This window comes from Dipodomys merriami, unplaced genomic scaffold, assembly GCF_024711535.1.
Source record: "Dipodomys merriami isolate MVZ:Mamm:240054 unplaced genomic scaffold, mDipMer1.0.p SCAF_81, whole genome shotgun sequence".
In the NCBI taxonomy this organism is placed as follows: domain Eukaryota; kingdom Metazoa; phylum Chordata; class Mammalia; order Rodentia; family Heteromyidae; genus Dipodomys; species Dipodomys merriami.
This window is the reverse complement of record NW_027206413.1, coordinates 1,940,205-2,228,562: the sequence shown is the minus strand read 5'-3', so window position 1 is coordinate 2,228,562 and position 288,358 is coordinate 1,940,205. Positions and strand designations below refer to the sequence as shown.

Sequence of the window (288,358 nt, the reverse complement as noted above, 5' to 3'; positions counted from 1 at the left end):
ATCCAATCTTTCTTTCTTTCTTTCTTTCTTTCTTTCTTTCTTTCTTTTCTTTCTTTCTTTCTTTCTTTCTTTCTTTCTTTCTTTCTTTCTGTCTTTCTTTCTTCCTTTCTTTCTTTCTTCCTTTCTTTCTTCCTTTCTTTTTGGTAACACTGAGGTTTGAACTCTGGGCCTTGCTCTTGTTAGGAGGTGCTTCGCCACTGAGCTGTGCCTCTAGCGCTTGGTTATTTTTAGGCTGGGGTCTCACCTCTTGCTTGAACCTGTGCCTATACCTGGACTGTGATCAGTCTAGGCTTCCCATAGCTGCTGGGCTCAAAGCACACACTACAACATCTATCTTCTCTCCATCGAGGTGGAGTCTCACAGACTTTTCAGCCTGGGCTGGCCTGGAACTTGGCTCCTCCCAGTGTCGGCCTCACACATAGCCTGGGATGGCAAGTACACTGTGTGTTCAGAGGAAGTCTGGTGAACTATTTTCCCAGGCTGGCCTAGAGCCATGGTTCTCCTGATCTCCGCCTCCCACATCGCTGGGAGTAGAGGTGCGAACCACCAGCACCAGCTGAAGTCACACAACATTTCCTAAAATGCAACACTAGCTACTTCCACCTTGTTTTGCTTCTACCCTTTCATTTGAAAGTAACACACTCTAGAAAAATGAATGCTTTGCCTCCTGTCAGCTTCACACCTCCTGTTTTAGTATCTGAGACCAAAAACATACCATGGGGGCAATATTTGCCAAGACAAACTCAGTACAATATCTCCCAACCCTTGTTCTCTGAAAGTAGCATGCTGAGGGGGCAGTGGGGGGGCCAAACTTCAGCAAGGCAGAGAAGCAAATGTTTTCCACAAGTGCTGCAATAGTGCTTTTCCATAAACACTGACTCTTGTTCTTTTCTGGTTCTTTTTTGGCTATCATCCATCAAGTAGCTGGAAGTCATGGGCCCTCATGGTCAGAAGGACAGTGACCCTGGCTGTCCCCTAACCTCTCTCCTGCTCTTCTCCATAGTCTCTGGAATGAACATCACATTACTTGGCCTTTTGTAAATTACAGACCTATTATGAAGACATAGCAAGAAGATCTGTAACTCACGTGTTGGCTGGATCTACATTGTCCGTAAACTACTGAGTCTCAAAATCCCTGTCACGTGTAACCGAGAAACTTGTTTTTCTTAAGATTTATATTATTTCTTGGCAAAAGAAAAAAAGAATTGTAACCAACTTGGCTCTGAATTTCTGCTTCTACAAAACTACTTCACTTTATAAGTTACCTGATCACTCTATTCTTACAATCTCTTTTCGGGACCATCTCGTACTCTGGGAGACAGAATCCTAATGAATTCCAGAACACCACCAACCCAACTATGTTTACATAAGACTCTCATTGAAGGTTTTACAAGATAGAAAGTTATAATATGATAACATGGTACAAATGAAAAAGAAAACAAAGAAAAAAAACTTTCTAAAAGTGTATGCAAAACGAACATGAGAATTCCTAAATCCTCATGTTAACCCTCCTGCAAACATTTCTTGTTGGCCTCATGGCCATGTGTGTCAGTCTCTCCTCTCTTCTCCAAACCACATTCAAGGACCATCATCCCAAGGAGAGGGAGGGTTGAGGAGTATGGCCTCAAAGCCCCTTTTTAGGGACATCAAGGGCAGAAAGAGTAAGGGACAATAGGCAGGAAGGCTATGTGCTGAGGGGCACTGTCATCATCAAGAAGATATATCCCAGCCTGGGAATGTGGCTCAGTGGTAAAGTGTTTGCCCAGCACTCATGGAGCCCTGGGTTCAATTCCTCACTACCACATACACAGAAAAACCTGGAAGTGGTGCTTGTGGCTCAATTGGTAGAGTACTCGCTTTGAGCAAAAGAAGCTCAGCAATAGCACCCAGGCCCTGAGTTCAAGCCCCAGAACTGACAGGAAAAAAAAAGAAGAAGATATATATCTCTGTCCACTCCCTCTGTGGAATAGACTTTTCACAGCACTTACACTGTCTCTGTTACCCAGAGCAGGCCTGTCCCTGCTATTGCTCTAGCTGGATCTTTTTCACCCTTTAGGGCTAAGCTTAAGTATCATGGACTATCCGTTCAGGCCCTTGACACATTTCTCCCTTAAGACTTTTCTGCTCATCTTCTATTTTTAGTATTTTGAAGAAAATTTTAGTTCTCTACTCTCTAGCATGAAGGGGCCGTCCGCAGCCCACTGGTTCCGGAGAAAAGCGGCGGGGTGGGGGAACTTGAATGGAAATTTTATTTTTTATTTTCATTAGTCTTTAACTGAAGTCAAGATTCCCCCAATTCGAAGTGCAGATGAACAAGTATAGGTGAACAGCCATAACTCAGTCCTGATAGTATTTGTGGCTCTGTCACCAGTAGATATCTTATAGCACTACATATATTGAAATGTGTTTCATGATCATTTCAACTTCAAAATTACACAGGTTATTAGATCTGCTGCTAGATCATTACAGGCTCATTAATCTTGGGTGTGAATTAAGAAGGATTTATTTCACTATACCACACAAAATTTTTAAATATGTTTATAACTGAATTCAATATAATTTTATTTCCTTTGTGATTCTATGTTCATTAAATCAATTTAAAAGTGTAATTCTGATAGAGGGAACTGCTTTACCAGTCTGTCAGTACAGTCATCCAATAAAATATTAACATTTCCTGCCCTGAGCTACAACACTTGTGGTTTCTTTGTACTCCTCTTACTGTTCTTTGCAAGGCGAGAGATGACCCTCTAATGCATAAGGAGTTAGAGAAGGAACAAAGTATTTTTAACTCATTCCCTCCTTTCATCCTTCCTGTATAAGCTCTCTCTCTCTCTCTCTCTCTCTCTCTCTCTCTCTCTCTCTCTCTCTCTCTCTCTCTCCCCTCCCTACTTTCTTCCCTATCATTTTTCCTCTCCACTTGTCATATGCCTGCTCTCTACCCTGCATCTTATTATACATTTGTCTAATCTAGAGAGGGAAGGGGAATAATAAAACTCTGGAACAAGGACACAGGATGACCCATTGCAACAAGGATACATACAGGACAGTATATTGGAAACCAACTTTACAACTTCGGGCGGGGGGAGGGGTTGGGGAGGGAAGTGGTAGTAGGAGAATAACAAGGAAGGGAAGGGGAGCAACGATCGATGAGCAAGGGACTCATGGCCTTACTCAGTAACGGTAACCCCTCTGTACAGCATCTTTACACTAAAACTTAAAAAGAATATATATACATTTCTGATTTTAAATGTCCTTTTCAACTGGATTCTAGAGATATTTCTCTTCCTTCAACTTAATAGCCAAATAGAAATATCTCTGACCCACTTCTATTGGTTTCATATTGGAACTCTGCTCCCTAAACTCTTTGTGTTTTAATTTCTTATCTTAACAACAACAATAACAACAAAACATAATAGTAGCCAGGTACCCATGGTTCACACCTATAAATCCTAACGACTCAGAGGACAGAGCAAGGAAGATCATGCCTCAAGGCCATCCCAAGCATAAAAAGTGCACACACCCCACCTCAATCAATAGTTGGATGTAGTGGTCCATTTCTTTAATCCCAGTTATGGCAGGAAGCATAAATAGGAAGATAAAAGTCTAAGTTGATTTAGATAAAAACTGAGACTTAATTTTAAAAAACATCAGAGCAGCCAAGCACTGGTAGCTCATGTCTATAATCCTAGCTACTAAGGAAGCTAAGATCTGAGTTCAAAGCCAGCCTGGGCAGGAAAGTCCTTGAGACAATTATCACCAATTAACCACCAAAAAGCCAGATGTGAACTTGTAGCTCAAGTGGCAGAGCCGTAGCCTTGAGCATAAAAGCTCAGGGAAAGAAACAAGGCCCTGAATTCAAGCCCCACGACCAAAATACACACACACACACACACACACACACACACACACACACACACACACACACACACACACACACACACACACACACACACACACACACACACACACACACACACACACACACACACACACACACACACACACACACAGAACATGGCTCAAGAGGTAGAATGCCTGCCTAGAAAACATGAAGCTCTGAGTTCAAACCCTAGTACTGCCAATTAAAAATACCACAAGTATAGTAACTATCAAATGTGATTATAGTGCAATCAAGTGAAATGATAGAAGGAACCTGCCAAGTAACTTAAAGAGTAAATGAAATGAACATGAGCCTCAGCACCTGTGCATTGCTGCTGTCCTCCCCTTACCCCTCTCTGTTCTGTGGGAATACCGAGCCAAATCCAAAGGCCACAAAGCCTAGCTCTCAGTGAGGCTCTAAAAGAACAGGTGGAACTTACAAATCAGCATGTGACACACAGTTCATTACCTGTGGGAGGAGCAAACACAGAACTCAACCCTAGATTAGAGTCCACCTACAGAAGACCCAAACCACAACAGAATAACATTTTTAGGTGACTCCTCACTCTTTCAGGAAAGAACTACAAGAAAAGTTCTAAATCCATACTCTAGACAAGTTCCAAAATCTGCAGTCTGAATATGGTGTCCCTCCTTACACACAAATATCAGTGCTTACTGGTTGATGAGTAGGGGCGGGGAAGGAGGAGACAGAGGAGTTATGGAACTATGAGGAGTTATGAGGAGCCTGCGTGACACTTCTGTTTCGTAAACCCTGTCACTACTCAAACCTGCCTCGCCTCAAGCTGGCATCTGATGACCGCTTACTTGTACTGGAGTTTGGTTCTCAGTTCAGTCACTGCCTCCCCAAGCCATACAGGAGAGTCAACCCTTCAACCGCGTGGTACTCTTAATGACACCTCTTGGTTTTACTCCATCTCCAGCTATCCTTAAAGCCCCCTTTCAGTTGGTACCTCTCAGAGATGGCCTTCCCCACCCACATACCACTTCATCCTACTGTGGAGAGGAAGTACCTGTGTTTAGGCTCCAAGAATATTAGGGCCTAGATGATCACTGCAGGCCTTTCCTGAGTAATCCCAGTGTACGTCTGTGGGACAGAACTTTCAGAACAAGACAGATCTTTAGAAACCAGGAGAAAGAACGCACTGTATCCATGCAGAACAAGCTGTGTGTGGTTGCGGGTGCTTCTGAATCACCCTGGCACACCAGAGGCTGGGGCAGAAGGATTAAGAGCTTGAGAATGAGCTGCAAAGGAGGCTTTGCCAAAAGAAAGAGAGAAAGAGAGGTAGAGAGAGAGGAACAAAACAGAGAAAGAAGACGGTAAAAAGACAAAGACAGAGAGGGAGAGAGAGGGAGAATGGCAGTAGATGAAAGGCTGTGCTGTTGCTCAGGGGTAAAGCTCTTGCCTAGCATGCCAATATCCCAGGATAGAAAGAAAGACAGAGAGGCAAAGGAAAGTAAGGAAAGAAGAAACGAAGGAAGGAAGGAGATATCTAACAAAGGAGAGTGAGAAGGAGCAGTTGTTCACAAAACAGCCATTACTGGGCAACATTGAACAAACAAACAAACAAACAAAAAACCATCTGGAGTTCACCCGAAGGTTCAGCTTCAGAACACCTAGCAATCCGTGTGATTCGCAAAGCTCCTTTATTGTGAGCAGGCTGGTGTCACCACACCAGAGAGCTCTGTACCAGACATGGAGGGCTGACCAAGACGAACTTGTCAGACCCCTCTGGGCTTGGCCTGGGATGGACAGTCTGTTGATTTCCCCTGGGCCCCAGCAGCAAGCAGCACAGCCGACGAGAGCAGGACCTGTGTGTGTTTATTCAGAGCAGGATGACACACCATTTGATTGTTTCCAGCAGCATTGCTCCCAAGGGACAGGAGGCCATGCCCCATTTTCTTTGATTTGACACTGAGAGATGTTCACTGCCACCTCTCACACAGCCGAGCCAAAGCTGCAAAGGCACAAGGAAAAATGTGTCTTGTCAGAAGTACAGAAGTGGAAATGTTTCTATGTAGAATGTGAGGGGCATTTGGAGTTCAAGGGGCATGTGAAAGCCACGGCTCAGGAAAGCGTGATTCAAGTCCCTCCTCCACACGACCGCCTGTGTTGAAACTTTTCACCGTCATCCCTTATTCACTCCCTGACACCAAGATAAGAAAGTAGGCTGGCTAAAGATGAAGACTGGGTTGAGGAAGTGCTACCTGTGGACCCAGCTAGACTCTCTCCAGCCCATCCCCCTTCATTTGGTAATAAGTGTGCTGGAGGACGCTCCTGTAGAGACCCAAAGCCGTTTAATGGGAGAAAGGGAACGCGAAGGTAAGATGGACAGAATACAATCTACAATTGGATTACTTTCTGATGTGGCACTTCCATAAATACCCCCAGGAGATGACAATGTGAATCTTGCAGATACCCAGCGCAAGCGTTGCAGACAGAAGAACCACAGGGGTGGACGCCCAGTAAAGGGTATGACTAGAACAAGGATCCTAGGAGCAGATGACATCTGAGAAGTGGCAGAATGCATGGAGTGAAGAGGATAGAATCTCATAGCTAGACGCTCCAGGATTTCAACCTTCTACCGTGTGGGGGAGAAGTTTCTCATCCATCTTATGTCTGAATATAGTCACTACAGATCCTAAAGCAGAAGCTGAAGAACATCAGCCAATGAAACAAGGCTAATGAGAGATGATAGTAATTAGGCCAAGATGATGATGGCGCAATAATGAGACAACAATGGAGTTTGCTTTAAATGTTGCTTTTAAGGAGAGGGAAGAAAAAAGTAACATTGAGATTCCATCTCACCCCAGTTAGAATGGCTATAATTAAGAAATCTAATAACGACAGATGCTGGAGGGGATGTGGCTAAAAGGGAACCCTACTGCATTCTTGGTGGGAGTGTAAACTTGTTCAACCACTCTGGAAAGCAGTATGGAGGTTCCTCAAAAGACTCCACATAGAGCTCCCCTATGACCCAGCAATCCCATTTTTGGGCATTAACCCAAATGATCACAAACAAGGCCACACTAACGCTACCAGCACAGCTATGTTCATTGCAGCATTATTCACCAGATGCCCCTCAGTAGATGAATAGACCAAGAAAATGTGATGGATAGACAGACAGACAGACAGACAGATGAATGTCAGGAAATGGAAAGACTTGAAAAAATCACATTAAGTGAAGTAAGCCAGACCCAAAGAAACATAGGTCCCATGGTTTCCCTCATTTATAATAATTAGTATACATCTAGGATAATCTTATCAGATGAGCAGAAAAACTCAAAAGCTATGTACATATGACCATATAAGATAATGCTAAACGAAATGAACCCCAAGATATGGACACGAAGTTTACTGTTGCTGCATTTAATGTACTATGTGATTTTTTGTTTCCTTTGTATGTTCTTCTCCCTATGGTGTACCCCCTGTTGTCATTATACTTGATTTTGGTGCCCTGCATCTTGTATATACATTTGTCCAATTTGGGGAGGGGAAGGGGAATAACAATATGCCTAAACTAGGACACAGGATGACCCATTGCAGCAAGGATACACACAAGACACTATTTTGGAAATGAACTTTACAACTTGGGCAGGGGGTGGGGAGTGAGGGAGGTGGGGAAGGGAGTGATAGTGAGAGAACAACAAAGGAGGGGTAACAAGAAATGGACTCATGGCCTTACTCATGTAACTGTAACCCCTCTGTACAGCATCTTTACAATAAAATAAATTTTTTAAAAAGAGGAATAAGGTAAGTGTGGGAAAATTATAAATTTTGAATCCCAGTGAAGGATTTATAGGAAATAATTATTCTATTCTCTCTACTTTTGCATGTTTGAAAACTGTTATAGTAAAAGTTTGGAACAAAAATGTAGACAAATAGTAAATTACAGGAGGAAGTAGAGCACCAGAGAATAAGTACCAAGAATAGTTGTGGACACAGGAGAAAAGTGAAAGACATGGAAAAACTTCGGGAACAGAGGAAGAAAGCAAAAGGAAAATGAGGAAGGCTTTGTTTGGTGATCTCAAAATTCTCAATAAAGGACGCACCAAAGCTGTCTCAGTAGAGAAACAGTAGAAGAAACATTAAAGAGACTAGTTGGAAGAGGGAGAGATCTTGCACAACTATTGTTGGACAGTGGAGAGATGGATAATGAAGGAAAATCAGTGCGCAGAGCAGTACAGAGTGGTACAGAGGCCTTGGTCAGAAATTCTGAGACTTCATCACCTTCCTGAGACAAACATTGTTTCTGGAGATTTCATATTTTCCATCAGAGTACTATTCCATGAAGGACTTTGTACCATTTGGACAGAGTGACACTTTCCCCTCCCACCCTCCCTCTCCCTATCTCTTTCCTTCCTTCCTCCCTCTCTCTTCTCTTCTCTTCTCTTCTCTTCTCTTCTCTTCTCTTCTCTTTCTTTCTTTCTTTCTTTCTTTCTTTCTTTCTTTCTTTCTTGCTTGCTTGCTTGCTTGCTTGCTTGCTTGCTTGCTTGCTTGCTTGCTTGCTTCCTTCCTTCCTTCCTTCCTTCCTTCCTTTCTCTTTCAATTGTTCATGTCCTAGGATTTGAACTCAGGGCCTGGGTGCTGCCCCTTAGATTTTTTGCTTAAGGCTGACACAATACCACTTGAGCCACAGCTCCACTTCCAGCTTTTTGATAGTTAACTAAAATGAGTCGCATGGACTTTCCTGCCTGGGCTGGTTTGGAACTGTGGTCCTTAGATCCCAGCCTCCTGAGTAGCTAGGATTACAGGCGTGAACCTATAAGTGATTACGAGTGTCCATATGTGGTTGAGAGTCTTGTTTCTTATGGCCCTCAGTCCTCCATAGCAAGCTCCCAGAACTCAAGGAGATGGTACCCATACACTAAAAGTAACTCTGTTGAAAAATGTGCTGATTCAAGATTCAGAGAAATTACAAGTCTATCCTCTTGTCCTTCGGAACCAGTATGTGGGGAAGAAGAAGGAGAAGGGCTCATGAGCAGGCTGCTTTCCCCTGGGGGAAGGAAGAGATACAGAACGTGTGAAACAACCCTGACACCAGTATGCTCTAGTGCCTAGCGGGAGCCCTTCAGAGAAACTCCTATTTATTCCTTGCTGCTTTCTGTTCATGAGCTGCAAAGACTCTGGCATCACGGAAATTTACTGCATTTGTGGGAAATCTCCAGGAATGCAAAGCTGAGAGGGTTCAGTCAATGCTGGGCTACAGGGTACCTGCCCTGCATATCTGGGAAGAAAAAATGGTTTGCAAATTAAATGGCTCATAAATAAAGCAACCTTTAATGTGGCATGGAATCTTTAAGAGAGTATAGTGAGCCTCGCATGTACCATGGCTAGAAAATATTAGCAGTCAGGATTTAGTGAGGGAAAGATGATGACAGCATTCTTCCCTTTGACTTAGGTTATGCAGGCATGTTTAGTTGGTTAAAAAAATCATCAAAATTATACAGTCTCTGGGCATTCACACACAGCGAGACCAAAGGAGGATATTCTTAGGGGAACACAAAGGCACGATACCTAAGTGCACCTGATTGTATGAAACAATATTTATCGAAATGAACTCCAGGAAATGAGAACAAGAGGATTTTTTTCTCTGTGGCTGGCTTTGTTTTCTTTTCCTTTTGTCTTGTTTGTTCGTTTATCTCTCTTTGGGAGGGCAAAGGAGGGGCACAGAAATGGAAGGGTAAGCCGGGTATCAGTGACTCATGCCTGTAATCCTAGCTGCTCAGGAGCCTGAGGTCTGAGGATCACGGTTCAAAGCCAGCTCGAGAAGGAAAGTCCCTGAGACTCTTATCTCCAATAAACCACCAGAAAACTGGAAGCGGTGCTGTGGCTCAAAGTGGTAGAGCACTAGTCTTGAGCTGAATTGCTGAGGGACAGCACCCAGGTCCAGAGTTCAAGCCTCCCGACAGACAATAATAAAAAGAAAAGAAATGGAGGAACAAAGGCTGAACAAATACAGCAGTGATACTCTCTAGACACTATGTTGAAAAAAAAAAGCTATACAACTTGTGAGTGGGGGTGGGAGGGAAAAACTGGGCGAGAGCAAGGGAAGGGGTGATATTGTTCAAAAAGAAATGTCCGCTGTCTGATTTATATAACTGTAACCCCTCTGCACATCATCTTTACAATAACAAAAAATGAACCCTCCAAAAAACCACCCATCAAGCTAAATCCTCATAAATCTTACACTTTCCCTCCTGTGTGTTAAAGAAGTTTACATTTTAACATTGCCTATCACAGGTGAATGAGCTATTCATTAGATGAAGCTCACCTCCCGCTGAGTTCATTACACCTCTCAACTTAATGTTTTTACATTTTAAAGTCTTAAATACTTAGCAATTTGATGCTCCCTTTGATGCAGACATATTTACACAATTAGAATTCATAAAGATTCTTCCAGTTTATAGCAATATAGGCTTGCTGAAATGATTCCGTGAATGGCCTTTCTCTTTTCCATTTTTCTTCTTCCAGTCGTAGGCAGTATGTTTTAGGGACTTTAGCAAGTAAATGTTGGATGGAAGGCAAGAAACAAGAAGCCTTGTCTGCTATGCATCTTCTCCTTCTATATATCACAACATAATTTAAAACATACCCTTATTTGTAAAAGTTATATTTCAGTGGCTTCTCCTGCTAGATCTTGTGTCATGAGAGTTGGAAGTACTCTTACATCCACTATTTTCCCAGCACCTAGCAAGGAGATAGTTCACAGGAAATGCTCCATGAACAACTAGTTGAATGGAAGAATGTATATGAAACATTGTTTCACACTGTTTTTAGCAGGGTAAAAAAAATTATAGGATTCTTTGTACAAACCCTGGGTAAGACATAAATACATACTCCTACTGCCTCAAAGAACTAATGATATCATAGAGAAAAAGATTATTGAGGAGGTTGCCAAGTTTCATTGTGTAAATTGTTCAAATAACTTATCAGGCTGCTTTGCCCTTATTTTTATTGTGCAGTATTTCATCTCAGCAGCACTTAAAATGGGTTCCTTCACTTTAAGCATATTAGTGAATCTTCCCACTTGTACATAAGAAAGCTTTACAAGTCATAAAGGGCCCAAGTGAAGAATAAATGAAATATAAAAGTCAAAAACTTATTAGCAATAATAATAATAAAAGAAATAGCTATGCCAAGGACAAAAAAATAGACTGGTAAGCACAAAACAAAGAGAGGAGAAAGACACTCTGTCAAAACATGCAGATGCCAGGAAAGAAGGCATGTTAACAAATAAAAGAGCTGAGAGCTGGGGGAGTAGCTAAATGACAGGGTGCTTGCCTGGCAATCGTGGAGCCTATGGTGGCAGCCCCAGTACTACATACGAAGGAGGGGGAAAGAATTAAGAGACAAAGTCTGCTGTTAGCTGCTTGGCCGCCTGGATATGCACATGGGGTTGACAGGCATAAGCTGGAAAGATATTCCCAGGTGCAGATCTGGCCAAAGACCAGGCTTAACGCACAGTCTGCCTTCAGCTGCTCCCGGGACATGTGCAGCATCTTCTCCCACCTCCAGATGTCCTCTGCCTTGCTGCTGGCAGTCTGCCCTGACCTTCCCACAGAGTTGCTCAGAGTTACATTCCAATTAAGCCCTCCTCCTTAAATAACATCTCTTCTGGCTATTTCCTCCTTTTAATCCTTTGTCAGAATAGCACAGTTTCATTTTGTCAGTCTTTCTTTCCCTCTTAAAATTCTCTTCAGTGTTCTTTTTCACTAAGTTTAACCCACATACTGTGTTATTTGTCCATTTAATGTGTTATTTATCCATTTAAGTATTTCATGGATTTAATATATTCACAGAATTATGCCCGCATCACCATAATCAATTTTAGAAAATTTTCATCATCCTGAAAAGAAACCCTGTACCCATTACTGGTCAATTACTCTTCACCTCTTCTCTGAGGTAACGCTATTCTAGTTTCCATCTCTCTTGATGTGCCTATTGTGAACACTTTATATGACTGGAATCTCATAGTATGTAGGCCTTGGTGGCTGGCTTCTTTATCTTAGCATTTACTTTATACCTATTGTAGCATGTATCCTTCATCCTTTTTATTTCTTTTTTTTTGGGGGGGGGAGATCCAGTCGTGGGGGCCTGAACTCTGGGCCTGAGCGCTGTCCCTCAGCTCTTCACCTCAAGGCTAGCGCTCTACCACTTGAGCCATAGCGCCACTTCTGGCTTTTTTTTTCCTGCTTATGTGGTGCTGAGGAATCAAACCCAGGGCTTCATGCATGCAAGGCAAGTGCTTTACCATTGAGCCACCTTCCCAGCCCCATCCTTTTTATTTCTAAATAATATTCCCTTATCTGAACATGTTGCATTTTTATTTTTATCAATTCATCAGATGATGGGCTACTATGAATGATGCTACTCAACATTCACATAGTGTTCTTTTGTAGGGTTCTTTCATGCTAGAACTAGAGAGAATTTAGCAGTCTTTTATTTTAATCCCCCATAACTCATAACTCTCTTCTACAACATCCTTAAAATTACATATAACCTCATTTGAATGACTCTGAAGTCAAGAATCTCATAATCGCCTGTGAAGTATGAAATAACTGTTTTTTAATATTCTTATGAGACTCACTATTTCATTTCAGAATTGAATTGCTACAATTATCAAAGTCTTTTTCTTTAGGTAACTCTGCCTCTAGCTTCCTGCCTAGGTAGGAGTTGGTCTTCTGGTGCAGAAGTATGGTTCAATTCCTTTCCCACTCCTTTTACCTAAACATTTTAATCTAATTATCATGTGCCTCCTTTTTTTAACCACACTCTCCATTAAGAACTTGACTATGTGATTTGAGATCTGCTCCAAATTTAAACTTCTAGGAAGGTGAATACCAATGTGTTTTGACATTTTCTCCACCTGTCATTGTGAACTTGTGTGGACATGACAGTAGCACTCAGATTTTCCCTTGAGATAGAGCTGTATGCTGTAGTTTCTGTGAAAAACAATCTCAGCTCCAGGATGAACCTAATTTGCCTTAAGCCAATCAGTAAACCTTATACTCTCTTCCACAGTAATGGTTTGAAGGGAAGATTTGGCACCTAAAACTTAATGCAATCCAATCCAATTGGTGACATGGAATCTATGAGAATTGGAAATGCTGTGAGTGAAAGCTGACAAGAGGCTAAGGCTCCCACAGGAAGAGGCAGAATTAAGAAATGTATGTGGTGATCATATTTGGGTTCTGGGTCAGCACTTACCTATAGTAAGAATTATCTCTTGAGCTATTTGGTTCCATGAGCCAAAGATGTTCTTTCTCTTCTTTATCCAGTTTGGGTCAACTTTTGTAACTCATGGCTGAAAGAATTCTGATATATAATGCATTGCTCAGAGACTTACCCTACTTGCTCTCTTACATACTAAGACACTGTGACAAAACCGATTGCAATCTTCTAGGGACTTGATACTGTTAAGTTCTTCTCCTCTTTGGTAACCCATATCATACTAATGACTGATATGGAACTTCACTTAGTACTTTAGACACAGTAGTTGCTAAATAAATGGTAGCTCTATTACACTCCACAACCTTTCCTGAACCATGAAATAGTGTGCTCTTAATTCGCTCAGAGACAGAAACTCAAATACTGGGCTCTGTCTAAAGTATTGCAATGAAGAATGCAGAGAAAAGCCAGGTCTGGAGATAAACCACTGTAATTCCAGTTAGAAGGCCAAGCCCATAGGGTTATATATTCAAAGCCAGTTTGGGCTATATTGCAAGACTCTGTGTGGAAAACAAGAAAAGATTACAGAGGAGAAAATACAAGTTTAGTGGATTTGGTGACACCCAGATGAAAATGCAGAAAGGAGGTGGTAGCACAGGGATGGGTCCTGGGTTTTGCACCACTGTGAAAACCAGTAATTACGCAACTGATGGAAAACACTGCGAGCACAGTCATGCGTCATTGTTACTTTGATTCTCAGTGTTTTCTCTTGTGAAAAGTCCCAGACGTCCAACCAATGCGTTTATCTGATGCTATTAACATGCACCTCCCTACTCAAACTGCAAAGTACTCACTGAAATCCACTACCCAATTAACATGACAAGCTACAAGTGCTGTTGTTTCTTTTACCCATCTGTTGCTCTTCTCTACCTTTGTTTCAATTCAGTTTTGTACAACTATGCGTTGTATTACACTACTAAGAAGAGAAACTTTTTTCCCCTCCATCTTCCCTAGACAGCCAAGATTCCATGTTGTTCAGCTGCACATTAGATACTGGGCTAATCTGTATCAACCTAAGACTTTAGGTTAAAAAACATGGAACTCAGAGGCCTCAGTACTCACTCAGCTTGTGTGCCCACAACTGATGCTTTACTACTTGAGCCAAGCTTCTAGCCCTGCTTTGTGCTGGTTAACTGGAGATGAAGTCTTAAGGACATTTCTACCCGGGCTAGTTTTAAACCTCAATCCTCTGAGTGTCACCCTCCTGAGTAGCTAGGACTATAACTGTGAGCTACGGGTATCCAGCTAGCCTTCCTTAGTCTTTTAAGTAAAAGACTGGCTCTTTGTTATAGAAAGAGGAAGAAAGCAATCAAAACATTTTGGAAAATAAAATTATTATGCATTTAGATAACATTTTATGCAATAAGGAAAGAGAAATATAAAATTTCTGACAGTTAAAAAAGAACTTGATGGTGTTAGGGGTATCACTTAGTGGTAGAGTATTTGCCTAGCAGGTGTAAGTCCCTAGCCTTAATCTCCAGAAACACACACACACATACACACACACACACACACACACACACACACACACACACACACACACACACACACACACACACACACACACACACACCTTGTCTATGTAACTTGAATATTGGGAAAAATAGCATATTTAGATTCCAACAGATAAATTGTGTGCTTCCTAAGAGTGTTCTGCATTAAAGTCAGTTTGGCTAACCTCATCAAGGATAGTTAACATATGACTTTGAAGTCATTTTCTACTAGCTTCAAAGTCTGTTTACTCTCAGGGAATGATCTTGTTCATGTTCATTTCCTTTGAGAGAGTGCTCATTTTCCTGATTCTTCACATGCCAGACAACTTTGGATTATATGATGAACATTATGAATAATATATTGTGGAAATTTAGGATTTTTTTCTCCAATGAGTAAAATTGCCTTTGATTTAGCAAGTAGTTTTCTTAAATTGTAAACCTTTTCCTGTAGAGCTCCCAAGGTAAGCTCTTCTTTGCATTTAGCTGGTGTGACAGTTAATCTAGATTGTCAATTTGATTAATTTGAGAGATTCCTATGAGATTAATAAAGCATGTCTCTGGCTGTGTTTGTGTTACAGAGACCTTTAAATCACAAGGCTTTTGGTCTAATCAATGGTTTAACTTACTAATGAATTGAAAAACTGAATAGACTTGAGTAGGAGGCATGACTCAAGTGGTAGAGCACTTGTGTTAAAAGTATGAGTTCCTGGGGCTAGGAAGTTGGCTCAGTGGTAGAGCGCTTGCCTTGCATGCATGAGGCCCTGGGTTCAATTCCTCAGTACCACATAAGCAGAAAAAAGCCAAAAGTGGAGCTGTGGCTAGCCTTGAACTGAAGAGCTGAGGGATAACACCCAGGCCCAGAGTTCAGCCCCACGACCAGCAAAAAAAAAGTATGAGTTCCTGATTTCAAACTTCAGTGCCACTAGATAAAACAACAATAACAACAAAAACAACAGAAAAAAGAATAGACTTTTGGGAGGTAGTGGAAATGCAGAAGGTGGAACCTAGTTGAAGGATATAGGTCACTTTCTTCCTTTCTTCCTTTCTTCCTTCCTTTCTTTCTTTCTTTCTTTCTTTCACTTTCTCTCTTTCTTTCACTTTCTCTCTTTCTTTTTCTTTCTTTTTTTGCATTGCCACAGGCCTGAATGCAAAAGAGCCAGCCAAACACAAATGAAGCCTCTGAAATGGTTCACAAAATAAATCCTTCCTCTCCTAACTTGTTGTCTCAGTTATGTTAGTTATAAAAAGCTAACCAAAATAGCTAGACATGGTGACAGACACCTGTCATCCTAGCTACAGGAGAGCTGAGAACAAGAGGATCGCAGTTCTAGGCCAACCTGGAAAAAAAATTCATGAGACCCATCTCACAGGAATAGAGAGGAGCACAGGCCAGACCAGCCTGGGTAACAAAAAGAAAAAAACAGTGAAAAAAAAGGGTGAAGGCATGACTCACGCAGTAGACCTTACATCTAGTAAGCAAGAAGTTCTGAGCCCAAACTCCAGTATTACTCCAGCTACTACTAAAAAACAATACTGGCTATTTTGAGATTATTCTGTCTATACTTAATTCACAAGTCAGAAAAAGGGGATAACATCTGGGGATCCCCTTTGTTTTTTTTTCCTTTTTTTTTTTTTTTTTACTATCTTTAGTGTTTGCAGTTTCCTGATTTCACCATTCTTGTTCTTTGGAGCAGAAGGATTACAAGTTTTGCCATAGGTGATCCAGTTTGTCTAAAACGCCCTTAGTCAAGGAGCTGTTCCTTTCTTGTATGAACAGCAGAGCCTGTATGCTTCTTGTATCCAGATTTTGCAGTGGTTTTCTCTATGAATGGGAAGAGATTGATAATCAAAGTGGTTCTGACTTCATTATATCTGGAAGCAGAATGTGATTTTTTTTTTTTTTGTCAGTCATGGAGCCTGAACTCTGGGCCTGGGCACTGTCCCTCGGCTCTTCAGCTCAAAGATAGCGCTCTACCACTTGAGCTACAGCACCACTTCCAGTTTTCTGGTGGTTTATTGGAGGTAAGCGTTTCAGGGACTTTCCTGCCCAGGCTGGCTTTGAACTGTGATTCTCAGATCTCAGCCTCCTGCGAAGGTAGGATGACAGGCGTGAGCCACCAGCACCCGGCTAGTGATTTTGTTTTAAAACATAAACAGGTAGCCTGGAAATGATATCTTCTACAATTACTTAAATTAATAATGAAAATATCTAGACATCAACTTCAACTTTATAATGTATAAGGAGTTTTTATTTTTCTTCCTCAGAAATGCTTCAGTGGGGTCCTACAAGAACCATCTTACATTCCATATCCTCTTAGCCGCCTTGAACTCTTATTTCAGCCATTGCCATGGCTACCAGCTCTGCCTGGGGGCAGACTGATTTTAGAAAGGTAACGTCTAATGGTACTTTCTCCTGTGCCTATGCCAAGTGCCTCATGTCTCCCATCTTGAGAAGTATTGAGAATCCCATCTCAAAAACTCACTTATGCCACCTGACTCCTGATCATCTACACTCTCCTGGTCCCCCAGCCAGCCTGTGCTCACCCTTCCTCAAAAGTCACCTATGTGTCAAGGATCCATTTTTGTTAATTAGGAATATTTTATACAAAATCTGTGATGTTGCAGAACATAGACTATCATCCAGGCCCAGGGCTACTATAAGGGTCTGTTCCTAAAGAAGCAGTAGACCCTTGAACTGTGGCTCATCCATCTTTCACTTTCCTCTTTAAAAAAATGTTTCTTTTCTGTCTTACTTATGGGGCACAAGCTAAAGAATCCATGGCAAATGTACAAACAAAGCTGCTGGCATCCAAACAGCCCTTGTTCTACCAGATAAGCTCTTCTTAAACGGTTAGCCATTTCCTGCTCTTGACTATGTGACTTGCAACAGCTTGGTCCAGCTGTTTGCTACATTGATGAAACAAAGGAAAGGACTAGAACCTTTGCGTGTATGATGGCAGGAAGCAAATCACGAACTTTCTAATGACTAGAAGAATTAAATTAGTAAAGAGGAGAGACTGGCTACCTGTAGCAGTCAGTAAGAGTCCTGTTTCTACAAGTGCTTGTGCTGAAGCTAGAATGCTGATGCCAAGCTTGAACCCCCAGCATTCTGACACTGTAGCTGAGTCCCCAGGGTTAGTTAAGCGGTGCCCCCCAAAATACTGAATTAAAAACCCTGGGGATTCAACCTGCAGTATCAAACCTGGGAACTTCTAACAAGATCCTAATAATAATGATAACAATAATAACAACAACAGCAGCAGCAGCAGTAACAAACACTAGCCTAAGAACCACCTTTGAGAACTAATCTAAATATTCTGAGAGGAATGAAAATGTAGTAATTAATAGCAAAATTTTGGGAGTCAGATTGGACCTAGGTTTGAATCTGTTTTGCCCTATAATCGCTATGAGAATTTAGGGAGCTATTAATCTACCTTAGGCCTACTTACTCTTGGTATACTCACCAGAACATCAATCCAATTTACCTAATAGAGTAGTTGTGGGAAATAAGTATATCAAAACCAAGGTAGTAGTAAATGTTATCTTTCATCACAGGCAAGAAGCTACAATATGTCCTCCTATGTTGCCATCATTACTTCCTGGCTATAATCACTACAGGTATAACACTATTTGCAAAGCAGATAATCTCTGCATACCATGTGTCATGAAACAATGTTAGGCATTTTTCCTAGACATACTATATCATCAGGTAAACATCATCTTGATGAAATTAACATTCTGGAGAAAACAACAGCTTCATGTAGCTAGAAAATGCCATAATCAAGTAATGACTCTTCCACTCAGAAGGACTACCATAGTCACTATTAACCGCCAAAGGAGAATCATTATAAACAAATGAGGTTTACTAAAAATAAAACCAAAAAGCAATCATAGAGTATCACACACACACAAACCAAATATTCCACTGAGGCATCCAGGGAAATCACTCTCCTTTGGACATTGCTAGGCATTCCGGGAAGCCCTTGGGAGCCTAAACACATCTACTCTGACTAGGGAGGAAATCCTCCACAAATGTGATCGCTCAATTATGGCTTTTAAATGTCTTTACCCAGTGAGTTTCTGTGCTGGTCCTTCCGAACAAGAGAAGTGACCTGGTGATTTATCCACCACACTTACCCCTCATTAAAGAGGGCCGGTAATCCCTTGTGGACCCAGTTCAGCCTCTTGATTATCTTAGGCTTCAACAATGATAAAATTTGGATGGGTGAGGCTTCAAGGGACAAGAAAAACAAAAATAGAAGGCAAAAGTGACGGGAAAGAGGCTTGCCAAGCAAATGCAAGTCAACTTCTGCTCCCAGTTTCCTGCAAACGCACACAAAGTGAAATTTCCCACTTCCTCAAACCTTCCCTATTCTCAGGGGCTTTGAGCAGCTAAGGAAGCCCTTTCCACAACCGTGTCACAATGGAGATGGAGAAGGCGCTGGGAAACTCTGAGTGCTCCAGGGACTGACTTTAACTTTCAAGTGTCTTTCAGTCAGAAACAAGGAAAATCCAAATACAATTTGAGCCAACCATTTCTCAAACATGATACAGACACCTGCACTAGCCATTTGTCAGACCTGAGCACAGGCACCAGGGTCCACAGGAGAATCAATATCTGGCTCTGAAATCAAGATGGCCTGGAAGGCCCCGTGATGTGTGGGAGTTTCCATAGCACACTTGTTTCTCAGAGACTTGAGTCAGGGAGTTGTAGGATTCAGTTTCTTTTCAGAAAAAAAAAAAGACAAGAAAGCCAGAGAGCAAGTCAGAAGGGCATTAGGAGCTCTCACTGATATCCATAAAACTTCCAGAAGTGAAAGCTAAAATAATCATTCTAGTTTCTCCTCAAAGACCCTGGAGAACAACTATCGGCACTTCTCTTAAGGAGGTACCTGACGTGGAGACACCATGCCCTATATATCTCAGGAAATGGGAAATGGGAAGCAAGATACCATGGACCAACAATCCTTTATAATACGCAGACTTAACTTCCTACATTTGTTCAACCCTGTACACTTTACCAAATGACTCTCTATCCGATTAATAAAATAAAGTTATTTGTAACGTACCTAATAGAAGGTAAACAATGTGCTAGACACTTTTAATAAAGTAAAGTTATTTGTAACGTACCCAATAGAAGGTAAACAATGTGCTAGACACTTTTGGATCTCTACTACTTTGTTATAATCTTAACAGCTGCCATGTTCCATAGTGATTGTCAAAAAACATGAATCAGAGATCTAGAACAAATCACTTTAAGTAAACCAGGCTCAGAGAGACTAACAGTTCATATTTTATCTATTGTGTTAGAGTTAGATCTAAAACACAACTTTGCATGATAACATATACAGGGTTCATACAAACTGAGTAAAGGAGGGTATCTTTAGGGGAGAAATCCGAAGGCACAACTCCTCTGAACAACTTAAGTACTATTTATAAAAATGAATACTAGTCAGCAGAAACATGAAATGGAGGGAGGGAGGGTCAGCAAATGTAGTATATATTATATAAAAATAAACTATGTAATTTGAGGGTAGGGTTGGAAGGGGGCAAAATGGGAGAGATGAAGGAAGGAATGACTTTGATCAAGAAGCATTGTATTCATAACCTGACTTGTAGAACTGTAACCCCTGTGCACAGAAATTATGGGTTTGGTCTAAGTTAGAAAGTGGCAGCAGAATTAAATTTTCTGCTTCTATGAGGCTCTTATAGCCATGTGCTTCCTTCAAGTCATTATCTTCTTTAGAGAAAATGTCATGAATAGTTTCCATCTCCAACTATAACATAAAGAAATGGCTAAGGGAGCACATATACTACCTGTGATGTGCTGAACTGTGTCCCCTCCAAATGTGTATACTGATGCCCTCACGTGACAGTGACTCCACTGGGAAATGGGACTTTTAAGAGGTAAATATGGTGGAGAGGTAACTTTTAAAGAGGTCATATGGGTTGGCTGCAATCCAATATGTCCTTTTAAGATAAGGGCATTAGGACTCAAACAACACATGGTTCAAAAGGTGATGGACCATATGGGATACAGTGAGAAGGAGATATTTACAAGCCTAGGAGAAAGGCCTCCTTGATTCTTGAACTTCAAGTCTCCAGAGCATGAGAAAATAAATTTCCATTCGCAACAGGTCTATAGCATTGTATTTTTTAGCAAACTAGTACACTACCTCATATTTTTTTATTGTGTCTCTGTAAAGTACTTGTGGTACCTCTTTTCAAAGTGACATCAAAAGTTCAGGAAGGTAAAATAACTTCACAGAGTTTACAAAAGCCAACAAAACACAGAGCTCTTGACTGAAAATGTTCTTCTCTCTTTATACTCAAGAGGCCACACTTTTCTAATCCTGAACATACTCTCTGCCCTATTCCAGAACACCAGAAGGGAAATGTTCACACAGATGGGGTGCAGGTAATTTCAAAGACAAAATACTGGGTGGGACTATAGTCAAGTCAGGTAAGGTACCAGTGTAACTTCAGTATCTGCGGAGGATAGAGAGACGATCAACTTCCCAACGTCCTCTTTGAACAACGAGGCTTTTAAGCTAAAATGTTTTTCACACTATTTTTCTTCTCAAGAGAAATGACCACATTTTCTGGGTTCAGTGGACATAAAAACCAGTAATAGATTTTTAGCTGGAACATCTCCCAGAGAACTCTGCCTATATGCGTGATATCTTGTCAGCAGTAGTATAGTGTGTTTGTTAAAAAAAAAAAAAAGCTTCATTTGCAAAATACATGATTCAAGAAAAAAAAATGTAACTTTCTTTACTCTTCTATAACTCCAGTTCTTTTTCAAGGCATGAGTTATGGCTGTTGGCAGAACACTTGATCTAGTCAATAAAATTTAAAATGTAAACATTCAGATTCAAACATTTCCATATGCATGTTCCCCCTTCCTCCCCCTTAAATGTGGTGGGTTTATAAGACATGACAACCTGGGGTTCCGGAGCCTGTGGACGGTGGCAGTTGTCCATGCTACTCTCTCTCTACCATGTGCACTTGTCCCCGCCAGCACTTGCTAAAACATCCGGAATTCCATCTGGTTTCTAGATTTTGGTCCACGTGGAACTCTCTGCTTCTGTTTCATCCAGGTACCAAGATGAAGAGACCCTCACTAGGTTAATTCTGAGACCTCTTCTCCCTCCAGGAAGGCATCTGGCTCCTTCCTCCTGAAGAACCAGCCAGGCGGGGACGGGAGCCCCTAAAATGCTGCATCTGCTCAGCTCTTGGGACTCCCTCTGTGAGGTCTTCCCTCTGTTTACTCCACCTACAGCAAGAGGTGACTCCGACCCCAGATTACAGAGTGGAAAGGCAGACCCAAACCCTAAACAAGGGGAACTGAGCTTGCCTCTGACATTTCCTGCCCCTTCAGCTGCCCTCTCTCCTCACCCAACTGCCTTTACTAGTCATTTGGGGCAGCACCTGTAGGGCTCACCTCTTCTTAGAGCAGTCTTGTGTTTGAACAGACTTAGATCTTCATACTACTATTTCTGCTTAACATGGAAGAATGTCTAAGCTCCTGAGCCTTCAACTGAAGACTGTTTTTGCTGTCAAAATGGGATGACCTGTTTGGGATTTTTTTTTTTTTTTAAGATTCTTTTTTTTTTTTTTTTTTGGGTCCGGTCGTGGGGCCTGAACTCTGGGCCTGGGCGCTGTCCCTCAGCTCTTCAGCTCAAGGCTAGCGCTCTACCACTTGAGCCACAGTGCCACTTCTGGCTTTTTTCTTTTTGCTTATGTGGTGCTGAGGAATCGAACCCAGGGCCTCAGGCATGCAAGGCAAGCACTCTACCACTGAGCCACCTTCCCAGCCCCTGGGATTTTTTTTAAAGGCAAGAACATGCTGCCTGCTCTTTACTTTGTGAAAATGCTGCTCAATGCAATCCTACTACTAAACAAACAAAAGATAGAGCCGTGGGTAATGAGGAATTGCAGAAGGAGAACATAGCTCACCTATTCTAAGTTTCATCCCACTGTACTATAGCTCTGACACTAGTAGACCAGAAGATGGTTGTCAGTCCCGTTCTTCCTGTTACACCAGACACCTGCCTGACTCCGATACCTCCACTGGCCGATCCAGGGACCGCACGGCCTCTCTAGCCTCACTCAAGTTTCTCTTCAGATGTTACCTCTCTAATGAGAGCATTCCCGACTCCCTATCTCAAGCAGCACACGTATTATACCTGCTACCTTCTTCCTTCATATCTGCCTTCCTTTTTTTCACTGGTCTTATCACCCCATGACATTCACTGCCTTTTTCTCTGTACACTTTCCACTGTCTGCACACATATCCACAGCTCTTAAAAGCATGGGTTTCCGCTGCTTTGCGAACTGTCACATTTCCCCCGTGACTAGACCTGTGTCTTACATGTAACAAACACTTAGTAAGTGTTGGCTAAAGGAACAGAGAGAAGGGACAACCAAGCTACCAATCACCTTCCCAGCATCCCAAGCCCCCCAAAGGTGCAGCTCCAGAGCACACAAGAGTCTTGAAGAGGCACTGCCTAATTCCCGTCACCTGCGTCCTTTCTGGAACCAGTGCTTGCTTTCCTCTTTCCTCTGCCTTTTTTTTTTACTCCATGATTGACTCAATATGGTCCTCAAAATAGAGAGACCATAGGCTTCTCGTGAATGGCTCCCTCCTACATACAAAGCCAGCCCCATGCTCCGGAGGCTGCACGCCTCAGAAATCACTAGGCAGGGCACCCCAAAGCCCTTCTCTCCTCCCCACCACTCAGCCTGCTGCAAGAAAGAAACAGGGAAAGGTAGGAGCCAGGGACACCAGTGCAGACCGCACTCCACCTGCGCCAAGCAGGTCTACATGGTCTGCTGCAGTTCCACACAGAGATGGCCAGTCACCTGCCAAGAGGCCGCCTCTCCCCTGGGCCTCCCTTAAACACCAGATTCCAACTATGACCACGCTCCCATTCAGCTTCCATTATGTCCCCTCTCGGCTTTGAATATGTGCTTTTGGTGACAACTCCACAGAGTGTTCTTCTCAACAGCTCCTGCCTGGCAAACTTCTCCCTTTCAGGATTCAACCAAAATGTGGAATTTCCTACTTCCCCCTTTCTCCTCTCAGTCTGGACTTATCCTCTATCCTTCCACCTCACCAGTGTTCTGTACCTCGATATTGATCAGTGAATGGTAACTGCGGTCTCCGTCCCCCCTGCATTTGCTGGGGGGCATCTACTGAGAACAAAAGCTATATCTTACTTCCTCTGAACCTCCTGACCTTAGTCCAGAGACTAACACACACAGTACAATGAATGAGCAGCCACTGGTTAATTCATTTTACTCCTGTTGGACCACATACCATACTTGGCACTGAAAGTACTAAAATAAGCTATCAGAAATAAGCTATCAGACCGGAGTTATGTCTCCCTTTTCAGAGAATAAGGGTGAGTAGCTAATAATCAAGTAGATATTATTGGTTACTAGGGTCATAAAAAATAAATTGTACTTTGATCAACATTAACAGAGGGAATTTACTTAAAGAGTAAGCAGGAGACGTATGAAATACTGAAACTATAAGCACCACAAAGCTGGGTTCAAGGCACAGCTAGTCACTAGAAGTCTCTCTGTCTTGAGAGTTTCTGTTGCTCAAAATCCAACAGGCAGTATAAATGTAAGCCTAGTTTTCGTGCAGATGACAGTATAGGGTGTTGATCTGCCCAGAGGTTCCCCTTTCCTGTTGCACAGCTTCTAAGTCAGTATGGGAAGGAGGATTGGGATTTGGCAAACACTGTCAGATGAGATACAATTCTCCTGGGAGCTCACTGTGCTGGAGCCCCAAGGCTGGCCTTGGAGACACCATTACAAGACTTACAGAGCTCCCATTCAAGCCCTTGGGAGGAACAGGTGTAAACAACTAATGATGACACAACAGGAGAAGTGTAATAACAGGGGTGTGTGCACCAGGAACCAGAGGCTGGCAGGAGAGGCAGGGGCTTCTGCTGCGCTGGAGCACAGCCATCAGGGATAGGCAAGGGAAGCTGAGATTTATTCTGAGCAGAACCCTGCTGGGAAGAGGTACAGAAAGGAACACAAGTGAGAATGTTCAAGTATAGAAGAAACCATGAAGGAAAGCAAGCTGGGACAGATGCGCAGGAAGAGTCCAGGCATGATCGGCCATGCAGTCTGATGACGGAGGGAGGAGGAAAAGGAAGAGGCTGGGCCTGCCTGAGTATGCTAAGGCCACACCAGAACCAGTAGGACTCACTCTGTCATTCTAAAAGGCAGATTGCCAAAGATCAGGGAAATCAGATTCAAATTCAGTGTCGGTCTCTGCAGGAAATACCCACTAAATTCCCTGAACTGGAAAGTGAGGACAGGAAAACAGGGCAGACACTAATACCAAGGCTACCATATCCTTAAGGAATACAGCCCTGTGGGTGTGGAATTGGTAGGAGGAGATACCTGGTATGCAAAGGAAGTAAGGAAATAGAGCAGATGTGTCTTATTCAGACTTGCAAAAGCAAATAGGCATCCTGAGTTCAGGCCTTAGCAGCCCCTGCGCCTCTCTACACAGCACTGATGGGAAGCGGCTTCCTGAGAAGGGAAGGCTGCTGAGTGAGGTCTATTCTTTACATCCTGGCTGTGGGATTTATAGAAAATGCCACCCTGCCTTGGACCTCTCCCTGGAACAGAGGCAAGGGACAAGCCGAAGACACCTTTGAGAGCAATCACACTCCCTGAGCCTCCTAAGAACCCAACCTGCATCCAGTAGAAACGGCACCTGTGCTCTATTGCCTCCAGATGCCTTTCCAGGGATTCTGCCTTGTGAGAGGTCTTAGGGGGCCTATCATGAATGGGAAATCACAACAGATGGAGCTATAAGCAGACATAAGACCATTTTAAAACTAAGCAATAGTAAACATATTCTTAGATCTAACTCTGTGCTGGAGTATAGGTGCTCACACACATACACCTAAGTGTTCATATACCTGCATTAGACAAACAAAACAAGCTTTGATTCTCAGTTGATACTCAACGTTGCCTAAGGCACAATGTGTTGGGTTCTCTGTCTTGTCTTAGTTCCTGGTTTCTGACCCTCAGAAGATCGGGAAAAGCCTCTCTACAAGATTAAGGCTCATCTTCTGTCAGATATGCTGACTGCTTTCTTTTAAAATCTAGATTCTGATCAATGGAGGCTCAACCCTTCCTCAGAATGAGCACTTGAGAATACCTTTGGGGAGGTGTCCATGCACCACCTGATAACTCAGTTGCTCATTAGCTCACCCACATACTGGCCACGGGGAAGGCACAAGACAGGTGTACACGGTGCTCTCAGACCTGCCCTGCCCTGCTGGCTGCCTTGGGCACCCAGATCCACTTCCTCATGGAATTTCCTGTGTCATAACTCTGCCCCTCCCTCCTCCCACCACAGCCTCACCCACCTCCGGCAGCTCCTGTGTTCTTCCAGGTCAGCGTCAGGTGTCTGGCCTCTGCAGGTGCATTCGTCACCCTTCTCTCATCAGAGCTCTACTTTCTGAGCCCTTGAGTTCACCTTACTCCCCACTCTGCGTGTGACTCCCCCTGAAGGTTGCAGTGCTGCTTTAGAAGGGGCTGGGTCGGAAAGGAAGTGAGTGCTGGTCAGCAGCAAGGGAGAAAGAAGTTCAAAACAGAGGCATGGAGAAGAATATGGGCCAAAGAGACAGCTGTGGGCTAGTGATATGGAGAAGCCCTCCACATTCCATCCTGAGTCAGCCAGAGTCTGAGGCCAAAGACCCAGAAGGAAAGTTGAATTGTTGACAGGTGACTTCAAGAGGCAACTGGAGAAATCTGTACTCGTACTGAACTAGTGCAGCTCAAATGGTATTGCAAATAGTGATCTCATAGGATGCTTATTTGCAGTCCCAATCCCAAGGTCCTGGTTCCCAATGACTGAGCGTCCCTTGATGTTTCACAAGCCGCCTCGGATCTTTCCAAGGAAGTGTCCTCCATTCTAAGGGCACGTTGGAACAATCAAATACTGAGGCAAGTGCCCCCCTCCGCCCCCGCTTCGATGATTCACTCTGAGATTCCACCATTTGGGGCAACATATACAAAAACCAGGCTCAGTGTGATCTGGTTTTGTTTACCAAGCAGCTACCTGAACCTGGGAACCAGCAGTTCTCTTACCTGTAGCACAGATGAAATCTAAGAAACTTTTGTCAAAAGGATACCAAGATTCTGAAAACTGATGCCCATCTTGGTTTAACTGGATAGAAGCCTGTGTTCAGAGGCCAAGACTTGATGAATATTTATCTACTGCCTGAAGGTATTAGTTAATAAGGTATTAGTTAATAGAAGAGTTTTGCTTTTTTAAAAAAGACATGTTTTGAGAACCCATTGTTTGCTTTATGGTCTATTTTACAGTTAATACCCATTTGCTTAATTACCAGTATAATATCTTACAGCATTCTTTTTGAGTATTTCAAATTCCTTAAATGGAAGATTCTTTTGGGGTTTCAAAGTATTTTTAAAAGATGATCAAATTTGACAGGTACCAGGGGCTTACATCTGTAATAGTAGCATTCAGCAAGCTGAGGTAAGAAAATCATGGTTCAAATCCAGCCTGGGGAGAAAACTCTGAGAGACTTCATCTCCAAAATAACCAGTTAAAAACTCAGACTGGAGGTATGGCTCAAGCGGTAGAAGGCCAGCAATGAACAGATAAGCCAAGCAAGAGTGCAAGGCCAAGTTCAAGCCATGCATATAGTATCAGCATACATTCACACACACACAAAAAAGATAACCAAATATACAACTTGGTTATCATCTTTGATGGAACAGTATAGTACATTTGATATCAATGTGTGAATGCTTAGATGCTGGCTTTGCTTCTATGATCTTTTTGGTATATCCCTTTGAAATTATGATGCTCATATTTCTGCTTTGCAACAGGAACTTTCTGGATTAACTCCCAATTTACTTGGAAAGGAAGATAGTAATCCCTTTCATCTTACTTCTGAAGCCTCACTTCTTTCTGCCTCCAATGACTTCAATTATTCTTTCTGCCGCCATTAGACCATCAAGCTTCCAGAAGTTTCTCTGCCTTTCTGCCCATTTAAACTCTTTCTGACTACAATTTCCCCATGGACCAATAATATCACTCTCATCTTTATAATCTGTATGTTGCCCTTAGCATTCAACCAATATATGTATTCCATTTTCTCCCACAGAGGCTGGTATTAGAAATTTCTCATAATTAGAAACCTCCCTTGATAGTAATGCTAATTTTTTATTTCCCAGAGTTATATAATTATTCTAATGAATTATTAGAGCTGCAGCACTAAAAACAGAAACAAGAAGTTGCCACTGTTGGTGAATTCCGAGATCCTAAGTTGTTCAAGCAGATCACACCTCACAACTAAAGGAAAGCTCTTGGCCTGATCTTTAAGATAGCTCATGATATCCCCAACTTGTCTGCTCAATTCTGTTTCCCACTGACTCTCAACAAGTTTGGTTTGTCCCACACAAGCCACCACTGCACTGGCCCTCACATGTCACCCTAACTCTACCCGTTTGCTTGTATTCACGTTGGTGAACCAGAATTCTTGCTTCTTGTTTCTCACACCTCTTTAAATCCCTCTCTGTGCTTTCCTGAGTCACAGTTGTCTTTAACAAGCACTCCCCGCCACCCCGCCCCCCATCTTACAATATAGACAGGCTCTCCATGCAGGCCACTCGCAGAACTTGAACACATTGCCTCTCCACACGGCTGCGTGGACTTCAAAGAGAAAGGCCTCCATCTTAAGAGCAAGCATTCCAAGAGAACCAAACAGGTTGTAGTATCACCATGTATCATGTCACCTCATTTCTATTTTATTCCCGCGTCTTTCCAGTTTCATAGAGACATAAAACTCTGTCTCTCAATGAGAGAGATGTCTAGACTACATTGTAAAAACTAGGAAATATTGTCAAGGCCATCTTTAGAAAATATGTTAGCTTAGTCACCTGCTTCTCACCTGCAAACTCCACTAATCCTGTCTTTCAAGACCTCCAAATCATATTCCATCATGACATCAGTTCAAGCTACATGAGTTCTGTTCATCCAGTCTCAAACCAGTGAGCTAAATTGATTGTCCCCCGCCCCCATCCAATTATGGGTGGACACACTGCTGTGGACTCCCATGCTCATAAGGAGAGAAAACAATAGCCACAGGGCAATCACAGCTTCAGTCCACCTGTCATTTTTGAAGCTCAGCAGAGCACACACTGTCTGTTTTTTATTTAGCTTAGGTCTGCTGCTTGTTCTGCGGCCCTTGGCTTTGCCCTTGGGGTTCTTGGTCCGACCCTCTTAGTCATCATTCCTTTGCAACAAGAATGGCCTGAGCTTGCAATGAGTAGTTTTCTCAACCAGCTCTTTGTAGTAGCCGAGGAGTCCAAAGGTCTCCTTTCATTTGCGCTGTTCTGTCCCTTTCCAAATGAGCCAATATACTCTTTTTAAAAAAAGACTTCTGAACTTTTGAGGTATCTGATTGCACAGCTGATGCTATGCAAAACAAAAGAAATGTACATATCATCCAATGTGGAAGAAATAACTGTTTTGCAAAGCTCATAGAACTCATAAATGTTATAGACCATGATAGACAATTTGCTCCATGAAAGTTAGAATGTGTGTGTGACTTTAACTAAGCATCACTATCCCACAATACTGTGAAATTTGGGAAATTATGTAACCACTTAATTACAATAAAAAATTTGGAAAAAAAGACCTCTGAACTTTTGAGGTATCTGATTGTAATTTACACTATTAGACAAAAAGCCACAGCCACAAATCTTGGAACAGGCTTTTTCTACCTTGGGTTGCTAAACTATTTAGGGTATACAATAGCCTTATGATTATTTTGTTCTTTTTGAGGCAGTATCTTGTGATATAGTCCAGGCTAGTCTTGAACTCAAGATCCTGAGGCCCTAGCAGGATACAGACATGCTAGGTATACCGATAAGTGCCACCAAGGTGGCTCCCACAATATCATTTCTGTGTGTGTGTGTGTGTGTGTGTGTGTGTGTGTGTGTGTGTGTGAGTTTTTTGTTTTTTGGGTGTTTTTGTTTTTGTTTTGTTTCTTTTGGTGGTTAATTGGAGATAAGAGTCTCAAGGACTGCATTGTGTGTGTGTGTGTGTGTGTGTGTGTGTGTGTGTGTGTGTGTGTGTGTGTGTGTGTGTTTGGGGCAGCTAGATTGGCATCATACCACAATCCTCAGACCTTAGCCTCTTAAATAGGATTACAGGTGTGAGCCACAGGTGTGACATATTAGCTGCAAAGAACAAAGCAGATAATACAAGAAAAAAAATCAGCAGTGAACAATCTTATAATATTGCATCACAAATTGCTTACTAACTAGAAAAAAAGAGGGGGAACAAATGGTATGTCCAAATGAAGAAAGCTGGTGGAACCAATTTCACTATGTACTCAAAATTTAACAGTATCAATATTGGAACTTGGTGCCAAGTGCATGTCTTACTGTGACGCATGGAGAAGGGCACAATGTCACATGCATTGAGTTCCTGCCCAGAATGGTTAATGAGAATCCAAACAAGAGCAAACAAACGAATCTCAACAGAGGGACAAAACAACTGGGCATGAGCTCTACAAAAACCCTGCTCATGAGAGAATCTTTATAGCAGGGCTCAGGACCTGTTCTAAATCCAAGAAACCACATAGACAAGACAGCTAATACAATGAGTGACTGTTGATTCTATCTTGTGCTGAAAATAAGACTTTTTTTAAATTATTGGAACAATTAGAGACATTTAATTTGATCTATATATCAGATAGTACTATGTTCTAGAATTAGATTTTCAGAATGTGATACTTGTATTGTTACAACTGAGAATGTTTATGAACTTAGAAAACATATTTTGGAATATTTAGGGCAACAGTAAGTGGAATTTTTGTGAACTAAATTCGTAAATGGCTCATCAAAAACTTTGTGTGAATGTGCAAGTGTATAGGGAAAAAAGAAAAAGCAAATATGGCAACATGTTAACAATTGGTAAACCTAGATAAAGGCTAAGTGGACATTGATTGTGCTATTCTTGCAATTTTTCTGTAGGCTTGAACTCATAAAAAGTAGAATGACTGGGGGAAAATATTAACTACAGAGAAAAAGCAGAGTGTACTATGTTAATTATTAGTATTAACAGTCCTGCATTTATGTGGCAGTATTCCTTTCTACAGGCCAAAGAAAAAGTCACCTTAGACATGGCACTTCTCAAGGTCATGAGAAAAGGGTTAATAAACTGATGAACCAGCAGAAAGCACAAAGCTAAAACTTCAGACACAAATCCTATTTCCTATATACAGAAAAGCAACAACTTCACTTTTGCTGGGCCAGAAAAATTTAAATAAAGGATTTTGTGCTTTTTTGGGGTATCACTAACTAATCTGTTCCTTAAATTAACTGAATTCAAGAAGAGAACGTATGCGTGGATAAAATGAAGTTGGGCGTGAAAGGCCAAGGGGATTCCAGGTGATACCTCTGGCTTTTTCCTTGTACTACTTTGATAATTGTTTTTTGTTTTTGTTTGTTTTGTTGGTCATGAGGCCTGAACTCTGGGCCTGGGCGCTGTCCCTCAGGTCTTCAGCTCAAGGCTAGCACTCTACCACTTGAGCCACAGCACCACTTCTGGCTTTTCTGCTTATGTGGTGCTGAGGAATCGAACCCAGGGCCTCATGCATGTAAGGCAAGCGCTCTACCACTGAGCCACCTTCCCAGCCCCCTTTGGTAATGTTTTAAAACTGCCTAGAGAAAGAATAAACCAGCACCACTGCAAGCTGCTTCTACCAATCACTAATTTAGAAGACAGCAGAGCATATTTCAGACTCCAGTGTCTTGCAGCCACACATAACCCTTTCCTTCGTGGGTCACTTGCAGTGTCTTCTGCAAAGCCCAGCAAGCTGGCATCTCAGGCCACAGGTCAGTTCCTTGAACCTGATTTCCTGCCTGCGGCAAGTCACACTGTCACCTGGGAAGGTAGCCTCGGCCAGACCACTGTGAAGCAAAGAGTGCTTAGGATTCTGAAGCATTGTTTGCTAAAATAATTTTTTAAAGTTCTCTGTTCTTGTATGACCTTGAGGAGACACTGTCAAATACTAAAAAAATTCCAGTTTTCTTTTTTCCTCTGGTAAATGAAACACAACCCTGATTTAGACTTCAGGATGATTCACAGCTTCTGTTGCTGCTTTGTTTCTTCTTCTGCTTCTTTTGACCAGAAGCGACCTCCTTCAAGTTCTGCTTTTGCAGCTCATAGTATATGTTTGATTTTATGTTTTAACACATCAAATTTGTTAAGCTTTCTGTTAGCCTAAAATGCGTTGTTCTGGAAGAGATACCCCATTATCTTAGGAAATGGAATTTGATATATGCTGATATTTTGTAACTTTGAAGTCTTGTCGGAAGCAAATTGTACACTGCAAAAGGTTACCTAGAGTATACAAAGTGCTTCCCAGTAAGAAAAGCCAAATTGTAGGGAAAGCAGTTGTAGAATGTGTGTTTGTACAAGACCTAAAACCTGAATAGTGAGCTTTCAGACTGAGAAGAGATGAGAGTTTTGTGTGCTACACAGAGATATACTATGGAGGGATGGTAATTCTTCTGCTTCTGCTCTAGAGAGGAAAGTTAGGTACAAGAATAATAGTAAAAAATAATGCTTGATAAGAAATGTACTCATTACTTTGCCCATGTAATTGTAACCCCTCTGTACGGTATTTTCACAATAAAAAAAAAAAAAGAATGGCTAGATTCAAAGGAGGAGGTAACAATGCTCAATAGGAAATGTACTCACTACCTTGCTCATGTAACTATAACCCCTCTGTACAGTATTTTTACAATAAAAAAGTATTAAAAAGAAAAAAAGAATGGCTAGATGTCCTGATTCTCGCCTCCCTACTTTCCCCCTCACAGTTGTCCCAATGGTAGCGCAGGACTCAAACCAAGCCATTGCCACCTTCACTGAGCTCAGTGGATTTCACAGCCAAACTGCAGTTAAGGTTAGTATCTCTTCACCAAGTCACAGGAAGAGAGGAACTAAATCAAAGTTATCTTCACCATTATGCATTAATTCTAAAGCTACTTTAACTTTTATCTATAATATACCAGATAGGCTTAATGATGTGATCACAATTAATAGTCACTTCTCAAAATACTCTTAGTAGAGTCAAGCCTACTTGAGAACAGAGCAATAGAGAAACTATAGAAAAGCTAATAAGAATATATTATGTACTGGAAAATTGCTGAGTTGTGGATTTTTAAGTATTCTCCCTACACATACACATAAGGACAGGCCTAAAAAATCATGCTTTTGTTAAAATGCTTGACTTAGACTCTACAATGTATCCGTCTATCAAAAAGTATGTTGTATATCATAAATATATGTGAGTTTTACTTGTCAGTTAGAAAACAATAAAATTCTAATTTTGTAAAAGCTTATAGTTTAGCAACTGTATTAGGCAATGAATTACTTATATTATTCCCCAAATACATAGAAATTATACTTAGAGTACGAACAGAAGAAACACAAACATCTAGGTCAAATGATCTGTGTCACTGTATTTACTAATTGAACCACAATTTCACAGTACACTTGGTGCTTTCCCAGGCTGGAGCCAGAAATCCTGCAGGCCTCCAGACCAGCACTGCCTTTGCCTTGAATGTTACAACACCTTTGATTACCTGGCCACACTTACATAATAAGCTCTTTGGCTGCTTATGATCAGTAGAATTCAAGTATCAAGAGACTCTGGTTTTACTTATACTAGGGAAAAAAAGCCCTTTCAGGGTGCAAACTGTAGGAAAAATACAAAGAACATGGAGTCAAGTAAGCAATATTTCACCACCGAGACAAAGGTTGTTCTTAGCTAGCATATTAGTCTCTTATTTCTCACCCTTTTAATTTCCTCCTTCCCAGATTGATAACAAATTCAGCTACTTCCTCTCTCTTCCAAGTATCTTAGCGTTTTTGCTTATTTTAATCAGCTAATGTTTAACACATTCAGTTTTAAATTTCAGTCAGAGTTCAGCAAAATCTTCTACAAGGGAGTTTCAAAATATATTCTTCACAGATCTAACTCTTCCCATTTCTTCCTCAGTATTCTGGGTACTAGAATAGCATTATAAACAGAATAGAAGATGTTTATGGGTGATGGCCAAACAATTCTATCTCAGGACTTTTTTCCACACCCAAGCAGATCAGATTTCAGCAAGCTGTTAGTAAGTTCCTTTATCTATAAGCATATAGTGAGAGGAAGTAAGAATCATGCATAGGCAGTGCATCATACTCATTGTAGCTTTGGGATCCCAGCTTCCTAGGTTCTAATCCCAGCCTTGACACTTACCCAGAACCTGATTTTTCAGCCTCTCTGTGCTTCAATTTTCTCCTCTTTAAGATAGCAACAGGAAGTAATAATATCACCCCATTGTAAGAATTACATTAGTTCATATATTTAGAATAGCAAGACCCTGGTTACATAAAAATATACAATGAAAGATAGGCAAAACTACTGGCTATCTTTAAAAACTTAAAATTTTCCCAAAGAATTATAGATGTTGAAAGCATCAGCTCTATCTTTTTTATTTCAACTCACCAAAAAAAAAAAAAAAAAAAAAAAAACCAAAAGCATGCTTCTATTTATCTTTCTTATTTGCACTGCCTGTAAACTTTATAATAAAAGACTAGGTCATAGTCATTTTTCATAAATATCTCTAAGTTAGATACTGATGTCTGAACAATGAAAGTATCTTTTCAATAAAGCACGGTGAAAGTATTATAAACATTACAAGTATTTTCTTTAGCTTGTTCCCTTGGTCTAGCTTTGCAAAAACCCAGAAAACATACCATGAGGGACGGCAAACTACAGTGGCTACAGTGACTGCTCCCACCATTTCGGTAGGGGCAGAGTCAACGTGTTTTGGCACATGGCTTTGTGAAACTTAGTTAAAAGGTCCTAAGTAGAGTATGGACTAAAATACATAAAAATAGGAGTTAAAAACACATTGCAATTTGTATAAACATATACATAAATAAAGTTGATGATTTATACTCATTTCAAAATAATCACTTAAACACTTACTTGAAAAATACATAAGTCCACAATTTTTTAAACTTATTTTGGCTATCAGAGGTGCATTCAGACCTGATTTTAGAGGTAGGGCTTCCAACAATATTCATTCTCTACATGTCAAATCAGTCTTTAGGCAGATGAAATAATCATTTTTTTCTTTGTTGAAGTAAACATGCTTATTGTTTTTCTCTAGCTGTTCTCATTAATCAGTGTTTTTGTTGAACCTCAGCAGGTGGTACTTATAAATGTGCACTCACACCCAAGAAAGGCATGGTAGTAACCTGCTGCCTAAGGAAGCACATCAGCCAGGACACTGGACACTGGCAGGAAGCCTGGCAGCCTGACTGAGATAAATAAGAGGTGGCAACTTGTTATGCTGCTACTGATTTACAAGAGGATTGTTTTCAAGTCTGAGTTCTAGACTTCAGAATCCATCAGCGTGGAAATTAAAATGGGTCTAAAATAGAATAACAAGGTCTACCCTAATGTGTGCATAGCTGCACACCATGGTGACAAGCATGAAGTGAGCCAGTCTTAAAGAAGTCAGACTGGTAACCAGGTGTGATCAATGGTCAGCAGATGGTAGGTATGATAATGGGATGCACTAATTTTCCTCCCCTAGGTTCCATTGTGTCTCCTATGGAGGGAACAATAGCAGAAGGTCCCTGCCAAACCTTGGGCATTGTCAAATACTAGGTTACTTTCTTTATTTACTTGGTTATTTAACCCTTACAACATCTTGGTGAGGTGGGCATTCTTAACCCCATTTTTCAAATAAGGAAACTAGGACTCAAGATAGATGATCTTTGTTCAGTGTCACACCACCTAGAAAGTCTTTTCTCTAGAGAAAAATATAAAGGGTGTGGTGTTAGTTCACATAGAATATCATGAACTGGATGGACAGGTTATACACAGAATAAACGTACTTCTCACAGTTTTGGAAGCTGGGAAGTCCAAGGTCAAAGCCTAGCACTTTAGGTGGACTTGCTTGTGTCCTCACACAAAAGACCCCGGAACTCTACGTGGTGTCTTCATTCATGGGCACTCCTTTCTCTAATCACCTCCACAAGGCTGTACTTCCAAATGCCACCACATTGGGAGTGAAATTTTAACTTAGTAATATAATAAGCATTCAGTCTATAACAGATACAGTGTACATATAGTAGGTATATTTCATCTATCACAGTCGATAGTACATACATGTGTATTTAAGTACCTAACAAACACATAAAAGCCAAATAAATTCCATCCAAATATTTATGATACCCAATGCTGGTGAGAGTGCACAGAAAATCAGTTTCAGATAACTAATAACAGCTGTCAGAAATATAACTCATATGCTTTTTAATCCAACAGCTTTAATGGTAGGAACTTATCCGATATCTACTGCAAACTAGATACCAAATAAAAGAACCACAATATTCACTAAAACACTGTTTGTAGTGCCAAAATGTAACACCAACCTAAACGTTTTCTCCTATGGAGCTAAGCAAATTATGCAATTCAGATTAGGAGATATAACATAGTCTTTCATGTAAAGAGGGGGATTGGAAAAGGTGTCCAAGCTACGGACAGAGAAAACAATACCAAGAGAGGCAACCAAAGGTGGATTCGAAGAAAAGAGATGATTTGGTTTGAGTGTCAAATGAAAACTGGAATTGCCTGGAGCAGGCTGAGGGGAAGAATAAGACCCTCCAATTGGAGTGGCCATCCCTCAGAGAACAACATTATGTAGTGTTAAGACCCCTTCTGGTTGCATCTTCAAATCCCAAGAGTAGAATGACCCAACTTCAATGAAGAGGAGAGTAACGCCTTAAAAGAGTACATTAAGTATAGAGAGGAAAAGTTTTAGTTTTTTTCTGTATATATTTTTATTGTAAAAAATTCTGGGGCTGGGAAGGTGGCCCAGTGGTAGAGTGCTTGCCTTGCATGCATGAGGCCCTGGATTTGATTCCTCAGCACCACATAAGCAAAAAGCCGGAAGTGGCACTGTGGTTCAAGTGGTAGAGCACTAGCCTTGAGCTGAAGAGCTGAGGGACAGCGCCCAGGTCCAGAGTTCAGGCCCCACGACCGGACCCCCCCCCCAAAATAATAAAAAATAAAAATTAAAAATTCTCTACAGTTACATGAGTTACAGTTACATGAGTAAGGTAACAAAATGCTGAAATATGGATACAGGTACAATGAGATGTACAAGATACTATGTTGGAAAGTTTTAGTTTTTGAAATCTCAAGTCCCTTACTTCCAATTTCCACTTTAAAAAAATTATTTGTTTCATTGAAATTGATGACTTCAAAATCTGAACTCATTCAGGGAAGACTGAGAGCAATACATCAGTTCAATGTCCACATAATTTCTTTCTCTTTTTTACAGATAGTTCCTCAAGGATATGCAGGCACAATTGTTAAAAGAACTAAGGAACTGTCTTAACAGGTAGTTCAACTTATTTCTCAAAACAAATTATTTTATTAATTTTTCACTTGTTTAGAGATTTCATGAGGTAACTGACTTTTCTGCAGTGTGCTGTGTGGTAGGCCCCTGCACCCCCTTTAGGGAAGATGACTGCTCTTCAAACCTCAAAACCATTGGATTTATATTGCAGTTATATGGGAAATATCATTTGAAAAATAAACCTGTGCTTTGAAGGAAAAGCTTTGAGAAGCTAGCTAGTTAGTTCTAACTGAGATTTCTACGCCCTGAGTAAATGAAAACATAAATGGAAGTATATCTCCTTTAAGGCTATTTCCTGTAAGGAGACAAAGGAACATTTCTTTCCAGATATATTAGGAGGAAAAGAACAAAACTAATATAGTCCATACTTACAACTAATCACATCATATGTATTACTAAATTATGGCCGAGTAAAAATTAGCCCTAAAGTGAATAAAAAGAAATATAAGCCATGTCATCTGCCTTCATTGAACTCATAAGTAGGAAAGCAACATGGAGAACTGGGATGAGCAGGGAAAGCACTGGAAAGGGAATAGACTCTGGAATCAGGTAGACCTGGGTGTGATGGGCAATGTAACCTTAGATCACTTACATAGGCAATCAGGCACTGAACTAGCAGGTGCAAGACACAGAAAACAATGCCTGTTTTATGAGTCTCTTGTAATCAAGGGCCATAAAATATTTTCAATGCCTGACACAAAGGTGTCCAAGTAGAAGTAGTTTACAGACAAATCAATTATAATCCCAGTGTTCTTTTGAAAAACAAATTTATTATAAATGTGACACGCAGAGGGGTTACAGTTACACAAGCCAGATATTGAGTTTACTTCTTTTTGAACAGTGTCACTCCTCCCTCAATTTCTCCCAAGTTTTTGCCTCACAACCTCCCTCCCCTCCAAGTTGCATAGTTAATTTCCAACATAGTATCTAGTGAGTATCACTGCTGAATTAGTTTACCCTTTGTCCGACCACTTCTGTGCTTTCTCTTACCCTCCCCAAATCAGATAAACTTCAATAGAAGACAAAAGTTACAGAAATCAAAAACAGCAACAAAAGGAGAAAAACAGAAAAAAGGCCACAAGAACTAAAATAAAAAGTCTCTTGCTTCCATTTCTTGCAGTTCATTTTGATAAGCATCATTTTATATCATCATATGCACAGTTACTGAGCCCTTATGATCCTCTCCTAACAATATCCTCCTTTGGTCTTACTGTGTGAATGCTTAGAATTCTGTTCAATTTATCATGTCCACGTGTATCTTTTCATCTTTTACTATCCATTAGGTTTATCTGTAGATTTATAGGCACATTCTAATTATGACAAACGAGGGAAACTATGCAACTATGTTTCTTTGGGTCTGGCTTACTTTAATATAATTTTTTCCAAGTTTTTCTATGTCCTTCCAAATGAGGCAATATCATTCTTGCTAATGGAAGCATAGAATTACATTGGGTATATATTCTACATTTTGATCTAGCCATCCACTGGGTGGCATCTGGATTGATTCCATATCTTGGCTATGGTAAACAATGTTACAATGAACATGGTTGTGCTGGTGGTTTTAGTGTGGCCTAGTTTGTGGTCAATTGGATAAATGCCTAGGGATGGGATTGCTGAGTGGGAGGAAAGCTCTATGTTTTTTTTTTTTTTTAAAGATGCTCCATACTGCTTTCCAGAGTAGTTGAACAACTTTACATTCCCAACAACAGTGTAATAGACATTCCCTTTTAGCCATATCCCAGCCAACATCCATTATTTTTAGTTTTCTTGATAATGGCCATTCTAACTGGGGTGAGGTAGAATCTCAATGATGTCTTGATTTGCATTTCTTTTATGACTAGAAATGTTTAACATTTCTTCATGTGTCTATTGGCCATTTTTCCTCTTCTGAGAAGTCTCTCTTTAAGCCTTTAGCCCATTTATTAATTGGGTTGTTTCTTTGAGGATTTGGTTGGGGGGCAGTATTTTCTTAGCTCTAAGTATATTTTAGATATGAGACCCTTGTCTGATGCTTAGATCTTTTCCCACCTTGTAGGCTTTATATTTATCACAAGCTATGACCTTTGCCATGCAGAAACTCTTCACTTTGATGCAATCCCATTTATCTGGCCTTTCTTTGATTTGTTGTGATTCTGGGTCCTGACTTAGGAAGTCTCAACCTGTGCCAAGGATCCCTATTGTATTCCCTATCCCTTCCTGTAATATTCTCAGGGTATCTGCTCTTTCCTCGAGGTCTTTGATCCATTTGGAATTGATTCTGGTGCAGGGTGATATATAAGGATCTAACTCCAGTTTTTTGCATATGTGTAACCAATTCTGCCAGTATCATTTGTTGAAGACTGTCTTTCTTCCATCCTGTGCTTTTGGCTCCCTTATCAAAAGTTAGGTGGCTATAGGTTTGTGGATTCATTTCTGGGTCTCATCTCATTGGTCCTCATGCTTATTCTTGTGCCAGTACCAAGCTGCTTTTAGAGTTTGAAATTTGGTATTGATATTCCTCCTGTACTGTTCTTCCTGATAAGAATTGTTTATGCTATTTGGGGTCTTCTATTATTCCATACTAATTTTTGGAGTGCTTCTTCTATATAATTGAAGAATGTTGTTTTGATGGTTATTACATTGAATTTGTAGATAGCTTTGGTCAGTATTGCAATTTTCACCATGTTAATCCTTCCAATCCAGAAACCCAGAAGGTTTTTCCATTTCCTTAAATGTGCTTTAATTTCCTTTTTCAGTTTTTTAAAGTTTTCATCATAGAGGTCCTTCACATCTCTGGTTAAGTTCATTCCTAGTATTTTTTGAGGCTATTGCAAATGGAGTTGCTTTCCTGATTTCAGTCTTGTTCTTCTCATTGTTGACAAACAGAAAAGCTACTGATTTTTGTAGGTTAATGTCCCATTATTTGTCTCTGTAAAGGGAAGACAATGATTTGCAAGGGAGAAGAAATATAAAAATGGTTTCTGAGCTTTAGAATTTTCCAACAAGTGAAGATTATTATCAGTAGTTGGGAATCAGGATGGCAAGATGTTAAGCACTGATGAATACATAGGTTAAGCAAAATTACATGGGTCTATCTCTGAAACTACAGTGGGCCAGAGCTAAACTCAGGGCAAGCTGGAATCAAGGCCCTGCAGTTGAGGGGCTTGGCAAGTATGGCTACAGTGTTGTGAGTGGACGTATAAACTGAAGGAAGCAATGGATGAAAATCAGAGCAAACTGGATCAGATTGTGCATGGGCCTACTGGGAAGGACTCTGACTTTTACTCTCAGTGAAAACTGTGACTGGGTTTTGAGTTGATGAAGGAACAGATCTACTTTCTATTTTAGAAAAAATGCTACGATGATAAAATTTCCAGTGGCAAAATAGGCACAGAAAGACCTGAGCATAAACCATTGCAGGAGTCCAAGTGTGGATAAGAGCGCAAAAACTTGAATAGAAAGAATCTCAGAGGCCAGGTGTGGGTGGCAGCACTCCCCTATCATCTCAGGCCGAGGCAGGAAGATGCGGGGAGGCCAACTTGGGTTACAGAGGGAGGATCCTGTCTCCAAAAAACTAAAAAAAAAAAAATTGAAAATACAATTTTGAAAAAGTTTAAAAAGAAAAAATTTAAGATAAACTGACACAACTCTCTAAGATCCACACAACTTGTCACTACAAAATTGCCACCAAATTTCATGACAGGGCCTGATGCAGGCTCATGGAAACTTAACGCTATCCAGCCATCCACCTCTGTCCCAGCCAAAGATCCATGGTGGGTATTCACTAAGTTGAGGTCCTAATAACAGATCAGAGTTTGCAAGCAGGAAGAAAAGAGACCATACATTTCATCATGAAAATTTTGAAATTCTGAATCGTCAGTAGAATATGTGGGTGAAACTGTCCACGTGTTCCCTGCTCCTAGCCACAATCCGTAGAGCTACCAGGGTGGCCTTTCTGATTAGCTCTGCCCACTGCCTACAAGATCTAGACTCTTTCATAATCAACTAGGGCTGGTCCTTCTGGGTTCACCTCCTCCCAGTGCCTCCCAAACCTACTGTTCCTTCTGACATGTGGCTCCCTCCACCTACAATGTACTTCTCTCTCTGCTGAGTTCATCCTTACTATTCACGACTCTTATCTAATAACTTCTGTGAAACAACATTTCTCCCCAGACCTCATCCAAAGCAGAACTAACCATTTTCTCCTCTGCACACTCAAAGCCCTCTGAACACTGTTCCAATAAAGCTGCACAGAAATGTAATTATGAACTCATAGACCTAAGAGTCAGGGTCTACAGGAAAACAACTATGGGTTTAGAATTACATTAGCCTGACTTAAAATACAAGCACTTGCCTTCCATGTGTAACTCTAAGCAAGTTACCTAATTTCTCTATGTTCTATTTCTTGTAAGAATAATAATGCCTACTTTATAATATCCATGTCAAGAAGAAATGTGATCATTTAATAAATCATCCTGTATAAGCCCTGGTCCACAACAGATCTCCCAAAACCTACTATTCCCTAACTGACTTCAATTTCCTCCCGGGTAGAAAAATGTGTCATTTATATTATGTATGTCTCTTCATCAACTGGCATGTGATAGGAGCTTGGCAGGTGTTAAGCTGAATAATTGAGCCTTGTCTTCTGGGAAACATTTGAAAAAATACGTCAGTTAAGGTTAGGATGGCAATGTTAAAGTGGACAGTGATGTGAACACCTCCTTGTGGCTGACCCCACACGATTAGCACTCTCCATGGGCAGCAGAAGAGCCTTGCTGTCTGTCTCTCAGGCGCGTTCATCAGTCCTGTCTGTGAATATTTTTCTCCTTGCTCTTTGGAGCTTCTGTTACATTGCACCACTTTTCATTTCCTTCTCAGCTGTTCTCCCACTCCTCAGGCTTGTTTGTTCCACTTACCCAGCTATTTCCCACCACACACCATATGGCTATTCTGGGTCTACCTTAAGCTGGACACTCCACAGCAGCCTTCTCCAGACCTGACCAGGGCAACCTGGGACTGCCAATTAGCAATGATGTCCGGAGCTCACCGAGAGTCCTGCACTGTTCCCAAGGAGATGTGTGCCACTGAGAAATGTGTGCCACTGAGAACCTTCTGGAAACTCTACTTCAAAGCTGTTTCTGCAAGTTAACTAAGATCCTAGAGTGTTTTGAGCAGGTGGTGCTCTGACAAACACGAAGTGATCACATGTTTAATCCCAGAGTATGGAAACCTGTGGGCAGATAAGGAAAAGGTGTTTACCCATTTCCTCCAATGTCACTGAGCAGCCAATGGTGCTGTGGCTCAGGCATGGACTCTGGAGTCACATGGACATGTGTTTGTGTCCCAGCTTTGCATCTTCCTGGTGACATCTCACATGTGTATTTTTCCAAAGCCTGGTTTTTGCATTTGTAAAACTGATACCTATCACATGGCTAGTTACAACTCTGTATATTTGTTCTCTATCAATACACAACAAATCAGCACAAAATTCAGTGGCTCAAAAACACCTAGAGGTAGAGCTAGCTCATTTATCAAGTGAGATGCCTGAGCTCAAACCCTAATACCTCCAGAACATTAAAAAAAAATCAGTAATTGCTTAATAGCTATCATGGTCTTTACGGGTTAAGAAATTTGAGAGCAGCTGAGGTGGGCTACTTTGATCTAGGGTCCTTCATGAGACTGCAGGCATTTGGTGGCTAAAACTGGAGTCTATTGCAAAGATTCTTAATTTCTATGTCTATTGCCTTGGGCTTAGAAGATAATAATGGGAGCAGGGGCTTCTACTTCTGTGGAGTCCTCCACAGCTCCTTCAGTCTATGGACTTCTTACATGGTAGCTTGGGGTTCTGAGAGCACGTGGAAATAGAGTGGGAGAAGGAAGGAAGGAAAGATGAAAGTGAAAAAGAAAAGGGGGAATGAAAATGTCAAAATTGTATCTATCACCTTTTCTAACTTGATCACTATCAACTATATCTTAGTGAACAAAGCCATGGGGAGTGGTTCATGAGTTTGATCCTAGCTATGCAAGAGGCATTTGGGTTTGAAACAAGCCTGAAAAAGAGTGTGGGATCTGTAAAATACTCTAAAGCAAATAGGGCTACAGGCGTGGCTTGGTTGGTAGAGTGCTTGTCTAGCAAGTGCAAAAACTGATTCTTTCTGACAGCACCCTGGTACTGTACAAAAGAAACATGACTTAAAAATAACAGGGAAGAATGCTTCCACCTTTTACTATTCCTACTTTCATTCTTCACAGATCTATACCTTACAGAGAGGCAGGGTATTAAAATTAAAATGAATGGAAATGAAAGGCAAAAAAATAACAAAAAAAGGCAAAAAATAGGCATAGTTCTCTGCCATGCCTAATATTAAATACTTCACATACATTATCTATCTTAATCCTCAGAGTAACCAACAAACACTTCTATCAGAACCTGTTTTATAAGAATTTCAGAGTTTGCAAATGTTACATGGATTTTCCAGACGTAGAGAGCTATAGTAACACATGAAAAGGAGTGGAACCCAGGAGTGCTGACTCCTGAGCCTATAAGCCCAACAACTGTGCATCCCACTTAGACAGACCATCTCAGCTAGGTTGAGAAGGTGACAGATATTGATTTAGTTTTTCCTCCTTTGGTTGCTCTAATTTGAGAGACAAGCTATCTGTGGGAGCAGATGGTATAGAAACAAAAAGAAAGAATCTAAGAGGCTACTAAGCCCAGAAAGAGAAATGCCAAGCTGCTACTAATAGAGACAGAAGAGAAATTATGGGGTGCCATCCATATAATCAGACGGGCAGTTGAGATGTATGGCACAGCCATGCAGTAGGACTGTCCTCTGCCTGTGGACAGGCCTGGCCAGAGGCTAGAAGCCCTCTACCACCACTGAACCAGCTTAGTTATCTCAACTTGTTGGCTCTGGTGTTGCCTCCTAGAGGGGATTAATGCAAGGGCTCCTCCATTGTCTCTTCTCCATGACATGGAAACCACCTGCCAGAAATCCTGAAAACTTGCTTAGAGACGAAACTGGCATATGTTCCTGAACAATAATGAAGGAAAATCTTATCATCACTCTCAGTCCTCCTGGACCAGCCAGGGATGAGGTGCTCAGAAGATGGAGCACAGTTCTCTCCAGAGCCCACAAAGCACTGCCTGGCCTGGCCCTGTGGTCCAGGCTCTCAGAGGTTATGCCACAAGCAAGGATGAGCTGCAGCCCCCATGTGACTCCTAAGAACCCCAGCAATGCCTTTTGCAGTGACCACTCAACCTCCTCCAGCATCATTTTCCTTGGATGCCTCTGACACCCACTCCTGTGTCTCCAACACCCCGACTACGCTTGTTCCTCTCCAGCCCCATTATCTGAACTACTTGTAGACTGGAGTCTGTGTGCTTGAGTACATTCCTCTCTCCTGATGTGGTGTGGTCTTCAAAATATCTCTAATTCAATCTCTTGAAAGTCAGTCATTCAAAAAAAATTTATGAAGCACATACTACAACATCAAACATAGTTCTAGTCCTAGAGATTCAGTGTAGACCAGGGCAGGAAAAGCCCCTAGTTTCCCTCGGCTTATATTCTAGGGAACTTTAACAAAAGGGAAAATTTACACTTCACAAAAAATAGCCTTGGTGAGTAGGGATACATCAGGGGAAATGTCTCAAAATGAAGCCAGTAAATTCCTCTTTTATGTTTTATAGAACCTACAACCTAGCAGGTTCATGAAGCGTGGGGGAGATGAGAAAGTATCCTTGTCATTGACCAATGGCCTTCAGGAGGTCCCCTAGGCTCTTAGCATGAAGCTACAATCCTTTCAGGAGTGGCCTGTGCACCTGGGCGTTCACTTCCACAGACCTTATCTGAGGAAGGAATGTCTTCTGTGCTCAGTTCCTATCACTACTGCCTGCCTCCAGTTTCTAGCTGGATTCAGAAGTGGAGAAAGTGGCCACATCTATCTAAGTTCTTTCTCTCTCTTTGATCTCTACTTTCCATGTTGGCAACAATGATCCTTTGCAAGTTCTGTCCACAGGCTGCTTCAAGAAACAGCTGGCATCTTCGAGGGCACCAGTTTTGCCAGTAGTTGGTATAACATCCATTTCCATTGAAAATTTGCAGCATAAAAGGAGTTAAATGAGTTAACTGGTAAGTAGGTAAAAAAATGAATCTTTCATTAAGAACAGATATTTTAGGAACTAGAATAAAATTTCCACATGAATTTTAAAGTTGAACATATACGAACTTGAATAAATTCCACTTTTTTGGCTGTCAACCTTAGTCCTCCAATCCTCGGGAGGCCTCCCTGCTACACACACAATCTGCAGATTGACTAGAAAGTAGGAGACAAGTGCTAAATGGGTGTTCTTGCCTTACATCTTCTCCCGATACTTCTAATGCTAGAAGACAAGTGGAAGTGAAAGGGAGGGGTCATCCATCTGTTAGTGTGTTTTCATGTACACCAAGCAACAAACAGAAATTTTTCTCTCTGACAAGTCTTCTGATATACAGCACCAAAGTGACTCACAAGAGCAGCTCAATGGCAGTAAGGGCCCTGTTTCTCTCCATTTCCTCTCTCTGCCATTATCAGCTTGTTGACTTTATGACATCAAGATGGCGGCTATGACTCTAAGCATTGCCTCCTTATGACATCAGCAAGCAGGGGGAAAAAACTACCTTGATTCCTTTTAAAGAGCAAGAAAGCCTTTCTCAATAGGTTCCCCCCTCTAGATTTCTCTTTATATCTCACTGGATGGAATTATAACATAAGAGGAACGCAAATCCTTGGTTAGAGTCTCCAGTCTGATACCCCCAACCTCGTAGAGTTAGGAAAGGATGTCTTTCCCTGATGAGCATGGCCACCACCAATACCTGAACAAATCAGCCTTCTGTTCACAAGGCAGAGCACAACAAGGCAACCACCAGTGTGCTCCTCAAAGAATTTCCATCGTCCTTCATCATCATTACCCAGAGCCCTGTAGAGAAATGGGATGATTGATAAACAATAACATCCAGTCATTTGCCATGTCTAAGATGGAGTTTCATTACATTTTTGATATCATTTGACTTACACAATGCTTCATCAGACAAATCCACTGCTTTTGAAGGTGCATCAATTTGGATTTTAAAAAAAGCAAGGTCTCCTCTCTTCTGTGATACACATATGTATAGCACAGAAAAGTTGGGTCTTATTAGTTATCTGCTTTCCTTGATGTTATTATGCATCCCACCATAACTCAGATAAGAAAATGCAAGAGCACAAAAGGAATGGGCTTGCTCAAGGTCAAATGCAGAGAAAAAGAGGCAACAGAGAGGCTGGGATATTGTACACCTGTTTTCACAAAGCCCCTGATCTCCAGCTCAGGACCATTTGGTCAAAGAGGTTTTATTCATAATTCCATAAATATCTGCAAATAACCAGAGTCCCATATACAGACCACATAAGAAGAAGGACAAGAGGTTGAGCAGTTGATGGGAAAAAAAGGAAAATTAAGTATGATCATCCTGAGGTAGAAACATTCCTTAAAACCTATAGAACATGAGCATTTCTAATCTTAGAGTTTAATCAAATGAGATGGTTAGTCTTCTATAGCTTAAGTAGACAGTTGCAGGAAAACAGAGAAAGAAAAAAAAAGTGGGAAGAGCTGTTAGCAAGCTAGCTAAAAATAGACCTGCTACTAGACTGTAACAGCTGACTGTGGTTTAGACTATAGGAGAAAAAAATCTTTGTTGCAGATTCACATTCTCCATTGATAGATATGGCTGCCTAGACATCTTGCTTTTAGAAGTCTTGATCTTTATCTGATCAAGCACCTAGACGCAACCACATCACACACTTAACTAAAAGTGCCTTCAACAAACAGGAAGTTTACTATTCTGCATGATGTGAAATCTGGAGGTACAGCGATTTCAGCATGGTTAATTCAATGACATAAAAGCTTCAGGGATCTAACTTAACTCTCTTGCAGTTTCCCTCATAGTCATAAGATCTTCTGTGTGTTAGGTCTTTCATGTTGTCAACAATCTTCAGAGGCAGAAAAAGGAATGTCTCCTTCTTTGGTCTCTCTGCCAGACATCTCCTCATGTCTCTTCTGCGAATCAGCAAAATCTGCCAGTGATTTAAAAAGACACTGGGAATAAACTGCTTTAGACAATGACTTAAAGATAGTAAAAAAAAAAAAAAAAAAAAAAAAAAAAGAAAGAAAGAAAGAAAGAAGCAAGGAAGGAAGGAAGGAAAGAAGAAAGAAAAAGGGAAGGAAAGAAAACAAGAAAGAGAAAAGAAAGAAAGAAAGAAAGAAAGGAAGGAAGGAAGGAAGGAAGGAGGGAAGGAAGGAAGGAAGGAAAGAGAAAAAGAGAGAGAAAGGAAGAAAGGAAAAAGTGTCAGTAGGCAAGGGCATACCACCATAATTAATTGAATTAGACCAATGGGTAGAGGTCAAGTTGTTAAAGAAGACTTGACCACTCAGAGTAGGGTAACTAAAATTAAGGGTTTAACAAGATAGCAAGGAGGAAACAGCTTCCTGACAAGCAAGAAGCACCACCATGTCTGCAACAGATAAGGTTGATCATATTTACCTCTCAGTGGGGAGTAAGTAAAATCATTCTAATTTTATGCTTAAGGAAATCAGGTGATTGTAAGACAACCATCCTGCTTATTCAGAGCTACAACCAGGCTAAAGAAATAAAAATCCTTCCAAAAGCATTGGCTCAGATGGCTTTATAATCACAGAAGTAAGGCACCACCAAAAAAGCAGAGTAACCAGTACAAAGAAGAAAAAACTCTTCTTGTAACACCATTTCACAAAGTTTGCACACATCCTTATTCCAGAAAATTTTTTATGAATGATATAGTGATATGTGGCCTCATTTTTAGTCTCGGTTATAAAACAGACAACTCCTGCCTCCAGTAGCGAATATAGTATTATTTTTCCCATGGACAACAAACACAATTCCCAGCTTCATTTGAGACTCTGCTATGGATCTTTTTAAAGAGTCTTTTGGAAAAACGTAAAATGCATTTCCCTCTCCAAGATTTACATTAAGCCTAGAATATAAAAATCAAGTTGCTGTTTTACTGATGACTCATTCGTTACTTAACCTTAGGCTGCTCTCTCTCTCTCTCTCTGTCTCTCTCTCTCTCTCTCTCTTGTCTCTCTGTCTCTCTCTCTCTCTCTGTCTCTCTCTGTCTCTCTCTCTCTGTCTCTCTCTGTCTCTCTCTGTCTCTGTCTCTCTCTCACTCTCTCTCTCTGGGTTTGGGCAGGACCATAGGTGCGGAAGCCCTGGTCTCTTTTGCTTCACGTTCTCACCGTCGTAGGCTGAGCTCTGACTCAGAACTTGCCTTCCTTCCATACATTGGTAGGCCTGTGGCTGTATTTGGAGACAGACTCTTATACAGGCAATGAAGTCAAAAGTAGGTAGATTATGTCCAAATTCATCCTGACTAGGGTCCTTATATAAAGAGAAAATTTGGCCACAAAAAGAGGGAGCCCAGGAACACAGAGTACAAATCACAGCAGAGTGGCCAACTGGAAGCCAAGGAAAAGGTGCCGGGAGAAACTCCACCCAGATGAAGAAGCCACCTTGATGTTGGACTGCGAGCCTCCAGTATACACGAACAAACAATTCTGTGCTTTAGCAATGCCAGCTGTGGGGTTTCGTTATGGCAGCTGACCTGCACAAAGGAAGTCTGTCACCGAGGAGCAGCCTCAGGCAGCTTCCGCTGGTTTCTCCTTCCTCACTGGGAAGTCCCTGTGGCTCAGTCCTTCCTCTGCACTGACAGCTGGCAAGCTCCCAATGGCAGAGCTCTCCACCCAGGAGACATATGCAAGCTGATACTTAAATTCCAGAGCAATGACCACTGACGAGTGTTCCCATTGTGAAACCTTCTCCAGCTCCTACTCTTCTCTCTAGAGATAATACAACTATATTCTGCACTCAGGCCACAGAAGGGGCTCTCCTCTGAAAATTTCCAGAGCAAAGCCAAGGACTCTCACAGCTAATTTATACAGAAGACACATCTGAGAAACTAGACAAGTGCTTTGGAAGGACAGGCCAGTTCACAGCATATGTGTCTGTATGTCAGCTGAGAGACTGAAGCTCCAACCAGTCTGAGTTTCTAATGTAGGTCCCTGCCAGACAAATACTATAGACCCTCAAGCAGGTGTCCTGCCTGGGAACTACGGTATCAGTCTAGGACACATGCAAGCAGTCGGTGGAGAGTGCCCAGCTCCTGCCAAGCCAGCCTTTCAGCCATCGCTACCAGGTCCCCAGACAGACATGTCAGTGGTGCCATCCCAAATTCTCCAAATCAGCCCAACCACAAGCTGCCTGACATTGAATGACATCTGTAGCCCAGAACGTCACCAGCCGAGCCTGACCACATCCCTGATCTGCATTACAACTTAATGTTGTAGGTTTATGTCACCTAGTAAGTCATGAAGCTTGCAGTCCAAATGAAAAGGCAGAAGCTCAGTAGGATTCTAAGGAGAAGATTGGGATTGCTAAATGATTCTGCCAATTATATAATCACATAGGAAATTAAAAGATGATGAACTAGACATCTATCCTTAAAACTCACCTAATAAACAACTAAGAAGGCAACAACTGAAGAAGAATGTACAAATAATAGTAAACAATTACCATAAAATGAAACAAGATAAGATACTTAAACACTATTAGCCACAGAATAAATGCAATTGGATAATAAGTTCTTTGCCTTCAAAGATTTAAAGATTTAAAAAATATTAACACTCAATACCTACAAACCTGCCAAGAATCTTCCAACACTTCTGGTGGAAATGTACACTGGTATATACTGGTAATTCTTTTGGAGGACCAAACTTAATGAGTTGTGGTCAAACATTTTCTACAAACTTTTTGTTGTTGCTGTTGTTGGTCTTGGGGCCTGAACTCTAGGCCTGGGCGCTGTCCCTCAGCTCTTCAGTTCAAGGCTAGCGCTCTACCACTTGAGCCACAGCACCACTTCTGGCTTTTTTTGCTTATGTGGTGCTGAGGAATCGAACCCAGGGCCTCATGCATGCAAGGCAAGCGCTCTACCACTTAGCCATCTCACCAGCTCCTTTACAAACATTTTTTTTCACAGTACTATTTATAATAGTGAGAAGTGATGAACAACAAAACATTCAACCACAGAGTTTTGCTAAATTTCACATCGTGCAATACAATGGAGGTAGGCTTTTCTTACCAAACTCTCTAGGGTTCTTTTCTTCTCAAATTCTCCCATGTCTTCTGCATTTTGGCTTATATTAGGGTGAAGTCAGGAATAATAGCTCCTGGTTAGTCTTGCTTTATAGCCTTGGGGGGGACCTCGAGAATTTCCTCTCTGCTTTACCTTTTTCTCTTGACAGAGCATGTATCTCTGAGACCTGCGGACTACAGTATGTTTGACATTTTTCAGACCTTACAGTCCAAGAACAAAACATTGTTATTATTGAAGATCTTTTCTGACAGTAGCTCTGTTGGCATTCCTGCACAAGCTAATGATCTTTTATTGGCACTAACTTATACTGGCAAAGAGAAGGGGACAAAAAAACACAAGAAACAGGCTGAGTGAAATACCAACTCTCCCCTGAGGACTGGTTGCTGGCCAAGCTGCCGAGGGCTTGTTACTCACTGGACATGAAGATACACAAGAACAGCGGCACATTCCGCTTGAAGAGAGCCCGTGATCTGTCCAGGACGCTTGATGAGAGAAATAGGTTTTATTTCTAATTAAGAGCTTCAGGTCGTTAATAAAAGAGAGCTGGATTTGAATACTGGCTCCCTAACATGAGGCTAATAATCTCTCTTGCTAAATCTGTGTTGTTTGGGGATTTGTTTTGTTTTTGTACTGAGCTGGCACTTGAACTCAGGGCCCTAGAGCTCTATCACTTAAGCCAGAACTCCACTTTTGGCTTTTTGGTGGTCAACTGGAGATAGAGTCTCACAGACTTTCCTTCCCCAGCTGGCTTCAAACCTTGGTCTTCAAATATCAGTCTACTGAGTAGCTAGGACTTACCAGCACGAGCCACCTCACTGGGTAGTTGAGTCTGTGTAAAATTTACTGAGTAAAATGGAGATTATAATCATAATAATGTTGCCTTTACAGGATCTTCAAGGAAATAAATGAGGTGAGTTAACAAATTGTGCTTAAGTTCATTATACACTGTAAGCACTACATGAGATGACTATTATATTTCTGTTGGGATCTATCATAAGTCACAGAGAAAGTAGAGGTAGAAAGAAAGAAAAAAATGGGACAAAGAGAAGATGATTAGACTTCAAAGGGTATACTAGGGAAATTCACTACTCACAAAAGCTGTATATGTCTGATTCTCTGGGTTTCAATGTTTTAAATAAAACTTTTCTTATTAGACTAGCTATTTTATTATAAATGCTTTCTTTTGCATTCTATACTTGTAACTTCTTTTGGTTTTGTAATGCTGGGGAATCTAACCAGAACTTCATACATTCTAGGCAACTCCTCTGCCACCAAACTCCACCCTCAATCCTTAACTGTTGGTTTCTTAAACAATGTCTTGGTTTCACTTGTCTAGTTTATGGTCTTGGGCAACATTATCTAGCTTTTTAAATATCAGTTTTCTCACCTATAACATTAAACTCTAGAGTCATCAGATACAACACTGTAAAGCTTTGTAAAAATGTAAATGTAAATCTCCTTTGCCCAGAAGAGTCCCAATGGCTCTAATCCATGCTTCTTATTTAAACCATTCATAAAGTGAAAATAATAGCCTATCTTATCCTATCAAGTTTAAATTTTTGGTTATTTTTTCTAAAAGAGACAAAGCTGGTAAAAAAAATTGTGCTAATGGGGTATAATCATTGAATTTGAAGAAAAATATTTGAAAAACTTGATTATATCTTAAGAAGATGACAAAATTCTACCTGTTTCACAGCAAGGCAGACTGATTGGTGAAGAACAAAAGATTCCCATCTGATTATCACAGAATCCTCTCTAGTGACTTCATTCTTTCTTAGATGCCAGATAGCTGGCAAAATATTATTAAATTAACAGTGCTAACACCGCTGCTTAAGAATTTCCACAGGTCTCTGAGTAACTACAAGAAATATTCCAGTTCCACAACCTAGAATGTAACTTGCTTTTCTAATTGTGTTCCCCACAAATCGCTTCCCAGTGATTACTGTCTTCTAGTCCTTGTGAACTCCTACTCCAAACACTTGTCTGATACCTGTATGTTTTTCCTTTGCTCTTTCACCCATTTGAATCTGAAGTAACCTGTTTATTTTCTTCTTTTAGCCTATTTGGTCCTAGTTTTCTGCAATATTTGTTATTTAAATTCTAGATGCTGCTAGGGCTTAGCTCCTGAGTTCCTTTCCCCCAAACTCTTGGATAGGTTCGATTTCACAGCTGTGGTTACTGTTGTACCAACTGGAGTTTTTAGCTTCCCTGTGTGTAGATCTTTGTCCCTAAACATATTGTTCTTGCTAAAGGACCAGCCCTTCGTTAGGCCTTTTATTAACTGTGCATTGTGTTTTGTTTACTCTATCACTCTTTCCAGAAAGGCTTGAAGGCAGCTTATATGAACACACACACACACACACACACACACACACACACACACACACACACACATACACACACACACACACACACACACACACACACACACACAGAGTTTAAATGTAAATCATCAGAAAGGCAAACAGAGAGGCTAAGCATTACATTTAGACTCTGCCTTCCTTCAGGTTCTCTCAGCCCCATCTCTCATTAAAGATGTTCAAACCATCAAAATTCAGCATCCCGATATCTACCTCAGAACACTGTTCTGGAAACCTTTGCCAGGAAATAACAGGAAGAAATAAAATATAAGAAAAAAACAGAAGTTGTAATAGACAGAGTCCCAGATTTCAGGTTCTTTCTTCGTACATTTTTCTTCCATGTAATTAGAAATGTCAGGCAACTGCTGTATTTATTCACTAACAACTGCAGGTGGTCATTACTCTGAGGCACTTCCACTGGGCCCCAACAGAGCAGAACAAAAACCAAAATGGAGCCATGCATACTAAAGTTCTGCACCAGCCAATCAAAACTAAGTTGTTACTTCACTTTCTGAGAAACTAGGAAACAGAAATAACCAAATTGTTAGTTTTCTGTGTTAACCCTTACCAAAAAGTATCCCTCAATACCTGATAATGACTCAATTTTCTTCTTCTTTCTTCTTTTTTTTCTCTTTCTTTCATGTTTGTTTGCTTCTTTAGTCAATGTGCTAATAATACCAAATGGTATGGTAAATAAGAAGTAAAATCTTCTTATCTATTTGTACATAGGTATACAGACACTATATTTGCAACTAGGTATACAGATAGAAATAGGTATATCTTTTTTAAATTACAAAATTAAGATCTTTTAGATTTAAGAATATAATCCACCAAATAAGGATTTCTGAATATACATTATATTGTATAAACATTTGAATTATGGAGAATTTTACATATATGTCATTAACTGCAACATAACTTTAAGTAAAATTTGATATTTTAAAATCTTGTTACTAATCTGAATTTACAGACATACTTATATATGCATATGTATATGTATCACATATATTCCAAAAAACATAAAGTTTGTGGGTGCACTAGTAAGTGCCTGTAATCCCAGTTAACTGGGACTAATGCTGACAGATCATTTAAGCCTAGGCATTCTGGGCCAGCCTGGACCACATGTGCATCTCAAACTAGATTCGAACTTAAACATTAATTCTGAAATAAATATAGTGGGTTTTCTTTTTTACTTTTTAAGATATATATATATATATCATTTGTAGTTACCATGCAAATTTGTATTAGGAAGTAAATCAGATGGAGGTAGAAATCAACAAATACAAAAAATAGGCATTCTCATTGGTAGTCAAGTAATTAAAAACGTGGTATCATTCTGAGGTTAATGTAAACCCATACAATGAGCCCTCACTACATTCCCATTAGAATTTCATAAATAAAAGTTGTTTTTAATGCTAGATACTAGAGATGATGTAGAATAAGCAGGACTCTCTGATTAGCACATAGTTCAGTACAACCACTTTGGAAAACAGTGTGGCCATTTCTTAAAAAGTTAAAATGGGGGCTGGGAATGTGGCTCGGTGGTAGAGTACTTGTCTAATATGCATGAAGCCCTGAGTTCAATTTCTCATTACCACATAAACAGAAAATGCTGGAAATGGCACTGTGGCCCAAGTGGTAGAGTGCTAGCCTTGAGATAAAGAGCTCAGGGACAGCAGGCCAGAGTTCAAGCCCCACAACCAACCAAAAAAAAAAAAGTTAAAATGGGCATTTACCTTGTAACCACACAATTCTAACTTGTAGCTACATAGCCAGGAAAAAATAAAAATGTTTGTCCGCAGAAAGGCCTCAAATCTGCCTACAGCTTTATTCATAGTAGCCAAGTTGGAGACCATCCAGATGTTCAACAAAAAAATGGATAGAAATCCTGACACACTCATGTGATAGAAAAATACACAGCAGTAAAATGTAACAAACTCCTGATATATACTGATGGATAAACCTCAAGAAGATTATAGATGTAGTGTGTTATTCAATTTTCATGAAATCCTAGGACCGTCAGTAATACAAGTCAGACCAGTGGCAAGAAAGAGGACTGAGAAAGGTCATGAGGAAATGTTCTAGCATGGCTGAAATGTCCCATGTCTTGTAATGTACTCACCGAAACTGACTTAAATTCAGACCATTTCACAGCATTCAGTTATATCTCAATAAAGCAAGAAATAATACCTAGGATCATTTTGGGAGATGGAAATATTTTGAAACTGGATTGAGGAGACATTTTCACAACTGTATAAATACATTAAAAAAATTTTTTAAAGCATTAGCCTGTTCACTTACAGTAGCAAACGCTATGATTTGTAAACTGTACCTTAATAAAATGTCAACTGAAATGATAAGACACATGGCTATTAGGAAGCAGAGAAGGGTAATCACTCCAAGATTCTAGATACAACTGTCCTTCGAGGCAGTTGGTTGATGTATATCAAGTATGTTGATGTATATTAAGTATGTTTTCTGGCCAATCAATTCCAGTTCAGAAATTCATCATAAGAAAACAGCTAAGGACAAGCATGAAGATTTATTTTTACCAATGCACACTGGAATGCCATTTGCAATAGATAAAAAGTTGAAAACAACATCTGCCAATGGCACATTAGTGAAATAAATAATAAATATGTATAAATATATAATCTAAATTCTTTGGTTACCTACTATAATAATATTTTAAATTAATAATACTCAGCATGAGAAGCTATTTCAACATCATGAGAAGCTATTTCAACATATTAATAAATGAATGCAGGTTTTAGAAAATATGTATAAAAACATCATGAGTAGTATTGTTACTGTTCATCCTTTGAGAATTATGTAATAGTATTGTTATGAATATAGAAATATTACAATTATCTAGACTGTAAAGTAGGAATATACAAGATGATAACTGCAGCTGTCTCTGAGTGGTAGCATTGAGAAACTAATTTTCTATCCTATCATAATAATTACATGTACATATATTACATATATAACTTTAAAAATAATTTTTGGCAGTGCTAGGGTTTGAATTATGAAGCTTGCATTAGTCATCCTGGTGTTTTACCACTTGAGCCATACTTCCTGTCCTCATTTTTGATGGCTATTTTTGGAGAAGAGGAAGGTTACAACCTCTACCCTCCAGATCTCAGACTTCCGAGAATCTAGGTATGAACCACAGGTGCCTGGTTCAAAATCTTTCAATGAATTGAAAATGGGAGAAGACGGGAATCATTAGGACTGTGATTCTTATGTGGTAAATGGGATACACATGAGCTAAAGAGAGTCCTCTACTGTATGACCTTAATGACTTCTGAAATCTGGAACAACAGATGTACATCAACTGAACTGCAATTATTCATTATATCAGTGGAAAACCCCACAGAATGTAAAGAATCAACAAGGTGACTATTCCTTTGTGCTCTCCCTGCAGAGTTCACATTAATTCCAGCTTTTGGGTTTGTATATTTCCTAATCAATTGTTCATCTCCATCCCATCAAGCTGGGCTAGGCCCTGTGAAGGGCTTTTCATTTCCCTGCTTCACACAGTGCAGTCACCTTCTCAACTATTCGGTTGAAAGGGAAGAGTTCGCATGCTTAAAGAATTCAGCCAATTGCTGAAACTTGTATAAAGCGACCTCTAATAAATTCTGATTGGGGAAACAGCAGTTTCCATTTCCAAGAGCCAAAGAGAGGAGGTACATCTGGAGAAAATCAAGCTCTCAGAGTATCCCTTCTGGAAACAAAAACACCTGGTGCACACCTTTCTCTTGGGTGCCTGAGCTCTCAATCAGGATCCACTAGGCCAAGGGTCATTCCATCTGAACGAGTGAAACTTGTTTCCATAGAAGTAGCTTGCCCAAAGTCAGGAGTGAGGCTCTGAGTAGGACTAGAAACTACAAGTGGGGAAGCCTGGATCTCAGCATTGTTTTTGACCTTAATTAGCCACGTGTGTGGGGCAGCCACCTGCCCTTTCAAGGACTATGTCTACTTGCCTGTAATGAAGAATTCTATAGAAAACATCTTTGTGCTCAGCTAAGATTCTCATGCCTTTCACTGCTATGGTCCTTCAGGTCAAGTGTTGTACCCCTTTCCGTAGTTCACTGGGCACACCTGTCACCTATAAGTTGTGCAAGGTTAAGAGAGGTCCTGGAGTTGTCCAAGCAGCTGCTGTAACATTGCCCCTCTAGCAGCTTCCTTACAGCTGGATCTATGTTAACCTTTGTCCCCCAACAAACTGGTTAAGCACATGTCCGAACCAGGATCCAGCACTCCATTATTTCCCCCTGGAGCCCAGAATGACCAAACAGGCCAAAACACATACACCTGTATGAATGATTCTTCAGACAGCCTGAGAAAATACATGAAAATCAGATCCTGACTGTGGTCAGAACACTATTAGATAGGCTTTCCAGAGTAAACAGAAGTTTACTTTTCCTTAAACAGACAAGTTTAAGTGCCAGCAAGGGTGATGTCCTCAGGAAGCCAGACTCTCACAAGCGTGGGCTGCGCAGGTATTGGCCCAGACAGGAAGAAAGAATGGGTGTGGTTGGGGCTGGGAATGTGGCTTAGTGGTAGAGTGCTTGCCTTGAACAAGGTCAGGGACAGTGCCCAGGCCCTGAGTTCAAGCCCCAAGACTGGCAGAAAAAAGCGGGGGGAGGGGGACATGCAGCCAGACAAGACCAAACTGTGACCCAAATCAAAGGAGAAGGGCCAGAGGGAATTGGGTTATATAATTAATTCAATTTTCAATGTCAGTTAACTTTATTGCTGACAAGGTAGAGACACTGCCAAAGTCAATATCACTGATCTATGTGCCTAAGGCAGGTTTTGGTGCTTCTGGAGGTTTTTGTGCCAGAGGTCTGTCCTCTGAATGTTACCTAATATCTTTTCGTCTCCAGTTGCCACAGGGGGTTATGACCTTGAGACTGGAGGTGACAGAAAAGCCAAACTTGTGGTAAAGATCTCTCCAAAAACTGCTTTATGCCATTAAAAAAAACCTTTGTAAATTTTAACATTTAATACACGTTGATTAAGGATAGGCACCAGTGGCTCACACCTGTAATCATTGTTGCTCAGAAGTCTGAGATTTGAGGATAGTCTTTCCAAGTCAGTCAAGGAGGAAAATACTGCGCAAAAGCTAAGGAGCAATGCCCAGGCCCTGACTTCAAGCCCTAGTATTGACACAAATAAATAAATAAGCAAGTGGCCAGATAGGATATTGTTAAAATAGTTAACTTCCTGGGTAGGTTTTCAAAGTAACAAATATCTACAAAATATTGGGACTGGGAAAGTGGCTCAGCAGTAGAGAACTTGCCTTATATGCATGAGACCCTGGGTTCGATTCCTCAGCACCATATAAGCAGAAAAAGCCAGAAATAGTGCTGTGGCTCAAGTGGTAGAGCACTTGGCTTGAGCTGAAGAATTGAGGGACAGCACCCAGGCCCAGAGTCCAGGCCCCATGACTGACCAAAAAGAAAAAAAAGGAACAAATATCAGTTAGAAAAAAAAGAAATACTAGATAATAGTATTTCCTTTTCAAAATATCTTGCTACAATGTTTATATTTCAAATTGACATCTACTTATACTGTTCATACACATGATCAAAATATCTCCATCCTAAGGAGAGATTAGGAAATGGCTCTTTTGTTTGGATGGATTTTTATTCCCCGGACTTTGTGAAGGCCAGCCTGACTTAACAGGCCTAGAAATATAGAACTAGTTATTTTCAGGCAGTATGAGAAGACTGGTAAAATCAGAACATGACTCTGTTCAGTGACTTTGTGACAATAGCTATGCTTAAAATTTCAACAAATATTTGTCTAAAGGGATGGAAGGTAGGAATAGAGCAAGTTTGAGATTCACCCCTGATATGGCATCAGATTGTCAATGAAGCACAGGACCTATGAACAAAATATCTTCCTCATGCTGATGGTATTCACTGGCTATAATCATTATTTCTCTTTGGGCTTCTGTGGTAAATGACCAACTAAACAATGAAATTTTACCTACAAAATGTACAATATTTAAACTATAAGGAAATTACTAAATTAGCTAGTATAATTCCCTCAGTTTGCAAAACTGAGATCCAAATGAATTTTTACCTATAAAATGCAGAATATTTAAGCTATAAGGAAACTACTAAATTAGCTCATACAATTTCCTCATTTTGCAGAAACTGTGATCCAGATATACTTTTCATTACATTTTGTCTAAGGTTAGCAATTAACAACTAACATGACAGCAGAATTCCAGCTAACAACGAAATTCCAGTTAACTAAAGTGATAGCAGAATTCCAGCTCTTGACTCTCAGAACTGTGATATTCCATCATGCCAGGATCCTGCTGCACACTGGATTCTGTACTTTGCCCTCAACATATTCATATAAAAGTTAAAATTTAAGTCTATAAAGAGGTCAATGTCTACCAACAATAAATCAGCCAATAAATCTCACCAATTTTTCGATTTCATTTTCACAACTTACTTGTTCAAGCTGAAAGTCTTTCTAAGGAATGATTGCTTTTGTTTTTTGTTAAAGTTATCCCATTTGCTGTATAAGCCAAGGCATGAACAAAGCTTTCTTAATTCCGTAGTTTCAATAAACATACCCAAAGCATAATCATTGTTACCACTAACAAAAGCGTGACATCACCCTTAGTCCCATCGCTTCTGTGGGTGAACCAACAACAGTGAAACTCACTAGACCCTATGTTGGAAATGAACTTTACAACTTGGGGGCGAGGGGACTCGGGGCGGGGGTGGGGGTGGGGAGGAGGAGGAGAAAATGAGTGAGCAGGTGACACTTCAAAAAGAAATGGATTCATTCCCTTACTTATGTAACTTCTTTGTACATCACCTTTACAATACATTTTTTAAAAAACATGACATCAGTAATATAAGATAGGGAATATGCATATGTATGCCTGTATTTATCATTCAAAGGATAGATATTGTTAAGAAATTTGCTTCCCAGGCAGATTTTAAAAGTAAAACTGTCACTGAAAACATAGTCAAGATGCATTATAGTCATAAACTGCTTTGTTGAATGGTAAAGCTTTTGGAAAACTACTGAAAGGTAATTTTTAAAAACCTACCTAAATTTCCTGACCAAAAATTTTTGCTACAGTATACAGATAAAGAGATCTACCATGTTGCCTTTGAGTGATCTGAGTAATTCCTCAAAAACCATACTTTTCAAATGCCTCTATGGCTGAAAATGGAACAGGAGAACAGATTTATTAGAGAGTAAATGACATAATCAAACTCAGACCTCCTCCTCCTTCAGTGAAAGACCATGAGAAGTAAGAAGTTCCTTCAGTGACCATCCCAACCATTGTTATCCCATGAATGCTCTGCGCTTGGAGCCTTTACAAGGTGCCCAAATAAAGGGTCTGTGATGAAGTCAGGGCCTGAAATGAATGTGTTGAAATTTCCATTTCTAGCCAGAAGAATAGCACATCCTACCTGGATCAGAGAAATTAAAATAGTGACCCAAGAAATGTTATTTGTGAAAGATTTTCCAAATTCAAGTCCAGTTGCAGAACTATTTTTGGCAAGTAACCAGCAAGAGGGTGAGGACCTGGTGCAGGCCAGCTTTGCCCACTCCAGTGACTAGGAATGAAAGATACACAAAAACCAGTGGGACTGAGCCATGTGAGCAAAGACAGCCAGTCTTTAACTCTAAAACACCCTGCTCTACTTCCCAGGCTTCGAAGTATGGAGTGTGAAGATGCTGAAAAGTGAATGCTGGAGACAGAGACTGCTGAGGGAGAGCAGTACAAGCTGCTCCCTACACCCAGTGACTATGAACCTAGGTCAACTACAGTTTCCTCCACTCTGCGCTGAACCAGCCTGCAGAGTTCCTCAGAGCTTCATGAGTGGGATGCTGGGAGCATCTGAAACATAGGGCTCGAATAGTTGCTTTAAATCTGGCAACAAAAAGGAAAGAAAAAAGCGAGTTCAAAAGAAAATGTCTGTGTACCATGAAAGAGAAGAGCTAAAATAGATTTGTCAATACGTATGAAAACAGAAAATGAAACTTCTTTAAATTGTGTTAGTAAGGGAGGAGGGGTAAAAGAGAGTATTGGGGAGGTTGATTTGAATACCTTGTAATCATACATGGAAATGTCATGATGAAATCTCCCCTTGTAAAGTTAAGGTATGCTAAAAAAAAAAAAAAAAAAAAAAAAAAACACAAAAACTTTTTAAAAGAAAATAAATGTCCATGAAAGAGAATGCTACTACATTGCTGGTGGAAGTATGAACTTGTTCAATTACTCCGGAAAGCAGGATTGAGGCTTCTCAAAACAAACAACAACAACAACAACAAAACAGACTGCCGGGCTTGGTGGCTCACCCCTGTAATCCTAGCTACTCAGGAGGCTGAGATCTGAGGATCATGGTTCAAAGACAGCCCAGGCACAAAATTCCATTAGACTCTTATCTCCAATAAACCACTCAGAAAGCTGGAAGTGGCACTGTGGCTCAAGTGGTAGAGCACTAGCCTTGAGCTGAAGAGCTCAGGGACAGTGCCCAGGCCCAGAGTTCAAGCCCCACGACTAAACAAAACAAAACAAAACAACAACAACAAAAAAAAACTAGAGCTTCGATATGACCCAGCAATCCCACTCCTATGCATTTACCCAAATGGCCACAAACAAGGCCACACTAAAGCTACCAGCACAACCATGTTCATTGTAGCATTATACCATAGCTAAGATTATGGAACCAGGAAGGGGGTAATTGTTTCAAAAAAAAAAACATACTCATTACCTTACTTATGTAACTGTAACCATCCTGTTCATCATATTTACAATAAATATTGTTTAAAAAATAGTAAAGGCAGAATCACCCTAATAGAAAAAAAAAGAAATGCCCATGATATATGCAACATCATTGATGGATCTCAAAATAACTATGTCAAGTGGAAGAAGTCAGATTTGTTTTAAAACTTAGCACATACAAAGCTCAAGAAAAATGCAAACTTGCTTACAGTGGCAGAGGGTAGACTATTGGTAGCATAAGAGGCAAGGAAAAGGCTTACTAAGGGGCATAAGGAGACTTGGAAACTGTAGAAGAGGAATTTAATGGATATGTTCACTATCTTGACCATGGTGATTTTTTTTCAGTGGTGTTTCATATATCAACCTTATCAAATTTTACAATATGAGAAATTTCTTGAATGTCAGTTATGCTTCCATGAAAAAGAGCTCCGTATGCACACTTCCAAGGATTCTGATTTACTCTACAGTAGGATTTGAGTACCAGAAACTTTAAATACCACCTTCCATCCCCCAAATGATTGGGAATGTACAGTAAGATTTAAGGTGTAAAACCTTGTGAGCGACAGTAAGGGCTGGTTATTATCTTTGGTGAGACTGGAAGCCATAAAATGTGGCAAGTAAAATGAAAAAAAATTTTAAAAAACACCTTTCCTGTCAGCACAAGTATCATTTGAGAATTAGAGGGTTTTTTTTGGTTTTTTTTTTGGGGGGGGGGGTCCAGTTGTGGGCCTGAACTGTGGGCCTGGGCGCTATCCCTCAGCTCTTTAGCTCCAGGCTAGCGCTCTACTACTTGAGCCACAGCGCCACTTCCGGCTTTTTTTTTCTGCTTATGTGGTGCTGAAGAATTGAACCCAGGGCCTCATGCATGCAAGGCAAGTGCTCTACCACTGAGCCACCTTCCCAGCCCCCCATTTGAAAATTTGATCCTTTTAAGGCAAGCCATTCCATGCATAACTTATAAATTCTGCTCAAAAGATTCAGCAAGGTAATTCTATATGAAAGTACACAAATGGTTCTGAAATAAGTAAGAATTTATGTCATTCCACATATTTCAGTTGTCTTACTGTGTCTGTGGATGGTATTTGTGGTGGGTGGTTGCTTTTTATGTTCTGCAAGAACCTATCACATTTGGACCTCTGTTTGTTTGCTTCCAGGTAGTAAACTAGCTTCCATCAAGGGGGCTACTATGACCACTGTTTCCAAGTTCAAAGCTACTTGATGTCACCAAGCAGTCTCAAATCCTCATGCTGTCCTTTGACTCCCTCACCAATTCCTCAGTCAATATCCTTTCATGACAAGTCAGGAAATATTCAACCGAGTAACACACTAAATAGTCCCTAGAGGGGTATGGTCCAAATAATACTTTTTAATGGAAACACTATGATACAAAATATATTTATTATTAGCAAGAAGATGTTTACAAATCCTAGGATTCTATTAATGAGAGATATATGTAAATATATTTATAAAATCCAGTCAAATGGTCTTTCTTTGTATCTGTGATCAGTTGTTACGGAAATTATAATTAAGTCCCTAAACTGTAAGTAGAGTTAATGACTGGACATTTGATGAATATGAGTAAGTTAACTTTGTATGTTATTTTTGTGTCTAAGGTTTTGGATTTGTGAACAGTTAGTATTCTTTATGGTCAGAAAAATAAGTGTATTTGTAGTTTGACAATTTTTCATTTATATATTCAGATTCTCAATATGCTCATGACTCAGGGTGGTGTATATTTCACTGACTATAAATTAATGATATCCTCACAAAAATATAAATTGTGTACTCATAATAGATGCATTTTTTGGGAGATAATTGAGGCTTAGCAGTTGAGAGGTCCATATTTGGACATATACTGAAGAAATAGTAACAATTTAGTTTATTTTTAATTTTTTTTTAAATTTTATTGTCAAGGTGATGTACACTACCTTACAATTTAGTTTAAATTTGGATATATGTCAATCAGAAGCTTTATGCCTTTTTAATTCAAATAATCTTATATTATCTGACATATATCAATTTCAGTATGTACTTTAAGCTTGATATAAAAATTTCTCATGAGGGGCTGGGAAGGTGGTTCAGTGGTAAAGCGTTTGCCTTGCATGCATGAGGCCCAGGGTTCGATTTCCCAGTACCACATAAGCAAAAAAATAAAAATAAAAATAAAAAGCCAGAAGTGGCGCTGTGGCTCAACTGGTAGAGCGCTAGCCTTGAGCTGAAGTGCTGAGGGACAGCGCCCAGGCTCAGAGTTCAGGCCCCATGACTGGACCCCAAAAAAAAAAATTTCTCATGAATGTTATGTAATGGGAGGATATTGTAACACAAGGAAAAAATAAAACAAAGAATTCAGAACAAAAATCCAGTCAAATGAACAACAGGGATGAAAGCTACAGAGTTCGTTGAGTAAATAATCAGATGGGTGTCAAGGAGACCCAGTTCAATAATGCAAAAGTCTAAGAGTTTCTCATCATTAAGATGAGGCTCAGTAAGTCCTATCACCAAGAAGCTTACATCCTCACCAAAATCTTCACCTGAATAGCTTCACCTATCTGCTGTGGCATAGGTCTTCCCTTAGTTAGGCTATGTGTTTCTTAATTCTAGAAAGATGGAAAATTAGTTTGGAAAGGTTTGAGAGAACCACAGCAAAATTTAAGAAACAAAAATTTCAGCAATCTTACATATTTTCAGTTTTGTTTCTTTGCAATTTTTTTTAATCTTTTTTGCTGGTCGTGGGGCCTGAACTCTGGGCCTGGGCACTGTCCCTCAGCTCTTCAGCTCAAGGCTAGCGCTCTACCACTTGAGCCACAGCGCCACTTCCGGCTTTTTTCTTTTTGCTTATGTGGTGCTGAGGAATCGAACCCAGGGCCTCAGGCATGCAAGGCAAGCACTCTACCACTGAGCCACTTTCCCAGCCCCTCTTTGCAATTTTATAAAGGAGTTTGAATTATAATTTGAAATATTATCAAATAATTTAATATAGAATTTTATGGTTTTTAAGCTAGGTTCTTAGTTTGCTACAACATACAAAATACCTTAGAACTATATATTTACACATTTATAGGCTTAAATCTATGTAAGTATCAAAGTAGAAAGTTTTGTTAATATAGACAGATATGTATATTTTTTATATATGTATATAAGTGTATACATTATATATACACATATACAGAGAGATGTATAATCACATCACAGCTTAAAATATTTGAGTATTTCATTTTATTCATAAGCTCTTTCAAATTGCTACTCTATTGGCCAAAAATTATAGATGTAAGATAAAGTAAATTAAGCTATATCTTTCTAATTTTTAATAGATAATTCATTTTGTTTTGTTTTTGAAAAAAGTCTCGTTATGCAGCCCAGACCAGTGGTGAGTTGTCTGTCTCCAAGTTGCTAGGATTCCAGACATACACTACCACACCACTCCTGGTTTAATAGACTATTAATTTTAATCCAAGAGTAACTCTTTCAATAGGATTTTCTAGTTACAAAAGCCACCTTCAATGACATCTAGAAATTCCTACAAACATAAGGAATTGATGCAGCATGTGTTCAGGATTATAATGGGAACAGATAAAATATTATATTGGAATGAGCAGAAGGGATGGGATTTTGAGACAGCCAAGAGGGTTTTAGGGAGTTTTGTCATTTACAGATATTAAGTCTGCGCTAGGCACTATGCTTGGGGCTGAGGATAGACAGAGTGACAAATCAAACAGGGCTCTTTCCCTCTTAGAGCGTAAGCCCAGGAGCTAGGAGGTCATTGGCCTCCTGGGGAAACGGCAGTGTAGTATGATTGTAGTCCACCTGGCAGAGTCACAAGAGTAACTCACTCTCTGGGGGTGGGTGAGCTTTCGAATACTGATACAGGGTCAGGTCCCTGGTATGTTGATGAACCAGAAGGCCCTCAGTAAAATGTTCCTTTCTTCAGTTTACTGCTTGTTTTCTTTATGATTTGGGAATCAGAAGCCTACTCATAAGTCAAACATTTAAGATTTCTGGTGCACTAATGCCCACACTATCAGCCTCTTTGCCCAGTACCCCTGATACTTCAATATGTAGAAGGCAAGAGAGAAGAGAGAAGTTCATCTTTGGTTTACGTGTAGGGTCATAGGTTGTTGTGGGAACATTGTGATTTGCTTATGATGACCTCTGAAGACCTGTGGGGGGCGGAGAGGGGGGGAAATCTTGTCCCTCGGCGTTGCCATGGAGATTGCTGGCTGGATTGACTGAGTACTCTGCCTATTCTGTCTGCAGAGTACTCTGAGAGAGGAGAGGGAATGAGGGAGAGAGAGGGAGAAAGAATAGTTCAATAGTTTCTATTTTCCAAAGGTGAAGTAGGAAATGAGTGCAGTAGTGGAGAGGAGTTTTTCTGGCTTACAAGAGCAAAAGGTGAGAAGCAGTGTGCGCAAAGTATGACAAAGTAGAATAAGGACAGGATGCCTCCAGGGTTAGGGAGCCTAAGAGTCATTTCAACATTCCCTTCTCTCACGAGGACAGACCTCCACCAGCGAGCATGGGCTTTTCTTGTACAGATTTTACGGGGGAAGAGTAGATTTTGAGATTCACAAAAGCCACTTTTCGTTTCAAATAACTCTGAGCCACACAACTACATATCTGATAGATTAGAAGATCACATTACAGGAAGCTATACCGAAGAGGCATGCCGCGGAAAGGTCCTGGAAATTGGCTCCATTTAAGGAATCATTTCCATCGGTTCTTGTAGGTTCCCTGGATGTGCATGAGAAAATCTTTGTCTGAGGTTATCAGGACATCTAAGCCTCTCGTCCCTGGGACTGCTGGGTGGCTAACTGGCCATGAGGCCTTTGGACATTAACCCTAGATCTCCAGGGAAGAACCGTCCTTGTATTTCCCATCAACAATAGCTGAGGCAAGCTAACGTTGCTGTTTTCAGAGTTACTTGATCTCCATTATGCCACTGAACACAGCCAGGCGACTGGGAGATAGTAGTTCAGCCCTGACATCTGTCTAAGGCCAGCAACGAAGATTCTAGGAGTTATATGAGCCATTAGGTACATCCACTATCTGCCATCTGTCACTGGCTTACCATGCCACCTTGGGTCACTGACTTCCCTACTCTGTGCCATCTGTGAAAGGTAAACAATAGCACATCATGCTCTTCTGTCCCTACTTTCTCTTCTCTCCCTCCCTTCCTTTCCCCACTTCCTTTCCTCCACAGCTTTCTGTATCTCTATACCTGTGTCTGTCTCTCTTGCTTGCTCACTCTCTCACTTGCTCTCACTCTTTCTCCTAGTATTCTTCTCTCTCTTCCTCCTGTAAAAGAGAGATAATGTGTCTCTAAAGTGCTTTGAGCTCCTTGGAGATGGAAGGTCTATAAATATAAGCTGTTATCACTGTAACCATGGAAACACAAACAGAACTGTGCTCCATTCCTACATTTACTGAGCATAATTCTAGTCTTCTAGCCCTGCTGGCTGTTAAACAATCAGAGATTTTTATAAAGCTTTGATCTAAGGAGAGGTGGGACTCAACGCTGAATCTGTCTGCTACTCCATGATTCTTTAAGTCACTTTTTAAAAATTGCATTTCTATTTGCTAAGGTTGGACATCACTATTAAGCCAGCATGCAAATCATGATAGGCTTAATTTTCAGGCTGTCAAACCCAGGGCCTTAATGTGTGTAACAAGCTTCAGACAGGGAAAATTCCTATGAGCTTCAGAGATAATGTTCAACTCACTTCCTAAGTTTGCTTCACAGCCTGACTCCCTGGCTTTAGAGTGAAAGTGAACAAAATGTTGAGATGAAGAAGGTTATGCATTTTCACCTTTCTGCCAGTGCATGACCTTCTGGAAAGTAGAGGCAATTTTATATTGTTGTTGTTGTTGTTGTTGTTGTTATTTTCTCATCAATGTCTGGTACATAACAGATGCCAAAAATTGTTAACAGCAAATAAATGTCCTTTCTCATTATGTATCTGCAAGTGTTGCTGAGTAAGGAATGTGCATTCATTACTGGCTTAGACTCCAGATCCCAGAGCACATCTGTTCTTGTAGAAGCTTGTCTGCTTCCCTGTCCCTCCCTGTGAAAACAATGACACTGTCCCAGGTCTAGTTCCATGGGCCATCCTAGGAGAACACAAAGTATGACACGGGCAAGCCTAGAACAACCTATCCTAGCTTTTCACCAAACTACCGAGGCTGTGCAATAAGCCAAGGTGTGACACCCAAGGAGCCAGCTTTCCAAACTCAGGTTACCAAAGGAACCAAATGGGAAAGAGCCTGACACTCAAAAACAAAAGCAGGACTCAGTAGTGAGCCCTGCTAGTCACTGACCTCCCAGCCTCGGCTCTCCTATCTGTAAAAAGGAAAAAACAGAAGTGTAGTACTTATCTCACAGGTTTGTGGTGACAGGTGAATAAAATGTCTATAAATCCACAGCTTAGTGGCAGACCCCAAAGATAAGCACGGGTCTACTCCATTGTATTCATTTGTTAACACACACGAAGAGCATTATTTATCTTGAATAATGCACTTACTAGTTTACTCTAAAGGCTTTGGAGATGTTTCCGGATGGAACGTGCAGTTCAGCAAGGGGACTGGTAGATGTGAGGGGAGAGAAAACATTTAGGCATCCAAAGGCAGATACGTTGGGGTTTGTTATACAATTTAAAAACAGGAATGTGGGCCACTTGAAAAAATCACTTAAAACTTCAAGATGACAGCTGACCATTAAACCATGTTCAGGTTCCTCTAAGCTGTGGTCCCATACAAGTGCACAGGATGTGCACTGAAAGCAGCACTGGAGCAGGGAGACAGATGAACTTGGCCTAAGGGTTCCCAGCCATGATAAAACCACAATGATCAAATCTGTAGAGTGAATGAGTGCTTGAAAGTGTTGCCCAAATATTATTTCTATCATCATTATAGGTCAAATATAATCAGAGAAGGCCCAGCACCAGCCAACTTCCTTGCCTAGACCTTTCAACTCTAGGAATGTTTTCTACAAAAATGCTTGAATATGTTGGATTCATCTTCTAAGCTAAACCTGAACTGAAGTAAGGATCATTTCAAGAGAAAAACACTGGTTACAGATATAAACATCTTTGGGCAATTAATGACTGCATGAAACACATAATAATTGTGTACAGAGAGAGATTCCGAATGTCCCTGAATTCTTGTTCACTAAGAACTAGAGGGGAGAGTCAGATTATTAAGCCTATACAGTCATCTACTTATTCAACTAGTACTATTAAACCCTTACAATGATACACAGGGTACAGTGTAATGCTGTGCATAAGAGAAACAGGAAAAGATACTATTTTCAGTCATATTTTGTAATGTATTTTCTGAGAAAGACAAACTACTACCTTAACAATTTTCAATTTACTTAATAAAGACACAGGACCTAGGTTTAAGAATTTGAGTACAGTAGCAAAAAACAAAGTAAAATTGATATGTACATTAAGTGGGGGATAATACACACTGAGAAATCAGAAACCCTTAGTACAATTTTGTACATTTAAATTTGAAAATAGACACTAGCTAGCCATAATTGGTTCAACACTCGGTTTGTCCTTATCTGTCCTAGATTTCTTGACTCTGTCTCCAGGTCATTTCTTTTCCATGGGCAGGGTCTTATTACGCCATACACTGCAGTGGAATATTAGGATGACTGCAATCCGATGACACTGTTCCACCTTACAGAGGAATGGAAGAAAGTCTGGAGTAGGTAGGAAGCCGGTTATCATCAGATAAAAGGTTAATATATGTTGGATCCTATAAGATGCTTTTAATCTTCAAATAAACCAAAAGTGAATCAACACACATAGAAAGCTGAAGGTAAAAGTAACTTTCCCAGATCCCTATTATCTGATAGATGGGACTCAGAATCTGAACAGTCTATCTAATTTTTAAAGCCTGGGCTCCAGGAAAAGCATCATCTATTAACACCATTACCAAGTTACTCAATGAGAAAATGAAAGGGCAGAGGGCCCATTCCCATTACAATCCTTATAAGTGGACTGAAGGCAGAGGGAAAAATCAGGACCACTATGAATAAACATAGTAATTAATAAAGAAGGGTCTATCTTGTGTCACAATGTTGTTTGACTACAGGAGAATCCATCGTCTTCCTTGCTAGTTTTACTATCAGTTTAGAAAAGCAGGTAAAAAAAAGAGAAAGGGGAAGGGAAAGAAGGGAAGAAGGCAGGGAAGAAGGGAGGAGAGAGAAGGGGGAGGGGCAGGGGAGAGAAAGGGGGAGGAGGAAGCGGTTCCCAGTGCTTGACAGTTTAGATGGAATGCAGATGTGCTGTCAACTCTGTCTGTCAGGAAAAGGAAGACACCATTCACATAGCACAGAAAACTTTCTAGTCTGGACTCCTCACTTTCAGGCTGTTATGTGAGAAAGAAAAAAACTGCTCTTTCCGTTGCGAGTATCTGCTACATGGGTTGGTCTGACATCTTAACTAACACAAGAATTTAAAGGGAGCACAGAGACCGAGCTTCCTGGAGTCAGTGCCCAATCCAGTCCACACTGCCACTGCTAGATGATTTTTAAAAAATAATAAAATAAAAATGAACAAAAAAACAGGAAGGGGTAACCTTACTTTTGTAACTGTACACCACCTTGACAATAAAAAATAAATTAATTTTTAAAAAACAGTTCAAGGAGCTCTTCTAGAAATGTCTACAGATGATGGGTGAGCCTAGTGAGCTGAAGAACTCACAATCTGTCTGCCACTTAGGTTTCTGAAAATCCTTTATCTTAAAGACATTAATTCTGTGTTACATTTTTAAATTTCCCCACGGATTATACTTTTTAGGTGCAAGTCATCTATTTATTCTCAGATATCACATGCTTAGATAATTTCTAATTATATAGCACAAGAAATATATTTATATATCTGGGGTTTGGCTTCTCAAACTTTGACTCCCATCAACATTGACTGAAAAACTTGTGAAAGTGTATTACTGATTTCACCTCAAGAATTGCTGCTTCAGTGGGTCTGAATAAGAGCCGCGTACTTACCCATGTGATGCTGATGGTGCTGGTCTGGGGACCATACTTTGAGACCTACTGTCTTAGACCTACCTACTGGATGCCTAATGTGGATAAAGCACACGACTATCCCTGAAACAAGATGTAGTCTTAAAGCCAGATGTAATGGAAATATTAGATGCCATGCAATTTTAGTATATTCAAAATACTGGGATGCATTTCTAGTCTGTAACTTGGTAAGCAAATAAATACGTAATTTATTTAACAAATACTATAGGTGCTTTTATTGAGTCAGGCATTGGGAACCAGCAGGGACAAAACAGATAAAAAAAAAAAAACAAACAGACAATATAGAGCATAAAGCTGAGTGTGAAAGCTATCACTTACTGAATTCCACTACATCCTAAGTCCTTTACATTAATGACCTGAGCTTCTATTATTGAACATGGATAATAAAATATAGCTGTCTTTATCCTCATTTTCAAAATGAAAATGTGGAGCCTCATGTAGTTAAAGCAACTTTCACAGTGTCTAAAAACTATGTCATTAAACCCCTGTATTTCCCACAGCACCACATTGGGCTAACAAAAGGACTTTCAGCTAAAATATTCTGCATTTTACCAGCAAAGGATTTCTTTTTCATCACAATAACCTGGAAAGATCTCAGAGGGGTTAGGGAACTTCAAGTGTAAGATCATGGACCTCCTGCCTCAGCCTCCTGGCTGCTGGAATTTCAGGCATGTACCACCAAGACCAAGTTTATGCTAGTATTTTTGTTTGTTTTTGGTAGAGTTATTAATAATAGTAGTTGAGTATTTACTCAGCTACTATGATGATGACTAATGTTTTATCTAAGGTCTTGGAATAATATTTTTTAAGAGGTGAGTTTTGGAGACTTTAGAGAAAGGGAGACACACACACACACAGACACAGACACACAGACACACAGACACACACACACACACACACAGACACACACACACACACACACACACACACTTGTCCATAGGAAGTGGGAGGGAGGAAGAAAGGAATCTTAGAAAAGGAAGAGACCTTTGGAATGAAATTAAAAGATCAACTAAGGTGAGCAGAAAGGACAAAAACACTCAGAATATAATCCTTTCCTGTTTTAGGCTTTCATACCTTTCTTGCTAAATAGTTGTTTACACTATGTGTATTTTCAACTTACGGGCATAAGATACTGGATACCTGATTGTTTTTTAAAGAAAACAAGGATTAAAGTTTTCCACTTCCTTGGTTTGAATATATTTAATAGGTAACTATATGTCTTATTAAGTTTGAAAGCACAGAATCAGAGTCAACATTCCATCAAAGACTCAATTCTTGACCAAGATGACTATTTGTAAGAACACTGTCTCTTCAATCTACATGGGGATGGGGAATAAACAAATACTGATAACAGTTAATTTCTTTAAAGTCCTTGGCGCACAGGTGTTACCATAAACACACATTGTGCACACACATTACTTTATTGCCACATAAACCTGGATTACTAAACTCAACATGGGCTTCAAAATTTTCCACAGTGCTTTCAAATATTAAAGAGGCAAGTAGTCATCTAAATTTCTTTTCTCTTAGTCCAAGCATACTGACATAGCTTCGTGAAGGCCTGCTCTCACGCACATTCTTATATTCTCTAAATAACACTCGTGCTGTCCTGTCTCCCCCAACGGCTCACACACCCTATAATGAAGCTTCTCAAACGATTAACCAAGTTGAGGGCCTACTTCAGTGGAAGAGCACTTGCCTAGCATGTGTCAAGCCCTAAAACCACTAAAAATATAAATAAAATCAAACAATTATTTGATAACCCCTTCATGTGAAAGTTTCTGAGCCTACCCCAATAGTTTGATCTGGTAGAACTAGGGCAAAGCCTGGGAGTCTGCATCTTAAAGGTAAATTTGATGAAGGCAGCTCATGGACCATATATCAAGAAATAATACATTACTCATTTCTAGGTTATACAAATTCAGACACAAGAATGGTGTACTTACTAAGGTCAATGAACTAAGTGTATACTGTATATGCCCAATACTACATCAGACACAGGGATATCAAAGTGGTAAAAAAAACTTTTTTCATAAAATAAAGTTTACGTAAATGAAGACATATGAATCTAGAATGGTATCTGTAATAAATGATACAAAGAATTACATCGTGTGGGACAACCTTTGGCTCAGTCATTTTTCCTTACTCCCCAAAGTTAAGAAGGTCTCCTGAAGGCCACAGTACATGGTATCAGACAAGAGGAGAACGGTGAACATTTCAGAGGGAGAAGTTATAGCACTGCAAAGGCTTTGTGGTAACAGGGAGTCTGGAGAATCTGAAGAATTGTCAGAAGTTATCCCATAAGCACAATTGGAGTTAGCTGTCAACCCAGACAGGCTTCCAAAGTTCAGTAATAACCCACCCTTCTCTTAAAGGAAATGAAAGTGAAAAACTGTAGATTCATTACAGATAACTATTACCTCACAATTAAATGTGAACTGTATTAAAACCCTTTTTTGTCCTACTCAAAGAGAAACTTCAACTGACATGAGAGGACTGAGTAAATCACAAATGTTGGTCACCACAACCCACATTAAGAATGGGCAACAGCTGTCTAAGTCGCACAGGCCCCCAAAGAGGCTGGCAGAGACTGGAGTCACTGTTGCAATGGGACATAGAAAGGAGTAGAAAGGCAGAGTGCTCAGAAAACCAGCTCTTACCAACAGGCAAAGTCAGAGACTGGACCATGGCCTGTTTTTATCCGTTCTCTGTATATTCTTTTCAGGGTATTTTTCAACTCTTTATCCCTGGTGTTTCTGGAGCACCTCCTCTCCCTCCAGTGACCTAGACTCTTCTAATGGCTTACTCTTATAACAGATTGTCTTTCTTACCACCAGAGAAAAGAATTTGAAGTTGGGAGCCAGTGTCTCACACCTGTAATCCTGGCTACTCAGAAAGCTGAGATGTGAGGACCAAGGTTCAAAGACAACTCCTTAAGACTCTTAGATCCAATTAGGCATCCAAAGAAAACAAAAAAAAAGCCAGAACTCAAGCTGTGGCTCAAGTGGTCCAGCACTAGCCTTGAGGGAACAAAAAGCTCAGAAAACTCAGGGACAGTACCCAGGCCCTGATTCCAAGCCCCAGGATTGGCATCAAGAAAAAAGGAAAGGAAAAGAAAACAAAAGGTGAGATGAGGGGAGAGAAGGGGAGGGGAGGAGAGGAGAGGGGAAGGGAGGGAAGGGAAGGATTGATCTTTTCATGGAAAAATAAAGTGTTATTCTCTAATCCCCCGTCCCAGGATTTGTATTATAGACAAATATTAAAGAACAAAAACAAATCAATATGCATCATTTTCTTGTATCTTAGTGACAAAAGACAGTGACAGAATTTCATTTTTCAAGCTGGATCCATGGTGCTCGGGATTCAAAAACTGTATTTCTCAGCTTCCTTTTTTGCAAATTGTGGCTGTAAGTTCCAATCAACAACATGGGACCAGAAGTGTCCTGGTATAGTTTCTAGAGTGGTAGTCAACTTAGTGACCTTCACTTTCTTGATTCTTCCCTCCAGCCTAGATGTGATGCGTGGCCCCTTGGACACCATCTTGGGCCATGAGAGCAAAGTGTAAGGGTGAGCTGGAAGGGACCTAGCTCCCTAAGGATTTAATGGACTAAAGACATTGACAGACATAGGCCATCTACTTCTGGACTTGTGAGAGTGAAGCAAACTCATTATTATTTTACTCACAGCCAAATATGGCCCTAACTGGCATTGGTTTTCTTTTTCTTTCTTTCTTTCTTTTTTTTTTTTTTTTTTTTTGTCAGTAGTGGGGCCTAAACTCTGGGCCTGGGCACTGTCCCTCAGCTCTTCAGCTTAAGGCTAGTGCTCTACCACTTGAGCCATAGCGCCACTTCCGGCTTTTTTCTTTTGCTTATGTGGTGTTAAGGAATCGAACCCAGGGCCTCATGCATGCAAGGCAAGCGCTCTACCACTGAGTCACCTTCCCAAGGCTCTTTCTTTTTTCAGATTTCCCTCCCACTGTCTCTCCCTTCCTGCTTCCCTCCTACCTCCCCTTCCTGCATTCCTTCCTTCTTGTCTTCCTTTTCTAACTCCCTCCGCACTCTCTTTTTCATGGAGGATCACAGTGAAACCCCCTAGTTTCATGTGTGTTTGCTTCTTTCAGCCAATCCCAACTGAATCATAGCTGGAAAGCAGACTGAGTCCCAAGGCTGTCTGAGACCTGCCTAGCCTGAGTGTGTTGGTCACTTTCCCTCACTGGACTCCCAGTTCCTCATCTGAAAAAATAGCCTTCTTATAAAACAGACAATTTCCAGATCAGGTAGTATACCTATCCCTGTGCCAGTTCTGCTAGTCAAAGGATGTTATCAGGATAAAGAGCTTTCATTTCACCAAAAAGTTAGTGTCCACATATTACTTATTTGTAACTGTTAACAGATACACGAAGTAAACTATAAACATATTTAGTTGAGCTGAGCACAGTGGCTCACGCCTGTAATCCTAGCTACTCAGGAGGCTAAGATCTGAGGATTTTGGTTTGAAGCCAGCCCAGGCAGAAAAGACCCCAGAGCCTCTTATCTTCAATTAATCACTCAAAAAAGCCAGAAGTAGCACTGTGGCTCAATTGGTAGAGTGCCAGCTTTGAGCACAAAGAGGCTCAGGGACAGTGCTCAGGCCCTGAGTTCAAGCTAAGAAAATGTGAGTCATGTTTTATGCCAAATCTTCAATGATACTATAGCTTGGCTTTTGTCAGTCTTTGCCTAATATTTTTTCTGAGCATATCTACATTTTCTTAAGCAAACATGGTACAGAAGCCCCAGGAGACATAGAATGAGGAAGGTTTCTCTTTTTTAAGTCCATGATCCTTTGAAACTAAGTGGTTTTTCTGATAGTAGTCACCATCCCAGAACCCTTGTGTCACTCAGACTAACTGAGAGGCAGTCAGGGGAACTGAGGTACTCTGCTAGAACTGAGGACCTTTTTCTTTCCTGTTCCTCGTGAGCATGGGGTGTCGAGCGTGACATTAGAACTCCCTGAGGAACTCTGACCTGACCTATTCTAGTTTTTCCTTAGAAAAAACAGCTTAGCCTCTGCTCCTTTACATCTAATCTTTTGCCTGAAAAAAAATTGTCTCCAATCAAAGGTATACCTCCTATTTACCTGATTTCATAAATACATACACATTAATGTGCTTTTGGATATAATTTTCTTCTGCTTGTTCTGTAACTCTTCCTTGTCCAAATGTCATTATTTTCAAGAAGATTTCTCAACTCTCAGAAGGGATCCTTCCTCTCTCTCTCTCTCTCTCTCTCTCTCTCTCTCTCTCTCTCTCTCTCTCTCTCTCTCTCCCCCTCTCACTCTGTCTCTCCCTCCTCCCCGTCCCCCCCCCCACTTCATTGTGCTCTCTTGACAACCTTACTAATATCAGGCTACCCTCTCATATTGCTCACAGCCTCCATTCTCCAGTAACTAACAAAAATGACCTACGCACTGTAAGGGTCACCAGTAGTCAATGAATGGGCAAATGTTCCTCTCTTCTCCTCCTGGTTCTATCATACTCCTTCACAGGACTTAGCTCCCACACAAGGGGTACTGCTCTTTAAACTCCCATTGTACCCTCTGTTTATGGTATTCATTGTAGAGTACAATCATTTACCACCTTTCATTGTTGTTTCCACATTCCTGAGTATCTTGCCGCCTCCACTAGAGTTTGCTACTAACAGGTTCAGACCCTATCTTAAATGTCCTTTGTTACCTCATCATTTTCTAAGGCACACAGTAAGTAGGTAAGTGATAAATGATTGGTAGATGAGTACATGAATCCAAGATAGGTTTCTGAACTGTAACCCAACGAAGATTTGCATTATTTTAGAGAGCTTCTTAACACCCCAAACAGATGATGTCATAAGTTATGCTTGCACTTTCCTCTTTTGAAGACACAGATCTAGTATTTCTCATCTCTTGGGACAGACTGCTGAGGTTTGAACGTAGTCTCCCTTCTTCTAATCTTAGGGATTCAATTGAAGACTAGAAGCCTTAAACCCTTCACTTATCAAAGTTTTATAAAGAGTTTTATGAAGAGTTTAGTGCTTCGCTTATAAAACAAAGATGATAATAACATGACCTATTTTTTAAGTTGTAAAAAGTAGTAAACAGGGAAAAAAAGAGGCTATTCATATTAAATATATCGCATAGAATCTTGCTTACTATGTGTCATACTGCTGTTATTTACCAGTGCAGCTTCTAATATGACAGAAGGCTTAAATGGAGCAAGAATTCTTGATAAAGCTGCAGGGTCAGAAATACTAATCTTCTTTCCATGGCCAGTATCTTCTGTGGTAAGCCTATAAAGAAAGGCACAGTGATGACTTTTAGAGCCAGAAGTTGGACACCTGGATGGATGTTGTCACACCACGTCCCTAAAAGAAGGCTACCATGTTTGCAAGAAACACTTCAGTAGGAGACCTGCCTTCCAGGGAGACCAATGGGTACTAGATAAGCCTGAAACACTGAATAAAATTTACTAATGCCAAAGAAAAAAACATCCACCAATATGCTGCTGGCAAGCTAGGACAGAGTTACTGCAACAGCCAGTTTGCCTAAAGGACTTGCTCCTTGAGAACAGAAAAATTCCTCCTCATTACTCAATAGAGAAATGAGTACAAATTAAGTGGTAATCAAGTTAATGCAAACTGTTTTTCATTTTCCTGCCTCCCAGATCCTCCCCAAAGTCAAATGAAAGTCAAATAGTCTTTCTTCATTACCTCTCTTAGGTTGATCCTTATAAACTAACTACATTAAAATGCACTATTTCTAGAGTGATAGGAAAGAAGTAGGCATCTTGATGGAATATAAAAGGTTCTTTGTTCTGTGTGTTTGCTTGCCTACCTGTCTACCTGCTTACCTGAGTGTGTGTGCTGGCCTGATGCCAGCCAACAGTTAGGCAGCCATTTAATCCTGCGTGACTCTCTGCCTGTTCTGTATCCTGGAGGAAGGAACCTATGCCAAGGCAGTCAAAGCTTAGGTTTCCCAGCAACCTATGACCTGCTAGGAAAATTTGAACTGTGCCAATCTGATTGCCTCTGTTGAGCATCTAGGCTAGAAGCAAAATAAGGTTTGCCTATTAGCAGTGGGAACCACAGCTGCATGGGCCATGAGGAAGTAGGAACATAAAATTCTCAGCCAGACAGACAAGATTGGACATTGAGGGGAACCGAAGACACTTGCAGGAGCAGGGGCAAGTAAAAGAAAGCAGTCGCATTCAGACTACAGTTGAGTCCATCAGTGAGAGAATGCTGGAACAGCTAAAGATCTCTAGATACGGGTCCAGCCCCATCCCTGAGTAGTCCCTGGAGTTGAGTCTTGGTAGTTGTCCCCAGCTAAGTGTTCTATGGATTTTCACTCTACTTAGTTTAGATTTAGGAGTAGGAATGCCACTGTTTTTTTACAAATATAAGACTTTTTATCTAAAACACTTATCTCACTTCAGTATTAGGCTTTAGCTCAAGAAAACCATGGAGATATAGCTTTAGGATAAAAGCAGTTCATAAAAATGGCATGATCAGATCATCCATGAACATTAGGCTCCCAGAACATTACACTCCTCAGAACCTGAACACCTGCTTAGAAAAGATCAGTGCACAAGAAACCACGGTGAGGAAGGTCTGGTGAGGGGTTGGATGCCATGACCTACAGAAAGAGGAGTGTATTTATTTTGAAAAGTACATCTTAAAGAGGCGGGAGAAGTTTTCATTACATGTGTATCTGCCACACTTCATATGTGTCCTATTTGCCTCTTGCTCCTCCAAAAGCTAGAACTAGAAATCAATCAAAAGGTTTAGCTCTGAATTTCCCAACCAAAGGATGTTTGGCTGCAAGGTAGAGAGTACAAAAATCACGGAGATATTCACCTAGAGACTAGATGGCCAGCTACGTTGTGTCCCCAAAGCAGAATTTCAACTAGAGAGCATTATCTTTAGCACTAAACATGTGGAGTTTTATCCAGAATGACTACTATTACCTTCAACGAAAGCGACAGTGAACTTCTGAAGATTAAGCAGACAACAGAAGAGAAATTCTCTTCAATCTCCAGATGACTCGAAGTATTACAGCACAAAAGCGGGCGATCACAAAGTTTCCCAGCTCTCCATCTCATCGATCCCTGCCCATGCTGCTATGCCAGGGAAATGATGTAGTAGAATCTCCTCTCACTAAGACTGGCTTCTCAGAAGGGTTTCCACTTGTTGCCTTTTAAGCAAATAGAAAACTCTAGAAAGGAACGTTTTCCTTTCTTTTTGAGACAGGTTCCCCGTGTTACACAGAGTAGTATTTAACTCCCAGGTTCACTCAATCCTCCTGACTCAACCTCCTGAATAACTGGTACCTCCTCTCTTGTATCCCCTCCCTACTGGAATTGGAGGGTATGACCTTGCGTGGACTGGGCAAACACTCTACCACTGGCTTATTACTCCTCCCTCGGGACCTTCACTGTTTTAAGGCAAAGAGAGATGTTCTCAATGTGCCATTTTTTCAAGGAAAAACAAATTCTACCAACTTACCTTGATGGGACAAGTAGAAGGAGCAGGTAAGCTGGTTGAAAGCTCTCGCAATCGTTTGGTCCCACTTCCCCACCTGTCTTCCATCCTACCACCTTCCGGTTATTTCAGTGAATCACGATTGCTTGCAGTGATCGTTCACCTCTGTGATCCTGCTAGAAAGCAAAAAAAAAAAAAAAAAAGATTGTGTGTCCTCTTCTCTCTGCTATGGTAACTCCACCATCTACATATTTAATAATCTGACACCAGACATTTGTGTTTGTTTGTTGGGGAGGGGGGTGATTGGAGAGGATTCCCGGCATGCCACACGACACCATGGATGCTTTCTAGATCCAACAGGTGGGAGAGTTTCTTTTGGCACAAACAAAAGCAACTTCTGGAAGTTCATCAGTTAGGATCTAGATAAACAGGTAACCTGTTCCTATCAGTAAACAGTAGGAATAGTTTAACTTACCAATATGCTTTGGTAAGACAGTCCCTTTTCATTATCTTTTTAATAATATGCCCTTATAGAGGACATAGATTGTAGTCAATTCAAGTAGAACCATATCAGCATGGCCACAGATGAAAGGAGCAAAGGACTGTTTCTATTTGTTCCCATGAAGGGTCTCTGGCTTCTTAAGAAATCAGAGCTGTTTCAGAGAATGATATGTTTGTCTATTAAACATGAGGGTTCCATTATGAAACCTGTAGAGACCCTCTGTAATCAGCTGTCTTTCTGTGAGGGATGGATGGGCAGTGAGCCCAGCCTCACCTCCGGTGTCACCCAGGCAGCCACCCACACCTGGCCACGATGACCAGTCTCCAGCATCTCCTAAGCTCTCCATCACACAGCTGAGCATCCGGGTAGCTTTCTACTGCAAACACAGCCTGCCATTGAACCATTTTCCTCTGCACTGCACACAATCTCTGCTGCCACAATGAGTCACCATGCAACACATCCCCTCATCCCCTTCCACTCGGTACTTAAAATACTCTGGGGCTGGCTGAAAAGAACCCCCGCCGTGTGCGCAAGCTTGTGTGGGAATGTGGGGTTGGCAGCTCAGCCCTCTGCAGCCCTCTGCAGCGTGGACTGCATTGTGTTTGGCAAAGGGGTTGGGAGGGCTGAGGGGTTCAGAGAGCCAGGAGCTCAAGGGAGTTCTGTGCATCAGATCCGCTCTCTCTCATGCAAGCCTGTCCAGTTGCACCCCTTCCTTTGCAGGCACCTCCATTTTAGCCTCTCTGACCTTGAGCAGAAGGTTCTTGCTGTTGGAGGTTGATTTGTCCAATTTTCTCAGCCTAGGTTCTGGCTGGTCATTTTGTTTTAAACAGGAATGCCTCGTCCTGTTCGCCTGCCCGACCCCATTTCTAGCCCCAAGTAGATTGTGCTTCAATTGTAACAGCATTTGGCTTTCCCTGAGTCAGAAAATCTGACATCCTCACTGGAGCAGAGGTCTGTCTCTGTCTCTGTCAGTCTCTCTCTGTCTCTGTCTCTCTCTTTCTCTTCCATTACCATTTCTGCTGGATGCTTCTCTATCCACCTACACACGGAACATTCACCTTGAGCAAAGCCAATCACAAGACTCCTGCCTCTTCCCTAGCCAGCATAGAGAACGGGATTAAAAACGGTTCTTGCCCTGAGCCTTTTCCACCAAGCTGGAGAATTTCTTCCTTTGTTCGGCAAAGAAATACTGCACATTCCGCAGATAGGTATGGAACCACTTCCTTGGTTCCCCCAGGCCGGTGCCTCCCTCTGCACCAAGTCACACGCCCACTGCAGAGCGGGCACCTCTCGCTTTCAACCTGCTCCTAGGGCACCTTTCACAGCAGGGGCCTTGGAGTAAAAGCCCAGCCCAGTACAATCCAAAGGGACATTATGTGCTTGAGTTATTCATTATAGGAGTTAGTGGAGGCCATGGAGCAGGAAGCATGTTGGGATGCAAGGGGAAAGGTGGTATAGAGGGTGGAGACATAGTCAGGGTGACCTGCCAAGGCCTGATGGGAACTCCGAGTTCTGGCAGAGGGTAGGCATCTGCGTTAGAAGGTGGTAAAGTCATAACAACAGCCCCAAGGTTAGGCAAGGTCTGGTGGAAACAGAAGAATTATAATTAAGCTAGTCACTTAATAGCTCTTGCTATGCACCTGGCACTGTGCTTAACACTTCCACACATCTCCCATTTAATCCTTGCTACAATGTATCACTCCAATTTTACAACCCCAGGGAAAGCCTTGAAAAGAACAAGTGACTTGCCCAAGGTCACATAGCTGGCCAGTACTGAAGGTAGGAAAGTACATGTAAGTTTGTCCTTTCTGCCTACAGTAGAAGGCGAATTACATGTTTAGAAAATGGCAGATGGTCTAGAATGGAGCTTGCAAGGAGCCACTGGGAGAAGTACGGTTCCCACGGTGCTGAGATAGGATTCTTCAGCAGCAATACCAGGTTTGGGTGGGCACAACGAAGTTTCTAAGAGGCCTGCTGGTTTAGAATGAGGTAAGGCCTTGGGTCTACAGACATGACCCTCAGGATTTGTTTAAAATCAAAACCTGAGGGAGCAGTTTAAACTCAGGAGACTGAGCAAACACCACCAGAGAACTAAAATCTGAGAGTGGGAGATGTCTGTCAGAGGAAGACAGTAGGACAAGAGAGAAAACCTATTTTACCCGACTCAGCATTGGTGCATGTGACAGTTACCTGGCTCTGGCGAGCTAAGGGCTTTTGGTCTTAAGGAAACACAAAAAAGGAGAGAAGGAGTTCTAATGAAAACTCTGTCACTGGGGTTGGCACCCATGGCTCACACCTATAATCCTTAGCTACTCAGGAGGCTCAGATCTGAGGATCGCAATTCAAAGCCAGCCTTGGCAGAAAAGTCTCTGAGCCTCTTATCTCCAATATACTACTCAGAAAGAGCCAGAAATGGCATCTTGGCTCAAGTGGTAGAGCGCTAGCCTTGAGCACACAGAGAGGCTGGGGACAGGGCCCAGGCCCTGAGTTCAAGACCAGTTAAAAAAAAAAAAAAAGACAAAGCAAAGACAAACCTCTGTCACTGGAGACCTCTTGGCACAGAGCAAGTTTGGGGGGGAAGGGGGGAGGGAAGAAGAATGGGGGGGGTGGCCTGGGTCAGAACAGGGAAAGACTCTCCAACTTGCTTCCCTGTGTCCGCCCCCTGCTCACTCACGCCCCGGCTCTGTGTGCGGATTCCGGCCCTTCCGCACCGGCCCTTCCCACCCCGCGCGGCGGGCAAGCGGCCGCCTCCTCCCCGGGCAGGCCGTGCTCAGGCCCTGGGCCGACCCCTGGCCGCGGCCCCGGTAGACAGGTGGCCTGGGACGCCCGCTCGGCGGCCGGGCTCCGGGGCCCTGGCGCGGGCCGCGCTCCCCGGCGCGGCCGACCCCGCCGCGGGCCCCGCTGCCGGCCGCGGGCCTCGCCGGAACCCCCGCGTTTTCTGCTGTGTCACGCGCGGCCCGGGGGCTCCGCGGGCGGGGCGGGGGGGGAGCGTCCGGCGCCGGGCCGTCCACGCTGACGGGGTCGGGGCCCGGGGCCCACGTGGGCGGCCCGCCCCCCGCCCGGGGCTGCCGCCGGCCACAGCCCGCCCCGCGCCCCGCTGCCCGGCCGGCCCCCCGCGGGCCCGGGCCCCGCGCGGCCGCCCCGGCGGGTCCGGCAGGTGTCCCGCCCCTGGCGAGCGCGGCCCGGGCCGGAACTGCCGCCGCGGGGGGGGGGTGGGGGGGGACAGGTGCCCGAGCCCCAAGGCGGGGCCGGGCGGGGCCCGCGGCGTCCCGGAGTGACCCCACCCCACCCGAGCCTCCCCTGGCCCGGGAGAGCGGGGAGAGCCCGCAGGCAGGCGTGAGGTAGACGCGGCCAGGGGGGCGTGGGGGGGTCCCCGGGTCCGTGAGGGGTTCCAGCGCGGGTCGCCCCGCCACAGGAGGGGCGGGGAGGGGGCTGGGAGTGTCCGTCCCGGGTCTCCCCCTCCCCCGACCCCCCCCACCGACGCCCCCCCACACCTCGCCGCGCCGTCCTTCGCGCCCCCGCCTCTGCAGCCGGCCCCTCAAGCCCAGGCGGCTCCTTTGTGCCAGCCCCGCGCCCGCCCCTTCGGGCCTCAGGCCCCGCCCCCGGGCGGCGGCGATTGGCCGGCCGGGCCGGCCGGGGGCGGGGCCCCGGGGCGCGAAGGCGCGGTATATAGTAAAGGTGGGGCGCGCGCCCTCAGCCTATTCCTCGGCTGGCGGCCGGCGCGCGCGGGTGTGTGCGGGGCCTGCGGTCCGCCGTTCGTGCCTGCCGCTGACAGTCGCGGCCCCCGGCCGGTGTCCGCGGAGGTCGCCGCAGGCGGGGGGAAGGGGTCCGGCACGCGTCCTCGGCGGCGGGTCCGCGAAGCCGCCCCGCTCCCCGCGCACACCCGCACCGCGAGCCCTCCGAGGCGCCGGGCGCGCGGGGCGGACCCCGGGCAGCCCCGGGCGAGCGGCCGCGCGCGCGCCCACCCGTAGGTCGGTGTCTCGGAGCCGCGCAGCCTCGCGGCCGCCCCTCCTCCCCGCGCCGCGCCGCGCCGCGCTCCCCGCCCCGCGCCTCCCGCCCGGCCCCCGCGCCGCGCGTCCGGCACTCGCAGAGCCGCAGCGGCAGCGCGCGGCGCGTCCGGGCTGCGCAGAGCCGAGCGTCGGGCACCGCCAGCCGCCCCGCCGGCGAGGAGGACGCCAGGGCGCCCCGCGCCGCCGCCCCGCCGCAGCCCCGAGCCCCGCCGCTGACCCGCCGCCATGGCCCGCGGAAAAGCCAAGGAGGAGGGCGGCTGGAAGAAATTCATCTGGAACTCGGAGAAGAAGGAGTTCCTCGGCCGGACCGGCGGCAGCTGGTGTAAGTGCGGGTCTGCAGCCGGGCCCCGCTCCTCCGCCGCCGCCGCATCCCCGCGCGGGCTCCGCGGACGGACGGCGCCGCCCTCGCCTCGCCCGGCGCGGGCCCGGGCCCGGGGCGGGGGCGGTGGACGCTGCGGAGCCCGCAGCCCGGCCGCGGCGGGGGGCGCCGGGGCGATCGGGCGCGGGCGGTGCGCACCCCGCCTCCTCCCCGCTCTGCGGATGGATGCTGGGGCCCGGGGTCCCCGACTCGCCCCGGGGGAGGGGGGGCATGGTCCCGGGCGGTAACCCGACCCGCGGCCGGCGGGACGGGGCGGCGGCATCCTCCTCGTAGGCTAAATCCGTACCGCGGACGGGAGGGGCGGGAATCCGGCCCCACTGCGGCATTCCGCGCCGGGCTAGGGTTTCCTCCGGTGACCTTCCCCGGAGTCGGCCCGGCCGGATTCACGTCAGGACTCCGGCCTCGAAGCCTGGCAGCCTCCCCTCGCCCCCCAGCTCCGATCGCCATAGAGGGCCAGGTGGAAGGAAAACTGCAGACGCATCTCCCCCGATGGACGCTGTTTGCGCGGCCTGTGGCCCTCACACGGCCCACGGACATGAGAGACCTGGCCCTGGCGTTCTTTCCTCCCTACACCCGAAGGGTGACATTTTCCTAAAGGTCATTTTGAAGGGCATCCTTGTGGACACATCTATGAGTCGTGACTGCAGAAGGGAGGGATCAGGGAGGGAGGCGGGGAGGGAGGGAGCTCCCCGCCCTGCGCCACTGCCCCCTCTCCCTTCTCAGGTGTCTCCACCACCTCCAGCATCACCACCGCAGTCATGAAGGGAGCCCTGTTAGGGGCCAGAGCAGCATCCTGCTTGGGAGGGTCTGTGGAAACCAGCAGGAGAATGAGTCAGGAAAATAGGGCTTGGCTCACACTTGGAAGTGCAAGAAGCCGAAATATGTTACTGTTTTTTTTTTTTTCATAAGGGGAATAAAGCTGTTTGTAGGGAGTCTTGATTGAAAAATAAAGGGTTAATAATGCATCATATTTCAAGGTTAGTCAAGGTGAAGCCTTATTCCAAGGTATTACTGGGAGAGCATAGGTGTCCCTGAGCCACGGAAAATGTAGTTTTTGAAAGTCATGGCTTTCTATTTCATGTAAAATTTTATTTTATTTTTTGAGAAGGGGGGTGATTGTGAGCTTCCAAAGGCTTATGGTTATAAGGTCTCAGGAATAAAGGCCCTCCCTTGTGTTTTCTTAATGTGGAAGAGAAGACCTGAAGAACTCAAGGGTATGTAGGATGAAGAGCTCCCTGCAAGGGCTGCCCCCTACCAACTCCTTGTAGCTAGAGTGAGGCCTGCTGGCTGCACTGCGGAACCTCCAGGTTAGCTTGGGCTTCTTTCCCTGGTGGTCTGACCCCTGGGGCGTCTCAGGACCAGGCGCTGCATTGATTCTGGGTACATTGTGAAATTTGCCCTCAAGTTGTTTCTGCCTTCATAAATACGTTTCTTTCCTCATTCCAATTTCATGCTTCTTAGAACAATATTTGCTTTAGGGACAAGGCAGTATGGAACACAATTTGCTCTTTCATCTGACATTTAATGGGACAGTACTACAGAGAGAGACAAGCTAGAGAGAGACAGAGACAGTGAGAGAAAGAGTAAATGTTTGCCTCTTTCCAGTCACATCCAGCAGAGTATCGATACACCGATTTACGTAGTGAGTTGGTCATCTAACACGGGCTAAGGTGCCCACAATAGATTAAAAACCCACTTTTTGTTCTGTGCTAATACATCTGCTCCTTCCTAGCAATGTAAGGAAATAGCAGAGCTTGTCTTAGTTAGGGAAAGGGGCAGCAATTGCTGTCTCATTTGGAGTAAACGCCTGCATTCCAGCTCTGGGCTCAACATGCACGATGCCCTTGGGGCGAGGGCAGGATGCCCTTGGCTTGCTTTTGCTTATAGGTAGATTTTTACCAAGATGGACGCAGGAGACTCCAGCCTGGCACCTGCTGGAGAAATCATGGCATGCAAATTATTTTGTGCTTTCTGTCTTTTGATTAGTTAACATAATGCAGGTATTGGTATTTAACAAGATGGGCACGATGCCTTTTTTTCCCCCCATCTACCTATAAATAACCTTTTGAAGGGTAGATTTTTTTTTCCTAACTGAAAACCTCGATAATACTTGTACTTTAAACAAGAGAAAAGAAATTTAAAGGGAAAAATGCCGCTAAAGCTCAGCTCCCCTCAGACATCCTGCACACCCAGGCGTCCACCCTAGCTGTTCAGCTTTTTTTTTTTTTTATACCAGTCTCTGGTGCATGGGTCTCACCCGATGCACACGCTCAGCCCAACCAAGTGACATCACAGCAGTAACTGGGGAGATTTTGTTAATATTTCTGAGCAAAAAAAAAAAAAAGTAAGAGGAAAATTCCTCTTACTCCAGGCAGGGTAGGAAGGTTGTACATGCCTTCAGTTATTCTGCGTGCTTGCAAAATGACTTATTTTTCCTCCACTCTGTGTTAAACTGTACCTTCAATCATGTACCTTCTTAGGCTGTCAGGATTAGGTATCTGGAGTCCAGGAAATGAATAGAAATGTTCCACTTGTTAAAGAGGCCTTGGAGAATAAGCTGAGAGCATTCAGAGGGGCTTAGAAAGGAACAAAATGGGGAAGAAACCATGAATCGGGCCATGGGGGCTGCCTCGCTGACGTGGTACACCAACTCTTCATGCACCTCTTAGGAGCATTCACTGGAAAATTTTCCACATCTCTTGACGTCACAGTCTGCCATTTGACTACTGCTGCTTAGATACCGAATGCAGCACTTAACTCTTGCCCTGCTGGAAGGGAGTGATTCAGTGGGGTGTAGCTTCCCTCTTCCTTACTTTTGCTGTCTTTTTGTGGTTCCCCCCACCCCACCCCCCGTCTTCTTTATGAGTAGAAGACAAAAGGATTATGATTAAGCATTTTGGTGTGGCTTTAGGATGTGCTCTGCTTAACTGCTCTATAGCATAATTGCCCAGAACTATTTGTTCCTGATAGGGAAGTTGGACTTTTAAGCACAGAAAAGGCCATATGGCTAATTTCCACAAGTGTGTACCTCTCCCTCCCTGGCCCCCACCTACCACTTTTTAATACGTTTGTTCTGTGGCTTTTCCCCAAGGACTCTGACATTTACTGCATTTGATCTGGATCTTTTTAGAAATACTCGAAGGCTCTTTGAGGCGGTCATAACCATCCAGGCTGCCCGTTCCCACTTTTGCGTTCACACTGATCTGTTTGGCTGGCACAGAATTGCCCAGCGATGCCTAGTACATCCTGTTACCATACAGCTAATCGGGGAGATAATCCTTGTAAACCAGTAACTGATAGCCTTATTTCAATATATGGGATAGTATTTTTTGGTGGTGGTGGTGGTATGTGTGTGTGAGAGAGAAAGAGAGAGAGATTTTCCTTCCCATTTGCAGCTATTTTAGCAGCCATCCTGTTAACCATGAGAAAATGAAAATGCAGTCTCATCCAGCAGTCATTACTCTGGTGCCAGTCAGAAGCTGAGACAGAAATGTGCCACTCATTTGTACTATAGGATTCTCCCCTACACGTGTCCCCTGAGGAGAAACACATGTCCCTGGTGAAAAGCCAGAGGTAGGCTGATGGTAGAGAGGAGGGCTTCGCTGGGCTTCTTGGCATTCATCGCTCTGTCACCCCTGTCATAGGAATTCTGAAGCATTAGTTGTTTTTTTTGTTTTGGATTTTTTGAAATGGCAGAATCTGAAGTGCAGTGTTTAATGTCAAGGGATAAACAAGCAAAGAATGCACCTCTCTGAGGAGGTGTGATGTCGTATGTTAAACGTGGCAGAGGCACACAAGCATAACTATGGGTTTTTCTTGGTGATCTTGACCATTTTTCTTCTTAAAGAATAAGGCTGTTTCCTCGTGGTCTATTGTAGTTGAACGATTCCCCCGCCTCCAAAGAGTGCGGTTCACTCTGCTCCTGATCAGCATCGGGAAAGGAGGCTCTGGAGAAACAGGCTGCGGAGGAACCTGGAAGAAAGCTCCTTCACCCCCGGGAAGGTCAGGCTTTGATTCTGAGCGTGTGACTACATCACGGCTTTTCGTGTGTGTCTGTTCTCCTTGCAGTTAAGATCCTTCTGTTCTATGTAATATTTTACGGCTGCCTGGCTGGCATTTTCATCGGAACCATCCAAGTGATGCTGCTCACCATCAGTGAACTGAAGCCCACGTACCAGGACCGGGTGGCCCCACCAGGTAAAGACATCCATGTGACTAGCTTCTGTTCTTCCAGAGGTAAAAGGGATGCTACTTTTTCAGTGGACAAGGAACCTGAAAATTGCTCTGTAATAGAGTTTTAAGCGAAGCATAGAAAGAACAATAACTTTACTCTGCCGCAGGCAAATCTGCATGCATCCCCTTGTCCCTAGGGTGACAGACATCTTATTTGCGCAGCTCCGGCGTGAGAGGGAAGGGCCTTGTTCTTCCCCAGCCTGACTCACCAACTGCATGACTGCGAGCTCTTCAGCTCCTGGAAGAGACTCAGTCTCCTTGGCGCTAACGTTCAAGGTCTTGCTGAGAGGGATCATGGCGGGGCCTTTGTCAGCTCCAGTGCAGGTTTTCACCTTCTCGAGGGGCTATGACTCATAAATGCTTCAGAGAATTCTCTTTGGCTCCCATTTTAAAAGGTTAGCTTATTTTTAGAGGTGATTAGAAGCTCTGAGATGGGCCATCTGCTTCAGAGAGAGGAGCCATGATTTCAGAGCTCCGTTCTCCCCCCTTTCCTATTGATTTGCGCTTTGACCTTGAACAGTCTTTGCACTTCATAAAATGTTACCTGTTTGGTGGGTTTTGGTGGGGTTTTTTTGGCCTGTCTTATATATTGACTTTGTGAACCCTCTTTCCAGTTTAGCTGCCCCTATTAGTTTTAAAACCTTAAGTGAACAAAAGATTATCATAGAAATTGCAAGCTGCCCCACGGATCCCTTAGTGCTTGGGTGTTGTGTGAGTCCTGCGCAGCTGTGTTGTGTCCACACCAGTCCCCACACACCTTGGAAGGTGTCTGTCATCACGCCCAGGACCCGGAAAGCCAGCAGCACCGCAACAGTGAATTTACTGTCATTCTTCTCCAAGTCATGGGGGGAGGGAGAAGAAAAACTGAGTAACTTGCACAACTTCTAAGCTTTCGCATTAAAATGCCCTTGAGATGTTGGAGGTGATGTCGACTTGTCCCTTCTCTCTGGGCAGCAGTTGGGTAGCAGCTGTCTGCAGGGGACAGTGGGAAGGCCTTTGCATGGCAGTGAGCCATCCAGAGGGAGCGGGACTGCCTTCTGGAGATGGGTCATGCTGGCTTCTTGTGGGTGTGGGAAAGAAGGAAATCTGCACAATAAGGTGACAAACAGTGTCTAAGTCAAGTAGTTCTTGAGTGTAAGAAGAAGTGTCTCCAGATAAATTTAGGTGGGAGTGGAAGAAGAATGCGTGTAAGTATATAAAGTGACAAACCTGGTTAATAACTGGTAGTTTCCAGCAGCTTTATCCCCCAAAAAGGTGGGTCTGTGGCAAAATTGGACAAGGATTCTGATGGGCAGAGAGATTTAGGGTCTGAAATAAATGTATTACACGGACTTCTGTCATAATAAAGCATGATGTCTCTTTGTCTTTCCGCTTCTGTTAGAATTTTACAGTAGCGTTAGTAATGACGCAAATTTATGTAGACCTTTGGTTTTGCCACTTAAAAGCTATTTTTTATTCATGGTATTATTTTAAAATACTTCTTGTACTCATAGCAAAAATGACTATGAAGTAATTTCCCAAGCAAAAGGGACACTGATTATATAACCTTGGGAGAATCAGCATTTAATAAAACGTTTTCTCCAGACCCTTGAAAAAAGGGAAATTTCACCTTTGAAATTTCACCTCGCTGAAACACCTAACCTAGTAAGTGAGGATTTGCAAATGACATTGCCCATACTGTCTGAGGTATTCAGTCCATCCCAGGTCCCTCTCTCCTTTCTTCCCTCCTCCCTTTCCTCCAGCTCCCCTTCCTAAAAGACAAGGTCTTAGTACCTAAGTTTAGTGTGCTCATAGCAATTGGACTGACCTGACAAACCCTCTCTTCTCCAAAGGAATGCTGGTGGCTCATCTTGGAAACATGCATTCCTGTCCTGTAGTCTGAGTCACAGGCAAGTCTTGAGTCTTCTGCCTGCCCATTTGTCTCTCGTGCTCTCTCCCCTTTCTTACTTATAACCTTGTCTGGAGAGTGTATGCGGACATCCTCCCACCTTTCCTTAGCTTGTGGAGCTTCTGTGTGTCTCTCCTGAGGAACTCGGTGGGTGCTCTTTTTGGAAGTTATGGTAATCTTCAGTGAGGTCTCTGGAGCGCTGGGTGCCAAATGCAGTCAGTCTCTGCACCATTGCTAAGGCCATAACTAGAGCTATCTCATGGCACTTTTTGGAGCAGATGTGTAGAAATTGCATTTGGAGAGTCAATGACAAGTACCTAGACTGCAGAGAAGGGTGGAAGAATATTTTGACAATTTTTGGACTTTAACATAAGGTCTCGAAGCCTCCATTTCAGTGATGGTTAAGAGAAAAGGATTTAATTTTGGATGCATGTCTTTCAAGTATGAACAACAATACTATTTTAAGAAGAAAAGTATTTACGAATGTCATTACGCATTGAATTTGAGGAATGAATACAAAACCGAGCCTGAATGAGTACCCTTTATGCATCAAAATACTGTGTCACTAGATCTCTTCCAAATAACGTGTGTGTGGGTGGCCAAACCCAGCAGTGGTCATTGTGCAGTGCAGTCGAGTCTGTCTGTAATGCTGGATAAGCTTACAGGCCGGATGTGGAAGTCACACAGAACGGACTAAACTACACTACGGAAATGAAATTTAAAGCAGAATAGGTGGTGGATGTAGTGCCCTGGTGCTCAGCAAGGATGATGTTCAGCTCAGAGGTTGCTCCTGCTCCTCCAAGGCCTCATTGCTGTGGGCTATTGGAAGGAGCCTCCTGCTGTGCTGGGGAAGGGTAGGACTAGCGTCACAGCTGAGATGTTAAGACAAATGAAATGACTGTTTTCAGAGCTCAGAAAGGATCACTGCCAATGTCATACTGCCCTAATCTAAACACCAACGCCACCCTGGAAGCCCTAAGGGATTAGGAGTAGGTTCAGAGTAGAGACAAGGAAAAAGCAGGATTTAACAGCTGGACACAGCGCCCATCACTCCAGTACTGCCTAGCCACCCCGGGCCTCCATTTTCTCATCCGTAAAATAGGAGAAATACCCTAAGATGGTACTTAGTAAGGACAAAACGAACGGCATCAGATAAACTGTTGATAGCCGTCTCTTTATCTGTAGCCTCAGCCTTCTACTGGAAGAAGTAGTTTCTTTTTAAATACAGAATTTCCAAACAGAACTTCGTATGACACAGCAAGAATGCTTCCCAAAGTTAAATTTTCATGGAAGCGATAAAAACTTCAGTTTGCCACAAGAAGTGTTTGGGTGATATGGGATTAGAAGACATGTTTGTAAAGAATTCTGTGTGACCCTAAAGGACACTGGGTTTGTTTCATGATCTCTTCCACTAACCTGTGGGCTGTGGTCTAGCGGGACGGCGTGTCCTCCCATGCTGGTGAGCAGCGTCTTGTCTCAGCCCCTTAATGAAGATCTAGGAAGAGACACTTCTAAGCAGTCACACGTGCATTCACTGTGAGGATTCACCAGGCCTTGTCCTTGATTTGACCCTGACGGCCTTGGGGCCTGCCCTGTGGTGTAATGGAAAAAAGTCTTCTTCCCATCTGCTGCTGCCCTTCCTCCACAGAGGCTCCGTTAGCAGTTCCTCAGTGAACTGAAGGTCACTGTGTGTTGATCCCTAGTTGCGGGGATAGTCCCACCTGGCTGGCTTCCCGGTACAAAGGTGTAAGTGTATACTCATTTTGAAAGGGTCATATTCTTAGCACCTTAGTAACCAGAATTGGGCAGAAAGTAGGGTCGGGAAAGACAGCAGACCTCACAGTCCCGGGCAGTGTTTTCAGCTTCATCTTGTCTGTAAAAAAGACTGGTCGGATTTTAAAATCCATGGGAGGAGCTGTTGCAGTGCAAATCAGTGTGCTTAAGTAAAATTGCTGGGATTGCATTCATCTCAGAAAAACTTTTCAGCCTACAGTGTCACATCTGTATCACTCTTACTCAGATTTCAAAGGAGAAACTCTGCCTCCTTATACTGTGGGAGGAATTCTTTCAGGTGTCAATACGGTGTTTTTCTGGTGTTTCAGGTTTCCATGCATTGCTTTGTGATGTCTCAGCTGACACTGCATGCAGGTCTGACTTTCTCACTTTTTCTCCTCCTCCTCTCTTCCTGCCCTCAGATAGATCCTATGTCTGTTCCCAGAGTTTGAGCTGTGGATGAGTGAGTGTTGGCAGAGCTGGCTTCTAGGAGCTACTGCTTAGCCTTTGGTTTGGTAAAAGGATTAGGGAGGAAGACGCTGACTGCAGCAACTCACCTACCCATGTAGCTCTTTATTTCCAGAGTATGACAATTCTTGGGTGTGTCGCAAGCCTAAAGATGAACATTAAGTTGTTCTTAGAGTCACAGCAAAGTGAGGCTCACTCTGTGTGCTCATTTGAAGATCTCTCTTCGCAGAGATCCCTCTGCAGGAACAGGTAACAAAGTCATGCAGATGCTGATAAAATCCTAAGCTGAGTTTGTAAAGATGCATTTAAGGATTTGATGGCGGCACTGATCCAAGAAAAGGACCACAGTGGGGAGGCTGGTAGTGGGAAAGGTATTAGCCCCACACTTCACTTCTACTGTCCTGAAATCTGGCAGGTAGGACTGGTTGCTCTTGAATAATCTAAGGATTTTAGGCTAGTAATCTTGTGACATACGGGCCCACCTGATTCAGAAAGGACTGGAGGAGCTGGGGGAGATGAAAGGGAATTAGGGATGGATTATCCAATGGCTTCTAACCAGGAATGCTCCTCTTTTCCCACACAAGTACATGACTATATCTCATCAAATGTCCCTATCTTACTTCAAGCTGTTAGTACCTAGCAAATAGTATGTGCTGAATTTAGACAAGTCACATATACTCTTACGTTCTTGTTTGACCTTGAGCAAAAAAGCACAATCAGTACGAAACACTAAGATGTATGTCTTTTCCCTTTATAAAAATGGTGAAGTGGCACACTTCCTGTACTGGGGTAAGTACGTGAAGACCTATCAAAATATGAACATAATGCCCCTCCAACATTGTAAGTACTTACAGCGGGAGGGGGTACAGCATGCATGCTGGTATTGGGATTTGAACTCTGGGCCTTCTGCTCTTGCTTAGTTTTATCCATTCAAGGCCTGGTGCTGTACCACTTGAGGCATACCTCCACTTCTAGCTTTTTGCTAATTAATTGGAGATAAGATTCTCAGAGGTTTTTCTGCCTTGGCTGTTTGAAGGTCATCAGATCTCAGCCTTCTGATTAACTAGGATTTTAGGTACCTGGCTGTATTTTTTTAAGAGAGTATTTTTCATTTGATTATCCCAAAATGAATATACAATTAAAAAAAAATACTTCTCCAAAAATGGAAAAGGGTCTACAGCTAGAGTTTGTGGCATTTAACGCAGATGGGAGGAAAATTTCTGTAAACCAAGGATTGTTGCAAACACCGAAGTAGGCTGTGGAGCAGTGAAACAGTTCTAAGACTTTTCTCAGACTCTGCGGTCTGAGCTGGATACAGAGGTGACCCTGCCAGCAGGCAGGGAGATGAATTTCTGGCCAGTCCAGGCAACGGGGTCACAGGATGACCCAAAGGCAGAGGTGAGTCCAAGGCCCTGGTTTCCAGGCACAGAACTTGTCTTCCCCTTTCCATACTCTTTGCGTTAGGTAAGTTGATACTAGTTCACGGAGGTAAAGAAACAAAATTGAGTGCTACCTTAAGTTCTACAAAAAGGGAAAGTGTGTATATATATGTGTGTGAGAGAGAGAGAGAATGCGTGTGAACGATCCCTTTCCCAGTTTACACTCTTTTCAGGCCATCCTCAGACTTTCCTCTGCAGCCTCTGGCCTGCACTGGCTAATGCGCTGCTCCAGCCTCCCCGTGCCAGGCTCACAGGTGTGCACCACCGTGCTGGCCTTTGGAAACCACCGTCTACTTCTTGACTCTTTTTTTTTTTTTTTTTGCTGGTCATGGAGCTTGAACTCTGGGCCTGGGCACTGTTCTGAGCTCTTCAGCTCAAGGCTAGCACTTTACCACTTGAGCCATAGCACCCACTTCCAGCTTTTTCTGTGTATGTGGTACTGAGGAATCGAACCCAGGGCCTCATGCATGCAAGGCAAGCACTCTACCACTGAGCCACCTTCCCAGCCCTTCTTGACTCTTTTCATCAGTGCCGGGGTTTGAACTCAGGGCCTAACTCGCGTGGTTAACAATCTGTCACTTGACGGTTGGGCCACAGCTTCACCCTGGCTTTTTGCTGGGTATTTTGGAGATGGAGAGTTGTTTTTTTTCTTTTTGGCCTGGGCTGGCTTCAGCTGTGATCCTCCTGAGTAGAGGAGGACGGGTGTGAGCCAACAAACATTCCCAGGCTGCTTTTCAACTCGTAAGGATAATGTATGGGAGACAGGTGGTGAGGGTGGATGGTGTGCATGGTTACATTGGAAGCATTTACTTCCTGTGCTCTTAGTCACCTGCTTACCCCCAGCAGGTTTCTATGGAAAAATGATGCCTGTTGAGCTGTTCAGTGTATTTGGCTACTGACTCATCAGATGTATTAAGTGACAAGTACAGCTGGGCTTTGGGATTTACTAGAGTAACTGCTACAAGGCTAAAATGGCTGCCTAAATACTTCCACAAACCGATTGAGACATTAGAATCTTGCTAAGTTATAAACCTATTTGGAAACAACATACTTCTTGGGAAATTTTTTTCTTTTATCCTTACTTTCCCTATCTTTTTCTTGTCATTCACCATCTTGTTCTGAACATTATTACTGGAGCCGAAAGATGAAGTTGGGAAAGCTTCCCATCTGCTCTTCAGAGATGGGAGGTTTGGGAGGCCGGGAGGCCAGTGTGTCTCCAAACAGCAAACGTAGTCCTTATTGAAAACCAAATATGAAAATTGTATTTGCTCAAGTTGTTGACTTTATTGAATAATGATCCGTAGTTTAAGGCAGATGGTTCAGTTGGGGCAAAGCTGTATAAAACTTGGCTTGGTTAATTCAAGTTTAGAAGACCGATGAGGCAAAAGATGAGATCTGTTTCCTGGAGTTCAGTTTGAAAGCAAGCCAGCGATTGGTCGTTCGGTTATCTTTGGCCTGTAGATGTTACCACTGCAAACAAAGGTCACCCTTGTTGAGATGCCTTGCATCTTTTCTCATCTGTGGTACATCCTGAGAGTACGGGATCTGGTAGGAAAACAAGTGACGGGGACTTGAGGAAGCGAGGTAGGACCTGCTGCCGCTGGGGGTCTCACTTGGGGAACTGAGTCAGAGAGCTGCCTGAGCCGGCCCGGCTCCCTTCCCGTAGTCAGATAAAAGCACCGTAAATGGTTTGAAGGGTTTGAACATTATTCAGAAGGCCCTTCCTCTGCTTCTTGTATCTGACTTGTTTTAGAAAATTACTTCTGTGAAGTGTTCTCCTACTGATTTGGTGAAGATCTCGTCAGAGATCTTTGCCAGCTGAGCTCTGAACTCCGAGCTGACTTCTGAGCGCTGAGCTCTGCTACCTCCTAGAAAGAGAAAGTCTCAGGCCCTCAAGCCCCGGATGAAGTCAAGACAGGCAACAGAGAGCAGATGGTAAACTGAGAGATGGACCGGGACTGTGAAGGAGAGTTCTTTGAAACCTACCCCAGGGAGGTCATGGAACCTTAAATAAGGTGGCCTCCTGGATATCTTCGGGCGTGAGATGAGCAGTTAGCAGATGGCTGTGTAGTGGGGTTCCCCAGGCCTACTCTCATGCAGCCTCTCGGGTCACTTCCCCTGGTGAACCTGCATCTCGCACTGGCTGTGTCTTTTGCTAGCGTTTTGGTTTTTGTTGCATCATTGGTTCTGCTGCCAGAATACAGCTTACATTGCTGTTTGTGATCACACTGAAGGTCGGGAGAGGCTGCTCCTGGTTTCCGTCATTTCATTTTGTCTTCACCTCAGGTCTGGAACGCGGAGCAGCCCCATGCACACAGGTCTTCTCTGTTTCTGCCAGAGCACTTCGCAGGCGTTTGCCTGCCATCTGTCCGGCCTGCCCAGTGGCCTCCAGGGCGTGGCTCATGACTCGGAGCTGCAGAGAGAACTTGCATCTTCCTGAGGAGTGAGGGGCCTCTGGCTGTGGACCCCCTGCCTCTCCTCCCGGGCCAGGCCAGGCCAGGCCTCTTACTGAAATGGCTGTCTATGACTCAAACCAGGAAGGAGTCTTCCTAGCTGTCTTCCTATCTTCTCCCTGGCTATTCAGAGCACGCGTCTGCCTTCGCTCTGTTTACCTTCTCTTCCCGGCTGCCTAATCACTCACTACAGTGCTTCCTCACGGTTAGAATGCCACTTGCAACAATCATTAGAAGATTGTTCAGGCTATCTTTAAGTTGCTTGAGTATGAAATTTTTTCTGTGGCTTATAAGATTTTTCTTTCCTAATTGTACAACTGTGGTAGTGTTTAAACAAGATTTTTGTTAAAGAGCAGAGAAGCAAATTCTGTGACTTCTGTTTCGTTTCCATCTCTGTTGGCAGCTGTCATTGCAGGCATTCCTCTAGTTTCCTAGCTCCCTTTTGAGATTTCTTGAAAATTCCTAGTGAATGTTTCCTGCGTTCCGAGCCAGCCGATGGTATCCTTTTGATACAGTTCTGATGTCACTCCTGAAGCTTCGCCCTGCTCTCCACTTCAGGTTCATTGTCTGTCCCCACCCTTTCCGCTCCGCACTGTGTGAGTAAAGATTACCACCATTTATTCCGGCTCTCACTGAAACCTGGTGTTCAAGCCCCACGAACAGTGCTGCGGAATAGTAATACACTCAACTTACGTCCATTTTAATCATGCTCTTGTCTCCTTCGCTGTTGCTGTTCGTATATTCTAATTCCCTAGAGTGGTAGTTGGAAACGGAGGGTGCTTCAGGCCCTCTTCAGGCCTGTTCAAGAGATTCTCCAAGTCCAACCTTAGAGATGGTGGTTAGTGTGCCGTGGGGGCTGTGTGTGGAGTCGCTCCCCTGGCCTGCCAGGGAATGCCGTGGAAGACACGGCAAAGCTATGAACAAGTAGTTGGAATGATGCAACACTTTTCAGACCGAACCCGCAGAGGTGGAGGTAGCCGTTGAAAGCATGAGATACCTGGTTCAAGTCCAATTTCAGATAACAGTGTCCTTACTAAAAAAAATGATTGGTTGTTCATGTGAAATTGGAATTTAGTCAGGCATCTGGTACTCGGGGGTAGAAGACCACTGACCGTCCAGCTGTGCCCCGATGTGTGGCATGCAGAGGCTTTGGGACATGGAAACGTTGGGTAGACCCACTGTAGACATAATCTGAATTTTACCCTGACTGGTGCCGATGTGCTTCTTTGGACTGGGAACTGGATGTATATTCCCAATTCCCCGTTGACTCTAAAAGAGGTTTCTGTGGTGTAGTGTTGAGTCCCGAGTTTGTGATGGGAATAACCTTACTGACAGGAACGCGGAGGTGCCTGACAGCTCGCTGTGGAATGGAAGCCACCCGTGCACAGTGCTAGCTGGCGATGCCTGGTTTTCAAATGGGCGCCTGTAAAGGTACTAGAAGAGTGCCTTGCCATTTTGGAAATCTGGCTCTACCACTTTCTGTAAGACCTTGGGCAGTGAGTGGTGTTTTCATTCATAAAATGCAAGGAAATTGAATAGCATGAGGTCTTAAGGCTACGTCCTTATACTTGTTACTTAAATCATTACAGGATTGATTTTGAAAGGGAGGCAAGAATCTAACCTTCTTAGCCAGGTAAATTTAGCATAGTATGCTTGTGCCGGAGAATCTAACACGTCTTGATTGACTTTGTACTAATGACTTTTTGTGTCTTTTTAATTCTTCCCGGTCTAGGATTAACACAGATTCCTCAGATCCAAAAGACTGAAATTTCCTTTTATCCTAACAATCCCAAGAGCTATGAGGCATATGTGCTGAACATAATTAGGTTCCTGGAAAAATACAGAGATACGGCCCAGAAGGATGACATGATTTTCGAGGACTGTGGTAGTAAGTAAACTCACTGTACATGCTTGTGCTTAGTTATTTTTTTCTTTTTTCTAATTCTTATTTCTCATTTCTACTGAGTTTGAGAGAAAGTCTCAAAATAGTTCAGTAGTTACTGAATTCTGATCACATTCAGAAGGTAATTTTAAAAAATAAGAAATGCAAGGAAAGAATGTAGCTTCAAGTACTGCAGTTTCTGAATTTGAAAGGTATGGTACTTTAAAATTTAGAATTTATAAAATTCTTAAAAATCTTATACTGTAGCAATTAAAAAGACCCAAATGATAACCAGGGCAAATCATTTCACAGGAGGACTAAATTGAGACATTTTACCATTTAGGAGAAAAGAATAGTAATTTAAGAAATCATGTATTACAATGAGATTATTCATAAAATATAGAATATTATTAATAGTATACATCAAATATATACTGAAAATGTCTGCTATTTTTCTTTAGGATACTTTGTTTGTTTTTTTTGTCGGTCATGGGGCTTGAACTCCGGGCCTGGGCGCTGTCCCTCAGCTCTTCAGCTCAAGGCGAGCGCTCTACCACTTGAGCTACAGCGCCACTTCCGGTTTTCTGGTGGTTTATTGGAGATAGGAGTCTCACGGTCTCCCCTGCCCGGGCTGGCTTTGAACCGCGATCCTCAGATCTCAGCCTCCTGAGTAGCTAGGATTACAGGCGTGAGCCACCAGCGCCCGGCTAGGATACTTTGAATTCTGTATTCATTTAGTCTTCCTATGGCTTTTATATGTGAATTAAAAATAACAGCAAAATTTTCAGTTTGATAAATGCTTATAACAAAATATGAACTCACAGCTTTCAAAGGCCAAATTCTTATTTCTCTTCCCTCCTTTGCTATTTAACATGATAATCGGGGCATAGCTCCACAGAAACTTCAGGCCAAAAACTTCATTGGAAACCTTGTTGACAATCTTTAACATTTTTATTTCAACTACAGTTTTCCTGTTACTGAGCTAAGCCAATGTTGGCCTATAGAAATGCTGCTGCTTAGAAAGGAGGATCCAGTTTCCTTTCTATCCTCTAAATAGCTGCTCAATCCATTATTTACAGGAAGAGATATTGCCAGAGACCAAATACATGTTCATCAAGAAGTACCACACACCTTCCATGTGGGGTCATATACTACCTATTGCCTTTGGTAGAGTATCATTTTTCACCTTCTGCAGAGATGAGAGACAGCTTGGTGGAAATCCTTGCTTAGTTTGGAAGATGCATTAATGAGTAGCACTGTCATAAGAAATTGTGGCAAGAAAAAAAAATTGTGAAAGGTTCCTTTTGCTGTCCTTCAGTGTCTAGAAAACTGTGGGACAGTATAAAAATGATGTTTGTATTTTTAGGTATGCCCAGTGAACCCAAAGAACGAGGAGACTTCAATCACGAACGTGGAGAGCGGAAGGTGTGCAGATTCAAGCTTGACTGGTTGGGAAATTGCTCTGGACAAAATGATGACACTTTTGGCTACAAAGAGGGTAAACCCTGCATCATCATAAAGCTCAACCGAGTTCTGGGCTTCAAACCTAAGGCAAGTGATATTTTACACTGCAAAACTTAGATGAGCCATTCACATTTTTTATTCAAGTACTTACTTGACATGAAACATAATACAAGGGAGTTTTAAAGTATATTCACTGCCAGTTTTGGATCCTAATCAGCAGCATACCACTATTGTGTACTTCAGGATAGCATATCTACCTAAAGTTAGGTAGATACCTTGTGAAGTTGCAGAACTTCTGTGATTTGATTTAGGCAAAATCAAATTTTGAAGTGAGTACTGAAGGCCTGTTCTTAGTACTTCTGCTAGGTATCTAGGTAATAGTTTGTATCTCATGTAAATTCTTTAAGAGCAAAATAGAAAATGATATTTAAAAATATTTTTAAAAAGTACTGTCTAGTAATCTGAAAAGATATTTTTCCCTGAATAATGATTTCATTGTAAAAGTAGAAATTGAACGCCATCTTGGCCTAATGTTTTCGATAACCATATTGGCAAGTGGATATTACTTGAAGTCACAGAAACATTGCCAGTGGCTGCTCCTTGGCATTTTGTGAGAATTTATTGATTTTTTTTTTTTAGAGAAGAGATATTATTGGTATCGTCTCTGCTTTTGAAAAATGGATTGTTTCATTCTCTTCCCCAGATCATGAATTAACAGTGCTGTTCTTCTCCCTAGCTGTTACAGGGCCTTGCCCTTACTATATAATTTTAAATTCTGATAGGGATTGACTGCCATCCACTATGTTATGTGAAATACACTATGTCATTTCTGGAATCTGGTTCCCTGAATCTTTGATACACAAAGGTGTACCAAAGCTCCTTCGTTGCAGCAGTGGTTGTCTGACTGGCTTTGTGGATAGTTTGCAGGAATTGGTGTCCCCATCAGCAGAATTTTAATCTTTTTCCCACTTAGGCTGGGATATCATGTTAGAAATAAAATGATGAGAACCATCACACCATGACTGCTTTTGATATTCGTAGTTAGTGAATGCTCCATCAAGATCGATAAAAAGGAAGACTGCAGCTGATCTGTTCTGAATCCTTTGTTTCAGATACTCATCAAGGACTTAGTGATACTCATACCACACAGAGGCAAAGCTAGCTTATTATGATTTATGTCTTCCTACATCTGGATAGTCTATTAAGTGATGAATTGAGTCTTTGTGATTTTCCCTTCTATTTGGTCTCTGCTTGATTATCCCTTTCCACTCCTAATTAGCACTCTCACCCAAATTCTAACTACTTTGTTACTGGAATTGCTTTTATCAGCATCTCGCTTGGTATACCTGTTTCCCCATTGTCTGAGAATGGATTCTCCAACATTAAACATGCATCATACTTCTGAGGTTGATTTGAACCCAAGAATGGAAGAGAGAAGGCTCTGTGTTTTATGATGGCAGTAATTTTCACACTCTGAGGCCGTGCCACCTTCACTTGCTGGTACATGTTAGAGTTTCCCACAGAAACCATCCTTAGATGTCAATATTCCTTCCTCTCAATTCCTGGATGATATTGAAGAAAAAAAAAAAGGAAAGCCAATTTGAAGAAGTCATTCTTGAGAAAAAAAATAAATGGTATTATTCATTCATGGCTTAAGTTTGTAAAACAGAAATGTTAATCTTCTCAAGTAAATAATCTTCACAATCACTCCTTGCTAGTGTCTTTTTGATTAACATTTAGTTCTGGCCTCCATAGCAGCTTAATTGTGGTGCTAACAAAACCTGGACACTTATTTTCAACAAACTCACAGACTCTTCCTAGATTGGCTAGAAGAGTCACTCATTTTACACTCGAGGTGTGTTTTATTATTTCTGTTCATTTAGCATGACCAGTGTTGGTTTGGGCCATAAGCAAGTTTCACTTTTCAGAAACTAAAAAATGTTTATTTCCATCTTACTGACCAATGTGGGTTTTATTTCTAGCCTCCTAAGAATGAGTCTTTGGAGAATTACCCAGTGATGAAATACAATCCAAACGTCCTGCCTGTTCAGTGCACTGGCAAGGTAAAGACGCATTTGGGGTTATTGAGGTTGGGTTGGAGACTGGAGGAGGAAGGGGGGGAGGAGGAGGAGGAAGAGGAGGAAGAGGAGGAGGAGGAGGAGGGAGGAGGGGGAGAAAGAGGAGGAGGAGGAGGAGGAGGAGGAGTGAATGAATGAGCTCCCCTCAGGCTAAAGTTTTCATATATGATGCATGAACACTGCTTTCAGAAATCAGTCTCATTGCACCAAGTCATACCAGGTAAAACTTCTTGAAAGGACGGAGAGATCTAGTGAGAATAAAGTTGCATGTTGCTTTCTCCGTTGACATAAGAAACTCATTTATCTGAATATAATCCATCAACATGATGGTTTATAGACCCGAAAGGTGAGCTAGCTAGTATTTAAGGTTGATTTTTTGTTTTAATGAATAATGTCACCTAAGATGTGTTATGGGTTTCTCTTTTAAAAATAGTGAGATTGAGGTAAGAATTGACACATCTTCCCGCTAGACCTAAAACCAGGTACTCCAATTATTAAGAGAGAAGGCAATTAAAAGAGAACCCCAAACAGTGCTGTTTGATGCTGGTTGGTACCAAAAAGGGACATGGGCATAAGACATGGGAGGCGAACAGATAAACCTATTCACTGGAATCATACCCACTGGGGCGTCACTGGGAGGTGCTCTCAGTGATGGCCTTGGTCCTAGGAGGCGGTGCTGGCTTAGAGAAATGCTTACCTGTCTTTGCCTAGGTTTCCCAACTTGGACAGAGAATCCTCTCCTTCTATGAGAGCGGTTGTGGGTTAGACTGGGTAGCTGGTCTTTCGGCGGTGGCAGACACCCACCCCCAGATCTTCCCTTGCTTGATATTCCCCTACTCCCGAGACCGCAGACTGTGCCGTGACCCATTAAAACTGCATTTCACTCTGTGTTTTAGCGCGATGAAGACAAGGAGAAAGTGGGAAACATTGAATATTTTGGACTGGGCGGCTATGCTGGCTTTCCTCTGCAGTACTACCCCTACTACGGCAAACTCCTGCAGCCCAAGTACCTGCAGCCCCTGCTGGCCGTGCAGTTCACCAACCTCACCCTGGACACAGAGGTCCGCATTGAGTGTAAGGCCTATGGTGAGAACATCGGGTACAGTGAGAAAGACCGCTTCCAGGGACGCTTCGATGTAAAAATCGAGGTTAAGAGCTGATCACAAGCACAGACCTTTCCCACTAGCCATTTAATAAGTTAAAAAGATACAGAAACCTACTAGTCTTGAACAAACTGTCATACATATGGGACCTACACTTAATCTATACGCTTTACACTAGCTTTCTGCATTTAATAGGTTAGAATGTAAATTTAAAGTGTAGCAATAGCAACAAAATATTTATTCTACTGTAAATGACAAAAGAAAAATAAAAATTGAGCCTTGGGACGTGCCCATTTTTACTGTAAATTATGATTCCATAACTGACTTGTAGTAAGCAGTGTTTCTGGCCCCTAAGTATTGCTGCCTTGTGTATTTTATTTAGTGTACAGTACTCTAGGTGCATACTCCGGTCATTTTTCAAGCCATGTTTTATCATATCTGTTTTCTACTTTATGTGAGCAAGGTTTGCTGTCCAAGGTGTAAATATTCAATGGGAATAAAACTGGCATGGTCCTTTTTTTTGTTTTGTTTTTGGTTTGACTTTTTCAGAGATAATGGCCCATCAAATGAGCATTTTTAACACACTCCGTAGTCTTTACCTGTGGCGTTAGGTCTTTATTTTTCTTTTTTCCTGGGGCTGGGGAGGGGGTGGGCTGTCATGGGGGAACTGCCCTTAAAATTTTAAGTGACACTACAGAAAAACACAGAAAGGTGATGGGTTGTGTCGTGCTTTGCACTGAATGCTGTGCTGACATCTCGCTTGTCCTCCACTGTGTTCTGAAGCTAGGTCTGAGATTGGGATTTCCCCATCACTTTGGCTAGTGACGGGATAATTAATTTGCTTTGTACATTTTCTTTTCCTTTCTTCCTTTCTCTGAGGCATCACATGCTGGTGCTGTGTCTTTATGAATGTTTTAACCATTTTCATGGTGGAAGAATTTTATATTTATGCAGTTGTACAATTTTATTTTTTTCTGCAAGAAAAAGTGTAATGTATGAAATAAACCAAAGTCACTTGTTTGAAAATAAATCTTTATTTTGAACTTTATAAAAAGCAATGCAGTACCCCATAGACTGGTGTTAAATGTTGTCTACAGTGCAAATCCATGTTCTAACATATGTAATAATTGCCAGGAGTACAGTGCTCTTGTTGATCTTGTATCAGTCAGGTTGAAACAATGGACAATAAAAGAATGAACACACTCCTCACGCGCGTGATCCGCTGTTGTCTACGTGCTCCGGTCTGTGACTTCTTTGCTTTTTGCGCCGCTAATTATCCAAGATCTTGAAGAAATATTGAACCTGAAAGACAAGCACACGATCTTAACTGGCTCACACACAGCTGTGGCTGCGTGTCCACTTGTCACAGTCAAGAGGCTGGTAAGGAATCTGGCTGTGGGAATAAGAATCAAAGCTCCCCCTCCTCTCCCAAGGAGATAGATAACACATAGACTCACTAACTTCTACTTGGAAGTTCCATTTTAGAAATATTTTGCAGTGTGGTGGTTTGCTTTGTGGGTGTCTCATGAGCTGTACATAGAGCAAAGCTGTTAGCAGTACGCTTAAAACCCTGGTCAGGGTGCGGAGCTCGAGGGAAGAGTGCAGCATGGCGCTCACGCGCTGGCACTGGCGACCGGGAACTACACAACTCCGGGTGGAGATGGGAGGGAGCGACGGGGAGAGAGAGAGGGAACAGAAGACACTGGAGCACAGGAAATGCACTCAGTACCCGACTTGTATTGTAATCGTAATCCCTCTGTGTATCACCTTTTCAATAAATTTTTAAAAAAACTGAAAAACATGGTTAGGTTCGAGGTCCAGTAAACTTAAAAAGGTTCATATCTGGCTTTTGTTCAGTGTTGTGTCTAAGTCCTTATTTAATAGTATTAATAAGAAATTAGCCTTGTAAAAGACATTTCCAAGTATAATTGAAACTCAGTATTTACCTCCTGCTAGCCAACATGGGAATGCCCACATTTAAACTGGTGCGCATAAAATGGAAAACCTTCACCAGGCCTCTACAGTCACAGTTCACGTAAATGGGTCTGACTTCAGGTCAGTGGTGAGGAGGCATTTCCGTGGGAAGTGGCTCTGACAGCACAGCTCATTCTGAAATCTGGCTGTTTTATTTCCCACGCAAAATCTCTGCTTATACACAGTCAGTTTCCCACTCCTGTTTGTTTTTCTCAAATACGTCCCAGGCCAAGTGTGATAGCTGTAATCCCACCACTTGGGAAGCTTGAAGTCGAGACCAACTTCGGCTACAAAACAAGCTCTTTTTATAAAAAAGAAAAAAAAAATGCCTCTAGAAACTGCTCCACAGCAGCAAATTGTGTGAGGATAAATTAATAGCAGAGGTCTAGTGACACTGTTTAACAAAGCAACAGAAGGCCATGGTAGGAAATGGCAGATGTGCCTCACTTGTACGTAGGCATTTCTCCTCAGCGGGGAAATGGCAACAATACCCTTACCTGAAACTGGGTTTCTCAAAAGGTGCATTTCTATTTTATGGAACTAGAAGCCCTCACTCTTATAATAAGAAACCTTGTGTGCACACACGGGTTCTTTGCCTGTTACCTCCAAACTCCTCTCCAAACCTTGCTTCCCACAACCTCTACACACTCTGCTAACCACTTCCCATTCATGACCCTTGGGACTGTGTCAGGTGTGGGCATCTCGGGAATATAGTCTGCATTTCCTCTTTCACTATGTGCCTGCACTGCCAGCTTCACTTCCTGCCACTAGCACGAGATCTCGTGTACAAAGTGAAGCAGCTAGCACTCTAATGTTAAATGCGTGCATAGCTCAGGCATTCTTGCTTTTATACACTTATCATTTCATTTTTCATATCCATTTATTGCAACATTTGTTAATTGGCACGTTCTTTAGGTACATGGGAAACGCACCCTACCTCACCACGGGTGTTTTTTCTTTTACTTAACCGTTATTGTAAAGGCAATGTACAGAATGCTTACAGTTACGTAAGTCAGGTAATGAGTACATTTCTTTTTGGACAATGTCACCCCTTCCCTTGCTCTCCCAGTTTTTCCCTCCCGTTCCAACCCACTACTGCATTATGATTTCTGGGAGAGAAATAAATGCCTTCATGGAGAGCAGTGGGTGGATTTAAAGAAAAACAGTGAAAACAAAGTATCAGGTGCTACTTAAATATGATAAACAGGAAAGGGAGAGATACCCAACTAAACCTGAGGACTCTGCTTAAAAGTGTTAACACCAACAGAAGCCTGTTGGGGCAAACTTTAATTTAAACCTTATCTGCTCTAGAAAAGCAACCGCCCTCTCTGGGCAGGCCCCACGGGGCACCAGAGGGAACTGTTCCAGCTCCACACTGCCAACATTATCTGATCAGAGACACAGCCCAGTTACCTGTATCTTTCCAAAGCTCAACCATAACCCAGACTCCTGGACTGTGAAAGGATTAGTAACACTTCTATAACTATATAGTTGGCCTGTGGTAGAGAACCATGTGAAGTTACCTTGAAACTTCCCAGAGCATTTCAACAAGTTAGTTGAGTCGAAATTTTGTTTTCTAGTTCTTTGACTTCCTTTCCTTTGTAAGAGAACACTTTTACCTGTAGTCCCCTGGGCTGTACACAGGGAAAGATCACCACGCAAACAACCCTGTTACCATTCTTCAAATTTATGGTCCTAATTGGTATTATATCCTAGCCAGTAAAAAAAACAGGATTGTGTCACAGTTCATGATTTTATTCTGTGTTTTCCTCCAACATATTTCAAGCACTTTTCCTTCTGAAAGATTAAATATTTTAAGGTACTGATCAATTAACTAGAATCTAGCCTTAAAAAAAAATCACCATTGGGGGCTGGGAAGGTGGCTCAGTGGTAGAGCGCTTGCCTTGCAGGCATGAGGCCCTGGGTTCATTTCCTCAGCACCACATAAGCAAAAAGAAAAAAGCTGGAAGTGGCACTGTGGCTCAAGTGGTAGAGTGCTAGCCTTGAGCTGAAGAGCTGAGGGATAGCGCCCAGGCCCAGAGTTCAGGCCCCACGACCGGACCCAAAAAAATCACCATTGAAACCTATACTCTAAAAGGCCCACATTCTAACAAAACCATAACAACTATCTCCAGCATACCATACCACAAAGCTTTTTATAAACAAGGATTTTATATAAAAGCCGGAATCTTACAGGTAACCTGTACAAGGCTAGTGAAAGAAAAGTGTGTGTGTGTGTGTGTGTGTGTGTGTGTGTGTGTGTGCAAGCGCGCGCGCGCACACGCTGTGTGGCTTGAACTCAGGGCCTGGGTGCTACCCTGAGCTTTTGTGCTCAAGTTTAGTGCTTGACTACTTTGAGTGGTTAATTGGAGATAAAGAGTCTCACAGAGATTTTTCTGCCGAGGCTGGCTTTGAACTATGATCTCAGCCTCCTGAGTAACTAGTATTATAGGCATGAGCCCCACCACCTGGCATGAAACACTAGGTGTTGGCTCTCCATAGACCAGGTCGGTGGTGACATGGGGTGATGAGAAAGCCAGCCACAGTGCTTGATAAAATCACTGTGAGGCCTGTTTTTTGGCTTAAGTGCTTAAAAGGATCAAATACTTCATTTATGGGGGTGAAACATCTCATTAATTGTGCACATGGCCTTTAGTGTTCATGACTTTTACAGAAATTCAGTTACTAAAATAGCTAATAGGAATATGGAAGGTTCTGGAGGAATGGTCTATAGGACCCAATCCTCTGGATAAGTTCCAGGGTTCTAAAATTTAGGGCTGGGGTGGGGGAGGGGTTTCTAATGAGCTTCCAAGTGGCTGACACTTGTTCATTTAGAGAATTTAACTACTCCACTGTTGATGGAGTTTCAGCAACAGAATAGAATATGTGTACTTGTGCTATTAAATACAGTGGATTCCCAGATACAAATCGAATCCAAATTTGACTGTGGTCCAATTTTTATTAGTTTTTCAATAATATGATACTGAACCTTGAATACCTGTATTTCTAATAAAGGACCAACTTGCAGCTCAGGGAGATGGCTTTATATGCCCACTGTGATGTTTTTGCTGTCACATGCTTAGATTCCTATGTTTCATTTAACAGTCTACTGTCACTGTCTTGAAATTAATGTAAATTTTGAAAAACATCATATTTTGATTCTGCACCAGGGCTACTTCACTACAGATGTCCTGCTAGCTGGACAGCAAATACAGTTGAAGGAGCTGTGTTTAAGCAACGAGATCTGGGCATCAGTGGCTTGTGCCTACAGTCCTAGCTACTCAGGAGGTGGGAATGTGAATGAGTACAGCCAATGCGGAAAAGATTATAGAGATCTCTTAAACTAGAACTCTAAGAAATATGTAACCAAAAGAAATGGAACCAATATGTTCAAGAGCTATCTGCACTTCCTTGTTTATTCACAATGGTTGAGAAATAGAGGCTTTATTAAGTGTCTATCCACTCATCAGTGGATAATGAAAATATGATGTATATATAGTCAGAAGATATTTAATTTTTGCAAGTTTTTCTTCTTGGTGGTACTGGGTTTGAACTGGTGGGGCCTGGTGCTGGCTGGTTAGATGTGCTATCACTTGAGTGACTCTACCAGTCAGTAAATCTTTCCCTTCGGGGTTTCACAAGAAGAACTTGGTTAAACGGAGGCAAAGACGTGGCATGGCTATATCCAGTCTCAGAACTGAAGTCATTTCTGATGTCACAGGACGGCAGCCACCTTTCCAGCCCAACCCTAAGATTTTTTAAATAACTTATTTTAGTGAGCAAGAAATATTATCTTGCAACTGTAATTTAAAATATGGGAGATTAACAGAATGGAACGTGTGTGTGTGTGTGTGTGTGTGTGTGTGTGTGTGTGTGTGTGTGTGTGTGTGTGTGTGTGTGTGTGTGTGTGTGTGTGTGTGTGTGTCTATGAGGGAGGTAGAGAGAGAGGGATAGAGAGAGTATATATGCATGTACATGCACCTGTATGCTGGAGACATGCTGAGCTACAGCCCTAGCCCTAAGAATCGTTTGGCTTTGTTTTTTATCAATATGAGGATTTGAATTCAGGGCCTTGAACAAGAATGATGCTTTCAAAGAAATAAAACCAAGCCATCCGAGATTAGCATTTTAATGTAACTTCTTTTGAAAAATTGGAATCTGTGTAAGAGATAGAAACACTTTTCTCTGGTTAAAAATGTAATGCTAATTATGAACTAAAAATTTCAAAACCTCAAAGTTGAGATTAAGTGTGTACTATTTTGTTTATCCTTGATGGTTGCTATAAAAAAATCAGAAAACCCTCCAGCCTATGATCTTCCCTCACTTGGACTAACTACTGTCTCCCCGACACGAGCTTCCGGCGGCAGGGCGGCCGCCCTGACACCTCAGCGACCGCAGCAGCCTCCCATGCTCTCATTTGGAAATGTTCAAAATAATAAAACAGCAATGTTGTCATCTGTAAACACAGGGGATTCCCTAGTGTCTTTGATAGATTTGCTGATTGAATAAGCAGAATATTTTGATCTGGGCAACCTGAATCTAACACTTCTATACCTGAGGGGGCAAATGCCCATCAGCCTGCCACAGCGGTGTGTGTAGGACTAGAACACTGCACTTGGACTGGGAAGTACTAGTATGTACTCATCCTTCTCATAACACATCTAACTGTACAAATGCTTATTATCTGACTTACTGTTATTCCCAAAGAGCCAGGGAAAAATCCCTCCTTAGATGTCAGTTTAGACAGAAAAAATAATTCTTTGTTTGATTTTCTTTAGGTCAGAAATATATTCTTTTCATCTTTTCCTAAATAATTGTACCCTTGTTTGGATGACACCTGAAAGTCAGGGACTCAAAAATAACGTTAGGTTTAACTAGAAAGACCTAATGTGAACTCACAATGCTGGGGTCATTGTTCATTGGTATTTTGTGACACAGTCATTAAGCATACAGGTAATTCCTACAGTTCATTACCTGGATCCCATTACTGTGTCACTAAATATCACTAGAAATTTGGGGAACTTTCCAGGAATTACTCAAATGTACTGTGGAGAGAATTTTGACTCATCAGGAAAGTCTTTGCCTTAAGTCCTAATCAGTAGATCATGCCTCAATATCGTAGAAATGAAAGGTTATAAAGAGAGAAAAAAAACACAAATAGTTCTCAATTTTAAATGCAGATAAGTATAACCCCAAGGATATTTTATGAATGAAAAAGTGCTTCCAATTTTATTTACTGTTAATATTTAAACTTTAGTTTCTCCTACTGACTTTGAATCTAAGCAGCCTTTTTCTCTGTTTTAACAGGTAGCAAATATAAAATGAGTAAGAGAAAAAGTTTGAGAAAAACATTCTGCCACCCCGCTAAAGGAGAAAGCCACATTACACTACCCTTTGTTCTTTAGAAGACAAGTGAAATACCTACTGCTTTTCTGAGTACATTAATTTGTCAAGTTCTGAGCCTATTCTTTAAATTGCTTCTGATATGATCTTCCTTTCTTTAAACGAGAACAAAGTTCCAATTCAGAATCTCTGTATTAAATGGGTTCTGTAGAAGACAGGTATCTTTGCTTCAGTAAAAAATAAAATAGAACAAAACAAGCCATCGTCTTGGAAAGGGTCTCCTGTTTCCTAGGTTTGTCATCCACCCCAAATGGGTCTCACCTGCCAGCCCGACTGTGAGAAGTGTCCCCAAGCCGCAGCAGGAGCAGCCGCCCATCTGGACGGCCGTCCCAGACCTTCCACACGGCTGCCCTCTCGCTCCTTCCCCTGGGATCCCTTGGTTCTTTCTACTCTGTGTTGTGTTCACTGGGGTTGGAGATCAGAAGCTAACACTTGCTAGGTCGGTGAACGGCCACTTGAACCATACCGCAGTCAGTGCTGCTTTAGATATTTTGGGGATAAGTGCTGGAATCCTGCCCAGGCAGGCCTGGACCACAGCTCTCCTGTTTATGCCCGTCCTGGGGCTCGGAGGGCAGGCACGTGGCCACAGGCCCATAACTGCAGTCTCGCTGACTTTTTTTTGCCTATGCTGGGCTCAGTCATTGTTCCTCCTAATGTGGTTCCCAAGCAGCTGTGATTACAGACATAAGCCAGTGCCTCTGGCCCTCAGAGAAGCCTGTATGTGTGTTGTCTCATTTAATTCTTATCAATTCTTCATGCGGGGAAAGGGAGATGGAAAGGGTCATGTCTCTGAAGTCACAAAGTTGACAGGAAGACCACCAAGGATCTGACCTCGAGTCACCTGACGACAGAGCCTGGCGGCTGGGCTCAGGACCCCTGGTCTCCTAAACTGCTCTCACACTTCAGATCCTAACGCGGGCTGAGGAAAGCTCATCCGGCACAAGATGATGCAGACTGAACTTTAAACTCTTGCCTTTGAACTCAAGTTCAAGTAATAGTTATTAAAAGCTCAGCTACGTTCTTGTACTCATCACTTGTGCATGCTTAGAGACTTTGGACTGAAGGAGAAATGCCAAGCTTGCACTATTTCTAGCTTAGCTAGAGTAAGATAAGAAGTTCTGTCCTGCTGGAAATTCATTCCTCTGTTTCAAGCTTCAAGCTTTAGTAAAAAGATCTAAGAGAGTTTTACTAGTCACTGAAAAGAATAAAACATGTTCCATAGCTAAAGGAAAGGGAGTAAGTACCTGCTCAGTTTTTATAACAATAGTCCAATTGTGAGGATGACAAAGGGTATAGAAACTGCCTGGCGCAGTAGACAAACTCATGACGACGGGGCAAGGAGCTGGATTTCTCTAGACCCACGATGTGCTCTTGAATTAGCATTTGATTTACTCCACACCTGGAATCAAGAAATATTAATGCAGAAACCAGGTTGTGAGCAGTGTTCTTTGGCTTCTTGATTTCTGACACTTCATGGCACAGGCAGATGATATTATTTCGTAGTTTCTTTTTTTTAAGTACTGGAGATTAAATGCAGAGCCACAGGCTTGCACGGCCTTTTGGTCTTTTTGGTGTGTTTCTGGGACAGTCCCACACCTCTGACAGGGCTGGCCTCGGACCCCCCTCCAATCTCCACCTACTTCTCCATGGTCATCGGCATTGCCGAATGCTGCTGGATCTCTACTGTATCAAATCTCAGGCAGACTCTCAGCACACGAGTCATTTCTTCTGTTAGAATGCTGCATTCTCTCTAGCTATCTTTTTAAATCTGGCCTCTAACAGTTGCAGCAGAGGTCTCTTATCTCCCAGGAGCCTCATCTGACTCTCGTGCTAGGAAATGGGTAACATACGGGCTTCCATGATTTCAAATGATCAGCCTGTAGCACTTACTTCATGGTGTAAAACTCACCATCTTTTCCAGAATTCTCCATGAAGTTCCTTTATAAGCACTGTATCTTATTCAGCCCTAACCACGAGACAGGCTTCTAGTAAACACAGTTGACCCCAGAGAAGAATAACACCAACAGGAAAGCGAAGAGGGCATACCATCATGCCTCAAATGAGAGGGTGAATGGAGATAAACCGAATGCCTTCAAGGGTGCCATGCCAACAAAGTCTATCAGCACAGCAGAACGCGCAGCAAGGCTAATCAGCCTCTAGGGAAAGGACCCCTCGCCTGAGACATCAACATCAGTCTGCACTTCTATTACAGGACGTCACCATGCAACAGCTGAACAACAGATTCTTTGTTAAAAGAACTGGAGTCTACCAAATCTACCATTAATGGACCTCAGAGAAAGCTATATGGTGTGCTACTGCAGCACAGCATTTTATAATGTTCTTTGCCTTGTCATTCATACAGCCCATCTTAGCTCTCAGATGGTGATTGTTCAGTAACCAAAAAGTTAATGTGCAACAAGCAAAGGGAAGAACTTTGCACAGAGGAGTTTGTAGGTTGATATTCCAAGCAAAGAAATGATTTTTTGTTGTTTTAAACCTGCAGTTGTGATTCATTCACCCAGTAGATTTATTTGCATTTTTAAGGTCAATGCCCACAGGGGTCAGTAATTCTCCTTACAAGGATGACCATGTGTTACATAATAGACTCTAGGCATAATGCATTAGTGCAACTAGGTAGAATTCAATGAGATGGACGCTCACTCTGGCACTTTCTCTTCTATGCTCACTTCAATTGTTGTCATAAGGCAGTGGCAGGCACAGCGGTGGGAATAGGGTGGAAGTAGGGGCAGAAACACTGTCAGCAGTTTCCAAGGAAGAGCAAGTGTTTCAAGTACCTGCTGAGACTCCATCTGAGGCTCAGTCCAGCTGCTACTCCCACAGACCACTGCTGTGGTAAAAAGGATCACTGATGGAATAGGCTGGGTTTTGAACAAAAATGACAAGGACAGCAAAGACTGAAATCCACCAAACAAGACTGTTCACCATCCGTGTTTAGCCACATTTAAAAGCAGAAGTATAGAATGACATGGGAAAACTGACACAGTAATGCCCATAGAAACAAACATCGTATCCACCATAACTAGAGGTCCACAGTGCACAAGAGGTTTGAGCTAAGGTGTGGTGAAATCTGAGAGAAGTCTACCTTGGACATATTATCTGGGATGTCGAGTGAGTACACTTTCCATTTGTCTTAATAATTTTCCAATTTTCCAAGGTAGACTTCTACCTGTATCTTCACTGTATGGTGGAAATTTGGATGTTTCAGCCATTTGTGGCCATGGATGTAGACACTCTTCATAAACGAAAGAAAACAATATACTTTTCCACCATTACAGATAGTCACCAGAATACGGCCAAAGCCCTGGCAGCATGACCTAACACAGTGAACGGTGACCTACGAGACACGATGATGCACACGTTATTTGCTTACTGGGGGCCTCAATCATTGTTTGATTGCCCTAAGACCAAAGTAATATTGAAGAATTAACATCTCTAAATATATGTTAAATGTCTCCAGTCATTAATCGCAGTGACCCCATGTTCCAGGGGTCAGGAACAGCAGTTTTCTGTCTGCCTGCAGGCTTCCTTCCTTCCTTCCCTTCTATAACCATTTGTTAATGATCACTCAGGTTGTTGATAAATCGGGTGCTCACGTTCTTGGGACACGAGAATAAGGTATGATCCCTGCTTTCCAGGAGCTTACATAAACATCACAGATGTTCCCAATGCTCCCACAGCAGTGTGATGTGGAACACAAGGGACAAGAAAATAGGTGTGATCTTGTTAATCACGTGACACAGAACCATTAAAAGGGGAAATGAAGCCGGGCACTGGTGGCTCACACCTGTCAACCTACCTACTCAAGGAGCTGAGATCTGAGGATTGTGGTTCAAAGCCAGACTGGGCAGGACAGTCCATGACACTCTTATCTCCAATTAACCATCAGAAAACCAGAGTAGAGCTGTAGCTCAAAGTGACAGTGCTAGCCTCAATGACAAAGCCCAGGAACAGGGCCCAAGCCCTGAGTTCAAGCCGAAAATAGCGATTTTTTTTTTTAAGTGAGGAGGGGAATGAGAACTATACACTGTTACTTAATAAATATTGACTTAAGTCCCGTGAAATGAGGAGAGTCCCTACTCTTTCCTGGAGCCCCAAGCTTCCCGCATCCCCCACTAAAGCTCAAAGCCTCTCGCTGCTGACAGTGTACAGCCTGTTGAGCAAATTTTAAGAAATTGATTTTACATTTTCATCTAAAATTAAGGGCCCAAGTATGTAAGTTAAACATAAGTAAAATATAAATAAATATAAGTAAATATCCACGTAATCTCCTTGTTCTGGGGAGAAGGCAAATATCCTGGCTCACTATCCTGTCATATCTTCCCTCACACTTATTTCAGTCTTGTTCTCATTCTATCAATGAAGTCTAGAGTTCAAGTGTGCAGAGAAAGTAGAGTTAGAGTCATATTCTTGACCTGGACAGCCTGCTTCAAATCTGTGTTCTGTCCTGATACAGCTAGATAACTTAAGTTTCCTCCTCCTTCTGTACTTCAGTTGCTCATTTCTAAATGGGGAAATAATTTGCCTTGCTGGGCTCTTTGAAGGGTGAGGTAAGTGAGTTCACATAAAACAGGCTGAGATGCTCATGCCCTAGCCCATACTGACATTACATGCATAAAAGAGAAAATCAATCAGCAAATGAGATGAAAGTATTCGTACAAATGAATTCCATGAAAGAGTTCTCTTTTAAATTGAGTGAAACATGTAGTCATTTTTAGTGCTAACTATAGCAAGTACACATTTGACTGCCACAGGATTTTAAAGTGATAATGGTAATTTGGATTTTAACTTTCCTTTTTGTTTGTTTGTTTTTCATGCAGTCTTCCTACATATGCGTAGCACACACTGGCCTTGGACGCCAGCTCCGTCTGCCTCACTGCCCTCCAGCGCGCTAGGATTGCAGAGCTGAGCCGCGCTGCCCTATTGGGCCTGAGTTCCATTTATTATTAAGCCAAGAAAAATAGTCATGACTTTGCTATGGATAAAACACTTGCACAATATTTTTATTTTTTGGTCAAATTACCACCTTTGTGGCTGAATGATGATTCAGCCTAAACAAGAGCAGGAAATGGGAACTGTTATCATATCTTTCAAAATTATTTCGCAGAATCTTGCTTACTCAGTATGAGCACCAACACAGTAATGGAGGCGTACGGAACTGGAAAACGAAAGCCCTTTCAAGCTTAACATTTTCAAATAACCTTCAAAACCTCAGTATATTTGTTCTTGAAATCACTTGACCTAATATTTTCTGGACTTGTTACATTATTCCTCTACTTTGTATGGCTAAAACAGAAGTGCTGATAATGGACAGAGAACAGCAGTGAGATTCACAATGCTCCCCGTGAAACCAACACGTGAGTAGCAGTAATATCTCATGAACGATTAAAAAAAGATAAATTTGATTAAGTTGATCAACAGTTTAGCTACGTTGCATTGTCCTGAAAACTACTTGGCATTAATGAATTGTTCAAAGGGGTTTCATGGGGATATTACCTATATTATGTACTACATATAATTATACATAGAAGGTTTGAATATCGTATGCTGTGATCCAATCCACCTCACGTCTATTACTCCTGCTTAGCCTCCCCCACAAGTCACCTGAGAGTTACTCATTACTTCAATAACTGCGCAGTCACAGCCAAAGACCTGAAGCAGTGTGCAGGCCAAAGACAAGAGAGTTCAGAGTGAAACTGCATAGAGTGAAGACCACGAGTGAATGCTCCCTTCCTCCTCACTCTTCCAGAGTCAGGAAGATGGAGTGACAGCGCAGGCTCTGTGGTCAGTAATGTCAGTGTAGTATCAGCATGTTAATGAGAAGACACAAATACCTATATTGGAAAAGGCGCTTTGTCTCCATTCGTTGGTGTTTGATCTAAGGAGAGTTCCTATGTAAGTGCTGTGCTTGATACCGTTTCTCAGTTACTCTTCTTCACAAGGTGCTGCAAACATAATAGGCTCTTCAGTGCTGTTACAAAGGTTTTAGCAACTTCAAGTTTGCCAGGAATAAAAGCACAGTGAGAATATCTACTTTTTAGTTTTAAGTAATACTTAACTCAGAGAGGTTAATGTTTTAGCTATACATTTCTTTCTACTGAGTGGCATAATCTTATCTAATTTAGATTGCATGAGCCAGACTTTTAACTTCTTCCTGGTTTATGACTTTGGGATCCTTTCTTCATTCTTAATCACCTTCATTCAGTTGTAAAATATTTACTTTAAGTACAGAACAAATATTTTCATGCCCTATAAGAAGTTAGTTTTTTAAAAAGCAAATGTAAGTGTCTTCAAGAAAACTAGTGGATGTGGGTATCTATTATGAAACGCATAAGATGCATATTAGTGGACAGTTGTAGCTAATGGACAAATGGTTGCTAGTGTTGCTCTGGATTTCAAGGACTCCTGCTAACTAGCTCAGTAATTTCTCTACTATGGTAAAGTGCCAAGAAATAATCCTGTTCTGTTATATTAAAATGCTGGTATTACTTAAGACCACCTTAGTAAGGACCCTTAGAGATTAAAGATACAGAGATGGAACATTTTGACTTTTAATTCACAGAGGGCAAAAAGAAGTTCTGATTGTCTGGATATAACATGCACTCCCTTCAATTAGCTCAGCTAGCCTTTCCTCTTTACTATGGGAAAATCCAAGTTTCATTTTGCTGCAGGGGACAGGGGACAAGTATGTTGCAAGTGACAAGTTTATAAGAAGAGAGGATGGAAAAGAAAAAAAAAAGCAAAAACAAAAGAATGGGCTAGGAAGGTGGCTCAGTGGTAGCGTGCTTGCCTCGCATGCACGAGGCTCTGGGTATGATTTCTCAGCACCACATAAGCAGAAAAAGCTGGAAGTGGTGCTGTGGCTCAAGTGGTAGAGCGCCAGCTTTGAGCTGAAGAGCTGAGGGACAGCGCTCAAAGAGCGCTGAGGGACAGCCCAGAGTTCAAATCCCACGACCGACCAAAAAACAAAACAAAACACAAAAAAAACATGAGGAGCAAGTTTAGGGCTGAGGCCAGCATCTGGTTCTGGTTTATTTTTCAATCCTTAAAGACTTCACAGAACAATTTTAAAAAACTCTTTTATTACTTAAAAAAATTGAGACCAGATCTTTGTGTACCTTTTATATAATAAAGACAGAGTGAAGAGGATTCTGACCATGAAATGATCCTCATGAGTTTTTCTTTAGTTGGAATACAATTTGTGAAAGATTCTAACAGTCTGACACACTCTGACCCTAATATATTTATTTTCTAATGGAAGTAAAAGAGAAATCATAGATTATAACAATAATTATAAAGATAACAACCAACATTTAATTGCTGTTAAATGTTTACTGATTTATATACATCAAGTAATTTACATCTTGCACTATCGCTGGAGACAAGTACAGTACTAATATTACCCTCATTGTAATGAAGCTTTTGGGGCTTAAGAGTTGAACTGACCAGCAAGCAGCAGAGCTAGCATTCAAACCCAGCAGTCCAGTTCCAGATGCATTTGCTGCCTGGAAGCACCCAGCCCCTGGCTTAGCACTATTATTATCGTGATTTTCTGATTTCATGTGTACAATGTCACCCTTTGACATCTTCAGCCCTTTGACCCCCCCCTTCCCTTACGTTTCTCAACTCAGTGGTATAGACAACAACTTCTTGCCTGTACTCCCCCTCTTCCCCTTCCTTCTTTTGCCTCTCTCCCTTGACTCCACCCTCCCCTCTTGCAAGCACCCCATCCCTGGTACTTACTTTTTGGGCTTTGAATTCATCTTTTGAAAGAATTATACCATTTGTGCTCTCCACGGAGTATATTACCCTCCTGGTAATTCATTTATAACCCCATGCTTACCACCCGGTGTGTTTACTTGTAGATTTATAGGCATATTCTAGCTACCACAAATGACAGGAATCATATAACTTATGCTCTCTAGGTCTCCCTTACTTTGCTTAAAACTAACAATAACAAATGCTGTGGCCAAAAGGCAATTCTATTACACTGTTGGTTGGAATATAAGCTTTTCAATCACTCTGAAAAGCAGTACGGAGGTTCCTCAAAGAACTAAACATAGTTCCCTATGACCCAGCAATCCCACTCTTGGGCATTTATCCAATAAAGTACAAACAACGCTGCACTAAAGCCACCAGCACAACCATATTAATTGCAACATAACCAACCCAGATGCTCCTCAATGGACAAATGAATCAAGAAGGTAGAATTCTACTCATCCATCAGAAAGAATGATATTGTACCATTTGTAAAAAAAATGGAAAGACTTCAAAAAAATTTATCATTTCTTTCAATAGCAATTGATTATGGAAAGGACATTTAGTGCTAAATATATCAAGTCACTGTTCTCATAGAGCATAGAGGTTAATGGAGGAGGTAGACGTTATCTGAGAAATGTATTTAGAGTAGAAAGGGATTACCTGAAGATTACTTCTAAATGGTTGCATTTTAGGCCAGAAGATCGAAAGATGTCTGGCTAGAGGATTAGATCACATGCTGCCATTATTCTAATTATTCTAATTATTTTTGTAAGGATCACCAAAAGGAGACCGCTACATGGTTCAGGCAGAAGAGAGTTTACGGCGGTGAGGGGGGGAGACAGGGGGAGCATACTGCTCTCAGTGGATGCAGGGGACGGGAAAGGGAAGGGAAAAGGGAGGAAAGCAAAGGGAAGGGAAAGCAGCAAGGGAAAGCAAGAAACAATGGAGACTGACTATCTAGAAGGAGGGTGGGGAGGAGCTGTGGCCACAGCAACGACCTCTGAAGCTGGCGGCCTGCCACCAGGTGCTCTATTACCTGGGTTACACAGGTCCTGGGTGGGGACTTCTAGGGAAGGGCCACATGTGGGCACAGGGAGAATAAGGCAAGAGGCCATTTCTCCGGGTGGACCTAACAATCCTGTTCCACTATTCTTATCTACTCACCTTACACGCCCCTGCTTGCCTCACAATTGGGAACACTACGTCATTGGGTTACTTCTCTGTTCAACTGAAGGCTGTTTTATAGTCAAAGTAGCCAATGGGTATAGTACATATCAACAAACCTTCAGCCTCTATGCATGGCAGACATCCGTAAACCATCACAGAAATTTTTATCTCTTTAGTTGTAATCTTAGAAGAATATTATCAGTAAGTCAATAATTGGTCCTTGAATTGAAAACTATGGGCTATTCTGGTTTTAATTTCCTGTTTAAAAAAAAAAAGCACACTTGGACTGAGTTCCACTCAGGTGTGAATACCAGCTGTGCCCACTCACTTGTGCTGCGACCTGGGTCAGGTCATGCCACCCCAGGAACTTCACTCTCCTTACTCAAAATTGGGAGACAGAAGCTTTTCAAGGAAGTATGTAGACAAGGGCGGAATCTGGCATATATTGCTCAGCTGATACTTTATCACCATTATCCCAATGTTCAGAAAAACAAATCTTCTAAAGCCTCCACAATCTAGCTTTACCATACATTTCTGTATCTATCTCTTACACTCTACTAAAGGAACCATCCACTTCCATCAGAATTAAATAACTCAGTGGCATCTAACACTAGCTTTGCCATGTTCTCCTCCATATAAAAAAATCAAGTTTTATGCTTCCTCACCCTTTTCTAGCATCATTTTATTCATCAAATGCCCCTGGTCGCTTTAGCCACAGTCCCGAGGCCTTTCATTCACTTCTTTTTTCTGTACTTCAGTCTATACTCACCTCACATACTGACACAATGTTACATTTACCTTGTTCTCCCATCCAAACTAAATTTGTCAAAGGCAGGAACTCTGTACAGTACACACTCTATAGTACCTGTATCCTCATAATAGCACCCAGTAAAATTACTGCACACTTAACAGTGAATGAATGAAATTAAATAATACTCACAAATGTATTACAATTAACTTAAAATTAAGTCATCCATGAAGATAAAATTACTTTTTACTTATTCATATTATGTTGGCTCGATGTTATGAAAAAACTTTGGCTTTTTTCCTTTACAATAGATCACAATGTTCTACATTTGTGAATTGTGATAGTTAATTGTTTTAAAAATGTGCATTATCTATTTGAGCCCAAGTGGTACAAACGTTAGACTATTTCTCCAAACAATTAAGAAGCGTTTTTCTACTTTTGTAAAAATCTTGTGCTGGGTGCCTGTAGCTCACGCCTGTAATCCTAGCTACTTAGGAGGCTGAGGCTGAGATCTGAGGATCACATTTCAAAGCCAGTCCAGGCAGAAAAGTCTGTGAGACTCCTATCTCCAATTAACCACCAGAAAACCACAAGTGTTGCTGTGGCTCAAGTGGTAGAGAGCTAGCCTTGAGCTGAAGAGCTCAGGAACAGTACTCAGGGTCCAGAGTTCAAGCCTCACAACTGACCAAAAAAAAATCTTTGGTGTATTTTCATCTATCATTTTTTAAAACATACATAAAAATCACTATTAAGAGTAAAGAAATTCAAAATGGTTTACATTCCTCTTTGACCTATAGAACCTAACATATGCTATTTTAAATTTGAACAAAACAAGATATCCCATAATCAAGTGTAACTTAATTGGTTTTAGATCACCATTTCTTGGCTGGTGCTGCTAGGGTGGAACTTCACTACTTCCTGAAAAAATGAGAAAAAACAGGGCATCTCAAGTAGTCTGGACCAAGATTCGGCAGGGATGAGCCACCCTGGGGAAGGGGCAGCATTTCCTCACAGACTGTTGTGAACTGCCTGTGCATGGTGAAATGAAAAGCAGAAAACTGTGCAGATCTCTACGGGACGCGGCTGCTTTGCTCGCACCTGCCTGTGCTCTTGGCATGTCGAGCAATAAACGAAGGTTTGGATGAAACTGAATTTTCAACTAAAGAGACAGTTCATTGTTACGTGATTAAATGCTGCTGCTGGTGGCTAAATATCTTTTTTAAACAAAATAATAGTGATGACAGAAAACAATTTTTCTAATGTCCTCATTTGGCAAAATTACTATGGCTATCCTCAATGCCATTCATTGCTTGGTTGTTTTTGGAAATGTCCCAGGTCTGAAAAAATCCAAATCTGAGAGCCGCTAACAAGGAAAACTTGACTTTAGAGTAGGAAAGTATGCATTGTCTCTTGGCTTAGAGAAGTAGATGTCAAAAGTGTAGTACAGGGTACAATAACAACAGTATTAAATGAGAACGTTTAGAAATGCAAATTCTCAGACCCTACCTCAGATCTACCATATCACAAATGCTACAGAGAAGCCTAGCTATCTCTCTTTTAAAAATGTTTTTCAGAGGATTCCGTTGCTAAGGTTTGAGAAACACTGCCTAAGGAACAGGTAGAAAAGCTGAGACTGTGCTCAGACAAAATGCTTGGAGGTTCTTAAATGCACTTTTAAGGTCTCTTTAGTTCTATGATTTCGTATTTATTTTTTATGGATTTACCACAGTTATTAATTAGCCGATCTTTTTATAAACAAAATATTTTTTTCCTATAGATTTCAGTGAATGCTATTGTAAGTACTTCTATAATGTGGGATAAATCACACTAAAATATTTCTTGAACCATAAGGCATATATTGCTTTTTAGATTGAGAAGAGAACCACTCTTAGCAAAGTGAGAGGTAGGATGTGCTTGAGAAACTGAAAGACTTATGGACCTACAATTCCTTTGTGGAATGTGGTTTCAGGCATTATAATGACTGCTTGCATATTATAGTTATACTATTAATGTATTTATAGGAACTTCCATAAGGAAAACAGGTATTATGACTACTTAGGACAAGTTATTCTGACATTTTATTACTAGAGCTCCATGTTGTCTTGAGTGAAAAATAACTCCTATCTATGTTACATGAAGGAAATAGCAGAGATGTCCTTAGTTCTCAGTGTGTGAGACCATTCCCCGTGGTAAAAATAAATAAGTGAATAAACAGAAATCACCCAGCAAAGACAAGGAGCTCTGTTTGATAAGACATAGGATGGTGGGCTGGGAAAGTGGCTCAGTGGTAGAGCGCTTGCCTTGCATGCATGAGGCCCTGGGTTCGATTCCTCAGCACCACATAAGCAAAAAGAAAAAAGGCGGAAGTGGTGCTGTGGCTCAAGTGGTAGAGCACTAGCCTTGAGCTGAAGAGCTGAGGGACAGCGCCCAGGCCCAGAGTTCAGGCCCCACGACGGACCCACAAAAAAACAAAAACACAAAAAACACAAGACAAACAAAAAAAGACATAGGATAGTATATGTAATTCTTCCTTAGATTCCTTCATCTGAGAAACTTGCCAGTACCACTTAAATATCAACAGGATCATAATGAATTATAATTTAATAGATCAACGCCTCTTATGTTTTTAAAGGTTAATGCAGAGCTTTTAAAATATGAGGTCTGAGGATGAAAAAATTCTATGCCAACTATAAGCTTTCCACTTGCAATACATTTCAGGTTTCACTTGAATACTGTCATCAATGCCATGATTTTTTTTTTTTCTGACATCAGGAAGGTAGAGGGATTTGGGGATATACCAATTGAAAGCCAGGCTGATCCTCCTCAGGGCACTGTGATCTCTCAAGCACAGAAGAGGGGGAATGGAGAGAATTGTTTCCATGTATGATGCACTGTCCATGCGGTGACTCAATAAATGATGAATAAAAACTGGCAGTACCACTGGGTACCACTGGAACCCTCTTTACTGCGGTGCCCAGACGCAGTGGTTTTCACTTTTTATTGTTGTTGTGCCAGCAGCAGCCTTTACTTATGGCTGGTGCATCTCTACCACTTAAGTGATAGGACACCATTTAAGTTATGCCACTACTTCCTTTATTTTGCTGCTTAACTGGGGTAAGAGTCTTATGAGTTTCCCTTCACTTCACTGGCTCTACACATACTCAGCTCTCAGCCTCCTGAGGTAGCTAGGATTATTGGTAGATACCAACACCCAGCTGCTTTTCATTTTTAAGTAATATAAATAATATAAATTACATATAAAAATAAATGATATAAATAATCTAAACATTCAAGTGAAGAAGAACTGGCCTATCATTTTCATGTACAGAATTCAAACTTCAATCATACCTGATTGAATTTTCTACCATAATCTATGTACCAATTTTAAGAATTTTAATTTCTGTGCATGCAGTTTAGGGATTTTTTTTTTTTTTTGCTTAGAGACAACCAGGAAACAATCCCAAGAACAGACATAAAGGTAAAACAAAAGAAAGAGAAGCATATTTATTTTTTAATGACAACTGGGGAAACAGAGAAAATACAACTGATTTCCATGAGCAGCAGGAACATAGGTCAGCTGTCAGGTGAGGATTAATATGGAAGTGGAGCAGAGACAAGACATATGTAAGGATGAGTCATAAAAGAAGCATCACTCGCTTTTTTGGACAATGAGGAGCCAACAAATGACTTCATGTATGACTAATAGATGCCACACAGCAGAATAAAATACCTTGCTAGAACTGTAGGTAAAAGCTAGCTAAAAAAGCTTCTGATAAGCAAAGGAATTAATGAATAAATTTAATTAAAATCTCTGCTTGTTATTTTCAAAGGTTCCAAGGTCAAGAAAGTCAGAGAAAAATGGACAAACTGCTCTAGATTGAAAGAGACTAAGAAGAAAATTAAGTGAAATGCATGATTCTGGTCTTAGACCTATTTGCTATGAAAGTACCTTATTGAGAGAACTGGTGGAACTTGACATTCTGAGAATTAGATGGCAGAAATGTATCCTATCTTCAATTAACCAGCACAAAAGCTGGAAGTGTGCCTGAAGTGGAAGAGTGTCAGCCTTGACTGGAAAAATAAGCGAGAGTACAAGGCCCTAAGTTCATGCCCCAAAGTAGAAAATAAAAAGTAACTACTGCTTGCATAAAAGGTGAGGCATGTGTATTATATGGATGTGGAGAGACTCAGAACTATACACATGACACCCCCACATTAATATATAAACATACTGTCATGTTAATCAAGGTCGTACTTGCATCTTCCAGTGGTACAACAAAGCACTTGACAGAACACACATAAAGTTCATTTGGAGAAATACATTTAAGAGAATAACAAAAGAAAAACTTTTGTAAAGTATAAACAGCAATAATAAAAATAGTATTTTGCTGAAACATACTAATGGGCTAAAATTTAAAGTCCATAAACAAGTTTAGGTATCTATAAGTATTCAATAAATGACAAAAAACAATAAAACAATAGAATATACAATGTGGTGACAACTTGCAAAATCCATACCTCATCCAAAAGATCAAATAAATTCCAGGTGGTTTATAAAATTTAAATTGAAGAAGAAATATGGGGGGGGGGGGAAGGGAAGACTTTTATATATGACTTCAAAGGCAGAAATAATTTTAAAAAAAGACTAATAGATTTTTACACAGAGAGCAAGTAACAATCACGAAAATATAGATTAAGAACAGCAACTAGTGGGCTGGGAATGTGGCTCAGTGGTAGAGCGCTTGCCTTGCATGCATGAGGTCCTGGGTTCGATTCCTCAGCACCACATAAGCAAAAAGAAAAAAGCCGGAAGTGGCGTTGTGGCTCAAGTGGTAGAGCGCTAGCCTTGAGCTGAAGAGCTGAGGGACAGCGCCCAGGCCCAGAGTTCAGGCCCCACGACCGGACCCAAAAAAAAAAAAAAAAAAGGAATAGCAACTAGTTTTGTTCATTGCTATAATAATCACTTAAATTTATCATTTTTCTTTAAATTTCATTTAATTTCCTTAGAAGTACATAAAAGCTTTAAAACTACATATAAGTTAAAAATAGCAACTTCATAGCTGACATTTCTTTCTTTGCTTTTAGTTTAGAAATGACCCTTTAAGCCCAAAATAGATTTTTACTTTTTAAAATCAGTTCTTTCATTTTTCTTATTTAAATTAATTAAATAAATTAGAGGTCAAAATATGGCTCTGTCTTCTATTAAGTATTTGATTTGGGGATGTTACTTAACCTCTCTGTGTCTCAATTTCATTTTCCAGAAAAGGTAGACATAATAATACCAGGCTATTAGTATTATTATGGTTTTGTGAAATAAGTGATTTATACAAAGCATGTATCATGGTAGAACTTGACATATAAAAAGCACTAAGAAATGGAGCTATGAGGTTTAATGCCATTCGCTTTTCTACTGTGCTCTTAAATTTCATTGGAATATTTTCATGACTTGTAACAACATGGTCTGACAAATGGTACTGCCACCTGATTTAAAAACCTATGTCACATAATTTAATTGATGCTGTAGTGTTTTGCTTATTATTTTAAACTATATCTTTAATTCTTTAATGAATATATATATATATGTTATATATTTAGCATCCTAAAATTTGAATTCTTTTTCTCCCCAGAGACAGAGCCTTATGAAGGTGTCCGGGCTAGCCTGGAACGCCTGTGTTCAATGGTGTTGGGGGTAGCCTGGAACTCCTGGGTTCAAGCACTTCTCTTGCTCCAGCTTTGGAGCATGTGGGACAAATCCATCCTACCGGTCCTTTAAAGTTACAGTCCAATGTTATCAGATGGCCAATGTAACCAACGGTGTAACCCTAGACTATTAACATGGCTTCTCCTACGCAGGATTCTCCTGCTGGGATTCCTTATGGGACTGTCATGTGAACAGGAGCTGGCCCTTCCCTGGCTTACCTCTAGCAGGCCGTCCTCTGGCAGATCCGTACAGTGAACAGCATTCTGGATCTTAGTTTTACCAAAGATTGCTCTGAGGGTGTCAGGGCGCAAATGCCGGGCAATTTCCTATTAATATACATTTACATAGACATTAGTCTTATGACGAGCATAAGAAAAACATTAGCTCTATGAAACACTTGAATTATTTTTATTTATGAGATACATGTTGTACATTAAAGATGCTAGTTTTTCCTGGAAACCACATGAATGTATGAAAATTTCACACCCTGAAAATTTTGCATTTACTCTTAAGAATTCCTGTGGCCCAATGTAGAGTCTATTGCAATTTGTGTTAGAGGGCAAACAATAATTACATTTCCATTTGTCAACAGATTATTAAAAATCACACAAACTAGGGGACCACAAAATGGGGAGACAAAGGACAAAGGGGGAACTTAAGCAACAGCAATACTCACAAGACAGTATGTTGGAAATGATCTGTACAACTGGGGAGGGTTGAGGGGGAAGGAAAGAGGGAGAAATATGAGGGTAGGGGTAACAAATCAGACAGGAAATGAAATCACTACCTTACTTACGTAACTGTAACCCCTCTGTACTTCACTTTGACAGTAAAATAAAAAAGCATATAAAAAGTAAAAAAAAATCACATAAAACATGAGTCATTTCATTATTGTGAAAACTTTTATAAAGACAGTAGATATCTAAATGATTTGATTTAACATAAACCAGTTTGATGTATTGAAAGATTTAGAAGATTTTTTAGATGTTATATCTACTTTGTATTAGCTCATTTAACAAGCAGCTACAAATAGCCCTGAATTTTATGAAAGCTGAGAGTTTTACCAACAAAAATAACAAAACAAGAGAAGTACAACAGGTTGACAATAACTCTGGAAAGGAAGGAAGGACATGGAGGACAGAGAGGGGAAGAGATGATGACAAGGTGGGTCTGATGGGATGGATGACTACCAACATAGCAACAAGATTAAGAGACAAGTTATTTAAATTGAGATTACCAAGCATGGTAATGAAGTCAAGTTGAGGCAGGAATGTTGAAGGAAAGAAGACAACAGATAGAAGGAAGAAGGGAGGGAGGAAAGGAAAAGGGAAAGGAAAAGGGAAAAGGAAAGGGAAAGGGAAAACAAAAGGGAAAGGGAAAAGGAAAGGAAAAGATAGGAAAAAGGAAAAGGAAAGAGGAGGGAGGAAAAGAGGATGGGAGGAAAAAAATCGATTCCACTGCCACTCATATGAAAGTGTGACATTATTTACAGTTTATAATACTGGATAGTAATAACAAAAAACTATTACTAAAGGAATAATAGTGAATTGATTTTAGTTTGGATCACAATAAAGTATAATACATGCTTAAAAGATTTTAAAAAACACTAAAATAAAAGTAAAATACTAAAAGTAAAGTGATCTTCTGTAGACTGATTTCTCCTTGTCATTTCCCTACTTGTTCCTAATAGTCACATTTCTTCTCTTTTCTCTCCATAGTGAAAACCATGCACCATATACAATCCCTTCTCCCTAAAAGAACACAACTGCTTATCAGATACTAAAGGCAACACAAAGCACCACCGTACAATTTCAATCAATACCATAAATGATCCTTAAAATGTTACTGCAGTATTTCTTAACTGATCAGCTAAAACAATTAGACTCTTTAAGTGAAATATATAGAGTCAACAACCTTCCAGACCACCAAATTCTTTGCATATTCACCGCCTTCTACAACCTTCCTTATACAACACCATCAAGTACTTACATATTTTACAGCTCATTGCAAGTACTAAAAATTCTACTCAGGTAATCCTGCAGTGGGAAGAATAATTCCTGCTTAGAGAATGACCTCTAAGACATGAGAAAATATACCAAATAGAATTTTAATTAGCACAAAGCTGAAAACAAAGAAGAGAATGTTTACTGAAGTATTCTATGACTGCATCATGCATGTTAAGGAATGTCAGTGTTTATTGAATAGGCTATATAATCTATTCAATACATCTGGACAAAGAGCACATTGCTTCCACAGTAAACCATTCTGGTTCTCAATAACACAGGAAAGATATTTGGGAATGAAAATGGTGTCCCATTTAAGAAACAAAATAAACTGGAAAGAGATATGAAATATACTAATTATAAAACTTGGAATGAAGAATTTTGTGACCAAGTAGCAAATATATTCAAATAATATTTAACTTTTGGTGGCTAATCACTAAGTCACTAGTCTAGTCCTGCAAATATTAAATAAAGGGAAAACTTCTACCCTGAATTATAGAGTAAATATTTAGTATTGACGTAAGTATAAAAAAAAACTGACCATGGTTTCAGTCCTGGCAACCCCAAAACAGCTGAAAAAAATACAATTCATTCTAAGCATTGCCCTCAATCCAGGGACAACAGGCAACAGGGTAATAACATACTACCAAAGGCCAACGAGGTAGCCACGGTAATTAAGATAGAAATACTCATGTCTCCAGCAATCACCAGTACTCCTGGACAAATCTGACAACTGTGAACAGTGTATGTGTGCTAAGTCTTCTCCTTGACTCCTCTGGCATTTCAAAAATAACAAAGCTGATCTTCCAGCAATCTTATGCTAACTAACACAACTGTAGTTTTATATCCCTGGGAGATAGGCAACATCAGACTAAGTCACAGCTTAATGGAGCACAGGGAAGGAACTCCAAGTAGAAAGGAAACCAAGGAAGAAATCCAAAGCCTACTGCTACATCCTTTTCAGAGCCCCTATATATTGGAGATGGGAGGGAAAAACTGGAAGAGTACAAAGGAAGGGGTGACACTGTCCAAAATAGAAATGTTCTCTTTGACTTACGTAACTGTAAACCTTCTGTAATTCACCTTTATAACAATAGAAATTTTTCAAAAGAACGCTTGCATAGAATTCAGAACAAGTAACTGTGAAGTTAAACTCACATACCTATTCACTAGTCTCACTGAATAAACCAGCTGGCACTGGAAGCTACAAAAATCAAGGAAGAATCATTAAGATGTGCCATTTTGTGAACTATGACAGTCTTCACCTTTCACATTTCTTCAAGTAAAAATTAGGTATAATGTAAATTCATAGCATCTAAAGAGGACTGCAACTCAATGTTATTTCAGATGGAACAGTTAAACATACAATCTTGTCTTTTCTTCTAGATTTTAATAGACCATAGGACATGGTAACCATTGCTCCTGAAGAGCCAACAATAGGCTCCAACTAAGACAAAAATGAAGACAAGAGATATTTTTTTAATGGAAACTTGAACCCTCCTATATTTCTTCTTTTAAAAAAAGCTGGAGAAATCTCTTTACTCACTTTTATAGAAAATGCTTTATATTTTAACAAACCTACAAAGAAAGATGCATTTATATGAGCAAAGTCTGAGAAAATAAACATTAGTATAGAGGAAAGTGATATTACTTTTTAGCAAATATTTTCCTATTTCTCCTCTACTTCCTAAAAATACTGTATTATAAGAGATGAATCGTTGAGGTATAATTATATTAAGAAACTTGAAAGACATTCTTAATCATTTCCTGCCAAAAAACTCTGCACAGTAAGCCCTACTCTGCCCCAATATTTTCCATCATTCTCTACTAGCCTACAGAAACTTCCTTAAAGTAATAAAATAATAGCAATTTTGCAATTCTAATTCATTGTTGAATCATGTCAACACAAAAGTGTTAAAAATTAGCTCCCTTAGTTTACTTATTCCCATCCATATACATAATAGATATACATTATAATATTTAGAAAACCACAGGAAAAGTCATTCCAAACTGCCATTTGATAGTAACTGATGAATTCTGGGCATTTATACTCTGGTCATTCTGCTAGCACCTCAAATGTATATCTCACATCAATTATTTTCAGAACCAGCCCACTCCTCACTCTACCAACTCAATTTTTCTTTGATTCTTGGTGATGTCATTGTCATTGCATACATTCACAATATAGAATACAGGGTTACTTCAAATATTTCATTTAATAGTCACAACCAATGGATCACTACCTCATTTATCCCATTTGTTAACCTGTCCCTCCATTTGGTCAGCAAGTATTTATTTACAGGGTTGGGGTTTGGATATGAAACCTTGGTTCCAGCTACAGTTGATAGGTGGTTAAGGGCCTTGATGTCATCAGTAGATTCATCTTAGCTGACTGAGTAAAAGGTGGTGGGACCTGATTGGAGGAAACAGGTCACTGAAGTGACTTTTGAAGGGTATACTTGTTCCCTTGCCCTCATCTCCCATGCTGGTGTGTGCTTTCCCTGTCTCCTGGAAATTATGAAACAGAAAAATGTCATCTCAGTGGCGTAGCTCTCCATCACAGCTACAGTTATTAACTTGTTGTTGTTGTTAATGTACTATGTGATGTCTTTTTTCTTTTGTGTTTTCCCCCTATGGTTTATCCCCTGTTGTCAATAAACGGCCAGAAAACCAGAAGTGGTGCTGTGGCTCAAGTGGTACAGCCCTAGCCTCGAGCTGAAGAGCTGAGGGACAGTGCCCAGGCCCAGAGTTCAAGCCCTATGACCAACAACAACAACAACAAAAATGGTGATTGTATTTTTAATAGCTAAAAGCTACAGCTCTGCTCTGACTTAAAAATAGTATTTGCTATAGAGCAGCTTATTAAATAAATAATAACTATAGCAATACACAGCAATAATTTTTTAACTTTTTAAATATTTCTGGGATTTTCCATTTAATGTTTTGGACCATGAAAACAAATATGTTTAAGATGCAGGCTACTGATATATAGCCCTATTTTCTTGGTACTGGGGTGTAAGCTAAAAGCCTTGGGCTTGCTCAGCTGGTGTACTGCCACTTTCCAGTCTGACCTTTTACTGGTTATTTCCGAGATGGATTCTAAGTCTTCTCTGCCAAAGCTGGCTTTCAGATGTGATCCTCCAGATCTTTGCCTCTTGAGTAGCTAAGATCATAGGTGTGAGCCAGAGGCTCATGGTTATACTTGTGAGGAACTCTTGACTCTAAAGTGTGATACTCATGCATTTTAAAATTTATTGGAAAATTGGATCTGCTCCTAAAGCTAGGAGAGCTAAAGAAAAGCAGAAGTCAGAGAAAGATTAGGTAAATCAGGTTACCAGAAATGTGTTCTGAAAGCTCTTTTAAGCCTGAATCTATCAAAGCAAGAAATCAGAGTTAACTTATAATCTCATTTAGTCTGGAATCTATGGAAAGGAGAGAAGCTACAGTCCATTTCTGTTGATTAGTTTCATAAATGGGGAGGACACTGATAGAAGATAGAGTATCATCAATTACTCCTCTACATTGACTTAAATTTCTTCACTTCTTAGCACTATTTGTATACTGCAGAAAAAGCGGAACATTTAACAATATTTTAAGATATATTTTTGTCCCTCTGCTGGACTGGTGGCCTCAGCAGCCGACATTTGGTGAAACTATGAGGTTGCCAATCAAAGTGAGGTTTGCAGACCACCTGCCTTAGAGCATTTGGGAGTGTGTCATAAATGCTACATTAGAACAAGAAAATCAACCTACAGTTCCACAAGATCTCCAAGTTTTTCTGCACAGAAACATTTAAAAACACTGTGTCAGAGCATTTTCTTCTAGTACTAAAGATCCCAGAAGGTGTAATGCAGGTTTTCTAATTAGTCTCTAGGCTAGGGGGTGAGGAACACTTAAAAGACAACAAAGGCGGAGGCTACAATGCTTGATAAGAAATGTTCTCATTAGGGCTGTGAAGGTGGCTCAGTGGTAGAGCACTTGCCTTGCATGCATGAGGCCCTGGGTTCGATTCCTCTGCACCACATAAGCAAAAAGAAAAAAGCCCGAAGTGGTGCTGTGGCTCAAGTGGTAGAGTGCTAGCCTTGAGCTGAAGAGCTGAGGGACAGCGCCCAGGCCCAGAATTCAGACCCATGACCGCCCCCTCCCCCCAAAAAAAGAAATGTTCTCATTACTTTGCCCATGTAATTGTAACCCCTCTGTACGGTATTTTCACACTTAAAAAAAAAAAAAGACAATCTAGGTGCCTAATCTAGGTCCAGGTGAGAGCCTTAGACAGTACAAGGTGGAGACATTAGAAGGAGACATTCACTCAAGTTGGTGGTATCTACAAGGAAAGACTGGGCTTGGAAAATAATAAGCAACGGAATGGACAGTACACTTAGGAGACCTCAGCATAAATTTACACTAACAGATTTGTAAATTTTAGATAACCTAGCACTCTGGTCAGGTTATAGTCTGAGAGAAATGACATGGTTGAAATTCTAGTTATGGTTACTTAAAAACAGTGAACTCATCAAGCACCTGAAGCTCTGAAAGTGCGTAGACTAGAAGCGTGAGAGCACACACTGGTTTGTTGTGAAATGTACCATCCTTCCCTCCTATGCACTTCACTTTTTACACAGATTGAAGATTTAGTTAAAATGTAGGAAAACAAACATTTAAAAGGACTTCTAAAAGAAATTCTTTGAGGAGCTATAGACTTCTATAAAATAGACAAGTTATAAGTTATATGTGAATTAACATTTTTGTGACATTTGAATTAAGTACTTTCAAAGAGATCGTACTGCACATGCTATCTATTTTTAAAGTTGTTTTGTTAACTAGAAAGTAAGTTTGTCACTGGACAAAAGTCAGCATCCAGCAGTGAAGGGTGGTGTGTGTCTGCAAGGTCCCATGGGATGTCCCCTCTCTGGGCCCACGGGTGGTAGGACTGTCACCGGGACAGAAATACGGTATCTCACTAAGGCATCCCAAGAACACGGCAGCGCAGGACTGCTCCTGCCAGCAGTAACTGCCTGGACTCAAACCTGGCACTGGTGCCAGTGGCCTCTACTTACTGACAGCCTTCCAAAGAGACAGGCTCTTTCCTATCTCAAAGTGGTCATTTCCCAGGGTCTCAGGAAGGTTTAAAACGATTCTCCTCCCACCTAGGCGATGAACTAGGGGGCTGCCATTTGAAACTGACGAGCAGCACATTGGCACCAGGGAGATACAGCCTGGCGCACGCTGCCCAGGGCCTCCTGGGATTCTGAAATGCTAGTGGCTCGGCCTCCTGCCACAGCTCATTGCTTTAGGAAGATTAAGCCCTGCCATCCGATGGTACTATGGGCATGTCTAATTAGACGCTGGCTATTAAAGACGTCCACAGCAAGAAAGCCTCTCCATGAAAAAAAAGAAATTACCAAAAAGGAAGTAAAGTGCCAGGCGCCGGTGGCTCATGCCTGTCACCCTAGCTACTCAGGAGGGTGAGATCTGAGGATCGAGGTTCAAAGTCAGCCCACCAGGAAAGTCCCCGAGACTCTGACCTCCAATAAACCACCAGAAAACTGGAAGTGGCACCGTGACTCAAGTGGTAGAGCTCCAGTCTTGAGCTGAAAAGCTGAGGGACAGCGCCCAGGCCCAGAGTTCAAGCCCCATGGCTGAAATATATATATATATATATATATATATATATATATATATATATATATATATATATATACACATATATATATATACACATATATATTTATATATGTTAAGCTAAAAGATCTTACACAAAAGAGTATCATTCCAGTACAAATGATTAATGTAGGTAAAGATATAAAAGGAACACTAGGAAGGAATTTCTTTTAAATAACTAAATAAAGGAATGAAAAGATAACATTTTTTGTGAGTGTTCAAACTAATAGTTGGGACATACAAGGACAAAACAATCCAATATGAAAAATGGGGAAATAAAAAACTAGTAAAATGTAGAAGGAAAGCAAGAGAAGGTCTGCTATGGAAAAAAACGTATACAATCCCTCCCGCCCTGTGAGAGCCAAGGGGAGACACAGATGAGAGCGAGGGGCGAGAAGGCGGGCGTCAGAAGCGATAGGGACATTACTCCTACCCATTACAGATGCTCAGGCCACATGAACAAAGTCCTAAATATTAAGAAGAACAATATGAAATCCAAAGGGTACATATGCACGTATCCTCAACAGGTTAGAATCACATGGGTAACAGTCTCTTGATGGATTGTTTCCAGTATTTTTTTCTCTTATTTTTCTCTCATAATGGATTACTAAAGTGAAATTGAATGTTTCAAACAAATCTGAGGTCCATGTCTAGGATGATACCAACAAAATATCAATTGGTTCTATTGTCACAGAAAGAAACCTTGCTGCTCTCTTTATAGAGACTCAACATTTGACAGTATGCTGTCAAATGCTTGAAGTTTTTATGTTAAATGCAGTTATAACTTGAAAAAAGGTATTTTTTAGATTCTAAATCATAAAAATTCAAGCTGGAACCAGTGTGGTAGCAAATACTTACTGTTCTAACTCTTAAGAGGTGGAAGCAAGACAGGATCTTAAGCACAAAACCACACAGGGTTATGTAATGATATACCCTGTCTACGAAACAAACCACCACCAACAACAACAGAAATCTCCACCTGGGTGCCTGTGCATTAGACCTGTAATCCTAGCTACCCAGGAGGCTGAGAACTGGAGGATCACAAGTCAATGCCAGTCCTGGCAGAAAAGCTTATAAACTCTATTCTACATTTCATCAACAAAATGACAGACTGGAGGTATGGCTCCATTAGCAGAGTATCATCTGTGGCAAGAAAGCTGAGTGAGAATATAAGGGCTTGAGTTCAAGATCCAGAAACAGACACACACACCCTGCCCCCACCCCCAAATAAACTAAGATGGTATCAGGCAGAACAGAGTTCGACTCTTGGCTTAATTCTTGTTAAGAATGAGTCCTTTGGAAAAATTATAAGATAATTTTAAAAGAACTTTTTTTCAAATAAGCCCTTTCATCCCTGAAATGGGCACCATCCCTTCTATCTTAAAAAGATGAAGTGACAGTAAATAGGTACGAAGCTTCCGGCCAGGGAGTTAGAGCAGCAGCAACAGCAGTTCAGGAGATGTACACTTCCAAATAAACGTACCAGTAAACAAACAAAAGTTCTTTCCTTCCTGCAGTCTACAAAAACAAAAAATAATTGTGCTCAAATATATATGACATAAAATGTCTAGAAGCTAGTACTTACTACAAAAAAAACTTTAAAAAATAAGTGTAGGACAATAAATGGAGGATGCCAATGTTTCAGTGATAAATGGCGGTGAGAAGTGAGCTAGATCTCTTTGGGAATCAATCGTTCAAGCATTAATACTATGACACAAAAAGCAAGCTACTAAAAACCAATGCGGTGATATATAAATGGTGCTTTGTTGTGGGGTCGCAAAGGATTAAAGAAGCTCAGCCTGCTGTGAGAATCTTATCTGGAAATGCTCTCACAACTCTAGTTCATTCTCCAAGCTATTCTTAACTCCTCCTCAGTCTATCAGAGAATGGTGCTCATTAAGCACAGCTCTTCCCTTTGATCTGGTAGCAGCAACCATCAACACCAGGTTCACCAGAGAACTCAGATGGTTCCCTGGACCACTTCTTCATTCCCCACAGGGCTTATTTTAGTTATCTACTATCTACCTTAGTATTCAAACAAAACTTCTCTGAGATAAGGGATTTGTGTGCCAACTCCAAACTATGTACTATCTTATCTATCCCAGGGCAGAGGAACGTCTGACCCATAAAAGTAACAGTGCAAGCTGAATAAATGAAAGCAACAATTAAGAATTGTTTTGTTCTTTTTTCAGAAAGAAACCACAGTCTGGAATATCATTAACAAAAGAAGTCAGAAGTCAGAGATTTAACATTTGCAATTTTGAAGATTGGAGAACAACTCTAAATCTATGTGATCTGCACAAGGGTGTGATATAGCAGAAGCTGCTAAGGACAATCCCTTAGCAAGTGAGCACAAGTACCCGGATGCACCACCTCTTGAGTGAACCTGTGAGTCTGTCTCTCTACTGGTCACATCTCTATTGAGCAGGCTACTTTCTATAAATGAGATTCAAGGACTCAGGACTCAAAGACTCTGTCACATATAAATAGCCTTCAAAATGCTCATTTCTAATCTAATCAATAGAGTTCAGCCAGTGGTCAGGGTGCAGAAATGGTTAAGAGATTTGCGTTTGCTGCAAGCTGAGTGAGTGGCCTGCATAGGTCTCTGCATGTTCTCATGCTTCTGTCTCCTGATATATAGAATAATATCTTTCCAAATTACTGTTAGGAGCAAATGAGGCACTGAGCATTTAATTGCTTTACAATCTAAAAAATTATTTAAAATATATTATTTTTCAAAACAATTAAGATTTTTTTGTAAAAATTCTAGGTTTAGGGGCTGGGAAAGTGGCTCAGTGGTAGAGTGCATGCCTTGCATGCCAGAGGACCTGGGTTCGATTCCTCAGCACCACATAAGCAAAAAGAAAAAGCCAGAAGTGGTGCTCTGGCTCAAGTGGTAGAGCGCTAGCCTTGAGCTGAAGAGCTGAGGTACAGCGCCCAGGCCTAGAGTTCAGGCCCCATGACTGGACCCGAAAAAAAAAAAAATTCTAGGTTTACAAAATACCTGGAATTTATATTCATTTTAAGTATGCAATGGTGAATGAATCATTATTTCTGAGATATAATTCGCTTTACCATCATGACTAAAAAAATTATACAGCATTTAAAAAGCAAAACAAAAATTATCTTCTTGGATGTCAAGACTCTTTAAAAGAAAAGCAAGACCAAAAATAAGTATTTCAAATTTAAATATTTATCTGGAACAATAATCAACAGAATAGAACAGAGTTGAGAATAACCTATCCATCATGTATAGGTTATGAAGGGTGCTATTACCATCCAATAGAGAAAGAAAAGTTTTCTCAACAAATGGCATCTACATAGGCACCTGCCAAAAAATGAAGGTCAACCCATACCTCACACTATACAAAAATAACTGAACTGGATCCAACACCTAAAGTAAGAAACTAACTCTCTAAACTCTCAGAACAACACACCATAAGAAGTTGATGATCTTAGATATGATAAGAGAGTCTTACATATGATATCAAAAGCAGAAGAACAAAAAACAAAAACAAAAATAAGCCTATCAAAGACTGGGCAAAGGGAAGTGCCTAGCGGGTGATGTCTGAAACCCTAGATGTTTAGGAGGCTAAGATATGAGGATCATGGTTTGAAGCCAGTCCAGGCAGAAAAGTTTATGAGACTCTTATCTCCAATTAATCAGCAAAAAGTGGAGGCATGACTCAAGTGGTAGAGCACCTATCTCAAGTGAAAGAGAACAGAAGGCCCTGAATTCAAGCCCAGTACTGCCACTGTGCACTCACGTGCGCGAACACACACACACACACACACACACACACACACACACACACACACACACACACACACACACACACACACACAGAGCAAAGGCCAGAGGCAGTGGTTCACATCTTTGCTTATCCCTCCCAAGGCCAGCCAACTTCTAGACTGTAAAGAGCTTGCCTGTGAGATTTCCATTAATATACAATCTGACCTACTCAGAGCCCACCCCAATCCTCCTCCTATGCCCTGACTAAATATTCCACCGTCCAGGTGGAATATCTCAATGAGCAGAATATCTCAATAGCTATGTACATATGACCATATAAGATGATACTAAGCAAAATGAACTCCAAGATATGGACACAAGAGGTTTTACTTTGTTCTTGTTGTTTTTAATGTACTATGTGATATCTTGTTTCTTTTGTGTGTTCTTCCCCCTATGGTTTATCCCTGTTGTCACTGTATTTGATTTTGGTATCCTGGTATTGTATGTACATTTATCTAAACTAGGGAAGGGAAGGGGAACAACAAAATGGTGAGACAAAGGACAAAGGGGAAACCAATGCAACAGTGATACTCACAAGGCAATATGTTGGACATGAACTTTATAACTTGGGGGGGAGGGAGGGAGGATGAAGGAAGAGGGAAAGAGGGAGAAAAAATGAGAGAGGGGGTAACAAGTTTGACAAGAAATGTATTTATTACCTTATTTCTATAATTGTAACCCCTCTGCATATCACCTTGACAATAAAAATAATAATAAAAAAGTAATAAAAAGACACTTATACATTGAAAGGTTTGAAAAAGATATGTTAGGTGGATTTCAATGCTGTAAGGTTTTAAAGAACTTTATTCGTATTCCATATGGATTGTAATCAGCTAACTCTACCCACTTCAGAATTTCCAAAAGCAGAACAAGAAAGCAACATCTGTTGGTTCCAGCAGGGTAGAAATAGAGCACTTTTTAAAAATAAAATTTTAGTTAAAAATCTATGAAATTAAAATGGAAGGCGCAGAGTATAAACTGATTATTACCAGACCATTACTTTAAGAACAAAACAAAAGACACATCCAAGAAACCTTCTTCCAACACCAAGGTGTTTTCAATTTACTGAAAGCTGGCAGGTACTTAAGAAATAGTCTGAATGCATTTCTGGTATCTCTATTTCCTACTTTTGAGAGTAAAACAACTTATATGTACATAAAATTTAAACCAATAGCTTAGGAAAAAGACATTTAAACAACAAAATTTAGACTATTCCAAAGTATAGTGATCATTTCTTCAAGAATTTCTTCATCCAGATTAGATAACTATCTCGTCACTCATTTCCACATCTAAATTACCCATAAATTCTGATAGCTGTCTTCACAAAACTCCCATCATCTCAATCAATTATCAGTTTGCCATACAGCTCTAGCACTCTTCTAAAATAAAAATTTGGCTACATCAATATCCACGTAAACTTTCCCATGGAGTTTTCACTGAACTTACAGTAAATACAGACTGGTTACTGTGATCTACTTTGGCCTAAATAATTTCTTCAACTGCATTACAGTCTATTCTCCTTTTTGCACTCAACATCAGAGTCAAACTGGATTTCTCTCAGTTCCTAAAATATGCTAGGTTTTCACAGTCTCACATAGATATTTTTAAACCTTCAGAATTTAGAATAAATGAGAATCATTTGGAAACCCCTCCCCCACTCTCAATTTAGCTAAAGGCTCTGAGGACAAGCCCTTACACAGTGATCACACTTCTTTAAAGCAGTCAACATAGTTACCATGTAGGCATATTTATGTAATTATCTAATGACCATATTCCTTACTAGAGTACACATTCCACATGGACTGAGCTAATAATTAGTCTCTCATGCTCACCCCTAATACTCCACACCCACAATGCATTTGATAACTTTGTTTGAAAGAAAATTAAATTCTAATTCAACAAGAAAGGAGGTATAAGGCAAAAATCCCTTAAAGTGAAACTTCCAATTTATCCTCTGAGTTTATAGTATAGAGAATCTCTGAAAGTTTTTTTTTTTTTTTGGTTTTTTTTTTGGTCCGGTCATGGGGCCTGAACTCTGGGCCTGGGCGCTGTCCCTCAGCTCTTCAGCTCAAGACTAGCAGTCTCTGAAAGTTTAATTCATGAAGACGACTTTTTGAAATCTGCACTACTAGAAGGTATGCATATATACACAAAAAGTTGTTGTTGCTGCTGCTGCTGGTGCTGTTCTGTTTGTTGCTTAACATTTCTGTTCTATGGTTTGAAATAGACAGTATTCCCCCAAATCCCAATATCAAAGCACTGGCCCCAGGGTAGAAGTAATAGAAGTGCTGTGGACCTGGGAGGAGTAAATCTTCTGGAAAGATCTTTCGATCACTGAGGTATGTCTGTAAAGGAGACTATAGGACTCACATTTCTTAGTCCTGGCTTATGATTTCAGTGTTTTGTGCTGACACCGCCCATTACTGCTACCTAGTGTCTTCACCAGAGGCTCAAATCAATAGGGCCACCTGATCTCAGACCAGAACCCTAGAACTGTAAGCCAAACAAAAGATGAATTTTGACAGCCAGAAGGAGGATGAGCTTTGCTTTGTAAAATACAATTAAGCAAGGAGTTAATGACATTGTTAGGTCTACCTAACAATGAGCTGGCCTATTCATTAATTCACCAAATATTAATTGGGTGACCAATATGTACCTGGTGGTTTTCCAAACATTAATTATACCCATGTAGATTGTGACCCAGGGTCTTTCTTTAGATGTGGGAATGACAAGGCAGTGAAAACATGAATTTCTAAATTATCTCAGGATAGTATAATATGTAGATTAATTTAAACTGAGATTCCTATTAATTAGCAGTTCTACCTTTTGCTATATCTTGCCTGTAAGTTCTTCAGAGGAAAAAAACCTTATTTGGCTGATTACTATTAATAAACTTATTATCCTAGTATAATAGCTAATATGTAGAAAACATTCAATGCCACTTTCTAAAGGTAGGGAGGCAAAAAAGTAGAAAGGAAGAGGAAGGGAGAGAGGCAGAGAAGGAGAAACAGGAAGAGAGGGAGAAAGAGAAAAAGAGAGAGAGAAATGCTAACTTGCTTGTCTCAATGTACCAAGCCACAGAATCTAGCCATGAGCTTCGTACATAATACTACTATCACACTGTTCCTAAGCTTTCTTGCTTACAGCTGATGCTCTACCACTGGAGCCATGCTTCTAGCCTTGCTTTTTTATCAAAAATTTTATTTTATTGTAAAGGTGATGTACAGAGGGTTACAGTTACATAGGTAATGAATTCGTTTCTCGTTGAACATTGTTACCCCTTCCCTCGTTTTTCTCCCACTTCTCCCACCCCCAACTTCCCTCCCCCGCAAGTTGTAAAGTTCATTTCCAACTGAGTGTCTTGTGAGTTTGATGCTGAGTTAGTTCACACTTTGCTCTTTGTCTCACCATTTTGTTATCCCCCTTCCCTTCCCAAGATCAGATACACGTATATACGACACAGGGTAAATGTTGCTGTTGTTTTTTAATCTAGCCTTGCTTTTGGCTGGTTAATTGGAGGTAGAGTATCTGTGAATCGAGATCTGCCAGATCTCAGCCTGATTCTAATGCTATAGGCATGAGCCACCAGTTTCTGACATATATCTCTTTCTCTAATAAAGTTAGATGTCACAAAAGTCAGATCATATTGATTGCTCCTTCAACTGAACTATCAACATTTGGTCAGTATCTGTATCTTGCTCTGTAAGACAATGTGGAATGCAGGTAGATCTAAGAATTTAGACCACTGACAACAAATAAATTCCACTGCTTGTATTCATTTATATATCAGGTATGATTCCACCATTGTGATGGTCTTCACATTTAAAGCTCTATTTACATCCTCTCTAGGTCAAAGTATAACACCTTAGAGGATTTCTATGAAAAGCTTGCAAAATTTATTTATAAAATTTAGCAAAAGTAAAGAAAGAAAGAAGGGCCACAATAAATGCTTTTGTCCATTCTACTTGGTAACTAGGGTGATAAAGATGATTTCCTCTTGTAAAGTACCATTTTGAACAGATTTTGTATATTCATTTGGTGTTGTCATTTATTCTAAGAACACTAGAATAAACTTATCCAAACATGTAGCTAGTGAATAACACAGACTAGACCAGTCGTTGAGAATAACTTACAGGGTCGGCAGGCCCACAGAACTCTCGAAATGTCTTGGCAGGGTTACTCTGCTGAATCTCCAGAGCCACACAAGGGCCAGAATACATTTCTGTCACCATCTCCTATGACATGTATTATAAAGGAACACAAGAGAATCAGTACAATTCGGTAATATTTTACTCCTCCTCTTTTTGTTGTGTTACCATCCCACTAATCTCCAAGTGCTAAAGACCTCTGACTTCTTCCCACCTGTATCCCATACACTGAGCAGTTTCCAAATTATGCCCACTTTTCCTGAAAGAATTCTTTTAGATATAGTCCTTCATCTCCATCCCTATCATGTTAATGGAATACTTCACCACCTCATATTTCCATTGTCTGAAATTATCTTTTAGCATATTTCACTTGGTCCTAGAAACTAAACAAAATACACAAAGCAAGTTTTTGGACTGGATGACAGGATGTATGTACTGTGACTCCTGGGAGAGGGGGGAAATGAGACAAGCAAATGATTGGTCCACTTTATTGCCAGCAAACAATTCCCAGAGAGGAAGGAGAAACACAGGGTATGTGAGAACACACAATAGAGTCCAACACTGTCACTGCACTAAAGATACAGGGATGAAGTAGAGTGAGGCCAGTGTAAATAGAATTTTCAGGACAGAGTAACAGAAAGACAGGATGGGAGGTGCCCAGATCCTAAGACTCTGATTTTCAGTCTTCATGATAGTGAAGTACACTGACATAGAAGCCTAAAGGGCCCAATTCTTTACAGGAGAGGAAGGCATAAAATGTCCCCTCCACCAAAAAATTAATTCCTCTACTTTTCCTGTTTTCTTCCCATCTTCTTTCATTTTCTCCTCCTTTCCTTCTCTTTTGTATCTATCTCTATCTCTCTATCCCCTCACTCACTTTCAATGTGATAACAGATGACATCAAAAATAGATGGAAAGGCTGTTCAAAATATATAAAGTGGAAAGAAAAACATGTTGAGCAAAGAACTCCATCAAACGTATGTTGCATTAAAAGTTGATCCACATGAATTTTTGGACTACTTTTTCCATTTCCTTGAAGAATGAGGTTGGGATATTGGCAGGTATCGCATTGAATTTGTAGATAGCCTTTGGAAGTATTGCCATTTTCATGATATTAATCCTCCCCTATGACCCAGCAATCCCACTTTTAGGCATTTGCCCAAATGATCACAAAGCCATACTAAGCACAACCATGTTTATCACAGCATTATTCACCATAGCTAAGATATGGAACCAACCCAGATGCCCCTCAGTACATGAATGGATCAAGAAAATGCAATATACACACACACACACACACACACACACACACACACACACACACACACACACACACACACACACACACACACACACACACACACACAAATATATAATGGAATTCTATGCCTCCATCAGAAAGAATGACACTGCCCCATTTGTTAGGAAATGGAAAGACCTGGAAAAAATTATATTAAGTGAAGTAAGCCAGACCCAAAGAAACATAGGTCCCATGGTTTCCCTTATCTGCAATAACTAGTATATGTCGAGGACAAGCAGAAGATGGCAAAAGCTATGTATATATGATCATATAACCTGATGCTAAGCAAAATGAACCCCAAGATAAGGACACATGAGGTTTTATCTTTGTTGCTGTTCTTTTTAATGTACTTTTAATCTAATATGTAACTGTTTTTGGTTTCTTTGTATGTTCTTCCCCCATGTACAACCCCTGTTGTCAGTGTATTTGACTCCGGTGTCCTGCATCGTGTATACACATTTTTCTAATTTGGGGAGGGGGAGGGAAATAAAATGCTGAAATAAGCATACAGGTTGACCCGTTGTAACAATGAGATATACAAGACACTATGTTGAAAACGAACTTCACAACTTTGCAGGGCAGGGGGTTGGAGGAAGGGAGAGAGGAGATGGGGAGGTAGGGAAGAAAGAGATGTTAGGGGAAAAATAAAGGAGGGTGTAACAATGCTCAATAGGAAATGGACTCATTACCTGGCTCATGTAACTGTAACCCCTCTCTCTGTACAGTATTTTTACAATAAAAAAATATTTAAAAAGATTTTAAAAACTTGATCCAAAAAAATTAAGTCATCCTAAAAGTTTTAAGAAATAAGGTTTTTTGGTAGGGTTTTCTTTTGCAATTTTTTCATGAGAACGCAAGATAATACATCCTCAATGATGATTGATAAATAAATAAATAAATAAATAAATAAATAAATAAATAAATAAATAAATAAATAAATAAATGGCAGGAATTCTCCCTGCCTTTTAGCATCTGTCTAGATGACTTTATACAAAATAAAACTCATTTGCTCTAAAAGGTGTTGAATGAAAAGGCACACGGGACTATGGAGGGGTGAGATGTAGTAATGGAAATCTGAAGGCTTAACAAACAACCTGGTAAGGAGAAACTTTTTGAAAAAGAAAAAAAACATTTTTGTTTCCTTTATAGTCATATACTGACCTAAGCGAGTTGGGTATGGGATCATTTGATTCAATTATGTCCATCCTCACCAGAATATAAGCTCTATGGATGTTTTATCACTGATGGTTACAGTATATCATATATATTCAAAGTATCTCTGGTGAATTCATGATAAAAACAAGAAATTGTCATCCAGCAATGTACACCTAAGTTGCTTCTATACCTTGGCTCTTGTGAATAATGTTGAAATAAACACAGCATGCAGGTAAGTTTCCACATTCTGATTTAAATTTGACTGTGTATATACCTAGAAATATGTCACACACACACACACACACACACACACACACACACACACACACACACACACACACACACACACACACACACACACACACACACACACACACACACACACACACACACACACACACACACACACACACACACACACACACCTAGAAATGGAATTGTGGATTATGTATGGAAATTCTAGTTTTTGTTTTTTTAAGAAATATTCACTCACTTTCTAAAACAGCTATACTAATTTCTACCCCTATCAGCAGAGGGTAGGGTCTGTTTCTCCCAAGCTTGTTATTGTGGGATCACTGAGCTTTGGCCCTTTCACTCAGCCTGAGGTCAGACACTTGCCACCACATCCAGCTCTTTGCCCATTTTTAAACCCTCTTATTTTTTTTTTTACTTTGCAATTCCTTTTTCTGAGTTTCTTATATATTTTAAATATTAACCTCTTATCAGATATACAATTTGCAAATCATACTTTAAGGGATACTTACCTTATGCTTTATATTGAATACTTTGAATGATTATAAATTATACTGAAATTCCAAGGATCTGAGACACACAAATTGTTTTCAGTACTATGATTTTTCAATTTACGATAATACTTACATTATAATCAGTTACTACTCCTTTATATACTTCATAGAATTCTTCAACATTAACCTGATCCATATTGAACTGTACCAAAAAAAGAAAAAGAAAACATAAACCAACTGGCCAAACAAAGAAAAAGAAGCTACATTTAGCCCTCAACAATAATCATCCCTTGGATATATTCTGCTTGTAAGACAGACAGACAGAGAGATAGGGTTTTACTCTCTAGCACAGGCAGAACTAGAATTCATTGTCACCCTTCCTCAGCCCTCCAAGTGCTGGGATTATAGGTCTGTGTCACTATACTCAGCTTGTTCTTTAACTTTTAAAATGTCAATCTCTTTCCCCACATTTTATTAGCATCAGTTAGTTCTGTGAAGGGATTCCTGTTTGATGTATCTACATATGCCGACCACAAACCTTAACTCTCCTCTCTTCCCATCTCTCTCTCATCCCCTACTTAAACCAAGTTCAACAGCAAACCTTGCATCATTACACTTCACAGAAGAACACATGGTGTAAAGAGTTAGCTGACCACCAAGTGCAACAGACAGAGATCATTGAGAGGTTAATGTGTGAGGTTCTATGCATGAATCACCTCATTTAATCTTCATAGTATATACCATGGCAAAGGTGGTGTGACTGGTGCAAATTTACAGTCAGGGCTACCAAGACCCAGTGACCCTACATCTCCCCACACTGGCATTTGGCCTCCAGGAATCTGACTCACTGCACATGCTTTTAGCCACTAACCTACACTGCTCTGAATAAAGCCTCATTCTTGATATGATAAAAAAATATATATATATGTCATAGAATGCTTATTGGTAGATTAAAGGCACAAGAAGAAAGGTGACTAACGAACGTCTAGTGCTTCAGATTATGTAGTGGGGATGAAAAACAACTCTATTTTCCTCTTCAGCTTCCAGAAAAATTCCCACTCTGGTGTATAACAAAACACTTAAAGATGTCATCTGGGTATCCTACTAATCTTCAGAAACAATAGTAAATAATAGCAAGCTTACAGAATGAGTCTAGAACAAATCATTCTTTTCAGACAGGCTTTAAATTTAGTTAGAAATAAAAATTTCATTAGGTCTAGGAACTCAAACTTAATTTTAAAAAACAGCCTCTGATTTTCAATTTTATTTTCTTCTACTGTTTATTTTTGCCAACGTTGAATATTACTAAGAAATTCCTGCCTACATAGTTATTAAAGAAGAATGTAGCCTCATAGATAATGCTGCTATTAGAGGAAGGGAATTCTGTTTCAGTTCTACCTTTCAACCATGTAACCTGTATTATTAATGCAGCAAAATAAAATCAGAAGAGATAACATGTTAAATACTTAGTAATTTGTTCAGGAAACTCTGATCACGGCTATTTAATCTGAAGAATAGCCCATTTACTCAGAATTCTCATGTCTTAGATGAGAAAATTGAGAATAAGAATGCTTGAAATTTGCCGGAGTCACATATCTAGAAAACAGCTGATCTCAGATTTAGAAATAGATTTTTTTTAATTTTGAAACTCAATAACTATACATGTCATTACATTATCATGCTTCTAACAGATTTAATTAATAATAGTAATAATAATATCATTATCTACTATGACTAATCACTGTGATAGATTGTAGGCCAACATTAAGGTCAATATTTAAAGCTATAATTCCTATAATTATAATTTTTAAGTTAATCTTACATCTTCTGATATTTGGAAAACCTTACCTATATTATAAAGGATTTTTTTTAATTTAATTTTATTGTCAAGGTGATGTACAAAGGGGTTACAATTACATACCTAAGGAAGTGAGCACATTTCTTGTAAAACATTGTTTTCCCCTCCCCCTCAATCCCCACCCCAAGTTGTACAGTTCATTTCCAGCATATTGTGGATATTGCTGTTGCATTGGTTCACCCTTTGTCCTTGACCAAAACAGTAGGGGAAAAACAAAGGAGGAGGTAACAGTGCTTGATAGGAAATGTACTCATTACCTTGCTCATGTAACTGTAACCCCTCTGTAGAGTATTTTTACAATAAACAATCTTTTAAAAATAATAAAGTAACTTCTACGGCACCTAAAGAGACTCCTGGCTGATGGGACCTAAAAGGCCATTTCTCCTAGATGCCAATATCCTCATAGGAGATGCAGAGTTCTAATTCTCAGATTCTACTTGGAGTGGAAGGACCAATCACTTAGACTATTCCATGGAAGGTTTCAGGGCCAAATTCTGCCCTCTGCATTGTGTGCAACTTTTATATAAGGCAATTAGAATTATATGAGTTTGGTGTAGGGTTAGAGCTTTGAAAACTGTGAGAGTCAATCATGAATTAACTATGTCTTCATTTTACTTGGCCAGAATAGTATTTGAAGTACATGACATTATAAATTGCCTTTGTTTATGTTTCTTTTTATATCCAGGTTTAGTTTATAAACCTACATGTAGAATGGCTTATATGGAGTGTCATGCTCCAAAGAATAGACCTATGAGACCAAAAACGATCTAGGCTCTTTTTAACTACAACATGAAACTTTCAAAGTTAGTGCCCATTCAATATAGGACCTGGACTCTGGTGTCGTATGACCAATAAAAACATCTGTACTTTGCTTCGGACCTCATTTTAGAACAATAATGTGCCTTTCTAGTTGTCTTACATAGGTTATATGATAAATTTGCATTCCTGAAACATATACCAAATCATGGTATTTCAGTGACTAGCACATTGCCTGGAACACAGTATGCGTAGCTGTGTGTGTGAGTGAATGAGGTAGTGCAGACGCTTGTTACATGGCCCAGGGAAGCCAACTGGCGCGGGATCACAAACTCATCACACGCAAACTAATGAACTAATTTATTTTTACCTCACACTAAGGTAATGCTTGATAAAGACACTAATACTCGACTTATAAAATGTTAGCACAGTGCTATGCACATAGTTGGGTGCTTAATGTTGGATGAACAGATTTGCAACACTCGACAAATTCCACCTGACTACTTGTACATTTCCAGTTAGTGTAGATACTGTAAAATCCAAATACACCTTCAATTTTGTTTTCCTGAAAGTATGGCATCTAAAATATTTGTATAAGATCCTTGTCACAAATGATCTGAATGTTTGTATTTTCTTTTGGCTTTGATATTGGCTGAAAAATGTGTCTCTTCATCCTATGTATTGTTAATGGAACATGCAACTCTACTAAAAATGACAAGAACTTCTCAATGATCATTTGTCTGAAGCCATTACATGAACTCTTGGGTTGGATTCGTGTGGTGTAGCAGTTACTGGACCTCAAGAAATCAAAAGACTTCACGTAAGTATCTTCCCATAAAAAAGAAATGCTAGGCTCCAAGTTCATATGTACATTGTTATAGAGCAAAGTAAACTGAAATTGGCTGCTATGTTTTATACATAATTACTCTGCAAAAGCCCATTTTTTGAATACTAATATTTGACACAGTTAATTCTTATTAATTTGTTGTAATTGTTTATCGTTAATAATGCAAATAGATAATTTTTAATTATCCACAAGTAACATTTCACTATTTGAAATGGGTGAAAAGCAAACCAATTTGAAATAAAATATGAACATGTGTCATTGTATTATTTCTTGACAGTTAAATTTAAAAAAATGTTTTTGTAGCATGTATTGTATTTGTTTATAGTATATGTAGTACATAAAAATATGGCCAAATATATAATAATAAAATAAAATAAAATAAAAATTAACTTGCTGGGGCTCTGTTCTGAAAACTAAATTGTTTATCTGAGTCTCATGATATTTTGGCACTTGAATTATTGTTAAATGCACCAATGAATAAAGGTCAAAGGAATACTGCTATCAAAATGTGAACTGCTGGGTTTTTTTTTCAGCTAAGGGCATCCTGGGGGTGTATAAGCAGGGAAATTCTGAGCAAGTATATAAGTTTGAGACCCAGTGAAGGAGGTGCCCAGACAGAGAGGATCTGAAGTATACTAACTCCAAAGGAAGAGTCTAGAACCCAGTACCACCAGATCAAGGCGAAATAAGTGAACTGATTCCCTTCCATCATTATCAACTAGTTAAAAATGCAGAAGAGAGAAAAACCCCTGACATTCTGTACTTTGAATCTATGTTTCACTTGTAAAAACTAACTTATTAGGACTAAAAGTTTCGGACCGAAGTTCTAAGAAATTTACAAACTTCCCTTGCAAACTTAAATGAGTATATTAGGTAAATTTTCCTTTTCTCAGTTAAATACAGTTATTGAATTCAGTATGTGAGTCCATTATTTTTGAAACATTGAGTTCATAAGTACACTTGAATACTGAGTTTAAAACATTTTAAAAGAAATTATTTAAAAGAAATATTAATTATGGCTCGTGGGTCATTGCAAACTATGTACCATCTGCATAGCTGAAACTTCAAAGCCTCCATCTCGAATACTCATCAAGATCTTTCCCAACAGTCCTGAAAATGAAAAATAAATGGACATAAGGCAAGATATTTAAACCATTTTAGTTTCCTAGAAATACCACGCTTCAATGTCAAATTATTTTGCTTATACTCTATAAGAAGCACATTCTTTTTAAAAGAAAGAGTAAATCTGGAATAACGAGAATTACAATTAATCCTTAGACGCCCCTCAGTGAATGTTTCAAGACCATCAGTGACAGCCCTGAAGATAACAAAAAATCTTTTAAGATACTATTTTTGCCTAAAAGGCCACAGAAGACTAGTGATTTAAAAATATGAAAAATAAGTCATTTTCAAATAACTCTTAAAAATGAAATGTCAAAACAGTGGCCACAGAAGGAAATCAAAGAGCAGTTCTAAGAAGGAGAAAAATGAAATTATAAAAAGGTAGACAGAAACTTCAAGGGAGAATGAAAGCTGAAAGGTACCTGACACCATAGCAAGATGATGGGTCCACATAAGGGCAGGAGAAAAGACACAGCCCTGCGAAAGTGTGTGTATGGCTACAGGGCAGCGAGAAGCAAGTCAGAAAAGAAAAGCAAAACAGAAAAAGACAAGAGACTTAATCCAAACTAATGAAGGTCTTAAATGCCAGCATGAGGAATTTGAGCTTTATCTCACGGATGAGTGGTTTTTAAAATGGGGTCTGCCTATTCTGAAACTGTAGGGCTGGCTTAAAGATCCTATTGATTTCTTATAAAAATCTAAGTTCTTTTATATATCTATTCATTTTTGCAAAGCAGTTAAGACTTGTTTTTTTCCTGCTCTCTCATGGTATTGAGTCATCTGAAAGTTCACTTAGATATTACCACGTATATAGTGCTTTATATACGTTTTTATTTTACTAACTTATGGTAGCTAATTAGTGCTATTTTAATTGCAGCAGGCTGAGGGATGGAGGAGAAAAAGACAGGTAGATGGATATGTTTCTCAAATATCACAATTGTACCAAGCAAAGGCCAACTGATTTAGCTGTGAAAACAAAGGTTTCCCAGAAGTTTGAAGATTTAAAAACAGCAGCTAACTGAGTCAATGTTATAGAACAGTCACATGCCTAAATCAAATCTGAACCCTAGTCATTTTGAGCTGGTTTTGAACAATATTTCTTGTCATACTAATATTACTAACTTGTACAGTATTCATTGGATACTATATAATGGATCCATAAGTTACTTTAGCTATACTTAGGACTTATTTAAATTGCATTACAAAAAGATAATTTGTTAACATCATGAGTTCATGGCTTGCCTTGAACTGAAAAGCTCAGGGACAGCGCCAGGCCCAGAGTTCAAGCCTCACAATTGACAAAAAAAGTGGGGGAAATAATTATTTGGATAAAAATATGTTAGATAGCATGTTTAGAGACAAAGACTGACAAGCATTTGAGGCAATAACATATACAATGGTATACATGACACACACTAAAAAAAAAAATCTTTATGGAGATCAGGAAATGTTTCCAAGGGCACACAGAGGAGAAATATCAAAGAAGTGTAAGCTATCCCCAACATTACACATTACAATCATCTTTGCCAAGTGCAGTAAAACTTCATTGAGCTCTTTCCCATGGCTCTGTCTAGCTTCTGTTTCTTCTAATCCAGTCAAAGGATAGATCGTGTATACTACATCATTACAATACATCATTAAACCCTAAGGTGACTGATGTAAACATCATGGTTGCTAGATCCTGGGCTTTGGCTGCCTATCAACAGGTGTTCTTTTATTTCAATCAAGTGTGAAGAGTACACTCTGATATTAAAAGATAAAAGACACAGTGACTTTCCATTGTTTGGTCTTTAATAGACAAAACCATTATCATAAAAGCACATAATTAAGCTAAGAATGAATTTAATCCTTCATCCAACAATCAATCACGAATTCATGGGGTTGAGAAGGTGGCTCAGTGGTAGAGCACTTGCCTTGCATGCATGAGGCCCTGGGTTCGATTCCTCAGTACCACATAAGCAAAAAGAAAAAAGCTGGAAGTGGCACTGTGGTTCAAGTGGTAGAGCGTTAGCCTTGAGCTGAAGAGCTGAGGGACAGCGCCCGACCCAGAGTTCAGGCCCCATGACCGAAACCCCCCCCCAAAAATACAACATATTGAATGACTAAAATACGTAAATAACAGTGGAACGTGATAAATTACATAGGAACCTACTCATTAACATACAGAGGCCGAAGGAGGCTATATGGTATACTAAGGCTCAATGACTATGGACAGGTGAGCATATAAAATAATATTCTATGACATGAACTCCAAGAAAAGAAAATAATAGACATTCTTTAGTTGGCATTGTTGCTGTTTTTGTCTTCTTTTCCTTTTGTCTTGTTTGTTTGTATTTGGGATGGTAAGGGAGGGCACATAAAAAGTAGAACAAGGATGAACAAATACAACAGTGATATTCACTAGACACTATGTGGGTGGGGATGGGAGGGAAAGACTAGGAGAGAGTGGGAAGGGGAGACTTGGTTCAAAAGGAATTGTACTGATTGTATCTGATTCATGTACTGAGACCCCTCTGTATATCAACTATATAATAACAATTTTTAAAAAAGAAAGGAGGGGGCAGGAGGGCTGGGAGGAGCCATAGCAAGATAAAGAAACCAGTCTGCCACTATGAATATAAGACATACATTAGAAAGTAGTCCTAAAAGTTAAAAAGGAGGAGAAAAATGAGGGAAGGGGTAACAAGTTTGACAAGAAATGTACTTATTATCTTACTTATGTAACTGTAACCCCTCTGTACATCACCTTGACAATAAAAAAAATTGTACTCAAAAATAAAAAGACTTTTCTAACAATGTGCCTGAAGCCATGCTAATACCCACAGACCTTACTGAATCTGCTCCTATCTGTTAATATTTCAATCTTGAATTCAGAATCCCTCAATGAGGCTTTATTATTGTTGACCCAATAATGTCACTATTCGTACTGGAAAATTTTATAGTAAATATACTGATGACTTTTTTTAAAAGTTAGGTATCTTTTAAGGTAAAGACAAAGGTAAGTGCGATACAAAGATATGGTATCCTTTAACATACGCAAAAAATGAGGATAAGGTGGAATACTATATATCATTATATATCATAAATATATGTTTTACGTTATATATGTTATATATGTTATATTATATCATAAAATATTTTCCATGTAAAACTGAATATTTTCACAACCAAAATATACTACTGACATACAGAATATAATTTTCTAAGGCTAAAGGAATAACACAAGTGGTAAAATACTGGCCCTGAGTTCAAAATCATACTACTGGAAAAGAACATAAAAGCTGAGCATATAACCCTAGTTCACAAATTTTAGACCTAGGCTTTAGCTGAAGAAACTAGTATAGTACTTTTTCACTTATGTAATAATAAGAATTTTCTTTTTATCCATGGATATGGATTTTATTAGCATTTTTAACTATTGCTTTATTAGTAGGTTATCAATTTTGTTTAAAAATTGAAAGCTAATGATACTAATGGCAGAGTAGTTGTAGTAGGACAGCAAAGCAATTGTAATAATGGCTATAATGGCTAACACTTATAGAGCACCTAACTAAGTGCTAGGTACTAACCCAGTATCCTTTACATACACGTGCATTTAATATTCACTCTATGAGGACAATATATTATTATCCTCATTTTACAAATATGGAAACAAATAGTCTACAAGTAGATAAAAAGGTGAAATAATTTATACAATATCCCATGGCTAGTAAGTTTCAGAATCAGAATTCAAGTCTAAATAGCTTAATTTGGATTAGAAACAATTCATTTTATAAATGGTCTTAAAGTAGATATATGCAATACTGAGAACATACAAACATACTGAATAATTTTGAAATTAAAAAAAAGCAAGCATGAGGACATGCACATACCTTCTCCTTCTTTTTTAAAAAGACTCAGTCCAAAATGACCATACAAATTTCAGTCTGTCTATAGAAAGACTGCAAATGCCTCACATGTACTCTATTTTCCCACCACTGGTCCCCAAAGCTGACTCTCTTGCTTTTTTCAGTTCTCTTTGAGGTGAAAAGTGAACCCACTGAACTACCATGCATTCAGTTCAGGACTGAAAGCCAACTCTGCCTACACAAGCAAGACCAGAAATTCTTGTCCAGAAAGATAAGGACGCAAATCAGTAAATAACTTCATTGTTTGCCCCCAAAGACTTTCTCCAAATCTTTTAATCCCAACAAAGGGCTACTCACTTACCAAACCCAACCACTCACTTATCCAACAACTGTGTATTTAGGAGACTTAATAAGATCCTGACTCACTGTTTCCACTAACTGGACTGTGGTTTCCAGGAATTTGTACCCTCCTTGATATCAATCAGATCACTCTACTGAAAATCCCACCAGCTCTAGGGAAGCAACCTGATTCTCCATTTACCTAGGACCTCCTTCTGGTACAGTCTTACTTTAGTACACAGTTAACTTAGCTTTGCTAGGTAACTGGCTATTTGTCCATTTTAGGGAAGTCAGCTATCAAGAGATTCCATTTCAGGTATACTCTCATCAAAAACTCCTTCCAAATCTCTTCCTTTAGCACTAGATTAGGCCACAGGCAAAAGTAAATATACTAGGATATGGACTAGAAAAAGATAAACACAAACCAACCAGCAATTGAGAAGGGGACAAATTAATCAATCATAAATTCAGCATGAGACTTCAAACTTCATTTCATTATTACCACAGTTGAATGAGGATTGGGTTAATTATATGTTTCAAAAATGGTCTTAAAGTATACTGCTATCCAGGTTTAGAAGGAAGATTTTTTTTTAAAAAAGTAGGATGCTCAAGTTTATACTGCTATCTTTTACAAATTTTATTTTGCTCTAAGGAATTTATATATCCTAGTATCTTAAAGGTTCAGTGTGGGGCACAGCTTTGTGGTAGATTACTCGTCTAGTATGCACAACTCTAGGTTTGATCGAAGGCTCTGATCTAAAATGGTTTGAATGTGTAAAATTATAAAAATTATATATAACAAAACTGTTTTTTTGATTGTGTGCTTGTTTTTGTAGGTCATGGGCCTGAACTCTGGGCCTGGGCACTATCCCTTAGCTCTTTAGCTCAAAGCTCATGCTTTACCACTTGAGCCACAGGGCCACTTCCAGCTTTTTCTGCTTATGTGGTGCTTGAGGAATCGAACCCAGGCATGCAAGGCAAGCACTCTACCACTGAGCCAGCCCCCAAACTGGTTATTTCATCACCATATTTTTTTTTACCAGATTCCTAGTTATCATTACCTGTATAACTATTAAGATGCATAACTAGTTTTTATTCTAATTCTTCATTTTATTTGATTCCTTAAATATAAGTCACATTTTTCTTTACATACATAGCTGATTTTTAATAGCTCTTAGAGGGGGACTTTATCTGTACAAAATAATGAACACTTATTATAAAACATTTAGGAAATATGAAATATATAGGCAAAAAAATAAAAGGTTTTCCACTATTCCCCAGCCTAGTGCTCCCACCTGAGGAAATCAGTTAATGAACCGCCATACATTTCTAGATTTGTTCCTAAGAAAGTATACACGCGCACATGTATCTAAATACACAGACTTCAAAAGTAATCTAAGTAAAAATTTTTATTCACAAAGAAAAGTTTACATATATCATAACTCAAATAGTTGTTACAAAGTGGACACCACAATATAACCATCACCTAATCAAGAAACAGAACATTATCAGTACGATGTTATTTTTTAAAATTTATTTTTGCCCCTCAACAGATGAATGGATTAAGAAAATGTGGCATATATACACAATAGAATTCTACTCATCCATCAGAAAGAATGATATTATACCATTTGTATGAATTTGGAAAAAAATAATATTAACTGAAGTCAGTCAGAACCAGAGAAACACAGGTTACATGGTAGTTTCCCTCATTTGTTGGAGCTAGAATGTGCCTATAAACCTAGAAGTAAACTCACTGGGTAGTACCCATGCAGTTATAAATATGAATTAACTGGTATCTTATAGGCTCTATGAAGAATGTAAGTATAAATTCTTTAGAAAGACTAAGTCATAGCCCAACCAAATACGTACCAGGAAATGGGTACTTACAAGATATGAGAGAGGGCAAGGAGAGGGGTAGAAGAATGAATGGGGGTGGAGGGGGAGGGAGTAAAACACAGGCAAGAATTGCTTCTAAAGAAAGTGTTACCAACCATATGAAATTTTTGTTTTTGGTTCTGCTAAGGTAATACATCATAGAAGAAAGAAGATAAAACAACACAAAAAAAATCTCAGCTGGACCCAGGTGGCTCATGCCTGTAATCCTAGCTACTCAGGAGGCTGAGATCTGAGGGCGGAGGTTTCAAGTGAGCGTGGGCAGGAAACCTGTGAGACTCATCTCCAATAAAGTACCAAAAAGCCAGAAGTGGTATTGTAGCTAAGTGGCAGAATGTTAGCCCTGACCAAAAAGGAGGTCAGATACAGTGCCCAGGTCCTGAGTTCAATCCTGAGGGAGAGGGGAGGAGAGGAGCGTAATGGAGTGGAACGGGGAGAAGAGGGGGGACAGGCAAGGGAAGAGGGGAGGGGAGGGGAGGGGAGGGAACAGGAGAGGCAAGAGATTTTCTACAACTTTCTCAGGAAAGGTACAGTCTGGGGTAATAAATATTGTTTAATTTGTGTATTACAAGTGCTATACACAATTGAATTAATGAATGATAGGAGAGTAAAAGTCAAGGAATCAAGATCTGTTGCCAGGATAAGTGAGCATGACTGAGCCACACAACCCACGGATACCTTGTAGAAATGCAGACACAAAAACACAGACTGAGATTGAGACAGATTCTCTCTTATAATCAGTCGGCTTTATTCTATGCCTTCAAAGAAAAATGAAAAGTACACTAATTTCATCATGCAAAATACAACAGGAAAACAGACATCAACAAAATAAGTTAAGCTATTAACAAATAAACTGGGTATGTTGGATTTAAGAGGTCAATTTTCTTACCTTCACTGATAGCATGGGGTTTAACAATACAGCAGGTACAATTGGTAAACTTAGCAGTGTTTGTAGGCCTGCATCCTCCACTTGAAGGAAAAAATAACTCCATTTCCTAAATACAGAGGATAAAAAGATGACTTAAGCATACATGATCTCTTATCTTAAATTTATAGACATTTGGGTATGGGGAAGAAGACAATTACTTTTCACAGCATGAATTCTTTCACAAAAATGGGAATTTTACAAAGAGTAAGTGGTTATCCCTGTTTTGACACTTAACAATCAGAAGACTGTGCAAAAATGAAATCAATCCAAAGCACTGAGAATACAGCTCATTCTGTTCTAGATTATAACTGACAAAGTCCTAACAAATTTTGAATATTGGACGTAACCAATAGAAAAGTTCTTGGTTTCACTAGAGCATAGGTCATAAGCCATAGATCTAATTTTATTTTTTTAATTGAAGTAGATTAAAACAAAGGTAAAACAAGGAAATTTTTATAGAAACAGAAATTTATATGTTCAGGAAGCTGAGAACTACAGGTCATTAAAACCAAGTTACTAAAGTTCTACTATGCATCAAATGAACCACATTTTACAGCCAGATTCAAGCCTGATGCTGAATCAGATTCAGACTTCTGCATTAGCTGCTTTCATATAGATTGTTAAAATGATACACAGCAATGAAGATTAATCAGTTCTTTTAATGACTCAGATGAGTTCTTGTCCCTAGGCTTTTACTCCTACAATTTTTACTACTCTACAAAAGCCTCTGTCCCAACTTCCCCAAACCCTATCAGTCCATAAAGGGTACCTTGGAATATTAGCTCCATGACAAAGCTTTTCTTGATGCCCAGGCAGTACCCCTCTCGTGCAAAACTCTGTCAGATTCAAGTACTTGCCCGCTACCAAATTACAAATTCAAAGAAAACTCATTTGCATAGTTCTGTAGTCTTTAAAACATCTAAAAAAACCTGAATTCACAGTAAATGTTTTTTTTCTTTGAACTTAAAATTGAAAGATCATAGTACTAACAGTATTTTCATTTTTTAACTTTATTAGCATATGTTTATTACACGCTCAATGAGTTTTATTGTGACATGTTTATGACGCATATAGCATGCTTTTATCATACTCAGACCTCTATAACCCTCCCTCCCTTTCTGCCCTTCTCCTCTACCCTCTCCCCCTCCTCTTCTTTAATAGTCTTTCTTCCTCTTTCCTGTGTGATTGTTGGAACTGTTCAAATACTAGTGTACTTGAGATATTGCAGTGGTATGACATTTTAGAGTAAAATAAAATGTTCTAAGTCACAAAGTTCCTCGCTATCATATTGCTGACCTTACTGCTCTTTTTTTTTTTTTTTTTGGGAGGGGGGTCCGGTCGTGGGGCCTGAACTCTGGGCCTGGGCGCTGTCCCTCAGCTCTTCAGCTCAAGGCTAGCGCTCTACCACTTGAGCCACAGTGCCACTTCTGGCTTTTTTCTTTTTGCTTATGTGGTGCTGAGGAATCGAACCCAGGGCCTCAGGCATGCAAGGCAAGCGCTCTGCCACTGAGCCACCTTCCCAGTCCCCTTACTGCTCTTTTTGTTGTTGCTGTTTATTTGTTGTGGTACTAACTAGGGATTGAACCCAGACCCTCAACTTGCTAGTCTGGTGAGAAAATGTTGAGCCATCCCTCCAGCTCTGTTTTCCTTTGGGGAAACAGAGGGGAAGATTTGTTTACTTCATGTCTCACTGCTAAGCTATGATCTGCCTCCTTTAGTGCACCCACTAGCAACCAGTTTCTCTCCATGGAGATGAAGCCTTGCAACTGTTTTGCCTGGACTGGGCCAGAACCACAATCCTCCCAATATCAGCCTCCCTGCCCCCCCCCGAACCTCCCTACTGCTCCATGCAGCCTGGAGCCACAAGTGTACATGTACATGCAGCGCTCAGCTATGGGTTGAGGAGTTTCTTGAACTTTTCTGCCCAGTCTGGCCTTGAACCATGACCTTCCCATTCTCAGCTTCTCAAGTAGTTAGGGTTACAGGCCTGAGTCATCAGCACCCAGTTTTATTGCTCTTCTTGATCAAGTAATTGATGATCAAGAACATCATCAATTACTGCTTCTACTTCTGTAACAGAGGCATTGATGACATAGTCTCATTTCAAGGGGTACAGATGAAACTCAAATACCAAAAGGGTCTGGCATGTAATCAGTGAGGGAATGATATAGATAGATGTCACGTGACAAGAAAGTATGTAGAACTGCAGACGATAAAGAAATGTTCCTTCTGACAGTCTCTTTTCTCTACCACCTTTAGTCTATCTCTACTTCCTCACCTCAAGCCTTTCTTGAACCCACAACTAATCAGGCTTTCATTCTAACAAGTCTGCTCCACAAAAGCCCTTACCACTACCCACAAGCGTGCTGCCTGATTCTCAGAACGTGCCTTATTTGACTCAATAGGATTTAATACAATTGATGACTCCCTAATTCTGGAATACTTTAATCACCTGACCTTCTTCATTCATTGGTTGTTTCTTCCCTGTCTGACTCCTAAGTGCTTGAGCTCTGGAACCCAGTCTCTCTCAGACTGAGGACTTTAAATGTTATCACCCACATTTTTACCTGCAGACAACCTCCTCCTTATGCTCTATATCCATAACTATAGAAATGCTACTTAACGGACATTTCATATTTAAAATGTCCAAAACACAGTGGCGCCTATCTATAATCCTAGCTACTCAAGAGACAAATCAAGAAAATTGCAGTTCCAGGCTAGTCTCGCAAAATAGTTGTAAGACCCCCATCTCAACCAACAGAAAGTTGGGCATGCTGGCACAGATCTGTTATTATAGCTATGTATGTAGCACAGAGGATGATAGTCCAAGCAGGCCTGATCATACAAGTGGAACCCTAACTGACTTGATTGAGGGGGAACAGGTCTGCAAATCACTTGCCTAGCAAATATGAAGTCTTGTATTCAAACCTCAGTGTCCCCCCCAAAATGAAAAGGAACTAGAGATCATCATGTTGAGAAAGATAAGCACGTATAAAAAGGCAAATAGTGCATGCTTGCATTCATGTGGAATCCTGACCTAAAATGTCGATGGTGATGATGGCAATATTGATGATGAGACATGAGAGTAAATGGGAGATTCTCTGAGGGATATTCAGTAAAAGGGAGAGGAAGAAGAGTATACAGGGGATAAAGTGGATCAATGTATGTCACATAGATGCATGATGATAGCATAATGAATCCCACCAAATACTGTTTGAAAAAGGAGAGGAGGAGGGTTGAAGGAATATAATACAGAGGTAAACTGGTCCAAGCACATTGTATGGAATTAACAAATAAAACGTCTTGTATTGTTAATATAATTATTTTCACCACATGAATTGTCACAAAATTGAAAATAAATAAAATATGAATAAATAAGTGTCCCAAACAGGCCAGAGGTGGGTAGGATACACCTGTAATCCTAGCTACTCAGGATAGAGCAGCAAAAAGACTATGGGTTCATGGCAAGCCTGGGCAAAGGTAAGATACTATCCCAAAACAGAAGAAGACAAAAGGGCTGGGGTATAATTCAAGTGATAGAGTACTTGCCTAGTACAGACAAAGCCCTGAATTCAATCTCCAGCACTGCAAAAAATACATGATTACGCAAAATTAAAAGTCCAAAACAAATTTCATATTCTATCTGCCCAAAATGTGTTCCCTGTTGTCATTTATCCATTTAATCTATCTTGTAATCCCTTGCAATATCATAAGAACTGAACTACCTTCCCTCTTATCCCCCAAGACCCTGTCCCCACCAACCCTCCCTTTCCTGACAGCAGGATAGTCATCCTTACCTTGTCTGATCTAGTATTGATACAGCAATCAGAATAAAACTTGGAAAACCATTAGATCCTGTCATTCCTTGACACAGAAACTTCACAGTTTCCCACCTTGTTTGGAATGAATTTTCAAGTCTTCTATTACAAGGTCTTATAAGGTGTAGCTTGCTGTCTATACCTCTGACATTTCTACCACTTCTGATTTTGCCCCAGTACCGCTGGCCTCTTCCAACTCCCACTGCTCTGAACACAGAAAACATGTTCCCATTTCAGACTCATGAGTTGTTCTCTTTCTTTCGGGAATGTTCTTTCTACAGATACATTTATGATTTTTTTCCTCATTTACTTTAGATCTCTGCTCCAACCAGAGATTGAAAAGATGTCCTGAACATCTTGTGCTTAGAAGAACATCTTCCTCCATCCTTGAATTTTTCTCTCCTCTTCCTCTGCTTCATTTCCATTAGAACATTTAGCACCCAGAATGCCCTATGTCTATTTCTCCCATCAGAAGAGGTATATAGACTTCGTTTTATTCATTAACGGCTTCTCAAAAAGTACTTTGGATAAATGAAATTTAGAGACTTACAATTTCTGCATGTGCTGATAAAAGGAAATGTAACCATAGAACACATGAGAAAATGAGACCCAGAGAGCTTGAGTAATAAGGTAATACAAGTTAGCAAGTACAGAGTCACAATTTAAATTCAGGTCATTATAACTCCCAACAACTTGAACTGTTTCTGTATTCTCTCCCTTTCCAAAGCTAATGCCACATGATCCACCTCCACTTTAGCAAACTAGTTAGCCAATTATCTGGCCAAATACCTTTTTTTTTTTCATATTAACTCTAATTAATTTTTGTTCAACTTCTTTTCTTAAGTAATAATTAAAAATAGAGCCGGGCGCTGGTGGCTCATGCCTGTAATCCTAGCTACTCAGGAGGCTGAGATCTGAGGATCACGGTTCAAAGCCAGCCCGGGCAGGAAAGACCGTGAGACTCCTATCTCCAATAAACCACCAGAAAACCGGAAGTGGCGCTGTAGCTCAAGTGGTAGAGCACTCGCCTTGAGCTGAAGAGCTAAGGGACAACGCCCAGGCCCAGAGTTCAAGCCCCACGACCGACAAAAAAAAAAAAAAAAAAAAAAAAAATTAAAAATAGAACTATCAATTTTCCAACTACCCAATTATATATGCTGAGCAAATAATTACTAAAAGAGCCTAGATATTTTAATTAAATATATCTTCTTAGCAAAAGTGAGTAATTCTGTGTGTTAGCACTGTACCTTTGCTTTTGCTTTTTCTCCATGGTTTGTCCTATCTGTCCTATCTATTAACCCATGCTAATATTTTCAAGATAATTTGCAAGGTCATTGTTATGGTAAATAATTCCAATTCCTCACACAATACACACATCCAGAAACCCCCTGTGGTCTTTTGTAATTTGAGGCACTAATGTATTTTGCACAAAATTGCTCTCCTAGCAAGGGTTCCTGCTATCACTCTGAGTTTTTCATGTTTCCTTAAATTTTCTAATGAAAGGCAGTATATTTACACACAATTTGGTAAGTTTTAAGTATATTTTCTTCCACAAATTAAAAAAATATACAACTGTGCTGCTTCATACACTTTCACCATAACAAGATGCTATGGTAACTTCAACAGAGCATTTAAGAAATCTGTGTTAATATCTTTAATTATAATGATAAAATTATTACAAAATGGTAGCCAATTAAAAATCCATTAAAAACTTTTTACTTGTCCATAATCATTTTTAAATAAATAATATAGAGGCTCTAGAGCCAAGTCCCGGGCTCCAGTGCTCATTTGGACAAGGAACATTAAATTCCCTGACTCTCAGTTTCTCCAACAGTGCTTTGCACATAATTTAATTATCAGATGAACTCCTGGCAGATTGGAGGTGTGGCTCAGGAGGTAGAAAGCTAGCCAATGAGTGAAAACAAGTGGTAGATAGTGAGTTCAAGTCCCAGTGTCAGACAGGGGAAAAAGAGAATTCCATGTTCAAAGACTAGTGAGGTATCATGGAATTAACAGAGGTAGACTATTCCTATTCAAAGTTGTCAAATGTAGCTAGGCATACAGTAAAATAACAGATGAACATTTTTCCTTGGATTTTAAAATTGAGCACACATGGGATGTCTTGGCCAAAACAGTTTTGGTATGCCAAGTTCTATGAACTCTCCCAATGAGTAGTCAAGGGGAGATAGCGAATATAGTCTAATCACAGAGAAATTTGAATATAAAAGGGAAAGCAAGATCAGAAAATAACTAACAGAGACCGAAGGTCTGGGGGAAGCTGTTGGGCTGCTTAGATGATACATCTCAAATTCTGATGAAGTCATTGCTGCTTCTAACCTGCTGCATTTTCCAACCCCAGTATTTCTTCTTGATTCCTACTTAGCTAACAAGGTTTGGTCTGAAGCAAAGAAAGGTTATAAAATGACGCCTTCTTTTTAAAAGTTACTAAACTCACACTAGTATTCTTACACAAATGCAACAATTCAAACATCTGTGAGTCTTAGTAACCTAAGTTTTTCACAGCAAGGAATAGGAAGTGTTTTATTGTTAAAAAGCAATCTTGACCGTGACCTGTCTACAAGATCAGAAATAAGTATTGCTGAACCAAGAGACAAGATGTCAAAAGGTATTCCTAGCACACTAGCTCAGCTATCTGATCTCATCCAAAGTAACCAGTGATAGAAATGCTTTCTTTTGACATAAAATATTTGAAGAAATGAAAATGGAAGTAAAACATATTTAAAACACCTTACTCTGGCAGCGGAAGCAAAAGAATCGGGGCCATGAGCCGCATTTCTTATGCCATCTGCTCCGTAGAGAGCTCGGATGCTTCCTGGGGCATCTGCACGTGCCACCTCAGAGTTGGCAGGCCCAAGGAGTCTTTTCCACTCAGAGATAGCATCATCTCTTAAAACTTCCATGGCAATCACAGGCCCGCTTGTAATAAACTGGACCAGCTCACTACAAAACAGTAAAAGACTGATTTGCTTCTTTTCCTTTGGAAATGTTGCCTGGACATTTCTCTTGGCAGTGGTATATTTATATTTTATTTGAGTATTTTAACAGAGACATGAGTAGACTTTCAAAACTATTGGACATAGTAAAGTTTATATGATCAGTATAAGATTTTCAAAAATGTCTTACAGTGATCCAGTCCACTGCAAAAATTACTACAGAAGGAATGCCACATAGATAATGACTGAAGTAAAAACAATCACTGTGGTTTTAGAAAAAAAATAAAATATTTAATTGGCTTAAAATACATAACGAGGATTTCATAGTGTTCTGAAGAACAGGAAGATTTTCCTTTTATTTCCATATGGTTTATGACTTCAGTCAAGGGAAGATTTTATACTATACATTGTAGTAAGAGCATCTTGAAACATTTCCAGTAAGAATTTAATTAGTGCTTTTAATCTATAACTAGGATTCAAGGAATGACAAAGAACTTTCAACCAATAAGCACTGAACTGATTTAGTGACAGAGAAGGGCTATCAACAATCACTAAAGAAATAGCCATTTATTGGTAGAAAGGCGACTCTAGGTTATTACTATATTAAATTAGGGGCTCTTGATTAAAAATCCAAGACTGACTAATAGTTACCCAGAAAATAAAAAGCAAGAGCTTATGTTATTTTTCACTTCTACATGTGCACTGGTAGTAAGGGCATTTGCTGTGAAATAAGTGATATCATCCCCATATAATTAATGTTAATCAGCGATGGAGTGTCTTTAAAAGAAAGTCTACCCAGACTAAAGAGAGGGCAGGACCCGTCTGAAAAAATAGAGCTTGCTTCTGGTTCAAGATTGAAACATCAAGTGATGCACTATAAGATGTCTCTGTAATAAGATTACAGAGAAAAAGTTCTTTAAAAAGTTTTCTGTGCAGTTGCAAGTCATTAGTTTGGCCCTATTGACAGATTATTGTCAGGCAATAAAGTTCTGAATTATAAGGCTATAACTCCTTAGTTTTCTAGGATATCCTGCCTTAAATACCACTGTCCCCCAGAATAAGTACCTACCTATACAAGGGCCTTCCTTGGTGGTCTACATGAAAATCGCTTCCTTCTTTCCTATAAAATAATCATAATGACAATGGTTAAGAATCATGAAAGCAATGATTATTTTAGACTATATTAATAAAATAGAATAAAGATAAAATACAAAAATTTCTGTCTCATTTGTATGTGAATTAACATGATTTTTTTCACCAAATACCTCTTTCTGGTAAATAATTTACAAATATGAGTTATATCTATATTTTTTCTTCTTCTAGTTTATTTGGGATGTTACACTGAGAGATAATAGGTACATTATTTTTTTACATCTTATAAATAATTTTCTACAGCTATTATATAAAAACAAAGTTTCTCTACATGCTTATCTATGTACTACTACCTAGAAACATAAGAAACTATGTGACTTTGGTTAAATAGATAGGACTGGAGATTTAAAAAAAAAAAAACTGGACCACATGGTGCCCTTATTTCTGGTAAGCACCAGGGCTAAATGTCAAATCAACTGTAAGCATTCACAGCTCCTAGTCTAGCGTAAGTCACTGTCATTACACTTGAACTGCTCCATTATCTTTTTACCTTCCCCCAATCTCTGTCTCCTTCCCTTCTAGTTGTCACTGTTGCACACAGAGAGATTTCTCTAAAGCATTGCATCCTGTGTGTGAAATGCTTTGACTCCCTCTTGAGTCATATCTATTTTGAGATATAAAATTTAAATGAAGATAAGAAGCAGTATTTATTTTTCCACTTATACTATTTCATCCACTTATACTATTTTTCCACTTATACTATTTCATCCATTTCCTTTCTACCAGCATCTTCAATGCTCTAGAAACAAAACCTAATATTTGGCCAATATTTATTAAAACCCAAGTAAGTTGTATCAAAGAATAGAAAGTCATCTTCCAACTCAAAATTTTTTACTTTTTCTGCAGGTTTTTAACATAGGAGTTTTAACATAGGAGTTTAACTTCTTGGTTTTACTATCATTCTTAGCTTGACTGCAACAAAGGGAAGCTCAACACACTTGAATTTTTAAAAAAGGTGCTTCATATAAACGAGGCACCTTGATGTTTTTGTCTGGGATTGTTCAGCTTTGTTGGTGACACTGGATTTGAACTCGAGGCTTTCACTTGCCAGGCAGGTGGGCTATGTTTGGGTCATATCCCCAGGCCTTTTTAAATAATGGTTATTCTGTTTCAATAGGGACTCACTTTTTGCCAGAGCCCAGACCAGGACCAGGATCTGCCTATTTCACGCTTCTTATCATAGTCAGAATAACAGATATGCACTACCATGCCCAGCTTCTTCTCCTGAGATGGGAGTCGTGAGGACTTTCTGTCCAGGTTGGCCTACAACAGCAATCCTCCCAGCCCCAGGCTCCAACTGAGCTAGAGGACAGGCACATGCCATCACACCCACACTTAGTGATTGGCTGAGATGGGTCTTGTGAACTTCGTTTCCAGTCATATTAATGTATTCTTATTAGTTATTAATAGATTAAAACCTAATATTCTATTTGACATCAAGGAAAGAACATGGAACTAATCAGAATTCAGAGTTATGGTCACTAATTCTATTAATGCTAACAGGAATTCATTTTTCAAATTTATATTTCTACTAAAGAACTATAAAGAATTGAAGGATAATTCATGTTAAACTAATACTCTGAAAACTGTAAAGAAGATAAATTTTTTAAGCAAATCAGATGCTTTTCCTATGTCTATCTCACTTTTCTTAAAGAATTTAAATTGAAACTGGACAGTGGTGGCTCATGCCTGTAATCCTACCTACTCTGGAGGGGCTGAGATCTGAGAACTGAGGTTCAAAGCCAGCCCAGGCAGGAAAGTTTGTGAGACTCTTAATTGGAGAATTAACCACCAGAAAACTGCAAGTAGTGTTGTGGCTTGAAGCAGTAGAATGCTAGCCTTGAGCAAAAAGAACTCAGGGACAGTGACCAAGCCCCCAATATATCTGACAAAAAAAAATTTTTTTAAACAGAGTTCACAGCCATGTTAAGGATATTTAAACATCAATTATTTTTAAATAAGTTTTTTATTGTGAAAATACTGTTCAGAGGGGTTACAATCACATGAGCAAGATAATGAGTACATTTATTACCAAGCATTGTTGTCTCCTCCTTTGTTTTTTTCCTATCATCCCTTCTCTCCCCTCCACAACTACATCCCCCACCCCTACCTAAATTGTAAAGTTCATTTTTAGACAGAGCGTCTTGTGCATCTCATTGTTGCAATAGGTCAATCTGTATCCCTATTTAAACAATTTGTTTTTTCCCTTCTGCTCCCTAAATTATACCAACATCAAATGCAGTGAAAACAGGGGTTATACTGTGGGGGAGGGACATACAAACGTGGTACCTTAAAATATTAGAAACAATAGGAAGAAAGAAAAAACCGCTTTTAAAAATAATACTTTAACTAAGAGGGTCTTACCATATAGGCCCAGCTGCTCTCAAACTCACTATACTCCTGTCTACTTTACTATTTACTAAGAGGTTTTTCTTTTTCTTTTTTTCTTAGTTTTAAAAAGTGATGGAAAGAAATTTTTTAAGTGAATCAGACATTATATAACTGAAAATTATCAACAAATTACCTTGAAAGTTTCATCATTTTGAGTTTGGTTATAGTAAATCCAGCTTTATTTATCATTTCAATTATTTCTCCAGCCTTAGGTACTGCATCAGGTTTAATCAGGGCTAATGTTCTGTAAAATAATAATAGTAATAATAATAATGAATGTTTGAAAATAAAAAGTTCTACAGTTGGGGGCTGGGGGTTTAGCCCAGCGGAAGGGCACCCGTCCGGTGCGCGCAAAGCCTTGGGTTCGGTCCTCAGCCCTGGAAAAAAAAAGAAAAGAAAGAAAGAAAGAAAAAAAAAAGTTCTACAGTTTGTATTTAAAACTCCTGAGCACTGTAATTTCCTTAACAGAAATCCTAAAAGTCAAGAAAGTACAGAATGATATATTTCAAGTTCTAAAAGTAAATAACCTTTACCCTAAATTACTATATTCATCAGTTATATTTTAAAATTAATGAACAAGCTGGGCACTGATGGCTCACACCTGTAATCCTAGCTACTCAGGAGGCTGAGATCTGAGGATTACGGTTCAAAGCCAGCCCAGGCAGGAAAGTTCATGAGACTCTTCTCTCTAATAAACCATTCAGAAAACTGGAATTGGTGCTGTGGCTCAAGTGATAGAGCACTAGCCTTGAGTTGAAAAGCTGAGGGATGGCACTCAGGCCCAGAGTTCAAGTCCCACAACCAACAAAAAAAAAAATAATAATGGACAAATAAAGATGTTCTAAGAATAACATAAACTAATGCAGTGATGACCACTAATCCAAAACTGCACAAGCTACTTAAGTAATCCTACATACCAATGTATAAGAAAGGAAGTCACAATTATGAGGAGTCAAGAAAGAATAATGCAGAATAGATGAACATATGAGAAAAACAAAAGATTCAAACATGGCCAACTGAGTAAAACAGCAAATTCCTAAGAATAGGACGGGAGAAAGAAAAAAGAATAGTAATTAAATAATTCAAATTTAATAATTCAAACTATTTGAATCAGCCAGGAAAAAGAGCCAATGAAATTACACAAATCAGCAAACACCTCTCATTAATAACCTTAAATAACCTTAAAGTCTGAACTCTCCAATAAAAAGATGACAGTTAGATGACTGGATTGAAAACATGATTTATTTGTTGTCAACATGATACTCAACTCCCTGGCAAAGACACACAAAGACTGAAAGTGAAAAGTAGAAACTGAAAGCAGGGAGGAGAGACTATATCCATAAACAATGTAGAAAAAGTAGACTGAGTCGTAGCTTGAAAAGAGAAAGGAAGTTAGTAGGAATTAGTAAGGGAATAAAACACCAAGAACATAGAATGATGACAGACTTACATGCACCACTGACTGGAGTGCCGAATTTTATAAAGCAAATCCACTGTACATACAGGGACAGACAGACTGACACAAGAATAGTGGGGAACCCAAATTCTTAACTCTCATCAATAGATACATCATCCAGACAAAACAAACAACATAAGAAAAAAAGCAACAAAAAGACTACAAAGTTAAACCATTAAGCAAATGGACTTAACAACAATCTATAGAAAATTGCACCCAAAAGTAAATTTATAGAAAATTGTACCCATAAGCTTTGGAATACACATTCTCTTCTCAGCAACCACAGAATTTTCTCTAAGACTGTATTTTAGGCCATAAAGTATCTATTAACAAATACAAGAAAAAAATGAAATATTTTCTTGTGTATTAGAATACCATGATGGAAAAAATAAAATAAAAAGAGTAACAACCCAATACTTTAGAAATTACTTAATCATTCCTACTAAAGAACAAATCACATAATCTATTCCAAAATACTGTAAATGTATCATAACATGAAAATGACTTCATTGAAAATTGTCTACATTAGGAAAACAAAAGAAAAATACAAAATTAGCTTATATCTAGCCTCCAACATTCATTTAAGCATGAGGATTATGTAATTCTCTTACTTTTCTTTTCTACTGCCAAGTTGGCGAGATGTATATTGGTCCCCATAGTCAACCAACACCAGTTGTCGAGAAAACACATTCACTTTGTTGCCTATAAATAAATCTTCCACGTGTAGGTCATCATATTTAGTCCGCTTTAAAAAAGTGCGACGATTCTTTAGGTCATGCTAGAACAGAAAAAAAAAAAAACCACAATAAAAAACTTATCAATAAAGAATGCTAACTTTATGAGGTAGAAATAGTTCTTAATTCTGACTTTATCAAAATAGGCTCCATTCTGTTCATTTTTTGTTACCAATACAAATCATTATGTTTTGTGCATGTGCTAGGCCTCGGGCTTGAATTCAGGGTCTAGGTGTTTTATTGTTGTTGTTTGTTTTATTTTGCTCAAGACAAGCACTCTATCACTTAACCAAAGCTCTACTTCCAGTTTTTTGGTGGTTAATTGGAGATAGTTCTCACCAACTTTTCTACCCAGGCTGCTTTGAAGCAAAATCCTCAGAACTCAGCCTCCTGAATAGCAGGGGTTATAGGTGTGAGCCACTGATACCTAGCCATAACTTTTATATTATATATTTGTATCTGCTAATGTAACTTATTCATAATATAACTTTTTTATTAAAGTATATTGCTGACGCTGACTGTGGCTGGCTCATGGCAGTAACTGTAGCTATTCAGGAGGCCAGTTTCTAAAGACGGCAATTTGAAGCCAGCCTGGCAGAAAAGCCTAAGAGACTCTAACTAGGAAAATGCCAGTGTGGAGGTGTGACTCATAGTAGAGTACCAGACATGAGCAAGAAAGCCCAGCGAGAACTCAGGGCCCTGAGTTCCAGCCCCACTAGAAGCACAATTGTTTTTAACATTTAGAATGTAAAATATAACATAAAACAAATATTATATTAAAACATAAATAATAATATAAACATAATGACATATAAAACACCCCAAATAGAAAGATTTTTTTTATGGCCCAACTTTTTCAGTAAATAAAATCCCAGAGAAAAGAATCATTTGCCCAAATATCTGCTTTTATACACAGTCCAATACCAAGTAGAAAAACTTGCTAAAGTGTGACCAGGAAAGGACAAAAAGCTCAATGATCTTCAATTTGACTATTTATAGAGATGACAATTTTCAATAATGATGACATATATGATCATGATAACCTTTCTCTATCAATTATAACCTAATCCACAACAATAATTCCATTTTGGTTTATGCTACTGCCTTGATTATTGATATTATGGGCATTTACCACTATACCCTGCTCCACTTCAGTTTCCTAAATAACATCATTTCAATTTCTGATATTCAAAATATAGGCATAGCTCATACACCAATGGTTCATGTCTATAAGCATAGCTATTCAGGAGGCTGAGATCTGAAAATCATAGGTCAAATCTAGTATGGGCAGAATTCCAAGAGATTCTTACTTCTAATTAACCAGCAAAAATCAAAAGCTAGAGGCATGGTTCAAGTGGTAGAGCACTAGGTATGCATGAAAATGCCAAGCATGAGTGAAAGGTTCAGAGTTTAATAAGCCCCAGTATAATACACACACACACACACACACACACACATACACACACACACACATACATACATACATACATGACCACATACCTCACACACACACACACACACACACACACACACACACACACACACACACACACACACACACACACACACGGCATGGTGGTGCATGTCTACAATCTCAACACTTGAGAGGGTAAGGCAGGAGAAATGTAATCTCAAGGAAGCCTGAGATCTATAGTGAGACTCTGTCTACAAAAAAAAAAAAAAAGAACAAAAAAATCTTGTTTTGGTATCATAGTAAATACATCAAATTACAGTAGAATGTATCTTATAAACATGTTTTTAAAAACAGCTGTATAAAAGACAATTCTATTCCTGTCTTTGCCCCACCTTCTCCTTTTCCAATTTGAAGCAAAGAAGGTTCATTTACCATCTCAACAGACCCATCTGCTGGGTAAAAGAAAAGATCATAACGTCGGAGAAGTGAAGCATTTGGGTCATACCACTCTGCGATGAAGGCGAATCTCTCATTATGATTCTGTGAGGAAAAATAAAAAGATTTTTAACACTAACATATAAAGTATAAGCACACTTGTATAAGTCATACGAAATGAAAGAAAAGTTTCCAAGTATTTGCAACAAACAAATCTGCTACTACCTATCACATTGAACTACTTTGCTTTCCTCAGAAATTGTCTGCTAATTTCTTATTAATACTTTTAGATATTTCAAAGATGAGTTATAAAATCTTTAATATATTTCTGAAACATGCAATCAACAACACATCCTAAATCAACATTTTTTAGAACATGAGCTCCTGACTACTGAAAGAATTCAGTCTTCCTGAAGACAAATTTACATATAGACTACCACACAACCTAATGTGGGAAAAAATTCAGAGAGGTTCAATTGCAGTAAGTTTTTACGTGGTTTTTTTTTTTTGGTTTTGTTTTGTTTTTTTGGTCTGTCATGGGGCTTGAACTCTGGGCCTAGGCGCTGTCCCTGCACTCTTCAGCTCAAGGTGAGCGCTCTACTGGTTGAGCCACAGCGCCACTTCCAGCTTTTTTCTTTTTGCTTATGTGGTGCTGAGGAATCAAACCCAGGGCCTCAGGCATGCAAGGCAAGCGCTCTACCACTGAGCCACCTTCCCAGCCCCAAGTTTCCTGTCTTTGAACCGATCCTCAGATCTCAGCCTCCTGAGTAGCTAGGATTACAAGCCTGAGGCACTGGCCCCCGGCTCAATTGCAGTAAATTTTAACAATCTTAAACTTGAAGAATCTGGCAACATTTAGCTTTTGTCATTAAAATTATGAACTTCATGAAGGCAAATTCCTGAAAGGGGAAATGAAGAGGGAGCCAGGGAAATAGGAAATAAAATAACAAAAGACAAAACACCCTAAACCAAAGCAGAGAAGTTATCCCACATAATACAGACAAGCAAGGGGAGAGGCAAATCCACTAAGAACAAATCTACAGCCATGGTTTGGTTTAGAAACTAAAGAAAAATCATTCCAATTTTTAGAAAAGCCTACACTATATGCCTCAATATAAAGCTAATATATATGAGTGTCTACACTCTAAACTCAGGCTAGACTTTTCTTTAATATTAAGCTAAAATCAAAAACATCTGCTGTATCTGCAGAATGGTCTTGGAAATAAACATCTATTACTTACTCTCTTCTACATTCTATATGCTCAGTCTCTCCAACTGGAGAATGGAAAACATACCTGTTACAGCTGTAAAAATTAATGTGATTGCCTTGTAAAATTCACATAACACTTTTTATGCAACTATTGATCAAGATGCTCTGTCAAGCACTTTTATAATTTTTTTGTATTTTTCACTTCCATTTGATGGTATGCATTTTTATAACATCAACTTGTTTTGCAAAAGTTGTTTCATTTCACCTTCTAAAAATGAAAAATGCCATTTTAAATATGGTGTACAAAATAGTAGCCTACTCAGTGACACTCTGGTGTAAGTCATTTTATAGTAGGATTACTTTTTTTGGCGGGGGGAGGGGGGACTGGTGGTTGTGGGACTTGAACTCAAGGCGTGGGCACTGTCCCTGAGTTTTTTCACTCAAGGCTAGCCATCTATCACTTTGAGCCACAGCATCACTTTCAGTTTTCTGGTAATTAATTGGAGATAAGAGTCTCATAGTCTCATTCCCTGCCTGGGCTGGCTTTGAACCACTATCTTCAGATCTCAGCCTCTTACGTCACTAAGACTCCAGGTGTGAGCCACCAGCACCTGGCTAGTAGACCACTTTTTGAAAATAGTTTCATTACTATGCACAGGTGATTACATAACTTAGTTTATTCCATGCATTTTCAAATGTTTTCCTTTTCAATTTCCTTTCAATTTCTTTTCCAATTCCTTTAAAACAATAGCTAAAAAGCAATAGAAATGATGGGCTTCTTTGTACTATTTAAAAACCATATATGTACTATCAACAGGATAATGTCAGAATTTGTAGGTAATGCTAGAAGAAAACCTAAGATTTAGATAGATGATTTGGTCACATTCTGGACCTTATGACCATAGAAAAGGCACTCTACCACAAATGTGAGTGATTCAAGCATTCTGCCCACTGCCCACTGCCCATGCCTTCCCACCCTTCAAGCTACTTTGTTCAACTTCTTCTCTTATTATATCATCAAGTTCTTTTTTAAAGTCATCAATTTTGTGGCCTAGCTCCTACCAAAAATGTTAAAAGAATTAGCTATACTTATTGTGATTTTTGCATCACCCTTTGGCATCAATCTAATATTCCCAACCTATATTTAATTTTCATTTAGTTGACCCCAAAACATCTGACACTATAATCCATCCTACTTGGATCAATTGTCTCTTCGTTTCTTTGATAATATACTTATCCACTGTATTTCTCTTTTCTGGTTATTGTCTCTATCACAGTTATACACAAACTAGCTCATTGGTCACTCAAAATGGAGTTGGCTCTAGGTCCTTATCTAGAAACACATGTGAATAGGTCACACTTGCTGATAAGAGTAACTACTATACTTCCAGGAATTTTTTCATCCAGTTTTTACATCACTGGTAGATGAAAATACTACACAGGGGGGCTGGGAAGGTGGCTCAGTGGTAGAGCGCTTGTCTTGCATGCCTGAGGCCCTGTGTTCGATTCCTCAGCACCACATAAGCAAAAAGAAAAAAGCTGGAAGTGGCGCTGTGGCTCAAGTGGTAGAGCGCTGGCCTTGAGCTGAAGAGCTGAGGGACAGTGCCCAGGCCCAGAGTTCAGGCTCCACGACCGGACCCTCCTCCCCCCCAAAAAAAAGAAAAAAGAAAGAAAGAAAGAAAAATACTACACAGTGGAAATTAGCAAATGCTACAGTTCGGAATTTTCTCATCCCAACTCAATTCCCAGGGCAGAGTGAGAATCCGTTTTCATCTTTACATCTCATTCTTCCCCAGTCCCTTCTATTTCACTTCAAAGCATTTGTCCAATCTCCCTACTTCTATTTCCACTACTACCATCCGAATCTACTTGGTAGACTCTTAGATTTCATAGATTTCTCTGTGGAACTAGCTTTCTAGCTAGTTCATTTCTCTATTGAATTAGCCATAGCTCTCTAATTTGTTTTACTGAAGCTAGCTACCTGCCCTCTCACCAATTCAGATGCCCAAATTGATACTATTTAAAATCCAAATCTGATCCTGCAACCTGAAACATCTCACTGCCCCTCAGATAACGGATATCTTTAATATATGGCCTGTAAAAACTCATACGATCTGATCTTTCCAATCAATCTTGCTTTCTCCCACATCATTTTTTCTTCTCTTCAAGGGCTCAATTTCCTAGACTAGATGGAGAACTTTTTTCTGTTCTTTTATGTGTGTCTAATTTCTACTTATTCTTCTGACTCAATTCAAATATCTTCATGAAGAAAAACCTATTCTGACTCAAAGACTGGACCAAGTTAAATGCTGTGAGCCATAATGGAACATTCAATTCATTGTCTTTATCACCATTGTTATGAATTTTACATTGTGATTGTATTTTGGCAATGGTTGATAATATTTCTTCCCATTTGATTGTTTAAGTCTCATGCTCAAATTTTGTTCACAATTAAATTCCTACTGCCTAGAACATCAAAGATACTAATCAGTGAAAATGTTGGTACTACCCTTCTCAATTTCCAATACATTCACAGCATTTCTCAGTTTAAAACAAAAATTTAGCTGCTGGTGGTGACTTACACCTATAATACTAGCTGCTCAGGGGCTAAGGAGGTGGCCGAGGGGGACTGAGGTTCAAAGCCAGCTTGGACACAAAAGTCTGCGAGACTCCCATCTCCTAAATAGCCAGCAAAAGCCAAGCTGGAGGTGTGGGTAGAGGCGAGCCAAGGAAGCACACCCTGATATCAGCCTTTCAAAAACAGTTTACTTTAGAACAATTTCAAAAATAAACATTATCCAGACTTCTCACGTATACCACACTCAGCTTTCCCTATTATTAACATGTTATGGTTTTATACTTGATTTGTTACAATGACTGAACCAATGTTGATACACTATTACTAACTGTATGAGTTTCCTACTTGTTATATTCAAATGATACTTTGGGATTAATAATTTTAGCTGAAATTTTTGGGCTTAATAATTTAACTAAAATTTCCTACTACATGCGTAAGTATGCTATTGAACTTTATTTTTATACCTGTAGTCAGTGATGACTTAAATAAGTTCATTTTTTAATTTAAAATTTTGATATCTGTATTTTTTACTTTTTAAATTATCTTTAGGTCCCTATACAGAAGAGTTGCCACTTAACATAGCAGTTTATGAATATAATACATCTTGATCAATGTCCTCCCTTTCAACATTCTCACCTCCCTTCCCAACCAACCCTTTCCTCACTTTTCCTGTTGTTGTATGGTATACATTGTATTCTGGACTACATTCTTCCCAAGTTCATTGTAGATGATCATTCTTTTCTAACCTTTGGTCCCACCCCTCTCTGACAAGACTTTAATACACACTCCTCCAATTGTTCTTTGTCTAGTTTGAGACACAACTGGAAAACTGGCATTTAAAACAGTTAATGATATGACCTGTAAGAGTCATAGTAGCTGTACCTGTTAAATTTCCCAGAAATAATATTTCTATTTTAACAATGAGCTTCATGGTTTATAACCATTTAAATAATGTGGTATTCATATACTCAGAAGTATTGAAGTGTCTTTACTCACTCTGAAATGTGTGTGTTTACATTGAGAGAGAGAGAGAGAGAGAGAGAGAGAGAGAGAGAGAGAGAGAGAGAGAGAGAGAGAGAGAGAGAGGAGAGAAAAAAATTCTTTTTTGAGGGGGTCCAGTCATGAGGCCTGAACTCTGGGCCTGGGCGCTGTCCTTCAGCTCTTCAGCTCAAGGCTAGCACTCTACCACTTGAGCCACAGCACCACTTCCGGCTTTTTTCTTTTTGCTTATGTGGTGCTGAGGAATCAAACCCAGGGCCTCAGGCATGCAAGGCAAGCGCTCTACCACTGAGCCACCTTCCCAGCTCGAGAAAAAAATTCTTACAAGAATAGTCTCGCTCAATAGTAAACAAACATTCTTCATAAAATATATTCAAAATTCACGTAAGCTATAAGATAGATAATTTTAAGGATATTTTAGCCACTGTTGGAAATTCAGGTGAAATAGTATCTGAAAAATAACCACAGCTTTGGAGAGCAGACCCGCACTACAGCCCTCTCATGTTAGTGTTGCACGGGTGGGGACCTACGGCCCACAGGAAAACCATCTGGCACGTATCTTGTTTTCCTCTCCTTGGCTGCACACAGTCATATGCCTGTATTGATCATTTTGAATGTCCCACAAATAACATTATAATATCCAAATAGCTCTTGACAGAACAAAGGATTTCCTACCCCTGGAAGTAATGGTCAACTTGATAATGGGTCATGTAAACCAATTACCTTTTCTGTGCACATGTATTTCCTTTTTTACTGTAAGAGTGGCATCGTAAGTGGGGTGATGAGTACATTTCTTGTCAAACATTGCTACCTCTTCCCTTTTTTCTCCCACTTCCCTCCCATCCCCACTCCCCTCCCCCTCCAAGTTGTACAGTTCATTTCCAACACAGTGTCTGGTGAGTATCGCTGTTGCACTGGTTCACCCTTTCTCTCACCATTTTGTTATTCTCCTTCCCTTCCCTAAATCAGATAAACATATATACAAGACACAGGGTACCAAAATCAAAAACAGTGACAACAGGAGATAAAACAAAGGGAAAAAAATGAAAGAAAAAAAAATAACTTCAGGGGTGGGAAGTTGGCTCAGTGGTAGAGCACTTGCCTTGCATGCTTGAGGCCGTGGGTTCAATTCCTCAGCACCACATAAGCAAAAAGAAAAAAGCCGGAAGTGGCACTGTGGCTCAAGTAGTAGAGCGCTAGCCTTGAGCTGAAGAGCTTGAGGGACAGCATCCAGACCATGACTGGACATCCCCCCCCCAAAAAAAAGATATATTTAAAAAAATAACTTCACACAGTACATTGAAAAACAAAAACAAAGAAACAAAATTTTTTTTAAAAAACTCTTGCTTCGCATTCATTTCAATTAGCATCATTCCACCAGAAAGAATGGCACAGCTCCATTCATAAGCAAATGGAAAGACTAAGAAAATGTCCTATTAAGTGAAGTAAGCCAGACCCAAAGAAATATAGGTCCCATGGCTTCCTCGTTTGTAATAATTAGCATACGTCTGGGATAGTCCAGAGGCTCACAATAGCCCAATGGCTATTCACATATGACCATATAAAATGTACACATATATTTAAACAAGAAAAAGACACGAAGCCAATCTGTCAGTTCAAAAACAAGTGTAGTAAGCCACTGTACACCTGCCTCGCGCATTTCAGTGTTACTGACAGGGAGGCCGTTCCATCTCTGCTGATGCTGTACGTCAGCAAATGGCACTCAGGTCTGGTACTCCAGGCATTGCTGAGTGCAACAAGAATACCAGACCAACAAGTCTGCTGCTGAGAGCACTTCCTGGCAGTGTACAGTAAGTGAAATGGCCCTGAAACACGCTACTTAAGGAGAAGATGCAGGAGACTGTGTAAGGTTTTCTCTTGGGGTCAAATGGAAAATATATCAGGATGTTTAAGATCACAGACTCTGGAGTCTACAAATCTCTTTATAATATCAGACACAATACTTAAGCATCTAAGTCTTCATTTCCCTGTGTGTAGAGTGGGAATAGTCATTTAACTGTCTTCACAGGGTAGCAGCAGAATTTGCATGACTTGGTGTACATGACCGCTTGGGAGTTCCCTTGTCCCAAGTCTCCCACAGCAATGACAGCGGCTTACAGGTCTAGCAATGACAGGCTTTAAAGCTGCAGGGCACACACTGATCTCCCTCTTTGGTCCTGTTCTGATACACAGAAGAATCCATCTTGATTTGTGATGCCACTGACACAGCTTCAACTAATCCTAGTTAAACAGTTTTTTAAAGGTTTTGAAGAAAAATCAATATGGAGGATAAAGGAACTTGTGGTAGGCAGAAAATGGGAAATGTGACTAAAACCATATTTATGAATTAATAAAAACTCCTGGATATATACATATATACAAATATATGTATATAAACACATGTATACGTACACATGTGTATATATGTGCACATATATGTATTTCTGCAGCAGTAAGTACTTTTAAGTGACATAAGAGTTCAAATTCTTGCCTTGTGGGAAACTCAGACCACAATGGATCTTTTTATTAAAAAAAAAAAAAATTGAAAGCCAGGCACTGGTAGCATACACTTATAATCCTGGCTACTCAGGAGGCTGAAATCAGAGGATCATGGTTCAAAGACAGCCTGGGCAGGACAGTCCATGGAACCACAAAAAAGCCAGAACTGGAGCTATGGCTCAAGTGGTAAAGCCCTAGCTGCCTTGAGCAAACAAACAAATAAATAACCTTTTAAATCTGAGTTCAAGCTCTAGAACACACAAAAAAACTAAATAATTTTTTAATCTTGTAACACTAGCAATAGCTAGTTTTGTAATGTGAACTTCTCAAAGAAAATGCCTGAAAAAAATGTAAATTATATTAATCAATATTGCATTTCTGTTTTATACTGCATATGCAAGAAATTAAATTGTGAAATTAAATTGTCACATAACATAAACTGTTATGAAAACAATAATAAAGCATTCATATTCACATGGTAAAGACAAATTTTAAAGCCATATTTAAAGACATTCCACTGTCAGCAACACATATATCCATATAACTATCTGTGCTGGGTCTCTAAGATTCAGAAAAAATTATTAGCTATGTTTCCAGGACTATACAGGTCCTGCCTCCAATTCCATATGCAAAGTAAAATTCTTCATATTTTACTTAAAATATATACTGATGACAAAGTACTTCAATTCAAGGATTTCTGGTCTCAACAATAAAGCATGGGAAATTATTTTCAAGTAAACTATCCAAATCTCCATTTAATGTTCGCAAGTAAAATCCTAAAGAATCTTTCCTAGTATTTTTCTTCTTTGAAGTAATAAGCCTGGTGGGAAGGCAGGGAAAACTGAAAATTATTATTTATCTTTACATCATAAATTCAGAAGAAATATTGATATGAATGGAAAATCAATCCCTCACGCCAGGCACCAATGGCACACACCTGTAATCCTAGTTACTCAAATTAAAATCTGAGGATCTTGGTTCAAAGCCAGCACAGGCAGGAAAGTCCTAAGACTCTTATCTCCAACCAACCAACAAAAAAAGCAATTAGTGGAGCTGTGCTCAAATATTAGCCTTTGGTGAAAAAGCTCAGGGACAGCACCCAAGCTAAGTTCAAGCCCCAGGACCAGCTTGGAAAGTAAAGGAAAAGAAGGAAAAAGAACTCCCTCAAGTTGTAAGCACTTGGAGTAAAGGAAGATATATGTATATATGCATTTGTGTTCATGTTAAACAAAGACAAATATTTCTGAATAAAATAGAGTATTAAATTAGATATGTAAAATTACCTTTACTGATTTTTACTAATGAATTATAAGGTTTTAAAAAAGAAATTCTGGTCATAAATTGTTCCAATGCAATGGAATCCTTTGGAAAAAAAAGTCCCTCTTTCAGGATATTATATCCTGATAAGGTCTCAAGAGGGTATAGGAAAGTGAAGGAATCAACTCAGCACACACTGACAGAAAGAGCAGTGAATTTAAGTATAAACACCTATAATAAAGAAAAGGAAGGAAGGAAAAAAGGGAGGGAGGGAGAGAGGAAGGGAATGAATCACTTTCACTTTTTAGCAACTATCAATAGCTTTCACTAAATCAGTAGAATCCACTGCTTACATTTGATTTCTTTTACTAGGATTCTTTTAATGTTTACTAAGCTTTCACTATTTAATCTTTTAAAACCTTATTCATCTTTCACAATAATTATAACTGAATGTTAAATTAAGCAAGGAGGGAAATAAGATCAGGGCTTGTTTAACAGACATATAGTTAAACCTCACAATAAACTTGTTTTTTTTATTTCATTTTGTATTATCTTTAAGTAGTGGTATGAAGGGGTTTCAAATCCACATGTGAGTTTCACAATAAACTTGTTAACAGAGGTAACACCTCAGTTTTCACCAATCTGAAGAGAGGTTCCAAACAATTAACTGTCCATATATTTTGCATATCATACAGCTGGTGAGGACTACAATTCAGCCTTCAAAGGTATGACTGATGCCAAAGATCAATATTTATGTCTAGACAGTCAAAGCTCTGAATCAAGCAAAATCCAAAGCACAGTTCTAAATCAGACAAGAGAGCAGTGGAGATGGCAGTGAGCAGGGGCCTGTCTGTCAAGTACCCCTGAGCAGACAGCAAACAAGAAACAGGGGTCGCTAACAATGGAAAAGCAGTTTGCTTCAATCAGAGGAAGAAAGCAGCATCCAAGTCACTGAAGCCATCTTTAAATATTTCAGGTAGTTTCATGAAATGGGTGTCTCAGGAGGCAAAGAAAAAAAAGTTCCCCAGAGTCAGTACAAGATTGTAAGGTCTAGGAAATGCAAATCAGTTGAGAAAGGCATAAAAAGAAGAGTATGATTTTTGTCTTCATAACTTTGAAGAAATAATTTTTATATTTTTGCTGATTATAAAATGTTATCTTACAATACTAATCATTCTAATGAACAATGCTTTGCAACCATCCAATTCTAAAGAATGAATTAACCTATTTCACACTATGCTTAGCATGTGGGAAGCCTGCTCAATAAATGGTGGGATATATTGGAAAGAAGGAGAAACAATAGTAATAACATGGCTGTAGAGTTAGAGTCCTTGTAGTATAAATAGTAAATAGGGATAATCTTTAATTTCTATATGTGAAGATGTACACATTTACATACAATTTCTTTACAACACTATCATTTTAAAAAGCCAGACTTAGAATCTCTACTGTTACATGAGATTATTAAAAAAAAAAAAATCAGGGAAGCAGCCCTCCTACATCAACGTATTCCAAGAATTAGATGGTTCTTTCTGGATGAGTAAAAACGAGTACAGGCAAAGACTCTAAAAAGATGGTAAATAACAGGAGTAATTCATTTTCCCAAGTCATGAACAAGCCCCCAAAAGGAATGCCACAGTTCTGAATCCGGCTGAAGTAAACCTAAATATTCTTCAGACCCAGATCCAGGATGTGTGCCATGGGTCTTTTTCTTCATAGCACAACCAAACTGTTTCCTCAAAATCTTCACAAACGTCTCACCAAGCTCATGCCTGAAATCCTAACTACTAAAAAGAACCACAGTTCAAAGCCAGCCCAGAAAAGTCTTAGAGATTCCATCTCTAGTTAACCAGCCAAATGCCAGACTAGAGCTATAGCTCAAGTGACAAGAGTGCTAGTCATGAGTAAGAAAGCCACGCAAGAGTGTGAGGCCCTCAGCTCAAAATCCCATACTAGGAAAGATTAGAACAGAGCAGAACAAAAGGGGCTAGAGGTGTGGCCCAATGGCAGAGCACCTTCCTAGCAAGCACAAGTCATAGGTCAGTTCAAATCTCTACACTGTCTTAAAACAAAAACCAAACAAACTTGCCCAAAAATAGCCAGCTTACAACAACAGGTGAACCCAGGCAGTGTGATCCCAAGTCCCATGCTATTAAAAGTCACTGTGCTTAAAAGGAGTGAAAGGGGCCTCCCAGAAAAAGACAACTAAGCAATCCATAAATGCTGCACTGCTTGCAACATCTCCAGAATGGAGATGTAATCCTCTACTGAAACAAACCAACAGGCCAACCACAAAACTCAGCCACACTTCTCAGACTTGTAATTCTAACAAAACATTTAAAAAATACAATGCGCTTTATAATGCAATTACGTCACAGGAAGCAATCAAATATTTCCAGTCATATATCAATGTTCCTTGCATTTCATATAAAATTGATGTTTATATAATACATCGTGCAGAAATGTCTTGACCTAATAAAAACAGTTTGCAGAATATGTACGTTTCAGAGTAACTGTTCTTAACCTGTTTTACAACAATCATCTGTTTCTGTGTGACCACACAGACACTGTGGAGTATAGACGATAAAAGTTACAGTTCAACAGACTTTTGAAGTTAGAGTGAGTCTCCAGGTGCCTGCATCAGCCTGAATCACATTATAGGACCATAACAGAAATCATCAGAGGTTAAAAACTCCGGCCAGCTGCTTCCAGTAAGGGCAAGTAAAATGTGGTTTCCAGAGAACAAATTTCATTTGGCTTCAAACATTGAGATGATAGTGAATCATTAAAAATGAATTAGCAGACATAGTAGGCAAATAAGCCTAGCAATTCCCATTGCGTACTTTGATACTGCCATGGTAAGTACAATAGAAACACACATGCAGCAACCAAAAGGCTGCTTCCAATTGCTACAAGCTAGATTTTTAAGGAGTAACTTCTTTCATATGTGTCCTTCACAAGGCGTCTCCCTTCAGGGTGGCTTTAGAAGACCAAGTATTTTCTCACACTAAACTGTGGCCAGAACCAGTTTTGGGCTTGTCAGATTATTCAGCGTTACTCCTCCATGATTTACCTGATCAAGGCAAACAGATTGAGAACTCAAGGGTCTTCACACAAAGAATCTGACTTGCCAATGTCATCTTAACATTTCTCAGTAACAGGACATAGTATACGAGGAGGAAAAGTAAGAGAATTATTAAACTTAACTAATTAGTCTAATCCAATTAAATTCCCAAAACACTAAAGCAAAATTATAATGTTGAACATGAGGATTCCACATACTTTTTTTTCCACTCTCTTTTATTTTCTTTTAAGCTATCATGTTGGTTTATTCACTTTTGTATTTTGCCAGTCATGGGGCTTGAACTCTGCCTAGGCACTGTCCCTGGGCTCCTTTTGCTCAAGGCCAACATTCTACCACTTGAGCCAGAATGCCATTCCCAGCTTTTTCTGTGATTAATTGGAGATAAGAGTCTCAAAAACTTTCCTGCTCTGGCTGGCTTCAAACTGAAATCCTCAGATCTCAGCTCTGTGAATAGCTAGGATTACAGGTGTGAGCCATCAGTGTCCAGTTAAACTGTCATTTAAGAATAATATCTCAATTAGAATACATATTTGTCTTTACAGAGAAGAGACAATGCTGTAGTAAACAGAACACAGTGAGGCATGATGATGCAGGCCTGTAACTCCAGTATTCAGAAGACCCAGGTAAGAAGATCCATACTTTAAAGCCCACCTGAGATAAATCTGGGTAACAGTAAGACATTGTCTCAAGAAAACAAATATATATGTATATATATTTATCAAAACACAAAACCACGTGTTTTACAACCTGTGATACTTATGAATATACTTTTGACTTCTTGCTTATACTTTTTAAATGGAAGAATGAAAAGCTAAAAAAACAGATTTCTACAATGCATGTATAGATCGGGAAAACAATGAAACATACCCTCTCAGAAAGGGCTTTTGAAAGCTTTTGTAGTTTGCAACTGTAGATCCTTTAAAGTCCCTTCTGGTTTCCACAAATCATGCTATGTAAAAATCAAAACAAAAGAAAACAGTGGGGCACTTTGTGTCAAAAGAAACCTCTCTGGAAAGTAAGGGTGTATTTTGCTCAGATATCTTAAAGCGAACAGAACTGTGAAGTCTTCGCACACCAACACTGGCCAAGTGATGTTTCCACACTTGGAATACGATTTTTCACAGAAGTCCAGAAATCAGAGGGATATTAGCAATAAGGAAACACAAGGTTAGATAAGGGACTTTGCAAAAGTTCTGTGAGTTGTTGAACAGCACCATCTAACAAGGACCTTTGTTTCCACTTAAGCCAGCTCATGTTCCCACAGGGGCACTGAGGGCTCACATCTGGGTTCTTGGCACAATACAAATTCTCTAACCAAATAGAAACTGCAAGAGGATAGTAACTACACCATATATTTCTTTTGAATCTCCTTGGTGACACTTTGAAACCTTAAAAAAAATTAAATATCAAAGCAAGATCCAAAGGACTAAATGTGTAAACAATAAATTCCGATAAAATAGCAAAAATTCACTCTTTAATATTGAGAAAGCCCAAAATTGATTTAGGGCTTAGTAAATATTTATTTGTATCTGCTTACAATATTTCCAGAATGAATCTGAAGGATCTTTTTTCTGGCCTTTTTTTGGATAAGTCTGGCTTCTCCGGCTAGCTCCTTAAAAAAATATATGATACAGTGATAAGTAACTGCAAAAGAGAAATAGGCTGGGCACGGGTGGCTCACGCCTGTCATCCTAGCCAGACAGGAGGCTGAGATCTGAGTTAGAAGCCTGTCCAGGCAGAAATGGTCTCAAGACCTTTATCTCCAATTAGCTAGTAAAGTGCCACACTGAAGCATTGCTCAAGAGGTAGCGCGCCAGACACAGGAAAACAAACAAAAAGAAGCAAAAGTACAGACCCTATTTAAACTCTTATACAAGCACATTTACACATACATACACATACATTCTCTCACTCTCTCTCTCTTTTCTTTCACACAAACACACAGAGAGAGAGAGAGAGAGAGAGAGAGAGAGAGAGAGAGAGAGAAACAGATCTGAGACCGGGCACCAATGGCTCATGCCTGTAATCCTAGCTACTCAGGAGGCTGAGATCTGAGGATCATGGTTCAAAGCCAGCCCGAGCAGGAAAGTCTCTGAGACTCTTATCTCCAATAACCACTAGAAAACCAGAAGTGGCACTGTGGCTCAAGCGGTAAAGCACTTGCCTTGAACTTAAGAGCTGAGGGACAGCACCCAAGCCCAGAGTTCAAGCCCCACGACCAACAAAAGAAAGAAAGAAAGAAAGAAAGAAAAGAAATAGATCTGAAACAAAAAGTAACTCTGGTCTAACTATAGTGGCCTGAAAATATTTCAGCAATTATACTCAATTAGAAAACTGAGTTTAATTGGACAAAAAAGTCATCTGACAATATGAGTTTTTCATCCAAGTAACTTATTTTCACATTGTAGATACACAGGCCCAAATCTTATTCTGCCTTTATCCCCCCGCCACCCCACCACTAGACCCACAAGCGGATATGCTAAACTTTTTCCAGTCATCCTCCCAAAACTCAGCTTTTCTCCAGTCTGCAGTGGGCATGGCCAGGAGAGCTGACCACCTTGCCAAAGCCCATGCCATCCCCTTGCCCTGATGCTCACAGGGATTTGGCCAGCAGGAGACAATGCCGACGATCAAACCATTCATTTATCTTCCGAACTTCCCCCTGTCAGACTACAGTGGTAAGCTGTTCCCAGCTACTGAGGACCATGGCTCCTGTCAGACAACCTTTCTACTACTATTTTGATAGTTCTATCCCTGTGTCTGGATAAGTCTAAAGTAGAAACTAAAGTCCAGCTCCCTGCACCTCCTTTGCTAGTTTCTCTTAACTCCATGCATACCTTTGTCACTGGTCCCTGCAAATTGTTCTGCATTCTCACTGATCTATCCATATCTGTGTCTAGCTAGGCTGACAATGAAACCTTGGGGGAGAGGTCTTCCTGCCTTACATGGCCAGTTACAAACCATTTTCACTGGCAAAGGACTGGAAACTTGATCATTTGTGGTTTTGGTGTCATATCCAATTGCCTGGCCCAGTGTGGCAGAGATATATTTCTGTACCTTCTTCTAAGAGATTTATCTGAACAACTCTGAGTTATATTTCATGCGTGATGTAGATAATTTTATCCTTTTACATGGTTTTGGTTGTCTCAATAGTATTGGTTGAAAAGCCTACTCTTTCCTCATTGAGTGGCACTGACAAGTTTGTCAAAACACCAACTTGTCATAAAAGTTTTTATATGGAACCCTAGTTCTGTTGCACTTCCTGTTAGTCTCTCTGCCAGTACTACACTGCCTAGATTACTATTGAAGCTTTATAATAAATTTGAGTTGTAATCGGAACATTTAAGTTCTCTACTTTTGTTCTTTTTCAGAACTGCCTTGGCTAACTTGACTCCTTCATATTTCCATACCCAATTTAAGATATACGTGCCAATTGTACAAAAATACTTGCTGTGAGTTTAAGAGGCACTGCTCTGAGTCTATTTACTAACAATTCTAATCTTCCAATCCATGAACAAGGTATTTCTGTATTTACTCTGGTCTTTTAACTGAGCATTCTGTAGACTCCAGTGTGAAGTCTTCTACCCTCTGCTAAAAATATTCCTAAGTATTGTTTTCTTTCCTTTGTAAATGGGACTTACATTCTTCTTCAGGCTGCTCATCATAATCTAGTAGTCCCTTCTTGTCTGAATGTTCATTTTTCCAAAATTTCACTGTTGTCAATAATGATCAAAAATAGTAGACAGAAAATTCAAGAAACAAATCATGTCAGTTTTAAATTGCTTGCAGTTAGTGAACTCCCAAGCCACCCTACTGTGCCCCAGGCAGGATGTAAATCATTTCTCTGTCCAGTGTGTGGATGCTACCTGCCCATGAGTTAATTAGGAGCAGCCTGGATTATGACACTGTATTGCAGAACACATGTTCAAGAAATCCTTATTTTACATAATGATTCCAAAATGCGAGGGTAGTAAAGCTGTAAAGCAAACGATCGTATGCTGTGGTTACTGTGTTCTAAAATTAGAACACATTTTATGTGCATGAAAGTGTAAAGAAGGACAAGGGGACTTGGGAAGCTCTGCTGTCACACCTCAGGCTGCCAGTGTGTGAGGCGTGCTGGGTCACCCAGGGCTCTACACCACAGCACACATGCCTGCGTCACCTCCAGCTGTCAGAGGAAGGTGAGCACGGAGTAAGCTACTCTGAGAAAGACCAACTTTGCATAACTTTTACCACTGCATATTGTTATAATTGCTGTCATTGGCAGTTAGACATTATTTTCTTTTTATGGCCAATTTATAAACTTTATCATGGGTATACATGCATAGGAAGCATATATATAGGGTTTGATGCTATCCAGGGCCTTAGGCCTCCACTGCAGGTCTTGGAACATGACTATTACATACAGAAACACAGTTTGGTTTTATATATTGATCATGTACTCCGAAACCTTGCTGAAACATCTGTGATATCATTTTCATAGATTTCTAATTTCTATACAAAAGGTCTTGTCAGCTGTCAATAAAGATAGTTTTGTTTCTTTCTATACAATATAGATACCTTTGAGTTCTTTTTTTTCTTACCTGGTTATAATGGCAAGAATACCTAGTACAATTCTATTTAAAAAAAAAAAAAAAAAAGAACAGTTCAGGACAGACATCCCAGGCCTGTTCCTACCCTTAGGAAGAAGGCATTCACACTTTCATCATTAACTATGTTTCTGACTTTTATTTAAATGAATCTCTACACTCTGGTTGAAGTCCCCTTCAACTCACTATTTGCTGAGTGTTTCTGTTATGAATGGTATGGATTTGTGAAATGCTTCTCTGTTTCATTGGTCATGTGGGGTTTGTCCTTTAGTTTGTTAATACAGTATATTGTATTCTCTGATTATCAGATGTTAAACAAATGTCATATTCTCAGCATAAATTCCACTGAAGTAGGTTATAAATTCTGTAGGTTCCTGGATTCAGTTTGCTGATCTTTTATGGAAGATGTTTACATCTGTATTCATTAGGGATATTGGCCTATAGTTTGCTTGTGATAGTTTGCTGGCTTTGGTAGAAGTATAATATTGTCTTCATGGAATAGGTTGGGAAGTATTTGCTCCTCCATTTTCCAGAAGAATTTGTGAGATTGCTGTTATTTACTCTGTAAATGTTTGATATCACTGAGTATTTCTATGGGTTTTATCTCTAGCTACACTCATTCTCTTGATCATTTGAGCTATTTTGTGGCTTTAAATACAATCATCAGCTCTCAAGCTAGAGAATTTCTATAAATTTTAGGTTCACATATCTTCTTAGCTGCCTCTTAGATATCAAAAAGATATCTCTAATTTAACAGACACTAAGTTGAACTCCTCTTCCCAGTTATGAAACTGCCCTTTATGATTATTTACCAGTCACTGACATTTGTATTAACTACCCATGCTATTGCTCACTGCAAAACTTTTTTTTTTTTGGGTCCGGTTGTGGGCCTGAACTCTGGGCCTGGGCGCTGTCCCTTAGCTCTTCAGCTCAAGGCTAGCGCTCTACCACTTGAGCCACAGCTCCACTTCTGGCTTTTTTTCTTCTTGCTTATGTGGTGCTGAGGAATCGAACCCAGGGCCTCATGCATACAAGGCAAGCACTCTACCGCTGAGCCACCTTCCCAGCCCCTCACTGCAAAACTTTTAACTATTCTTTTAATTCTACCCTTGATTCACCCTCTAAACTATAAAATCATCATTTACTTGTGGGGGGGGGGGGTGGGAGGGGGTCCTGGGGCTTGAACTCAGGGCCCAGGCACTGTCCTTGATCTTTTTGTGGTCACGGCTCGCACTTTACCACTTGAACCACTTGAGCTCCACTTCCAGCGCTTTGAACGGTGATCCTCAGATCGCAGCCCCCTGAGGCATAGCTGGGATTGTAGGAGTGAGCCACCAGCACTGGCTAAAATCGTCTTCTAACTTTTGAACTCTATCCTTGATTCACTCCCTCACATCTGAAGTCTAGTCACTAGGAAATCCTGTTAGGTCAACCTTCAAAATATTCACAAATTCTATTAACCACTTTACCACCACTATTGCAGTCCTCCTCCTCCAAATGCCCATGCTCTCTTACTGATTATAGCCTCATAACTCCTCATCCTTGCCCCTCTGTCTACTCTCAAGACATGCAGCCATAACTGATTAATAATAATTCAGACACTTCATTCTGCTTAAAATTTACACTGACTTCATATTTCTATGAAGGGAAAAGTGTCAAACTTCTAATGACCCACAAAGTTCTGTGAGATCTGGCCCCCAATTATCTGTCTGATCTAATCTCCCAGAACTGTCGCTCTTGCTTATTTTCTCCTGGCCAGGCAATTCCTTGAATACACGGCATGCTACCACCTGAGAGCCCCTCCACTGGCTCTCCTACTTCCTCCAATATATGTTGGTCATCCCTTTTGACCCTCAAAGCTCTACAAGACTGACCTTGGCAATCTCCCTTTAAATCACATTCACCACCATTATCAGCACTACCAATATTCATTACCCTACTCATTTTTCTAGGTAGCATTTCATATCTTAAACATAATGCACATTATACTTAATATGCTTATTTTTATTGAACATGTCTCCTCATAAAATGTGTTTTGTTCAAGAATGTAACTAAAAGGACTAGGTATCTATGCTGAATACTTACTGAAAGGATAAATCTGAAAAGCAGAACCTATGCACCTACTATTATCAAACTAAAATGCAGTCAGATCTTAAAAGTTGAGTTTATTCATTTCCTCAACAAATATTAATGTCTTCTTTTTGCCGGGTACTGCAACAGACACTTGGGATAAGAAAACAGATAAGGCTCTGTTGACATGGACCTATAAAAATAAATAAATAAATAAATAAATCAGGTCTATCTTTTTCCTGTAAATCTCTGTTTTCCTGAGATAATATATCCAAGGGGAGGAGTGCCACCTAGTGTTCAGTGTTGATTTCAACATATCCAGGCTGTACAACCATTTACAAACATCTAACCAATTCACCCTGATAATTATATATCAAATCATATACTATCATATCAAAATGAAGGTCTTCAAAAGGGAATTTAAAGCCTTCTACTTATTTCTATAGCTATATGAAAGAACAAAATCATTTCTCAAAAGTTAAAAAAAATCTTGGCCACATTTGTGGTAGACTAGGAAGATTTCTCGGCTAAGGCACTTCAAATCAAGGTTCTACCATAGTTCTATGTTTAGTAGTAGAACCACAGATGCTTTTAGAAACTGAGCGTTTTCCTTTTCTTCTGATGCTATGGTAGCTTGTATTCAGTAGTCTTGCACTAACTTGCTTGGCTGGTGCTATACCAGTTGAGAAATGCTTCTAGCACAAATTTTTGCTGCTTATTTTTAGAGATGGGTCTTGTTGACTTTTTCTGCCTAGGATGTCTTTGAACCCCAACCTTCCAGATGTCAGCCTTCTAAGTAACTAGAATTATAGGCATGAGCCAATGGCTTTCAGCTAAAACCTGGACTGCTTCCTTATATGAAAAGACCTTAAAAAACAGTCAGCATTTAAAGGTATTAACTAATAATGAGAAATGGGGTTGCTATTCTGATTCATAAGTTAATATGTTTCTTTAGGCTTTAAAACATCCCCTCCATTGATCAGGATTTTGCATGTATCAATGAAAAGGTAGCTTAGGCTGAACCATGAATTCCATTTCTCTAAGCAATCCTTTCCTTGCATAAAAAAAGGATCTAATCTGAATTATTTTAGCATTCCCTCAGTGAGCCCCAAATAAGTTTAAAGCTTTTTTATTTTTATTTTTACACTGATGAAGTTATCAGATTCAAATAGCCATTGACATAGAAGATGAGTGATGTTCAGTGAATACTCTTCCTCCAATTTCTAACACCTACAAACTTATACAAGTTGTACACTATTAAAAAGCAATGGCCTTGGTGGACTGCTAGAAGCTCACACCTGTCACCCTAACTGTTCAGGAGGCTGAGGTCTGAGAATTATAGTTCAAAGCCAGGCCAGGCAGGAAAGTCTACGACCCTCTTATCTTCAATTAACCACCAAAAAGCCACAAGTGAAGCTGTGGTTCGAGTGGCAGAGTACCAGCCTTGAGCATAAAACGCTAAGGAACTACTCCGGCGAGGATAGACATTTAAGCAAGCCATTATTGAGAGCCTCCCTGAGCCAACCTAGGAATACACAGGAGAATAAGACAGAGTCTTTCTCAAGCTAGGTGCCAGTGGCTCATCCCGGTAAATCCTAACTACACAGCAGAGTAAGATCTGAGGATCACAGTTCAAAGCCAATCTGGACAGCAAAGTCCATGAGCCTCTTTATCTCCAATTAACCACCAGAAAACCAGATGTGGCACGGTGACTCAAAACAATAAAGCGCTAGCCTTGAGCAAAAGAGCTTAGGTAGGGACAGCACTCAGGCCCTGAATTCAAGCCCCAGGACCAAAAGAAAACAAAAACATATCATCTTTTTCTCAAGGAGCTCATTCTACTCAATACAGAATTGATTCCTTCCTCTGACAGGCAGGACACAGACAGAAACTCCCAATAGACATCTATGAGAGCACCACCCTTCTAGGATGCTAGGATAGGACTTCGAAGGGCAAAGCTATACTTGAAAGGGTTACGAGACGCAGGGGCAAAGCCACTTCTATTTCTAAGCTTTAGATGCTTCCTTCTTTTCTCTCCTGGATTGTGGGTATCTGTACATTTCTCTATATTCTGATACCTTCCTCTCTCTATCTTTTCACTTTGGATAGTTTTCTTTCCTAGAGAAATAGGATATTTAAGAAAAGAGAAAGAAATTTTAAACGTACTAGAAGAGTTCATGAAACAGAACTGAAGAGGTTACTTATTAAAATGGTATCGACTAAAGTATTAAATTAGAGACTCTATTAGAACACAGACCCACACAACTAAAAAAAGAAGTTCTATGAAAATATTCTTATTTTCAATATGGACAGCATACTGATATTCTATATTTTTTTACAACTGACTTGTTCAAAATCTGTTTCAGAATCGCTGTTCTTAGAAAAATTCAAACCCAGCATTGTTGCCTCCTCCTTTGTTTTCTCCTACCATCCTGTCCCTCCCACTCAACCATGCTGGATAAGAAATGTACTCATGACCTTGCTCATGTAACTGTAACCCCTCTGTACAGTATTTTCAGAATAAAAAACTTATGTAAAAAGAAAAGAAAAATTCAAACCCCCTTCCAAATCTAGAACTTCATAATGACCAGATCACACTTCAGGTTACCTGTTGAGCTCATCTTCGGCCATTGGCTCCCTCGTTTTCTCTAATCTAGTTTGACTGGCCTTCCTTGTTCCTGGACAAATCAAACAGACTTCTACTTCCCTGGATTTACAAGTCTCTCCCCCTGGTCCACTTCATTGCTATGCTATAAAACCTACAGGTCTCTATATCATCACTTCTTTTAGTTCTCTGTTCAAATAACAATGTGGAGAGGCTTCCATGACTATCCAACTAAATAACCCCATCTTCTACTCCCTTCATTCTCTCTCCTTCTCATTTGTTTCATTTTTATAACACTTATCAATATAAGCAATCACATGGCTGTTCATTTTGTTTCTAGTTTCATAAAGGTGGGAAGTTGCTATACATCCATATATTCTGGGTGCCTCAAATAGCACCTGCTACATAATAGGAACCTACAATCATTGTTTAGGTAAGCTTATAGGTGCATGCCACCTATAAGCCTAGAGCTATGAAGACTGAGGAGAAAGGATCATGTGTTTATAAAACAGCCCCAAAGTAAAATGCTGTCTTAAGAAAAATGTATAGTGGCATGCACCTATAAGCCTAGAGCTATGAAGACTAAGGAGAAAGGATCATGTATTTATAAAACAGCCCCAAAGTAAAATGCTGTCTTAAGAAAAATGTACAGTGAATAAATGAACGAGACTGAAGTTCCCTTCTCTCTGATTAAATTCAACTGCTTCTGATATAGAATTCTAGGTATTTCTAGGGTGGTTAAAATTTCCTGATCGTAATGGTCCTCCTTGCTGATTTCTACCAAGTACTAGCTAGCTAGCACTTCAATATAATATTAACTTCCTTTCTTTACAATTTTTACAGCATTCTCCTTCTTCCTTGGAAGATATGCTTTCATTTTCTGTTTGTTATAGATCTATTTTCTTTATACATGCAACAGCTACCTCTCCTTACGTGCAACAGCTACCTCTCCAAAGAAAGACTGTGGATTAAGTTCCATGAAAATGGGAAAATAGGGGCTGGGATTTAGCTCAATGGCAAAGCGCTTGCCTAGCAAGTGCCACGTCCTGGGTTCGATCCCCAGTACCAAAAAAAAAAAAAAGAAAAGACAAAAAAATACAGTTAAGTGGGCTGGGAAGGTGGCTCAGTGGTAGAGCACTTGCCTTGCATGCATGAGGCCCTGGGTTCGATTCCTCAGCACCACATAAAGCAAAAAGAAAAAAGCCGGAGGTGGCGCTGTGGCTCAAGTGGTAGAGCGCTAGCCTTGAGCTGAAGAGCTGAGGGACAGCGCCCAGGCCCAGAGTTCAGGCCCCACGACCAGACCCAAAAAAAAAAAAAAATAAATAAATTTAAAAAAAATAAAAAATACAGTTAAAAAAAAACCAAACAGAAAATGGAAAACAGTATATAAATGTCAGGCATTATCATTATTTTTACAAGCTGTCACTTTACAATGCTTTTGTCAGGTACATATAACTATTCACCATTTAGAAATTCAAGTGCATACAGTAAAAATTAGTGACTGAACAAACCAGACAGTTGACATAAGTGATAAAAACCATACTTGCCACTAGATGGAGGAATTATGAGATTTTCCAAAGCCATACTTCTGAACGTTAGTAGCAAGAAACAGTCTAGGTCTAAATGGTCTCTATTGTACTTTCACAGTCAAATTATTGAATAATAATCTCTTGAGACTACTATCAATAAATGTTCCCAACTAATCTATTTAAATGGAGTAGAAATTTATACCTCTCAGATGGGGAAAGTCTGCTAAATATATACCATGTATTTTTACTATCCTTTCCCCCAAAACGTACATGGGCTATTACAATTGACTGAAGCCTCATCCTGCTTTCTCCCATCCTCCTTCCCCTCTGGCCTTTTCTCGGGCCTTTTGTTTCTTCAATTAGTAAAATGCATCTAACAGAGAATTTTTCAGAAGGAATATATTATATAAAAGTAAATTTTAAAAGACACCAAAGAAAATCCTGTAAAAGTAAACTTGTCAATGGTCACAAAATTGAATAATATCATTAGCCTCAAATGTTCATTTCTGAAACTTGTTTTAATCTCCTTTTACTTTCCCTGTCTTCTCATTAGGTAGCAATCCAGTTATCTGAAGACAATTTGTAAGTTACTTTCACATACACTGCCTTATTTAATCCTCACAAAGATACTGTAAGGTAATAGGAGCAGAAAAGCATTGCTCCAATTTTATGGAACAGAAAGTCTCCAGTAAGTTTACAAAATGTATAGCCTATAAATGCTGAAACCAGAACTGGAATAAAGATGGGAAATTTTTTAACTTGCAGCACCAGTCTCTCAGTGCTACCACAGGCTGCTTCATCAAAACAGGTAAACAATAAAGGACCAAATAATCTCCTTGTGAAAAATAGAAGAGCTAGATTTATTTTCTTCATTATATGCAAACAGTAAGGTTTGAATTTTAGCACTTTATAAGACATGTGGGAAAAAATTACAGAGAAATATTTTAGGTAAGTATTAACAATGTCTTCAATTTATATAATATACAACTCTGTAATCTTTCTTGATATTCTGGAAAAAGTAAGTGGCATTTTTATTAAAAGATCATATTTAGTCAGGTGTCAGTGGCTCACGCCTGTAATCCTAGCTACTCAGGAGGCTGAGATCTGAGGACTGCAGGTTGAAGCCAGAGAGAGAAGAAAATCTGTGAGACATCTCCAATTAACTACAATCAACAACAACAACAAAAAAGCCGGATGTAGAGCTGTGCTCAAGTGGTAGAGCACTAGCCTTGAACTAGTGATCAGGGATTCTCAAACCCTGAGTTCAAGCACCAGGACCAGCATTAAAAAAAATAAATCAGTCATTAGATAAATGTATGTAATGTATAGAAACAGTAATACAGAGTTTTGGAGAAACAAGAAGCAAAGCACACGAGTAGCAGAGTATGAATCGGTAAAAATTTTTTTTGGGGGGGGCATAGTCTGTAATTTGGCAGTGACTTAACTATGCATATGACCTTTCATAGGAAGTCATCTTCATAATGTATTCTAAGGGCCCAATTATGGATGTGCAGAAAGTGTGTTATTTATGGTGTTAACAAAATTTTAAAAAACATTGACTTATTACATCACAGTAAATGAAACAACAGTATTTAATTCCCAAAACTAACCTGGAAAAACACACATGATATAGTAAATGGAGAAACTAATTTGTAAATGATGTACATAATATAATCAATACCTTTCAAATATAAATGTATAAGCATGTAAATATAAGCATGTAATATGTGCTTATATTTTTCAAATATGTAAAACTGACAAAGTAATCATCCTACATTTCTACTGTGGAATCAGTATAAACATGTAGCACACACATATACGTACATACATGTACTTGCACATATTAGAGTGGTGGAAAACAAGGATAAAATTAAGTTCACCTATGTCAGAAAGCACTCTAGATATTATGCATGAACACGGAAACATTTAAAGAATAAAGAAGACAGAGCACACAAGATGAACTAATAGAGATAACAACAGTAACTTAATTAGGTAAAGTCTCTATAACAGAAAATAAACATAATTCAGCAGTGCATTACCATAACTACAACTTCTCACATCTAACAGCAAATGGAATCATCCAGACAGCTTTTGTAGACAAAGCGAATACAGACTCCTTGGAAATGGTAGAGATGTTTTAGAGAGTAAGACAGTTCAATCAAATGCTCAATGTCAACAGGAAATGTACTGGGTGAGAATTCTTACAGAAAACAGGACTTCCAGGTGGAAGCTACGCTTCATCTTCCTGAATATGTAGCTCCATTGTATAGGGCATTATGGAAATAGAAAAGAGTCCAGAAAAGGACAAAGTGCAAAACTGCAAATCTAAGGAGAGAATTGGGAGTTTCCAATCTTTTACCATCAGGAAAGAAAGATACTTCTCAAAATTTTCAGATCATAAATGTGACAGACAGGAAAAAACTGACAGACCACTAACTACTATGGCTAACATTTAAAGGTAGATCCAAGGAATTTATTTTTATTTTTAATTTTTAATCTTTTAAATTTTAACTCCATGAATTCTTCTATCTTTGGTTCATCTCATCCCATTCACAAGTTGCCTTGGGTAGGTTTTCTATCTTTTCATTAATTTATCAGTTTTTTTTAAATAAGCCTTATCAAGTACTTAGGAAATTTTAATAGGTTAATATTTGTTTATGTGGTACCAAGGAATGGAACCCAGGGCCTCATGCATGCCAGGCAAGCACTCTACCACTAAGTCACATTCCCAGCCCTCAACAGTGTTTTTAAAGCATTTTGTGAACTGTTGTCTGCTCTACTGCCTGGTTATTTTCTGTGAGAATTAAGCTTCCTTCACTGGTCATTTTCTTGTATTTCTGTGGTTTGGTCTGCCCATTTGGAAACTCTTGGTTTTAGTTTTTTGGGGACTCTGGTTCCTAATAGGTTGTTCTCTGCATTCTTGGTTTGATACTGTATTGTGATTTGCTTATGTGGGGTCATGAAGTGAGCCAGACCCAAAGAAACAGGTTGCATGGTTTCCTTCATTTGTAGTAACTAGAATGTGCCTATAAATTACAAGCAAGCACACCAGATGGTAATAGGAGAAAAAAAAAATACTGGGACATGATAAATTGCACAGGTCTCTAGGAATCCACCTCAGTGAGACCAAGGGAGGATATTCTGAGGACAGGATCAACAGCTATGTGCATATGAGCATATAATATTTGTTGAAGTGAACCCCAAGAAATGGAAACACGGATTTTTTTTCTCTTTGTTGCTGTTTTTGTTTTCTATTCCTTTTGTCTTATTTGTTTATCTGTATTTAGAAGGGTAAGGGGGCATAGAAATGCTAGGACAAAGGCTGAACAAATGCAGTGGTGGTACTTACTAGACACTGTGTTAAAAATGAACTATACAACTTGTGGGTAGGGATGAGAAAAATTGAGAGAAGGGGTAACATTGTTCAAAAAGAAATGTTCTCTTTATCTGACTATGTAACCATAAGCCCTTGTACATCATCTTTATAATAACAATAAATAACTTTTTAAAATAAAAGGTTAATGTAATGCCTAGAATGTATGAGACACAGGACCCCATGGCACTTAGGGAAAAATCCAAAACCCTGTCCAAGTGCCATGACCTTCAGTGTTCTTGGCTCCTGTCCACCTCTTAGATCTCTTTCCAAACCTCCTCTCCTTCTTGGTCCTCCAATGCACCTCAGAACTATCTGTTGTCTCTGCCCAGGATGGAATGTTCTAGAACTCTACCTGACCAGCTCCTTTCCAAATTAAGATCTCAACCTTGTGGAGGATACCCACAGCTACTTCCTCGTGGAATTAGCCAATATGGCGTTCTCATGTTCCTCATTCTGTTAAATACCACAGAAAGCCCTGATATTCACTTCTGCATTCACATATAGTGTTTTCTTCCTAATGAAAGGGGCAATTAAAAAGTTACATGATCACAGAGACTTTCATTCCAGGCTATTCAGGTCACTCTCTTACTATTAAGTTCCACTTCCCCTTGCAATTTTTCTTTAGTAACTCGGCTTATACCTGAACCACATTTCCAAGGTTTTTCTCAATAAATTCCATTAAATAAAGGTTACTGTGTGCAATCTTATGAATGAGTGCATTGCCATCCATACTTAACACATAAAAATACTGAGTACTTTTTTGAATTGATGAATACTTGCAAATAATAAAGGAAAATGGTAGACAAAAATGTCAGAAAAACTAAAGAATAGAGTTGAATGAGACAAAATTAAGGCATTATATTAGTCAGCTGCTAGTCAGTTTTATAAATACTATTGGTTTCTGTGAAAGGATATAACGACCAAAATGGTCTATGTATGTAATATTATAGGAAATTTATTTCTTCTAAGTTTCAGACTTCTAATTTAAGCACTATACTTTGATTCGTTTCCATTAATGTGAAATAAATTCTTCTAAAGTAAAATTTCAAGTATCAAAAAGAATTCTGTATGTACAAGAAATAGATATCAAAGAGAAAATAAGTAAAAAGCTATTTAAAAGGAATTTTATAGGTAATCTTAGAAACTGAAAAACACTCATGGAATAAAATTTGGTACTTAAGATTTGTGGGTGGTTCGTTTTGTTTCCCCCAGTACCAGGTTTTGAACTCGAGACCTCATGATGACTTGGCTTGCCTGCTGGACTGTTGCTATAACCACTGGACGCACACCACCGGCCCAAATCCTATCCTTCACTTAATAATCACTGTCTTTGTTGGCTTTTTTTAAAAATAATAACTTTGAGACACTTGTGCTTCAAAGATTTAGACTAATTCTTGTGGAATATGGCTGAAAGTCCTTAAAATCCTTTATTCTAACAATCTGGTGTAACAGTATTCAAGGAAATGCTATATTTTAGAAGATGATATAACATTCATTTCTCTTTGTTAGTCAAATCTGACTTCTCTATTTTCCCTCTCTCTATATAAATATGTAATAATGGCTCTAATACTGAATGTTGTAATACAAAATATTTTCTGTCTTAAGCTTGTATGAAAGACATCCTTAACTAAAATTTCCTATCTCTGCTTTATAAAACAAAGGTGGTTCTAGAATTTGTAATCAGAATCAAAATCTGGTGATGGAACACACAACTGTAAACAACCCAGATGAAAACAGAAGCTGATCATATAATTACAGTGGTCAGTAAACTACATTCTCTGTACTCAGCTGCCAACAACAAAACCATATGATTCATATGCCTATTCCTAGACAGCACACAGAGAAAGGGCATCGATGTCTCTCTTTTTCAATATATCCACTCTATCTCAAAGGGTTGGCAGCAAATGATGTAACAGAGAACTAGATGCAGAATGAAATTTGTCATTTTAACTATAGTTCATTTTAGGCTTTGTTAATTTCTACACTAGACTAACACCATCACTATGTCCAAAGAGGAATAAGATTCCAAAGAGGAATGAGATTTCAACTATGTTGCCTTTAAAATACTTGTTCAAAGTACATTACAGCTTGAATTTCATGGATTACAATTCACAGTAAGAAATATATTTTACATCTTAATCCAGTACACACACCACATATGTTCAATTTAAAACAAAGGTTCATGAAAGTTATCCTTCTACTACATGTAACAAATATGGTCAGTTAGGTGCCAGGGGTTCACACCTGTAATTCTACCTACACAGGAAGCTGACAAACCCAAGAGACAGGATCTTATCTCCAAATAACCGGCAAAAACCTAGAAGGCCTTACATTCAAGTACCTGAACAATAAACAGTACCTGAGCAATACTTCTTTTTAAATCATGACTACCTACCGCAAATGGATTTCATGACAGAGTAGCAGGACACAATCTATCTTGAGAAACACTGTATCTATGAGACAGGGCCTCTGCTCCTTCTTCAAAGTACATCTCATACTACTCTCCACAATATTCCTCCTACCACTCAGTATCTATTCCTTTCTTTCATGGTACTCTAAGTATAACAATCTCTTTCCTGCCTCAAGGCATTTGGTCTTGCTAATGCTGCCTGGCACAATTTTTCCTTATTTTTGTACTTTATATCACTCAGATCCCCAACACAAAAGCCCATACTGATCAGGGGCCTCCATGGATCACTCAATTTGAGTTAGTATTGAAAACTCAAACCAGGGCAGGGAAAGGGGAGGAAGAAGGTATAAAATGGATCAGGGGAGGGGTTCACTGCACTGGGCTGGTACCACTGCTGAGAAGTCTGATGGAAAACAGAAGGCAGGCCCAACCCAGCACATGCAGCTGCCTACCAGCACTTTTACCTCCCTGTGTCACTACAAAGGTGGGTGATTTCTAACTACTACAATTGTATTCCATTGATTTCAGATAGCTTTTCTGACCTCTTGGTTATAATGTGAGAACTCCATCCTCCAATCTCCTCCAGTATTTTGAACGCACTTTCACAATTTGCTATATTCTTTCTTGCATTTTATTCACTAGGTATTTTTTCACTAGGTATTTTTTTATTCATCCAATATGACCTAAGAAATAGCTATCAGCAAAATAACTGTTCCTCTCAGAGTTTAGCAGTCCAGTGGCAGAGTCATGTCTTATAATAGACAAGAGCAAAAAGAAATCAAGAATGAAGCACCTGGGGCTGGGAAGGTGGCTCAGTGGTAGAGTGCTTGCCTTGCATGCATGAGGCCCTGGGTTCGATTCCTCAGCACCACATAAGCAGAAAATAAAAAGCAGGAAGTGGTGCTGTGGCTCAAGTGGTAGAGCACTCGCCTTGAGCTGAAGAGCTGAGGGACAACGCCCAGGCCCAGACCAGACCCCCCCCCCAAAAAAAATGAAGCACCTCTTACTCTAAACTAGAAATAAAAAAAAAACGAAAGAATAAACATGTTGATTAATATGATGTAGGCTGGGACACTGGATTCTGTCATCTACTGAGGGTGGAGGGAGTGGTGTGAGGTTTGTCAATGAAGGTTTTTTGTACAGGTCTTAGAAGACAGGAACGGGCTCTGGTAACAAAAAGGACGGCTTACTAAGAAGTCATGAAAACAAGCAATGGTCAGCGGGGACCTCTGTTACTAACGGCAAGCACTTGGCCCTCCTCCAGTACATGCCTACGTGCTTCAAAGATGTGGTGACTCGGAGCTAACTAGCGGGCGGTCTTCTCCAGGAGTGGCCAATTACAAATACCATTGCCAGCCCTATTCCCCTTGGTTTCATTTCTACTGGCCTTGCACAGGCAAAGGAGCTCCAGAAGCTTCCGAGAGGCATTCTTGTTTAAAAAACAAAAACAAAAACTGAGCCAACACACATGTTCGTTAAGTGGCCCTTATAGACGTGCTGCGAGTCAGCTCTACCAGACAAAGAGCAGAAACCAACAGCTGGGGATCCGCTCTACCAGACAAAGAGCAGAAACCAACAGCTGGGGTCAGCACTACCAGCCAAAGAGCAGAAACCAACAGCTGGGGATCAGCTCTACCAGACAAAGAGCAGAAACCAACAGCTGGGGATCAGCTCTACCAGCCAAAGAGCAGAAACCAACAGCTGGGGATCAGCTCTACCAGACAAAGAGCAGAAACCAACAGCTGGGGATCAGCTCTACCAAAGAGCAGAAACCAACAGCTGGGGATCAGCTCTACCAGCCAAAGAGCAGAAACCAACAGCTGGGGTCAGCACTACCAAAGAGCAGAAACCAACAGCTGGGGATCAGCTCTACCAGACAAAGAGCAGAAACCAACAGCTGGGGTCAGCACTACCAGACAAAGAGCAGAAACCAACAGCTGGGGATCCGCTCTACCAGACAAGGAACGCCCCGCCGCAGGCCCGTCCCGCTCGCCCGCCCGCCCCGCCGTAGGCCCCGCCCGCCCCGCCCGCCCCGCTCACCCGCCCCGCTCACCCGCCCCGCTCGCCCCGCTCACCCGCCCCGCTCGCCCGCCCGTCCCGCCGTAGGCCCGGCCCGCCCCGCTCGCCCGCCCCGCTCGCCCGCCCCGCTCGCCCGCCCCGCTCACCCGCCCCGCTCGCCCGCCCGTCCCGCCGTAGGCCCGGCCCGCCCCGCCCGCCCGCCCCGCCCCGCCCGCCCGCCCCGCCCCGCCGTAGGCCCGGCCCGCTCGCCCGCCCCGCTCACCCGCCCCGCTCGCCCGCCCGTCCCGCCGTAGGCCCGGCCCGCCCCGCTCGCCCGCCCCGCTCACCCGCCCCGCTCGCCCGCCCGTCCCGCCGTAGGCCCGGCCCGCCCCGCTCGCCCGCCCCGCTCGCCCGCCCCGCTCGCCCGCCCCGCTCGCCCGCCCCGCTCGCCCGCCCCGCTCGCCCGCCCCGCCGTAGGCCCCGCCCGCCCCGCCCGCCCCGCTCGCCCCGCCCGCCCCGCCCCGCCCCGCCCGCCCCGCCCGCCCCGCCCGCCCCGCCCCGCCCCGCCGTAGGCCCGCCCCGCCCCGCCCGCCCGCCCGCCCCGCTCGCCCCGCCCGCCCCGCCGTAGGCCCGGCCCGCCCCGCCCGCCCCGCCCCGCCCCGCCGTAGGCCCGGCCCGCCCCGCCCGCCCCGCCCCGCCCGTCCGCCGTGGCGGCCCGCGCTCGGGCCCCGTCAGCTCAGCCCCCGCCTCTATTTCCCTCAGCGCACTCGGGAGGAACGCCGGGCGCCGCGAGCCCGGGCAGGGCGGCAACGTTAAAGGCAGAGGGACGGGCGCCTCCAAACGCCCAGCGCCCCACGCCTGGCACCCCGCGCAGCCGGGACGCGGAACCGCGCTCCTCCTCCCCCGGCACTCACCATAGCCTCAGGAGCTCAGCGCCGAGAAACCGGTAAGTCAGGCGGCCACGGGAAGACGCCACACCAACACCAGCATCCGGTTACTGTGGCAACGGAGCCCCGCCCACTGCCGGACGCCGGTGAGGCCGGCGAGGCCCCGCCCCTTCCTCTCTCGAGGTTGAGGGAACGGAAGTTCCGCCCCTTGACGACATCGCTCGGGGCAACCAGACGCCGTCTTCCCCCTTTGCAACATCACCACTTCCGTGTGCTTGACAGCTGACCCGGACGTTCAAGGATGATGTGCTTCCGCTCCCTGTAATGCGGCCCGTTTTCCCTAGGCGTCGGTTCCCGGGTCACGCACGGAGGGCTGGTCACACATTCCGTGGGCACCGGGCTCTCAACGCCACGCCGGACGCTGCTCCTCTCCTTCGGAAGGGAGTTCCGGAAACGAGCCCTGCACTACCGGAAGCGGTGAGGGTGGGGGCGCGGTGAGTTGTGGGGAGCGGGGAGGGGGGAGGCTCGGCCGGGCGGTGGGAGGGCGGCGGCGGCGGCCTCCCGGTGGGGAGGGCCAGGCCTCCCGAAGCCGCGCGGAGGAGCGCTGGCGTCGTCTCTAGAACCGGCTGGTGAGGCGCTGGAAGGCTGGCCGACGCCGGGCGGCGGGCGCGGGGTTCCGGGGCAGGGGGCTGCCGCGGGGAGGCGGCCTCCGACCGGAAGGAGGGACGGGCTCGCCCGCACGCCTGCCGCCTTCCACACCGGCGCCCGCCCGTCCCCGTCCTTGTACCCCGTCCCCGTACCCCCGTACCCCTGTCCGCGTACCCCTGTCCCCGTACCCTTGTCCCCCGCCCCCCGTCTCCCGCACCCCGTACCCCTGTCCCCCGTCTCCCGCACCCCGTACCCCTGTCCGCCGCCCCCCGTACCCGTCCCCCATACCCCTGTCCCCCGTCCCCCGCACCCCGTCCCCCTGTCCGCCGTCCCCCGTACCCCTGTCCCCCGACCCCCGTACCCCTGTCCCCGTACCCCTGTCCCCCGACCCCCGTACCCCTGTCCCCGTACCCCTGTCCCCCGACCCCCGTACCCCTGTCCCCCGACCCCCGTACCCCTGTCCCTCGTACCCCTGTCCCCCGACCCCGTATCCCTGTCACCCCTCCTGTATCCCTGTCCCCCGTACCCCGCCCCCCTGTCCCTCGTCCCGCTGTCTCCGCCCCCCCCCCCCCCCCCGCCCACGTCAGGAGACATTCCCTGCCCCTGGCCCTCTTGGCAGGGCATCCACCCAGCATTTTCTGTGCTTAGGAAGTTTTTCATTGTCATTGCCATGGTAGAAACCCCCCCCCCCCCGTGATGCACTCGGTGAAAGTAGTGAGACGGCATTTTCGGATAAACCAAACCTAATTTTTGAGACATTCAAAAGACCACACCACAGTTATACGGAGAGAATAGAGAGGAGAAAGCTGCCTCTCTAAACGTGTGGGGACTACAGACAAACAAGTTAGATAGATAGATGGCAGATAGATAGAATTAGTATATCTTTCAAAGTACAGTCACTCATTAAATGTATGTATATGGTATTGTTTTTCAGGGGGCGTCTTGGAAACAAAAATGGCTACTCGTAAAAGTTTAGAAACCAAAGGTAAGTTTTCTTATTTTGATAACAATAATTAGATGGGAACACTACAGATGGCAGAGCAACTATAACACAGTCACCCCAAGTGGATAACTTAAACAACATAGTTCTGAAGACTAGATGTCTAGCATCAAAATAAATGCTAGTGAGGCTTTGTTCTCTATGAAGGTTTTTAAGAAAAGTTCTCCGCCCCTCTCCTAGCTTCTGGTTTTCTGGCACTCATTGGTGCTTCTTACAGATGCAACACCCTGACCTCGGTATTTGTGTTATAAGGCATTCTCCTTAGGTGCCAGCCTTCCTCTTTTTTTTTTTTTTGTCAGTCTGGGGCTTAAACTTGGGCTTGGGCACTGTCACTCAGCTCTTCAGCTCAAGGCTAGCACTCTACCACTTGAGCCACAGTGCCACTTCCGGTTTTCTGGTGGTTTATTGGAGATAGGGAGTCTCATGGTCTTTCCTGCTCGGGCTGTCTTTGAACCGGGATCCTCAGATGTCAGCTGCCTGAGTAGCTAAGATTACAGGTGTGAGCCACCAGCGCCCAGCCCAGCCTTCCTCTTTTTATAAGGAGAGTGGCCATATTGTTCCTCCTCCCCCCAGGCTTTTATGTATGATTTTATCCTTAATTAGTTACATTTACAATGAAACTTTTCAAATAAAGTCACATTCTGAGACTAATTAACCAATAAGTAAAACAATCCAACTCTTAGCCCTATCATTCATAAACAAAAGTAACTTGTAATGCATGGCCTGAGAAAAAGCAGACTTAATACTTGACCTTGTCAGTTGTCAGCCTCAGGAGAGAGCACTATGATTTGGTATGGTGGCAGAACTTCCTCTCAAACATATGTGAAGTTCTTTCATTATGAAGACAGATGTGTGTTTGCTGCTAGGGCTGTTCTGAAAGGTATACAGAAGAGATCATAGAAATTAGAAAATTGAAATTGAACTCTTAGATGCAAGATGAAAAGTTAAGACAATTTAGTAAACGTAGATAAAATTGTAAATAATAAGAGCTGAGACGTTTAAATATTCATAATTAGATAAACTAATCTATTAATAGTTCTGAAGGATAGTAAAAAAAATAGATGAAAAAAGATTCTAGGAGCAAATAAAATCTGGATTAAAAGAGTAGTTACAACACAGGAAGTCTCAAAGCCTTTAGTATACTAATGTCTATTGAGAGGCTCCAAAGGGATTTAGTATATAGAATTACCAACACTTTTTGCCCATGGAACTCTATTTAGAGCCTATGGAAAGAAGAATATTCAATAAATGTTGAACCAACTCCTAAGTTCATTTTCTAATTTAATAATAATTTAGTTTAATAATGTTTACCTTAATAAAAATGTAAGTTTTCTAATTTAATAATAGCTACATTTTATTAGATGATATTAGTTTCATTTAAAAATTATCAAGTAACATCACTAATTATGTTATTATAACTGAATTTAATTACATTACAGCTAAATTTGTATGTGTTCTAAAAAGTATGCCAGTATATGACTGAATTAGGAATTGAATTTGTATAAACTAAATATAAAAATAATTTTGTTTTTCTCATTATTTAGGTCTACATTACAAAAATCTTAATAATCATTCCTATAGTTTGAATTTTACCAAAATATTTTTCTCTTCCATGTAAGTACATTGATAGTATGCTTGATTTTAAATCATGGTCCCCAAAGTACTATTTGTTCTTTATAGAAAATGCTTGCCCACCCACTATTCTAGGATGTTAGAATAGTGATCTTGTTATTCCTTATATTTCATCAGTTCTTGAAGAATAAGAATGTGCCACGATTTCTTGACAAAAGATCACAGCTGAAAGTAAAGATGAATGAATAATAGAAAGGTTATTTTGTTGGTTCCCTCAAAGAGTAGAGAAGAATAAGATCAAGGATTAATGTTTTGCTTTACTAAGGCATTGCTCATATTTACTGACCTGGTACCATTGATTTTTGTCTTCCCACTTGAGAGGAGGTAATTACTCATGAATGTGCCCTGGATTGTGCCCACAACATATGTAATAAAGGTTTCTATGTGTGTCATCGAGCAAAGTAGAATTATGAAAGTTATGATACCTCGTGAGAAACTATAGAGCCCTGGCTCATCTGCTTGTCTATGCGAGTTAGCTAGAATCATAGTTGTGACTGAGAGGGAGCTGTCCTATGATAGACAACATAGGTTTGATATTCAGCACTGCTTTAGTAAGTAGGACACTATAAGTATAGTTAAGAGTAATTGGGATTTAAAGAAGTTGGTTGAACTTCCTGAATTTTACAGTAAATTTTCTTTGTAAAGATAAATTCTGTTTGGAAAGAGATTTCTGTTAAATACTCTTAACTTTTTTTTATTTTAATGATAGATTTAAGGAGCAAAGATTTATTCTTGAATCTCCATTACTTAAAATTCCAACTCAATATTAGGACTTAACTGGAAATCCAGTTTGTTTAACTATGATCGAATTTTCATACCAGCTTCTTATTTGACCAACCTAAGTATACCCAAATGGCATGATTTTTGGTGGTGTATTTATTACTGTTTTTATTAATCTAGAGTTAAAAGTTGTTTTATCTATAAAACGATATTAATCTGTAGGTAAATAATTATAATGACACATGTCTTTTTAACAAACTAAAACTTACACTATATAACATTAAACAAACTTAAAACCAAATTGTAAGCCCATAAGAACAGTTCTTTAGTTTTAAAATAATGAAGAGAAAACTTGTCTTATGCACTACAGTTGTTTTGAGTGCTGGGATAACAAGTATTACTACCATGCCAAGCTGCAAGTCTATTAAGAACAATAACCCAAAGTTCATAGTAATCTACAATCACCAACGTGTCACTTAACATTAGTATAGTGGAAAACTATAGAGAGACTAACAACAGAAAAATAATTTAAAATAATGATACATCAACTTGAAGGAATATATATTTATAAAATTAAAATATGAAGCAAAATAAAAATACATTAAGCTTACAAAATTTACTATGATTACAGTATATAAAAACATTGAAAAAATTTGAAGTAATGAGAATATAGGTCAACTTTCATTAGAGCATTGTTATTATAAACTTTTATTTGATAAAATTAAAAAATGAAACTATTATAATAGGTGTCAGTGGCTCTTGCCTCTAATTCTAGTTATGTATGAGGCTAAGTTACAAGGATTGAGTTTCAAAGCCAGCCCAGGCAGGAAAGGCCATGTGATTCTTATCTCCAATAAACTAACTAAATGGTAGTAGAAGTAGAGCTGTGGCCCACGTAGTAAAGCACTAGCCTTGAGCAAAAGAAGCTCAGGAACAGTGTCAGGCCCTGAGTTCAAGCCCCAAGACTGATACAAAAACAAAAAACTAATAGAAACTAGAACACATCTGACTATGTGTGAAGATAATCTGTTCTCTTCTGTAGTTTTTATATTTGTAATAAAGAACAATTCTCTAAAAGTAGAAACCTACCAAATCCAATTCAAGAGGTTATTTTGCTAGATATTTCCTTGGCTGTAGAAGCCTTGCAAGTAACTTTGAAGGTTACTTGCCTAACATTGCTGTAAGCAAGCTTTCATTTCTATGGGGATTTTGCTAGAGAATTCCATTTCTAGAGCCACAATATATGACTCCTCTTTTAATATAGCTCTGTAAAACAAAAATTCTTAAGAAAGCTTTCTTTTTTGTAGGACTTTATGCTCTTTCCAAACTGAGTTAGTTCTCCTAATTTCATTGTTAAAATGAAACATGATCAATATTTAATCTAGGATATGCTATTTAGTGATAATTGAAACAAAGGATACTTTGGATTTATTAAGAATTCTCAAAAAATAGACTTTTAAGAGATTACATTACCTTTTACATAATTTAGTTGGATGGATAAACTTACTAAACACTAATCAGTAATTTATTATTGCCTTTAATGTTTCTGTAAAAAGAAAATTTCTGTTGAACTATATGCCACTTACTACATCTTAATGTATTGCTATCCTTCAATACATTTTACCTTTTTATTATCTCCTTTTCCCATCCCTTCTCCACTCTTCTCATTCTCTCTGCTTCTTTCCTCTTCCTCCTCTTCCCCCTCTCTCATGGACGGGTTGAAACCCAGGACCTTACTAATGTGCTCTACACTAAGCTATACCTCCAGCCCTATTTTATCTGTTAATATGTATATCCTGTCTTCAGAATTATATAGTAAACTTGAATGCAGTAGTCCATACTACCTCATCTAATACTTGAACTACATTACATTCGGCAGACACCCAGGACCAGGTATGCTTTCTATAGACCACTCAGTTCATCTTTATAGTAATCATTACTGACTTGTATGCTAATTCTTAACCCTTCCCCTTATTATCATTAATTTATTGTTCATGAATTTATTAACTATGAGGCACTTTACTGGCACTAAAGTAACTAAAATATAGTAAGTCCAAGTAATATATATAACAAGTAAATAAGATAATAAGTTAAATAAATATGGTGAAAATGAGATGTAAGAAAGTTTAATCTGACAACATAATGCACTGCCCCTTATGGAAGCAGGATTTAATTCCTTAGGTGTAAGAATAGGATTGAATTTTTGCCTAATAGTTTTTCAGTATAATACACATGTTCTCCTGTACCCCTTGAAAAGCATTCTTTACTGAGATACAGCAAAAATAGACTAATCTGTCTTGAGGTACATAGATGATTTCAAATATGTGTATATATAGTTATTTATTTTTGTATCTTGTATTTATTTTTATATTTTGTGTAACTACTATACTATGTGTCAGGCACTTAACTTGTTAAAGCCTTCTTATCACACAGTCCTGTGGCATGGTTGTTACTATCTGTTTTGTCTTATCAGGATATAGAAATTAGTCAAAGACTAAATTATTGACCTATGTCACATTAAAAAATAAATGTCAAAAACAAATTTCCAGGTTTGACTTTCTATCAAAAGAGAAGACATTTGCTTAAAGAAATTTTATGTCCATGAGACTTTACTCATCTTTTCTTAACATATATTTGTTTTAAAAATTACTTTTCACTCCGAGGTTTTTCCATTTTTTTCTAATTCTGAACACAGGTCAAACTGGTAGTTTTCTTAGTATTTGTTTGGTAAATAGCTGATGTTTGTTTGGCTTGCTTTCCCTTTGTTAGTCATCCCTACCTCAACCCCACTCCGAGGAGCAGGAGATGGAATGGAAACCGAAGAGTCACCTAAATCTATCGAAGTCACCTCTGCAGCCCAGTCCATAAAGCATGCAATCCTTCAGAGTCCACGGAAGAAAGCATTTCCCTCAGAGAGCCCAGGCGTTCTTCAGCTAGGCAAGATTCTCGCTGAAAAAGCAGTGGAAGTTGAAGCTGTAAGAATATTTGTTCCCAAAGCTGCTATAACTCATGATGTCCCCAACAAAAATGCGAAGGTTAAATCTCTCGGATATCATAAAAGAGAACTCAGTAATCAGCCAGAGGGTCTTACAGATCCCAGGAAAGAACTCTCAGAGGTAAAGAGTGTATTGGAAAAGCTCAGAAACTCTGAAAGGAGGTTGCTACAGGACAAAGAAGGACTTTCAAACCAGCTCCGAGTACAGACAGAGGTAAAAAAAAAATCAAGTATTTTTAATATATAGTACTCTTTACATCTGGGCCTTCAAATCCACATTTCTTCAGTGGAATGTCCTTTATCATAGATTGTCATTTTTGTAAAATACTTCCCTTAAATTTCTCACTCTTTGTCAGGGCTTGTGTGTGTATAGAATCTGTCTGTAGAGTTTGTTCTGGAAACTTAGGTTTTTATTAAACCTGGTTGAAGATGAAAGTATGAAGGGCTGGGAAGGTGGCTCAGTGGTAGAGTGCTTGCCTTGCATGCAAGAGGCCCTGGGTTCAATTCCTCAGCACCACATAAGCAGAAAAAGCCAGAAGTGGCACTGTGGCTCAAGTGGTAGAGTGCTAGCCTTGAGCTGAAGAGCTGAGGGACAGCGCCCAGGCCCAGAGCTCAGGCCCCATGACTGGCAAAAAAAAAAAAAAAAAAAAAGATGAAAGTATGAAGTACTTTGGACAAGACCACCTTTAAGCTATACAGTGGATTCCAGTTATAAACTGCCAAACCAAAGGTTGGTTGAGTTAGGCTTTGAAATGGAAAAGTAAGTTAGCTGTCCTTGTAAGGATCTATAACTTCCAGGTGCTTTTTCTTATATATGCATGACACTTGAAATAAAGAGAATAGTGGAATAAGAATGTTTTCATCATAAATGAAAATCAACTATGTATGTGGCACAAATTGTAGAACTCATGCATATTAAGCATGAGACCCTGAGTTCAAACTGACAGAAAGTAAAAAAAGATTGAAAATCTATAATGTTCAGTATATAGATTTAACTCTTTCATGTTAGTAAGATGAACTTATCTCTCCCTTTTTTATCTACTAGATTACACATATTTTTGCAAGATGGTAATCTTTGTAAATGGTAGCATTTTAAGTGACTCTTGTTCAAATGTTTTATTTGTACATAGTTTACAAATATTTTATTATTTATTGTTTATTATATTATCATCTATAATCATACCACCCAGAAAGGACGACTTAAGACTCATATTGAAAAAAAAGATTCATAATTGAATTCATTCTGTCTGATAACCCAAATCTTTAAGTTATTGTTTTCCCATCTCACAACATTCTTTTACAATTATTACAATTACATTCTTCAGTAGCTAGACCATACCAGTACTTGCTATTGAATATTGGATATTAATGTGCTTAAACATACCCTATATTATTTCCTCTTTTTAAATTCTTAAGCATGAAAGAGCTTTAATTTATAAATGTGGAGAGAACACCATGAAAAACATTCTCTGACTCCCTTTTAGTAAATTTATTGTTTTTTGTTTTCTGATGTTTTTCCTTCATGTGTTGACATAAACCAGGCAAATTTCATGATAATGATTTGTACTCTTAACACACTCAGTTTACAGCCACATTGTGTACGAATTGTGTTTGAATATATTATTCAACCTAAAATTTTAATACCAGTTCTTGCATACTTTCATGGAGGTCTAAAATACACAGACACATAGTTTGTCTTTAACTTTTTGTTTTGCTGGTACTGGAGTTTTACTCAGGGCATTGGGGTTTCTAACTTGCTTACTCAGCTGGTGCTCTGCCATTTAAGCCATGCCTCCAGCCCTCTTTCATTAATTTTGTTACATTAAAGTCAGGGCTATTCTTTGGGGCTTATAGTACTATGTTATTTTCTAGGTTAATCGTGAGTTAAAAAAGTTGCTGGTGGCTTCTGTCGGGGATGATCTTCAGTATCACTTTGAACGTCTAGCTCGTGAGAAGAATCAGCTTATTTTAGAAAATGAAGCTCTAGGTCGGAACACAGCTCAGCTTTCTGAACAGTTAGAACGTATGTCAATACAGTGTGATGTATGGCGAAGTAAATTCCTTGCAAGCAGGTATTTTCTCTTGAAAATAATATTTCATTTCCTAGTTTTTGTACTGTCTACTGGGCTTTTGGCCCATAAGACAAAAACCATAGATTGTAGTGTGAAAATTAGGCTATTAGAGTATTTCAAATATTTTTTAATACATAGCTCTCTCCTCTGTTGTCTATTGTCACAGTTTCCCTAAATGAAGAAGTGTTTTAAGGAACCTCCCTCATTCTAGAAATCACTCCCATTACAGTGCTTAAGACTAAAACAAAACTGTGAATTTAGACATCCGGTAAATATTAAAATCACAAAGGGGAAATTACATTAATTCCTTCATCTTCTACCTAGAGGACTCAAAAATCATTTCCACTCCTTAGAACAATGTTATTTATCCTCTGTGCTCTGTTCTTACAGTCTTTATCTATATAATAGAGCTTTCCAATCATTCCCTCTGTCATTGAATTGCACACTGGGTAATGCTACTCTCTGGCATGGGTAAAAACCACAGGCCTTTGTTGGAACACTGCTAGGTATTATGATTATTTGCTTAAGTACCTTTCAGCATTAAGTTATTGGGAGATTAGTTCTGGATGTTATCCATCTGTGCAACAAAAGACTTCACAATGCATTTAATAACTCTTGATTTAAATGGAATCACCTGGTGATTTCCATTCAGGCTAACTTAAGAACTACTAATTGGAATGATCAGCTTTTTAGAAGTATATTTCTTTGCATATTAATCTTATAGCACTTTGAGTAATTGGTTACTCTCTTAAAGACTACCATGTATCATTAGTTCTGCTAGTATAGTAAACTATTTGAGGAAGTAAACTTTTTAATCTAGAATGAGTTAATTCTTATTGAACAGTTTAGCCAAGTATATATGTGTATATGTGTAATGTATATTACATATACATGTAATTTTGTAGGTATAATTCAGATTATTACAATAGGCACCTTAACAGTCCTTATCAACACTGATAGTAAAGTTCTAAAGAATAAAAATTAAACTCATCCTTATATCTTAGTTCAACTTCTAATGTCAAAATTCTTTACATTTTAAGTTAGTAGTAACTCATCTGAGATTTAATTTCAGTTCTAAAGTTTTTACCTCAATAATGTTCTTGACATTTTGGCTTCAGTTCCATCCATAGATAACTGGCCAAATAAAATTTAGTGCATGAAATCAGTAGAAAATATGAAGAGACTTGGTTAAAACAGAGTAAGGTATCTCTGCTTATGCTAATGTGGAAAATTCACTCGTTAAAAAAATGTACAAAATTTTGTATTCAATAACCTCTTTCTGTAATAAATCATATGTCTATTTTTAACACATACGTTTATGTTGAAATACACCAAAAAATTGTAAGGAACTTGATATAACACATGAAAGAAGAACGAGCATGCTGGGAGGTTAAAAACATTTTTTTCAAATTAATGTACATTAATTATACAAAGAGATCTCATGGCAATATTTCTGTATAAATTCACCCCTTAATTACTCTTCTTATCAAGTCTTCCCCAAGTTTTCCTCTTACATAAGCATTTTTATATTTAAAAACAGATAATTATTCCTTTTGAAAAAAATTATCAGTAATATTGGGGTAAATTGAGAAGTCACTATAGAAAAACTAGATTCATGTTTCTCTTATCATCTTATAAATATTTTAGCTGAATCCTTTGAATACACTATACATGCATAAAATGTTTAAATATTTTATAGTGAAATGTAAAACTGCAGAGCAATTTGACTATTAAATCTTTAATTTCTGAAAGTGGCAGTCCCCAAGTATACTAACTTCCATATGCTATTCCATAAGTTATTGACAGAATTTATATGTAATATTTTAATCTTTATAGGGTAATGGCCGATGAGTTAACCAACTCCAGGGCTGTTTTGCAGCGTCAGAACCGTGATGCACAAAGTGCAATACAAGATCTCCTGAGTGAACGGGAACAGTTTCGTCAAGATATGATGGCTACCCAGAAGTAGGGCACTTTGCTTATATTCTGAACTCTCCCAGTTTCTCCTGCCATTTTTGTTATTGTGATGGGTGTTTTAGTCTACCTACAAATTTGATAATTTAGTGAACATATACTTGAAGTTTCACTTTAAAATAGTCTAAAAGGGAGGAGACCTAAAAAAAGAGAATGCTTCTTAAATTCATAACATGGGTGATAGAATTATTTATAATAGAAGACTCTCAGAACTTAAAATCAATTCTTTATATACTTCTAGTAGTTTTTAGTAGAGGCCAAAGAATGTATCTGTCTTTCCTATGGAGGATCTCTTTTTAACCTCTAACTTTCTACAGTGTTACAACTTGTTTTCATTTCTACATATTCCAGAACTGTCTTCTTCTAAAAACAGTCTGTCTTCCAGAAAAGCTCTTTGCACTTGCTTTTTTTTTTTTTTTTTTGGGGGGGGGGGTGGTGTGGGTCCGGTCGTGGGGCCTGAACTCTGGGCCTGGGCGCTGTCCCTCAGCTCTTCAGCTCAAGGCTAGCGCTCTACCACTTGAGCCACAGCGCCATTTCCAGCTTTTTTTTCTTTTTGCTTATGTGGTGCTGAGGAATCGAACCCAGGGCCTCATGCATGCAAGGCAAAGCGCTCTACCACTGAGCCACCTTCCCAGCCCATCTTTGCACTTTCATGTAATTGTGCTACCAGAAGAATTGACGGTCTAAGAGTAAATTGTATTGACTATTATATCGAAATAATGAAATTTTGAAGGTAGCTACAGGGCAATAAGTGCCAAGAATGAAAGGAAGTATATTCCACGAATTATATAAACATAATAGAAAACATAGAAATGTTAGTAATTGTGCTCATACATTCAGTAATTTAGATGAAATGGACAATAACTGGAAAGAAAAATTACCAAAGCTTACTCAAGAACAAATGTATAGCCTAAATGCCCCCAGCCTATTGAAACAATTAATTTATATTTTGAAAACCATTTAATGAAGGAGGTTCCAGATCTAGGCAGATTTTCTAGTGAATACCAGTAAAACTCTAAGGAAGAAATAAAATTTACACAAGTTCTTCTAGAGTGTACAGAAGAAAAGAACAATTTCCAACTTATTGTATGAAGCCAGCATGATTTTGATACCAAAACTAGAGACATTATTAGAAAACTACAATGCTACTTTATTTATAAACTATAGTTATAAACATAGGAGCAAAAAATCCTTAAGAAATGTTAAAATCAAATCCTACATTATCGAGCATTATGACTAATCAGGGTTAATTCAGGTATTGTAGGGTCATATGTAGAATACTTCCATGAATTGCAGATTGGCTTAGTATTTAAATATCAGTGAGTATAACTCACCAAAAAATAAAAACTATAGGTGCACATAAGCTTAACCTTAAAAAATACTGTATGTTGACTGATTTCCAGATAAACAATCTAGTAGTAGGATTAACAGGTGTTCTCTATAGTTTATATGATCAGACATCCTTGTTTATTGAACTGAAGAGAAGATATTAAATGATTTTAGAAACAAGTTGCTCAAAATTGTGTTTTTAATATTTTTGTTCTTTTACTAACATTCAGTGTTCACATGTGTTCTCTGCAGATTTTTAGAGGAACTCTTGGTCTCTTTACAATGGGGCAGAGAACAAACTTACTCCCCTAGCCCACAACCCCACAGCACAGCAGAACTAGCAGTAACAAATCATAAGTTGGCAAAAGCAGTAAATTCTCATCTTCTGGGAAATGTTGGCAATAACAGTCAAAAAAAGATTTTATCAACAGTTGAGTTCTGCAGTACTCCAGCTGAGAAAATGGCTGAAAAGGTAAGAGTATTTAATCTTTCATTACATGTTGAAATGATATTTTTCATGTTCTGTAGCATTTTATTCTCCCTTTACTGAAAGATGACATCTAAAAGTTTGACATTGAACGCTGAGTAATATGTTCTAAACCTGATTTTTATGGTAATACGCTAATTATTTTGGAGAAAATTATTTCCTCCTTTGAGCTTTAATTTTTTTTCTAATATTACTACTCTCAGGGGAAAAATAATGTTTTGAAAGAGGTCCTATTATTTTATCTGGCTAACCATTGATAATCCTCTTTGTATTTACATTTTGTTATAAAAACCAGTATAGAATTCTAATGTAGTAGTATTTAGTAAATTAAATAGATTACTTCCAATCTGAGAAGTTATATAAATTTGAGATCTTTCTATTTTTATGTAACTTTGTTAAGTGCTAAAGTACAAGCAAACTGAGTTACAGAAACAGCAAAGATGAGTGGTTTCTGGTAATTGCTTACAAATTTGGTAGGGAAAATAAAGTTTTTAAAGAAGTAAGGTAACTTACCCTTCTGCTCTTCCATCTCCTTTAATGCTTGTCCATTTTCTCATCTTCCATATTGTATAGACCGCCTGCCTAAAATCTGTCGACATTACCTTCAGGCTAAAGTCAAGAAGCTCATGCTAAGAATTTCCTTAGAATTGGTTTTGGGTTTTTTTAAAGACCCATAATATAATAACCTGACATAGAATATATGGAGACCTTCCTTTCTTATTTTCCCCACCAAATTTGTAAGCAGTTTAACATAAGCCTTTCATTTTTGCTTCACTGTTACCTAAAATAGAAACATAAAAATAGGAGGAGATACATACATACATACATACACATACATATATATACACGTATGTATGTGTCTATATGTATTGATTCCTTTGATTCCTTTCACACTTCCTTTCCAGTTGCATTGTCTTTGAAACATAACTTCTTCATGTAATAACTACTAGGGAAATATGAACATGAAAAACAAGAGCTGTGAGCCAGACATGTTATCTTTGTCCTTAATTGGAAAATTGTTTTCATCTCTTGTTCCTGTTTTGTCTCAATTAAGGGGACAGGGAGGGGCTGGGAAGGTGGCTCAGTGGTAGAGTCCTTGCCTTGCATGCATGAGGCCCTGGGTTTGATTCCTCAGCACCACATAAGCAGAAAAATCCAGAAGTAGCGCTGTGGCTCAAGTGGTAGAGCGCTAGCCTTGAGCTGAAGAGCTGAGGGACAGTGCCCAGGCCCAGAGTTCAGGCCCTATGACCAGCAAAAAATAAGGACAGGGAAAGTCAGAAGAGTTGGGAGAGCATAGTGTTGAACCCAAAACCTAAGAACGCGGTTGTTCCCATACAGTATTCCACGTCAATTAGAATGAGAGAGTCATACTACATACATGTAACATTACTTCTCATTTTCCTTAGGTTCTACATATATTGGACCCAGTTACCTGTGTAGAAAGCTCACCCGATAATCCATTTTCTGACTCTCCAAACACATTGCTTGCTACAAAGAAAAATATTGGACGATTTCATCCCTATACTAGATATGAAAATATAACCTTCAATTGCTGCAATCATTGCCAGGGAGAGCTTATTGCCCTTTGACATCCATTATGTTGGCGCTTGCTTCTTACCCAAGTCATTATTACTAGGAGCTGGGGTTCTTGTAATGCTAGAAGTAATGTATACCCACAAGATATTTCATGTGCTAAACTCCAGATTACCTTTTCTTAATAAATATCTCAGGGTAAGAAAAAAAAAAAGCATGTAGACATTTTTCAGGAATAGATCCCAGGCATTACACAATGTTTATGCTAAAAAAATTGTGAAAGATTTTATAACTTTGTTCTTAGGCCCTAAGTTATTCATCTCATCAAGTATTTTGTATGAACAGATTTCATTTTGGTGCATTTAAAGCAGGGATGGGCAAGCTATGTTAATCAATTGTGGCCACATTCATTCATTTACTATTGTAATTGAAAAGGCAACTAAGCTGTTTTTTGCACTACAGCAAAGCCCAGAACTGTACTTAATAGCAAAAGTTTTCTGATTTCTATTCTATAAAGTAATATCTGGGGAGAAGGAAGAGAGGTTGCATTCTCTTTATGATAATTTTGGGGCTACAAGAGAATTTTAAATATTAAGGTGAAGGGGCTAATCTTTCCAAACTAAATGCTATATATTAGGAAAATAGAAGTTACTTAGATCCAATGTAAGGTAATGAGAACTTCAACAGAATGCCTTTATTGCTGGTTTTGTTAACAAGGCATTCTGTATTTTGAATGTAGTTGATCTGACATAGAGAAAGGAAACATTCTTCCCTGTTGGCTCATTTTGGCAAATACAACACACAACAGTAGTATCTACCTTGATATATTTAATAGTGGGAAAGCCAGAATTTTTCTAGAATAAAAAACCTGAAAAGAAAAACACAATCCATCAGTTCATGTATTTTATGTTATTGTATAATGCTTTATAAAATACCGTTTTATTGGTCTTTAAAAAAGTTGACAAAGCTTTTATACTCAGTTATAAACAAATTGGTTGCAAAAGTGCCTGACAGAATTCAAGGGGCAAATTTAGTCAAGTAATAATATTTGAATGTCAATCAGTTTCTTTGACTCATCTGAACGATGTTTATAGTTTCAAGTGGCAATAAATTTCTCTATTTTTTTCATTCCAAAGACTTCAGTCTTTTATTTGCCTCTTACTACTTATACTTGGTTAGTTTCTTGAGCTCCTTGCATATTTTAGAAATTAGGCTTTGGGTATTAGTGGTAAAGGTCTCCCATTCTGTTGACTCTCTTTCTACTTTAGTTACTATGTCCTTTGATGTGCAGAAACTTTTTTAGGTTGTTGAATATCTCTCCTATCTGCTGTGCCCCTGGGACTCTTTTCAAAAAGTTTCTGTCTATGAGTGCTAGTGTTTCTCCTACTCTTATTGCAATAATTTCAGAAGTTTCAGGTCTGACATTGAGGTCTTTAATCAACTTTTAATTATTAGTGCATGGTGACAAACAGGGATCCACTTTTAGTTCTCTGCATATGAATGCTCAGTCTATTCCACTATATATCTTTGGCTCCCTTATCAAATATCAGATAACTGTAAGTATATGGTTTTAGTTCTGGGTCTTCTAGTCTGTTCCATTGATCCTTGAGTCTATTTTTGTGCCAGTTCCAAGCTGTTTTTGTTGTTAAAGCTCTGTAGTGAAGCTGGAGGTCTGGGATTGTGATACCACCAGCTTTTCTGTTGGTTTTTTGTTGTTTTTTTACCTAGACTTGTTTTGGCTATTCCAAGTCTTGTTCCATATGAATTTTTGGATTGTTTTCTCTATCTCAGTAAAGAACTTTACTGGGATTTTGATGGGGATTTCATTAAATTGGTAGATCATTTTTGGCAGTATGGCCATTTTTACAATATTAATTCTACCTGTCCATGAACATGTAAGATCTTTCCATTTCCTGATTTCAGTTTCTTCAAAGTTTTACAGTTTTTGCTATAGAGATCTTTTGTTTCTTTGGGTAGGTTTATTCCTAGATATTTTGAGAATATTGCAAATGGTATTATTTTCCTGATTTCTCTCTTTTTGCATGTTGTTGGCATACAGAAAGGCTGATTTATTTTAAGGGTTAATTTTGTACCCAGCTACTTTGACAAACTTACTGATAGGCTCTAGTGGCTTGGGGGTGGAGCCTTTTGGTGGACCTAGAACAAATCATGTTAAATGAAGTGTAAACCAAGCTCAGAGATACAAATGGCTCATGTTTTATCTCTTTTGTGGAGACTGGATCTAAAATAAACTGGGACATAAAAAATTATACAGGTATCCAGGCATTCACACACAGTGAGACCAAAGGACGACACTCTTAGGAAAGGGAAAAAAAAGCACAATACCTATGTGCATCTGATCATTTATTGAAATGAACTCCAGGAAATGGAAATGAGGTGTTTGTTTGTGGGTTTTTTTGCTGTTTTTGTTGTCTTTTTGGTTTTTTGTCTGTCTTTGGGAAATGAAGGAGCAAAGGGTAAACAAATGCAGCAGTGGTACTAACTGGACACTATACCAAAAATGAACTTGTGCGTGGACTGGGAGGGAAACTGGGAGAGAGGGAAGGGTGATGTCCAAAAGGAAATGTACTTTTTGCCCGACTTAAATAAATGTAGCTCTTCTGTTTAATAAATATTTTTTAAAAGTTATTTCTTGGAAAAGATCCACAAATCTGTTGCCAGATTGACTTCAGAATACAAAGTGGAGATATTACCCACATGTTACTGTATTTGGTAACCCGGATGAAATAGGGGGGGGAAAAGCCTAAAAGACACAAATTACCAAAACTGACTCAACAAGAAATAGACAATCTGAATAGATAGATAATAAAGAGATTGTAACTAAAAGTTTACCAAACACTGAAGTGTGGAGTATGTTCGTCAATCTAACGAATTTACCATTTGGGAACAGGATGTTGATATGGAGAGGGATAATGTGAAAGAAGTATATGAGAACTCCATACTTTTATCTAATTTTTTTGTATGCCAAAAATGGGCTATAAAAAAGCTATTAAGTTTATGTCTATTTTTCAAAAAAGTAGAACGAAAGATTTTCACTGGTGATTCTATTCAACATTTAATGAACAGTTCCAGCCTTTTATTTCTTCACAAAACATTGATGAGGAAGGAACAGGTAATAATACTAACCCATGCTATGAGGCCAGTATAGCCTAATACCAAAAATAAAGACCACAGAAAATATTATTTCAAGCCAGGTATGGTGGCAAATGCCTTTAATCCCAACTATCCAGAGGAGACAGGAGGATTGTAAATTGGGGGCCAGCCCAAAGTTAAGGAGACACTGTCTCAAAAACAAAATAGAAACAAAAAAGCTGGAGGAATAACAAGTGGTAGAGCACCTGCCTAGTTTGCATGATACCCTAGGCTCAACCCAGTAATTCTTCCCCACCAATATTATGGACTAATACCATTGACAGATGAAAAAGTACTCCCACAAATTACAAGTAAACGAAATGTAACAGCATGCTAAAGAGATTATACACCATGATCAGGTAGAATTTATCAGGAATTCAAGAGTGATGAACATAAAATTAACATACCACATTAACAGGATAACAGGAAAAAAAAAGCCATGACCATCTCAATTATCTCAGCTGTCATAGAAAGTACATATGGTAAAACTTTAAATATTGAGAAAGATGGGCATAATCCAGGTGTGGTAATGCCAGGGACCAGGTATTCTCACCACTCCTGGTGGGATGGCTACTTTCACAATTACTATTAGATATTACAGGACCTTGGGCCGTAAAAGAAAGCATGTCCTATAATCTGGAAAGCAAGTAGTAGTATTACCTATACTATCTTCAAACATGACATTATCCTCTACATGAAAGGTTCCAAATCATACACTAAAGAAAATCTGCTAGCATTAATAAATTCAGAAAAATCCTTAAGTTGAGTGCACAGAACCATTTGTATTTCTATATAACTCAAAATAACCAATTCCATTTACAGTAGTTCAAACATGGCAATGACTTCTACATTGAAAACTACAAAGCCATTGCTACACTAAAAATACATCCTATGTTCATAGACCGGAAGACAATACTAAGAAGTACTACCCAGAACAATTACAGGTTAACCACCTTTTTTTTATTTTACAAAAATGGAAAAGCTGATCATAAACCTTATATGAATTGTAACACCTCTGAGTATAACTGAAACAAAGGTGAAAAAAAAGTTGGATTTATAACTTAAATTTCAAACTAGAAAGCTATCATTAAAATGTGCTAATGGAATAAGATTGGGCATGTTAATTGAGGTATAGAATTGAAGGTTAAAAAATAAACACATCTGGGGCTGGGATGTAGCTCAGTGGCAAAGCGCTTGCCTAGCAAGTGCAACATCCTGGGTTTGATCCCCAGTACCAAAAAAGAAAAGACAAAAAAAATACAGTTAAAAAAAAAAACCCAAACAAAAAAATAAACACATCTGGGCTGGGAAGGTGGCTCAGTGGTAGAGCACTTGCCTTGAATGCCTGAGGCCCTGGGTTTGATTCCTCAGCACCACATAAGCAAAAAAAAAAAAAAAAAAAAGCCGGAAGTGGTGCTATGGCTCAGCCTTGAGCTGAAGAGCTGAGGGACAGAGCCCAGGCCCAGAGTTCAGGCCCCACGACCAGACCCAAAAAATGAATAAATAAAATAAATAAACACATCTGTGATCAGCTGGTTTTCAACAAGAGTGGAACTTATTCAATGAGAAAAGAATCTCTTCAAAAAATGGTGCTGGAACAATTGGATATGCATATGTGCAAAAGAGTTAAGTTGAATCTGTGTGTCACTATGATACAGTAAGAAATCTGTTTTCATCATGTCCCAATTTCTGGCTGGCATGCTTCTAAGTGGTAGGTACTGTCTCTGTACTAATAAGGTCACTGCTAGGGATTCAGGACGGGATAGTTGCCAAAGTCTGTGAATTAACTACTCATGTCTAGGTATTTTAGCTTTAACCCAGAGAAATGCAACAAATAGGACTGTCATGGGATTGTATTATTTATGTAAAACATTTGCAACAATACCAAGTACATTTTTAAGTGCAAAAAAGTATGGCTTATTGTGTAGCATACCTAAAATACTATTATGCATAATTATATCTTTCTTTTAAGTATTGAGAGTTGACATTAGTCCTACAGTATTTTAATTCAAAGTTAATAATAGGACTTAGTATATAAGGCCTTAGAAAAGGCTTATTCAAGAAGTCACTTCTCTTACTTTATGAAATGTTCTGCTGCAATTTTTTAATAGGAATGTATCTTTTCTAGATTGAAATATTAATAATTTAGAAGCAGAACAGAGTTCATTTACTGATCCATTTGTTGCATGAAGTAAAAGATGGCACAATACGTTCCAACACTGAGAGAAGTTTATTTCCTTTTAGTGTCAAAAAAACAAATTTAAATTCACCACCAATATCACCAAAAGACAAATACCATTTCCACAATTTAGAGTATTACCAAAACACAAGACCCATAAGAAATGATATCCAAATTCTGATGACAGCAGGTGCCAAATGAAGTATTTAATAGACTCTTCTACTGATCAGTACTGATCAGTAAAACGAAAAGCTTTGGCTTCTGCCATATTATACAGGTGGTTCTGTATATGTTTAGTACGTCTGGCTTCTAGTCGGAGCTGTCTAGCTCTCTCTTTGACAGCTTGTTGCTCTGCTATTTTTTCTATCCGTTTCCTTCTGAGCCATCTGTAGGAAAAAGCAGTTGGTGAGTATAACCTAAATACATTTTTCATGCTATAAAGTTAGGAAACTAACTATTTTTACATTAAAATACCATAACAAATTATTAAAGTAGCAACTGAAAATTTTAAAGCATATGCCCAAGGCTTACTCAAGAAAACATAATTATATTTGGGAACAAATAATGACATTTTCAATGATTAAACTGCCAACTTTTTACTACCAAGCACTAAGCTTCTTACTACTAAGCACAATATTTTTAATGTCTTATAAAAGTCTATCTTTCTTTTTAAAAGATGGTTTGTAAGTAATTATTTGATAAGATTCAAAATAACTTTTTGCAAATAGCTGTATTCTAAACGATTAAATATTCATGTTAAAACACTAATGATGCAAAAATGCTGCCTTAATCTTCTTAGGAAGAAAACTATAGTGCTCTTGTGCTTTTTAGTGCATGAAATAGTTCTTCCTTAAAATGGAAAAAAAAAAAAAGCACCTCAGTTTGAAAGCATAAAATGTGGTAAAGAAGGAATCCACACTCCAAATACCCAAGTCTATAAATCTTGCTTAGTTATAATACCATAAAAACTATGTACCCATAAATCTGGTAATATATTTTATCTGGTATATATAATTGTATAGGTAGAGAGAGAGAGACTTTTTTCAGGAATAAGTCTAAGCAATCAAGTAACAGAAGAAAATCTTATAATTTCATATGTTCCTGCATTGGCTACAACTCTAACCAACTACCTTTTAGGGGAAAATGTATATGGAATGGATTACTACAGTAGGTACAGTATGGTTTCATTTTATATTTTTAAATTATAAATACACATACAGAGGAATATATCAATGACATGAGCTCCAGAGCTAACAGTCATGATTATGATTTATGAGTGATAAAAATGTAACAATTTCCCTTTTCTCCATTGTGCAATTACTGTTTATGTTATAATAAATGATGGGGGAGGGTAAGTAGACTCAACATTCTCCCCAAGTGGACTCTACATTCTCTCCAAGGCTTACTAAGTCCCAAGTCTCTCTTCTCAAGAGTTAGTGAGATAAAGCAGTTTTGCCAAATAAGTATAAGAGGACAGGTGTTCTTTTGTAAATGTTCCGCTTTGAGCTTACTGTTTAAAAGCCCTTTCTCGGCCTTCTGTTCCTTGAAGGAAGAATAAGCATTCCTCTTGCTTTCTTAGTTCTTCTGATTTTCTTTCTTTCATCTGCTCATCATGCTTTTTCTTAAGCCACAATCGAAAAGCTAGCTGTGGATCTCTGTTTGCCTGCTGAGGAGAGAAACAAACTTTGCTTAATTCAGATAAACTAAAAGTATCACTATCTCACAGTACTGACAAATTTGTGAAATTTTATAAACACTCAATCTCAAAAAAATACCATTTGAGGCCCTGCCTATGAAACCTTACAAGAATGCCTTGCTTGTGAATTTTTCAAAACCCTACATACATAGCCTAACTGCAGGCTATGTATCCAAATCAATGTATCACCCTAGAGTACTAGTCAGTACTAGACAGTACTGGTCACACTGCTGTCAGAAAAATTCAACCTGGAACCTACTGATGTCTGGCTCTTGTCAAATGTCTTCTTGAAAATACAGGATCTATATAGTACAGTGCTTAACTAGCATGTTCCAATATCCTGATTTCAACTTCTAGCATTAAATGTCTTGAGATAATCAGTAAATAAAGAAAAGTAGAAAAATGTTGATTTTCCACGTTGAACTCTCTATTAAGTAAAATAATGTTACACAAAGCTACAAACATGTAAAACCAAGAATTGAAGAGAAGTTGGGGATAGGCAATAAGAATAGAGTTAGGTCTTTGGAACAGTTCCTAAAGGAGCTCTGGGAAATACAATTAGTAAAGAAACCATTCAACACCTGTGTTCCTTATCTTTTCTCTTATAACTTTTTTCCATTTTAAGAGTATCAGTCAGAACCTACTTAATTGCTAAGCCCATCTTCATACTGTGGTTACTTCTCAGTAGTGGCTGAATTTCACCTGTAATCCTAGCATGCCAGGAGGCTGTGTCAGGAGGATCATAAATTTGAAGCCAGCCTGGGCTACAAAACAAGAGCCTGTCTCAAAAAAAAAAAATAAGCAAATAACACTAATTATTGCTGTGAATGGTACGTATAAAGGTTAGTGTTCTGATAAACACTAAACAGCCCAGAGCATTTCACCTAAGAACAACCTGCAGGAGTAGCTCACTTCTGAGTCCCTCAGAAGTCTTGATGGATACATCTGTAAAGAACTTCCTAACACTAAAAAATGTTAGAAAGGATCTGGTTTGGAGAAATAAAAGAGAAGAAGAGACAAACTAGGGCTCTTTAATCTTAGAAAAATATGACATGACAGTGTGTGGCTAAAAGGAAAGGATACACTTGCCCCACACACAAGCTCTACCACACAGAAGAACTTCTCCAGCTTGCACTTTCTCTCATCTGTAACTTAGATTGCCAAGCATGCTCCATTCTAATTTATATGATGCATCTGTTCAGTATCTTGGCTACACAAGTGACCTGTAGGGAGAGAATCCCTGGATCTGAAGGATCAGTGCTGAACATCTGAATGTCTAGAGATTACTGAAGATGACTGAGAAGTGTACAATCTGAGATTCAGAGAGGATTCAAGGAACAGGAATGTTCATTCATTAATTCCATAGATTTAGAGTATTTTCTACATAGGAGGCACGTAAGCACTGTATTGTGTCAATGATAAAAATAAGGGTCCTTCTTTTTCTCTGCCTGCAGTGTACACCACAGGATGTCACCTCATATGAGGTCATTTAAGTTACATTTAAATTTTAAACTTTACTATCAAGTAAGTAAGTTGCTGCATTCCTGGCTAGACTGGGAGATATTGTAAGAACTAGTGGCAAATCTCACCCATGGGTAGGATTGATGGGAATACATTGAAAACATCCCTGCCTCTTTATAAAATAAAGTTCAAAACAATAATTACAAACATAAAATATGAATTTAAAAGTAATTACTAGCCGGGCATAGGTGGCTCACACCTGTCATCCTAGCTACTCAGGCTGAGACCTGAGGATTGCGGTTCAAAGCCAGCCCGGACAGGAAAGTCCTGAGACTCTTTTTATCTCCAATAAAAACAACTAGAAAACCACTAGAAAACTAGAAGTGGCGCTGTGGCTCAAGCGGTAGAGTGCTCTCCTTAAGAGCTGAGGGACAGCGCCCAGGCACAGAGTTCAAGCCCCACGACCAAAAAAATAAATAAATAAAAGGAATTACTAACAGATTAAACTTTTTGATTACAAAATAAAAATGTCTTTGAATTGTGATATTCTACCATCCATACATCCAGTCACACACACACACACACACACACACACACACACACACACACACACACACACACACACACACACACACACACACACACACACACACACACACACACACACACACACACACACACACACACACACACACACCTCTCATTTGGCTTTGGCTCTATTAAAGCTGGTAATCTAACAACTTCTGAATCAGTGTTCCTCTCCAGCCTATTCCTAAGTAGTATTTATGATTAACAAGGACCCATTCGACGCCAGCCTCCCGGATCTCTGACTGTGCTCCTGATCTCTGACTGTGCAATAACTCTTCCCCAGGCCATGTGCTGCCCTGGTCTATAGCCACATGGGCGACTCCACAAGCCACTCTATCTCTGCAGTCCCGCATCTGCCTCCTATCTCCAGCCCCAAACTCTCTGATTACAAGACAGATTCTCCAGTTAATCTTCAACATCCTCACCTGAATCTTTCATAGGTACAGGAAAACTCAACAGCTTACTAACTGCCCTGATAATGTCCCCAAACTAGTGTCTTATATACTACCCCAGGGGACAGCACCGCCACCCCCAAAACTGCTCAAAAGGAAACCCAACATACTAAAGCGCATGTCAAATCCCTTTATCCACTGCCATAACCCTAACCTAAGTGGCCATTGCCTCTCACGGGAACTAGTACATCCGATTCCTATTATCTGCTCTGGACCTTTCTAATTCGCAGCAGACATAAAGGCAACACTGTGGAAATACACCCTGGAAGTGCGGTACCTGTGCTTTACGGAGGTCCTGGCTTCTGGCAGCTCAATCAAATAAAAATGCACAGTACAGCGTGTGCACCACATGATTCTGCTCATGTTCTAAATCCTGGCACACTCATCAAGCAGTAACTGGTCTCAGGACATTCCCATGTGTTCTCTTGACCTGAAGAAACTGCTCCAATTCTTGGCCTAATTTCTGCTGCTCCTACTTTCACTGACTTATAAAAACTTTTCCTGATTAAAATACATGTTTCCCTTGTTTATGATTTCTCATCGCTTATTTTGCATGGAATTCAACAATATTTCTAGTTTTAAAAATTACATCTTTACTATATGAGCTCTGATGACAAGGGTCTTCATACTGTCTGTGAATCAGCACTCATCACACGCCAAATGCAAAATTTAATAAATTGTTTTGAAGTACAACCTTCCTGTCCCCCAACATTCCAAGCAGTTGGGATTACAAATATGTACCACCGTGTTTTGTTTTGTTTTGTTTTGTGGCTGTGTAGCTAACAAAAGTATAGCTACCTCATTCCAAGATTTTAAAAGCTAAAAGCTTCTACAAACTATGTATAAAAATTACCAATAATTTGTCTATTACTTTAAATTATTTTAAAAAACTGAATACACAATAAAAAATTCATAGAAGATTTTTCACGTTTCATAAGAAGAAGAACTAACTTTCCCGGTTCATTCACCCTCCATAAAAAAGAATGTGTGGAGTGTTTTTCTGCAGCACTATCTTGTTACCCAACAGTGTGACTCAACCCTGACTTCGCCTGGAGTGAACATCAGTCTCAGAGAGTGTCAGTTTCCACTATAAGAGCCCAGTCTCCCAAGGCTGCCCTCACCTCAGATGCCAACTGAAAGTCTCAGAGTGTGACATGTGCTTCTGATTAACCAACTATAAATCGGGGTGCTAGCGCAACTCATAGACTAAAGGAAACACACATATCTATTCACTACATTCATAAAGAATGTAGTTGGGTTTTGTGTGCACAACTATACAGTCAATATGAGTAAGCTGGAGGAGGAGAATCATGGAAGGAGGATCAGGGGTCAGAGGCCAGCTTGGGCTACATATCAAGTTCAAGGCCAGCTTGGGCTATATAGCAACAGTCTACTAAACAATAAATAAAAATTAAACATAAAAAATTAAAAACCCACCAAACAAAAAGCATACAATAATCCAGGTGTCAGTAACTTTATGCCTGTAAACCTAGCTACTCAGGAGGCTAGGATCTGTGGGTTGAAGTTAAAGTCAGTCCAGGGGAAAATCTGTGAGAGACTGATCTCCAAGTAACCACCCAAAAGCTAGAAGTGGAGCTGTGTGCTCAAGTGGTCCAGTGCAAGCCTTCAACACAAACGCTCAAGGACAGCACCTAGGCCCTGACTTCAAGCCCCAACACTGGCAAGATAAGGTTGAAAAGGTTGTCATTGGAATGTGAGTCTGGAAGAGCTAAGGAAAGAATATAAATTTCTCTTCTCTGTGTGTCTGTCTCTGTCTCTATCTCTGTCTCTGCTCTATTATATATATATATATATATATATATATATATGCATATAAGTGATATATATGCATATAAGTGATATATATGCATATATATGTGATTTCTGTATGTATCTAAAGTAAGATTAATCTGTAAGTGTGTGGAATGAAGGGATATGTATCTATGTCTTATTTGAATATCAAAATTATACCACCTTAAAAAATGAATTAGCCACTTTCCATTTTTTGTGCTAAGGACTTCTGAGGATCATTTGGTTTTTACAGGGCTCCTTAGAAATTAAAAATTCACCTGTATTTTACATCTTTTGCAGGGAGCTCTTATACCATTCTACATTCAAAGATTCTTAGTCTGATATTAAGACTCTCTTCTGTAAAGAAGATCCACTTTAATATATATATGAACTTGCTTATCATCTGGACATTCTACTTACTCTGTTGTTCATGTATTCAATTTGCTTTGCTCGCTGAATTCTTCGCATTTCTAGAACCTGCTCTCTCTTCTTTTGCAACCACGCTTTAAACACCATGTCATTCTCTTTTTTCTTTTCTTTCTCTTCTTCTATTTTCCGTTGTTCTTCCTAGAAGAAAGAATATGAAAATACATTCATAAAAATTAATGAAATTATGTATCTGTTCAACATATTTTGAGGTGTAAAATCAGAATCTCTGCCCCTGGAACTTTGCATGCATTTTAAACTTCCATCTTGAGAATAACAGGGCCTCAGGGAAGAGGAAGATGGAAGCTGACATGCCACATTGTACAGCTGTTCTCATACCAAACCGCCAGAAGAGCACACACACTCAGGACTTGTGGCACCGCAGATTTGCTTAGCCTCACATTGTGACAAATATGCCATGGGGACTGCTGGGCACAAAACACAGGCAGGAGCCAGAGGCCAGCTGCAGTTGGTGAGCACAGCGCGGTGGCTGAGATCTCACAACCAGACTGGCAGCTCCACCGGGGATTTCCCAACCAATGGCACCCTGGAAACCCTGCCTACTGGCACAGCTCGGCCCCTCACCCCAGATGCATCTTGGAAATCTGGGTGAGAAGGTACTTATTCTCAGCAAAGCCAAAGCTCAGCACAGTGCTGCTGGTCCCTGTGAAGTGGCAGAGCTGGAGATGTGGAGAACCCCAGGCCTCAGGTGAGGAGTGAAACCTATTGAAACCCATGGAGTCCACTGACTTACACATACCCTGAATCAAATCCCTGAAATCATGGACTTGTAACTACACTTGGTGCCTACTCCATCCAACAACTATGTGCCTTTTTTCCACATGACGTGTAATTTTCACCTATCTCCTATCAAAATTACTTTCAATGACCACTTAATTCTGAGTCTTCACCCTTAAAATGAGGACCAAGTGGTGCTCTCGCTGAGATCCCTCTTACTCTACAACAGATCATTCCATTATGCTTTGTGATGGTTACAAGAAAGGCGTAGGTAATAAGTCACATAGTTAATCATTTATATGTTAGTAACACTTAACCATTGGATTTCACAATAGAAAAACAAAGCAAGCAACCTCAAACACTTTTGAAGAGGCATTTCCATTACATTCCAAAAATGCGACCTCTACTTTCATTCTTACCTCTCTCTTGAGCTTCTCTCTCCTTTGTTCTAGTTGTTTTTGGAGTTCTTTCTGTCGAGGGGAAAGGCAGTAGGTTGAGGTCACTGGAGATATATTGGCGGACTGTGTCCGGTGGGATTTCCTGCTTCCTTTATTTCGATCTAAGTTGGCAGCAGAGCTGGGACGAGCTTTGGGGTTGGGGGGTGGCTGAGGAACGTAAGCCAACGGCTCTCCCGGTGATGAGTGAGTGATAGCATGACTCTTTCCTGAAGTTTCATCTTTCTTCACACCACTGGCAGATGAATTAGGAGATCTGGGTAGCAACTGCTGAGGCTCATTTTCTATACTACTGGCATTATTAATGGGAGGCAAAAACCCTTGGCTCTCAATGTCTTGCAAATTCAGAAGTTCAAACTTCCCGTCTCTCTCTATCAGTATCTTCCCATCCCTGTTTTCTTCACAGCTTCTGTCAGGAAGTGACAAGATCACGTTTTCTTGTTCTAATTCATTGGAAATATATAACTGTGACAGTTTTCCAGACATATTATTCTCATTTTCAAAAGAGTTTTTATAAGTATCATTGTTATCAAGGGGAGGAACTTCCAGATCAACTAATTTGTCTTTGAATTTAAGTTTTCGCTCCCTTTTACTACTTATGGGTTCTTGATTCTGTAGAATATTGTTAGCTTGTATAATTTTCTCCATAATATATCTCTTCACTTCCTCATCTTCATCTTCTTCATGGTCTTTTTGGTTTTCTGGCTTGGAATCCTGAGAAGAGTTTTCACTATCTGAATCTGATAGGGGATCTAAAGGCTGGATACTTGGTACAGAAATGAAGTCATTTCTTCTTGCAGAAGCCTCATCCTTAACAGATGCGTCAGAATCTGAAAGCTGCTGGTTATGTTCTCTTTCAGTGTCACTCTCCTTCAATTCCTGGTTAATATCCTCTTCCTGCTTACAACTCACCTTAAATAAAAGATAATGAAGTTGTATTTTTTTCAGTAAAATCAATGTTCTGTTCATTTTTATCTGAACAATACAAAATGGATGATCTTTCCTATTCATGTGATTTGTTTTGAACAGGAAATTCAAAGTGACTCTTGCTCATACATCAATCCTAATATTGAAATACATATTTATGAACAGCCTAAGAGAAAAATATATAGCGGCTAGAGCCATACTTCGAGGCCAACACAACATTATTTTAATATTACGCCTGCTGTAATAATTTTAATTTTTTTACATTTTTGGAAAAAATTTTGAAACATTACCTGCTTGCAAGATTTACATGCTTAAAAAACCCTCTGTACAACACAATAATAACAATAGTTATCTTTTTAAAGAAAATAAGAATCCGGAAGCAAAACAACAACAACAAAATCTTTCTCCCCAGGCTATTATTAGATAAAGTCCTTTAGTTGTGTCCTAACCATGGCTGCTAGTATCTACAGAACACATATTCAAATTCCAAAGCTATGTTTACCTCTATGTCAAGTTTTCCTTTCTCACCCCCACCGGACATAAACATAATCCACTCTAACTGCCTTAGTTGGCCCACATGTCTGCAATTTCATATAAAGGCTTCTGTCATCTCTCCCCTTGAGTACACATACCTCTTCCCTTACCAAAAGTTTAACCATCCGAGCATGTGTTTTTTTCCTCTTTCTCAGACAATTCTTTCCCTCTTACTGCAGTTCTCTGGGAACTACAACATGCTGATTTCTACTCATTAAAATGATGTTCCTCTTTTATTTGCTCAACAATCATCTCTTTTGACAACCTGTACTTCCTAACCTGCAAATTAGTACATTACAATGACTGCCAAATAACTAGAGTTAATATCTTTGCCTTGCAATTCTTTCTTTTCCTTTAAATCTTATTTGATTCTCTGCTTTATTTCTTCAGTGTCCATAAAATGTCCTTTGGCTTTCATTTCTTTTCCTTCAGCACTTTTTCTTTTAGAAAGAAATCTTCACCTCAACCATTCACTGTTCCCAGCTTGCTCATCTCTTTTTCCCACCAGTAGCAAAAAGAAGTTGCTAGAATCATGCATGGAAATGTGTAGGATTCAAGAAAGCATTTTGTTTTGATTCCTGTGGTATCCCTAGAATAGCCCCTGACTTAGTAGGTAGTCATTATCTTTGCTGAGTGAGTAAAAAAGTAAAACTATGAACCGTCACTATTATTACTTCTCTCATTTTATCAGCCAGTACTTTGAATCTCTCACACCATTCCACTCTGGAGAACTTTGGTTCAATCATACCACTCTGGGTACCTCTGCTGCTATTCATTTTTATTATTTTTCTGTTAAGATGCATAAAACTCCCTTTTAAAAGCTGTTTTAGAAGAAATCTGCATTTTTTATTCTGTTGCCATCTTCAAATCTTATCTACCCCATTTTTCTTTTCCATCATATAAAAAAGCAAGATGGAGGTAAGAGAAGGTTTTAAAAGCTAACACCTTTATTTCCCCATATATTTTCCTTAACTCCATTATATCTGGCCTCTTCTGTAATAATAATAATGATGACTCTTATCACTCTAAAATCACTTATTCAATATCCCAGTCTAACTCCATTTCCTCATTACTTCTCCATTTATTGACACTAATGCACATGCATATCATATAAGAACACACATACACACTATATACGTAAAGAAAGAAAGGACCTACCATGAGCAGGAACTGGTTAAGTTCCTGGATCTTCCTTCTATATCACTTATTAATAGCATATTATCCTGAGAGCTTTTTCTCTAGATGTATCTTATAAACTCACAATGACACTTTAATTCTTTCTCTGTATCCATTCCTCTGGAGGGCTTATTCCGTCTTAAATTTTCAACTCCCAGATGAAAGGTTAAGATTTTTTAAAGAATTTGCTTCATTTTGCATTTATATCAAAATACTCCCATGATTGTCCTCAAGTTCACAGAAAACAGGAATCAACTATTTGTTTTTATTTGGATGGAACACATCATGATCTTATTAGATTGCAATTTTGTAATCACTCTAAATGCCATTTGTAATCTATATATACCTCTATAATCTATATATACCTCTGTTAGGCTGCCATCATTTTGTTCTTTTTCATTAATTAGCCACTCCAGGTCCTTTTCAAAATCATCTTCATATTCTCCACTTTCTTTTGAATCACTGTCTTTATTGTCATTCATTTTCCGCTTGCTAGAGAATAATGCTGTAAGATTTTCAAAGATAAAGTATATGTTAAGTTGACTTTAAAGGTGGAATGGAATGTGGAGGTTAATGTTGCAGAAATATATAGTATGTAATACTCAGAATAAACATGCATTTTTACATAGCCTAAAAGAAAGACTTGCAATGGCAATGTGTTTCTATAAATGAACATTCCTAACACACACCTACACACATACAAACACACACACACACTCTCTCTCTCTCTCTCTCTCTCTCTCTCTCCCTGAAACCCTGATCTGTAAGAAGATTTTTTTAAGCAGATTAGAAGACTGAGACTACGAAAAAGATTTTCCCTCTTTCCCTGCCAATTTGTAACACTCTACCCAAGCTAGTTTTGTTTTATTTTAGTTTTACTTGCATTTTCCCATGTTCAAATAAAAAAACAATTGTGGAAATTCTCATTGTTTCTCAATCCTTCTAATAACTTACATGACATAATTTGAATTTGTTTTAATAAGTAATAACTGATTCTTAATTATAGTGAATGTTGATTTCTACAGAAGTCAAACTCGTTAATCCTAACTATATTTTTATTAAAAATTTTTTGATAATACTATCACAGAGTGTTGTGACTGTAAATAGGACTGTCATATGAAGGATAACAAATGTTTGTTAAAGTGGTATATAAAAAGAATCAATCTAAAGTTATCATTAAGCATAGGGAAACCAAAATTAACCTTGCTGATTTGTGTAAAATTTTTCAAACCAATCTTTACCTATAAAGTGTCTGTATGTGTGTGTAAAACTGTATATGTATTTGTAAAACTTTGACAATCAGTTGTTTAATTCTTACTAGATATATATATATTTCTTAGTACACACACATATATGTATTTCCACCATAATTTATAAAGAAGGCCTAGGATTATTGCAGTGGGCTTCCAGTTTTCGAGAGAAGGCAAAGTTAAATAGAAGCCATAGATAAAAACATTTACAATTGAAACAACAGCATATGCAAAGGACTAATAAAGGAAGAAAAACAACTCAGTCTAAAATTAATTATTCAGCTTAATTATTTTTCAATTGAGTAGCTATCATTTTTAATGTATTAGTTAGACTCCAAGTCCTTCCAGATATATATTTTAAGCTAAATATAAAATGACCTTTCCTTAAAATGTCAAAAATAATGCTTCAAGACTAAGTACGGGGCTAAGGACAATAAGATGTTGATGTGGAGCCAGGTGTGTTGGTGCATGTTTGTAATCTCAGCACTTGGTCTGGGATTAGCCTGAGTTACATAGAGAGACTCTGTCTCAACATCCTATCCAAAAACAATTGTGTGCGTCTATGATGGAGGAACCTAAAAAATACTTCAGAATGAGTTTGTTTACCAGTAACCCGCTCCAAGACAGGCTAAGTCACTTAAGCTGTATGTCTACCTGCCTACAAATAAAAAGTAAAGGCATCATTAAAGATTACAGAATAGGTGGGCACCAGTGGCTCACACCTGTAAATCATAGCTACTCAGGAGGCTGAAATCTGAGGATCGCAGTTCAAATCCAACCTGGGCAGAAATGGCCGTGAAATTCTTATCTCCAATAAACCATTAGAAAACTGGAAGTGGCGCTGTGACTCAAGTGGTAGAGCGCTAACCTTGAGCTGAAGAGCTGAGGGACAGCGCCCAGGCCCAGAGTTCAAGACAAATGACTGACAAAAAAAAATACAGAATACACTAAAATATATTAGAAAGTCATGATGCTAAGATAACTTCTTGAAATTTTTACTTTAAGATGTTTTAGTTATATTGCTCTTAAATACTGATCTCCTCAATATTTCCTTTAGTTTTATAATATAAGATAATTCTGAACTCATAAATAGCTTGCTTAAGACTTGATAGGTAAGCCGGGCACTGGTGGCTCACGCCTGTAATCCTAGCTACTCAGGAGGCTGAGATCTGAGGATCGAGATTCAAAGCAGCCCGGGAAGGAAAGACCGTGAGACTCCTATCTCCAATAAACCACCAGAAAACCGGAAGTGGCGCTGTAGCTCAAGTAGTAGAGCGCTCGCCTTGAGCTGAAGAGCTGAGGGACAGCGCCCAGGCCCAGAGTTCAAGCCCCACGACCGACAAAAAAAAAAAAAGACTTGATAGGTATGCTCTATTTACTTCACCCAAGTGAAGACTTAAGTTAAAACTTAAACACAGAATCAATATAATAAAAATACAATGATTACTCATTAAACATTAGGTATTATAAGTTAATGGAAAAAACTACTTAAAGTAAACTGAGAAGTACATGAATGTACTTCTAAATGAATGTAATTGGATTCCTGTAACATAAGAAATGTCTCAAGACTGCTTTTCAAGTAAACAAAGAATGTAAATCATAACTTCTTGTTACCAGGTCCTTTAAGCCTTTTTCAAATGTGCCACAAGATATTCAACCTCTTCAATTGCTTTCATCTTCGTCCCCAGAATACTATCCATACCATACATAGCAAGCTACAACAAAGTTACATCTCACATGAGCCAAATTATCTACATTTATTTCCTATTTTATTAGTGAGTACCAAATATTTAGATATCAACATTTCTCACTTGTGAAAATTCCATGTAAATGACTTTCTTAATGGAGAATTGCAATAACAAACTATAATTCCTTCTTCTTAGACCAGATCCACTTTCTCAATGGGTAATTGCAATAACAAACTATAATTAATTCCTTCTTCTTAAGTGTCTAAAAACTCCAGTGTGGCCAGGAGACTTTCAGGTCTTCTGCCACAGTGGAGGTCCTGTGTATACCTGATTTTCATAGCTGTCTTCGTAAGACAGCCTTTTTGTACATGTTGCTTTCTAATACAAGGCACTGAAAGAACTCTTGTTTAATATAAAATAGGCACTTAAGCAAAAATATATAAAGTGCCTAAAAGTCCATAACATTAAGAAAGCATCCTTCCTGCCGCTTCCTGCTAACACTATGATTTCATCAATGACATATATACATATCATCTATATATGTATAATACACATATACATATACTCACCTGTATATGTATTATAATCATCTATATGTATATAATGCATATATGCATACATATCATCTATATATAATACATATACACATATATATCATCCCTTTAATACATATACACATATATATCATCTCTACATATAATACATATATAGTATCTATATATCACAAACATATATATACCATCTATCTATAACACACACATAGATATCTGTAATACACACACAGATACATCATCTATCTGTAACACATATACAGATATCTATAACATACATAGATACATCATCTATCTATCACACATAGATATCATCTATAACACACACAGATACGTCATCTATCTATAACATACACACAGATATCATCTATAATACACATGGATATGTCATCTATCTATAACACATATACACAGATATCATGTATAACATACCCAGATACGTCATCTATCTATAACACATATACACAGATATCATGTATAACATACCCAGATACGTCATCTATCTATAACACACATAGATATCTTCTATAACACACATTGATATGTCATCTATAACCCACACAGATATCATCTATAACACACAGATACCTCATCTATCACACACAGATATCATCTATCACACACACGGATATGTCATCTATCTATAACACACACAGATATCATCTATAACACACATGGATATATCATCTAGCACACACAGATATCACACACATGGATATGTCATCTGTCTATCACACACACAGATATCATCTATCTATCACACATGAATACATCATCTATCACACACACACAGATATCATCTATCACACACACACAGATATCTATCACACATGGTTACATCATCTATCACACACACAGATATCTATCATACACACAGATACCTCATCTATCACACACACACAGCTATCTATCACACACACGGATACCTCATCTATCTATCACACACACAGATATCATCTATCACACACAGATATCATCTATCACACACAGATATGTCATCTATCACACACACAGATATCATCTAACACACACATAGATATCTATCACACACACAGATATCATCTATCACACACACACAGATATCATCTATCACACACACAGATATCATCTATCACACACACAGATATCATCTATCACACACACAGATATCATCTATCACACACACACAGATATCTATCACACACACACACACACACGTCCATGTGTGGACACACGCGTCATCTGTCACAAAGCAGGGGTTTACCAGACGCCTGGGGCGATGGATCCTCGGGTCTCCGCTCGGCATCCCGAGGTCGGTCACACCCCTACCCTGGTGCCGCCGCCTAATCCACGAGTGGCGGCCGGTGACGGCTGGAAGTCTCTAGAACTTTCAGGCGCCCAGCCCGGGAGGAGGTCGGCGCTGCCCGCCCCGCTCGCCTCGGCCCACCCACCTGGCCTCCCAGCGGCGCCGGGCGTCCGGGCTCCGGGCTCGGGCGTGCGGGCGTCCGGGCTCACGGGAGGGCCCGGGAGCGCTCCTCCGTCCGAGGTCTGACAGCGCCTTCGAGGAGGCCCCGCGACCGGGCTGCCATGGCAACGCCGGAGCGGCGTCCTCCATCCGGGCCTCTCGCACGCGCGCGCACGCGCATTAGACCCCGGGAGAACAGGTCCGACCTGGCTACGGTTTCCGGGGAGACGGCCCGGAAGTCCAGCCCGCCGCCGCCGCGCCTTTCCGGGTGCAGTCGGGCCGTCCCAGCGGTGAGGCCCCCTCGTGCACGTCCTCCAGAAGCTTCTCCAAGGTAACCCCGTGAAACAGATAAGCTCGTCTTTGTCGTTTTGTTAAAGGATGCGTTTGACCCCGGCGTATCTAATCCCGGAAACAACGCTGCTGGCGCTGCGGACGGACGCTGGACGGGCGGACCGCGCATGCGTGCGCGCCATCCCCCCCCCCCCCCCCGGGAGCCGGACGGGGGGGAGCGGGGCTGGGGGGGGGAGCCGGGCTGGGAGGGGAGCGGGGCTGGGGGGAGCGGGGCTGGGGGGGGAGCGGGGCTGGGGGGGGAGCGGGGCTGGGGGGGAGCCGGGCTGGGGGGGGAGCGGGGCGGGGGGTAGGAGCCGGGCTGGGGGGGGAGCGGGGCGGGGGGGGAGCGGGGCGGGGGGGGGGAGCCGGGCGGGGGGGGGGAGCGGGGCTGGGGGGGGAGCGGGGCGGGGGGGGGAGCGGGGCTGGGGGGGGGAGCGGGGCGGGGGGGGAGAGCCGGGCGGGGGGGGAGAGCCGGGCTGGGGGGGAGCGGGGCTGGGGGGGGAGCGGGGCGGGGGGGGGGAGCGGGGCGGGGGGGGGAGCGGGGCGGGGGGGGAGAGCCGGGCTGGGGGGGAGCGGGGCTGGGGGGGAGCGGGGCGGGGGGGGGAGCGGGGCTGGGGGGGGGAGCGGGGCGGGGGGGGGAGCGGGGCGGGGGGGGAGGAGCCGGGCGGGGGGGGGGAGCCGGGCGGGGGGGGGGAGCCGGGCTGGGGGGGGAGCGGGGCGGGGGGGGGAGCGGGGCGGGGGGGGGAGCGGGGCTGGGGGGGGAGCGGGGCTGGGGGGGGAGCGGAACTGTGGGGGGAGCGGGGCTGGGGGGGGAGCCGGGCTGGGGGAGGAGCCGGGCTGGGGGGGAGCGGGGCTGGGGGGGGAGCGGGGCGGGGGGGGGAAGCGGGACTGGGGGGAGCGGGGCGGGGGGGGAGCAGAGCGGGGCTGGGGGGGAAGTGGGGCTGGGGGGGAAGCGGGGCGGGGGGGGAGCGGGGCTGGGGGGGAGCCGGGCTGGGTGGGAGCCGGGCTGGGGGGGGAGCGAGATTGGGGAGCCGGGCTGGAGGGGGAGCCGGGCTGGAGGGGGAGCAGGGCCTGGGAGGGGGAGCGGGGCTGGGGGGAGCGGGCCTGGGCCAGGGGGCCCACCACCCGCCGCTGATTCCCAGACTGAAGAGTTCAAGCCCCTCCTGAGTGAAACCTGCAGCCTGGCCCAGACTTGCTCTCACTGCTTGGCCATGGATGCCTGCTAGAAGACTGGACAGAGCATGCCAGACTCCCCCTTACTAACCAGCGCAGAGTAAGTTAAAATGCCAAGGCCATCATGAGTTAAAAGACTGAGTGCTTCCTGCCGTAGATTTACAAGTTATAGCTGTAGTGATCTACTATTTCAGCCACTTCAGGACTCAGTCTGGGGCCTTGAAAAAGAGAAGAAAAAAAATGGTCCTTTTCGGACTCTAGTAATGCTGAAGCTGAACACTCCCTGTTTGCAAATGCTTTCTAAATGTTGGTGGAGTAAAGCATTATTATTCATAATAGCCAAGAGAGAAATGACTTACCCGTCAAATGGTTAATGGCTGAATAAATGTGACATGTCCATAAAAATCTAATATTCAGTAGTAAAAGAAAAGTATTTGAAGATGATTCTTAGAAGATAAGAGGAAGAAGTATCAGCATTCCCTCAGCCCACCAGGAAAACAGCTGCACTGGCACAAGGCTTCATCTGTTTTGGAACACAAAGCCTATCAAGGCTTTCAGTTTCCAAGACAATGCAGAAGATGAATCAGCATGGAAGAACCTTACGTACATACGTTTATCAAACATGTTCTATCGAAAAAAGTAGACACAAAAGATTACATACATCAAGTTAACAAGACTATCAGGCACCATAAATAAGGAACCTGTACAATATAGTATGTAAGGAGATGATGAATCGTATTTAAATTATACACGTGTCTCATATTTGGCTGTACTTATAGAAATACATCGCCCCCCCAACCGTTCCTTATAGTTTATCCTTATAAGCCACAGCAGAGCTGGAGGCCTTGAGTTTGCCCCTGACCCTAAACCAGCAGGACACCGACTTCCCGCTCATCTGCCAGCAGGGCATTCCTCCTAACAAATGCACTCAGTGAAGAAGCATTTATGCTCTCACTATATGTCCATATGTTCGCTAAATTTGCTCAGCCCTTGTTTCATGTGCTCAGCACTTCTGATGCAGGAAGACATTTCCTGCTGACCTCCTCTAGCTTACTCAGTAGATAGGAATCCTGTGCATAGCCCTTAACCGAAGGAGAATTTAATGGGAGTAAGTTATGGAAAAGAAACAAAATGAATCAGTTTGTCCTTTGGGAAAACAACAAACACAGTTCACTTTTTAAATTATTGACAGGTTAAATCTGTTTATTAGTTATGTTTCATTGCCTAAGAAGTAATTGCTCTTTGAAAACCTCTACCTGTATTTGAACAGAAGCACTATTTGCAGAGATACCCTGTACATCTTTTACTCAGTGAGCTTTATAACCGAAGTTCCTCTTTCTTGACATTCAGACATGAATATTTAGCATGATAAGCAAACAATAAGGTAGAGAGGCTAAACTACAGAGACCTTATTGAAAGTGCACAAGCAGAATCTTCTATTAATGTGCTACAGGTGATTAACAGACCCACCTATATAAAGTCAATATGTTTTTAATATAAAAATGCTTTTCAAATAATAGTCTATACTCATAGTCACTTATATTCATTACTGTTAACATCACAGGTTTACTAAAAACATTTTGGTTGAGGAAAAAGCTGGCAATAGAATTTGCATGAGCTTAAAATTGGTATTTAACTCATTTCGAAAGGAAATGTGTTTCTGCCTGCAAACACATTTTACTTACAATATACAGCCAATATACTCAAACTAGGAATCCGCTTATTGTCTGTGACCAAATTTCAAATTGTAAGCAAGTAGAAAAAAGCAAAAGAAAAGTATTTAGCTCTTGTTATCAGAAAAAAAAAAAAAATTAAGCATGTTCCTTGGCTGGCAGGGTTTGCAGTGGGAAGTGTTCTCTTGGCATTGACTTTGAAAGTAATTTCTTGTTCTGTGATTTTTTTTTCTCCCTCTATGTGCTTTCCCCCACCCCTTTTTCTTTTATATCAGTCGATGGGGCCTGAACTCTGGGTCTGGGCGCTGTCCCTCAGCCCTTCACCTCAAGGCTAGCGCTCTACCACTTGAGCCACAGCGCCACTTCTGGCTTTTTCTGCTTATGTGGTGCTGAGGAATCGAACCCAGGGCCTCATGCATGCAAGGCAAGCGCTCTGCCACTGAGCCACTTTCCCAGCCCCTGAAAGTAATTTCTTAAATGGAGTATGTATGAGGAGTAGTGAGTGACATAAGGAATAGGGCTTTCCACAGTATTTGCATGTGTGCAGCCGTTGGAGGGTGGGGAGTTAGCAGTCATATTCAGGGCCTCACAACACTAGACAAATGCTCTGCCACTGAGCTATATACCCAGATAATTAAACCTGTAAAAGATGTCCCTAAATTGTCTAGGTTGTAAGTGTATTTGTAGTCCTAAAAGTTGAACTCAGGACCTGTGCTTGCCATGAGCTCTACTTCTTGAACCACGCCCCCACTACTCTTTCATATGTTTTTGAGATGCTCTCACTTTTTTTACCTGGCTTACTAGCTCTGAAGTATGATCCTTGCCCTGCCCAAGCATGAACCACCATTAGTTTCTTTGAAAATAGTGATTTAAAAAAAAACAACAACTATGCTTCTAACCCATGTATGGTAGAAACATGGTTTGGTGTTCTAGTCAGTGCCTTCCAGTGACAGTCCAGAAAGTGTAGTGGCTACATATCTTTCTTTGGGGGTTATCAAATTTTAAACTCCCTACAGAACTTAGATGTGAAAGTGTATCTTTGCTATTAGCAGATAATGGGGAACTGTCTTTTGTATCTGGATATAGAGAGTTAATGTGTTCCAAGACTGTAGACTGCTACAACTTAAAGGTTACACCATCAACCCATGTGCTTTTTAAAACATAAGTCATCTCATGGCCCTCCTTAATCTTGATCATAAAAACCTCCTTCCTATCTTTGATATTTCCAAGGTGATTTTCATTGCTGATCCCCTCACATTATTAAGATGAGTGTGAACATCTACAATGCCAGTTTCTTATAGTCTTTCTGGAGATGACCTTCATCAAGTTGAGGAAGTTCCCTTTTATTCCTAGTTTTTATTTTTTACATCCTGAATAGATGTTGGATTTGCTCAAGTACTTTTTCCATAATCTATTGTAGATCTGTAGGTTTGTAGTTTTGCTTTCTTGTAATATATTTGTTTCGGCATTAAGGTAATGATGACTTCCTGAGTTAGGAAATGTTTCTTTTGTTTTTATTTTCTAGAATAGATTGTGGAGATTTGTGTAATTCTATAAATATTTAAATATTTGATGCAATTTGCCAGTGAAACTATCTAGGCCTGGTGATTTATTTTTGCTTTTCATTAAAGATTCACTCTTTGATAGATATAGGTATAATCAGTGTTTTTCAAGGGTTTTTGTCCATTTTACGTAAATTTCCAAATTTATGACCTAAGAGTTATATACTCCTTTACTATCCTTAACTGTCCATAGACTCAATAATGATGATTCCTCTTTCATTACTGATATTTATCATCTGTGTCATCTTTTGTCTTAGCTTGGTGTGAAGTTTATTTTATTGCTCTTTTCAAAGAATCAGCTGTCTTGGTTTTCAATTGATTTCTACTCTTTTTTATTATTTCTTTTCTTAGTGCGTTAGGCTTGAATTGGCCTTTCTTTAGTTCTCCCAAGATCCAAGTTTAAATTACTGATTTTGTACTTAATTTTTTTCTAATATGTAATAATTTTTTTCTAAAGATAGGTTTCTTATAAACATAGCTGAGTTTTATTTGTAGTCATTCACTCTGTCTTTGGTGTTTTAGGCAATTTTACATTTACAGTGATTTTGCTATAATTGTATGAATAGCTACCATGTTGGTAACTTTCCTATTTGTATTCATTTTTTTCCTCTTTTTAAGAGAAAACAATATTATATTCTTTATAATTATTATTTCCCTCTTTTTTTAACCTCTTTACTTTTATTAAGGACTTTTTCACTTCTTAGGATAGTAATTTTGCTTCTTTAAAAAACATTACTGATTTGTCTAATTCGGTTTTGGTTCTCTCTCTCTATATATATATATATATGTATACATATATATTTGTTTTTCTTCGTTATCCACACCCAAATTCAGTCAAATGATTTATAAATCAACTTCAACTGTGACTCAGTGGTTAATTTTTCTAGGGATGACTTCTGCTTCTAGAACCAATTTCACTATATATATATATATATATACACATATATATATATATACATATATATATAGTGAATATATATGTGTGTGTGTGTGTATATATATATATATATATAGTGAAGTATATATGGTAGCTATGTTGAAGCTATGACCAATTAAGGCAAAGTTATGTTTTCCATTTATTTTTGTGCTAGTCCTAGGGCTAACACATTCAGCACCTGAATACTGTCCCTGAGCTTTTGTGCTCAAGGCTAGTGATCTACCACTTAGGTCATAGCTCCCCTTATATACTGTTTGGTGGTTAGTTGGAGATAAGAGTCTCACAGGCTTATGCCCTCTTCTTAATTTAGTCAAGCTCTAGCACATTAATGAATTCATATCAGTTAGCTTAAAAGAAAAATCATATGGCTGATTGAGAATGTGTTACTGTAGTTTTGAAATATTTTTAAAGTTATAGTAATGGAAATTTTAAACTGTAATCACTGCATCCCCTTTTCTTCCTTTCTTTTGAAGGGGAACGGGAAAGGCAAAGCAAAACCAATCAGATCCATCCCAGACTACCCCATGTCCTAGCTTGAGGCTAAACGCTCCCATGGTAACAAGTATAAATGAATGACTTCACAAAGAATTACATAATACCACAAGTGATGCAGGAAAGAAAGGTGCTATGGAAAGATGTGAAGAAGTATTAGGACAGGGTTTGTTAATAGGGTGGGAAGTGATAGGCAGGAGAAGTCAAGAATGACTTAAGCTTTTAGCTTTTCCAAATGGGCATTTGGAAATGGGGATTTACTGAGATCCAGGAGCAGGGTGGCCAATTAGGAATCAAGAAGTCTTGTTATTGATGGTTATGTGATTGATCAATTAGGCAATGAAGTAAAGATGGAATAAGCAGCTGTGATTCTGGAATTCAGAAAAGACTATATATATAAAATTTGGGATGAACTATGTATAGACAGACCATCAAGTCATAGGCTAGTATAAAAAACGTGGGAGATGTAGACACACACACACACACACACACACACACACACACACACACACACACACACACACACACACACACACACACACACACACACACACACACACACACACACACACACACACACACACACACACACACACACACACACACACACACACACACACGAGAACTGAGCCCCTCTGGGATGCTTCAATATTTGGCTGTGCAGAAGAACTACCACCAACAGAGAGGACCCCAGGAAGCTCCAGCAGAAATACAGAGGAGGGGTGAGCTGAACTCCATCAGCTGAATCTAAGAAGGGATTATGATTCAAGAAGTGAAATGTAGCTAACAGGTCACATACAAGGAGAACCAGGAAGTTCCATTTTGGCAATCGTTTTAGTGAAATGGTGGGGATCCTAAGCAAATTAGAGGAGACACAGCTCTTTTCTGATAGTTTTTCTAAAGAAAGGACAAAGAGCAGTAGTTAAAAGGGCACAGAGTTCAAAGAGGAGAATTTATTATGAAAATCAGCTTGTTTCAGGACACCTCACCTGCACTGGTACTGACAAAGATCCTAACAACTTACTTCTGTGACCATAAAGTTTTGTAAAATTTCCAAAACAAAAGCATTTTAACTGCAATAAACCAGTATTCTCCTTCCACTCTTGCTTTCAGCAACCAGTCCTCCGTCATTGGCTATTAGATACTTCTAGAATTTGACTAATAACTAAATTAGCAATGCATTGCCCTAATTCTGAATAAAAAATTGTTTTTAAGTATGACAAAATAGTTCTGAGTTGAGAATTACTTCATGTATTTTTCTATCCTTAAACCCTGAAGAACTTGAGTGAGAAAATATAATTATGTAAATCTAAACACTGGAAATAACCCAAGAATTCTGCACTATGAACCAATGATGTTATTCCTGATTGTAGTCTTTGTGGGTTTTGTTTTAGTTTTTGTTGTTTGTCGGTCATGGGCTTGAAATCAGGGCCTGGAAGCTGTCCCTGGAAGCTTTTTTCACTCAAGTTGGTGCTCTGCCACTTTGTGCCACAGCTCTACTTCTGCTTTCCTGGTGGTTAACTGGAAAAGTCTCGTGGACTTTTCTGCCAGGGCTGGCCTTTGAACGAAGCTCCTCAGATCTCAGCCTCCTTAGCCAGGATGATAGGTGAGAGCCACCAATGCCCAGCGATCTCTGTGTGTCTTTTTAAGTTTTCGTTTTTCAAAGAAATACATCATCAATAATGGGAAAAGTAAATTTATAAAGCCTTTTTAAAAGAAATAAACTCGAGATAATAAGCACCCTTTCACACTGGATGCCACTATCAAACTCAAACTTCTTTATTAAACATGTTCAAAATAGAATTGGTAAAGGTGTCCTATTCCAATTACAATTATTCCATTTCCGGGAATAACTAGAGAGCCTTCATTCTGTTGTTATTATTTTGAAACAGCCGCAAACGAGTATCTGCAGAATATGGTACCAAGTGACCTGTATCCTGTGTGTTGCCATCACCCAGCCCTTCCCTGGCCTAGTGTCCAAGTGCTCATCGGCCTCCTGGGTGAGTGGCACAGAAGGGCCATTCTGTGTCATGACTACGCACACAGCTCCTCTCTAGAGCCCGACGGGTACGTTCCTGGAACTCACTTACTCCATTTGAAGGGTGGTTTCTCAGTATCCCCTTCTAACACAGAGTTTTCACCCCCTCTCCATTCGGCCAGGGAGTGTGGCCCCAGCGCGGTGCCCAGGCCCGAGTCTAAGGACCCCCAGCCAGCCCGAGGGCCCAGCCGGGGCCACGCATTGCCAGTAAACCACCAGAAACGGCCGGGCGTGGGGCAGTGGCTGAGTGGCACAGGGCCGGCCTAGAGCCCAGAGCTCAGGGCAGTGCCCAGGCGCGGTTCCAGCCGGGACCGGCACCCGCCCATGTACCCTACATATATCCTAGATACCACGTATGTCACATAAAACCGAGATAGCACATATATTCTAGGGATCACATATTTATCCTATGTATCATATATATCCTAGATATCACACATGTCACATATAACCTAGATACTACATATATTCTAGCTATCACATATTTATCCTAGGGGTCACATGTCACATATAACCGAGATATTACATATATCCCAGGTATCACATACATATCTTAGCACTTATGTCATGTGTAACCTAGATACTACATATATCCTAGGGATCACATATATCCTAGGGCTCCTACGTAGCCTGTATATCATATGTAACATAGATGTACATATTCAGTAGGAGAGGGTGAGCTGCACGGCTCAGGGGCTCATGGGGGGCCCTGGGGGGACTCGGGGGGGTTGTGGGAGGGGCTCGTGGGGGGCTCAGGAGGGGGGATCGTGGGAGGGGCTCGTGGGACTCAGGAAGGGGGGATCGTGGGGGCTCGTGGGACTCAGGAGGGGGGGATCGTGGGGGGCTCGTGGGACTCTGGAGGGGTGGATCGTGGGAGGGACTCATGGGACTCGGGACTCGCGGCGGCGCCAGCCCCAGGCCCGCCCCGCTCCCCACCCCAAACCTCATCTTCACCGAGGCTTTCCTTCACGCTAGAGCTCGACGTGGATCCTGGAGGGGGACACGACGCCCGGTCTTTATAAACAGGCTCCCCAAAGCCTGACTTCCCCTCCTGAGCCGGCCAGCCGAGAGAGCCGCTTCCTGGGTGGGTGGACAGCCGGCCCCGCCGAGAGCCGCCGAGGACCGGGGCTGGCAGCCCCGCAGCGGGCGAGGCACTGACGCGCAGGCGCGAGCGCCCGGAGGGTGGAGGGTGGAGGGCCCCGCCCCGATCCGGCCACGCCCTTCGGGCCCCGCCCCGCCCGCAGCCTGCCGCCCGCCTCTGTCCGGCGTCCGCGGGCCCGCGGGGCTGGGCTGCAGCCGTGGCCCGCTCCAGCCCCGCGGCCTGGACACCCGTTCTGCTCGGCCCCCGCCCCGGGGACGCCCGTCTGCCCGTCGGCTTTCCACCGCCTGGCACTGGTCCTCCGTGGGGCTGTTTTCGGAACCAGGTCTGCCTGCGATCCCGCACCCTCCGTCCCGCGGCGGACGGGATGGGGCGGGGCGGGGCGGGGCCGCAGGGACCACCGACGCGGGTAGGAGGCCGGAAGAAATGCGGTGCCCCTGCGCGGGCGCTCGGCCATGGGCGGGTACCGCACGAGTTCTGTGCGGGCCAGGCGCCGACCCGCGCGGGTAGGGACGCCCGGGCCCGCCGGTGCACCACCGTCCCACGCACGCCGCGCTCCCCGCCGGCCGGCCGGCTGTCTGTCCTGCGCGCTCCCCGCCGGCCGGCCGGCTGTCTGTCCTGCGCGCTCCCCGCCGGCCGGCCGGCTGTCTGTCCTGCGCGCTCCCCGCCGGCCGGCCGGCTGTCTGTCCTGCGCGCTCCCCGCCGGCCGGCCGGCTGTCTGTCCTGCGCGCTCCCCGCCGGCCGGCCGGCTGTCTGTCCTGCGCGCTCCCCGGAGGCCGGCCGGCTGTCCTGTCCTGCGCGCTCCCCGGCGGCCGGCCGGCTGTCTGTCCTGCGCGCTCCCCGCCGGCCTGCCGGTGTCTGTCCTGCGCGCTCCCGTGTCCTTGCTTCCTGTGCGCGCACGTGTGCGCGGACAGCCTTCCAGCAGAAGTCCCCAGCGAGGGCTATGCATCCGTCCAGGAACCTCCCTCCTGAGTCTCCACCCCCCTTTCCATGGTTGTGGGCCCACACGTTGTTTTGGACTGCAACTGTGTTCTTGTTTTTCTTGCAATTGTACACTTTAAGTTCCCTGAGAGCAGGAGCTATGACTTTATCTATTCCCAGAAATGCGCTAAAATAGGAAGAAAATACGAATGAAAGATAAAGGGAGGTAGAGTTCGACAATTCTCGTTTTGATTGAATCATTCAAACTTTGAGAGTGCAGTTTTGAAATTGATGGCTACAAATTCATTGTAAACGGAGCGTAAGGGATATGAAATTCATTGCTCAGCCTCCTACTCAGGGTCTGCAATGATTAGCTAGTACTGAAATGTATTTTCATTTCATCAAAACAATCCTGTAAATTACCATCTCATTTGCAGACACAAAACTGAGGCACAACAGAATGACTTTCCTAATATAATCCATTTCTGAGTGGTAAACCTAGTATTTGAAACTTCTGATATTTAACGAAAACAAAAATTTCTTTTCAAGAAAAGACCTTCACAAATGCCCTTCTTGAAGAGTAACATGTTAAACAAATCTATTAATAATTGAAAAGACTTCAAATAAGCAAAACCAATACACATTAGACAGTTCTATCCTTGAATATCCTGAAGAATTGGATTCGAAATGATAAGACATTTTAATCTTTCATGACGTACCTCTTTAAAAAAATGATAGGCATTTAGCTATTGTATTGACAGGCAGCTATCAAATACCATTTCTATAATTTACTATTCACAGGGCACAGGATATGTTTCACAACAAACAACAAATATAAGCTAAGATCACTGTTCAGAAGGCTTATAAATCTGACATTTTTTTATTTTTTTATTTTTTGCAGAAGTTTTCCAAGTTTTCGGTGGTATCTAATCAGATACCCTAAGTAGCTTTTGGAATGGGATGTTAACAGTACTAACTTGGATATTGTGAGAAAAATATTGACATGGTGTTCAGGCTATAATAAAAATATTTTCAATTGGTGGCAAGAAAATGCTTGAGTATGTTGGTGGTAGGATAGAGTCCTTCAAAAAAGACTTTCAATCTTGCCAAGTCTTCAGTTTCTAAAAGAAAACTTTCAAAAGAGATATGAGTGATGCCAAGATAAAGAGGGAAACACAAAAAAGAAAGGAGTCAAAACTAAGATCATAAAGCAACTGAAGAATTAACAGGGTGGGTAAAGGTTAATCAGGAAGGCTAGAAAAGGGAAAAGCTTAACATGAACCTTGTCCCAGGAAAATTGTTACAAGACTTAAGAGTATTACACAAAGCTGCTTTTGAAGAAGAGAACTTCAAATAATCTTGATTTAAAAGTGAAGTGTATTGTAAAATATTTATTTAGTAAAAATAATTTTATAATCTATACAGAATTGAGTAAAAAGTACAACAAATTATTTTCACTTTTCTGCAAAATTGCATACAGTACAATCAGCACATTGCATTCAGCATTCTACAAATATGACCACATGCCAAGATGAAACAGATAAAAGTTCAGGCCGGGTGTCACACACTAGGAATTAAATTCCAGGGAAACAATGCTTTGGTAATGTGAGCTCTTTGATTATACAGCAGTTCATTTTTTTTTATCTTAAATAAAATTCTTCAAATACTACTTTCTACTTGTTTCCAAGTAAACAATTGCCTATTAGAGTTAAGGAAATAAATACCAAGAAAATGAAAACAAACGATAAGACTGGAGGTTTGTTACTTCATGATATCTTGCTTAGTATTTTTTTCCTGTCCCTTGATTAAAAAGGAAGGTAATGGAAATGATCTATTCCTTCCCTTATTAATTTGCTTCTAGGATTGCTGCTTACCTCTTCTGGTTCTGTTTCACATTGCTAGGGACCAAATCCAGGGCCTTGCACAAGTGGGATACAGTCTCCACCATGGAGCCATATCCCAGTCCTGATTTTGCAATCTTGCTACTATTAACACGGTTGTGTCATTCTTTAAAAGTTAACACCCTAGTTAAAAGCACCTTCCTAAATTCTTTTCATAATAAGGCAACAAAATTGGCTTTATTTTTCATGACTCACAAACTTGATAGAATGATTTCAGAATTGAATGCAGACAGAACACTTGTTGTTTTCAAGCATCTTGGGATCACTAGCAAATTTTAATTTAAGCAAATATTCCAGGTATCTATCCTTAGAAATAAAGGCTTATTCAAGGTCCAAAGGGCAGTACTCACATTCATCCTAGTTCCTGCCCCATTGAAATAAGGGGCTAGGTTTATGATGAAGGCTTTGGAATAGTCCAACTCATACTGACATCTTTATCTTGGGCAAGAAAACTAAAACCACATAAAAGCTATCAATGAGAACGAGGTTATTTTAAAGAAAAAGTCCTTTTCTTTTAGAAATAAAAAGGAATGGAAATACAAAATGGGCTAACTCTCTTTAGCCCATACAGATTTTTCCCATACAGAATTAACAGTCCTTCATAATAAAGTATTAAAGACAAGCAAACATACATTTTCTGATTCGATCTCTTCATTTACATTATTAGGAGGCTTTAAAACTTGCCTTCATTTCTGACTAAATGAGCTTCTCTGGGAAGCATATGAATAATGCAAAAATCTACTTCAAAGGAATGTTTTCACAAATACATAATGGTCAAGACAGGAACCAAGAACATTCATACAATGAATATTTAAAATTAAAATTAGAAATGACACTTCTTATAGTACAGAACATTAAAACAGAGCAAATATTGCCATTGATAGAACAACTTTCATCTGTTAAAACACAAATGCACAAGAGAAACATAAAATCAGAATGAAGTTGAGTAGAGGCAAGTGCTGATAGAACACATTTTTATCATGATTTGCAACATCCTGTGGGCTCTCTAAAGCTCTGGTCCCACTGGCCAAAGGTCTAGCTAACTGGATTAGAGTCATGTATGACCTATAAAGCACTATACTCCCTTGCTAATCAAGTAAACAACACCAAGTGCTGCTTGACTTCTGTGGATTACTTGATTTCCAAAATCAAGTTTACTCTTGAATTAGGAAAAAAAGGCATCCTTGGATTGTCTCTCACAAATAATTCATGAAAGAAACTCCACTTCTGGCTCCTCTCAAAAGCATCATGTTACTCCAGGGATAAAGGTGTCAGCTGAGTGGTTGCTTTGAAGCCAGCAATTGCATGTTCATAAATATTGGTCTAAACTTTAAAATATTAAGTATATCCAGGCAGTTCTTGTGCAGAGTTCTTGCAATAAGCAGCCCTTCAACAGTGTGTTATGAAGTAGTTTCTTGAGAACTCGATTCTGGATCTTCCTGCTTTCTGCATTTTTTCACAACACTGACTATACCACTAGCCAGGAAAACCACAGCGATGAGTGCAAAATAACTGGCATAAATCAGGAACTAAAAGAAACAAAGGTAATAATTTGTGGAATTATTAATTAGAGATGAGCTACTTCATTACATATATGAGAAGACACTCTAATGAAACTATACTTGAGTTCGTTCCTCAATAAAACTTCAAAAAGCACTGCATTCTGACACTGTAGCCAGCTTCTGAAGACAGAAGCAATATAGCATGACAGTGCAGAAACCTATTTGGTAGGAATCCTGGCTTCACAACTTACTAGCTCTGTGACCTCAACTGAAATACTTAATCTCTGAGCTGTGACTTCTTTAGTGAACGAGATCATGCTTGTCAATGTTTATTAGCACAATGGCAATGCTCTTAATACTACTGTTTTTAATTGTTGGTGTTCATGGCTGTAATTGAGTCATGTAGCCTATTCTTAGGGTAAGACTAACAGGACAACTTCTGAAGATCAACAACTTCTACAGGGAAGGACTGGGTTTGAATTCAGGTCCTCAGTCCAAGTCTAACACACTCTCAGTCCAAGATCAGGAACTTTTATTCTCCCCCAGAAGAGGGCAGTAGAAAGCCAATTATAGTTCTAATTATAGGATTGCTTTTATAAAATCTTCCTTAAAACTAATTTTTAACTTGACTAATTTATCAACATCTTCATCATTTCTTTCTAAAATACAACTTATTAAACACAACTTAGTAAATACAAACTTAGTTAATGGTACAGCAAGAGTGTGGCATTAAATCTGAGCCATGTCCTGTCAAATGTGAATACATTTCTTATAGGAAGGCTGCTAATTAATCACAGCAGTTAATTAATCACAGCCTACAAAATATTATTATTCCACATTTAAATACACCATTTTTACAGGATGGTGTTGTCTACTCCCTTTACCTATAATAGTCTGGTAGTCTTCCTTTACCAAACAGGAAAGATGACAGGCACTTAGTTTCTCTACTACTCTTCATGTGAAGGTGGGCATTTGAGTTTAGATGTCTAAATCCTTGATCTACCACATTATTATCATTTGATCTTACACAAGTTACTGCACACCTCTCAGACTAATTCTCTGAAACTTAACAGCAGCACTGAAAATACGCTACTAAGCAACTGTCATATAGAAGGCGCTCAATGAACATTACTTACTAGTCATTTCTTTCAGTAGATCTTTCTAATAAAGACAAAGCTAATTATTAACATGTTTGTTTGTTTGTTTTTTTGTCAGTCCTGGGGTTGAACTCAGGGGCCTGGGCAGTGTCCCTGTCTTTGCTCTAGGCTAGCACTCTACCTCTTTGAGCCACAGCACCACTTCTGGTATTCTGGTGGTTAATTGGAGATGAGTCTCACGGGGACTTTCCTGCAGAGGCTAGCATTGAACTGCAATCCTCAGCTCTCAGCCTACTGAGTAAGTAGCTAGGATTACAGGCATGAGCCACCAGAGTTCAGCAACATGTTATATTTTTGTGTCAAAAAAAACCTATTTAAATGTGGACTATTAGGTAGTATGTATGGAAGGAATAGTGGAGAGGAATCCATGGACCCCATGGGCTAGGCATGGAGGTAGGCATTTCCTGATTCAATTCCCATCTTACTAAAGTCCAGAGCAATACCTGTCTACAAACTCATAATACATGGAGGCATATACAACTATACAATTCCTGAACTAACCAAAGTAGTTACATTGTAGGTGGTTGTCCAGGTGTATTGTCAATAGGTCCTATGTTAATATCACAATTCTATTTGTCAACTGTAAATCATTACCTTGGTATTTGTCTGAGGGGTGCTTTAAATAAGGAATGGAGGACACTTAGAGAGCTATGAGGTATCCTGAAGTAGGGCAACTCAAACATGTAATCAAGTTTCAGGTATAGATTAGGAATAAGCTGGGGCTACAGCTCCATGAGAGAGCACTTGACTAACATGCTAGAAGTCCTGGGTTCAATCTTTAGCATGACCTTGGGAGAATGGAGGAAAAGAATGAATGAGGAGTTAGAAGTATGGAGTCTGGAAGTTGTTAATATTACCTCTCAGCTGAAAGAGGTCCTCTGTGCTAGTCATGTTTAAAATATGTTAAGGTCTAATGTTCGTAGGTTTCATTTTAGAAAAGAATGATAGGCCACGTGCTGATGGCTCATGCCTGTAATCCTAGCTACTGGGGAGGCTGAGCTCTAAGGATCATGGTTTAAAGCCAGCCCAGGCTGAAAAGTCCCTTTGAGACTCTTATCTCCAACTAACCACTCAAAAACTAGAAGTAGAGTGTTAGTCTTGAGCAAAAAAGCTCAGGACAATAGGAGGGCCCTGAGTTCAAGCCCCATGAAAGACAAACCAAAATGATAATCTCAATATCCTCCACGTAGAATAGGGAAGTGACTGAAGGAGAGAACATTGTCCTTTCTATTTGTCTATAGTCTTTAAATTTATTTTCCTAAGTTTGGCCCACTTCTGCCACCCTCGCCCCATCAGACTTCTTCAATGCCAAAAGAAAGACGTTACCTGGGTGGTGATTTCTAAGCCAAGGCCACTCGCATCTACCACAATTAGAGTGAGCAGAGTCTGCAATGCCAGGGCAATGAAAGTGTTTACACCAAACACAAGGGCATAGCGTTCCATGCTGAGATTTGCAGCAATCTGAAAACTTTTTTGAAAAGAAAAAAAAAAAAAATAAAGTTGCTCCCTAAATAGTGGTAATTTTTACTGGAAATGTAAAGACTAATTCCTTTGTTGTGTCAATTTCTCTTCTAACCAAATAAAAAAATATTTTGTGTCCAAATGGTTTAATTATGCAAATACACAAATGGTATAAATAGTATAGAAATATGCAAATGGTATAAATATTATAAGGAGCATACAAACAAGAGAATAAATCTTGCGTGAATGCTTCCTGAGAAACACTAATCACATATGATACAATGTCTCTTCCTATTGGTCTCTTTTTGTCTAGAAATTTTATCACTTGCAAAGAAATCCAAGGTTTATCTTGCTATAAGCTTCCCTAATGTGTCTGTGGACCAAAATACATACGTGGCTATTGTGATGAGCAACATGTAGATGATTCTGAAGACAACATAGGATGCGTAGCACACCCAGATGTTATGCACAGTGTCCATGGTATACACTGCAGCAGCAATCAAGAGAGAACACAGAGATAATGTCATTTCTCCCCAAGTTGACCAGGATATTTTTATATAACCAACTGCAAACACAGCAATAGCACCTACAAAACAAAACAAGAAGATGTCATTCTTTTTACTAAGAAAAAAAAATAAGCTTCCATTAATTTTTAAAATCTTTAAATTTAAAAGGTGCATTATGAAAGGCTCGAAAACTCGAGCAGAGAATTTTGGACTTGATGAATAAGTAATATGGAGCCACTGAGATGATGAGATTGAATTAGGGAAAGTGGCAATCAGATGGCAAAGAACAGAATGGCTAATGAATATTACTAAGAAAAACACTTCTGCGACTGCCACACAGGCAAGGCAGAATCCCTGCTACTACTTTGGCAACCCACAAGAATGAGTCATCTCTCCTTCAAACCAAGGAGCAATCCAGTATATGCAACAGGACTTCTCTGTCCTTTGGCAAGACCATGAGGATGGTAGCTACAGTGGCAGACACAGTGACTGTGTACAGATCTTACTCGAACCTTCCAATAACTTTATGAGGTAGGGCAATACCTTAGGGACAATAGAGTATGATATCAGGGACACAGGATCTGAAGCCAAACCCTGACTTCATTATTTATCTAAGTTTATGTGACCTTAGGTAAATTATTAACCTACCGTCCTGTTTCCATTGTAAAACAGTGATAATTTCACTTATCTCAAGAATTTTGTGGAGACTGAATTGAAATACATCGTCCTTAGCACCTAACATATATTAACACTCAGAAGATATTAGCTATTGTCATATAGAATATTGCTATTTAAAAATTCTTATTAAGTAACAAAAACATTCAGCAAATATAGGAGTATGTGAAAACTTGCTAAGCAAAGAAAATAATTTTGAGAGTATTATATTGGGTTTCCTGAAAACTTATATAGAATTTAAGTTTGTCAGTCACAGTCTTCTACCCTTACTTCCAAATTCTCTTTCTAAATTATAAAATCAGAACTAAAACATAAATTGTTCTCTAGGGCTACTGGAAATGTGTGAAGGAAGAACAAATCTGATCATAGTTGGCTTAAAAGCCAGGACTCCTTCCAGCCCTCCTTCTACCACCCAGCACAGCTTACCTAGTAAGGTTGAAACGGCTTCTACACCACCATTGTAGATATCAGCATGGCGAGAAGGCATCACCTGCTCCCATAAGCCCTGTGCGTAGTTCACAACTTGAAAGTAGCCACAGGTGGAAAGGGCCCACCACACAGACCAACAGAGCAGAGGGTGTGAGGAATAACACATCAAGAAATCATTCCATAGAACCTTCAACACCAGGAGACGGTCTGGCCTTGCTTCCTACACAGCAAACAGGAACAGATTATTATTATTATGAAATCAAAATGAAGTAATATAATGCTTCAAATGGGTATACACAATATGTAAATGCTGTTACAATCATCACTAGGAACAAATAATTTAAAAAGTTTTATGCTGGGCGTGGGTGGCTCATGCCTGTAATCCTAGCTACTCAGGAGGCTGAGGTCTGAGGATCATGGTTCAAAGCCAGCCCGGGCAGAAAGTCCGTGAGACCCTTATCTCCAATAAGCCACTAGAAAGCCGGAAGTGATGCTGTGGCTTAAGTGGTACAGTACTAGCCTTGAGCTAAAGAGTGCAGGGACAGCACCCAAGCCCAGAGTTCAAGCCCCACAACCGACAAAAAAAAAAAAAAAAAAATTTATATTTTTATTATAAGTAGTTATTCAGGAGGTTATATTTCCCACCCCCAAACCAAAGGGATAACTGTAATACTAATAAGGTTATGTGTGTATGAGATATATATATACCATAAATATACGTATTTACATACCCATACACACTTAAGTATGAACTACATAGTCAGTTTTACAAGGAGAAAAGGTAAAAAGATTTGTTAAATAAAAAAGTCTATACACACATACTAACAGTTCTGTCGAGTTTTTACCTCAGTGAAAGGTTTTGTGGCAAAAAGTATAGAAAGAAGTTTAAGAGTGCTATCTTTGCAATTCTGGTACTCTACCACTTGAGCCACAGTTCCACTTCTAGCTTTTTACTGGTTAATTGAAGAGTTTCACAAACTTTGCTGCCCAGGTTGACTTCAAACTACGATCCTCTGATCTCAGCCATCCTAGGTAGCTAGGATAACAGGTGTTAGCCACTGGTGCCCAGCTCAAGAGAGTGTTTTGTACACTCTAAGCCACAACTCAGCAGTAAGTAATAACTGATTTTATTGATGGTGACTCAAACTATAAAAAAATAAATAGAATGACCAGGCCCAGCAGTGCATGTCCTAGCACTTGGGAAGTTGACATAGGATACACTGAGGAATAAAGGAATATATCAGGATAAAATATGTTGTAAAGCTTTTATTTTTATTATATATAATATTTATACATGTGTATGTACTGATAGCTATGTAAATGTCCTTTTTACTATAGTTCTAGTCTACATTCAAAAAAGCTTGAATCTCTCTAAAGACATTCAGATCTATGGTTAATGTTCATATATTTTTATTGTTATTTTTTGCCAGTCCTGGGGCTTGAACTCTGGGTCTGTGCACTGTCTCTGAGCTCCTTTGGCTGAAGGCAGCTGGCACTCTACCACTTGAGCCACAGCACCACTTCCAGCTTTTTCTGCGTAGTTTACTGGAGATAAGAGTCTCTGACTTTACTGCCCGGGCCAGCTTGGAACCAGGATCCTCAGATCTCACCTCTTGAGTAGCCAGGATTACAGGTGTGAGCCACGAGCACCCTGTGTTAATGTTCATATTTAAAACATATTCATATACATATACATGAACTACATGTATACATTTTTACCCAAAGCCACTCTTAACCATGTGAACAGACTAAAAGGTCCTTAGTTTTTCTATTACATACAACCAAATGATTATACTCTATTTCTTCCCCCAGCAACCTGTAAATTTCCAGTGTCACCTAACAAACTATGATGTAATCAGCATTTCATTGATACTTAATCCCTGGTACTGTTCACTAAAGTGGCCACCTACAGTGTCCTGGTAATCAAAGGTGAGTTTCATGATGAATGACCTACAGGCTCCATGAGCCGCAATGACTCAGGATCCTTGGGATAATAATCTAAACCCTAATAACCTGAGGTAAAGAATAGGGTAGGCAAGAAATTAATTTCCATGGGGCTGGGAAGGTGGCTCAGTGGTGGAGCGCTTGCCTTGCATGCATGAGGCCCTGGGTTCGATTCCCCAGCACCACATAAGCAAAAAGAAAAAAGCCGGAAGTGGAGCTGTGGCTCAAGTGGTAGAGCACTAGCCTTGAGCTGAAGAGCTGAGGGACAGTGCCCAGGCCCAGAGTTCAGGCCCCACGACCGGACACCCCCCCCCAAAAAAAAAAAAAGAAATTAATTTCCAGTAAGAGTAAAGCTGGTTTTCAACCCAACTCAACCATTGGGTTGCTTTTTAGAGAGCAAAAACTCTACTCATGTAGCATTTGTTACACTCATCCATTTACTTTTTTTTTTTGTCGGTCATGGGGCTTGAACTCTGGGCTTGGGGGCTATCCCTTAGCTCTTCAGCTCAAGGTGAGCACGCTACCCCTTGAGCCACAGCGCCACTTCAGGTTTTCTAGTGGTTTATTGGAGATAAGAGTCTCACGGACTTTCCTGCCTGGGCTGGCTTTGAACTGTGATCCTCAGATCTCAGTCTCCTGAGTAGCTAGGATTACAGGTATGAGCCACCGGTGCCCGGCTTCCATTTACTAAGTTTTATGTCTGACAGAGCCCACATACAAAGCAGGAAGGTTAATATGCTTATATCCAAACATGTCCCATGAAAACTGTTTCAGTATGGTTGGAATGAACCATTTACCTCAAAGCTCATAACTTAATAGGAAAAAACTTTCATAATTAAAAAAAAAATGGGAGATTTTAGGAAGCAATCTTCCTGGCTACATAGAATGAATGGATGACTTATAAATGCTATACCTTTCTTCTAAGAGAGAGCTTTAATCGTACTTTTAATCTTTAGTGCTTTATCATCTTAATTTTTCTCTCTTTCTGAAATATTTATTAGAATCATTTTACCTATTCACTTAGCAAACATGTTTTGAGTGCTTTCTATATATACCATGTAATAGGAGTTTAAAAACAAACAAACAAACAAAGGAGTCAGGTGCTGGTGGTACACCTGTAATCCTAGTGACTCAGGAGTCTGAGATCTGAGGATTGCAGTTGGAAGCCAGCCTGGGAGTAAAGTTCATGAAACTCGTATCTCCAATTAATTAACCAAAAAAGCTGAAAGTAGAGCTGTGGCTCAAGTGGTAGAGTGCCAGCCATGAACAAGAAAGCTCAGGAGTTCAAACCCCAGGATTGGCACATAAAAGAAGAGGCATCATTCCTGAAATCTGAGACATGAAGTTTGTGGCCAGGTAAAGCACCCCAGGAGAAGCATTAGTAAGGCCCCAAATAATAGCTACAAAAACTTAGATAATTGAGCTTACCGGTTCCTCTATGGGAGGCTCCTCCAGATTTAAAGGGATTTTTGACTCAATGTCCTCCCATCCAGGGAGGTGGTTAGAAGCTGGGGAGTCGGTAACAATGCCACCATTTTGTACCTTGATGCCCTTCACTCCTTGGCAGGAAGAGGGAACGTGGTGAAAGAACAGGCTCTTCTGGGGCATAGGCAGAAACCAGGCAACAGCAAAAGCCACAGAAACGCAAGTGAGAGAGACGACATTCAGGCTGAACAGGGACCAGCCCGCCACGGAGACAAGGACTTGGCCTAGGACAGAGCCCACTGTGAAGCCCACTAACGTGGCACTTCGACAGTAACTTGTAACTTTCTGGTACATGCCCAAGTCTACCACACTGTATATGTAAGAGTAATAAGCAATTTCAGTGGCTGTGCCAATGCCATAGAAGAATTCCAAGAACTGGATAGCCAGAAGTCCCTGGGCATAGAGCAGCATGAACCACGTAACAATCAGGCTCAGTCCTTGCAGCAGAACAACAGGTTTGTAACGGAGGTAGTCTGTGGCAAGGAACACAGGGAACAGCAGCACCAGGTAAGAGTAAGTCCATACTGGATAAATTTCATTGAAGACCTGGTAAAAACAGAATAAAAACCTTTTAGTGATCAAAACACCTAAATATTCCTAAAAATCTATTCTTATAAAACACTGCACTTCAAATACTTTAGTCTTATCACCTAAAGAAATGCTGGCAGCACCACCTCAAATAATCATTTGGAATAGCCTTGCCTATATCTCCACCTCATCATTCCTTCCAATAAAAGATTCCCTATTCATCAAGGCTTTGTATGTGTCTATGTAGGTCTCCAGTTAACTTACGACACTGGGTCATGACATTGGCTGTACATTTTCCAAGATGCTTAAATTTTTTTGGATGATAAGCCACAGATGTTTAAAAACCAAACAAAAATACAACTTCTTAGTAGATTTCAACATGAGCCATGATTCAGAGCCATTGCTTCTTAGGTTCTTTAAAGGTGAACCCAAAATGTACATGTACAACGTGTCTAATAGCCAGTATACTGTTAAGCTACTAGGATCAATAAATGTGTTAGAAATTCCATCACTATCAGTTCCTATTTTGAGACACAGAACAGGAAGCAACTGTTTGGTTAGTTTTTCTCTGATTTTAAGTTCCATTTATTTTGAGGCAGAGGAACAGGTAGAGAGTAAATCCATCCTGTAGGCCTGACAAAACAACTCTCTCTGAAGAGAATTACAGCTAACATATCTATATACACATCTGTATATACACACACTACTTAATATACTCACTTGTAATATGATAGAAAATAGAAGTTTTTGTTTTTCTCGTTTTCAGCAAATACACGTATTTATGGGTACAATGTGATATTTCTATACATGTCTACATTGTGTGATGCCTAATCACCTCAAGAATCTATCATTTCTTTGTGATAAGAACATCCAATTATCTTCTGGTTGTTTTTATTTATATGTTACAATAATAATTATAACCTTCCTTCTCTGTAATAGTACACCAGAACTTATTTGCTTTAATGTATAGTTTTAAATCAGGATATAGTAAAAAATACTCTAAGATAAGCTAGAAACTAGAAAGACTCCGGCTGGAATTCAGTTCCATTGCTTTCTGTGTAATTAGAGATGCTCCTTAACTTACAACAGGGTAGGTTCCCAATGAACTCATTGTCAAACTGAACCTAAGTCAAAATTACATTTGCTCAGATACCCTATGGAACATCAGTGCAAACTATGCACTGTAAAGATCTGTCGCTTACACTCATAATTGCATCGCTGTGTGTGTGTGTGTATGTGTGTGTGTGTGTGTAATACTAGTATTTACAAGTCTTGTGTGTGTGTGTGTGTAATACTAGTATTTACAAGTCTGAAAACTAGAGGTCCCAGGCTATAACACATACCACCCATGGTAATATGAATTAACAATCACACTATCATCCCATTACTGTAGATGTTCTTTCCTTCCTTTTATATAGAACCCACTACTTAGCAAGGTACTGAGAGTTTAGTTAAGTTTGAATCAAGGTTAAGTCATCTCTAAGTCTAGAACTGAGAAGGTGACACTACAGCCTGGCCTCGATCTCACTACGTAAGCCACACTCCATCTTCCTGTCTCACTTGTTTCAGTCACCTGTTTAATTTTGGTTCAATTTGTGTCTGATCAGGAACTATGCTGCTTCTGAAAACATGCTTGAAGGAATCAAGAAATGATTCTTGCTGAGCACTAGTGGCTCACGTCTGTAATCCTAGCTACTCAGGAGGCTGAAATATGCCAGCCTGGGCAGGAAAATCCACGAGAACTCTTATCTACAATTAACCACCAGAAAGCTGGAAGTGGCGCTGTGGCTCAAGTGGCAGAGTGCTAGCCTTGAGCTGAAGAGCTCAGGAACAGCGCCCAGGCCCAGAGCCCAGGCCCAGAGTTCAAGCCGAGAGAGAAGAGAGGAGAGAGAGAGAGAGAGAGAGAGAGAGAGAGAGAGAGAGAGAGAGAGAGAGAGAGAGAGAGAGAGAGAGAGAGAGAGAGAGAGAGAGAGAGAGAGGGGAGAGGATTCTTACTCCGATGTGTGTAAATGTTAACAAATGAGAAGCAAGGAGCATATGGCTGCTATGTCCACCTGCTAAGATCCCCTCAGTAGAAAATCAAAGCCACAAGCATAATCCTGAGATGAGTTAGGACTTTTTGACAGATGTGTTCTGGTTAACAATGTCCTGCTCCTTTTCTAGCAATAAATTTTCAGATACTATTGCTCTTCAGTTTTCAAAAGTGTGAAACTTGCTCCTCCGACAGCATGATTCTATACCTCCACTGTTCCCCAGCATAGTTCCACAGCTACTAGCCAATAAACCTTTCCTTTAAAAATGTTATCTATCAAAAATGTGATATACCCACACATAATACAGGCACAGACACACACACAGGAATATTATTCAACTCTAAGGAAAAATGAAATCTTCCTGTGTGCAAGAAAATGAATGGAAATGAAAGACACTGCTAAGCAAAATAAGTGAAGACACAAAAATACAAATGCTTAGTCTCTCTTATGTGTTGAAACTATAAAAAATGTTTGTACAAATGTAGAGCAGTGATTACTATAGAGTAGACTTAGAGGGAATAGTTCCAGGGCCCTTGGCACATGGGAATGATTAGTTCACAACAACCTGCAACATATCTTATAACTAGCTAGAAAAGTGGACCTCAAAGGTTTCAAAAATAAATGATAGAGAGAAAAATGCTAATTATTATGATTTGATCAGCGCATACTATATATGTGTGTTGAAATCACAACATAACCAGAAAATACAATTCTTTTACATTAATAAAAATTAAATTAAATCAGGTGCCAGTCACTCATGCCTATAAACCTAGCTACTGAGAAGGCTGAGATGTGAAGATCATGGTTTGAAGCCAGCCCAAGTAGAAGTCTGTAAGACTCTTACTGCCAATAACTACTCAGAAAAAGCCAGAAGTGGCGCTGTGGCTCATGTGGCTCAGGGAGAGAACCCAGGCCCTGAGTTCAAGCCCTAAGTCTGGCAAAAAAATAAATAAATTACAATAAGATGTTCTCTATTGTGCTCTTCAATATACAGTCTCCTTTTATTTTAGAATTCTGGTCGATTCTTCACTTATTCGTCTGTGCTAGACATATTATATAACTTTTGATGGCAGTTATTGAAAGCAGCAGTCCAGAGAACCATTGAGGCCCCACAGTCATGTACAGCAAAAGGGAGTCACTGTCAACAGGGGCGGACAAGGCCACTTCTCTCATGATAGAGTGAGAAATGGCACCTGTCCTTTGTTTAGGGTCAGTTTATAGCCAGGGGACTAGAAGCAGGAACTTTTATTAGGAGCAGGAAGTGAAGTGGGAGGAACAGCCAGGGCTAAAGGCCAGATGCCCTTATGCCTGGCCAGATCAACTGGTTTTGCGAGAGGGGCTGAAGACCTGAGATGGGGGCATGGTAGCATTCTCCCTTCTTTTTTTTGGTCAGTGGTGGGGCCTGAACTCTGGGCCTGGGCGCTGTCCCTCAGCTCTTCAGCTCAAGGCTAGCGCTCTACCACGTGAGCCACAGTGCCACTTCTGGCTTTTTCTGCTTATGTGGTGCTGTGGGCCTCACGCATGCAAAGCAAGCACTCTACAACTGAGCCACCTTCCCAGCCCCCTTCATTGTTTAATAAGCACAGTACTGGGCTACTTCCTGCTGAGAAGGAACAAAGGAGTCAGGGATGCCTGGTCTGTTGTTGGAAAGTAGCCTTCTATGATGAAGAGCCTCATCTTTTCCATAGGAATGGTTAGCAGATACCTGAGTAGGCTAGGCACAATTAGTAAAAGGCAAAAAGTTGCTGCTAACGGGCCCAAGAGAGGTACAAACCAGGAGTGAAGGATCCAGGAGTGAAGAGGCTGTCAAAGACCTGAGATTCCCAATGGCTTCTTAGGCTAGCAGCTATCTTTTCATAGCTTTTATGCTTTGTTCTACTCTGGCAGTCATGTTAATACACTAGCAACACTCTTTTCCCAAGAAAACATAGGTTTCCCCTTTTCAGCCATTCACAAATCTAGGGCCTTTGGGTTTGGAAGGTCAAGTCTCTCAAAGAGTTTGAGTCTGCAGCGGGTTAAGAGCCACTGTGGTCTCCTTGGCAAGGGCCTGTAGGGCTTCATGTACCTGGTTGTTGGAAGTAATTGACTGATAGATGCCTCCTAACTAGCTGTCAACTTTCATCATATACATTACCTTTGATTATCAATTTTAAAGATCTAGCAGGATATAACAGAGGCTGAGGCAGAAAGATCACAAGTTAAAGGCCAGCCTGGATAACATAGCAAGATCCCACTTCAAAATACCTTTTTTTATTTTCCCCCAGTCCTGGGGCTTGAACTCAGGGCTGGACACTATCCCTGAGCTTCTTTGCTCAAGACTAGCTCTCTACCACTTGAGTCAGAGCACCACTTGCAACTTTTTCTGTTTATGTAGCACTGAGGAATCAAACCCAGGGCTTCATGCATGCTAGGCAAGCACTCTACCACTAAGCCACATTCCCAGCCACCTTCTACTTATTGCTGACTTCTTTCTTTTTGCTTATGTGGTGCTGAGGAATCGAACCCAGGGCCTCAGGCATGCAAGGCAAGCGCTCTACCATTGAGCCACCTTCCCAGCTCCACCTTCTACTTATTAATCTAATGCTACTCCTAATACAAAACCACAACTTAAAAAACTTCAACTTAAAAAGAAAAAAGGCAGAGTGAGATAGGATAAAATGGGGCAGAGAGATCTAATAGGCTCTCCTTAACTCACTCTAAGAGATCTATGTTTTCTCCTGTAAGAGACACCAGGCACAGGTGAATGAATATACCTCTTCCTCAATTATCAGTACCATAAACTTTTATCATCTCTGTCTTACAGAGATGGGAACTTGGCACTAGTGAAAGGTGAAGTAAATTATCCAAAGTCATCCCAGGGAAGACTGGGAAGGTCTAAGCCAGATATTCTAAATCTACCAAACTAGAATGACTTTCATCAAAAAGCTGTCATTGATCTAGGACAATTCCAAGCCACTTGTTTCCAAGTTTCAATCTCTATAGAAGTGTTTATATATGAATTCATCAAGAAACAAAAGTCCAGATAGTTTCCATAGCTTAGTCACTGGGTCTCTAAAACCTTTCTTTTTCAATTCTCCCAGGAGGATGTCACAACAACAACAAAAAAAACCTTTTTGATACTTTGAATCCTACTTGCAAACTTCCTGGGGGTGGGGGGGAGAGGGCGGAATGATGACCCTTATGAATTGTTCATATCTAACTTCTCACCTCCAGTAAAAACAATTGATTTTATTCTAGTTGAAGTGTCTTGCAAAACTCTTTGGATCAGAGTTTGTTTGTGCTTTCTTCTGAGATTCAAAGTCAAGTAAAAACAAATGTTTAGTTTTAAGCTCTCATTCAGATTTAGACTATTTCAAAATAGTTTCAATAGTTCTCATAACCCTCTTAATAAATACCTATTTGCTCAACACTGTTTTCAACTTGTGTAGAGGCAGCAAACGAATAAAATGAAGTCCTAGGGGCTGGGAAGGTGGCTCAGTGGTAGAGCGCTTGCCTTGCATGCATGAGGCCCTGGGTTCGATTCCTCAGCACCACATAAGAAAAGAGAAAAAAGCCGGAAGTGGCGCTGTGGCTCAAGTGGTAGAGCGCTAGCCTTGAGCTGAAGAGCTGAGGGACAGCGCCCAGGCCCAGAGTTCAGGCCCCACAACTGGACCCAAAAAAAAAAAAAAAAAAATGAAGTCCTAGTTCTCCAGGAGTTCTGAACCTGAAAGAACACACACATTCGTGTGCACACACAACATTTATAATGGGAACAGCAAACATGGGTTGTTTCTTTGAGGTGGGCCTTGAAAAGTAAGAAAGAAGCTAACAGAATAGTATCAACAGCAGAGATCAGCAGCTTCGTGTATAGGTCAACAGATGAGAGTTTGTGGTTATGCTGAACTTAACATTATAAGATTAATATGAATGAAACCTGGGTATGTTGAAGGTGAGAGGGGAAAAGAGTCTGTAAAGCTCTTAACATCAAGCAGAATGTGCAGTTTAAAAAAAAAAGTAGTGCTTGATAAGAAATGTACTCATTATCTTGCCCATGTAATTGTAACCCCTCTGTACAGTATGTTCACAAAAAATTTAAATTTAAATTTAAAAAAAGTAGTAAAAGTAGTAAATGTCTGTCATGCTAGAGAGAGGAATGATAAAACAACTCCAAAAATAAAGAGCTCTGCTGGTTCAGTCACACACGCCCCTAATCTGGAGCTGCTTGGCGGCTAAGGCAAGGAGATGATAAGTTCAAGGCCAGCTGAGGCAGTTTAGCAAGACCTCATTTCAAAATAAAGAGGGCTGAGGATGTAACTCAGTAGAGTTTACTTAGCATTCATGAGTACCTGGGCTCAAGCCCCAGTATTCTAATTAAGTAATAAATAAGCTTGGTTCTCAATTATGGAGGCATATTCAAATTTTGCCTTGTTTCAAACCTATAAAGTGTTAACTTACAAAGTGATAAACTTTTAAAGTTAGTGCTTTCTCCTACCCTAAAAGCGAAGAAAATCCTTCTTGAGTAGAAAGATAGAGGTATTTCTGACTTTTGGATGTAGATAATAACAGATTCATTTAAGATTATTTAATTTGACTCTTCTGAAGTCTTCAGGGAGAAATACAAACTTTAATACAAATGCCACTGAACATACTTGGTATTTTTTTTTTGCTTAAAAGTAATGTAATATGTTTTATTGAAGTGATCATTGCTGAAAGCAAGCAGTCAGAAAGAACAAGTTGTTCTATTCATTTCACTTATTAGTTACTAAAAATAAAAATAAAAATAAAAATCTAGAGTTCTCCATAAGGTAAACAAAGCCACACAGTACAACAACAGAACCAGCCATGATTAGAAGGTTCTCAGAAATAAGTGATCCTATTCTCTATCACTAGATTTGACACCAGATTTTGCCTTTTTCCTCTAATTTGCAATGTGGAGGCATGATTATTATTTTTACACAATCAACCAATATTTACTGTGTCTGCCGTGCTTCTGTTCCTGTGCCCCCAAAACATACTTCACTTTCTCTAAACAGCATTCCACTAAGACAGAGCATCTGATCCTGATAGCACAGCATGCACCCACCTCTATGCAGGTCACAGAACAAAACAGATCAACTTTCATATATCAACCCTGGAGGCATGGTTCTCCCCTCTGCATCTGTGTGTCAGGGTACATAAACCGTGCAGATTACATGGTAGTGCCTATGAAGCTTTTTCAGCAAAATAATGTCTGTGTCAGTGGAATAACCTCATGTTTGGATCGCCAGAATAATCACACTTTCTTTTCTTTTTTGGATTGATTGTGGGGCTTGAACTCAGGGCCTGGGCGCTGTCCCTCAGCTCTTCAGCTTAAGGCCAGCACTCTACCACTTAAGCCACAGAACCACTTCTGGTTTTCTAGTGGTTTATTGGAGATAAGAGTCTCAGACTTTCTTGCCCGGGCTGGCTGTGAACCACAATCCTCAGATCTCAGCCTCCAAAGTAGCTAGGATTAGAGGCGTGAGCTACCAGCACCAGGCCCAGAATCACACTGTCTTATATCAGCAAAATCATTCTGTACACAAGAGTCGGTCCTTTCTACTTCATTGCTGGTTTCAACCAGTATCAACATTCAAACAATACTATGACAGTTCTTTGTGTGCTGATCTATAAGATTGAGAAATGATCTAAGGTTAGATAAAACCTAAACTTGCTAGTGACTAAACACTCACTCAAATGAATCTAGAAACACTGTCAGTTTCCTCCCAGATGCTCTTGAAAATAAAGGTCCACAGCAACACCAAACTGGATTATGAGTAATTAGAACCTGCCAGTCTGCAAATGACTCGGCTAACGCCACCTCTTGCTCTGACCTGTTATACTGCTTATTGGATTTCTAATACAATAGGCGACTGACTACTAAACACATCAGAAGAGTGGGTTTCAAAAGGGAGAAGTATTTTACAGCAACTGGGACAGGGAAACCCCAGTGGAAAAAGAGGCATAGGGGAGAAAGGAACGGGCTAGTGCCCACCTGGCTGATAGAAGGGAAAAGAACACCAACCCTTATCTTTCACACTTCATAGTAGTCAAGGAATTGGGCACTGAATCTGTTTTATTTTGGTTTTGTGGTAGCACTCTGGGTTTAACTTCCTTTTCAGTTTATATAACGTCTTTCTTCTGCAAAAGTGTTGAGGTTGAGTATAGATGTTTAAGTGCATTTCTAAAGTACATTATGCACTTAAATACAATCTGTCTAAGTCCTTACCTTGAATAAAGCAATCAGTGAGAGGTTCAGGATCATGGACTATGTATTTTCAATTACCCTGAACAACAAACAGGTACAGAGACCTGACACACTTCACCTGTAGTCAAAAAGCAAAACTAGTATCTGTGAAGCGACAATACAAGGAAAAACTATAATTAAGTGCCAATTACAAGAAACCATCTGCTTGTATCCCAAGAGATGGGGACGGGGTGGCAGGATATCTTTGGATACAACCTCACCTAATTAAAAAAATCAAACCAGGGCTGGGAAGATGGCTCGGTGGTAGAGTGCTAATAACCTAGCATGCATGAGGCCCTGGGTTCGATTCTTCAGTACCACAGACACGGAAAAAGCCAGAAGTGGCGCTGTGGCTCAAGTGGTAGAGCACTAGGATTGAACAAAAGCAGCTCAGGGACGGTGCCCGGGCTCTGAGTTCAAGCCCCAGGACTGGCCAAAAAAAAAAAAAAAAGGAAACTCAAATTAAGATGATGTATTCTCTGTCCTTCACTGTCCTTACTTGACTGAGCACACATCCATTCCGTCGAAGGGACACAGATTGGGGGACGCGAAACACGGGGGGGGGGGGGGGGGGAGGGAGGAAGCAGCAGGCGGAAGGAAGCCCTTCTCAGAAACGTCAGGACGACCTTCTTTCAGGTCGACAACCCGTGCCCAGGGCCGCCAGCCGGTTCATCAACACGGGGGGGAGGGGCTTCCCCCCATCCCCCCGGAAGGAACGGCCGGGCCGCACACGGGGGAACCGAACCCGCGTCCGCGGCCCGGGCACACAGGACTTGCAAACCCGGAGGGCGAGCGCCCAGGGGGAGCTCGGTGGGACCTCCGCGCAGCCTGCCCCCGGCCTGGCCACGCCCCGGCCACGCCCCGGCCACGCCCCCGGCCCGGCTACGCCCCCGGCCCGGCCACGCCCCCGGCCCGCCCCCAGCCACGCCCCCGGCCACGCCCCCGCCCCGCCCCCGCCCGGCCTACCTCCCTCTCCGTCAGGTTCTTGTCCTTGCCCAGCAGGTACGGGGTGAGGAAAGGCTCGGACGGCCGCAGGCTGGCGAAGAAGCCGTAGGCGCAGAGCAGCGCGGTGGGCAGGAACCAGCACTCGCGGGGCACCCGGGCGGTGCGCAGGAGCACGGTGGCCGCCGCCGCCGCCGCCCTGCGGGACACCGGGCCCGGCGCATCCATGCGGGGCGCCCGCAGCGGGGACCCGGCCCGGCTCCCTTCCTTCGGCTCCACCAACGGGAGGGGAGCTCGGGCGCCCGGCCCCACGTCCGTACCGGTAACCTTGACGGACGCTTCCTCTCGGCGGCGCCGGGCCAGGTCCGGGGCTCGCCGCCGCCAACGCCGCTAACGCCGCCGCCTCGGCGCCGCAGGCAGGACTGAGTCCTTCGCCCGGGCCGGCGCCTCACGTGTCCCCGCCTGAAACGAGCCCCGCCCTCAAGCCCGCCCCCCCCAGGCCGTGAGCCAATCACCGCAGACGCAAGGTCTCTGGCTTCTTCCTCATTGGCCGGTGGCTCCCACCCCGTGAAGGGCGGCCGTGGCGGTACCCCGGACGGCTGAGGTGCGGACCGCCGTGAGGGGAGCCGGCTGGCTGAGCCCTCCGGTTCGCTCGCGGTGGAGTCCGGAGGAGCCCGCCCTTCCATGCCTCGGGTCGGCTCCAGGCACCGGTCAGGACGCCTTCTCCTTCAGCCTCGGGTCCCTGGCCGGCCGAGCGGCCCTGAGGAGCCGCGGGGTGACCTCGGAGCGGGGCCGGGCTGCGCGGCCGTGCCCGCGGCGCCCGCGTGTGCCGCCGGCTCCGCTGCCCGGTGGTCTCGCCCCGGCGCCCGCGCGGCGCCGTCACGGAGCCCGCCCGCGTGCCCGCGCGCCCGCCCGCGTTGGCGCTTCTGTGCGTGAGGAGCCGTCAGCTCCGGTGCGGCCCCGTGGGAGGGAACGGAGACGTGGACGCAGCGGCACCGAAGGCCATGCCCGGGTGTCTCCTGCGGAGTCTCCTCGGGGAGGCCCCGGGAGGCCCCGCGCGGCCTCAGGGCCTTTGAGTTCCGTGTTACCGCGGGTCTGCGCGCCCGGGAACACCGGGAAACACTCGGATCAGAAAACCCGTCGCTCTCCCCGAACGCCTGCCGTTTCCTTACGGTGACAACTCCAGATCCCTGCCCAGCCTCCTCGCACCTCACCTCCTAGCTCGTTTACTGCCCGCTGACCCACGCTTGCCCTTCCCTTCCCCCACACCAAAACCCTCCACCATCTGCAACTCTAGTCCCTACACACATAGACCAGGTGTGCCACGACTGGCTTCCTAAAACCCGAGCTCAGGGGTGTGGTGTAACTTCTTGGATATCTGTGTGTGAGGATCAGCGGTGAGCAGGGGCTGGACAACAGCCTGCTAAAGGACGTGTTGTGTTAGATTGCACGCCTGCTTTTGTTTGGGGGAAATGCTCTTACTGCCTTTAAGCTCCTTAGTTTTGCACTCCAAACTCTAGGTAAGGCGACCCCTGTGTGCTACCAGAAAGAACCAACAGTTTACCAAGCCACCTGAAAGCACATTTTTTTATAAAGATTCTATTAGCTGGGTGCTGGTGGCTCATGACTATAATCCTAGCTCCTCAGGAGACTGAGATCTGAGGATTGTGGTTCAAAGCAGCCCAGGCAAGAAAGTCCATGAAACTCTTGTCTCCAATTAACCATCAAAAATCCAAAAGTAAAGGGGTAGCTCAAGTGGTAGAATGCTAGCCTTGAGCAAAAAAAAAAAAAAAACAACAACAAAAAAAAAAAAAACTAAGGGACAGTGCCCAGACCCTGACTTCAAGCCTCAGTGCCAGCACACACACACACACACACACACACACACACACACACTAAATAACCAAATTTTTATTATTTTGTTTTTCACTGGGGAGGTTTCTAGAGAGTGAATGACTATATGCTGACCTATTTAACTCTACTTCCCGGAGCTGCATTCCTTAGTCTCTGCAGATCCTTCATCCCAAAGCTGCAGCATTGGGACCTTGTATGGCCCTGAAGCTTCTTGCTGTAAATATTGCCACAGAGGCAGTAGTCATGAGCTTGTCACCATCTGAGTCGGCACCAGCTGCTTCTGAGAAAATAGGTGCCTTCCAGGAGTCTGTGGAATCTAATCCTGCAGCCGCAGCTGAGGGAGGGCAGCAGAACTTCAGTCCATTGGCAGCTGCACTTGACAATTCCCAGGCTGTTGATTGCCAGTTCTGCTGCTGTCCTTGGGATAGTGAGCAATGACAATGGCTCTCTTTCTTGCTCTTCTGCTGCTCACTTCATAGTTACTATTAGCATAATGCCAAGGGCCTTCCTGGCCTGACCCTGTCAAAATGCCACACAGAAGATGCAGGAGGATAAAGGCATCCTGCTGGGTTGTAGTTGCATAAAAATTAGGCAGTGAAATGTCCACTTCTTATGTCATCTTGATATTTCAGATCATAGCCTGGGTATATGCTTTGTAGTACTGTACCCAGAGAGTTGTTGAGAGTTTATCTGTTGACAGGGAATGCCTTACATAATCAGAGAGGAGCATTGAGCTGTGACTGTCAGCTTTCTGGGTACCAGAACAAAGTTTGCTCATTGGTGTAGTCGAGAGCTGCAGCCTGGAATTACTGGTAGTTTTAAAGTAGATGGGCTTGGACTAGACTATCCTGTATTTTTCTTCAAGTCAAAGTCTGGCTCTGATATTCTGGAGCTAGTTATTAATTTAAAACACTTGACAATGGAATTTTTGGCCATTTCTCTGGTTGTAAAATCCGATTAAGAATTCTATGTAAATTCTTGTAAGCTCATGAAGTCCTTGTAAGTATTCCTCAGCAAACTATGTTCATGTTTTGTTTTTCCTCTTGTACTTGTTCCATTAGCATTGTTATGATTATCCTCTTCACTTCCAAAAGACATGTAAGATCTTTAATCCAGGGACTTTACAAATAACAAAACTATTTTCATAATCACACTAAGGTTTTATTTCCTTTTACTGTCCAAAAGCTACATGGTGTAAACCTGGAGGGTTTAGTTTATCATACAGTGATAGCCATGGTTTCAACCCACAAAAACTGAAGGTCGTTAAGGTTCTTAATAAAAAGAAGTCTAAGAACTTTGGATCTAAGTAATACAATTATCTAGTCCTCTAGACTTCCACCATTGTTTTGGTTCTTTTTTTTTTTTTTTTGTCTGTTGTGGGATTTGAACTCTGGGTCTGGGTGCTGTCCCTCACTTCTTCCACTCAAGGCTAGCACTCTACTACTTGAGCCGCAGCACCACTTCCAGTTTTTTCTGTTTATGTGATGCTGAGGAATCGAACCTAGGGCCTCATGCACACAAGGGAAGCACTCTACCACTGAGCCACCTTCCCAGCCTGATTTTGGTTTCTTATCTTGACTAGGGAGAGAATGCAGCGGTCCTCTTGGCAATTATTTTGCAGTGCCTTAGTAGTAGAGAAGAAAACCAAATAAAGCCCAGAGACAACTCAAAACCAGGTGTCTCCTATTAAGAGCAGCTTTTTATACTTTCCCTAAGGCTTCAGCACCTGAACTATATTAATCTGTTAATCACTGCTTTGAAACTTTTCCTAGGCACTTCAAATCCTCTTTCCAATGAGGCAGAATATAGACGAATAGTTTTTCTTTAACTGGATAAAAAGGTTTTTATTGTTTTTCTCTAAGCGTTTATAAAAGACAGGATTATAAAAACGGCCCAAAATGACCCTTGCCTCAAATGATCTCTATCCATTTGAGTGTGAGATGAAACCTGTGACTTTAATTAGGTAATACTCCCATTTTATGGCAAAGGTGAGACTATTCATCTGGGGCCAACCTAATTGCACAGGTCCGTTGTAAACAGAATTTTCTCCTGCTAATCGCAGAAAAGGAAGTCCGAGTTGAAGGATGAGAGGATTTGATGTTCTTCTATTTGGGGGGAACTAGGAACCAAGGAATGTGGGAAGCCTACCGCAACTGAGACTGGCCCCTGGCTGATGGCCAGCAAGGAAGCAGGGGTCCCAGTCATAGAAAGACAGGAAATGAATGCTGCCGAAAGGAATCTCAAAAGATCTTGAAGTGAATCATTTCTTAGAGACACCAGAGAAGAGCCCAGCCTGGTGAACCATCTTAGCTTTGGCCTGTAAAACACTAAACAGAACCTACCCAAGCCCACCTGGATTTCTACAGAACTGTAAGTTAAACTGTTGTCACTTTTTTCCAACACTAAATTCATGTGATTTGTTGTGTAGCTTACTGTATCAATAGAACACTAAGTAAATTGAATATATTTTTAAAAATTGAGATTATATTCATGTCACACAAAATGAGCTGTTAACTATATTGAAGTGCTCCTTCGTAGCATTAGTGCTTTCATAATATTGTCAAAACATTAGTTCTGTCTAGTTGCAAGATATTTTCATAAGCCTAGAATGAAAGCACCCTTGAAGCTGTTAGTCCCTGGTCTCTTCTACCCTCATTCCTGGCCAATACTAAGGTGATTTTTATCTTCATGGATTTACCTATTCTGAAAATTATATACATATATCACCTTTCTTGCCTGGATTTCACTAAGCATAGCATTTGTACAGTTCACACACTGGGCAGCACATATCAGTACTTCATTCCCTTTGGTAGCCATTTTATTTTTATATTCATCTCTGTGTGAACACTTGAGTTGTGTTTTGCTTCTTAGCTATTGTGAATAGTGCTTTTAGGGATATTAGTGTGCAGATATTAGTCTGTACCTGCTCAGAACCCACACTTCGCATTGTCTCCTATTGCATTGTCTCCTTTCCAGAAGAGCTGGCTTTGAATGCCTGTTTTGAATTTTTTGAGAGTATATTCTTAGAAGGACTGCTATATCAATGTGCTGTTTCTAAGGTTAACTGTTTGAGAGAGTACAAGTGTTTTCCATACAGGCTGTACCATTTTACTTTCTACAAGCAATGTATAAAGTTTCCAGTTTTCCCACATCCTTGTCAATGTCTATTTTTGTTTAAAAATAGCTGTCCTAGTGGGTTCAAATTTGTATTGCATGCTTTTGATTTGAATTTTTGTAATGACTAATGATATTAATGTATTTATCCATTATTATAGATCTTATTTGGAGAAGTGAATTTTCAAGTCCTTTGCCTACTATTGAATTTGGGTTTTTGGTCACTCACTGGGTTATAAAAGTTCTTTATGTATTCTGAATACTTTGTGTTCCCATTATGTAGAAGCAATAGAATGTTGAGTGAGACTTTATTACATATGTAGAGTTGTATGTTTTGCAAAAAGTAAGACTGTTATACTGTATGTTTTTTGTTTCTCTCACTAAGGAATAATTCATGATTACATTTCTTGTAGTGAAGTATAAAGTATATAATTCTTTCTAATGCCTGCATAATGTCCTATGGTGTGGATTTATTATAATTTATTTAATCACACTAATTGAGGTCATTTCACTTTGTATATTTGGTCACTACCAACAGTGCTACAATTAACATTATTACACAGTACATGTTTATGTTTTCTTTTTGTGCTTTGGGGGACTTTTTTGTTTTTGTTTTGCTTTTGCTTTATTTGTTTGAGACAAGGTCTTACATGTAGCCCAGATTAGCCTTGGATTCACTTTGTAGCCCTAGCTAACTGTCTGAATTCAAAATCCTCTTGCTTCCATCTCCAAAGTGCTAGAATTACAGGTGTGTATCATCACGCCTAGTTATGTGTATGTATTGTAAATTTTTTTTTAGTGACATTCATTACCAGGAGTGGGGTAATGAATATGGTGGGAGTTTTTTTGTTCTGTTTGTTATTTATTTAGACAGGGTCTTGCCTATGTAGCGTTGCCTGGCCTCAAACTCACAATCTCCCTGCCCCAGCCTTGCAAATGCTAGGAATATAGGCATGTGCTACCTAGGCCCAGTCCCTAGCTTATATTTTTTACTAATAACAACTGAGAGTGTTTTATACTGCATCCCTCATTGTAGGTGTAATCATATGAGCCCTTTGAAAGCAGACTTTTCTCTTGTTGGTAACAGAAAAGGAAGTCAGAGATAGTTGAAGGATGAGGAACATCTGATGTGTCTGCTTTTACCCTCTTGCATTTCTAATTCTTGTAAATCCACTCTTCTCAAGTTATAATGGTTTTACCCCACAGGAGCCATTTGCCAATGTCATGATACATTTTGGTTGTTATCCTAGGGAATGATTGCTACTAACTTCTACTGAGCAAAAACAGAGATTCTGCTAAATATCCTACTCACCTTAGGCTGAAGAACTCAAGGACAGTGCCCAGGCCCAGAGTTCAAGCCCCACAACTGACCAAAAAAAAATTGAAAATATTTATGGGTGAATTCGAGCATCCTCTCCTATATTTGTCAGCTATTTAGACTTATTCTTTTGTAAGACTATTAGTTTCCTTTGCTTATATTTCTTTTGAGATTTTGAGCTCTCATATAAAGGAACCCTTTATACGTTAAAAACCCTTTATTTTTTGTCTTCATTGAAAACATTTTCAAACATGCTTTTATTGACTTTTACAGTGCCTTGTTTTGACAAATAACAAATCCCTACTGTAGAACATAAAACAAGGTCTGAACAACTGGTCAGACAGATTATGTCCTTTGAGGGAAAAAAGAATTATAATATTCTTTTCATCAAAGATAATCTAAAACTTTAATACAATTTCAACTGACATCCAAATAGCATTCAATTATGAATCTAGAAGTCCTTTAAAGTTTCTATAGAATTTAAAAAATGGCAAAGAATAAAAATGTCTAAGAATAGCAAATTGTGCAAAGGAAGATTAGCAAAAGAATATTTGCTTCACCAAGTAGCAGAACATAATTTAAAGGCCCTGGAATAAAATTATGTGACAATATCATTAAAATAGACACATTTATAAATGAAATAGGATGAATAATCCAGAAATAAGACTTAATCTACATGAAAATTTAATAAATGACATTTCATTCAATAGTAATTTAATAAGTGATATGGCAAAATTTTCTACTCATACAAAGGAAATTGAGGTTGAAACAGTATTTATACTACAAATTCACGAGATATAAATGACTTAAAAGTAACATTTCCCAGGCGCCGATGGCTCACGCCTATAATCGTAGCTATTCAGGTGGCTGAGATCTGAGAATTGCAGTTCCAAGTAGCATATAGAAGTTTAAACCAAAAGGAAAAATTAGTATCAGCTTGTCCATCATATTACTTTTTGAGGAAGATTTTAAGGTACAAATAAGAGACGGGAGAGGTAAAATTTGGAGGAAAGAAAAAGCCTTGTGGCTCAGTTTGTAGCTTTGGAAATAGAGAATTCAATAAAAAAAATTGTTATAGACTTTGGAAAGAACATTGAAATTACAGGAAAAATAATTTATTAAGCTTACATAGAAGGTTAGTAGCAAATTCAAAAGAATCTTTGACTGTGAATACTCTGGCTGTTCTCTCTCTCTTGGTTAATAGTTAATTTCAACATGCATTATGTTCTCCCTAGGGGTCAATGGGTTCTGAATCCATAGACTATTCCAACCTTGGAATTAAAATAGATAGAAAAAAATTGTGCATGTACTGGACATGTACAGACTTACTCCCTTGTCATTTTCCCTAAGCTATATAGGACAGCTATTTACATAGAATTATATTGTGTGGGCAGTGTGAGTAGTCTTAAGATGATTTAAAGTATATAAGAAGCTGTATGTAGGTCATGAACAAATATCACATCATCTCATGAGGGACTTGAGCAGCCACAGATTTGGGGAATATCTTAGAAGCAATCCTTCACAGTGATAGAGGGGCAATGGTACTGTAGCACAAAGCCGTTCTGTCCATAAACAATTACTGAAATGTGTTTTAATTGTAATCACTAGAACTTAGATTACTTTTCACTACAACCCTATAGTGGTAGCTACAAATACACATTGTTCTTTGTTTATAAACGGGAACACTAAGAGATGAAAACACATCGAAGTCCTTGAAGGTCACATTTACTCCCTCATCCTGGGTTTATTGAGAACCTATTGTCTTAGACAATGGATTTAGTGCCATAGGGAAACAAAGACAGTGCATAGTCTCAGGGAATTCATATGATGAATCACCAGTGAACTGGTCACGCAAGTCCCACTCTAATCTGTGCCCCTAAAATGTCTCTGAATTCATGATGTTTCACAGAGGCAAGCTGTGTCCTGCTGGTAATCAGTCTAAATGGTGATACTCTGCTATCCAGTAGAATGCCAACTCAACTAACAAGTGATTCTCCTCATTTGTTAAATACTTGACCCAGAATTTTGTGTGTAGTCATCAAGACATCACTCACAGCTGAGCTGTATCCTGATGCAGCTGGTCTGAAAGGCTGCCTGCTCATGGGCTGATCAGCCTGTGTGGGTTGGGAATGAGCTGCCAGGCGGATGAGGCATTGCCACTCCTGCGAGACCTTCGGGAAAGTGCTCGGGAGCAATACTAAGCACGCATTCTGTGGTACCGTTCCTCCCTCTTGACTCTGCTTATGTTCTGTCATGCTTTGACCCCTAAATCAGAGTGTAGCCATCACCAATCTCAACATAGTCTATCCTAGTGCTCACTATGAAGAGTCAACCAGTTGTAAACAATAATTCAGATATTAAATGACTACCTTCAACCTTTGACTTTCATTGATGTGTTTGTGGTTTTCTTGGCTCTAGTCTCTCCCTAGCTCAGGCCAATCTCCATATCAGTTTGAATGCGCTTCCTCAAGCCTAATCTCATCCTTGACCTGATGTTTATTAAGAAATTTTGGAACCAGGTGCCTAAAATCCTAATTATTTGGAAGCCAGAGATTGAGAGAATTGTGGTTTGAGGCCATACTAGGCCAGCCTTCCAACTGTTTTCATATTGCTGCCCCATTATCACTTTCTGTCAATTAAAATAGCTCATGTCCTCATCCCAGCCCCTTTCTGCTTCTCCACCCTATTCATTTTAGAAGTCACTCACCTCCACTATTATGTAGTACTTGAGTATTCACTTTTCATAGTTCCTGGGATGAGCACTAGAATTCAGAGCTTTTTAAAAATAGCCCTGATTTTGTTTGCTGAACTAGAATGTGCTTGGCAATGTGTTGAGAGTGAACACACTCTTCAGTCGGTGCCTCCCGGCCTACCTCCCTGACACCTCTAGGACACTGTTCTATTGTTTTTTCTTTTAGAATTATGTATATACTTCTGCTATAACTATCCCATCGTATTGTAACTTTTGTGCATTACCCCACCAGTCTATAAAATGCTCAAAGGCGATTGTCTCACTCTCTTCAGAGCAGTCCTGATACCCAGCAGTAATTAGTAGAATACATGAAGGTAGGACAGAGGAATGGTTTAGCGAATGGAGTAGACATGTATGAAACTTCTGTTCATCTCTTTAGGAAGATACCTTGGTACTGAATTCTGACATTTTTTCAGTATAGAGTCCCAAGGCAAAAACACTGTTATTCTGGTCTCCTGAACTTGGGACCTTCTGAGAATCCAAAAGCTATTGGCTATTAGCTAGGAATTTCACATGAAAGTTTAAAAACAAGATAGTATATAACAGTTCTGGCCACAAACAGTGGTAACCTGTAGAAATTCAATACAAAAATGGCATTGTTAGTCCTTGAAGCAACACCTTAATCACCCCTTACCCAACTACAGAACATTAGTTGATGGGCCTTATATGGCTCCACAAGCCATTATAAGGAAAGAAGTTTATTTCAGTCAAAGAAAAGCTCTGGATTAACTGTTGGAAACATTTGAAGTTCTTGCTTAGGTTTTTCTACAAATAGGCTACATGCTTTTGGATGAGTGACTGCTCCCTGCACCCCATGTTTCTCTAACATTCAGGCTGAACAAGATGATCTTTGAAAGGTTTTCTGACTGTAAATCTGATTTCAACTCCACGGATTCAGCTGGGCGCTTATGTCCAGGTGGTAGCAAAAGAGTGAGTCCTGGAAAAGGAATATACTATCTCTCAGCACCAAAGACACGAGGACAGTCTGATACCCGCCTGGACCCAGGCCTCAAATCTGTTTTGTATTCCCATTCCTGTCAGCACAGTTGCCCCCCCCTCAACCATAGAGCAAACTGGACTCCCACTAAGATGAAAGAGAAGAAGAGAGGGGGTGGAGCCTACTTCTAGCCAGGCTTAAGAGGCTCTGAGTAGTTAAAAAGACAGACTTCTGGTTAGAACACAACAGACTTGCCAGGATCTCAGTGTTGCTGTTAGTTCTCTTAGTTTTTTAAATTGAGAACTACAACTGACATGACCAGGACTCGGGGTGTGCCCTTTGGAACTTCCCATGGAGGTTATGGAGACTGCCAGAGGCACACGAGAGCAGGTGCCCTGTGAGATGGCAGGTATGGACACACCCTGAGTGACTCAACTAGCACAGCCTCCTCAGAGCTCAGGTCCTACGGGCTTCCGTCCCGAGGCCAGACACAAGTTTAGCCAGGGCAGGTTATGAAATAATTTATGTCCTGATATACTTTATCTTTTTTTTTGAGTAATGCATTTGTGCTTTCTGGGAAAATGTGTTAAATTTTCTTTTCTAAAAGCATGTAAGATCTGGTAACCTCTGAAAGTAGCATTCACAATCACATGTGTATGAGTCATAAGAATTTCTGAATGAACCAAAACAAGGGTGTGTTCATTTCTCTCACCAAATATTCATTTGTGGCAACATAACTGACTCAAGGACAGAGCTCAAGTGTCCTGGCCTTCTTATGTCCCCTGTCTCTAAACAGCGTATAACCCTACACTTATTTTCTCTCCTAGTGAATCCTATTTTTCCCACACAGTTTGGTGAAGTATCTTAAAATACTCTTCAATGGATAAAGGGTTCTAAATACTTTATGTAAAGTCTTTCTAGATAGAAAAGATTAGAAGGACTTTTTTTGTGGTGCGAGGGTTTGAACTAAGGGCCTAGACGTTTGCTAAGCAGGTACTCTACTATGTGGGCCATGCCTCCAGCCCCCATTTTTTGCTGGTTATTTTTGAGATTGGGCCTCCTTGCCTGCGTGGGCGTGTGTCTGAGCCACCACTCACCTACTTTTAGGCTTTCCGTCTTTCTGGATCATAGGCATTAACCTTCCCTCTACCTTCCCTCTATAGAGATGGAGTCTCGTGGATTTTTTCCACCCAGATTTGCCTGAAACTATGACTCTCTGTTCTCAGAATCTCAAGTAGCTAGGATTGCAAGCATGAGCTGTAATCTGACTGGATTCTATTTATTTATTTGGAATTTTTTAATTTGTTTATTGAGACAGGATGTTACTCAGGGTGCCTTCAAATTCCTGATCCTTTTTCCTCGGCTTCCTGAGTTATGGGATTACCTACGTGTGCCACCATACTCTAGGGCAAAAGTAGGAATTTTTGTGATTGGGAACTAAGTGTGGTATTTCACTTTCCTTGTGTTTTCTTTTGTGTTTTAACAGAGTTATCCAATAAGAGTTTGATAGACAGGCTTCCAAGTCTTCATAAGTTACTGTCAACCTTTACTAATACTTTCATTTTACAGTTCATTTATGGGTTTATAAATTCACGTTTCATTTTTAATGAGCATTTATGTTTATACTTGACCTAGTTATTCTATTTTAGCATGAAGATCTTTAGATGAAACCAAGTTTAGACTCTATCATTATCCACAGGATGAAAAAAACTATCTCTATATTCAAGAATAAATATCCCTTAAGGAGAGTATGAATTTTGTTTATAACCCACCCTGCTTCATTCATTCATTCCTTCTTTCCTTCCTTTCTTACTTTTTCTCTCCTTCCTTCCTTCCTTCCTTCCTTCTTTCTTTCCTTCCTTCCTTCCCTCCCTCCTTCCTTCCTCTCTCTTCTTCTCTCTCTCTCTTTCTATCTCTTTCTCTCTTTCTTTTTCTTTCTTCCTTTTGTGGTGCCAAGGTTTGAAAACATGGTATCTTGCTTGCTAAGCAGGCATTCTACCACTTGAGCCACTCCAACCTGTTTTGTATTTCTGTCCTCACCTTTTCTTGCCAACCATCAACATTCTAGGACAGAAGCTTATCCTACTTTGAAATATGAAAGAATGTACATGTCACCTGAGATGTGGCTCGTGTTCAGAGTGCATCTCGAGCATATGTGAGGCCCAGGGTTCAAGTCATAGCAATGTAAAAGCAAAAAAAGGAGGGGGCAGTCTACAGATCCAGATCCAGACTATCACACCTGGTGGTCAACCAAAAACTCTGAGCCTCCCTTCCTTATTCTAACAAGGATTCTCTGATGCGTCCTCAGCAGTGAGGACAGGATATCATACACAAAATATGTGGGAAACTGATTATTCTGATCTCTTGCTTTTCCATTCCCACATTACCTAAAACACCATCACCTGGTGTACAATGAAGAGTTAGGGTTGAGAGCAGCCACCACCAAAGTTCAGGCAACCTTAGGTGAGGTCTACCACGATTTCTATTTTTAACATAAATTTATTGTTTTATTTTGTTTTTGGGGGGTTTTTTGGCAGTCGTGGGGCTTGAACTCTGGGCCTGGGCGCTGTCCCTCAGCTCTTCAGCTCAAGGCTAGTGTCCTACCACTTGAGCCACAGTGCCACTTCTGGTTTTCTGGTGGTTTATTGGGAGATAAGAGTCTCATGGCCTTTCCTGCCCGGGCTGGCTTTGAACCACGATCCTCAGATCTCAGCCTCCTGAGTAGCTAGGATTATAGGCATGAGCCACTGGTGCCGGGCTAAATTTATTGTTTTTATTAAGTTGTAGAGAGGGGTTATAATTCCATGAGTCAAATAATGAATGAGTGCATTCTGCTTGGACAATGCCACCTCTTTTTTTGCTTTCCCTGACTTCCCCTCCCGTCCTTGCCCACAAGTTGCATAGTTTATTTTTATACATAGTGTATATTAAATACCATGACTACATCACCATTCCGTGTGTGTGTGTGTGTGTGTGTGTGTGTGTGTGTGTGTGCCTGCACACACACCAGTTTTGGAGCTTGAACTCAGGGCCTAGGTGCTGTCCCTGAGCTTCTTTTGCTCAAGGCTAGTCCTTTGCCACTTGAAGCACAGTGCCACTTCTAGCTTTTTCTGAGTAGTTATTGGAAATAATAGTCTCACCGATGGTCCTGCCAGAGGCTTTAAACCTTGATCCTCTGCTCTGAGACTCTTGAGAAGCTAGGATTACAGGCGTGAGCCACCAGCACCTGGCCAATATTCGTTGTTTTTTTTTTTTTAATTTAAATTTTATTTTAAAGAGAAAGGGTTAAAGTTACTTAAAATTTTATTTTAAAGAGAAGGGTTAGAGTTATGTAAGTCAGGTAATGAGTACATTTCTTTTTGAACAGTGTTACCCTATCTCTCATTTTCTCCCAGTTTTTCCCCTCCCAAACCTCCTCCCCCCTGCAAAGTTGTAAAGTGTCTAGTGAGTATCCCCGTTACATTGGTTCACCCTTTGTCCCACCATTTCTGTGATTCCTCTTCCTTTCCCTAAATCACATAAATTTAGGTATAAGACAAAGGTTACAGAAATGAAAAACAGTGACTGAAGGGAAGAAACCAAGGATGTAACTTTATAAAAAATTATTTATTTTGCCATCCTGGGGCATGAAGTCAGGGCCTGGGCACTGTCCCTGAGCTTTTCAAGCATTGTTGCCTCCTCCTTTGTTTCCCCATACCATCCCTTGCCCTCTCCATCCCCACACCCCCACACCCCCCCTACCACCCCCACCACCACCACCCCACCCCCCACCCTGCCAAAGTTGTAAAGTTCGTTTTTCGACATAACATCTTGTACATCTCATTGTTGTAATGGGTCCACCTGTAACCCTACTTAAACAGTTTGTTTTTTCCCTTCCCCTCCACAAATAATATCAACATCAAATACAGTGAAAGCAAAGCTTATACCCTGGGGGAGGTACATACAAAACAACAAAGAAGTCATCTTATAAATATGTTGGAAACAATCACAAGAAAGAAAAAAAACATTTGAATCCTTATCTTGGGGTTCATTTTGCCTAACATCAACTTGTATGGCCTTTTCTGTTTGTCTCAGACATATACTAGTTATTGCAAACAAGGGAAACCATGGGACCTATATTTCTTTGCGCCTGGCTTACTTCACTTAATATAACTTTTTCCAAGTCTTTCCATTTCCTAACAAATGGGGCAATGTCATTCTTTCTGATGGAGGCATAGAATTCCATTGTGTATATATACCACATTTTCTTGATCCATTCATCTACTGAGGGGCATCTGGGTTGGTTCCATGTCTTAGCTATGGTAAATAATGCTGCAATAAACATAGTTGTTTGGTATCTTTAGTATGGTCTTGTTTGTGATCATTTGAGTAAATGCCCAAAAGTGGGATTTCTGGGTCATAGGGGAGCTCTATGTGGAGTCTTTTGAGGAATCGCCATACTACTTTCCAAAGTGGTTGAACAAGTTTACACTCCCACCAACAATGCAGTAAGGTTCCCTTCTATCCACATCCCCTCCAGCATCTGTTGTTATTAGAGTTCTTGACTATAGCCATTCTAACTGGGATGAGGTGGTATCTCAATGTTGTTTTGATTTGCTTTTCTTTTATGGCTAGGGAGGTTGAGCATTTCTTCATGTGTCTATTGGCCATCCTTCTTTCCTCTTCAGAGAAGTTCCTCTTTAAGTCTTTAGCCCACTTATTTATTGGCAGTTGTTTATTTGTGGATTTGTTGTTGGGGGATTTAATTTTTTGAGTTCCAGGTATATTTTAGATATGAAACCCTAGTCCATTGTATGGCTAGTGAAGATCTCCTAATCCGTGGGCTTTCTATTGCTCTTGCTAGCTATATCCTTTGCCATGCAGAAGCTCTACAATTTCATGCAATCCCATTTGTCCAACCTTTCTTTGATTTGTTGTGTTTCTGGGTCTCTATTAAGAAAATTTCAGCCTGTGCCAAGGAGACCTAGAGTGTCTCTTATTCCATCCTGTAATGTTTTCAGAGTGTTTGCTTTGACTCTGAGGTCTTTGATCCATTTGGAGTTGATTCTGGTGCAGGGTGATATATAAGGATCTAGCTTTAATTTTCTACAAGTGATTAACCAGTTTTGCCAGCACCATTTACTGAAGAGGCTGTCTTTCTCCCATTCTATTTTTTTTAGCTCCCTTATGGAAGATTAGATGGCTATAGGTCTGTGGGTTCATTTCTGGGTTTTCAATTCTATTCCATTGGTCCTGAGGTCTGTTCTTGTGCCAGTACCAAGCTGTTTTTATTACTATGACTTTGTAGCTACTATTCCTTTCTAAAAGTCAATTCTCTCCAGTGCAAAATGGAGGTAATACCTACTTTTTAAATGCCTTGGATGATATATACTATCAGCCATGTTAAATGTTGGCCACAGTGCCTCACAGAAAATTAAATTTTAAAAATGAGATCTGTTATTTTCTAAGTATCACGAAGGAGAGCCCCTAGCACAAAGCGGTAACTTTAACTGATGTGTAGGCAACAAAGGCAGATCACATTTTCAAATTTAGTATTCATTTGTTTTGTCAGAAGCCACAGTGTACTCATAAGCCAAGGAAAAAGGGTCAGAAATGTTTTGGTATTTTTTTCAAAGAAATTAAAACACTAAAATCAAAGCCACAAAAAATCAAGCTAAATTAAGTATACAATCCAATAAGATTGTTAGCAAACCTATGCACTTGCATAATCGCCACTGAGACTCAGAAGTTATTGAAATAGACCTCTGAGGTGTGGAAGCTGATGGAATCTGGAACTGAAATGCAAGATTTGGCTGTGACTATGGAAGTGGGCGTTTTCCATCCCCTCTAGAAAGGAGGTAAGGTAGATCAAAAGGATTGCAGCACTGAATAGGTGAGGATGAGGGTATTTCCTAATGTTATCTTTTTTTCCTGTGTGGTAAAGGCAAAGTACTAAGAAAAAGGTAAACAAAGATGGGGCAGTTCTAGCACATGAAAGTTTAAATATTCAGGTTTAAAGTTCAAATTGTTTATGTGGAGAGTGACAGACAAGAGGTGTCCCACAAATGCTAGCTAAGCCGGTCTGGGGGGAGGGGGCGTGGGCAGAGGGAATGCGGGGACAGGATGAGTCTAGGTTGGAGGTTTCTTGAGGAATGGGACAGAACAAGCAGTATTGGTGAAGCATGGGCATACTCTGCTTAGGGACGGAAGCACACCTCAGGATCACTGGAAGGATTGAGAGAACTGAAGGCCTCCGCGTAGTCTTCTCAGAGTCGGGGAGTGGGATGGAAGTTCACACAAACTGAGTTGCTCCAGCTTACCATTGCACAGTGGCCTGTTGTGAAGATGAACAGGCCAGGGTAGGCTCCTAGGAACTGGTTGCTAGAATAGAGTAAAATACACAGTGCTGTCTATTAGCAATTAGAAAATACATCGAAGATACAAAGAAAGGCTCGTCAATACCACACTGCTAATTTAACAGCCATTCACATAAATAAAAATCTAGATCCTAAAGAACTGCAGACCTCATTAGAAAGGGTAGTTTAAAATAGGCCAGTACTTTAAAAAAAGGCTAACCACTTGATTACCAAGTATGTTTTGGTGAAATAAGTAACAAAAATGATTACTTCGAAAGCAATTTTTAAATATGAAATATGAGAAGATACCTGATGAGCATTGAAAAAGGATACTGAGTAAAGTAAGTTATTTAGTGAGTTTTTGTTGTCTCACTTTTAGCCCAGGGTGGCCTCAAACTTCTGATTCTTTTGGCTCAGCCTCCAGAGTGCTGGGATTACCTGTTTGTGCTACTGTAGAGATTTTTCTGTTTACCTTTTCCTCAGCATTTTGGTATATTAGGGAGAAACATGGGGAAAGGTAGTTAAATATAAGCCTGGCTTTATTTACATAGCTTTAATATTGATGAATGTTATCTCCTTAAAACAAATACCTTGTTTAGGGAGTTTGTAATGTATTTATGTTTCAAAATGGGTTATAGTCCACATGATTTCAAGTCCAGAAAAACCATTTAGAGTCTGCTTTTCTGAGTATATGACAAAAACTGTAAAATATTTAGAAGCTTACTGCTAAGAAGAAAGTAATACATAATTACTAAATATAGATCTTAACAATTACAAATTCATGAATAAGATTGTAAGTTCTTTAATGGCCTCTTCGGCATTAACCTTTATAGTATGTAAAACTTCCTTATCTGTAAATGATTAACAATAAATATTTGCTTGAGTTGAAATACTCCCAATATATTCATTTTCAGACAAGATGATTCTTAACTTACTTTGTACCAAATAAAGTATAAATAAGAATCAGATAAATGAATACAAATAATATTTCAATATTGCTATCTTTACATGTGAAAGACTAAGGAAATTCACCACCAAAACACAATGGTACTCCTTTCAAAAAGGGCAAAATTAGATTAGTGGAAATAATTTGATCAATTTACATGTTTTCTCCACTAAAGATATTCTTCTGAAAAAGTTTACTTTTACTAATGTTTTCTTATGACAGAAACTGATGTAAGAACATCTTTGCAAAAATGTAATTATAATGCCTAACAATATGTATGGTCCTGAGCTCATTGATAGCTATCAAAATCATGACTTAGATAATCGATATTTATGACATAAGCCATTGTCAGGAGAAAAACTATTTTTTAGGGACTATAAATTCTACCTTTGGTTTAGCAGACCAACAGGGAGCCATTTACTCATAGCCCACTGCACTGACCTCTGAAGCCTTGTTTATAGTGAGCTGGGTTCTGGGTTGCACAAAACCAGTCAATTAAAATCTGCTCAGATAGTGGCTCACATAGTGGCTTCTTCCTATAGACCTTTGAGAAGAAATTAAGTGTGCTTCTCATGAACAGTTTTTAGGGACACTGCATTGTGTAATTCATAAGGACTCTCATAAGGGCATCATGATGGTAGTAGCATGTGGAGGAGGAGGTTGTTTCAATGGTGCACTAGAAGCAGAACCCAAGTTTCCCCAGAGCATGGAATGCATTTTTCTATTAGCCACTTTTTGTTTTTATTTTATATTTCTGTGTCTAGTCTTTCTCTTTCACTTGTTTTTCCTTGAGACAGGCTCTGGCCTTAAACTTATCATTCTACTTCAGCCTCGCAGCTCTGTCTTATTTCTAATGTTTTCTAACCAAGTTTTTTGGTTTCTCATAAGCAATAGGACAAGATGAGCAACAAACATAATCATTCATAGCTACATAAAATCATGTTGTGTTTTGTCAGTTGAGATTTTATTTTAGGTAAGAGCACTGGCTTCCCAATTACTTGCCATCTGAAGAAATTTAAGAACTTTTAATTTAGAATGTTAGCTCCTAAGAGGATAGAAAATACTCTCTTTAGTATTTGGCAAATATCAAACCACACTGTCATCACTAGCCAATAATTTCTAATGACCTATCTGGTACATTGTAAAAATGCACAGACTTTATAATGCATACATAGTACATTCTGACTTCTCTGTCTACTTCAATCTGTGGCAAAACTTGAACACCTCTTTCTGTTACAATTCCTGACAACAATTGATTTTTCTTGAAGAGAAATTTTTCACTGAATTTGATTTATGTTTTCTAATTTGCGTGTGAATAATTTTTCTGAATGTTGTGTGAGACCTGTGGGTTTTGTGTGTAAACTAGTGTTAACTGTCCCTACTCTGGACAAAAACATAATCACACATCAGTTAAATCCTACAAAGGAAGTACAGGAAAGCTATTTAATTATTGTTTATCCTGGATAATTAAGGCTGTATAAAAGTTCTCAGAATTCTGACCAAGTACAATTTACTACTTCTTGGGAATGCATCCGGTTACAGGTAGAAAATAGGGTTACAATAAAAAGTACTGAGTGATGAATCCAGTGGTCAGTGTACAACACCAGGAATGTGCTTAATGCAAGGAGGTACTTTGAAATAAAGCACTTGAGATAAATAGAATTATAAGCCTATTACCTACCAAAGAAGATAGGGATGTGAATTCACTTACACCTCTTTCCTAAGACACAGAGAAGCTGCTGTGGCTCAAAGAAGCAGAGTACTAGCCTTGAGCACAAAAGTTCAGGGACAGTGCCCAGGCCCTGTGTTCAAGCCCCATTACTGGCATAAACAAACAAAGAAATAAATATATAAATTGCTGTTCTCCAGCATTCATCACAATGATAAGTAACTAATACAACTGTAAACATAAGTAAAATCACTTTAAGTACTTCAGATTCTCATGAGTACCTAAATATTCCTGTGATCTATTTGTCAATTTCTCACATACAACATACTATTCCCCATCTTCTTTCTACTCTAGCATCATTTTCCAATTACTCTAAGCAAATCAGAATCATGTTCAATATGAGTATCATTTGTAATATTTCTGGAAACAGCTTTCTTTTAATCTGACCCTTAACAACTTGCTTTGAATCTGACTTTAAACAGCTTGCTTTTCATCATCATCTATCATTTACAGTTCCAGATTAGAGGTATGTTTTGTGTCTCTGTGTCTCTCTTCATCCATTCTCAGTTCATTGGATCCACTCAGGTAGAGTTTAAATACACTCAGGATTTATGAACATGAATCAGGAAATGGGGGCAACTGGATGAGTGTAAGAGAGTAGGGAGAATGGGATGATATCTCAGGGGAAATGTACAGGGTCCTAAATTGAACATAAAGCCTTTTTATACTTTATTTTTCATTAGTTCTTATCTAGATCTACCTCATGGAAGCTCTGCATATCCACTACCTTCTTCAAATCACCAAGGTCAAATAGTCTCCAAAGACTTTCATAGTCTGACTTTATATAGACTACTTCTCTTTGCTTTTATTACTCAGGGTTCAGGGATTTGGGCTTAATAAGATCCAAGTGGCAAAAAAAAGATCCAAGTGGCTATTTGCTTCTTCTGTTTAGTTTCTCCATTCCAAAAGACCATATGTTTGAGGAACTAAAGAATTATTTTACTTCTTTTGTTATTCTTTCCGCTACAATGCCTATTATAACACTGTTACACAGATAGAATAAGCTTAATATTCTTTTAAAAGGACTGAAACAGAGGTACAACTAGAGAGGTTAACACTACTTTTTCATTATGGATGCCAAACACAAAATACATGTGTATGTTTTGAGGTAGATTGTTCATACAAGCCAGAGATGTCAAAATCTTAAAGCTTATAGTCCCTCCCAGCTTGGGAATGGACATGTAAATGTCATCCCATGCTTAATCATTTTCTCTGCATCCCATTGTTTGCCCTCTCTCTGGGCTACAAGAATATAAGAACTTGGAAGGATTTTCAATAAAATGTCTGTTAGATGTGTGTGAGAGTGAAAGAGAGGGAGGAAGGGAGAGAGAGGGGAGGAGGAGGGAGGGAGGGAGAGAAATGGTAACATGGAACACTCAGCTACTTTACAATGTATCTTAGAGTTATGCTTTACAGCTGTCCCATGACTTAATCGTTTCTTCTTAAACCATCCAGAGAAATAGTGAAATGTTTATGACTCGTGAAGATTCGTACTATTTAGATAATCTTTTCCTCAGTTTTCCACAATAATCTGGCATTCAAAATTGGTGCTTATTCAAAGTTATTGTAAATGACACTTGTCATTTATTGTAACAACATGAAATTTTCCTGGAGAAGTAATTCTGTTTCTTCAAGCCCTTTGTGGTTTTTCATACACAAGCAGCTATTCTTTTCCAACTTTCAATTAGAATGACTAATAATGTTTTGTATTTTATCAGTTAGTTCTTCCTTTCAATTCATATTTCCTCTGTGAGTCATTTAAATGTCCATGGTAACAAGGTATGACATAACAATACACTATGTTATGTCAATGGAGGATATATTATGCAGACAAAGTTATAATTTCATATAAATGATTTCAGGAGTTAAAAAGTGGAAATGTCTTCTACATCAAAATCAGATGTAGGACAAATATTTTATTGATCCCCAAGCAGTATTCTAGATCAGTTAGGAGTAATTAATAAATATCAATGTCTACCTGTCTGAGGAATGAATCATAAACATCATAATTTCCACTTGATGGAAGAGAAGCCAGACAGAAAAGCTAGGAGGGAGTCGGAAAACACAAAGAGGGAGGTTCAAATATACCTGTATTCAACTGAGTTTCCCAAGGAATCCACCTGTGGCCATCATCGTACTCTAGCCAGAAGTTACCCTAAATGAAG

At 40.3% G+C, this 288,358-nt stretch overlaps 5 protein-coding genes and 1 long non-coding RNA gene across 18 annotated transcripts; 3 read left to right on the top strand and 3 right to left on the bottom strand.

The window, feature by feature from the left end:
- The first annotated feature begins 83,576 nt into the window (after positions 1–83,576).
- LOC138819688 (sodium/potassium-transporting ATPase subunit beta-1) lies at positions 83,577–103,868 on the top strand. The gene is made up of 6 exons (XM_070011191.1): positions 83,577–83,821; positions 87,947–88,075; positions 97,865–98,020; positions 99,381–99,565; positions 101,461–101,541; positions 102,453–103,868. The coding sequence occupies exons 1-6, from the start codon at positions 83,725–83,727 to the stop codon at positions 102,714–102,716; spliced, it is 912 nt and encodes a 303-aa protein (XP_069867292.1). The 5' UTR covers positions 83,577–83,724; the 3' UTR covers positions 102,717–103,868.
- On the bottom strand, positions 103,510–204,873 carry LOC138819687 (nucleoside diphosphate kinase homolog 7). Of its 5 annotated transcripts, XM_070011188.1 has the most exons (13): positions 204,844–204,873; positions 203,677–203,798; positions 170,183–170,290; positions 168,214–168,380; positions 166,280–166,390; positions 163,673–163,723; positions 162,403–162,610; positions 155,793–155,898; positions 148,744–148,808; positions 144,371–144,439; positions 141,022–141,123; positions 125,650–125,757; positions 103,510–103,961 (listed from the first exon to the last, which is right to left on the bottom strand). In XM_070011188.1, exons 3-13 carry the CDS (start codon positions 170,183–170,185, stop codon positions 103,929–103,931), a joined length of 1,023 nt encoding a protein of 340 aa, XP_069867289.1. In that variant the 5' UTR covers positions 170,186–170,290; positions 203,677–203,798; positions 204,844–204,873; the 3' UTR covers positions 103,510–103,928. The 5 variants fall into 5 exon arrangements, with proteins under 5 accessions (XP_069867289.1, XP_069867287.1, XP_069867290.1 ...); XM_070011186.1 differs by lacking the exons at positions 203,677–203,798; positions 204,844–204,873 and adding an exon at positions 201,305–201,439; XM_070011189.1 differs by lacking the exons at positions 203,677–203,798; positions 204,844–204,873 and adding an exon at positions 171,481–171,627.
- LOC138819685 (golgin-45) lies at positions 201,129–216,802 on the top strand. Of its 5 annotated transcripts, XM_070011182.1 has the most exons (8): positions 201,129–201,336; positions 201,622–201,754; positions 202,860–202,910; positions 208,047–208,486; positions 210,145–210,344; positions 212,181–212,309; positions 213,900–214,119; positions 215,541–216,802. In XM_070011182.1, exons 3-8 carry the CDS (start codon positions 202,880–202,882, stop codon positions 215,721–215,723), a joined length of 1,203 nt encoding a protein of 400 aa, XP_069867283.1. In that variant the 5' UTR covers positions 201,129–201,336; positions 201,622–201,754; positions 202,860–202,879; the 3' UTR covers positions 215,724–216,802. The 5 variants fall into 5 exon arrangements, with proteins under 5 accessions (XP_069867283.1, XP_069867282.1, XP_069867284.1 ...); XM_070011181.1 differs by lacking the exon at positions 201,129–201,336 and having other exon boundaries at positions 201,560–201,754; XM_070011183.1 differs by lacking the exon at positions 201,129–201,336 and having other exon boundaries at positions 201,560–201,771.
- A 4,229-nt stretch (positions 216,803–221,031) lies between these two features.
- Positions 221,032–245,427, bottom strand: LOC138819684 (coiled-coil domain-containing protein 181-like). Of its 4 annotated transcripts, none has more exons than XM_070011180.1 (6): positions 245,336–245,427; positions 231,609–231,748; positions 228,571–229,518; positions 227,408–227,554; positions 222,511–222,662; positions 221,032–221,385 (listed from the first exon to the last, which is right to left on the bottom strand). In XM_070011180.1, the coding sequence occupies exons 2-6, from the start codon at positions 231,723–231,725 to the stop codon at positions 221,226–221,228; spliced, it is 1,524 nt and encodes a 507-aa protein (XP_069867281.1). In that variant the 5' UTR covers positions 231,726–231,748; positions 245,336–245,427; the 3' UTR covers positions 221,032–221,225. The 4 variants fall into 4 exon arrangements, with proteins under 4 accessions (XP_069867281.1, XP_069867278.1, XP_069867279.1 ...); XM_070011177.1 differs by having other exon boundaries at positions 222,511–222,665; positions 245,336–245,426; XM_070011178.1 differs by lacking the exon at positions 245,336–245,427 and adding an exon at positions 236,163–236,328 and having other exon boundaries at positions 222,511–222,665.
- On the top strand, positions 237,624–245,439 carry LOC138819689 (uncharacterized). Its single transcript, XR_011369575.1, has 3 exons — positions 237,624–237,779; positions 244,236–244,343; positions 245,357–245,439. It is a non-coding gene; the product is annotated as an uncharacterized lncRNA (long non-coding RNA).
- A 2,333-nt stretch (positions 245,440–247,772) lies between these two features.
- Positions 247,773–267,629, bottom strand: LOC138819733 (thiamine transporter 1). 2 transcript variants are annotated; one of them, XM_070011288.1, is made up of 6 exons: positions 267,233–267,629; positions 257,405–258,007; positions 254,030–254,252; positions 252,816–253,008; positions 252,288–252,429; positions 247,773–249,831 (listed from the first exon to the last, which is right to left on the bottom strand). In XM_070011288.1, exons 1-6 carry the CDS (start codon positions 267,434–267,436, stop codon positions 249,703–249,705), a joined length of 1,494 nt encoding a protein of 497 aa, XP_069867389.1. In that variant the 5' UTR covers positions 267,437–267,629; the 3' UTR covers positions 247,773–249,702. The 2 variants fall into 2 exon arrangements, with proteins under 2 accessions (XP_069867389.1, XP_069867390.1); XM_070011289.1 differs by having other exon boundaries at positions 252,816–252,909.
- Positions 267,630–288,358: the final 20,729 nt, after the last annotated feature.

Bases quoted from the DNA above. Each gene is read 5' to 3' on its own strand.
- LOC138819687 (XM_070011186.1), bottom strand. The intron at 148,809-155,792 runs GTAAGAAAATTG...TTTCATTTTCAG, and splicing joins ACCCCATGCTATCAGTGAAG to GACTGTTGGGAAAGATCTTG. The intron at 141,124-144,370 runs GTAAGTATTATC...TACATGTCATAG, and splicing joins GAGTAGTAACTGATTATAAT to GAGATGGTGACAGAAATGTA.
- LOC138819685 (XM_070011182.1), top strand. From the start codon at position 202,880: ATGGCTACTCGTAAAAGTTTAGAAACCAAAG. The intron at 202,911-208,046 runs GTAAGTTTTCTT...TCCCTTTGTTAG, and splicing joins TAAAAGTTTAGAAACCAAAG to TCATCCCTACCTCAACCCCA. The intron at 210,345-212,180 runs GTATTTTCTCTT...TAATCTTTATAG, and splicing joins AGTAAATTCCTTGCAAGCAG to GGTAATGGCCGATGAGTTAA.
- LOC138819733 (XM_070011288.1), bottom strand. From the start codon at position 267,436: ATGGATGCGCCGGGCCCGGTGTCCCGCAGGGCGGCGGCGGCGGCGGCC. The intron at 253,009-254,029 runs GTAAGCTGTGCT...TTTGTTTTGTAG, and splicing joins AGCCGTTTCAACCTTACTAG to GTGCTATTGCTGTGTTTGCA. The intron at 252,430-252,815 runs GTATGTATTTTG...TTTTCAAAAAAG, and splicing joins TTGCTCATCACAATAGCCAC to TTTTCAGATTGCTGCAAATC.
- LOC138819688 (XM_070011191.1), top strand. From the start codon at position 83,725: ATGGCCCGCGGAAAAGCCAAGGAGGAGGGCGGCTGGAAGAAATTCATC. The intron at 98,021-99,380 runs GTAAGTAAACTC...TTGTATTTTTAG, and splicing joins GATTTTCGAGGACTGTGGTA to GTATGCCCAGTGAACCCAAA. The intron at 101,542-102,452 runs GTAAAGACGCAT...TCTGTGTTTTAG, and splicing joins CTGTTCAGTGCACTGGCAAG to CGCGATGAAGACAAGGAGAA.
- LOC138819684 (XM_070011177.1), bottom strand. From the start codon at position 231,725: ATGAATGACAATAAAGACAGTGATTCAAAAGAAAGTGGAGAATATGAA. The intron at 229,519-231,608 runs GTATATATAGAT...CTTTTATTTAAG, and splicing joins ATGATGGCAGCCTAACAGAG to GTGAGTTGTAAGCAGGAAGA. The intron at 221,386-222,510 runs GTAAGCTCAAAG...TTTTTCCTACAG, and splicing joins CGAGAAAGGGCTTTTAAACA to ATGGCTCAGAAGGAAACGGA.